General features: G+C 38.0%; 4 protein-coding genes across 11 annotated transcripts; 2 read left to right on the top strand and 2 right to left on the bottom strand.

Moving 5' to 3' along the window:
* Window positions 1-134,216: 134,216 nt before the first annotated feature.
* On the bottom strand, window positions 134,217-229,829 carry ASB3 (ankyrin repeat and SOCS box containing 3). Of its 3 annotated transcripts, XM_079940628.1 has the most exons (11): window positions 229,607-229,829; window positions 196,024-196,232; window positions 190,860-191,018; window positions 173,205-173,317; window positions 172,489-172,624; window positions 169,324-169,501; window positions 167,139-167,336; window positions 156,885-157,142; window positions 151,726-151,859; window positions 135,742-135,952; window positions 134,217-135,220 (listed from the first exon to the last, which is right to left on the bottom strand). In XM_079940628.1, exons 2-10 carry the CDS (start codon window positions 196,217-196,219, stop codon window positions 135,747-135,749), a joined length of 1,578 nt encoding a protein of 525 aa, XP_079796754.1. In that variant the 5' UTR covers window positions 196,220-196,232; window positions 229,607-229,829; the 3' UTR covers window positions 134,217-135,220; window positions 135,742-135,746. The 3 variants fall into 3 exon arrangements, with proteins under 3 accessions (XP_079796754.1, XP_079796753.1, XP_079796755.1); XM_079940627.1 differs by having other exon boundaries at window positions 134,217-135,952; XM_079940629.1 differs by lacking the exon at window positions 190,860-191,018 and having other exon boundaries at window positions 134,217-135,952.
* On the top strand, window positions 207,605-216,188 carry CHAC2 (ChaC glutathione specific gamma-glutamylcyclotransferase 2). 2 transcript variants are annotated; one of them, XM_079940131.1, is made up of 3 exons: window positions 207,605-208,028; window positions 212,813-212,848; window positions 214,427-216,188. In XM_079940131.1, the coding sequence occupies exons 1-3, from the start codon at window positions 207,894-207,896 to the stop codon at window positions 214,820-214,822; spliced, it is 567 nt and encodes a 188-aa protein (XP_079796257.1). In that variant the 5' UTR covers window positions 207,605-207,893; the 3' UTR covers window positions 214,823-216,188. The 2 variants fall into 2 exon arrangements, with proteins under 2 accessions (XP_079796257.1, XP_079796258.1); XM_079940132.1 differs by lacking the exon at window positions 212,813-212,848.
* Window positions 229,824-267,308, top strand: ERLEC1 (endoplasmic reticulum lectin 1). 5 transcript variants are annotated; one of them, XR_013831003.1, is made up of 15 exons: window positions 229,824-230,193; window positions 235,532-235,636; window positions 237,329-237,409; window positions 237,985-238,062; window positions 238,203-238,266; window positions 239,258-239,292; window positions 241,306-241,529; window positions 241,622-241,751; window positions 252,268-252,429; window positions 253,059-253,118; window positions 258,874-258,998; window positions 260,476-260,553; window positions 260,873-260,948; window positions 262,161-262,313; window positions 263,215-267,308. XR_013831003.1 is itself a non-coding variant. In XM_079940631.1 (15 exons), the coding sequence occupies exons 1-15, from the start codon at window positions 230,011-230,013 to the stop codon at window positions 263,228-263,230; spliced, it is 1,482 nt and encodes a 493-aa protein (XP_079796757.1). In that variant the 5' UTR covers window positions 229,824-230,010; the 3' UTR covers window positions 263,231-267,308. The 5 variants fall into 5 exon arrangements, 4 of the variants coding, with proteins under 4 accessions (XP_079796757.1, XP_079796756.1, XP_079796759.1 ...); XM_079940631.1 differs by lacking the exon at window positions 262,161-262,313 and adding an exon at window positions 262,338-262,423 and having other exon boundaries at window positions 229,824-230,172; XM_079940630.1 differs by lacking the exon at window positions 262,161-262,313 and adding an exon at window positions 262,338-262,423.
* An 11,383-nt stretch (window positions 267,309-278,691) lies between these two features.
* Window positions 278,692-281,861, bottom strand: GPR75 (G protein-coupled receptor 75; the record flags this gene model as incomplete). The annotated part of the gene is made up of 1 exon (XM_079940626.1): window positions 278,692-281,861. One exon carries the CDS (start codon window positions 281,859-281,861, stop codon window positions 280,239-280,241), a length of 1,623 nt encoding a protein of 540 aa, XP_079796752.1. The 3' UTR covers window positions 278,692-280,238.
* Between the last annotated feature and the right edge of the window lie 6,497 nt (window positions 281,862-288,358).

Genomic DNA, 288,358 nt, shown 5'->3' with positions numbered 1-288,358 from the left:
TTCGACTCCCTCCCTCCCACCCTCCTTGTCCCACCCCTCCAGGCGGTCACAAAGCACTGAGCTGATCTCCCTGTGCTATGCGGCTGCTTCCCACTAGCTATCTACCTTACGTTTGGTAGTGTATATATGTCCATGCCTCTCTCTCCCTTTGTCACAGCTCACCCTTCCCCCTCCCCATATCCTCAAGTCCGTTCTCTAGTAGGTCTGTGTCTTTATTCCTGTCTTACCTCTAGGTACTTCATGACATTTCTTTTCTTAAATTCCATATATATGTGTTAAAATACGGTATTTGTCTTTCTCTTTCTGACTTACTTCACTCTGTATAACAGACTCTACGTCTATCCACCTCATTACAAATAGCTCAATTTCGTTTCTTTTTATGGCTGAGTAATATTCCATTGTATATATGTGCCACATCTTCTTTATCCATTCATCCGATGATGGACACTTAAGTTGTTTCCATCTCCGGGCTATTGTAAATAGAGCTGCAGTGAACATTTTGGTACATGACTCTTTGTGAATTATGGTTTTCTCAGGGTATATGCCTAGTAGTGGGATTGCTGGGTCATATGGTAGTTCTTTTTGTAGTTTTTTAAGGAACCTCCATACTGTTCTCCATAGTGGCTGTACCAATTCACATTCCCACCAGCAGTGCAAGAGGGTTCCATTTTCTCCACACCCTCTCCAGGATTTATTGTTTCTAGATTTTTTGATGATGGTCGTTCTGACTGCTGTGAGATGATATCTCATTGTAGTTTTGATTTGCATTTCTCTAATGATTAATGATGTTGAGCATTCTTTCATGTGTTTGTTGGCAGTCTGTATATCTTCTTTGGAGAAATGTCTATTTAGGTCTTCTGCCCATTTTTGGATTGGGTTTTTGGTTTTTTTATTATTTAGCTGCTTGTAAATTTTGGAAATTAATCCTTTGTCAGTTGCTTCATTTGCAAATATTTTCTCCCATTCTGAGGGTTGTCTTTTGGTCTTGTTTATGGTTTCCTTTGCTGTGCAAAAGCTTTGAAGTTTCATTAGGCCCCATTTCTTTATTTTTGTTTTTATTTCCATTTCTCTAGGAGGTGGGTCAAAAAGGATCTTGCTGTGATTTAGGTCATAGAGTGTTCTGCCTATGTTTTCCTCTAAGAGTTTGATAGTTTCTGGCCTTACATTTAGGTCTTTAATCCATTTTGAGCTTATTTTTGTGTATGGTGTTAGGGAGTGATCTAATCTCATACTTTTACATGTACCTGTCCAGTTTTCCCAGCACCACTTATTGAAGAGGCTCTCCTTTCTCCATTGTACATTCCTGCCTCCTTTATCATAGGTAAGGTGACCGTATGTGGGTGGGTTTATCTCTGGGCTTTCTATCCTGTTCCATTGATCTGTCTTTCTGTTTGTGTGCAGTGCCATACTGTCTTGATTACTGTAGCTTTGTAGTATTGTCTGAAGTCAGGGAGCCTGATTCCTCCAGCTCCATTTTTCGTTCTCAAGATTGCTTTGGCTATTCGGGGTCTTTTGTGTTTCCATACAAATTGTGAAAGTTTTTGTTCTAGTTCTGTGGAAAATGCCAGTGGTAGTTTGATAGGGATTGCATTGAATCTGTACATTGCTTTGGGTAATAGAGTCATTTTCACAATGTTGATTCTTCCAATCCAAGAACATGGTATAGCTCTCCATCTATTTGTATCATCTTTAATTTCTCTCATCAGTGTCTTATAATTTTCTGCATACAGGTCTTTTGTCTCCTTAGGTAGGTTTATTCCTAGATATTTTATTCTTTTTGTTGAAATGGTAAATGGGAGTGTTTTGTTGATTTCACTTTCAGATTTTTCATCATTAGTGTATAGGAATGCAAGAGATTGCTGTGCATTAATTTTGTATCCTGCTACTTTAAGATATTCATTGATTAGCTCTAGTAGTTTTCTGGTAGCACCTTTAGGATTCTCTATGTATATTATCATGTCATCTGCAAATGGTGACAGCTTTACTTCTTCTTTTCCAATGTGGATCCCTTTTATTTCCTTTTCTTCTCTGATTGCTGTGGTTAAAACTTCCAAAACTCTGTTGAATAAGAGTGGTGAGAGTGGGAAACCTTGTCTTGTTCCTGATCTTAGTGGAAATGCTTTCAGTTTTTCACCATTGAGGATGATGTTGGCTGTGGGTTTGTCATATATGGCCTTTATTATGTTGAGGAAAGTTCCCTCCATGCCTACTTTCTGCAGGGTTTTTATCATAAATTGGTGTTGAATTTTGTCAAAAGCTTTCTCTGCATCTATTGAGATGATCATATGGTTTTTCTCCTTCAATTTGTTAATATGGTTTATCACATTGATTGATTTGCGTATATTGAAGAATCTTTGCATTCCTGGAATAAACCAAACTTGATCCTTTTAGTGTGCTGTTGGATTCTGTTTGCTAGTAGTCTGTTGAGGATTTTGGCATCTATGTTCATTAGTGATATTGGCCTGTAGTTTTCTTTCTTTGTGACATCCTAGTCTGGTTTTAGTATCAAGGTGATGGTGGCCTCATAGAATGGATTTGGGAGTGTTCCTCCCTCTGCTATATTTTGGAAGAGTTTGAGAAGGATAGGTGTTAGCTCTTCTCTACATGTTTGACAGAATTTACCTGTGAAGCCATCTGGTCCTGGGCTTTTGTTTGTTGGAAGATTTTTAATCACAGTTTCCATTTCAGTGCTGTGATTGGTCTGTTCATTTTTTCTATTTCTTCCTGATTTAGTCGTTGCAGGTTGTGCATTTCTAAGAATTTGTCCATTTCTTCCAGGTTGTCCACTTTATTGGCATAGAGTTGCTTGTAGTAGTCTCTCACAAACCTTTGTATTTCTGCAGTGTCAGTTGTTACTTCTCCTTTTTCATTTCTAATTCTATTGATTTGAGTCTTCCCCCTTTTTTTCTTGATGAGTCTCGCTAGTGGTTTATCTATTTTGTTTATCTTCTCAAAGAACCAGCTTTTACTTTTACTGATCTTTGGTTTCGTTTCCTTCATTTCTTTTTCATTTATTTCTGATCTGATTTTTATGATTTCTTTCCTTCTACTAACTTTGGGGTTTTTTTGTTCTTCTTTCTCTAATTGCTTTAGGTGCAACGTTGGGTTGTTTATTCGAGATGTTTCCTGTTTTTTAAGGTGGACTTGTATTGGTATAAACTTCCCCCTTAGAACTGCTTTTGCTGCATCCCATAGGTTTGGGGTCATCTTGTCTCCATTCTCATTTGTTTCTAGGTATGTTTTTATTTCCTCTTTGATCTCTTCAGTGATCACTTTGCTTTTAAATAGTGTATTGTTTAGCCTCAAGGTGTTTGTATTTTTTACAGATCTTTTCCTGTAATTGATATCTAGTCTCATAGCATTGTGGTCAGAAAAGATACTTGATACAATTTCAATTTTCTTAAACTTACCAAGGCTTGATTTGTGACCCAAGATATAATGTATCCTGGAGAATGTTCCATGAGCACTAGAGAAAAATGTGTATTCTGTTGTTTTTGGATGGAGTGTCCTATACATATCAATTAAGTCCATCTTCTTTAATGTAGCATTTAAAGCTTGTCCCTCCTTATTTATTTTCATTTTGGATGATCTGTCCATTGGTGAAAATGGGGTGTTAAAATTCCGTACTATGAATGTGTTACTGTCGGTTTCCCCTTTTATGGCTGTTAGTATTTGCCTTATGTATTGAGGTGCTCCTATGTTGGGTGCATAAATATTTACAATTGTTATATCTTCTTCTTGGATCGATCCCTTGATCATTATGTAGTGTCCTTCTTTGTCTCTTCTAATAGTCTTTATTTTAAAGTCTATTTTGTCTGATATGAGAATTGCTAATCCAGCTTTCTTTTGGTTTCCATTTGCATGAAATATCTTTTTCCATCCCCTTACTTTCAGTCTGTATGTGTCTCTAGGTCTGAAGTGGGCCTCTTGTAGACAGCATATGTATGGGTCTTGTTTTTGTATCCATTCAGCCAATCTGTGTCTTTTGCTGGGAGCATTTAGTCCATTTACATTTAATTATCGATATGTATGTTCCTATTCCCATTTTCTTAATTGTTTTCGGTTCGTTATTGTAGGTCTTTTCCTTCTCTTGTGTTTCTTGCCTAGAGAAGTTCCTTTAGTGGTTGTTGTAAAGCTGGTTTGGTGGTGCTGAACTCTCTCAGCTTTTGCTTGTCTGTAAAGGTTTTAATTTCTCCATCAAATTTGAATGAGATCCTTGCTGGGTAGAGTAACCTTGGTTGCAGGTTTTTCTCCTTCATCACTTTAAATATGTCCTGCCAGTCCCTTCTGGCTTGCAGAGTTTCTGCTGAAAGATCAGCTGTTAACCTTATGGGGATTCCCTTGTGTGTTACTTGTTGTTTTTCCCTTGCTGCTTTTAATATGCTTTCTTTGTATTTAATTTTTGACAGTTTGATTAATATGTGTCTTGGCGTATTTCTCCTTGGATTTATCCTGTATGGGACTCTCTGTGCTTCCTGGACTTGATTAACTATTTCCTTTCCCATATTAGAGATGTTTTCAACTATAATCTCTTCAAATATTTTCTCAGTCCCTTTTTTTTTCTCTTCTTCTCGAACCCCTATAATTCGAATGTTGGTGCGTTTAATGTTGTCCCAGAGGTCTCTGAGACTGTCCTCAGTTCTTTTCATTCTTTTTTCTTTATTCTGCCCTGCAGTAGTTATTTGCACTATTTTATCTTCCAGGTCACTTATCCGTTCTTCTGCCTCAGTTATTCTGCTATTGATCCCATCTAGAGTATTTTTCATTTCATTTATTGTGTTGTTCATTGCTGTTTGTTTCATCTTTAGTTCTTCTAGGTCCTTGTTAAATGTTTCTTGCATTTTCTCTATTCTATTTTAAAGATTTTGGATCATCTTTACTATCATTATTCTGAATTCTTTTTCAGGTAGACTGCCTATTTCCTCTTCATTTGTTAGGTCTGGTGGGTTTTTATCTTGCTCCTTCAACTGCTGTGTGTTTTTCTGTCTTCTCATTTTGCTTATCTTACTGTGTTTGGGGTCTCCTATTTGCAGGCTACAGGTTTGTAGTTCCTGTTGTTTTTGGTGTCTGTCCCCAGTGGCTAAGGTTGGTTCAGTGGGTTGTGTAAGCTTCCTGGTGGAGGGGACTAGTGCTTGTGTTCTGATGGATGAGGCTGGATCTTGTCTTTATGGTGGGCAGGTCCACATCTGGTGGTGTGTTTTGGGGTGCCTGTGGACTTATTATGATTTTAGGCAGCCTCTCTGCTAATGGGTGGGGTTGTGTTCCTGTTTTGCTAGTTTTTTGGGATAGGGTGTCCAGCAGTGTAGCTTGCTGGTCGTTGAGTGAAGCTGGGTGCTGGTGTTGAGATGGATATCTCTGGGAGATTTTCGACATTTGATATTATGTGGAGCTGGGAGGTCTCTTGTTGACCAGTGTCCTGAAGTTGGCTCTCCCACCTCAGAGGCATAGCAGTGACTCCTGGCTCCTCAATTTGGGATGATTCTTTGTCTATTCATGTATTCCACAGATGCAGGGTACATCAAGTTGATTGTGGACCTTTAATCCGCTGCATCTGAGGCTGCTGGGAGAGATTTCCCTTTCTGTTCTTTGTTCTCACAGCTCCCAGGGGCTCAGCTTTGGATTTGGCCCCACCTCTGCGTGTAGGTCCAGAGGGCGTCTGTTTTTCACTCAGACTGGACGGGATTAAAGGAGCCACTGATTCGGGGGCTCTGGCTCACTCAGGCCAGGGGAGGGAGGGGCACTGAGTGCGGGGCGAGCCTCTGGTGGCAGAGGCCGGCATGACATTGCACCAGCCTGAGGCGCACCATGCGTTCTCCCAGGGAAGTTGTCCCTGTATCCCGGGAACCTGGCAGTGGCGGACTGCACAGGCTCCCCGGAAGGGAGGTGTGGGGAGTGACCTGTGCTCACACACAGGCTTCTTGGTGGCGGCAGCAGCAGCCTTAGCGTCTCATGCCCATCTCTGGGGTCCGCGCTTCTAGCCGCGTCTTGTGCCCGTCTCTGGAGCTCCTTTAAGCAGCGCTCTTAATCCCCTCTCCTCGCACACCAGGAAACAAAGAGGGAAGAAAAAGTCTCTTGCCTCTTCGGCAGGTCCAGACCTTTTTTGGACTCCCTCCCGGCTAGCCGTGGTGCACTAACCCCTTCAGGCTCTGTTCACGCCACCTACCCCAGTTCTCTCCCGGAGCTCTGGCCAAAGCCCGAGCCTCAGCTTCCAGCCCCGCCCATGCCGGCAGGTGAGCAGACAAGCCTCTCGGGCTGGTGAGTGCCCGTCTGCACCGGTCCTCTGTGTGGGAATCTCCCCGCTTTGCCCTCCGCACCCCTGTTGCTGCGCTCTCTTCCGCGGCCCCAAAGCTCCCCCCGTCTGCCACCCACAGTCTCCACCCGCGAAGGGGTTTCTAGTGTGTGGAAACCTTTCCTCCTTCACAGCTCCCTCCCACTGGTGCAGGTCCTGTCCCTATTCTTTTGTCTCTTTTTTCTTTTGCCCTACCCAGGTACATGGGAAGTTTCTTGCCTTTTGGGAGGTCTGAGGACTTCTCCCAGCATTCAGTAGGTGTTCTGTAGGAGTTGTTCTACGTGTAGATGTATTTCTGGTGTATCTGTGGGGAGGAAGGTGATCTCCGTGTCTTACTCTTCCACCTTCTTCCCCTCGTCTGGACCTGTATTCTTGATGATACTGTTGAAAAATTAAACCATTTCTAGCCATTAAAAAAAAAAGCACATGAAAGACTTTATATGAAAATATAATTTATATCTTTTGTAATCATTTTCTAAAGTAACACTTTCATAAAATAGTTGTGTTCATAGCGTAGGAAAAAAAAGGATTTTGGAATCAGGGAAACTGGTTTCCTTGCTAAGCCTTGGTTTTCTCATCTGGAGAATATGGTGATAATGCAAATACACTCCCAAGGTCCTTTCCAAATCTTACTCCACTGCACAGGGCAAACGGAACAAAGGCTTTTGCTGCATGCTGCATATTTATGCACATATATATTTCCTGAATCACTGAACTAGAGATGACTTGCTAGAATTCTGCCCAGGTAGCGACTGTTAAGATGGTTTTCCCTCTTAGCATGGTGGCCATATGCTGCAGACATCAGAATTTCTCACTGGGTCCAAGACTGCCATAAATTATTATAAGTGGGTATAGACATGACCTTTATTATCAGTGAGATAGAGTTGAGGATTGGGCCTCATTTAACCTAGGATGGAAAAGACGACGCTCTAGATCCAGATGTATAACTTTTATAACTTATTGAATTGCCTGTAAAAGTTGCCTTTATAAGTTCTTTGAATTCAGGCCAAGTGAACGACTTGCTGTTTCTCTCATTTGAGGTCCCAAAGCATTCCTCCTTGAGATTCCTGGAGACATTTGTTTCACATTATCAAGAGGTTTCAGTATTTTAAAATAAAATGTATATTTCATTTCAAAATATATTAGCTAAAAGAGATATTCATATAGAGTGCAAATAAAAGAAATTAACTAAAACTAATGTGTCTTTCAAGATACACAAATGCCTGTGCATGTCTACTAGAAGACATGATGAAATATTCTCAGATGCTTAAACTTAATTAGTAAGTTTGAATTTAAGAGAAGGAAATCAAAAGCTATTCTGTATGTTGAAGAATAGAAGAAATGAAAATACGTGGATACCAGGAGGCATGAAAATAAAAATCTAGTCAAATGAGTTATAACACCAGACTTATTTGTATGTGATAAAAGGACCCAAATAATCTTAACTGAAATAGGAATAAAATGTCAAATCAAGATTACAGGCTGTCAAAGGGGAGAGAATGATCAGGTATGATATTCTTGCATAGAACCATTGGGCCCATGTGAAAGCCCAATGAAATTTTTAAAATCTGTGTGGAGTGCAGGGTTTTTATTTAATGAACAGAACTGTCCCATGCATAGCAAGATATTCCACATCCCTGGCACTCAACACCAGTAGATGTTAGAAGCCCCCGATTATAGAGACAAACTTAAACTCTATCAGATCTAATCTTCCTTTTACATAAGAAGTATTTTATAATGTCCCCATTGTACTCCCAGAACAAAAGTCATAGATTATATACACCTTCTTACACATATGAATTTCAAAAATTCAATATAGTATGAATGTCCAAAGCCTATTGTGAAGGACAAACAAAAGGAAAGTAATTTATAATAAAATATCACATATTTATATATGTGAATGCTTGATCATGGCTATATTGGTAGCCATCATGACGTAGTCTGATATTTTCTCATGCCAATGTTGAGTAAGTTTGAATCCAAAAGGTCACTTGTAGGGAGAGTACAAAATATGAAAGAGCAAAGATAATGGTAGACACTCAAATAAAAACCTGTATTTGGGACTTCCTGGTGGTGCAGGGGTTAAGAATCCGCCTGCCAATGCAGGGAACACTGGTTCGAGCTGTGGTCCAGGAAGATCCCACATGCTGCGGAGCAATGAAGCCCGTGTACCACAACTACTGAGCCTGTGCTCTAGAGCCCGTGAGACACAACTACTGAAGCCCCCGTGCCTAGAGCCCATGCTCCACAACAAGAGAAGAAACTGCAATGAGAAGACCCTGCACTGCAACAAAGAGTAGCCCCTACTCGCAGCAACTAGAGAAAGCCCATGCACAGCAATGAAGACCTAATGCAACAATAAATAAATAAATTTATTTTTAAAAATTCTGTATTAGGGTAAATAATAACAGAGTAGACTTATTTATATAGAAAAGAGAAAGAGGAAAACAATCAAAAAACAAGTCAATACAAACTATAGATTATCAAAGCAGAAAAGATGAGGTAGTATGGTATTCTCGTAGAGAAGCTGTACAACCTTTCTAATGCACTGGAGCATCAGAAAGTCATATAGTGTATATATGTCAACCCCAATATATACACTACTATGTATAAAATAGATAACTAATGAGAACCTGCTGTATAGCACAGGGAACTCTACTCAGTGGTGACCTAAATAGGAAGGAAATCTTAAAAAGAGGGGATATATGTATACATATAACTGATTCACTTGGTTGTACAGCAGAAACTAATACAACATTGTAAAGCAACTATACTCCCATAAAAAAAATTTTTTAAAAGCCATATAGACAAGGAGTTAATTCTTGGTTGTATGGAACCATCTCACACATTGCAATACATCTGTCATTCTTGGACCCAGACACTAAATGCTAGTAGCAATCCCCATTGTTGTGACAACCTAAAACACTCCCACAGATTTCCAAACGTCTGTGGTGAGAACCACTGACATAGTTAATGTCTATTATCCTCAGATTAAACGTCATTACTTGCTTCTTTAAGACTGGCTTAGATCCTGCCCCTTTCCCCACCCCACAGCGGTTAGGCTCACTTGACCTCCAGTCATTCTCACCCACAACACTTACATGAGTTGCAATTGGTTTTTCAAAGTCTTATTCTTAATTATAATGGAAGCTCTATGAGAAAAAGGACTAATTCTGTCTTGTTCACCGTGCCATATCAAACGCCTCGCATTGTATGTGTTTAATAAATTTTCTTGAATTAAATTCAGGTTATTTACTGCAACACTGCAGTTGAATTCCTTCTTGTTCTTCTTCAAGGCAAATTTAGATTATCTAATTAACTGAATATTTTAAATAATGCCAAAACAAGGGAAAACATTTTTTAAAAATGAGACTTACTGGCTGGAAAATATTTTTAAATGGAACACCAAGGATAGCTGGTGTCAGTCTGTTCGAACTTTTATAATAGAATTCCATAGACTGGATGGCTTATTAACAAAATTTATGTCTCACAGTTCTGGATGGTTGGAAGACCAAAATCAAGGTAGCAGCAGATTCAGTGTCTGGTAAGAAGCTGATTCCTTGTTCATAGACTACTGTCATCTCCCTGTGCCCTCACATGGTAGAAGCGGTAAGGGAGTTCTATGGAGTCTCTTTTATAAGGGTACTAATTCCATTCATGAGGCCTCCACCCTTATGACCTAATCTGTTCCCAAAGGCCCCACCTCCAAACACTATCACACTGGGGATTCACTTCCAACATATGAAATTGGGGGAGAACACAAAACATTCAACTTGTGTTTAACTTGCTAAAATATGGAACATAACTATAAAGAAAGCATAGGGTAAGCAAGTTACTAAAATGTTCACAAGTTTTTGAGAAGATCTGCTTTCATCCATTTTGCAAAAATTAAAATTTCATGAAAATGTTATCAAACTAGGAGATCATTATAATTTGTTTTAAATTATTTAGAACCAAAGAGAACAAACAGTCTTTTTTTTTTTTTTTTTTTTTTTTTGGTGCTGTAAGCACAGCATGTGGAAACTTAGTTCCCTGATCAGGGATTGAACCCCTGTCCCCTGTGGTAGAAGCACAGAGTCTTAACCACTGGACCACCAGGGAAGTCTTTAGGCTCATCTTGTATGTTCTTTTTCCAGCCCTAGAATTAGCCATTTCTCCAAGTAGCTCTTTTATTGGAGAACGGTATTGAAACCAAGGTCTGGGCACTAAGATTGTGCTTAAAACTAATGGGGTGTCATTGCCTCTAGGGCTTCTTAGCTGACTGAACAAGGAAGTAGATGTGGACCAAACCATGTATATACACATACCTATAAATACCTGTCCATATATATCTATAGTAAGCAAGACATGAGTTCACTCCGTGTCTCTAATTCTAATCAATTACCACCTGGATCATTCTAGCCTTTTTCCCATTGATTATCTGAGTTGTCTCCCACTCCAGCAGAGAGAAACCTCATACAGCTCAATATCAAAAAAACAAACAACCCAATCCAAAAATGGTCAGAAGACCTAAATAGACATTTCTCCAAAGAAGATATACAGATTGCTGACAAACACATGAAAGGATGCTCAACATCACTGATCATTAGAGAAATGCAAATCAAAACCACAATGATGTATCACCTCACACCAGTCAGAATGGCCATCATCAAAAAATCAACAAACAACAAATGCTGGAGAGGGCGTGGAGAAAAGGGAACACTCTTGCACTGTTGGTGGGAATGTAAATTGACACAGCCACTACGGATAACAGTATGGACAGTCCTTAAAAAACTAAAAAATAGAACTACCATATGACCCAGCAATCCCATTACTGGGCATATACTCTGAGAAAACCGTAATTCAAAAAGAGTCATGTACCACAATGTTCATTGCAGCACTACTTACAATAGCAAGGACATGGAAGCAACCTAAGTGTCCATCAACAGATGAATGGGTCAAGAAGATGTAGCACATATATACAATGGAATGTTACTCAGCCATAAAAAGAAATGAAATTCAGTTATTTGTTGTGAGTTTGATGGATCTATAGTCTGTCATACAGTGTGAAGTAAGTCAGAAAGAGAAAAACAAATACCATATGCTAACACATATACATGGAATTTTTTAAAAATGGCTCTGATGAACCTAGGGAAAGGACAGCAATAAAGACGCAAATGAAGAAAATGGACTTCAGGACATGGGAGGAGGGGGAGGGGAAGGTGGGATGAAGTGAGAGTAGCAATGATATATATACACTACCAAATGGAAACTAGATAGCTCGTGGGAAGCAGCTGCATAGCACAAGGAGATCAGCTCAGTGCTTTGTGACCACCTAGAGGGGTGGGATAGGGAGGGTGGGAGGGAGGCTCAAGCGGGAGGGTATATGGGGATATATGTACACATTTAGCTGATTCACTTTGTTATACAGCAGAAACTAACACAACATTGTAAAGCAAGTATACTCCAATAAAGATGTTAAAAAATATATTTAAAACTTTAATTTAAAAAAAAGTATTGATCAACAACAACAAAAAAGAATATATACTGTTGGCCACCAGGCACAAGAAAATATGCTCAATATCACTAATCATCAGGGAAATGCAAATCAAAACCACAATGAGATATCACCTAACACCTGTCAAAATGGCTATCATCAAAAAGACAACAAATAACAAGTGTTGGTGAGGATGTGGAGAAAAGGGAACACTTGGACACTGATGGTAGGATTATAAATTGGTACAGCCACTATGGAAAACGGTATGGAGATCTCTCAAAAAATTAAAATAGAACTACCATGATCCAGCATTTCCATTTCAAGGTATTTACCTGAAGAAAACAAAAACACTAATTTGAAAAGATATATGCACCCCTATGTTCATTGGTGCACTATTTACAATAGCCAAGGTATGAGAGCAACCTAAGTGTTCATCAATAGATGAATGGATAAAGAAGATGTGATATATATACATATATATATTTATATATATATGGTTAATTTTATGTGTCAGCTTGGCTGGGCTACCATGCCCAGATATTTGGTGAAACATTATTTTGGATGTTTCTTTGAAGATACCTTCTGCATGAGATTAACATGTAAATTGGTGGCTTTGAGAAATGATTCCCTCAATGAGGATTGACAGTCATGTGAAATGGTGTCAACATCATCACCACAAATCAGTGTGATGTGTTTGGTGAAAGTTTTTGGTACACCTCAAAGACCAACCAGCTTCTGATTTAACACAAGTAGCAGTCGACAGAATGCTGGAGTATTAGGGTAAGCTAGCTATAAATAAATAAATAGATAGATAAATAATAAGTGGCTTTGAGTAAAGCAGATTACACCTCATAATGTGGGTGGGCCTCACCCAATCAGTTGAAGGTCTTGGTAGAACAAAGATTGATTTCCCCTAAGCAAGAAGAAATTCTGATAGCATATGGCCTTGGGATTTGACCTGCAACTCTTTCTTGGTCTCCAGCCTGCTGGTATTCCCTGCAGATTTTGGACTTAGCAAGCCTCCACAATCACATGAGCCAATTCCTGAAAACAAATCTTTATCTCTCTCTCTCTCTCTCTCCCTCCCTCACTCTGTGTCTCCCTCTCTATTCACATATCCTGTTGGTTCTATTTCTTTGAAGTACCCTGCCTAGTACAACCCAAAAGCGTGTTTCAATCTTTCTTATTTGTAAACACAGTATTATAATTTTTGAAGAAAATAACTTATACTACATATAAAAATTCAAATAATACAAAGAAGTAAAAGGAAAGTGTAAAAACCACCCCAAATATCATGAACCTGTGTGAACCACTGTTACTATTTTGATGAACATCTTTTTGGAGTGTTCTCTCTCTATCCACACTCTTTATAGCCTACTTTTTTTCAGTCAACAATTTGTCATGAGCGCCTTTCTATGACAATACATACAGTTAATTTTAAATAAAGCATAGCATTTCATGGACATGTAAGTTATTTCCAATTTTTGACAGTGTATGCATGTGGGCTGCGAAGAAATCCTACACGCTAAAATTACATTTTCCTCATACTTGGTTATCTCCTTATGCTGAAGTCTCTTAAGTGGGATTTCTGGATAAGTTTATTTTTGAAATGAGAAAACTCAGAGTCAGAAAGATTTTTCAGGTGTCACAAAAAGAGTATAAGTTTGGTTAGAACTCAAAGCCAAGGTCTGTCAAGTCTTTTGTCTAGACTACTAAGTAGTTTTTTCTTAATATATGTCTCACTGGAAAAGTTCCATTCACTGTAGCAAATTTATATCGTCTACTGAGGCCACAGCTTTGACAGGGCCTAAGATTTTATTTACTGTAATCACCTACTAGAAGAGAGAGGTAAATCTGTTCGTGGAGTGATTTCATATAGAATTTTATATTTCTATTAAAAGATGATAGAAATCAGAAGAGTTACTTGGGAGTCTCTTTTAGACTGAATGCATGTGGAGCCACTGGCTGGCTGCTTTTGATCATTTTAATGCAATTCATGTGCAGAAACATAGATCTGATTACGAGTGTTTGCTGTTGGGGAGGTAAAATTTGGGGAAACAATAACATTCATGTGGAGAAAGGCTGTAGTCTGTAAAGAGGACAATTGACATTTGTGGAACTCATGAACAAGTTTTCTGTCTTAATCAGGATTTTCATGATATTGAATAGAATATCTTGCATTTCATTTAACCAGATAACATGTTTTAAAATTTTAATCTTCCTAAGTACTTTTTCTCCTCTAAATAAAATGATCTGGGTACCCAACCATCAACTTACATACTCAGTGCCCAATAATATTAACTGAAAGAAACAAGAAATGAATGAATCTGGTAAGGCTGAGTTATTTATACTCATCTATATTATTAACACAGATATATTGATCTTTCTTGTAATTGAGAATTTGGTAGTAAGCATATGTTTATCTTTACTTTAGGAGATAAAACTAGAGTTAGTTTATAGGCCAGCACTCTTCAGTATGGTAGCCACTAGCCACATGTGGCTATTTAAATTTAAGTTAATTAAATTTTAAAATTTAGCTTCTCAGTTACAACAGGTACATTTCAAGGGCTCAGTAACCCGGTAGGACTAGTGGCTACCATATTGACAGATATCAGGTATTTCCATTACTGCAGAAAGTTCTATTGCACAAGCCTGTTTTAGGTTATGCTCAACTACTAAAAATTCCCTTATGTAGCAAATGAAAAGGAATCTTAATGAAGATATGGCAGCACAGTTAATCACTGAAAATGAGCTGCTTTTTTTGTACTGAAATATAGTTATATATTAAGTTAGTTTCAGGCATACAACATAGTGACTCCACATTTAAATACATTACAAAATGATCATCACAATAAGTCTAGTAACCATCTATCCCCATACAAAGCTATTAGATACCATTGATGATACTCTTTATGCTATACAATACCTTCCATGATTTATTTCTTTCATATCTGGCAGTTTTTACCTCTTAAATCCCTTCATTTATTTCACTCATTCCCCCACACCCTCCCATCTGGCAATGACACAGTTGTTCTCTGCATCTATGAGTCTTTTTTGGTTTTGTTTTTTAGATTCCTCAAAAAGCAAATCATACAATATTTATCTTTTTAAAGCTTTTAAATTTTAAACCCTACACTGTTACAGTGGGGTATAAATGTCAGAGTGATATAAAAATATTAATTGAAAATTTCACACAATCCCATTAATCATTAGGAGAAAGGTCAGTTTGAATTAGTGAAAAGTCTTATGCAGCCATTTCATTAAAGAAATATAAAACTGAATTTCCTACATCTCCTCTCCTTTCTCTCTTTTAACCTCCAATTCCACCCCCACCACTAACCCCATCCTCTTTACTTTCAGAGGAAGCTCTTGCCAACTATTTCACAGAGAAAATGAAAATCATCAGACAGTGCACAGGCACACCTCAGAGACTGCTATTACAGACAACCGCAATAAAGAGAATATTGCAATAAAGTGACTCGTACAAATATTTTGGTTTCCCAGTGCATAAATATTTTGGTTTCCCAGTGCATAAAAGTGTGACACAGAGATGCAAAGTGAGCAAAAAATAGCAAAAAAGTCATTGAAAAAATAGCACCAACAGACTTGCTCAATTCAGGGTTGCCACAAACCTTCAATTTGTAAAAAACACAATATCCATGAAGCACAATAAAGTGAAGTACAATAAAACGAGGTATGGCTGTATTAGTTTGCTAGGGCTGCCATACCAATAGACCACAAATTGGCTGGCTTAACAACTGAAATTTATTGCCTCCCAGTTCAGGAGGACAGAGGTCTGTGATCAAGGTGTCAGAAGTCTGACATCAAGTTGGTTCCTTCTGAGGACTGTGAGAAAGTATCTGTTCCATACCTCTCTCCTCGTTTCTGGTGGTTTGCTAGCAATCTTTAGTGTTCCTTGGCTTACAGATATATCAATCCAATTTCTGCTTTTTTTTTTTTTTTTGCGGTACGCGGGCCTCTCACTGCTGTGGCCTCTCCCGTTGCGGAGCACAGGCTCCGGACGCGCAGGCTCAGCGGTCATGGCTCACGGGCCCAGCTGCTCCGCGGCATGTGGGATCTTCCCGGACCGGGGCACGAACCCGTGTCCCCTGCATCGGCAGGCCACTGCGCCACCAGGGAAGCCCCCAATTTCTGCTTTTATCATCACATGGCATTATTCCTTTATGTCTCTGTGTCCAAAGGCCCCCTTTTTATAAGGACACAGTTGTATGAGATTAGGACCCACCCTAATCATTTCATCTTAATCATCTGCAAAGATCCTATGTCCAAATAAAGTCACATTCACAGGTACTGGGGATTAGGAATTCAACGTTTTGTATGGGGGATACAATTCTACCCATAAGAGACAGGCACTCCCTTAACCTAGAGTTATCATCTCCACTAGCATCCCTCTTTCAGCATCTATCCTTCCTTCCTGTCTTCTGTTTCAATGGAGGTTATGCCCAGCCTTCTATTAAAAGCTAATCTATCCAGATGTGCTCTTGATCCCACACCTCATCACTCAATTGATTAAGCCTCCACTCTCCTATATTGTCAATACTTGCCTTTTTGTTGGATACTTTTCATCCACCTTCCCATTCATCTTGAGCTTACAAAAAAAGTTCACGCTTCCTGAATCCTACAGCCAGCCTTCCTATCTTTCTCCTACACTTCTCTGCCACCTTTCTTGACAATGTCTTCATACGATGCGCTTTTGCCTTCAAATCACATTTTCTCTTCATCTACTTCAATCTGCATTCTATTCCCATCCTTCCACCACTGAAACTACTCTTGCTAAGGTGATAGATGACAATGTTACTAAATCCAAAGAACAATTTTCTCTCAACTTACTTGATCACTGATAGTCTGTAGGCAGAAAATTTATCACTTGTAACTTTCAAGGCCACTCTCTTTACTTGCCTTCCATCTCTTGGTTCTAATCTTTGTAGATTTTAAAGAATAAACTTTATTTTTATAACAGTTTTAGATTTACAGAAAAGTTTCAAAGACAGTACAGAGATTTCCCATATATCACATAACCAATTTCCCTTACTTTTAATAGGATAGGTTTGTTACAATTAATAAACCAATATTGACACATTATTATTAACTAAAGTACATCCTTAATTCATATTTCCTTAGTTTTCAAATAAGGTCCTTCTTCTGTTCCAGAATTTCATCCAGAATACCACATATGTTTAATCATCAAGTCTCCTTAGGCTCCTCTAGCTTGGGACAGTTTATCAGACTTTCCTTTTTCTTTTTTTATTTAATGATCTTGACAGTTTTGAGGAGCACTGATGAATATTTTTCAGAATGTCCCTCTATTGGGACTTGCCTGATGTTTTCTCATGATCAGACTGAAGTATGTGTTTGGGGGGCAGAATACTACAGAATTAAAGTGACATTTTTATCACATCATATCAAATGTACATACTATCAACATGAATCATCACTGTTGATGTTGACCTTGATCACCTGGCTAAAGTAGTGTTTGTCAAGTTTCTCTATTGTAATATTGTTCTTTTTTCCCTCTTTCTAATCTTCCTTTGGAAGGAAAACACTATGCACAGCCCACACTGATGGGGTGGAGAATTGTGTTCTACATCTTTTATGGCAGAGTACCTACGTAAATTATCTGGAATTCTTCTGCACAAGAAAGTTGTCTCTTCTTCCCCATTTATTTATTCAATCATTTATTTATACTAGTATGGACTCACAGATATTTACTTTATACTTTGGGTTATAATCCAATACCACTGTATTTATTTGTTGTTCAAATTTCCAGCTTTGGCCACTGGGAGTCTTTCAATTGACTCCTGTGTACATTTGACATATTTCCATCATTTGGGTTTCTTTTCTTTTATCATATTCTTAATTTATGGCATTACAAAATACCCCAGATGTCCTTGTATATTTCCTGCATTTCATAGAAGCAGCCACTTCTTCAAGGTACTTCTCATTTTATACTCATTTACTTTTAGGTGCCACTTATCTTCAAATGTTACAGTTTGGGGGAAACTTTTCATAGGCTATCTTAACTTCTCATTCTAAATTCTCTTTCTCATTCTACATTCTCTTCCTCAGATGTCTCAACCACTCCTATGACTTCCACCTAAATGCTGATGAATTCCAATTGTATATCTTTATTTGAGACCTCTCTTCTGAACTCATCTTATGTGTCCAACTTCCTACTTAACTTCTGCATTAAGATATCCCATAGACATCTAGAACTAAACTTATGTCTTCATAACTGCTTCTCCTGCCCCATGTCTATTTTTATTTTATTGCTTCCTGTCTTACCACCATCCATCCAGTTATTTCTACCAAAACCTAAAATTAATTTCTGACATATTTCTCATATAGTCACATGTAATCAATCACCCAGTCCTGTTTATTCTCACTCCCTGATTCCATCACTATTACCCAAATCCAAGACACCATCATCTACCTCAGAATACTGAAATGGTTTTCTAACTTTTTTCCAACTTCACTCTTTTATCCCTTTAATTCATTTCCCACATGGAAAACCTGAGTGTTCATTCAAGAACATAAATCAGATCATATGGGTTAGTCAGCTCTTGCTATGTTATGCTGCAGTAATAAACAATACAAAATTTCAGTGGCAACAACAAAGGTTCATTTTCGCTCATATGATATGTCACATGCAAGTCAGCTGCTTCTCTGATTCACGTCGTTTTTTTTTTTACTCTAAACGCTCCTAAACTCACATTCTACAGCTATGGAAAGTCTCACTGAAAAGAACTCAACATCAGTGGCGTGGGAAAGTATACAGCTCCCATAGAAGGTACCGCAAATCTGAGACACTACAAATTTCATGGCAAATGGTGGATATGTAAATTTCAAGGACATCAGCAAATAGTTGGAGTCAGTAATACAACCTACAACAATCCATTATCTTACTTATAAATATTTGATGACTTCCTTTCAGCATCTAAAATATCAAGCTTTTCTCTAAGTCAAATATGCAAAAGTCCTAACCAGTCAAGATCTGAGGCATAAAGTTAAGAACTGCATGGTAATCTCAACATCAAATATAAATATAACTCCTCTTGATCCAGAAAAAGAACAAGTTATCTGTTGACCACATAACTAAAATACAATGGTGGGAAAAGGACAGTATAAAGGTAACAAATATTTCTCATCAAAAAAGAGAAGAATGCTAAAAATAGAACTACCATGTGATCTAGCAATTCCACTTCTAGCTATATATCCAAAGGAAATGAAATCACTATCTCAAAATGATATCTACACCCCCATGTTCACTGTGGCACTATTTACAATACTCAAAATACAGAAAAAAATCTAAATGTCTGCTGAAAGAATGGATAAAGAAAAAAAACATTTTATACACACACACACACACACACACACACACACAATGGAATATTATTCATCCATAAAGAAGGAGGAAATCCTGCCATTGGCCACAACATGAATGAAAGTTGAAGGCATTATACTTAGCTAAATAAGCCAGACAGAAAAAGACAAATACTGTATGTTCTCACTTATATGTGGAATCTAAAAAACAGAACTCATGGAAACAGAGTAGACTGGTGGTTGGTGGGATGCGGGTGTGAAGGAAATAGATGAAGGAGGTCAAAGGGTACAAACTTTCAGTTATATGATGCACAAGTTCTGGAGCTCTTATATACAATATTGCTATAGTTAACAATACTGTACTGTATACTTGAAAGGTGCTAAGAGAGTAGATCTTCAAAGTTCTTACCACAAAGAAAAGGTAACTAAGTGAGGTAATGGGTGTGGTAACAGGTAACATTGTTAACCTTATTGTGATAATCATTTTGCAATAGATACATATATCAAATCATCACGTTGGACACCTTAAACTCATAATTGTATGTCAATTATATCTCAATAAAGCCAGAAAGAAAAATTTTCAAATCAAGTAAGTTTAAAAAAAAAAAAAAGAATGCAAGGCACACAGCAGTCTGTGGCCCACAACATTTCTGAAATCCTAGTGGGAAGATTTTTGTCATCAGGGAGCTTTCTCTGGGAGTAAAAGCCATTCCTATGAGGCCCTGGTTTTGCCACTACAATCTATGGTTCTCCATGTCTCTTAGCTCTATACCCTGATATGTCCTTCCAGTTCCATTTCTTCCTTTGACCACATCTGTAAAGGGCATTGAAAGGCTTCCTGCCTGTATAATGTTGGAGGCTAAAATGTTATTTTAAGCCTAGAATGGTCACACTCCTTCTAATACAAGATTTTCTGGAGGGGGGCTGGGGGGATATACACATTCTATCAAAACTTAGCTTTTTTCAACTGTTGATTCCAGGTAGCTCAATTTGCCAAAAGACACATCCTCAATTCTTTTTCAAACTTGTTTCTTTCTCATCAGACTTAATTTTAAGTGCTTTGAGCTTATCAACCCTGTGTGGGAGAATTATACTCTTACCCTGTTTTCCTGAACCATTTAATACACATGAAAGCATTTACTTGAAGTTGCCTTTATTAATTAAGGGTTTTAACAAAGAGCAAGATACCTGTCTTTCAAAGCATTTCTCAGTTTTGGATTTAAGAAATAGTTACATTTTTCAATGACCCAGAAGAAAGCAGAAAAATGAAGCAAAAAAAACAGATCACATATTTTTTAGTCATTTCCTTGTAGACCATGCCTAATATGCCCAAAATAATTTTTTCATTTTTAGACTTAACAAGGACTTACTCTTTCTGCAGGTGATTTTATACCAAACTTAGGCCAGTTTCTAGCTCCTCTCTTCTCTTCCCTGAAGCATTTTAAAGCCTGTCTTTGTTTGCCATGAAGCCTTGCAGCCTTGCAGGAGGGCAGGAACATAAGAGATCACCCACTGGGATTTGAGGTTTCTTTTTTTTTTTTTTTCATTTTTTCTTTTTACTTAAAGTTATTTTGAAATTTGGGCATTCTCTGTCTTCAAGTTATTTTGAGTGATTTTCGTGTAGTTTTAGTTTTTTCTTGTTGTTCTGTGTTAGGGATGAAATTTGCAATACAGGAAATTAGGCAGCTGGAATTCTCTTCAGTTGCTCTCCTGTTACATTTAAATTTGTATGTGCATATATATTATTTCATCAAGTCTAAGAATCCAACAAATGTAAGAAGCATAACTATTCTAGGTACCATTGAGAAATAAAACACGTTGTCAATTAAACTACAACATGACATTGTTTGAGAGAAGCAAGCCCAGTTTCAGTAATGTCAAAATTAGGGGGTTGGGGGGAGCATGTCTTAGAATCAATGAACTATTGCATATACATTTTAGAAGTATATATCAATAGAAATTCATGGTAATATGTCAAGTAAATTAATTTCTTATCTATTGCCAAAAACCAAGATCTAAAGGGCATGTTGTCTCTGTTTTCTAATTATTTCTTTATATTCCTTTTGAGCTTCAATACCGCAAGATGGCGGATAACTTAGGTATTAGGTTCAACAGGTATTATGGATGTGGGATTTTTTGCAATTAGACAACAATAGCCTGTCTCATCCTGAAATACCCTGAACTACAGACAAGTTTTTTCTGCTAATCTTACTGCTCCAAGTAACATAAAATGAAGATAATACTACAGGTTCACAGAGTCATTGTGAAGATTAAATAAAACAATGTAGAGAGACAGCATGATAATGTGGAAAGAGAATGAAATTTGGGGTTTAAAGTCTAAATTCTGGCTATGTCACTTACTAGCTCTTTGTACATAAAAAATTTACTTAAGCTCTCTGAAACTCAATTTTAATATCTATAAAATGTACTTAATGATTCTTCATTTGGAGGTTCTTTTATTTTTGTTGCGAACATCTTACCTTGTTAGATCAACTAGTTCATGAAACTAAAGTACTATTACTGAAAAAATAAAGGCAGTCTGATGAGTATTTTCAAAATTTGTCCTCTTTTGTCATCAATGAGTTGGTCTTCTCGAGACTTTTAGTGTACACTATTGGGTTCTCTGACTACCCTCATTTCTCTGAAAGTTACCAGACCTTTCAAAACAGGGGATTCTCAGTAGACATATTTTTACTTTATGACCTTCCTCCACCCACAGTTGTTTAGGTCAAGGGAAGATATCTGACCCACTCTGGAATAATCTAACTTAAACTCTTTGGGATTTGGACTCTTGAACTGAGATCACTAAGAATTGCTGGCAGCAGTCACCAAAATGGCAAGAATCTGGAATAAAACCCTGAAATTGCCTTAGTTCCGGAGATGTCTTATTCAGATATTCCTTGGATTACATGAGATTCACCACTATTAATAATATAATATTTTTTGGCTTAAGATAGTGGTAATGTTGGTTTGAGTTGCATGCATTAGTCACGAACTTTATTTAATACAATAGGAAAGAAGCCAAGGAGGAGAAATCCCCTGTTTTTTATGTACCAACAGTATGAAAAACTGAACCAGTAAAGAATAAACACTTCATGGTAATGACAGGAGCAAAAAAACAATAAATAAACTATGAAAAGACTGAATCCTTAATTCCTCCAACTCACTCAGAAGATATCAAAAGCAATTTAACCTCATGAGCTTTTTATGAGAATTAAAATATGTACAAAGCATTATATTGAAGAAAAATACAATATTCTGAATATGGTAATTAGTAATTATTTCTTTCATAGTCATATACAATATGTTGAACAAACTTTCTGAAAAATATCTTTAATTTTCTACCATCATATAAAAATGACACGGAAATAGAGTAGCAGAAGAGTATAGATTAAGAATATAAAATTATTCATTAAGTATTTACTAAGTTCTTACTATATGACAGACACTCTGCTGTGCACAAGGGAACAGAGTACAGAGGATGTGGTCCTGGCCTTAGTGTGCTTACAGTCCAGATGAAAACAACATGCAATTTCAACACAGGATAATAGATGACTTGATAGGACACAAGTACAATGGGAGCAAAAAGAAGGGACAAGTAACTCCACATTTGAGGTATCATGGGCAATTTCTCAGAAAAGATGATGCTTCTGCTGTGACATGAAGGTGTTATAGCTGTAAGCCCAACTGCAGGTCAGGAAGAAATCTCTAGGAAAAAACATTCTCATCAGCCCTAAAGTCAATTAACAGTAATGGTGACTCTCCCCACTTTCTCACACAGGATACTGATCTTCCACAAAGTCCTCCCATATTTCTGAGCATATTCTCTTACTTGTGTTCATAAACACATGGAGTCCATTCCTTCACAGATTGTGAAATGAACTCTTTACTTTCAGACTCACACATTTGACTATATCTTTCCCTTTCCTCTACACGCCCCACTCCCGCTCCCACCCCTCTCTCTTTCTCCCACACACATTCACACACAAACACCACCACTCATCAACTACTGAGTCGTGAGTTCATTGTTGGCCAGTATTGAGAATAATCTAAAGTCATCCCCTCCCCTCTAATGGCTAAAGCTTTCTGACTGTATCAGATGTCTAGCTGGTAAATGGCTCCTCTGTCCTCTAGTAAGAGTTATCTATTTGCAGTCTTTATAGAGCCTAATAAAAATATAGTACCAGAAATTATTGACTGTCTCTTCTACACCCAACATTGTAAAACATGAGAAAGAGTGTAAGCTCCATGAAGGTAGGAATTTTTTTCTGTTTTGGTCACTGCTTTATTCCAAATGCCTAGGACAGTGTCTGGCACATAATAGGCACTCAGTTAATACTGACAGAATGAATGAATGAGTCAGGCAATCAATTAATCCACCAGTTTCCCAGTTATGCCAAGGTATGATTAAACTTGGCTTGAACTCAAGCTGGAACCTGTACTACACTAAGGCTCAAGTAACTCATAAGAATAAACAAGATATAGCCAATTAAGGTATTTGAAGTTAAAGAAAGACAGTCACTATAAATACAGAATTGCATTGATGTTATTACGTAAGAAATAATTAGGCAAAAATCTTATGTTCAAAAATATGGGTTGGTTGGCACATTTTAGTCTTACAAAGAAAATTATTATTTGTGACTTATCTGTAACAATTTTTAAAGGACACCATACGTGAATACATAATTTCACATTATACTCTCTGGAGAATTAATTTGGTTAAATTGTCGAAAGTGACTAATAAAGGACTGTGAATTAAATTGATCCTGTTGACTTGGTGAATTATTACGGGCGAAGAGACCACTAGCTCTGCTAATAAGGGAACAGGCCCCAAAGGTTCCTTCCAATCCAAGGAATCAAAGTACGTAGTGCATTTAATTGGTACAAAGGAACAGAGGTACTGAAGTCCAGTTTTAAACAGTAAAACTGAAACATATGAACAAATGCAAAGGAAAAATCAGGACTAGTGTTCCTGAAAGCTATGACACGTTTTATTGAATACTTTTGTTTATATCTGCTGTCCTAGCGCTGCACAGAAGTACTATCCAATAGCTACCAATGCCTGTGAGCTGATCTCCCACATTAGGCTGAGTGCTTCTAGCAACCATGAGCAAAACACCAAGTCAACATGGGTTCCCAGGAAACATGTTTGGTTTTATTTTACAACATTCTGAAGCTCCCTGAAATAACTTTACACACAACTCCCAATTAAATTCTCCCAGTAATCCAGGTGTTCAGACACAAATTTTGTGCTGGCCTCTGCTGTCCTTCTAGTGGGCTTTTTGAATCTGAATGCTACTTCTTGCCACAGCATGTAAGAACTTCCACCATAATACATCTCAACATTGTATAATAGTTAAATCTTTCTGAAATACATCACAAATGGTACTCCTATGTTTCTGTATGTTTTTAATATATTGACAAGGTTCAATAAAAATTGGAAGAGTGTTGAGAGAGCAACCCAGCCTCACATAAAAAGACACAGGCTCTCACTCGTAAAATTGAGAGCAAAAAACATGATAATTCATTTGAAGAACAAAAGCCTAATATACAAAGTCCTGCAATAAGGTATTTCTAAATAAGCCTGAAATTTGAAACTTTTGGGAGGATCTTGATGTGGATCACTTCTTAAGGCTTTCCAGGAAAATCTAAGAGAGAAGGAGATTGCAGATAAGAGATAAGAGATGAGAATGCCTGGTTTAAATGAAGTTAGACTCTCTGTGGGGTTTTGATAAAGTCCTTCACGGACGACAAGTAAATTGGTGTGTTATTTCTGAATTTCCAGAAATTTCTGAATTTCTGTAACAAATTTAGCATTGGTTTAGAAGATTAAAAAGCACATCAGAAGTAAACTAATAAGTAACAGAAAAACTAAAATTCAGAAATAAGGCAAAATGTGTTAGAAGTTGAAGAATGTTTCTCCAAAAGTAACAAATTCATTTCAGTTAATTAGAGTAGGGGATCAAGATGAATTACTTTATTATGAATAATGGTGAATATTTTGACAAGCTTTCAGATAAATGCATATTCAATAAAAAATTTGAAGGAAGTAGGCACAACCTTTAGAAATGCACATGGTCCCTATCTGTAGGACTTATAGCCTAAAAAGCCAAACTGGGTAAAGTCACAATTGAGTAGCAGGGTCATAGACTAACACCCCAGATTAGAGTCCAGACTGACTAGCAATGTTCAGGACTATAGCAACATTGAGGCTAATGCCAACAGTGGGAAAATCATTCCAACGGGACCCAGGCCTATGCTAAAGCATAAAGGCTGACAGCCAAGAAGCTTCCATCAATGAATGGAAAACTCATTCATGACGGAGGAGGAAAGTTGTCCCCCATTATCCATTCTTCCCTTCTTTCTTTCTTTATAATAATATCATTATTAACAACATTTCTAAGACTCTATTATAGCTAGGTGAGGTCATGGAATTAATTATGACCAGTGGGCTTTCTGTACAGTAAAAAATAAATACTTGCTCATTGTCCCAAATTCCTGGCACAGAGCTCCTAAAACACTTGAAATTTCCTGAATGATAGGAATGTTTTTTGTTCTTCTTTACAAGCCCCTTTTGACTATGTGAGCTTATGGTAATGGAGTGACTTAGGGTAGGGCCCCTGGAGAGCCTTAGGTTGGGGCTATTCTCCAGGAAACCAAATCTGTGATTAGAGTGTTGGAACTTGCAACATCTTTGAGACCTCCAGGGAGGGGGTGCAGATTGAGCCCTTATAAGACTGGGGAGCTTTGGGGTTTGTTAACCCAACCACTTTGGAAGATGGTGTGCTCCAACTCCATGAGGACAGAGGCTCCTGTATTCAAGACCCTTTCAGAGCTCACCCTATGTACCTCTTCAGATGGCTGATCATTTGTATCCTTTATAATAAACCACTAAATGTAAGTAAAGTGTTTTTCTGAGTCCTGTGAGTCACTCTAGCTAATTATCAAATCTGAGGAGGACTGTGAGAATCCCTGAATTTGTTGTCAGCCAAACAGAAGTGTGGGTAGCCTAGGCACACCATTTGCAGCTGGCCTGTGAAGTGCAGGCAGTCTTATGGGATATGACACTAACTCCAGGTAGATATTGTCAGAATTGAATTAAATTGTAAGACAGTGTCCAGTAATTGTGGAATCAGTATGCAAAGACACCATATATTTAGTGTCAGAAAGAAACTTAGAGGGCTGTAAAAGAAAACGTGTCATTTGAATCCTCCAGAAAGTATCCTGAAAGTGGGGAGGCATACTCTTCTCTCCCCTTTCCTCTTTCCTGATGGCAGGAAAGCAAATGTAATGGTTGGAGCTCCAGGAGTCATCAGGACCCTGTCCATAGGAATGAAAGTTACACAGGGCAGAGTCACAGGATGAAAGGAACCTGGGTCCATAAACTACAAGCTGCCATACCAGCTCTGGACTGCCTATTTCCACACTCTATGTGAGACAGAAAGAGCTTTCTATTTTGCTTAAGCCAGTATTTGTATAAGATTTATTTCACACATAGAGCCAAATCTAAACCCAAATGATACAAGAAACTCTAGAATGTAAGCTTTGAGATCTCAATATGGGATTTTTTACTACCCATACTGTGTTCAAAGTATTCATAGAAAAAAAAAATACATGACTAAATTGTGTTGAACTAAGAAAATAAGGTCATAGCCCAGCGCGGTACCACATGCCTATAATCCCAGATAACAGGATGGTTGAGGCAAGAGGTTCGCTTGAGCCCAAGCGTTCTGGGCTGTAGGGATCTATGCCGATCGGCTGTCCACACTAAGTTCGGCATCAATACCGTGACCTCCCCAGGAGTGGGGACCACCAGGTTGCCTAAGGAGTGGTGAACCGGCCCAAGTCAGAAAAGTAGGTCATACATAGAATCTGCCTGAAACACTAGAGTAGCCTCAGTTTTTATTTGTGTTTGGCTTGGTTTTTGTTTCTTAATGTACTGACCCATTATTTTCATCTCTCCACTGTATTCTATCAGTTCAAGAGTCCCCAGAGCCTAACTCTCTCTTGGTCCTCAATTTTCTGTTATAGAAATCAAGAGAACAAAATCTAGCTTCAAAAAGGAAACATTGAAAAGCACAGATTTACACATTTTTAACATCTCATCCCCTAAACATGTTGTTCTTAAGGAAATACCCAGTGAGACTCCGGAGCCTAAGTAAATTTATCAATATTAATCATTGTGATTAACATGTATTGAGTGATGTCATGTGCCAAGCACTGTAGCAAATTCTTTATCTCCATTTTCTCATTTATTTCTCAAAACAACCTGGTGAAATCGGATATATTATCTCCAGATAGAGAGGAAGAAAATGAGAAATAGAAAATAGACAAAGGGAGACAGTTGTCCATATGATGTAGCTAGTAAGTGTTAGCACCTGGCTTAGAACTCCAGGCAGTTTACCTCCAGAAACCATGATAACTATTATACAATACTACCTCCCTAATAGGGCTGATATCATATGTTTTGTTTGTTTGTTTGTTTTATAATTTTATTTATTTATTTATGGTTGTGTTGGGTCTTCATTGCTGCACCCGGTTTTTCTCTAGTTGTGGCGAGTGGGGTCGTTGCGGTGTGTGGGCTTCTCATTGCAGTGGCTTCTCCTGTTTAAGAGCACTGACTCTAGGTGTGTGGGTTTCAGTAGTTGTGGCATGCGGCCTCAGTAGCTGTGGTTCCCAGGCTCTAGAGCATAGGCTCAGTAGTTGTGGCACATGGGCTTAGTTGCTCTGCAGCATGTGGGATCTTCCCAGACCAGGGCTTGAACCCGTGTTCCCTGCATTGGCAGGTGGATTCTTAACCACTGCACCACCAGGGAAGTCCCATACTATATGTTTTTAATTAGCATTTGTAATCAGGAGTTTTAGGGGTTTTAAAGATCACCCTCATTTTCTAGACAAATGTTTTCTCAAAATGATCCATGGAGCACTGGTGGTTCCAAGGGTCAAGCAGTCCTCAGGCAATTTATTTCAGAAACGAAAGCAATTGAACAATGTTGTTCACATTCACTTAACAAATTCCACAGTGTGGATAAAAGATGGCCATAACATGTTTGACATTTCTGTCACTGAGAAGAGATAGGATAATTCCTCTGCCCTTGAAGCCAGCCTGGTCTTAGTGATTTACTTCATCAATAGAATGTACAAGTGACTTTCTGGGACCTTCAAGTCTGTGTTACTAAAGACCTTAAATCTTCTACCAGCATTTCTTGAGACAGTCATTCTTGGATCCCTAAACCACTGTGTTGGAAACTCATCAACCCTATTTTACACACCACAGGGAAAGAGCCCTTGATTACCTGGACAGAGGCGGGCCCCAGCTGATCCCAGCCTTCCAGTCATTCACACTAAAGCACCAGGCATGTAAGTGAAGCATCCTGGAGCCCCCAGCAAGCCCAGCCATCATCACTGAACGCCACTGACCCATCCCAGTCAATGCCATGCAGAGCAGAAAAATCAACCAGCCAAGCCCTGACCAAATTCCAACCCACAGAACTGAGATGTAGCATGGTGTTGTTTTAAGGCAAAGAGTTTTGGGGTAGTTTGTTGCATAGCACTAGGTAACCAGAACAATAAAATTAGTAATGATTTTCACAGAATCCCTGTGAGATTCTTACTAATGATTAAGTCTGTAAAGGTCACAAAAGTACTTCAAAGACAACATAGGTCTGTTTACTTTGGCTGATGCTGATGGCATGCAGTCAGTCCAAGCCAATATATTTACACTTCTGTGTGATTGTTTAGAGTTGTTAAATTTATATTTTTGTGAGTATTACACTCTATCGTTATGCTACCAATCCCCCAAAATGGAACGATGGCTCTATTCTTGTACATGGATGAATAAATACATTTGAAAACTATAATGGAAAAAGTATAACCCATAAGAATGTCATAAACATATTTGAACTTAACTCCAGAAAGACCACAGAAAGTGAATCTTTACATGTGTAGTCAAGTGAATCTGTGAGTATGAAAATTTAGCATAAGCAGTCAAAACAGCAGAGTGGGAATACAAAGTACATTGATAATTATCTGAAAATTGGATTTTCCCAGACTGGTGATTTATTCTCCTGTGTGTTGTCTGTAATGAAATGTCAAAGAGTAACATGCAGCCATTTTAGCCATTTTCAAACAAAGCACAACCGCCTTTCTGGCAAACCAATGAAGTTTGTCCAGAACAAGGGCTAAATGACTGTACTGATTATAGTGCTTGGTTTAAAGCAACTGAAACTAATTCTAGCTATAATAAGCAAATGGGGATTTATTTGAAGAAAAATTAAGGGCTTAATACAGAATCAGTGCAAGGCTGAAGAACCAGATTTAAAAGTGGGTAGAAACAAAAGCATCTCTGAGAGTTTTCCATTAGCACTAAGGCTGGAACAACACTCTCCTTCCCTACCTGAGTCAAAGACCTGGGGAACAAATTACCAGTTATTACTGGAAAAGCTATGTGTGGATGGTGGCTTTGGACCACGAAGTCTCCCTGAATTAGATTTATCACCCCTCTTATTCCATAGCTGGACAGTCACACGTCTCCCTGGACAGACACAGGAGCACAGCAGAGTGCAGCTCTCCTGTAGACAGGCTGACATAAAGAAGAACAGAAGATAGGGCTGAGCTGAGTATACCTACTTCCTTCTTCTGAGCTCACAAATCACAAGGTCTTCTCCTTCCCAACAGGACTTGGAGTAAGAGCAGCATAATTCAAAAGGTCAGGAAGATTTCTCCACATGGAACCATGAAATGTGGGTCAGAGTATTTCCTGTTACCAAGTTCACACTACAGAAGAGTCTGGGCTCTTGCTGATACTGCCACAGCTATGAATCTTACCATCCACCCAACATCACACCTTATGTCTCTATTTACTTGACTACCACAAGAAGCCCTGACTCCCAGGCCATCCCTCCTCACCTGGACCCTCACCTCCTTACAGCTCTGTACACTGCCTGATACAGACCAGCCACCTACCCCCACACACTAAAAACCCTTGATCTTCAGAGTAATCATCTGTCATTAGCAAAATTCCTTCCATCATAACCCTTCACTCCAAATATTTGCTTCTCCTTCTGGTTCCAAACAAAATCTTGCCGTCTCCTAAAGACCTTATTTAGTAGTTACTATTCTTTTTTTTAATAGATATTTATTGGCATATAATTGCTTCACAACACTGTGTTAGTTTCTGTTGCACAACAAAGCAAATCAGCCATATGCATACGCATGTCCCCATATCCCCTCCCTCTGGAGCCTCCCTCCCACCCTCCCTATCCCACCCTCCCTATCCCACCCCTCTAGGTCATTGCAAAGCACCAGGCAGATCTCCCTGTGCTATGCTGCTACTTCTCACCAGCCAACTCTTTCACATTCGGTTACTATTTTTGTCCAAACTCAAAGACATGGGTCCTCAAAGTTTCCTAAAATCTTCTTAAGTCCTCCTAGAACTTCATGCCATCAGATCATAACACCATTGATCCTTCATTACTTCTATTAATGACAGAGCTCAGAGTCATCCTCCTTCATTCCCAGAAGATTTTAGCTCTTGGCTCTCACTCTCTCTACCACTGCTCCTGTCATCTTTCTGGATTATTTCAATATCCACATAAGTTGTCCTAATAATATCCTACCCTCTAAATTCATTGTCCTCCTATTTCAGTAATCTTGTCCACCACTCCACCTCAGTCACCTACTCTGTGAGTGTATCTTGAACCTTGTTATATTCATAACCAAATACCTTCCACAATCTCAATTTCAAAATCCCATATTGCAACTAGCTTCTCCTATCAATCCACTCACTCCCTCAAGGAGTGACTCCTCAAATTATTCACAGTGAGAATGACAATCTATTGATCCTACTATCTTTTCACTGTCCATCACCCCTTCAGGCCCACATTTTCCTCCTAAATTGGCTTAGATTCCATGGCCTATCATTATAATCATTCTTTGTGTATAACTTCGATGCCCATACCCTTCTCTCTGTTCATCCTACAAGACTGGCAAATCCCAGCTCTGGTTAAAGCCATTTCTCTGTATTCTTCATCCCTGTCCAAGGAGTTACACGTTACTTAAGAAAAACACACCACTAGAAAAGGGAACCCTCCCACACTGTTAGTGGGAATGTAAGTTGGCACAGCCACTATGGAGAACAGTATAGCAGTTCCTCAGAAATCTAAAAATAGAATTATCATATGATCCAGCAATCCTGCTCCTGGGAATATACTCTGATAAAACTATAGTTCAAAAAGATACATGCACCCCTATGTTCATAACAGCACTGTTCACAATAGCCAAAACATGGAAACAACCTAAATGTCCATGACAGATGATAAAGAAGATGTGGTACATATATTCAATGGAATACTACTCAGCCATAAAAAAGAATGAAATAATGCCATTTGCAGCACGATGGATGCAACTAGAGATTATCATACTAAGTGAAGTAAGTCAGAAAGAGAAATACAAATAGCATATGATATCACTGTGTGGAATCTAAAATATGGCACAAATGAACCTATCTACAAAACAGAAACTGACTTATACACATAGAGAACAGACTTGTGATTGCCAAGGGGGAGAGGGGTAAAGGGATGGACTTGGAGTTAGGGGTTGGTAGATGCAAACTATTATATTTAGAATGGATAAACAACAAGGTCCTAATGTATAGCACAGGGAACTATATTCTATATCCTGTGATAAACTACAGTGGAAAAAAATATTTTAAAAGAAGGTATATATGTGTATAACAGAGTCATTTTGCTGTACAGCAGAGATTGGCAGAACACTGTAAATCAACTATACTTCAATAAAATGTTTTTAATAAATAAATTAATTAAATTTAAAAAGTAAAAAAAACACACCACTAAGTTGAATGGCCTTACCCTGAATTCGTGAACAGAAGCCAACAAGTCTCTGTGCTGCTAGTTTTCCTAGTCATTTCTCTTTCCCATCTTTCCTCCCCCTTCAAACTTTGATGCTCCTTTCCCTCTACTGACAACCTTGTCTCTTCAATAAGAAAAATAGAATTAAAAGAAAAATTCTAAGTTCTCATGACAAAATACGTCATCCTATCTGAATTCAGACCCATATTCTTGGCCTTCTTTCCAGTACAAAGGATGATCTATCCATCAGTCAAATTTGGTGCAGTGTCCCTCATATTTGTGTTCAAGCAAAATGTTACCCTGCTGGCTTTGAAATGAAGGAAAAGGCCACGAGCCAAGTGATGTAGTTCTAGAAGCTGGAAAGGATTCTCCCAGAGCCTCTGGAGGGAGCAAACTTCTTGTCAACACAATGATTTCAATCTGAAACTGATTTTGGAATTCTGTCCACTGTAAGAGAATAAATCTGTGTTGTTTTAATCCACCAAGTTTGTACTGTAGCCATAGGAACTTAATACAATATATATACAATGTGAGAACAAAATTATTATCACATGGGTACCCCACTGGACGTCTGAATTTAGAGCTGAACAAAACCACTGATGTTCAGAGTATGAATGTGCTGTTGACATAGGTGTAATACATACACAAGGGCGATGTACCAGTAACATTTTGTATTAATGATAAAAATCCATGAGCTGGAATGTAGACTCAAGAAAGATACATTGGGACCAGTACTGATCAGCATTAGTTATGTATACAGCAAGCAAGAACATTAATAAAGGAATAGTTTTTCTTGAATGTCATTTCACACATGGCCTTTTCAAAGAACAGGTTGTGGTCAACAGTTCTTAATTAAGTGTTAAATGAAATAGCACAGAAACACATATGATCTAACTGAAGGCACTGAGCATATGACATTTCAGTGGGCTCTGGGAAAAATATGAGCATCAATACACAGCTCTGCTGATTAACACTGGATTATGCTGACTGTTGAGTGGAAAGACGCTTATATGTATTTTAAAATTAAAGAAAAGATAATATTACTTCATGACATTGATAACTAGATAAAGAATAATTCTATTATTTTATGTGACTTGATTAAGTAGAATACTTCAGTAATATATTCAGAATATTTAGTAGCTTGAATCTAAGAGTTCTAAAATATTAAGATTTTTTAATATGTTGAGAATAAGACACCAGCCTGTTTTAAAAAGACAAAACTGCAATATGAATGACTCAATCTAAGATAATTTTACCCTTTCCTAACATTTGATTTTCTTCACCCATTGAGGAAAGTAGATGATAATGCATTATTGCATATGTTTTTATGTAAAACCAAATATTTCAAAAGAATGTGAAATTTTCCAAAGCTGAAAGAAACCAAAGCTAAATACCATTCACCATTTATTCTAAGAAGCATTCGATTTTTCTGCTTTCAAGGGTGGTATACTCATTTGAGTATTTAACCAAAAGCTGAAATCTTTGCTGAAATATCTTCCCATAATTTCTAGACTTATACTCCATCCAAACACAATAAGACAGTTGCCTTTTTCAATTATCTATAATAGTTTGTGCTTTCCAATGTACACACATAAAAGAAGTAAAAGAAGAAACCATCTGGGTATGAGATGTGATCTATGGCTTCAAATAGTTTTAATTTAATAATATATACAATATTCAAAGACTAATGATATCATCCCAGTAAGTGAATAAATCAAAATTATTTTTATTTTATAAATATTATGCTTGTATTTTTATTGCTATAAATCTGTTTTTAAATTTATCTAAAATTGGTAGTTTGGTTGTATATTAAAATGTACATTATGACCATTATATAGTCTGTGGATGGCAAAAATTTTAGAAATATTAGTCTATATTATAAGCCAATTTTATGATTCTGTCCAAACTGGTTAATTCCTTGTAGAATAAATCACTAGCATGACACTTTTCAGCATGGTGTAGTGATTGCTCAAAAAGTAAACTCCTAAAGAACACTGAATGTTTGAAAAAATTACTCCAGAATTTCCCATTTCCCTCACTTTTCTTTACTGTTTTTCATGATTTCCTGCCATACATTCTCACTGAGATATTAGTTCCATAACTTCTCATTCATTTGAAGTGCCAATTGGTTACTTGCACAGCCTCTTACCTTTGTCTTTGCTTTCTGAATTCCATACGGTCTTCTCTCCTGTATTTTTCTAAAATGACTATAGCAATATTTCTTGTCTCATGAGCTTTTGTAGAAGAATCTTGCTACTCCCCATCAAGAGCCATAGCCTATTTCTCCTCTCCTTAAACATGACTGGGACCTTTTTTACTACCTCATTGAATAAAATGTGTCATAAATAATGCTGCATGACTCCCAGGGCTAGGTCATAACAGATAATTTTATTTCTACCTGTCTTTTACATTGGGGATGCTTGCTTTTAGAACCCATGCACCATTCTCTGAGGAAGTCCAAACAAGCTCATGCAGAGATACCACACAAAGAGACCCACATGGGGAGGATCTGACACCCCAAGCAGTAGTTGTCATCCAACACTAGACATGTGACTGAGCAAGCCTTTAGATGATTCCAGCCCATAGCTTTTGAGCTTCCCCAGCTAACATAAAGTGAAGCACAAATGAGCTATCTCCATTGAGCCTTGCATAAATTACAGTGGTTTGTTCTGCAGCCATAGTATCTAGAACACAACCAAGAAGTAACTTGAACTAAGAAATAGAGTAAATCCAAGACTTTAACAACCTACCATAGAGCTAACTGTTATTGATGGTCCTGGAAAAGACAACACCCTGTGTAATAAGCAGAAAAATATATCTAACAACCATGCATAGTTAACATAAGAAAAAATAAGAATCAAAACTTTCAAGGTAATGAAATACTCCATGAATGACAATCAACACTGATCTTAGATTTGGTTTGAAAATAAGATTCACAGGATAAAATAGGTTTAGCCAAGCACTGAGTTTATCATGTAAACCATTGTTATTTTTATCAACAAGTCTTTGACTGGACCCCTGGATGGGCACAGCTGGTTGCAAGAGATAAGGCTGACATGAGTAGACAAGCTCCGCATGAAAAATCTGACAACATTGTTCCTGTTTTTTTAAACAACTCTATTCATGTAGCACAGCAGGGTCTATGTGTCAATTCACAGTCTTGCCATTCCAGGTACACTCCATAAATCAGGTGTTTTACATTAAGCAAAAGCAATAACCAGGTAACCATGTCCTGATACTATTAACACTTTAAATATATATTAACTTGGTACAGTTCCAGAGACAGTGTTGCAAGAAGTTAACCTAAGGTCTTCTGAGGCATTCCTGGATCTGCGGGAGGGGGGACAAGGGGGGCAGGGAGCAGAAATGATAAGACTAATCTTAACCAACTAATTAACACACACAACCCACAGGAAAACTTTCTCCAATATAAAGTAAATGTCAATAAACTAACTATTACATGTATGAAAAACACCACAATCCCAAATTTAGAAACCAAAATAGTAGACAAAAACTAGACAGATATTTAAGAAGTGCTGATGAAACACCAGAAACAGATTGAAAAAAAAAAGACAAAGTCAGTTCAAAAATAAAAACTAAATTACAAAACTCTTGAGGGAGAATAGATAAACATTGAAGGTATGGTAAGAGACACAAAGGATAAAATGAAAAGAATTCCACAATTTTTAAAATAGCACAGGGCTTCCCTGGTGGCTCAGTGGTTGAGAGTCCGCCTGCCGATGCAGGGAACACAGGTTCGTGCCCCGCTCCGGGAAGATCCCAAGTGCCGCGGAGCGGCTGGGCCCGTGAGCCATGGCTGCTGAGCCTGCATGTCCGGAGCCTGTACTCCGCAACGGGAGAGGTCACAACAGTGAGAGGCCCATGTACCGCAAAAAAAAAAAAAGGCACAAAAACAGGGGCACAAATTTGTTCATCACTGCTAATTATTAGAGAAATGCAAATCGTAACTACAGTAAGGTACCACGTCACATTGGTCAGAATGGTTATCATTAAAAAGTCTACAGTACTTCCCTGGTGGCACAGTGGTTAAGAATCTGCCTACTAATCCAGGGGACATGAGTTCAAGCCCTGGTCCGGGAAGATCCCACATGCTGCGGAGTAACTAAGCCCCATGTGCCACAACTACAGAGGCTGTGCTCTAGAGCCTGCAAGCCACAACTACTGAGCCCATGTGCAACAGCTACTGAAGCCCACGTGCCTAGAGCCCATGCTCCACAACATGAGAAGCCACCACAACGAGAAGCCCATGCACCGCAACAAAGAGTAGCCCCTGTTCGCTGCAACTAGAAAAAGCCCACACACAGCAATGAAGACTCAATGCAGCCAAAAATAAATGAACAAATAAATAGTTTTTTTTAAAAACGTCTACAAATAACAAATGCTGGAGAGGGTGTGGAGAAAAGGGAACAATCCTACACTGTTGGTGGGAATGTAAATTGGTGCAGTCACTGTGAAAAACACTATGGAGTTTCCTCAAAAAAACTAAGAATAGAGTTGTCATATGATCAAGCAATCCCACTCCCTGGCATGTATCTGAATAAAACTATAATTCAAAAAGATACATGTACCCTTATGTTCATAGTAGCACTATTTACAATAGCCAAGACATGGAAACAACTTAAATGTGCATCACCAGATGAATGGATAAAGAAGATGTGGTATATATATTCAATGGAATACTACTCACCCATAAAAAAGAATGAAATAATGCCATTTGCAGCAACAAGGATGGACCTAGAGATTGCCATACTAAGTGAAGTAAGTCAGAAAGAGAAAGACAAATAACATATGATATCACTTATATGTGGAATCTAAAATTTGACACAAATAAACTTATCTACAAAACAGAAACAGGCTCACAGACACAGAGAACAGACTTGCAGTTGCCAAGGGAGAGGGGGAGTAGGAGAGAGATGGATTGGGAGTTTGGGACTAGTAGATGCAAACAATTATATATAGAATGGATAAACAACAAGTTCCTACTGTATAGCACAGGGAAATATATTCAATATCCTGTGATAAACCATAATGGAAAAGAATATGAAAAAGAATGTATATACATATATACACACATATATAAAACTGAATCACTTTGCTGTACAGCAGAAATTAACACAACATTGTAAATCAAATATACTTCAATAAAATAATTTTTTTTACAAAACAGAGGCAGAAAAAAAGGATCTGAAAGAGATAAATATTGAAGACAGGCAAGATGATCCAACATACATATAAGCTAGGTCTCAACGAAGAAAAACAAAGCAATAGAAGAGAATTACTATCTAAACCTATAGTCTAAGAAACCATTCCAGAAATAAAAGGTGACCTGAATTAATATAGTAAGAGTTCACTATATACCTGGGAAAATGAACAAGGATGGTCAATCCTAAAACATATCATACAAAAACTATTAGACTTTAAAGATTAATAAAAAATCTTCTGGGCTTCTAAGTACAATGATCATGTCACTTATGAATTTTAAAAATCATGCCACCAGCAACATGTTAAAAAAAGACAATAATGTAACAACATTTCCAAGAAACTCAAGGGATTGTGAGCCAAGGATTTTATATCAAACCAAGCTGTTGTTCAACTGTCAAAATTACAGAAAACTCATTAAACATACAATAACTCAAAGAAAATTGAATTCACAACCCCTCCCTGAAGAAACTTCTTGGAACAAGCTTCACTCAACCACAATATTACTGGGGACCGTTCTGCAAAACAATGGATGGAGAACATTTACAACATTTAATTGTAACTATAAGACCAAAACAAAGGTATGGATACAAGTAACAAAATACCATATAAATGATATAGGTTCAAACAAAGGTGAAATATAAAATCTAAGAGTAAAAGAGAAAAGAAGAATGCGCTAACTGATTGCAAAATGAGTAACAGGAGAAAGTAGAAGGAAATGATTTAAGGAAGCAAACCAATTAGTAGAACCCTAAAGAGAAAAAAGCACTAAAAACAATGTAAAAATATAAATATATAAAGAAAAGTCATATATGAAAACCAGGTGCCATGTAAATATCAAAAACATACTAAAAAAGAATTAAAATATTTTGAAAAACAATTAAATATTATACAGAATAGTATAACAATTAAGACTCAAAATAGCAGTCATATTAATAAATGTAAATTATTTTCCTATGTAATGAGAAAGATTTTAGAATTTGTTCACAAATCAAAATTCAGCACTGTTCTATACATTAAAACATTCTAAACAATATGATATTGCAAAACTAAAAATAAAGGGATAAGCAAAAACATACCTGACAAATGGGAAAAAAACACAAAAACAGAGGTTGTAAGTTTATATTAAAGCAGAATTCTGTCCCAAAGGCAAGAAATAAGACAAAGAAGGAAACTATAATGCTAAATAACATAAAGGCCACAGTCCACAATGAAAACGTAACATGAATGAATATATAAGTATATATATAAATACACACACACACACACACACACACACACATACACCAAATAAGGAACCACCTTTATAAAGCAAAAACCAAACTAGGTATAAGAAGACATAGAAACAGACTGATAATCAGAGACTCTAATACACCACTCATACTACAAGAAGGTCAAATAGAAAAATTATATCAATAACACAGATTCCATGGATATATATACATGAAATCTTACACCCAATAACAAAAATGCGTCCTCTTTTCAAGCATACATAAACATTAACCTCAGCAAATTCCCTATCACAGAAATAAAATAAATAATTTTATCTGATGACAGGGCAATAAAATTAAAAATTAATTAAAAATTTTTAAAAAGAGACCCTTTCATCTGAAATTCTAGAACTCTCTAATTATACAATGCTTGGGTGAAAAAGAAAATTCACTTTATAATTGCAGAATTTCTTTATTCTATGGTAAACAAAGCAATGATCAGATGAATATTCACAGTTTTAGATATTTACGTCAATAAAAATCAAAGAATAAAAATACATGAATTAAATTCTCAACTGAAAAAAGAAAAAAAACAAAGTAAATCAAAAACAGATGTTAATGAGGTAGAAAGAAAAATCAAAACAGATATTAATGAGGCAGAGAACAATTTAAAAGAATCAACAAAATAAGTGATCAGAAAACATAAATCAAAAAAAAGCATATATAAAGGACATTTTTAAATTATCGTAAAGGAGGAAATAACCATCAAACACAAAAAATTATTTTTAATCATTAAATATACTTTGAACAACTCTAATGGAAATTAATCTGAAAACCTAGATGAAACTGATAATTCTTAAAAAATTATACTTTACCTCTTTGGCTCTAGTGGAGATAGAAAGTTTAAACAACAGTACTCTCAAAATATATCAAAAAAGAATATTTAGGGAGTTCCCTGGTTGTCTTAGTGGTTAGGATTCAGCACTTTCACTGCTGTGGCCCAGGTTCAATCCCTGGTGAGGGAACTAAGATTCCACACCGTGACCAAAAGAAAAGAAAAAAGAAAGAAAATACTTATAGAACTAAAACAATAAATACATAAATCATAAATAGAAGTTTTTAACACATTTCCTAGAGGATTAATAGAACAAGCTGACAAAATATCAGTGAGAATACAGTGTGTTTGAATATTATTGAAATTGAGCTAATGGGCAAATATTGAACATTCCACCCCAAAGATTTCAAACACATTCTTTTCGTGTACTTCTGAAAAACTTATAGAAACTAACTACATAATGACCAATAAAGCAATCTCAGAAAACATTAAAGAATTAAAATATAAAATTAAAATATAAAAAAATATTATAAAATATAAAATTAAAATATAAAATATAAAAAATATAAAATTATAAAATATAAAAAAATATATAAAATTAAAATATAAAATATTAAAATATAAAATATTAAAAAAAGAATTAAAAAATATATAAAATATAAAAATATAAATTTTATATAAAATATAAAATATAAAATATTTTTAAAGAATTAAAAATATAAAAAAAATTAAAAAAAAAGAAAACATTAAAGAATTAAAATATAAAATATAAAAAAAAAATATAAAAGAATATAAAATATAAAAAGAATTTACCACAGTGCACAATTTGAAGATAAAATAACAGAGAGATAAGTAGAAATCCCTGTGTTTTGAAATAAAAGAAAAATGGGTCAAAGAAGAAAATAAAGAAAATGGAAAATATTCTGAACTGATTGGAACCAGTTCATAGGGGCCCCACCCCACAAAGCACGCTCTAGGCCACATGGGTCCTGGGGGCTCAGGGAGAACAGCAGAGGCAGGAAGGAGGGGCCCTCCAGGACTAGAGGAGCAGGAGAGGAGTGGAGGGTGTTAGCCCCACCCACTCAGGCCCAGGAAGCCTGCTGGGTTCCCAGGTGGGATCCCCCACTCTCTGAGACAAGAGGCACAAGGCATGCCTGGGCCCCAACTGTTTCATTAAGGCTAAACCCAAACCCCACCACCACCCATGGCGTTTCCCAGCCCTGTGGGTTCTAAGCATAGGCTCGCCCACTGCCAAAATCCCGCCCCTGCTTAGGTCCCCCCCTACCTACCAGCTGTTGTTTCATCTATATTTTATTTTAATATTCTTTCTAACATATCTATTAGTTTCCTAGTCTAATTTTACTTTTTACTCTTTGTTATTGTTCGTTTTTTTCATTTTCTTTTTCTTTTTGCCACCCAGCACAGCTTGCAGGATCTTGATTCACAAGCCGGGGGTCAAGCCAAAGCTCCTGCAGTGGGAGCTCCAAGTCCAAACCACTGGACTAACAGAGAACCTCAGACCCCAGGGAATATTCAGCAGGGTGAAGTCTCCTGGAGGTCCTCATCTTGGCACCAAGACCCAGCTCTACCCAACAACCTACAAACTGAAGTGTTGGAAGCCTCAGGCCAAACAACCAGTAAGACAGGAACACAATCCCACTCATCAAAAAAAAAAAAAAAGAAAAAAAAATGAGATGGCAAAAAAATATGTCACAGATGAAGGAGCAAGGCAAAAACCTACAAGACCAAATAAATGAAGAGGAAATAGGCAATCTACCTGAAAAAGAATTCAGAGTAATGATAGTAAAGATAATCCAGAATCTCGGGAATAAAATGGAGGCATGGATTAAGAAAATACAAGAATTGTTTAGCAAATCCAGAAGAACTAAACAACAAAGAAACAGAAATGAGCAGCACAGTAACTGAAATGAAAAATACACCAGAAGGAATCAATAACAGAATAACTGAGGTAGAAGAACCAATAAATGAGCTGAAAGACAAAATGTTGGAAATAACTGCCAAGGAGCAGAACAAAGAAAAAAGAATGAAAAGAATTGAAGACAATCTCAGAGACCTCTGGGACAACACTAAATGTACCAACATTCAAATCATAGGAGTCCCAGAAGAAGAAGAGAAAAAGAAAGGGTCTGAGAAAATATTTGAAGAGATTATAGTGGAAAACTTCCCTAACATGGGAAAGGAAAGAATAACCCAAATCCAGGAAGTGCAGAGAGTCCCATACAGGATAAACCCTAGGAGAAACACACCAACACATATATTAATCAAACTAACAAAAATTAAATTCAAGGAAAAATATTAAAAGCAGCAAGGGAAAAACAAAAAAAATAACATACAAAGGAATCCCCATAAGTTTCAGCTGATTTGCCAGTGGGAACTCTGCAGGCCAGAGGGAGTGGCAGGATATAAATAAAGTGATGAAAGAGAAAAACTCACAACCAAGATTACTCTACCCAGCAAGGATCTCATTCAGATTCAGTGGGGACATAAACAGCTTTTCAGACAAGCAAAAGCTAAGAGAATTCAGCACCACCAAACCAGCTTTACAATAAATGCTAAAGAAACTTCTATAGGCGGGAAACACAAGAGAAGAAAAAGACCCACAAAAACAAACCCAGAACAATTAAGAAAATGGCAATAGGAACATACATGTTGATAATAAACTTGAATGTAAATGGATTAAATGTCCCAACCAAAAGATACAGACGGACTGAATGGATACAAAATCAAGACCCATATATATGCTGCCTACAAGAGACCTAGGGACAAATATAGACTGAAAGTGAAGGGATGGAAAGAAATATTCCATGAAAATAGAAATCAAAAGAAAGCTGGAGTAGTAATACTCATATCATATAAAATAGACTCTAAAATAAAGACTGTTACAACAGATAAGGAAGGACACTACAAAATGAAGAAGGGATCAATCCAAGAAGAGGATGAAACAATTGTAAATGTCTATACAGCCAACATAGGAGCACCTCAGTACATAAGGCAAATGCTAACAACCAAGAAAGGGGAAATCAACAATAACACAATAATAGTAGGGGACTTTAACACCCCACTTACACCAAAGGACAGATCATCCAAACAGAAAATAAGTAAGGAAACACAAGCTTTAAATGACACAACAGACCAGAGAGATTGAACTGATATTTATAGAATATTCCACCCAAAAGTGGCAGAATACACTTTCTTCTCAAGTGCACACAGAGCATGCTCCAGGATAGAGCACACCCTGGGTGACAAATCAAGTTTCAGAAAATTTAAGAAAAATGAAACCGTATCAAGCATCTTTTCTGACCACTATGAGACTGGAAATCAATTACAGGAAAAAGACTGTAAAAAACCACAAATACATGGAAGCTAAACAGTGTAATACTAAATAACCAAGAGATCACTGAAGAAATCAAAGAAGAAATTTAAAAATACATAGAAAAAAATGACAATGAAAACACAACAACCCAAAACCTATGGGACACAGCAAAAGCAGTTCTAAGAGAGAAGTTTACAGCAATTCAATCTCACCTCAAGAAACAAGAAAAATCTTAAATAAACAATCTAACCCTACACATAAAGCAACTACAGACAGAAGAACAAAGAAAACCCAAAGTCAGTAGAAGGCAAGAAATCATAAACATGAGAGCAGAAATAAATGAAACAGAAATGAAGAAAACAATAGCAAAGATCAATAAAACTAAAAGCTGGCTCTTTGAGAAGATAAACAAAACTGATAAACCCTTACCCGGCTTCATCAAGAAAAAAAGGGAGAGGATGCAAATCAATAGAGTTAGATATGAAAAAGGAGAAATCACAACTGACACCACAGAAATACAAAGGATTATAAGAGACTACTACAAACAACTATATGCCATTAAAATGGACAACCACAAAGAAATGGACAAATTCTTAGAAAGGTACAAGTTTCCAAGACTGAAGCAGGAAGAATTACAAAATATAAACAGACCTATCACAAGTAATGAAATTGAAACTATAATTAAAAATCTTCCAACAAACAAAGTCCAGGACCAGAGGAGTTCACAGGTGAATTCTATCAAACATTTAGAGAAGAGCTCACACTGATGCTTCTCAAACTCTTCCAAAAAATTGCAGAGGAAGGAATACTCCCAAATTCATTCTATGAAACCACTGTCACCCTGATACCAAAACCAGAAAAAGATATCACAAAAAAAGAAAATTATAGACCAATATCACTGATGAACACAGATGCAAAAATCCTGAACAAAATACTAGCAAACAGAATCCAGCAACATATTGAAAAAATCATACACCATGATCAAGTGGGATTTATCCCAGGGATGCAAGGATTCTTCAATATGAACAAATCAATCAATGTGATACACCATATTAACAAATTGAAGGAGAAAATATATAGGATCATCTCAATAGATGCAGAGAAAGCTTTTGACAAAATTCAACACTGATTTACGATAAAAGCTCTCCAGGAAATGGGCATAGAGGGAACCTACCTCAACATAATAAAGGCCATATATGACAAACCCACAGCAAACATCATACTCAATGATGAAAACTGAAAGCATTTCCACTAAGATAAGGAACAAGATAAGGATGTCCTCCTCACCACTCGTACTCAACATAGTTTTGGAAGTCCTAGCCCAGCAATCAGAGAAGAAAAAGAAATAAGAGGAATACAAATTGGAAAAGAAGAAGTAACACTGTCACTGTTTGCACATGACATGATATTATACATAGAAAATCCTAAAGATGCCACCAGAAAACTACTAGAACTAATCAATGAATTTGGTAAGGTTGCAAGATACAAAATTGATGCACAGGAATCTCTTGCATTCTTATACACTAACAATGAAAAATCAGAAAGAGAAATTAAGGAAACAGTCCCATTTATACCTAGGAATAAACCTACTTAAGGAGGTGAGAGACTTTTACTCAGAAAACTATAAAACACTGATGAAAGAAATCAAAATTGACATAAACCGATGAAGAAATACACCATGTTCTTGGATTGGAAGAATCAATATTCTGAAAATAACTATACTACCCAAAGGAATCTACAGATTCAGTGCAATCCCTATCAAACTACCAATGGCATTCTTCACAGAATTAGAATGAAAAATTTTACAGTTCGTATGGAAACACAAAAGACCCCGAATAGTCAAATCAATCTTGAGAATAAAAAATGGAGCTGGAGGAATCAGGCTCCCTGACTTCAAACTATACTACAAAGCTACAGTAATCAAGACAGTATGGTACTGGCACAAAAACAGAAATACAGATCAATGGTACAGGATAGAAAACCCAGAGATAAACCCATGCACATATGGTCACCTAATTACAACAAAGGTGGCAAAAACATGCAATGGAGAAAAGACAGCCTCTTCAATAAGTGGTGCTGGGAAAACTGGGCAGCTACATGTAAAAGAATGAAATTAGAACACTTCCTAACACCATACACAAAAATAAACTCAAAACGGATTAAAGACCTAAATGTAAGACTGGACACTATAAAACTCTTAGAGGAAAACATAGGAAAAACACCCTTTGACATAAACCACAGCAAGATCTTTTTTGACCTACCTCCTAGAGTAATTAAAATAAAAACAAAAAATAAACAAATGGGACCTAATTAAACTTAAAAGCTTTTGCACAGCAAAGGAAACTATAAACAAGACAAAAAGACAACCCTCAGAATGGGAGAAAATATTTGCAAATGAAACAATGGATGAAGGATTAATCTCCAGAATATACAAACAACTTATGCAGCTCAATATCAAAAAACCAAACAACCCAATCAAAAAATGGGACCTAAATAGACATTTCACCAAAGAAGACATTTCACCAAGAGACACATGAAAAGATGCTCAACATCACTAATTATTAGAGACATGCAAGTCAAATCTACAATGAGGTATCACATCACACCAGTCAGAGTGGCCATTATCAAAAAATCTAGAAACAATAAATGTTGGTAAGGGTGTGGTGAAAAGGGAACCCTCTTGTACTGTTGGTGGGAATGTAAATTGATACAGCCACTATGAATAACAGTATGGAGGTTCCCTAAAAAACTAAAAATAGAACTACCATATGACCCAGCAATCCCACTACTGGGCATATACCCTGAGAAAACCATAATTCAAAAACACACATGCACCCCAGTGTTCATTGCAGCACTATTTACAATAGCCAGGACATGAAAGCAACCTAAGTGTCCATCGACAGATGAATGGATAAAGAAGATGTGTCACATATACACAGTGGAATATTACTCAGCCATAAAAAGAAACGAAATTGAGTTATTTGTAGCAAGGCAGATGGACCTAGAGTCTGTCATACAGAGTGAAGTAAGTCAGAAAGAGAAAAACAAATACTGTATGTTAACACATATATATGGAATCTAAAAAAAAAAATAGAAAAATGGTATTGATGAACCTGGTGGCAGAGAAGGAATAAAGGCGCAGACACAGAGAATGGACTTGAGGACACGGTGAGGGGGAGGGGGAAGCTGGGGCAAAATGAGAGTAGCATCAACATATATACACTACCAAATATAAAATAGCTAGTGGGAAGCAGCAGCATAGCACAGAGTGCTCAGCTCGGTGCTTTGTGACAACCTAGCGGGTGGGATAGGGAGGTTGGGAGGAAGGTTCAAGAGGGAGGGGATATGGGGATATATGTATGCATATGGCTGATTCACTTTGTTGTACAACAGAAACTAACACAGTACTGTGAAGCAGTTATACACCAATAAAGGTGTATTTTTAAAAAAAGACATATATTGGTTAAAAAAAGAATTCAATGCGCTAAGCTTTCCCTCTAACAGTAGAAGAATAATAGTACACCCGAAAAACTAGAAAGAAATATTGGGCTACAAATGGAAATTAATGAAATAGAACACAAAAATATTATAGAGAAAACAAAGCTGAAAGCTCTGTAAAGAGGCTAATAAAACTGGCAAACAACTGGCCAGATTTATCAAGTTAAAAGAAAAATAATATCAGTAATGAAAAAGGAAGCCTAACTACAGATAATACAAACGGACAAAATGTTATAAAATAACAACCACAGAAATTTCAAATGAAATGAAATAATTCCCATAAAAATTAACTTGTTAAAATTAATAAGGAATAGAAAATCTAAACAGTCAAAATATAAGTATTAAAGAAATTGACAAACCTCAAAACCATTATTGCTCTGTATAGTCCCTTTTATCTCTATTACTTAGTAGTTGGCCGGGGTGGGGGCAGGAGACAGAGAACGACCTAAGACAATAAGTGTTCTAAAATTTAGTATCCTACAGAATTCCCTTGGTAGAGATTAATTTTTTTTCTCTTTAAAAGTACTTATTCCGGGCTTCCCCAGTGGCGCAGTGGTTGGGAGTCCGCCTGCCGATGCAGGGGACACGGGTTCATGCCCCCGTCCAGGAGGATCCCACATGCCACGGAGCGGCTGGGCCCATGAGCCATGGCCGCTGAGCCTGCGCGTCCGGAGCCTGTGCTCCAAAACAGGAGAGGCCACAACAGTGAGAGGCCCGCATACCGCAAAAAAAAAAAAAGTACTTATTCCCTCCTATTTTAGCAGAAAACATCATCTGTATCCCTACAATAAAAATTCAATTCCAAGATGTCTGGACAAAAATTTTAAAGTTATTACCAAGGTCTCAAACGAAATTACATTTTCTGACTTCTCTGCCAAATGGCATCCTTCTACTGTTTCCTCCCTTTCAGCTCAGTGTATTTTCCTTATAAAAATGAATCTTCCTTTCCCAATACTTCCTTTCATGATACAGAAAATTCACAAGTTACCAAATATAGAAAAGAATAACGTGTGGGAAAAGGAAGGAATTTTTTGTAATACTATAGGATATTTTATTAAGTTGTTTACCAACACTGAAAGGTACAGATTTTAACTGAATAGTTCAGGCAGTTTTGAAAAATGTAAACATCTGTGTAACCCAAATTCTTTCAAAATATAGAATTCTTCAACCATCTGAGAAAACTCCCTAGTATACCCTCTCATTCAGCCCCTGTTCCTCTTCCGATCCCTTTCACCAATAGTTAAATTTGCCTGCCCTAAATGTCATACAGAATCATTAGTATGTAATCCTGTATATGCATTCTTTCAGTATGCTTTGAAATTCATCCACATTGTTGCATATATCAGTAGTACATTTATTTTTATTAGTCAGTAGAATTCATTATATTAATACACCAGATTAATTTACCTATCCTCCTGTTGACACTTTTGTCTCCAGTTTGGGGCTGTTTTTTTTTTTTTTTTTTCAACTTTTTCGGTTGATTTTATTTTCTTTTTTTTTTTTTTTTTAACATCTTTATTGGGGTATAATTACTTTACAATGGTGTGTTAGTTTCTGCTTTATAACAAAGTGAATCAGTTATACATATACATATGTTCCCATATCTCTTCCCTCTTGCGTCTCCCTCCCTCCCACCCTCCCTATCCCACCCCTCCAGGCTGTCACAGAGCACCGAGCCAATATCCCCGTGCCATGCGGCTGCTTCCCTCTAGCTATCTACCTTACTACGTTTGTTAGTGTGTATATGTCCATGACTCTCTCTCGCCCCGTCACAGCTCACCCTTCCCCCTCCCCATAACCTCAAGTCCGTTCTCTAGGAGGTCTGCGTCTTTATTCCTGCCTTACCCCTAGGTTCTTCATGACATTTTTTTTTTCTTAAATTCCATATAAAGCTTCTAGATGTATTCTTTCTTTTTCAATGGCTTTATTGAGATATAAGTTACATACTAACCAATTCACCTATTTAATAGGAAACTTACACCCAGTATGCAATTCAATGGTTTTCAGTATATTCAGAGCTATGCAATCATCACAAAATCAATTTGGGAACATTTCATCATTCCAAAAAGAAAACCCATAGCCATTAACAGTCACTTCCCATTTCCCCCTCAACTATTCCACTCCCCACCCGACCCCACGCACCTACCTCACTACCTCAGCCCTAGGAAGGCACTAAATTTACTTTCTGTCTTTATAGCTTTACCTATTTTGGACATTTTATTTAAATGTAATCTTTGTGATTGCCTTCTTCCACTTAGATAAAATGTTCTCAAGTTTCATCCATTTTATAGCATACATCAGTACTTCATTCCTTTTTAATGGTCAAGTAATATTCCATTGAATGTATATACCACATTTTTATGTATTCATTCATCAGCTGATAGATATTTCTGGTTCTAATTTTTGGCTATTATGAACAATGCTGCTATGAAATTTATTTACAAGTTTTTGTGTGAACCTGTCTTTTCATTTCTCTTGAGAATATACCTAGTTGTAGAATTACTGGGTTATAGGGTAGCTCTAAGTTTAACATTTTGAGGAACTACTAAACTATTTTCCAAACTGGCTGCACCATTTTACATTCTCATCAGCAATGTATAATGGTTCCTGTTTCTCCACAGACTTGTTTTTTCTTTTTGATTATAGCCATTTTAGTGGGTATGAAGTTTTATTTCATTAAGGTTGTGATATGTACTTCCCTAATGACTAATAATATTGAGCATTTTTTCATGTGCTTGTTAGTCATCATATATGGTCTTTGAAGAAACGTCTATTCAGATCCTTTGCCCATTTTTATTTGGGTTGCGTGTTTTTTTATTATTATGTTGTAAGAATTCTTTGTATATATTTTGTATGAAAGTCCCTTATCAGATACATAATTTGAAAATATTTTCTCCTATTCTCTGGGTTGTCTTTTCAGTTTCCTGTTAGCATCTGAATGCAAAAGTTTTTATTTTGATCAAGTCCAATTTATCTATTTTTCTTTTGCTGCTTGTGCCTTTGGTGTCATACCTAAGAAATTATTTCCTAATTGAAAGCCACAAATATTTACTCCTAGCTTTTCTTCTAAAAGTTTTATAGTTTAAACTGTTAAATTTAGGTTAGTGTCCATTTTGAGTTAATTTATATATATAGGATAGGAGGAAGGCAACTACATTATTTTGCATGTAGATATCCAGTTATTCTAGCATCATTTGTTGCAAAGACTATTCTTTCCCCATCAAATAGTCTTGACACCTTTGTTGAAATAACTGACTATAAGTGTAGGATTTATTTCTGGACTCTCCATTCTACTGCATTGCTCTATATGTCTATCTTAGATCATGGCACCACACTGTCTGATAGTACCATACTCATAATATCATACTGTGTTTATCACTTTTCATACCAAACCAACCCAGCTATCAAATGTGAGCACAGAATAAAAAACATTTTCAATTATGAGAGGTTTTTGAAACTTTTTCTATGAATTATTTCTTGGGAAACTACTGAAGAATACATTCCTTTCAAAAAAGTTTAATAAATCAATACAGATAAAAACATAGGGTCCAGGAAACAGGGATTCTAACTCAAGTTCAAGGCGAAGACGATTTCTAGGATAACAAATGACGATGGTGTATAGAAAGCCTAGAGAAAGCTCCAGGAAGAATGTGTACAAGAAAGAAGTTGTAACAGATTTTCCCATGTTTCTACCATAATAAAGGTGTTTTAGAGTCCTTTCCAGGAATTTATGTTGAAAGTATTGATGACTTTGTAGAAATCTAATCAAATAATTAAAAACTCAAGAAATAGAAATATATTGACTAACATAGGCATGATAAGTAGAGCTATAAAGATGAAACAACTACAATTGTGTAAGTAGTTACTTTTATGAAATTTGCCTTGAGACAATTAGAATTCTACAGTTATTTGAGTTGCAAACTATATACTGTAGTAACTTTTTTTTTCTTAATCCAAAAAAGAATTTATTGACTCTTGTAACTAGAAATCCAGCATTATTTAGCTGCAGGTTAGTCTGCATCTAGGATTTTTTTTTTAAGTCGCTTTTAGTCTCTTGGCTATGCTTTCTTCTTTTCTTTTTTTTTTTTTTTTTTTTTGGCTTTAAAGTGCTTTTTTTTCACACACATACACACACTGTATTTTATTTTTACAAGAGATAAATAAACTGACACCAAGTATTGTAAATGGATGACCACAACAAAAGCAACAATGATTGCAATTACCAAACATGAAACACACTCATACTATGCCATAATATTGACATTCAGTCCAGTAATCCTCCACTATAACAACTCCTTTACTTTGCAGTGAAAATTGATTTGTATATTTTCTGCCTCTTTTAAAAAGGACTATTAATGCATGTAATCTTCAAGGCTCATGTCCACTTCCTGAAATTTATCTTAGGGAAAAAAATCAAAGGCAAACACAAAAGTACACCTACAGCTATGTTCATTATAGCATTGTTTATTATAGTAGGAAACAGAAAATAAACAAAATGCCCAGAAATAGATTAGTTAGATATATGTCCTGATATATGTTATTGAATACCAGTACTAAATATGAAGCTGCAGATACTTTCCAATATTGAACATTTTCACAATATATTAATAAGTAAAAATGGTATGCACATGATCCTATCTTTTATAAATAAGAAAAAGACACGTGGAAAAAGTTTGGTAGAAACTTAATGAATGAACAATGACATTAATCATCATGAATTCTGGGTGAAAGTACAGAGACTTCTTTTTTCAAGCCACTTTGTTTCTCTTTAACCTCACACTAAAAATATGGTAGTGGATTAGAAAAATGGTAACAACGTTTTGCAGTTCCTCTTATCAAAAGATGAAGTCTATTTCCTCATCCCCTGAATCTAAGCTGGCCTTGTGACCTGCTTTCACCAATAGAATGTGGCAAAGGTACACTGTGTCAGTTCTGAATCTAGACCTTGCTGGGAAGAAAATTCTTCCTCTACCAATTCAGGTGCTTGGGGGCCTGCAAATTAATTGACAACAAACAGATTAACAAGAGAATAATTTAATTCACAGGCATGCGGGATCATCCCATAAGGAACGGATCACCAAACAGCTAGGAGTAAAGGTTTATATACCAGCTTAATAGGGTAAGGAGGGAGAGAGAGCTTCTTTGAAAAAAATATAGGCTTCTAGGAGGAAAAAATGGAAGATATGGAAGCTTCTGATAAAATTTATTTAGGAATTTCTCATCCCGGTGCTAATGGTTAGTCTCCTTCCTGGCTGGAAACTCCCTCAGAGAGGGGATTTATAGCAGTTTCATTCTCAGAAAGCTTTGCCTTTAATCAGATAAGCAAGGCTCAGCAAAGGCTTCCTCCTGTATCTGCTGTATCTCAAACATCTTCAGTTTAAAGTAAAATCTCTATACCATTCTGGTGGATTTGAGTCCTTTCAGCCTCAAGACAATGTGCAGCTTCTGCTCTCCCATTCCTACTCTCTCATGCTTGCAAGCTGGTCCCCATGCAACAAGCCTGGTCGAGAATGACAGCACATGGAGAGAGCCCCTGCCATCCTAGCCATCCAAGCTGAGGTTCCCAAACCAGCTAGTCCCAGCTCCCCAATAGCTGAACTCAGACTCACCAGCCAGGCCAGCTGACCACAAACAAGGCCCAGACAAGAACCACCAGCTGAGTCCAGCCTAAATTGCCAACCAACAGGAACATCATTGCTTTAAGCTACTAAGTTTTGGGGTGGCTTGCTGTGTAGCAATAGACACCTAATAGAGAAATATATTGTTTTCAAGAAAATATGGCAATAAATGATTTACTAAAAACAACAAATGGTTGTTTAACCACAAAAGCTAAATAATTGGTGACATGAAAAAATTCATCTCAAAATGATGGACAAGAAATTTATTAAGATCTTTCCTGGTTGTCTGTCTCTAAGAGAAGAATAATAGATGACATTAAAGCCAATAAAAGGAGACCTTTCCCTATATGCAAGGCATAATAATTAATGTGAGGGCTTTACTTTACCCACTGGGAATTACAGAGTCAAACAGCTTAGCAGGGATCCCAGAAATACTGAACAGGATTTCAGTACAAATTTGAACAATGTATTTTATAGGTCAAAAGAAGCTAAATCATAAAAGTCCTTAGATACTGAAACAGGAAGCGATAGAGAAGAGATTGCCAACAGCATGCACTGAGTTTGCTCGCAGCTGCTATGACTCAAAGGGGTCATTACCGGGAAGAGCACTGTTTCGCAGCCTCGGGTTTCACACAGAGATTACTATCTTACTCTTTTATTTTTATTATTACCACTACATACCCCAGCCATTATTGTTATGTAGGCTTGGACAACTTGGTGTACTGATGGGGTTTTAAGCCTTTCCTAGATACATCTGGCATTAAAAACCTCCAGTTGGGATAGGAAACTAGATGGGAAAGGAAAGCCATTTCTCCTCCCCTGTTGCACTTTGAATCACATTACTACTCAATCAAGATCCTAGGAACCACCTGACTGTTTTAAAAAAAAAAAAGAGAGAGATAAAGTGAGTTTTCTTTTTCCTGATGTCTGCAACAGAGATTCCTAGAAGCATATTACATATGCAAAACACACTGTGTTACAAAGTTGGTACTTCTGTTCCTTGGGAGAGCCATTTAGCATTATTTTGTTTTGTCATTTGTGTGTGTGTGAGAGAGATCCAGTTTTATTTTACAGGGATATATGGGATTAGTCCCAATCGTTTCTGTTTCAATGCAGGGCAGTTGTTGAAAATCTAGATGGTCCTTGAAATGGCACAACCATCTTCTGGTGGTGAGGATGAGATACTTTTATTGATAAGGTTTCTTTCTAAGAAACTGTCACATAGTAACCAAAAATTATACTGAGTAACAGTATGAAATACAAAACTGTGTCTACCCTATAATTATATCATCTAAAGATTACATATGGGAGTGTACAAAAGCTGCAAATATTCTTAAAAATATAAATGTTAATCTATTAATGAATAACTTTATTTTAAATTCATTTTTGATAGTGTTGGTACAATACATATTTCCTTCAAAAAAATTTTAAGTAGCCAAATAACAGCGGTATGAAACCTCTCAAATATTTAAACACTTTATTGCAGATTCTGACTTAATGTATCAAATTACTGCTTTGAGGCATATTGAAAGTCTTAGGGCTAGTCTCGTTCTGAAATTCAAATGCTTTTATTCTATCCTGAAGCAAACAGATAAAGAACTCTTGAAAATCCAAGGGGCCTGAATATGTGCTACAATAAGTTTCTTTAAGTACTGCTTCATCTAAGTCTAGGAAAAGTAACGAATATTCAAGATTCAGGGAACAGGTATGTAAATTTTACAAATTAGATTAACAGCTTGCTGAGGGCACCATTTTTTAAACTGCAAATTTCTGCTGCCTCAAGTCTATAATATTCCTTCTGGGGGCTGGCAGTAGCCTATAAAGCAATGATCAAGAGAAAGGAATGACTTCTTATAAATGCACAGTTTTTATTATAGGAATCAAGAAGTTTTATAATTACTTCTATACATGTACTTTAACTAATAGTATTAATGATAAGCCTCACCTTAAACAGTTTTCATCTTCTTTCTTAATTATGTCATATTAAAGTTCCTGAGTCTTTCGCTCTGCATTACTTGCAAGGTCTGAAAGTATAATGTTGAGTACTGAGTCCCCAAGCTATCTCTTGTAAAAAATTCATGCTTACAGTAATAATAGCTACTATTATTGAGAGTGTGTAAAGTACTCTATCACACATGTTACATAAGTCTCACTACAACATTGTGAGATAGCTATTACTCCCATATAATAAACATGATGTACATGGAAATTCAACCTTAGAAAAGTTAAATAATTCACCCAAGAGCAAACAAGTTCTAAATGGTAAAATCTGAATTTAAGCCAAGTATAACTCTATATTAATTTTATTTTTTCACCTCCATTGGAAAACCTCTCATCGCTTCAAGCAATTCAAATCCACAGATACTGTATTAAACAGTTGAGAAAATCAGTTCACCCATGATCCCATGATTTGACCTCTACCCACAAGTAGAATGATACTTTGTCTTGGTTGCCTAGGACAGTCCCATATTATGCCTGTGGTCTCTCTGTAATTATTAGTTGTGGCTTATTTCACTCTCAGAGGTATCCCAGTTAGGGTAACAAACTTAACAGTCACCCTACTCATGACAGCTACTTTTTTATATGTCAATAACTGAGTGCATCTCAATAAAAATTAATTTCACAGTGATGTCGGTAAGGCTATATATGGAGGATTCTGTTTCATGTAGCAAGGCAGACCAGATGTCCTGACTCACTTGATGGGGGAAAAAAAGCCAGATTAAAATAGTTTTAAAGTCTTTCTTCATAAAAGTTGGTCTTTGCCTTGAGGATATTAGTCAAACAAGGTGAACTTGGGTTTCCATGTTTCACAGAAAACAAAGGACACTAGACAAAGTCCAAGGTCTGCCAAAATAGAACATTTAATGGAGTGAAACCTACCCTAAAGCTGGGGAAAAAAAGGGCTACCATTCAGTATTGAATAGAAATAAACTGCTCTACCAGAGTGTGAGGAAAACTTAAAAGAAACTTGATGCTGAGGATTTTATACCTCAAGGTGGTGTCCGCATGGGTTTCCAGCCTGAATTCATGCTACCTTAATTTAAAGTGGTCACAGAGTAGAGAAATGAGAGAAATGGTATAAATCTTCTTTAGAGAAACCCACCTCCAAAACAAACCTGAAAAGATTTCCACAAAGTTCTAAGAAACGTGAGATCAAAGTAAAAAATCCTAAAACATGCAAGAAAACAAGGCACCATGAGAGAACGTCAACAGAAACGACCACAGAATCAGACACAAAAGTCATCTAATATTATAATTATCAAATATAGAACATGAAATAAATATAATTAGTTTGTTCTTAAAATGAAGAAAAATATAAATATCAAAAGACTAAAATAATGACTAGCAAACTTGAGAAAAATTTTTTAAAGAACTTCTAGAAATGATGTAACAGTTGAAATCTAAAAACTCAGACATATTACAAAGCTATAGTGATCAGCATAGTGTAACTGTAGCACAGAGTTTAAAAAATCAATAGGAACAGATTAGAGCACCCAAAATATATGGAATAGAGAGATCACACATATATGGGCACTTGATAAATGAAAAAGATGGCACTGAAAAGCAGTGGGGGAAAAAACAGATTTTTCTCCCAAAAATGATGGTAGGACAATTAAGTATACACATAGAAAAAAGTAAACCTGACTCCTACTTTATACTATAATAAAAAAAAAATCTATTCCAACTGTTTTAAATACCTAAATGTAAAACGCAAACTGTAAAGATTGTGTAGGATAACATAGAAGACTATCTTTATGACCTCAAGATAAAGAAGGTGTATATACCAGGGATAGGGGAGGGGGTGAGGAGCCTGTGACTTCAAGGGTCCAGCTTACATTTCAACCAGAGGTCATGTCCTCTCAATGACATCCTCCAACACTCCCATTATGAATGGCTCTTACAATCTTACATGCCTCCCTCTTTCACAATGTGCTGAGTGGTCAGCAAGGGGTTTCACTGTGGCTCTTTTGGCAGTTATCTGGTTGCACTGGAGGCAGATATCACAGCAACAGTATAGGCACATGCAAGAGAAAACACAGATTAAGATATTGATTCCCAAAATAAGTAACAATTTTTTCCACTAAGAGAGAGTCAGATAATTCAAGCCATCCACTCGTGTCCTCAAGTGATTTAATGAAAATGATACATTAGGAGACTCATCAGGTATGAAAATATAGTATCTATTCAGGAGTTCATTTGGTAAGAAATTAATAAACAGAAACCTCAATTAAAGATAGTCAGGGCTTCCCTGGTGGTGCAGTGGTTGAGAGTCCGCCTGCCGATGCAGGGGACACGGGTTTGTGCGCCGGTCTGGGAAGATCCCACATGCCATGGAGCGGCTGGGCCTGTGAGCCATGCCGCTGAGCCTGTGCTCCACAATGAGAGAGGCCACAGCAGTGAGAGGCCCACGTACCACAAAAAAAATACAAAAAAACAAAAAATACAGTCAGTCAGGAGACCAAAAGGGGGAGCTCCCATGCCCTACAGTGATAACAGAGCCCAATAGGAAGAAGAAAGACTTCTCTTCTTTCCTGGCAAGGACTTGGCTAATGAAAGGCCATGGACTCATTGTTTCCTATCGCCCTCCCAATTTCCTTTTCCTCTCTATAAAAACATTCTCCTTCCCTTGCTATGTAGAGCCTTCTGCATGGCTCACCATGGTTGTAGACCTTGAATTGCAATTCTCTGTTGATCCAAATAAACCCATCTTTAACTGGAGAAATACCTGGCAGTCTACATGTTTTAGGTCAACATTTTGATGGCCTTTATGGCATCAGAGATGACTCCTGAAACCTCCAGGGCTGGTGAGCAAGCAGTTGCAGTACCCACAATTGAACTCGAGCTAATGCTCTGACCCTGGATTTTGGCGGCATGTCTTTCTCCTGGATACAAGCTCACGTTCTCTTTGCATTTGAAGCTCTCCAGGCTTTATTTGGGATCTATTTTAAGATTTCATCCTTTGTGGTTAAGGCCTTGTTCTGTATGCAAGTACTCATTTGGCACTTTGGTCTGATTCTGGGATCAGACTGTTTCAACGAAAGCTGGCTGAGACACCTTTAGCCCATTCCTTCGGGAAAGGGGGCTGCTTCACTGAAATGACTGGTTTTTCAGCCTTTGGCTCATTCCTTTGGATAGATGCTGTTCTATAGAAACTGGCTGAAAAGTCTCTGGCCTGGCTCCTCAGGGACCAAGCTGTTTACTTAGAACTGGCTGGTATTAGCTTGCAGGCTATTTGAGTTGCAAGCTGTCTGAATTGATCTATTTGAGCTATAAGCTGTTCAAGCTGATTGAAAATTGTTCTTTTACTCAAGAGAAAAACCTCTGAGACATATTTAGATAAGTGAGAACAAGTTATCTAAATATTTTGAGGGATCTCACCTACAGGGACTGGCTGTTTGTGTTTAAAAATCAAGGTCCTTCCTCATGTGCATTTCTAACTAATTGGACCTACCTGACCAAAGGAAATTTAGAATATCAATGGCCATTATGGGGAACTTTTGAAATCCCTAAACTTAATTTTCTTAAAACCAAATGGTTACAATAGCTCAAAATTTTCCATAACTGAATGGTATGTCTATTTCAAATGGTGTTTTGAAGCTTAAAAACATTACTGGGAGTTTAAAATTGCCTTTCTGCAAAGTAAGACCTTAAGGTTAACTGAGGCAAACAAATAGGTAAGGAAAAATAAAACGGCTCCTGAAGCCTCATGCTCTTCTTCCTTGGCTTCTTTGTCTCAGGCTCCACCTTCAGTGCCAATTTCTTTCTTTCTCTTGGCCCCTTGTAGTCAGGCTCTGCCTCTAGTGCCATCTTCCTCCTCCCCTTCTATACCACCTACACCTCTTCTATACCTTGAGTTCCCAATACTAATTCTCTCATTGAACTTTCCCTTTGCTCTGAAACTCTCCCTACTCCCTTTTCCCCTGAATTTGTCAGAACCTGTCCCTTTAAAATTAAGCCTTCTGAGGATCCAGAGGCTAAATCCTAATTTCTTACATTCCCTGAAGTAAAGGTAAACTGTGAGCCATCGTCAAAGATTTCTCCAAATTAGCCAGAGACAGATAGTCATTCAGACTTGTCAACCTGATTTTTCTGACTTATATTAGCTAGTCTATATGCTTGTCAGTGAAGGGCAGGCTCAGCACTGTATAAAAACATCTAGTTGGGAAAATTCTGAAAGTTCTCTAGAATTACAGCTGGGAGATCAGCCAACTAGCTTATTAAATGCTCAGGCTCAAGCAATAACTAGGCAACTTTATCAAGTAATTCCTAGGGCTTCTCCAAAGCCTGCTAATTAAAATTCAGGCTTGTACACAAAAATCTGATGAACCTATTCATAACTACTATCATCAGCTTCTGTCATTGGTGAAGTCCTACACAACTGTTTAATGCTGACAGATCACCTCCTGACTCCTCCTAATGATCCACAGGAAATTCCTCTGGGTAAGGCTGACTTCTCATGGCTCACTGACAGTTCTTATTTTAAAAGTGACAGTGGCAGGGCTTCCCTGGTTGCTCAGTGGTTAAGAATCTGCCTGCCAATGCAGGGGACACAGGTTCGAGCCCTGGTCTGGGAAGATCCCACATGCAGTGGAGCAACTGAGCCCGTGCGCCACAACTACTGAGCCTGCCCTCTAGAGCCCGCAAGCCACAACTACTGAAGCCCACGTGCCTAGAGCCCATACTCTGCAGCAAGAGAAGCCACCGCAGTAAGAAGCTCGCACACTGCAATAAAAAGTAGCCCCCTCTCACCACAGCTAGAGAAAGCCCGCACACAGCAACGAAGACCCAACACAGCCAAAAATAAATAAATTAAATTAAGAAAAAAAAAGTATCATAAAAAAAAGTGACAATGGCAAATATTGTGCTGGGTATGCTATTGCAACTCCTTCTGATGTTGTTGAAGCAGCATCTTTACCTATGGCTACTTTGGCCCAACAGGCTGGATTGAATTATACACTCTTACACTGGTTTGTACTTTAGCCAGGGACAAAACTGCCAATATTTATACTGATATTAAATATGTTTTCAGAGTAGCTCATGATCTTGGAATGCTGTGGAAGCAACGTGGCTTCCTTACTTCCAGTGGAAATAAAATTTTAAATGGTCCCTATGTTTAGAAATATTGGATGCAATACTTTTACCTGCTACTTTAGATGTTATTAACATTCCAGGGCATTCTAAACTTGACTCTCTGGAAGGTAAGGGAAACCACTTTGCTAACATCTCTGCAAGGAATACTGTACTTAAAAGGCCTAACAGCAGCCAAACCTCTGTCACAGTACATAGGGATATTTCCCCAAATGATAATTTGGAAAAACCAGCTAGAGAAGCCCAACAATTGGCCTCAGAAAAGGAAAAAAAGAAAGATTGGAAATTTAACAGTTGTTGGTTTGATAAAAAGAGAAAGCCCTGGTTGGACCAAATGACAACCCAGTCCTGCTAGAGACTCTGATGTTACCACTCCTCACCACTACACATTCATTAAACCATTGGTCTACTGAAAAAATAATAGCATTCATGAAACAATATTGGTGGAAACATTAACAATGTTGCAAAAAGTGCCTAACTCACTTGTCTCATTTGCCCGAAGTACAACCGAGGGAAGCCTGTTCCTATGGCTCCCAGACATTATAAACTGCCTAATGGAGCATTCAAGTTCTGACAAATGGATTTCATACAACTTCTATCTCACTGATATAAATATGCTTTAGTCATGGTCTATATGTTTTCACACTGGACTGAAGCCTTCCCTTGCAGACAGGCTACTGCCTCTTTCTGTGGCTAACATCCTTTTGAAATAGATTATCCCAACCTAGGGAACTCTTCTTGAACTTCACAGTGATCAAGGAACCCATTTTACTGGCCAGGTACTTTTACAAGTCTGCACTGTTTCGCCGGTTTTACAACACTTCCACTGTACTTACCACCCTCAATCCTCTGGATTAGTAGAACATGCTAACGGCATTATTATTAAGCAAAAATAATATTAATTGGCAAAATTTGTGGAGGCCCTCCAAATGCCTTGGCCTAAAGCATTGTCATTTGTCCTTCTAAATCTTAGATATACCCCCTTTATAACTCATAAATTTTCACCATTTGAGATAGTCAGAAAATGCCAATACCTTGGCTCCTGCTTCTTTTGAGCTACACCTTATAAAAGGAGAAATACTCCAGTATCACAAAGGCCTAATAGCTTCTATTTAAAATAATCATGTTTTGAATGATCAATCTTTCCCCAGTGCACTATAGGGAGATAAAGAAATTAGACATCACACCTTGCAACCTGGAGATTTTGTCTATTGGAAAAGACACCTCTAGAAGAGCTCTCTTCAACCTCACTGGAAAGGCCCCTATCAGGTACCACAAACCAACCACTGTGTCAACAAACTCCATGGAATAGACTCTTGTATTCACATGACACACCTAAAGAAAGCACCAAACCTGACTGGACCTGTATATCATCTGGTGACTAGAAAGTAAACCTCTTCCAGAATTGAAGCAGACAACATCTGATGAGACATCTTTCTCAAGATACCCAAACCAAGCCTGTTGCAAGTTTTTCACCAAAGCTTTGATGATGACATAATGCTTCAGATGCTCTCCAATAGTCTATGATCTTGACTGCACACAGACTTTAGATTAAAAGTACCTGAGAGTTCTCCCTCCTTCTTTGTTATTGGAACATGACCTGAATAGGTTTCCAATTTGTGCACTTTCCCTCCAACATGAGACACTACACCCGGGAAAGGTCCTTCCTGGCATTGAAAGACAAAAAACTGCTGAAACCAGAAAACCCAACCCTTGATCAGTGATGCTTTCAGAGAAAGATCCTGATTAAAATGGGGACATGTAAAAAATCAGTAAACAGAAACCTCAGTTAAACAGAGTCAGAAGACCAGAAAAGGGAGCTTTCATGCCCTGTAACAATAACAGGTACCAACAGGAAGAAGAAAGACTCCTCTTTTTTCCTGGCAAGGACTTGGTCAATGAAAAGTCATGGACTCTTTGAGTACTGTAGCCTCGCAACTTCGTTTTCTCCTCTATAAAAGCATTCTCCTTCCCTTGCTGTGGAGGGACTTTTGCGTGGCCTGCCATGGCTGCAGACCCGGAACTGCAATTCTCTGCTGATCCCAAATAAACCCATCTTTGCTGGAGAAATATCTGGCAGTCTATCTGTTTTGGGTCAACAATTTAAAAAACTGTCTGATGATTTTTGAGATTGAAAAATTGTGAAGGAACATAGCTCACATATGGTGCTTATTACAATCTGCCAGTATAACACCTTTCCAAGGAAAGTGATCAAGAAGCACAAGTCAAGAACACTTACTGACTTTATAATACTATATAATGAAGGCAGAATATCTGACTTGTGCTAACTACCTTGTCTCTAGTGCCAAAGACCTGGACTAGTTATTTTCAACTCACAGTTCAACAGATAATATCATACTTGAGGGTTTGTTCTACTTTATTTTTTTAATTGGAATATAGTTGCTTTACACTGTTGTGGTAGTTTCTGCTGTATAACGAAGTGAATCAGCTATATGTATACATATATCCCCTACTCTCTTGGACCTCCCTCCTACCCACCCCCCCATCCCACCCATCTAGGTCATCACAGAGCACTGAGCTGAGCTCCCTGTGCTATACAGCAGGTTCCCACTAGCTATCTATTTTACACGTGGTAGTGTATTTATGTCAATCCTAATCTCCCAATCCGTCCCACCCTCCCCTTCCCACCCTATGTCCACATGTCCGTTCTCTATGTCTGCATCTCTATTCCTGCCCTGCAGATAGGGTCATCTGTACCATTTTTCCCTCTTGTAATGTAGGTTGTTCTACTTTTGCATCCTGAGGAGTTTAGAGAATATTTTTAGAGTCCTTAACAAAGATGATTTCACTATGGGTCATCAATACACAACTGCAAAAGATAGTATAAACTGCTAAGAACCCTGGGAAACATGTGGTTTAAAGAGAATGAGCAACAAGGTTCACCAAGTCTCTCACTGTTTAACCTAGCAGTGAGTGTTCATCAAGAGAAGTCTGGGACTTCCCTGGTGGCGCAGTGGTTAAGAATCCACCTTCCAATTCAGGGGACACGGGTTCGAGCTCTGGTCCAGGAAGATCCCACATGCCGTGGAGCAACTAAGCCCACGTGCCACATCTACTGAGCCTGTGTTCTAGAGCCTGCAAGCCGCAACTACTGAAGCCCGCACGCTCTGCAACAAGAGAAGCCACCGCAATGAGAAGACCCTGTACCGCAACTAGAGAAAGCCCACGCACAGCAACAAAGACCCAACACAGCCAAAACTAAGTAAACAAATTTATTTTTTTTTAAAAATTGAAGTCTAGGGCTTCCCTGGTGGCGCAGCGGTTGAGAGTCCACCCGCCGATTCAGGAGACACGGGTTCGTGCCCCCGTCCGGGAAGATCCCACATGCCGTGGAGCGGCTGGGTCCGTGAGCCATGGCCGCTGAGCCTGCGCGTCCGGAGCCTGTGCTCCGCAGCGGGAGAGGCCACAACAGTGAGAGGCCCGCGTACCACAAAAAAAAAAAAAAAAAGGGAAGTCTGTCTTGCTGAATTAGAAATAGAATGCTAACACTAGATCAAGAAACCTGAAGTCTCAGTTCACATAGCATTCTTGGTTTTCTCAAAGTCTAGCACAGTGCCTGGGAGGTATTCAATAAATACTTCTTGAATAAATATATAAATAATGAGTGAATGGAAGACTTTCTTTCTTCCTTTATCATCTCCACTTAGACAAAGAAATAAAAAACCTGGAATACTTTGTAAAACACACACACACACATACACACACACTTAAAATCTTGAAAGTTCATATAGAAAAAAAAGAAGGGAGGGTCTATCTTTACCAGTTCCTTGATATTATACTACTTTTCCTGCATAATTTAGCACTTTCTAAAGTCCAATATGCTGTCTGATAAAACATTTCCAATCAAGGTCTAGAGTGAAGATAGGTTTGCAGGTTGAAAAGACTGACATTCCTTCTCCTTTGAACTAATTTTCAAACCTTAAGGGATAAATCCTCTATAATTATACAGAAATGATTTTCAACTACATGGCTTTGGGACTCACCAGAGTCTCAAAGAGAAGACAGACATTACTATCCCCTGATTGTCACTGCTGAAATAGAACAACTCCCTAGGTAAAAAACAGAGATAGCCATATATTATTTTTTAATAATTTTGATATATAATTTACATACTAAAAAATTCACCTATTTGAAGTATATGGATAAGTGGTTATTTAGTACACACACAGAGTTGTGCAACCATGACAACAATCTAAATTTAGATCATTTCATCACCTGAAAAAATATCCCATGCCCATTTGCAATCATTTCCCATATTCCATCCCATCCCACTTCTGACAGACCCAGGCAACCATTAATCTACTTCATATCTCTGTAGGTTTGCCTACTCTGGGCATTTCATACGTGGAATCATACAATATATGGTCATCTGTGACAGACTTCTTTTAATTAACACAATGTTTGCAAGTTTCATCCATTTTGTGGCATGTTCCAAAAAAGGAACTTTCTTCCTTGTTATGGTTGAATAATATTCCACTGTATGAATATATTATGTTTTGTTTATCCATTCATCAGTTGATGGACAATTGGGTTGATTCCACTTTTTAATGACTATGAATAATACTGCTACAGACATTTTTGTACAAGTTTTTGTGTAGACATAAGTTTTCATTTCTCTTGAGAATGTACTTAGGAGTGGAACTGCTGGGACATAGGGTAACTATGTTTAAAATTTTCAAGGGCTGACAGCATGTCTTCCTGAGTGGCTGTACCATTTTATATTTCCAACAGCAATTTCTCCACATGCTTGCCAACACTTGTCATTTTTTTTCCTTTTGATTATAGCCATGCTAATAGATGTGAAGTGACATCTCATTATAGTTTTGATTTGCATTTCCCTAATGGCTAATGATGCTGATCACCTTTCATGTGCTTATTAGTCATTCATATATCTTTTTAAAGAACTGTCTATTCATATCCCTTACCCACTTTTAAGCTGAATTGTCTTTTTATTATTGAGCTATGTGTTCTTTATATATTCTGCATATAATTCTCTTATCAGATACATAATTTACAAGTATTTTCTCCCATTCTATGAATTGTCTTTTCACCTTCTTCATGATATTTTGTAGCACAGAAGTTTAATTTAAGGTAGGCAATTTAACTATTTTTCCTTTGTTCCTTGTGCTTTTGGTGTCATATCTGAGAAACCATTGCTTCAACCAAGGTCACAAAGATATATTACTATGTGTTCATCGATAACTGTATTTTTTAGCTCTTATATTTAAGACTTTGATCCATCAGAGTTAATTTCTATATATGATGTAAGGTAGGGATCCAACTTTATCTTTTGCGTATGGATATCCAGTTTCCAGCACATTTTCTTGAGAGGTCTATTCTTTCTCCCACTGAATTATTTTGGCATCTTGTTGAAAATTAATTCACCAAAAATGTAAAGGTTTATTTCTGGACTCTCAATTCTATTTCATTGATCTATATGTCTACCCTTATTCTAGCACCACACTGTCTTAATTAACATAGCTTTGTGGCAAGTTTTGAAATCAGGAACTGTGAGTCCCCCAGCATAGATTTTCTTTTTCAAGATTTTCTTGGCTAGTCTGGGCCTCTTTTATGCCATATGAATTTTATGATCAGCTTGGAAATATCTACAAAAAAATACAGCTGATATTTTCATAGAAATTTCATTGGATGTGTAGATCAATTTTATAAGCATTGCCATTTTAACAATACTAACTCTATCAATCCATGAACAAGAGATGTCTTCCATTTAGATATTTTGAAACTTCTTTCAGCAATGTTTTGTAGCTTTCAGTGTACAAGTATTACCATTATTTTGTTAAATTTCTTCCTATTTTATTATTTTTTATACTATTGTAAATGTAATTACTTAATTTTTTCAGATTTTTCCTTGATAGTGTGTAGAAATAAAATTGATTTTGGTATATTTATTTTGTATTTTGCAAACTCACTGGATTTGTTGATCAGTTCAAACAGTTTTTAGTGGGTCCCTTGTGATTTTTCTATACACAAGATCATGTCACTTGCAAATAGAAGTAGTTTTACTTCTTTCTTTCCAATTTGGATGCTTTTTATTTCCTTTGTTGTAAATTTTCCTGGCTAGAATCCACGGTACAATACTGAATAGAAGCGGTGCAAGCAAATATCTTTGTTTTATTCCTAATCCTCGTGGGAAAGTACTCAGGCTTTCAACATGAAGCATGGTGTTAAATGTGGGTTTATTGTAGATAAGCTTTATAAGGATATACGTTACCTTCTATATCTAGTATAAGTTTTTTATCATGAAAAAATGTGTCAGCAAATGCTTTTTCTCTGTCTAGTGAGATGACCATGTACTTTCTCTTTTTTTCTATTTATATGTTGATATTTTTAATGTTAAACCAACCTTGCATTATTGGGATAAATCCCACTTGGTCATGGTGTATAATCCTTTTAAGTTTCCATAAGGATCTTGTTCATTTCAACTGAAACCACAGCCTTAGGCAGCTGTGATACTGCTAGGATATTGTTACTATTTTCAATAATATCCTGGGTGGAGGGCATTTCCACTGAACTGAGCTCTAAGTTAAATAAAACAGCCATATTATCCTGGAAATAGAGATTTTCCAGGAAGCTGCAAATTTGGGGAAAAAATATTACTGTGCTCTGGAGATAGAATATTTAATAGAGCTCCAAAAGATGTCAGTCCTCACTGGTCACAAGGCTACCAGCAACTACTATGCCACTGAGCTGGGAAAGGAGAGAGGACGGGAATAGCCCCAAGTTAAAACATTAAAGCCCATCCCATCTTACTTAACTTCAATAGTTTCTCTCAGATAGATGCCTTACAGTTTTTTGTGTTTTTGGTTAATTTCCAGAGTTTTGAAATCGTTGCTTTTGTTGTTTTTGCCATATTTTCTTTGTTTCTGTGGGAGACTGAGTTCACTAAGGTCCCAATTGGTTCACTCTCCACCAGTCCAGAAGATGTACTATTGCCTGGCTTAAGAGGATGGTGTGTGTACAACTAGACACATGATAGTTGTTTTGAGTCACTGCAATGACTTTGCATAATATGTTGCAGAAATTCAGAGTGGATCTGGACAGGGCCATTTTTCTTAACTCATTCAACAAATATTCATAATGTATCTACTAAAATTCAATGAATAAAGACTATCCCACCCTCAGCAAGGGTAAAGTCTAGTTGGAGCAGAGAAACTAGCGGTTATTGAGCATGTACTATTTGCCACTACTATTAGTCATATCACTATCTTAGAAAGTGGAAAAAGAAAAAAAATGGTAGAATCTTACCTAAAAGCCAATACCTTAAGTTGAGTCATGAAGGATGAAAAGAATATTTCCAACTGAACCCTGTGCTGGAGAACATCCCTTGGTAGAAAGAACATGGACTTCAGAGAATAAAAGATCACACTCAATAGGAGATTTGTGTTGAAGACCTGATGGTTCTTGCCTATTTAGTGTAACCCAACTCAACACAGGGAAAAACAACATTATTTTTTAAACTGAATAACTGAATCTTCACTTGACGAAGTTTTTAATCACTGATAACAAATACTTTAAAGGAAACAAAGATAAGTTTATCATTATTACATAAACCTAAGAATTTCACAGCAATTAGGAGATGATGACTGGCTATATAAGCTATGCTGTATTGCCATAGTCAACTTCAGAGTCTGTAATTAAGTATATGAGTACCTGTTTATTTCTGAGAAGTCAAAAACTAAAACATATTAAACTCCTAAAAAATGATTAGATACAATTTTGCTTGAAAAATAATGTGGGAGTAAGAAAATCAGTTTGGTTTTGACCTTCCATCATACACAGTCTGAGCTGCTCTTGTTAATGAAGACATTACCCAATTGGAAAAATAGGTGACAGAAGCTCTTGACTTATTAGAGCTGGAGTGACTTCATGTGGGAGTTTCAAGGAAGATTTTGAAATGCCAAATGCATCCTTGCCATCAGCTCTCATGGCATGGTGTGCAGCTCAGGAAAGATAAGTGGATCCTGCAAACTGGCATTCGGACCAAAGCTGCCTTTGGTAAACATAAATCAGAACACAAGTTTCATAAGACTTGAAATTCATGTGGCAATATTTTCAATTGCTGCCAGTCCTACTACCTTCCCACCTCAAATGCATGAAACCAATTCCAAATGAAAACAACTTTCAAGGCATGCCAATAGCTGGTAGCAAAAAATGCTGTGCTATAATTTTGAATATGATAAATATCCACCTAGTTAAGGGTAAAAGTCCAGAGTCAAACAAAATGCTCACTATGCCAGCTAGAATGTCTATGGTGATAAATGACAAAATATATAACCATATAGGTCTTAAAGGATAAGGGCATTTATTATGTCACATAAAAAGAATCTGGAGAGAGATTGGTCCAGAGTTGGTTAGTTTAGTGGCACAATGACATAATCAAAGACCTGAGTGCTCTCTCTCCATTTTGTCAGCCTCAAAGTGTTGCTTTCATCTGCAAGTTTGACACATCAACATAACAAGATGGCTACCATCACTCCAGGCATCAACCCAGCAAACAATCACATCCAAAGTCCAGAAGGTGGAGTTACTTTACACAAGCATCTATCAGGGAGGGAAGACTAGAACAGCTGTATATGACTACACAGATGGTACCTCAGAACCCCAGAGGGATGGTCACATAAACAGTAATGAGTATGGAGCCTGTAGAGATGACCATTTTTTTAACAGCCACAAAAATACTGTAAACAGCTACAATAATATTTAATTATTTGAGGCTAAATTAATTCTGATACAATGTTAAGCCTGTATATATCTTTAAATATTTTAAAGGGACAAAAACTATGTGTGGAAGTTGTAGGTAGAAATATGTAGTAATTGGGACTTCCCTGGCTGTCCAGTGGTTAAGACTTCACCTTCCAGTGCAGGGAGTGCAGGTTCAATCCCTGGTCGGGGAGCTAAGATCCCACATGCCTCCTGGCCAAAAAACCAAAACATAAAACAGAAGCAATATTTTTGAGATCACTCTGCCTTAGTCTGTTTGGGCTGTTTTAACAGAATACCAGACTAGGTGGCTTTTAAACAATAGAAATCTATTTCTCACAGTTTTGGAAGCTGGGAAGTCTGAAGATCATGGTGCTGGCAGATTTGCCATCTGGTGAGAGCCCACTTCCTGGTTTATAGATGGCTGTCTTCTCACTGTGTCCTCAGACAGCTAGATCTCTCTCATATCTCTTTTATAAGGGCACTAAGCTCATTCATGAGGGTTATACCCTTATGACCTCATCACCTCCCTAATACCCCACCTCCTAATACCATCACATTAGGGATTAGATTTCAACATACGAAGTTTAGGGGACACAAACAGTCTGTGTAACACTCTGTCTTGAACTTTGCAGTCAATCAGTTAAACTGGGATGAGACAATCATGAAAATACCTGGGAAAGGAGCACAAGTGAAAGATAAGGAGATTCTGTTAGAGGAAGTTAGAGATCTATTGCCTACCCTGGTTCCAGAGCTGCTCTAGCAGCCATCTTTGAAACTCTAATGCTAGTGTTCAGACCTGCTCATTGGGAATGCCACCCAGCTGGACAGCCTGGGAGACCAGGCCTGCACCCTGATGGCCACACCAAAAGTCTCTGAATGTCAGAAAATCCACTGGAGCAACCAGCTCTTCCCCAGCAATGAGGTTGCTTCTCTGGAAGCAACTATAACTTCAGAGAAGGAAAGTAATCCAACTCTAAAGAAAAAATTTATCATGAAACCTAAACATATGAGTCACAACAAGTATCTGACACAGTTCTGCAGACACAGATTCTTGCCACCACCAAAACCAGTAAACCGACAACGGTCATTTGACACATAGAAGAAAAATCATTACGCAGCAAAATGCTCCCATTCCCAAAGAGGAATATCCATGCCAAAATAAAGTGCATGAAGAAAAAGTCAAGTTACAAAGGACAGAAAGAGGAGATATGAGAGACAGACTTACAACCCTGAAAATGAGAGCAACAGTGTGGCCTTGGGGGGAGTTACGTCACATTTCAGGACGTGTTTCCCCTCTGTGCAGCAAGAAAGTCAGACTAGAAGGCCCCTCCTCCCTTCCCAGCTCCAGTACTCAGCAAGGCACAAGGAGAGGAAAGAAATAGGACAATAGGACCAATAAGATTCAGACTGACCAGATATATATTTGTGGCTTAAAAACAAAACAAAATACACACACACACACACACACACACACACACACACCAAAAAAAAAAAAAAAAAAACACACCTCAAGACCTACTCTAGCTCAAAGGCAGAGGACAGCCAGATTGAAAGCACAAATGGGACACTGATCCAAAAAAGTCACAGACAAGCCATTCTGGATCTGGGCCCCAGATTCTGAGCCATGCACCAAGAAATTGAAGAAGATGGCTCCAAGAGCCAAATAGCTTTTAAACTAGCACCTCCACTTCAAACGGCAAAATAACTCCACCTGACCATTCCCTTTGTAGTGAGGGGTTATAGCTATAAACCCGCTAACAACCTGGCCTTGCTGGCATTTACACTGCAAGGTCACTGGCCTGTGAAATACATCCTGTAGTATAGGTGAAAACAAGGCAAACTAAAGGGGTCGTTGTGTGGGTCCAAGACACAAGGTCAGATCCCAGGGTCACACTCTCTCCCCGACACTCTGCCACTTCCTGCTCGCAGTTGAAGACAGTAATGTTTCATGGTTTGGAGTATTTTTTCTGCTCTTATTCTGAACGTTTTAAAGAATTAAATGGATTCTCCTTAGAAGGTTCTCAAATGAGAAAATAAGCATTGCTAAAACCTGTAAAGAAATGGTTCTCAAACTCCAGCATGTATCAAAACCACCTAGAGGGCTTTTTGAAGCACAGATTACTGGGCCCCACTTCCAGAGTTTCTAATTCAGTAGGACTGGGGTATAGCCCAAGAATTTTAGTATTGATGCTGCTGGTCTGGGGAACACACTTTGCGAATAACTGCTCTAAATAATTTTCTTTTCTTGGCTTGGATCAATTAAAATTCTTGAACAACCAATAATAATAATAGTTGACATTTAATGAAGGCTTACTCTGTGCTGGACACAAAGTGCTAAGTGATCTACTCACAGGAATCATGTTATTTACTCCTCATACCAACCGTTTGAGGTATTGTTTATTATTCCTATCTCACAAGTAAGGAAACTGAAGTTTAAGGCAATTATGAAGAAAATAGCAGAGGAGTATGCCAAGTGCCATGGTGATCTCTGGGGAAACTGAGGTAGCGAGTAGGATATCAAACGTGTTTGTATTTGCGATCTGAAAACTGCAACCGAGCAAGTGGAAATGAAAGAGACAAGGGAAAAATAGCAGTCCCTGTGAAAAATGCCTGGGTTTTAACAGGAAATGAGACAACAGACTCAACACCAAAAGCCATCACAATCTCTAGCTGCATTCCCAGTACCTAGGACAGAGGTCCCAAAGGCTCAGATAGGTGGTGGTGGGATTGTCATTGCTGCTGTTATTGCTAGAGTCAATAATATTATCATAATTAGATATCTGGTCGTCTCCAGATGATACTACTTCCCTTGAAGATCTCTTAAGTTTGTGGGTTTTTTTTATTTCTTTTTTTCTCACACTCCATGTACTTTGGAACCTAGAGTACGTGTATTAGATTAAGTAATGCTAGGGACTTAACACAATAGAAGTTTCTTTCTTGCTCAGGTAAAGTCCAGCCTAGTGACTAAAAGCAGCAAATACTCAGGACCCCAGGATCCTTCCATTTAGTTTCTCATCATCCCCCAGGGTCTGAGAGGCCTCCAGGATCCTCTGCATCCATCAAGCAGACAAGGGAGAGAATGGAGCACTGCACATAGAAGGTTCCTATGGGACAGGCTTGGAAGCGCTGAGCATACTTCCATCCTCATTCTATGGACCAGAACTGTATCACTTGACCACACTTAATTACAGGGAAGGCTAAAAAAATATAGTTTGTATGCTCAGGAATAAGCACTAATGGGATTGGTGCGTATCTAGGCAGTGTTTGCCACAGTATTTGCTGCCAGACCATTTGTCATCTTTCTTCCCTTACTCCAAAATACTTCAAGTCCTTAGCTTCAGACTTTCTCACAACCCTACAGATCTCTCAGGAACTCCCCTTCATTTACCAATGGATTTAAGACCTAGTTTACTGTCTTTCTCTCTACTTCTGTATCATTCTCGATGCTTTCAATAACTCCATGGATGAGCCATTCAACATCCTGGCCTCTCTGTTTCTTGACCTCCTCACCTCTAGTAAGTTATTTTTTCCTATTTCACCTCTACCTGCCTCCCCCGCCAATTCCATAATATATAATAGTGGGAATTCGCTTCCAAGAATTTCCAGTTCACGCCCGCTTACCACCATCTCCTATCCTTCCAGTGCACTATTATTATTCCCATTTCAAGACTGCTTGACTTCATCAAAAACACCAAGCTACTAACCCCAACAATGTTCACCACTCTCACCCCCTTACCTCCTCACTCTTTGGGTTACCCAGCTTAGCATCTAAATAATCACTCCTTTAAAAACACCATTAATTCCCTTACCCTCATCCATTATACCCCATTAATGCTCATCACCTTCCAAACTGGCTAACCTGTACCAGCTGCTTCTCCCATGCTTGCTCCCAATCAGCTAAACATGTTCTTCACAAATATCCCAGTTCTTCGCCCAGGAAGATGGTTTAATTACATTTCCCCAACCCCTTAAAGTTAGGCTAGGCCAGGGGGTAGCAAACTACAGCCCATATAAGCCAAATTCAGCTCAATGCCTGTTTATGGAAATAAAGTTTTTTTGAAGCACAGCTGCACTCACTGGTCAACAAAGTTTCTGTGGCTACTTTAGTGTTACAACAGCAGAGTTGAGTAGTTGTGATAGAGACCGTATGTCCCACAAAACATAAAATATTTACTGTCTGGCCCTTTACAGAAAAGCACTTACCAACTCCTTGTTTAGACTCTCATGTTCAGTGTCACCTGAGTTTTAATGGCCATAAAAAGTGCCATGCATTTTGAAAGATCTTTTTTTATTAAAGGGTGATAATTTTTTATACTCTTTTTTGTTTTTTATTTAATTTTTATTGGAATATAGTTGATTTACAATGCTGTGTTAATTTCTGCTGTACAACAAAGTGAATCAGTTATACATATACATATATCCACTCTTTTTTTAGATTCTATTCCCATACAGGTCATTACAGAGTACTGAGTAGTGTTCCCTGTGCTATACAGTAGGTTAAAGGGTGGTGATTTTTAAATGCTTGAATTCAAGCTATAATATTCAATTGTCTATAAAAATAATTGATAGAGCCCTGATGCCACAATATAATATGACTGTACATGTTTACTTATGCAAATTTAACTTACATTTTTTTGAGTACTTTAAATCATCATCCCATTGGAGCTTAGAATAGTCCTATAACGAGGGTGGAGCAGGTATTACTGGCTCAATTTTAATGATAAGAGGAGAAGCAAACTGAGGCATGGAGATTAAATGACAACCCACCAGATAACTGCACCTGGGCTGAGATGCCAACTCCAGAGTCTGGCTCCTTGCCAACAAGTGCTATCTCATTCAGTGCTGCTGCCTCTTGCAGAGAGAAGGCGCCTGCCCTTGTGGAAACACTGGGTCCTCTGTCCCCATTGTCATTCCTATTACAGGGCTCTATATCCAGAAAACCCTGGCCTCCCCCAGCCAGAGGTCAGCATGCTAACTCCTGGCACACTGCTCAGGGCCTGGGGTAAATGCCTACTCAAAACATCAGCGTGCAGACAGCACCACACCCAGGCTCAGCATCATTTTCTTCATGGGAAGGTAAAATGTAATTGTCAAGGAATAAAAAGCACCACCTTCTCTGAATAAAAACCCTGCCAACTACAAAAGTGAAGGGTAAACTGTTCTGTCACTTCCCCTAGATTTCTGAGTCCTCATCACACTTTCACATATACATCTTCCTCCAAAGTGGAATAAAAGCTGAACTTCTGGTGTATATATGGCTCACCTAGAACAACATCAACTTAAGACTTCTAGTTGCTTTGAAAGTGAGCAATGGAACTGGGATTATGTGATTATGTTTAACACATAAATCTTAAATTGAGAGACAAAACAAAAAAAATGACCCTGCATGACTTCCATGGAAGGTCATTTAGCCACAGCTAAATCTGGCTTCAGAGCCAGCCAGCCAGCCTCACCAAACACCCACTATGGCTCCTACCTTCTAAAACGAACAGTGCTCATGGTTCTTCCCATCCACAATCCACAGGGATTCATCCAGCCATGTGTGCTGCTCTGCATCTTTCAGCTCACTGATCCCAATCCAGTGTTCATGCACACTGCATGCATTTGAGACACTCCAGGGAGAGTCTCTGCCTGTGTAAATCAATGAACAGATGATTCTTAACCCCATGTCACTTTCCCATTATGACAAATGCACAATCTGAGCACAGCTCCCCACAAAACAGATCTCCCAGCCTGCCTCCCAGCCTTTGTCCCTGTACCTCTTCTTCCTCAAACCCCAATCCCTTCATCACTAACACCAACCTGCCCCTCAGGATGTCACAGAGGAAAGTGCTGGGCTAGATCAACCCTCCAACGTGTTCCTAAAACAACAGGGAGAGGAACTAAATACTCATTTCCTAGGACAACTTCCTATTGCAAATTGGAATAGATGTGCAGTAAACCCTGACTCCAAACCAAAGTCAAATAAGCTAACTATATGAACATTTACCTCAATTACTTCTCTTATCTGCATCCTTCCATCCATCTTATCTAGGAGTCTAAGCTCTTGAAAGCAGGAACTATGTCTTACGTTTTGTAGTATCTCCAGCCCTAGCACAAGCCCCAACATTTAAGAAACTATACTAGTTTAATTAATATTGTTAAATTGCAGAGGGTTTGGAGTCTGTACTGTCTTTGGAGTTGCAGCTGAAGGTCACGTGCTGTATGACCTAAATGCAGCACTAGACAACGTCGATTCAACCTTGATGGATCATCCTGGCCAAAAGTCCAACTTGAAATAATACTTTTATCCTATCTTAAAGGCTACTAGCAGCAGCAAACATACTTAAAATGTTCCATGAAAAAATGTGTTGACAGCTTTTTAGTACTTTTTTCAGTGTGTGATTTTTTTTTTTTTTTTGAATACAGGACATAGCTGAAAATAGAGCACTTTTTATACTACAGAGCTGGATTCTCAGTCACCTAGACTGGCTGTCCTGTCATCCTATCAGGCAATTCTAATTGTTGTTCTCATGTCAAATCTAAGAGGACACAGTCATCACAAGCTTGACAGTGGCCAACTCAGGTCACAAGGCAGCTCACAGGCCAGTCTGCACATGGAAATGAGAATTCCAGTAGGTTTCCGTACTGAAAGGCAGTCTATTTCTATGATGTTCTTTATAGACTGCATTGCAGGGACACTACCTTTGTCCTTAAAGAAGTGGCTTTTCCCAAAAGCACCACTAGCAGTGCTGAGCTACATGAAAAACCCAAGGTGTCAGCTTCAGTAATACAGATCTTATAAATGTGCACATCTTATAAATGAACATTAAGATTCAAGCCACAGATTAAGCATTAATAACAATGCATAAATAAGTCCCAGAGGAGGACACACTAGCTAGACTGCCTCTTATAAAAGACAGACACACATTTATATTTTCCATGTATTCATTTTTTCTTTTTTAATAAGATTCCAAATCCCCCTAAGCACACTTAATAGTAAATCAAAAAAAAAAAAAAAAAGAATTACTGCACAATTTCACATCCTTCATAAGATACAAGAGAGTGTTTCTGTCTGATTTGTCTTTATTATGTTATTCCTGGTCTACTTTAATAATAAAGTTTAAGTCTGATCTAATTCAAAAGCCACTTTGCACCCTCTCTCTCCCTACCTTCACTCATCCCTTTAATGACTAGGAGCTAGAAAACATGATGGAAAAGGGCTCTTTGAATAATCAGGGTTACCTGTTACTTCAAGTAATTAACGGCTTCTTTAAATGAACCTGGGCATATTTAATTCTCTCGACACTCCCAGAAAACTATTGTCTAAGGCAAAAAGTCACCTGTTTTATCATTAACACTAAACATTTCTGTGATGCTGTAGGAAAGAAAAAGCTAGAACTGAAAATGTTTCTGGAAATATCTTGAATCCTTGCAAGCATATGTTACATCCATTATAGATAAAACTCCTCCTGGGTCATGTCTCTGGCGATAAATGAGTGGCTTCTTGTGCATAAGCACATGCATAGAAGGCCAGCTGGTACAATGTCCTCCGTGGAACTTTTTAATAAAATCTTGCACAGAACCAGGGCTCCAGAGGTGATCTTATTTCTTCTCAAAGAAGAGAGGCAGCTCTATTTCAGTTAGTACCTCGAGCTCAGAAAACACTGGCAGAAAAATCATATAGGCAAAAGGAAAAAAAATTTTAAGGTCTTTACCAATTCAATAAAAAAAATGGAAGTAGGTAATTAAAAATTAAAAATACTCTGAAATCTTAATGTGGCAGTATAAACATGCCTCATGACACCATAGCAACATGCTCTCTTTCTTAATTAAATTGATTAATTAGCCTGTGAGCTTGCAAAATGTCAGAGCGAAAGGATTGAGAATGCCTCTCTCCACAGCTAACAGCTTACCTCACCTCTTCCTTCCTGAGCTTGTCAATTAGAAACACTAGAGGTCGATCTGTGGAAGAAATTTCCAACTACAGCTCTGTTTTAAATGCATGAAGAATGTGAAGGCTTAGATAGCATGCATTCCAAATCAGCTTTGAAAACCCAGAGACGAGAGTGTCTCAGATACATAAAGCTCAAATGAAGTACCGCACCATTGGACTGGGGCACTGGTGCACAGAGAGAATTAGGGAAGTAGTTTTGCAAATTGAACCAGCTAGAAACAAATTTATGTGCGTGTCTGCATGTATGATATAGTTATGAAGTAAAGAGATCATTTCCACAATTCATACGTCAAAATTTCATGTTATAGTCATATTTCATATGTATATATAAATAGATGTAAATATATTAGCATATTTTTACATACACTATAAATTTCTAGGAGTTACTAAGCAGAGAAACAAAATGAAATGCTAGACTTTCCTGCTCCTTCAGGGTAAGGGAGGTCACATTCTTTTTTGGAAGCAGAAATACGGACTATCTTTGCTACAAGACCAAGCCTAGTCAGAGTAAATACACAGATTGCTGGCCACCTATTATTTTAGTATTACTGTCCCACCCAGATAAAATAAAAAACACCTCCACACAACACCTCTCTACTGCACGGGGGCTAGAAATTTCTGCCATTAGATCAGCACTATTTGCATTTTGGTCCAGATTATTCTTTGTTGCTGGAGATATTCCTGTGCATTGTAGACGTTTAGCCCATTCCTACAATGGCTTCTACCCACTCGATGCCAGTATTATTCCCCAGTTGTGAAAACCCAAATTGTGTGCAGAGAATGCCAGATGCCCCTCATTCAGGGAGGTGGGTGAGGGGCAAAATCCCCCTCCACTGGAAACTGCTTCATTAGGATAATCAGTGAGTAAAACAAAAAAGAATAGAGTACCATCTCTTGTGGAAATCAACGCAGATCATCCAAATGAGAAAAAACAGAGGTTATTTATTCAGAGCTCGCTATAGCAAGGGAGTCGGGCACCATCCCTTGTGATTGGCAGATACTCAAAGGCAGGCAGGGCAGTGGAAAGCTTTATAGAGAAAAAAGGGGGAAGGCTTCAGGAGTGCTCTGGCAGGCAGCTATTGGCTTGGGGAAGATGGAGGCAGGGCACCTTATGTGATCGTTTTGGAAGCGCATTTGGCTTTCTCTGTTGGTCCTGAGTTGGACGTGAGGGAAAAAACTAGGGAAGCTGGCAGTCATTGACCAGGTCGGTTTTTACCATAGGGCTCCCAGTACCCATCACTTCCTGGAGACATTTTTATTAGTTTCCTTTTGCTGCTGTAACAAATTACCACAAATTTAGTGGCTTAAAACAATGCATCTGTATTATCTAACAGTCCTGTAAATTAGAAATCTGACTCAGATTTTAGTAGGCTGCAATCAAGGTGTTAGCAGACCGTGTCCCTTCTGGAGACTCTAGGTGAGAATCTATCTTCTTACCTTTTCCAGCTTCTAGAAGCTGCTCACATTTCTTGACTCACAGCCCCCTTCCTCCATCTTCAAAGCCAGCAACATTGCATCTCTTTGCCCGTTCTACAATAGTCACAACTCCCTCTGATTCTCCTCTTCTGTGTCTCTTACCATTTTAAGCACCCTTGTGATTATATTGGGCCCACCTGGATAATCCAGGCTACTCTCCCTATGTTCAGGTCAGTTCTTTAGCAATCTCACTCTACTGATCTATTAATTAATAAGTTAATTATAAATTAATTCTATTCAAAACCCTAATTCCCATTTTCTATCCAGCATAATATATTCATGGTTCCAAGGATTAGGACATGGACATCTCCGGGGGCCACTCTTCTTCCTACCGCATCATTCAGTGAGCAAAGTGCGGTCCCTGCCAGCAGCATTAGCATCACCTGGGAACTTATTAGAAATGCAAATTATGAGGACCTGCCCCTGTTCTACTGATGCAAAAGCTCTGTGGGTGGGTCTCAGCAACCTGTTTTTCTATAGAATACTTTATTTTTAATAAATTTATTTATTTTATTTATTTATTTTTGGCTGCTTTGGGTCTTCGTTGCTGCACTTGGGCTTTCTCTAGTTGCAGTGACCGGGGGCTACTCTTTGGTGCGGTGCTCGGGCTTCTCATTGCGGTGGCTTCTCTTCTTGCGGAGCACGGGCTCTAGGCACGTGGGCTTCAGTAGTTGTGGCTCACCGGCTCTAGAGCGCAGGCTCAGTAGTTGTGGCACACAGTCTTAGTTGCTCCACGGCATGTGGGATCTTCCCGGACCAGGGCTTGAAGCTGTGTCCTCTGCGTTGGCAGGTGGATTCTTAACCACTGTGCCACCAGGGAAGCCCTCAGCAACCTGTTTTAACAAGCCCTCCAGGTGATGCACATTCAAGTCTGAGAAACACCGATCTATACTCCACATCCTCTTCCCCACTCTAAAATCCTGTGGTCATTATGTGAGACCTTTGGGAACAATTAAATTCCTTAGAAATATGCTATTTACCAGAGTACTCTTTACAAAATGTAAATTCTACTTACATCACTCCTCTACTAATAATCCTTAAATGCATCTCTCCCCAGTTCTCAATGACTAAAATCCACACTCCTCAGCATGGCATGAGAGCTCCTTCTTCATCTCACCTCTGCACATTTCTCCACCTCCTCTCTCTCCTCTGCACTCCACCACCCTCACTAAGCTTCTTGAAGGTTTGGGATCTTTCCTATTTTTGATGCCTCACACATCCCGTTCCCTTCCCCTGGAAAGTTCAACCTCTTCCCTAGCAAACTCCACCTCCCCCCTACATAATGTCACCTCCTCCAAAAAACTTCCCTGATCTTCACAGGAAGTTAGGGGTTGCATCTTCTGTGGCCCATGGTCTCTTGCATAAACCTCTACATAGCACTTTCATGGGAATGATTTTACATGTTTGTCTCTCACCCCAGACTCTGAAGCTTTCATGTGTCAGGACATGATAACCCAGAAAAAAACAGAGGGCTGGGAATATAAAAGACGCTTTGTGGATGTTTAAGTGTATAAACAAATCATAACATTTAATGAAACATTCTTCCAGCCGAATACCTGGTGCTATGCTAAAAGCAACTATCATTATATAAATTTGTCCAGAAAAGGGTTTCCTGAAGATAGATTAATATTCAAGTGACTCTAGAAATAATCATCTTAATCTTCAATGAGAACAAATCCCACAAGGGCAAGAAAATATTATTAAAACCCTCCTCCCACAACCCAAACTTATTTCTTCACACCTCCTACTACCTCCCTCTGAATAATCATCTGGAACCTGATCAAAAAGGCATGAAACAAATAACTGGAGCTGGGTTAGCTTGGCAAAGGGGTTCCACGGTTTCCCTTCCTTGTATACTCCATGCAAGCGGCCCCAACCTGGCCTGGTGGGGTGGGGAAGGAAGGGGGAGAAGTTAAGTCCTCAAATTGCAATAGAAGGAACACCTATCCTATGCAGATACCAAGAATTACCCCTAAATAGTCCACTGCAGAGACAGTGATGATTTCATAAGTTTTGTATTATAGGATAGTATAGAGAGGACAGAAAGGCAGATTACACATGGGAAGTAGTTGGGCTGCACCCCGCAGACCTACAAGGCCTGCACTTGCCCAGCTTTAAGACCAAGGAAAGGGGCCAGAGTCAGCAACAGAGACATCAATGGCTTAATGGATGGGGGAGCTTACACGTCTGAAGCAAGGTCCCGGAGCAACACCCCACGGTGTGTGCAGACGGCAGGCACGACATAGTAGCACTCTTTATTTCCGGGGGCAGGAGGAGGTTGGAAGTTATAAGGGAATTGTTACCAGGTGGGCTCATTAGTTACCAGGGAAACCAGCAGAGGGGCACGCCCCTCACCACACCTTTGATAAGAACAATCACCAGCTGGGGCCTGGGGCAACTTCCCAGGAATGTCAGTCATGTGACTAGGCTTTAGGTGAAGCAGGCACTTGTCAGGCAGGGGATGTACAGAGAACGAGGGAGTACAGAGAACAAGAGAGCAGCCATCTTGAGTGGCCTGACCACACAGAAGCAGCAGGATTTTCAGTTGGGCCTCTAAAGCAATGTTTTTCAGGTTGTGGTTGGTAACTAATTAGTGGGGCATTTAACAATTTACTGAGATGGCAACCTGCAATGTTTTTCATAAAGTAGAATATTTTTATAGAATAGAGTATTAAAAAATAGAATTGAAAGGCCAAAGTGCACAACACATAGAAAGGGTTAAGTATTATTTAGTGAACCTTCAGTTTCAGTGATTCACACCCATAAATGTGTATGGTTGTGATATCAAGTACTTTACTTACTGTGACTCAAACTCAGTTTGAAAAACACTGCTCAAAGGGATGTCAGAGTGATACTGGACATTTCTCATGGACAACACTTATCTCCTCAGCTGGAAGGGATTCCATCCTAAAATGATTGCCTACTTTTCACAGTATAATTGGCACTCAGCACACATGGCTTGTGAGTCAATGCAAGTTTGCATATGTGTCCTAACTTCTCAGTGGCACTCTCGACTCTCTGTGGATTGGGACAGCCTTCATTCCACTTCACAGTTTCCACCCAGCCTGGCCCAGGGTCTCGCACACAAAGTAGATTTTTTAATGAATATTGTTGGGTTGGCTGAATCTTACAAACCATCAACTTTATTAAGAGACTCAGGTGAAATGTTTAGAGGGGGAAAAAAAAAGAATTTCAAAGAAAGAGAAAAAAAATCAAAATATGAACCTATTAAATATTCAGCATCCATCCTAATTGTCCAATTATGCTGCTATTTTGGGGTATACCTGACATGAAGCATTACAATAAAACCAGAAACAGGGCATGTGGCCAGGAAGACAGAGTAGGAAGACCCTTATCTCACCTCCCCCCACTGGCACACCCAAATTAAAACTATTTAGAGAACAACTTTCTGTGAGAACAACCTGAGGACCAGCAGAAAGGATTTTCCACAGCTAAAGATATAAAGAAGGAACCACAACAAGATGGGTAGGAAGGGCAGAGATGTGGTATAGTCAAGACTCACATCCCTGGGTAGATGACCCACAGATGGGAGAAAAATCACAGTTGCAGAGGTTTTCCCAAGGAGCTAGGGGTCAAAGCTCCAATCAGGCTCCCAGCCCAGGGATCCTGCTCTGAGAAAACAAGCCACTAGAAGGGCTTGTATGGGAGAGCCGGAGGGCTGTAGAAAACAGGGAGTCGTATCTTAAAGAGCACTTGCAAAATCTCACAGGCTCCAAGTCCCAGCACAGAAGTCGTAATTTGAAAAAAGCATGGGTCAGGACCACTTGCTCAACTGGGATCCCCCTAGGGATCTGGCAGCAGCCATTTTTTGGAGCTCATTCTACCACAAGGACACTGGTGCTGGCAAGTGCCATGTTGGAGTGCTCTCTCTAGCCTACTAGCCCTGAGGGCTTACCCACCCACCAGCAGGCTGGCGCCAGCCCTGAGCACCCCTGAGCCCGGCAGCCAGTCACCCCAGAACCTGGACTTGCCTGCCATTGGACCAGCAACCACCGCATCAGGCAGGGCCTGGCAGTCAGCTGCGCTGGGGCCAACTCCACCTACCAGCACACCCACAGTAGGTGGTTCTGCCACAACAAAAGAGCTCACGCAGCTCACATAGGGAGCACCCCTAGAGCATATAAGCTGCTGGGCCCCTTAGGACTTCTCCTACATAAGGCCACTTCTCCGAGATTGGGAAACGTAACCAACCTACCTAACACACAGAAACAAACACAAAGAATTAGGCAAAGTGAGGAATACGCTCCAAATGAAGGAACAAGGCAAAGTCTCAGGAAAAAAAACTAAATGAAGTGGAGATAAGCAATCTGTCTAATAAAGAGTTCAAGGTAATGATCATAAAGATACTCAATGAACTCAGGAGAAGAATGGATGAACAGAGTGAGAATTTTAACAAAAAGTTAGAAAATACAAAGAAGAAGAACCAGACAGAGCTAAATATGATAACTGAGATAAAAATATACTAGAAGTTAAAAATAATAGATTAAATGATACAGAGGAATGGATCCATGAATTAGAAGATAGAGTAGTGAAAAACACCCAAGCTGAACAAAAACAAGAAAAGATGAGAGGCAGGATGAAGTTGGCAGAGTAGGAAGACCCCGAGCTCACCTCGTTCTGAGAACACACAAACACTACAACTATATATAGAGCAACTCTCTCTGAGAATGAGCTGAAGACTAGCAGAACAGTTCTGCAGCCAAGGATATAAAGAAAACACCACACTGAGTCTGCTCAGCCCCCGATCCAGCTCCTGCCCCATCCTCCACCAAAGCAGCAACCATCATCACACCCCAGAAGCAGGCATGGCTTGCACCAGGCTGTGGGTCCAGCTCATGTGGCTCCACCCCACCCTCTGGCCAAGGCAGCAACTGCCAGTATGCCCTGGGAAAAGCAGTGGCTCACACTGAGCTCTGGTTCTAGACTTCCTGGCTCCATTCTACCCCTGCCAGGGTGGCAGCCGCCTGTGCATCCCAGGAGAAGCCCAGCCAATGCCAAACTCCAGCTCTAGCCCCTTCCCTCTGTCTCAAGTCCACCCCTATAAGGCAATGCCCCAGCGCATCATGGAAAAAGCCAGCCCACATTCGCTTCAGATCCATCTCTCCCATCAAAGCCACTGGGCACACACAGACTACACAGGGACATGCCCATACAAGGACACACCTGCAAGACCAGGATAGGTAACTGTTTCATCTAATTTCATAGAGATAAACAGAGAAAGTCAAAAAAAAAAATGAGAAGACAGAGGAATATGTCCCAAATGAAAGAACAAGATGAAACCCCAAGGAAAAACTCCTAATGAAATGGAAATAAGTAATTTACCTGACAAAGAGTTCAAAGCAATGGTCATAAAAATGCTCACTGAACTCAGCAAAAGAATGAAGGAACGCAATGAGAACCACAACAAAGAACTGGAAAATATAGAAAAGAACTACTCAGAACTGAAAAATACAAAAACTGCAATGAAAAATACACTAAAAGGAATTAACAGCAGATTAGAAACATACAATCTCCCAAGTCTGAATCAGGAAGAAATAGAAAATGTCACCAGACCAGTTACCAGTAATAAAATGGAATCAGTAATTTTAAAACTCCTACCCAAAGCAATCTACAGATTCAATGCAATCCCTATCAAATTACCAATGGCATTTTTTACAGAACTAGAACAAAAAATCTTAAAATTGTTATGTAGACACAAAAGACCCTGAATAGCCGAAGCAGTCTTGAGGGGAAAAAAACAGAGCTGGAGGAATCAGACACCCTGACTTCAGACTATACTACAAAGCTACAGTAATCAAGACAATATGGTACTGGCACAAAATCAGAAACATAGATCAATGGAACAAGATAGAGAGCCCAGAGATAAACCCATACACCTATGGTCAACTAATCTATGGCAAATGAGGCAAGGATATACAATGGAGAAAAGACAGTCTCTTCAATAAGTGGTGCTGGGAAAACTGGACAGCTACATGTAAAAGAATGAAATTAGAACACTCCCTAACACCATACACAAAAATAAACTCAAAATGGATTAGAGACCTAAATGTAAGACTGGACACTATAAAACTCAGAGGAAAACATAGGAAGAACACTCTTTGACATAAATCACAGAAAGATCTTTTTTGATCCACCTCCTAGAGTAATGGAAATAAAAACAATAATAAACAAATGGGACCTAATGAAACTTCAAAGCTTTTGCACAGCAAAGGAAACCATAAACAAGACCAAAATACAACCCTCAGAATGGGAGAAAATATTTGCAAACGAATCAATGGACAAAGGATTAATCTCCAAAATATATAAACAGCTCATGCAGCTCAATACTAATAAAACAAACAACCCAATCCAAAAATGGGGAGAAGACCTAAACAGACATTTCTCCAAAGAAAACATACAGATGGCCAAGAAGCACATGAAGAGTTGCTCAACATCACTAATTATTAGAGAAATGCAAATCAAAACTACAATAAGGTATCACCTCACACCAGTTAGAATGGGCTTCATCAGAAAATCTACAAACAACAAATGCCGGAGAGGGTGTGGAGAAAAGGGAACCCTCTTGCACTGTTGGTGGGAATGTAAATTGATACAGCCACTATGGAGAACAGTATGGAGGTTCTTTAAAAAACTAAAAATAGAATTACCATATGATCCAGCAATCCCACTACTGGGCATATACCCAGAGAAAACCACAATTCAGAAAGACACATGCATCCCAATGTTCACTGCAGCACTATTTCCAATAGCCAGGGCATGGAAGCAACCTAAATGCCCATCGACAGACGAATGGATAAAGATGTGGTACATATATACAATGGAATATTGCTCAGTCATAAAAAGGAATGAAATTGGGTCATTTGTTGAGACGTGGATGGATCTAGAGACTGTCAAACAGAGTGAAGTAAGTCAGAAAGAGAAAAACAAGTATCGTATATTAACGCATATATGTGGAACCTAGAAAAATGGTACAGATGAACCGGTTTGCAGGGCAGAAATTGAGACACAGATGTAGAGAACAAACGTGTGGACACCAGGGGGGAAAGCCACGGGGGCAGTGGGGAAGGTGGTGTGATGAATTGGGCAATTGGGATTGACATGTATACACTGATGTGTATAAAATTGTTAACTAATAAGAACTTGCTGTATAAAAAAAATGGAGAAAACCTATTTATTAGGTTTATAGACATGTGTGCAATTTAAAAAAACAACACCACTACTGTTACCTTGAAAAGAAAAAAAAGACTATACATTTTCCTGTAAGCACAGCTTTAGTCACATCCAAGTTTTGGTATGTAATATTTTTATTATCATTCAGTTCAAATTATTTTCTAACTCCAATTGTGATTTGTTTTTCAGGGAGTTACTTAGAAGTAGTGTTTTTCATAACTTCTAGTTACTTTTTTGTTACTGATTTGCAGCTTAATTACAAGTCAAAAACACACTTTGTATAATTTTAATACTTTGAAATTTGTTGAAATTTGCCTTATAGCACAATACGGTCAGTTTTAAAAATATTCCAAGTGTGCTTGAAAATAATTTGTAATTTAAAGTTTTGGAGTATAGTGACTATATATCTGCTTGTTGAATCAAATTTGCTGCTCACGTTATTTAAGCTTTTTATATCCTTACTAATTTTTTTTTGGTGGGGGTCTACTGGTTCTGAAAGAGGTATCCTCTATCAGTGAATGACAGCAGTATGTTAAATCTCCTATTTTGATAGTGAATTTGTCTATTTTTTCCTTGTAGCTCTGTTGCTCTATAGAATTTGAAGTTCAGTGCATAAAAATTTAAAACTTCCTGGTAAATTGGACTTGTTGATATGAAGTGCCCTTGTGTATTTCTAGTAACGCTTTTGCTTTCAAGTCTACTGTATCTGTTATTATATAATTTCCTTTTGGTTTATATTTGCACAGTATATCTTTTCCAATTCTTTTACTTTCAACCTTTTTGTACCATTATATTTATTTTTTAAAAATAATAATAAATAATAAAAAATTAAATTAAATTAAATTAAAAACTCCTAACAAACAGAAGTCTAGGACCAGATGGCTTCACAGGGAAATCCTACCAAACATTTAAATGAGTTAATACTTATCTTTCTCAAACTATTCCAAAAAGTTGAAGAGGAAAGAACACTTCCAAATTCATACTATAAGGCCACCATTACCCTGATACCAAAACCAAAGACACTACAAAAAAAAGAAAAATACAGGCCAATATCCCTGATGAACATAGACACAAAAATCCTCAAAATATTAGGAAACTGAATTCGACAATACATTAAAAGGATAATATACTATGATCAAATGGGATTTATTCCAGGGATGCAAAGATGGTTCAATATCTGCAAACCAATCAACATGATATACCACATTAACAAAAAGAAAGATAATCACATGATCATCTCAATAGATGCAGAAAAAACTTTTGACAAAATTCAAAATCTATTATGACTAAAACTTTCAACAAAGTGGGTATAGAGAGAATATAACTCAACATAAAAGGACTAATGCCAACATCATAATAGTGCAAAGGTAAAAGCATTTTCTCTAAGATAGGGAACAAGACAAGGATGCCCACTCTCACCATTTTTATTCAACACAGCATTGCAAGCCCTAGCCACTGCAATCAAACAAGAAAAAGAAATCCAAATTGAAAAGGAAGTAAAACTGTCACTGCGTAGATGAATGATACTACATACAGAAAATCCTAAAAGCAACACCAAAAATACTATTAGAACTAATAAATGAATTCAGTAAAGTCAAAAGATACAAAATTAATATACAGAAATCTGTTGCATTTCTGTACTTTAACAACAAACTATCAGAAAGAGAAATTAAGAAAAAAAACCCATTTAAAATTGCATCAAAAAAAATACCTACGAATAAATCTAACCAAGGAGGTAAAAGACCTATACTCAGAAAACTATAAGACATTGATGAAAGAAACTGAAGATGGCACAAATAAATGCAAAGATATATCGTGCTCATGGATTGGAAGAATTGATATTGTTAAAATGACCATGCTACCCAAGACAATCTACAGATTCAATGTAATTCCTATCAAAATACCAATGGCATTTTCCACAAAACTAGAATAAATAATTCTAAAATTTGTATGGCAACCCAAAAGACCCCAAATATCCAAAACTATCTTAAGAAAGAAGAATAGAGCTGTGGGTATCATGCTCCCTGATTTCAAATTATACTACAAAGCTACAGTCATCAAAACAGTATGGTAGGGCCACAAAAACAGACACATGGATCAATGGAACAGAATAAAAAGCCCAAAAATAAAGCCACTCTGATATGGTCAATCTACAACAAAGGAGGCAAGAATATACAATGGTGAAAAGATAGTCTATTTAATAAATGGTGTTAGGAAAACAGGACAGCTACATGCAAAAGAATCAAACTGGACTACTTTCTCAGACTATATACAAAAATAAACTCAAAGTTGATTAAAGACTTAAAATAAGACCAGAAATCATAAAACTTCTAGAAGAAAACATTGCTCTTAGCAATATTTTCTTGGATCTGTCGGTTCAGGCAAGGGAAACAAAAGCAAAAATAGTCAGGTGGAACTACATCAAACTAATAAGTTTTGCACAGTGAAGGAAACTATCAACAAAATGAAAAGGCCACCTACTGAATGGAAGAAGCTATTTGCAAACAATAATCCAATATGGGGTTAATATCCAACTAATAATAGCAGAGGACCTGAATAGATGTTTTTCCAAAGCAGACATACAGTTGCCCAACAGACACATGAAAAGATGCTTAACATCACTAATCATCACAGAAATGCAAATCAAAACCACAATGAGATATTACCTCGTACCTGTCAGAACGGCTACTATCAAATAGACAAGAAATAACAAGTGTTGCCAAACATGTGGAGAAAAGGGAACTCTTGTGCACTGTTAGTGGGATTGTAAATTGGTGCAGCCACTATGGAAAACAGTACGGAGGTTCACAAAAAGTTAAAAATATAACTGTCATATGATCCAGCAATTTCACTTCTGAGTATTTACCCAAAGAAAGAATAACACTCATTCAAAAAGATATATGCATCCCAATGTCCACTGCATCATTCTTTATAACAGCCAAGATATGAAAGAAAGTGTCCATCTATACTTGAATGGATAAAGAAGATGTGATACACACACACACACACACACACACACACACACACACACACACAAAATGGAATATTACTCAGCCATAAAAAATGAAATCTTGCCAGTTGCAACAGCATGGATGGATCTAGGGATCTAGAGTGTATTTTGCTAAGTGAAGTAAGTCAGGCAGAGAAATACCAGTACCACATGATCTTACTTATATGTGGAATCTAAAATGCATAACAAGCAAGACAAAACAAAAACAGACTCATAGGTACAGAGAACAAATGGTGGTTGCCAGAAGGGAGGAGGGAGAGGGAGGTAGTTGAAACAGGTGAAGGAGATTAAGAGATACAAACCTCCAGTTATATAATAAACAAGCCACAATGATGCAATATACCACATAAAGAATGTTGTCAATAATATCATAATAACTTTGTATAGGGACAGATGGTTACTAGACTTATTATGATGATCATTTCATAATGTATTCAAATGTCAAATCATGTAGTACACCTGAAACTAACATAATATTGTAAATCAACTATATTTTAATTAAAAGAAAAAACAAACAGATGCCACACAGAAAACCACAAAACAAAAAGAACCACCAAAATAAGGCCCTGGTATGGACAGAGCTTCTTGCCTCAATGCATAATTTATATAGTCTGCAAAGCCAACACCTGGGAACTGCTAATTTAACTAGTTTGTATTGAACACGTAACTGTAGTAAGCCAAGACTTTAGACTAGTTTGATAGCTGTTTTCATTACTTCTAATTAATCTATGGCATTTGGTTCTCTTTGCCACCTTGCTTGGACTTCAGAGCCCGCTTAGCTTTATTTGGTCTGGTGAATCTGTTCCATCAGATGATATCAAGTCGATGTTATACCCCCTTTATTTTCCCTAATTCTAACAATTTATGTGATAATAGCAGACAGTGTTGCCTGCTTGAGGACACTCCATCTGCCTGCAATGGTCTCACTGGTCCTGCTCAAAGGACAAACCCCATGTGGGGCCAGTACCTCCCCAACAAGGTTTCCCTGACAGCACCGATTTTCACAAAGGCATTCATTTACTTATTCATTTACTTATTATTTGGCACACATTTGCTAAGCCACTTATGCCAGGCACTGCAGGAGGCAATGGAGTTAGGGGCGAATAAAACCCAGTCTTTACTCCCAAGGAGTTCCAGCCTAGTGGAAAACACAGAAGGGAAACTAATAGTAAAACTTCACAGCAGGCTCCACCTTAATATTTGCAGGCCTGGGCAGAGGTCACAAATAGAGACCCTCATATCATATATCTGAACGTTGAAATGGTATATACCAAACTAGCAAACAGTTAAACAAAATATGTTCTCTACTGCTATCTTAATAAATTTAGCTTCAAAATGACCCAGAAGGTAAGTTCAAATTTAGAACTAGAAGAACGGAAAATCCAGCCCCCAACCTGTGGCTCACTGTCCTTCTCTTCCTTCCCTCAGCTCCATGCTGTCTGGCAAGGGACCTGGTATACATGTATGTGGACACCTTCAAATGTCCATACTCATCCACAGCCCCCAAAAACAACTACTCCTTGATGGACCTGGGGGAGAGACCCACACAAGTTCTGGAAACAGACTCAGGGCAGAGAGTTTTAAAGCCTGGGGATGGAGGCACCCCATCAAGAGGACAGAGCAGAACATTTCAAAGCAGAATTTATCAAACATGAAGACCACCTGGAAAGCACATTAGAACATAGTTTCCCAGGCCCCACTCCAAGAGATGAGGCTTTAGTAAGTCTGGGATGGGGCCCAAGAATTTTTATTTCTAACAATCTCCATAAGATGCTGACGAAACAGAAGAGAACCCTGAGCCATCCCTGCCAAGTACAAAGGCCCCCTCCATGTCCCCTGCCTCTTGTTTGTAGAAAAGCTTAAGTCTCTCAACCCTCCCTGAGTCACAAAGTATCGGGTTCAAATGGCTAATGATTAGGACAATAGTGTCAGAGACTCAGTGTCTGATGCACTTCCCTTCGTTGTTTTACAGATACTATAACTGCCACCAGAGAGAGAAAAGCTAACTGCATGATGACCAGATTGTAGCCATGACATAAGCTGCTCCATCTATGGCTAACACAGTCCCAAGTACTGGGCTCAAGAGAACGGGATTAACTTTACTACTCATAATAATCTGTATCTTTGGGGGCATCAAAATAATTGTAGCTTGCTCTGCCTGTATATAAGCAGGCAACTAAAATGGTCAGCAAAGAGATGCTACAGACACATGCCAACATCTTCCACTCTAAGAATACGACTACCTATGTCAGCATGAAGTTACAGAAGACAGACTTTCATCCCTAATCCCATAGAAATGGAATGATGTTTGACAAGTAGGGATTTGTCAGCAGCTCTTTTGCCCCTTTCCTGTTTGCCCATTTCTGTTCTGATCAAACCTTATAGAAATGAGATCACCGTGTAACAGTTAACCTAACTCCTGACTTATGCTCAAATAAATGCACATAATAGGGCTTCCGGGAAGATGGCGGAAGAGTAAGACGCGGAGATCACCTTCCTCCCCACAGATACACCAGAAATACATCTACACGTGGAACAACTCCTACAGAACATCTACTGAACGCTGGCAGAAGTCCTCAGACCTCCCAAAAGGCAAGAAACTCCCCACGTACCTGGGTAGGGCAAAAGAAAAAAGAATAAACAGAGACAAAAGGATAGGGACGGGACCTGCACCAGTGGGAGGGAGCTGTGAAGGAGGAAAAGTTTCCACACACTAGGAAGCCCCTTCGCGGGCGGAGACTGCGGGTGGCAGAGGGGGAAAGCTTCGGCGCCGCGGAGGAGAGCCCAGCAACAGGGGTGCGGAGGGCAAAGCGGAGAGATTCCCGCACAGAGGGTCAGGGCCGACCGGCACTCACCAGCTCGAGAGGCTTTTCTGCTCACCCGCCATGGCGGGCGGGGGCTGGGAGCTGAGGCTCGGGCTTCGGTCGCAGCTCCGGGAGAGGACTGGGGTTGGCGGCGTGAACACAGCCTGCAGGGAGCTAGTGCGCCACGGCTGGCCGGAAGGGAGTCCGAGGAAAAGTCTGGACCTGCCGAAGAGGCAAGAGACTTTTTCTTCCCTCTTTGTTTCCTGGTGCGCGAGGAGAGGGGATTAAGAGCGCTGCTTAAAGGAGCTCCAGAGACGGGCGCGAGCCGCGGCTAAAAGCGCGGACCCCAGAGACGGGCATGAGACGCTAAGGCTGCTGCTGCCGCCACCAAGAAGTCTGTGTGTGAGCACAGGTCACTCCCCACACCTCCCTTCCGGGGAGCCTGTGCAGCCCGCCACTGCCAGGGTCCCGGGATCCAGGGACAACTCCCACGGGAGAATACACAGCGCGCCTCAGGCTGGTGCAACGTCACGCAGGCCTCTGTCGCCGCAGGCTCGCCCCGCATTCCATGCCCCTCCCTCCCCCGGCCTGAGTGAGCCAGAGCCCCCGAATCAGCGGCTCCTTTAACCCCGTCCTGTCTGAGCGAAGAACACACGCCCTCAAGCGACCTACACTCAGAGGTGGGGCCAAATCCAAAGCTGAGCCCCTGGGAGCTGTGAGAACAAAGAAGAGAAAGGGAAATCTCTCCCAGCAGCCTCAGAAGCAGTGGATTAAAGCTCCACAATCAACTTGATGTACCCTGCATCCGTGGAATACATGAATAGACAACGAATCATCCCAAAATGAGGAGGTGGACTTTGAGAGCAAGATTTATGATTTTTTCCCCTTTTCCTCTTTTTGTGAGTGTGTATGTGTATGCTTCTGTGTGAGATTTTGTCTGTATAGCTTTGCTTCCACCATTTGTCCTAGGGTTCAATCTGTCCGTTTTTTTTTTCTCTTAATAATTATTTTTTTATTTTAATAACGTTATTATATTTTATCTTATTTTACTTTGTCTTCTTTCTTTCTTCTTTTCCTTCCTTCCCTCCTTCCTTCCTTCCTCCCTCCCTCCTTTCCTTTCTCTCTTTCTTTCTTTCTTTCTACTTCTACTAATTCTTTCTTTCTACTTTTTCTCCCTTTTATTCTGAGCCGTGTGGATGAATGGCTCTTGGTGCTGCAGCCAGGAGTCAGTGCTGTGCATCAGAGAGCCAACTTCAGGACACTGGTCCACAAGAGACCTCACAGCTCCACATAATATCAAACGGTGAAAATCTCCCAGAGATCTCCATTATCAACACCAGCACCCAGCTTCACTCAATGACGAGCAAACTACAGTGCTGGACATCCTATGGCAAACAACCAGCAAGACAGGAACAGAACCCCACCCATTAGCAGAGAGGTTACCTAAAATCATAATAAGTCCACAGACACCCCAAAACACACCACCAGACGTGGACCTGCCCACCATAAAGACAAGATCCAGCCTCATCCATCAGAACACAGGCACTAGTCCCCTCCAAAAGCAAGCCTACACAACCCACTGAGCTAACCTTAGCCACTGGGGACAGAGACCAAAAACAACAGGAACTACAAACCTGCAGCCTGCAAAAAGGAGACCCCAAACACAGTAAGATAAGCAAAATGAGAAGACAGAAAAACACACAGCAGTTGAAGGAGCAAGATAAAAACCCACCAGACCTAACAAATGAAGAGGAAATAGGCAGTCTACCTGAAAAAGAATTCAGAATAATGATAGTAAAGATGATCCAAAATCTTGGAAATAGAATAGAGAAAATGCAAGAAACATTTAGCAAGGACCTAGAAGAACTAAAGATGAAACAAACAATGATGAACAACACAATAATTGAAATGAAAAATACTCTAGATGGGATCAATAGCAGAATAACTGAGGCAGAAGAACGGATAAGTGACCTGGAAGATAAAATAGTGCAAATAACTACTGCAGGGCAGAATGAAGAAAAAAGAATGAAAAGAACTGAGGACAGTATCAGAGACCTCTGGGACAACATTAAACGCACCAACATTCGAATTTTAGGGGTTCCAGAAGAAGAAGAGAAAAAGAAAAGGACTGAGAAAATACTTGAAAAGATTATAGTTGAAAACATCTCTAATATGGGAAAGGAAATAGTTAATCAAGTCCAGGAAGCACAGGGAGTCCCATACAGGATAAATCCAAGGAGAAATACGCCAAGACACATATTAATCAAACTGTCAAAAATTAAATACAAAGAAAGCATATTAAAAGCAGCAAGGGAAAAACAACAAGTAACACAAAAGGGAATCCCCATAAGGTTAACAGCTGATCTTTCAGCAGAAACTCTGCAAGCCAGAAGGGACTGGCAGGACATATTTAAAGTGATGAAGGAGAAAAACCTGCAACCAAGATTACTCTACCCAGCAAGGATCTCATTCAGATTTGATGGAGAAATTAAAACCTTTACAGACAAGCAAAAGCTGAGGGAGTTCAGCACCACCAAACCAGCTCTACAACAACCGCTATAGGAACTTCTCTAGGCAAGAAACACAAGAGAAGGAAAAGACCTACAATAACGAACCCAAAATAATTTAGAAAATGGGAATAGGAACATACATACTGATAATTACCTTAAATGTAAATGGACTAAATGCTCCCAGCAAAAGACACAGATTGGCTGAATGGATACAAAAACAAGACCCATATATTTGCTGTCTACAAGAGACCCACTTCAGACTTAGAGACACATACAGACTGAAAGTAAGGGGATGGAAAAAGATATTTCATGCAAATGGAAACCAAAAGAAAGCTAGAGTAGCAATTCTCATATCAGACAAAATAGACTTTAAAATAAAGACTATTAGAAGAGACAAAGAAGGACACTACATAATGATCAAGGGATCGATCCAAGAAGAAGATATAACAATTGTAAATATTTATGCACCCAACATAGGAGCACCTCAATACATAAGGCAAATACTAACAGCCATAAAAGGGGAAATCGACAGTAACACATTCATACTGGGGACTTTAAAACCCCACTTTCACCAATGGACAGATCATCTAAAATGAAAATAAATAAGGAGGCACAAGCTTTAAATGCTACATTAAAGAAGATGGACTTAATTGATATGTATAGGACATTCCATCCAAAAACAACAGAATACACATTTTTCTCTAGTGCTCATGGAATATTCTCCAGGATAGATCATATCTTGGGTAACAAATCAAGCCTTGGTAAATTTAAGAAAATTGAAATTGTATCAAGTATCTTTTCTGACCACAATGCTATGAGACTAGATATCATTTACAGGAAAAGATCTGTAAAAAATACAAACACATGGAGGCTAAACAATACTTAATAACGAAGTGATCACTGAAGAAATCAAAGAGGAAATAAAAAAATACCTAGAAACAAATGACAATGGAGACACAACAACCCAAAATCTATGGGATGCAGCAAAAGCAGTTCTAAGAGGGAAGTTTATAGCAATACAATCGTACCTTATGAAACAGGAAACATCTCGAATAAACAACCTAACCTTGCACCTAAAGCAATTAGAGAAAGAAGAACAAAAAAACCCCGAAAGTTAGCAGAAGAAAAGAAATCATAAAAATCAGATCAGAAATAAATGAAAAACAAATGAAGGAAACGATAGCAAAGATCAATAAAAATAAAAGCTGGTTCTTTGAGAAGATAAACAAAATAGATAAACCATTAGCCAGACTCATCAAGAAAAAAGGGAGAAGACTCAAATCAAGAGAATTAGAAATGAAAAAGAAGTAACAACTGACACTGCAGAAATACAAAGGTTCATGAGAGATTACTACAAGCAACTCTATGCCAATAAAGTGGACAACCTGGAAGAAATGGACAAATTCTTAGCAATGCACAACCTGCCTAGAGTGAATCAGGAAGAAATAGAAAATATGAACAGACCAATCAGAAGCACTGAAATTGAAACTGTGATTTAAAATCTTCCAACAAACAAAAGCCCAGGACCGGATGGCTTCACAGGCGAATTCTATCAAACATTTAGAGAAGAGCTAACACCTATCCTTCTCAAACTCTTCCAAAATATAGCAGAGGGAGGAGCACTCCCAAACTCATTCTACGAGGCCACCATCACCCTGATACCAAAACCAGACAAGGATGTCACAAAGAAAACTACAGGCCAATATCACTGATGAACTTAGATGCAAAATTCCTCAACAAAATATTAGCAAACAGAATCCAACAGCACATTAAAAGGATCATACACCATGATCAAGTGGGGTTTATTCCAGGAATGCAAGGATTCTTCAATATATGCAAATCAATCAACGTGATACACCATATTAACAAATTGAAGGAGAAAAACCATATGATCATCTCAATAGATGCAGAGAAAGCTTTCGACAAAATTCAACACCCATTTATGATAAAAACCCTGAAGAAAGTAGGCATGGAGGGAACTTTCCTCAACATAATAAAGGCCATATATGACAAACCCACAGCCAACATCATCCTCTGGTGAAAAACTGAAAGCATTTCCACTAAGATCAGTAACAAGACAAGGTTTCCCACTCTCACCACTCTTATTCAACATAGCTTTGGAAGTTTTAGCCACAGCAATCAGAGAAGAAAAGGAAATAAAAGGAATCCAAATCAGAAAAGAAGAAGTAAAGCTCTCACTGTTTGCAGATGACATGATAGTATACAAAGAGAATCCTAAAGATGCTACCAGAAAACTACTAGAGCTAATCAATGAATTTCTTAAAGTAGCAGGATACAAAATTAATGCACAGAAATCTCTGGCATTCCTATACACTAATGATGAAAAATCTGAAAGTGAAATCAACAAAACACTCCCATTTACCATTGCAACAAAAAGAATAAAATATCTAGGAATAACCCTACCTAAGGAGACAAAAAGACCTGTATGCAGAAAATTATAAGACACTGATGAAAGAAATTAAAGATGATACAAATAGATGGAGAGCTATACCATGTTCTTGGATCGGAAGAATCAACATTGTGAAAATGACTCTACTACCCAAAGCAATCTACAGATTCAATGCAATCCCTATCAAACTTCCACTGGCATTTTTCACAGAACTAGAACAAAAACTTTCACAATATGTATGGAAACAAAAAAGACCCCGAATAGCCAAAGCAATCTTGAGAATGAAAAATGGAGCTGGAGGAATCAGGCTCCCTGACTTCAGACTATACTACAAAGCTACAGTAATCAAGACAGTATGGTACTGGCACAAAAACAGAAAGACAGATCAATGGAACAGGATAGAAATCCCAGAGATAAACCCATGCACATATGGTCACCTTATCTTTGATAAAAGAGCAAGGAATGTATATTGGAGAAAGGACAGCCTCTTCAATAAGTGGGGCTGGGAAAACTGGACAGGTACATGTAAAAGTATGAGATTAGATCACTCCCTAACACCATACACAAAAATAAGCTCAAAATGGATTAAAGACCTAAATGTAAGGCCAGAAACTATCAAACTCTTAGAGGAAAACATAGGCAGAACACTCTATGACATAAATCACAGCAAGATCCTTTTTGACCCACCTCCTAGAGAAATGGAAATAAAAACAAAAATAAACAAATGGGACCTAATGAAACTTAAAAGCTTTTGCACAGCAAAGGAAACCATAAACAAGACCAAAAGACAACCCTCAGAATGGGAGAAAATATTTGCAAATGAAGCAACTGACAAAGGATTAATCTCCAAAATTTATAAGCAGCTCATGCAGCTCAATAACAAAAAACCAAACAACCCAATCCAAAAATGGGCAGAAGATCTAAATAGACATTTCTCCAAAGAAGATATACAGACTGCCAACAAACACATGAAAGAATGCTCAACATCATTAATCATTAGAGAAATGCAAATCAAAACTACAATGAGATATCATCTCACACCAGTCAGAATGGCCATCATCAAAAAATCTAGAAACAATAAATGCTGGAGAGGGTATGGAGAAAAGGGAACCTTCTTGCACTGCTGGTGGGAATGTAAATTGATACAGCCACTGTGAAGAACAGTATGGAGGTTTCTTTAAAAACTACAAATAGAACTACCATATGACCCAGCAATCCCACTACTGGGCATATACCCTGAGAAAACCATAATTCAAAAAGAGTCATGTACCAAAATGTTCATTGCAGCTCTATTTACAATAGCCCGGAGATGGAAACAACTTAAGTGTCCATCATCGGATGAATGGATAAAGAAGATGTGGCACATATATACAATGGAATAAAAAGAAACGAAATTGAGCTATTTGTAATGAGGTGGATAGACCTAGAGTCTGTCATACAGAGTGAAGTACGTCAGAAAGAGAGAGACAAATACCGTATGCTAACACATATATATGGAATTTAAGAAAAATAATGTCATGAAGAACCTAGGGGTAAGACAGGAATAAAGACACAGACCTACTAGAGAATGGACTTGAGGATATGGGGTGGGGGAAGGGTGAGCTGTGACAAAGCGAGAGAGAGGCATGGACATATATACACTACCAAACGTAAGGTAGATAGCTAGTGGGAAGCAGCTGCATAGCACAGGGAGATCAGCTCAGTGCTTTGTGACCGCCTGGAGGGGTGGGATAGGGAGGGTGGGAGGGAGGGAGACGCAAGAGGGAAGAGATATGGGAACATATGTATATGTATAACTGATTTACTTTGTTATGAAGCAGAAACTAACACACCATTGTAAAGCAATTACACTCCAATAAAGATGTAAAAAAAAAAAAAATGGAACGGAAGATGACACAGGTTACATAATAATACAGAAACCTAAAAGAATATATGTGATCTATTAGAATTAATAAGTGAATTTAGCAAAATCATTGAGATACCAAAACAAATTGTATTTTTACATATCATTCAAAAAGAATTTGAAAATGAAACTTTTTAACATGACACTATTTTTAAATGATACTTATACCTAGAAAAGTAATACAAAGAAATAAATCGAATGAAAGATGTTCAAAACTCAATATAGAAAGCACAAAAGCATTACTGAGAGAAACTAAAGATGTAGAGAGAAATTTCCTAATTAAGTAATGGAAGACTCAGTGTTGCAAAGATGTCAGTTTTCCTCCATATTGACCTATAGATCTCATACAATCCCATTCAAAGTTCTCCTGAAATTTTTTAATGAAAAATGACAAGGTGATTCTAAAATTGATATGAAAATTCAAGGGCTCTACAATAGTCACAGCAATCTTGAAGAACAATGACATTGGTAGAGTGATGGGAAAGTATGATCTTTACATTAAATATTTCTTGGGTGAATGAGACATCCATATTTTAAAAACTGAATCTTAATCTCTATCACATAGGATACACACACACACACACACACACACACACACACACACACGTTAATTCCAGATAGAATAGATCCAAATTAGATCCTCATTCCTTCCCTTTCCACTCAGAAGGTAAAAATATAAGGTAACTAGATGATAGCATAAGACGTATCTTTATAACCTTTCTTAAACAGAGCCTAAAGAGCAATAAGCCTAGAGGGAAAGATCATAAAGACTACATTATTCTGTTTATCAGAAGCCAACTTTAGGAGTGAAAAGTAGAAGATGTTTGCAAGCCATATATTAGACAAAGGACTTATATTTCAAATATATAAAGCACCACTGTAAATCAATAGGAAAAAACAGCAACCAGTTGTATTTTTTTGTATCTTTATTGGAGTATAATTGCTTTACAATGTTGTGTTAGTTTCTGCTGTACAACAAAGTGAATCAGCTATACGTATACATATATCTCCATATCCCCTCCCTCTTGCGTCTCCCTCCCACCCTCCCTATCCCACCCCTCTATGTCATCACAAAGCATCAAGCTGATCTCCCTGTGCTATAGCTTCCCACTAGCCATCCATTTTACATTCAGCAACCAGTTTTAAATAATTGACAAAAGGCATAAAAGAGGACATCCAAATAACTGATAAACTTATGAAATACTGTTGAGCCCTACATCAAGGACACACTGTATCAAGGACACAGGACAAAAATTCCAGAATTAACCAAGCCCCCACTGCAACTGTTGCCATGGGCTCTCCTAATCTAAACCGGACAGCCCCCCGACTCCGTATTAAGCAAAATAATCACCATGTAGTAACCTCATAGCATCCTGACAAGAATGACCTAATGCCATCTTGCCAGCAGGAATTCTCTTTGTCCTAAGGCTATAAAAGTTGGCTACTAGCTCACAAAAAGGATCGGGAAGTCGGCCCGCTGTATTTGCAGCACCCCTCACTAACTCTGTTCTTTGTTCTCAAGAAACTCACTCTTTTCTAAAATACTTCATGTCTGGAAATTATTCTTCCAACCCGCACTCAGACCACGATAAATACATTCAACATCATTAGTGATTAAGAAAATTCACTTTAAAATCACAATGGTATATCATTACACACCATTATATTGGCTATTAGTTGCTGCTGTTCCAAAACAGAGAATAGCATGTATTTGTGGGGATATAGAATAATGAAAACTCTCCAGCATTGCTGGTATGGATGCAAACTGTGCAACCACTTTGGGAAATTTTGTCATTATCCACTCAGTCTGAAGTTATGCACATCCTTTGACCCAGCATTTTCACTTCAAGTTATACAGCTCACAGAAATACGTGCTTGTGAGCACCAGACACTTGCACAGATGCTCATGGCACATTATGTGAAATAGCCAGAAACTGAAAACAGTACATATGTCCCTCAACAGCAAACAGGATAAATAAATTGTGTTATATTCAGACTAAAAATGAATTAACTACAGCTATTCAAAACAACACATAAAAATCTTACAAGCATAATGTTGAAAGACAGAATCCAGGCACAAAAGATTAAAAGCTCTATGAATCCACTAACATAAATCTTATATAAAGACAGAATAGGTTACCTTTTGGGAAAGGGTAACGACTGGGAGAGAGCAAGGGGGAAGTTTATAGGGTTGTAATAATGTAGTTTTTAACCTGAGTGATAGTAATATTGGTATGTTTATTTGGTAAAAATTCATCAAGCTTATATTATATATATATCTATGTGTGTATACATGTGTATATATGTGTGTATATATGTTATAGTTCATAAATGATGTTTACAAATGCTGTAGGAAAGAAGATTAAATGTTTACTGAAGAATTTGTAGAGCTAACATTTTGTTGATTGGTTGGTCTGTGTCACAGTGGCCCTTTTACAGGACAGGGTAGAGTCAGTGAGATCGCCCACTGATCTAATTTCTATCAAAGGACGTACTGATAAGAACACTCAGATATGTTCCATTTGAGCACAATGTGCCTCCTTTGCAAAGAGCAGGGCAGGCATTGGCTGTTGTCTTTCCAGTGTTGGAAATGGATTCACACTGATTTATCTCTATTTTCTCATATTCCACCCCCACCCACTACCACCACCAATAATCATGGCCATTTATTTTGTAGTGCTCAGGCAAAGTTGGGGCTGCAGTCTTTGGCCCTGAAAATAACAAAGGTGACTTGTCCTGTGATGACTTGGGAACAGCTTTCCTGATCCCCAGTCCTATTCCGCCATGCTTTAAAAGAGCATTCTGGACAAGAGGGAGATACAACCATGAAAGCCATGGACACATGGGTGAAGGATGGTTCTAAAGGAGTTCACACTGAGAGTGTGAGTGGGAAGGGGGGAGGAGATGGCTGAGGCTAGAACCCTGGATAGATAAATGCCAGCATTTAGAATGCGTACACATAGAGGTGCCAGGAAAAAACTACTGCAAAGGGGCAGTCAGAGAGGTGAAAGGACAGCGTGAAACCAGGAGAAGGCTGTTCTAACAGGTCTGCATAGTCTCTCCAGAAAGATCCTGATTCTCTGACTACAAGCCCGAAGGAACACGAAGGAGTGGGAGAGAGGAGCAGACTCCACATCCCAGCCAGCCAGCAACAGATACTGAGAGGAGAGTTAAGCTCACTATGTTCCTGGGACCCATTTCAAAAACAAAATGACATTGTCCCCTCCTCCACAGCACAAGTTCAAACTGTCACTGAGCAGATCCTTCCCATGGGTCTCCCTTCAGAAGCCCTGAGGCAGAGAATGCCCCATCCATTATGAGCAGTTCTCAGTGCAACCCTGGGAGTGATAAAGAAGAGCTAGAAGTCAAGGGCTGGTGGCCCATTAGAACTAAATTAGGGTACACTAAATTACTGTACAAACATTTGTTTGTCATATAAAAGCAAGGCTTGATGTACCCACTGGGCACACAGACCCAATGAAATCCTCCCAAAGGGAGGTAGGGAAAGTGGCTCTTCCTACTTTGGCATTCAGGATACCTCTGTTTCTATTTCAGACCTTCTTCTCCCACACTGGTTTAACCTCAGAAAATTCATAACCATGTGACAAAGAGAAAATAAAATGAAATAAAGACAGTTCCAGCATTTCAACGTGCATTCCTATTCTCATGTTTCTAAACTTACATCTTACATTGAACATCTCTTCAAGCAAATGACTTGCTCTCCCAAAACACACCTCCAGACCTTCCCACCAGAGCATCTCCCTTGAATGCCCCTTTCATCTTGACATTAGCACCTTGTGATCTCCAACATCACTTGTGAACTCTCAGCTCTCTCCATGATCCAGCCTCTCCTTACCTGCTCACCTGTTCTCCCTGCTCTTAAGAGAGGTGACCCTTCTCTCACATCCATCTCCCCCATCCCCATTCACCTTTGCTTCATCCTCTCCTCATGCCTCATTCCTTCCCTTTCCACTCAGACACCTCCAGCCAAGTGAAGCTGTCTCTACCTCTCCTGCTGCTGACTTCCTTCTGGGGCCCTACAGCACCACATCTGCAGTACATAATTTTCATTCATTATCTCCCATAGAGCATGTGTGTAGTGTTTTAAAAGATGGCCAACTGTGGGTTCAGGGTTATCTCCAGGGAAACCAGCAGGCTGTCTCCTTAGAAGCCTCACAGGGTGACATTCTTTAGTTTAATGAATATTTCCAGGCCCAGGGTTTGAATACTGGACTTGCAGGCTCAGACACCAAATGTGCCATCACACCATGAGTAGACTGTTCTCTAAAAAGGACTTGCATAACCCAGGTTCATAACACCCACTCGCTTATAGCCAGTATAGGAGAGTCGTTGTGAGCTGAGACACTGAGGCCAGTCTACCTAGATTCAAACTCCAGCTCCCCTACCTGCTGGCTGTGCTACCTTGGGCCAAGTACTGAACCTCTCTGGGCTATATTTCCTTGTGTGTAAAATGGAGATAGTAATAGTAACATCCTCAAAGATGGTCATGATGACTAAATGAGTCAATACATGCAAAGGGCTCAAAACAAAGCTTGGCACGTACTAAGCACTCAGTAAAGTTCAGCTATCATTTTTTAAAATTAAATCAGAAAAGGAATTTATTAATTTGTAATGACAAATACGTCTCAGCTAGCCTAGTCTGTGCTTGGTAAACAAAGAGCAAGACCAAGTAGAGTTTGTTACAGGACTCAAATAATATAAGCAGTAGAGCATGATGGTTAAGAACTTGGGCTTTCAATCCTGGCTCCAGCATTTATTAACTGTGTAACCTTGAGCGACTTCTCTAACTTCTCTAAGCCTAAATTCCTCCTCTATACAACAGAGATGATAGGATTTTCAACACAGGATTGTTGTTAAGATGAATGGAAAAAGTCTACGTGGGGCTTCACACTGTGCCCAGCACACAGAAACCACTCAATCTGTAATAGCTCTTGTGGTTAATATTCAGCCCTAGCCCACTCTTCACTTTGCTCTACTTAACTACCTCTGGAAACAATCAGCCTCTCTTTCTCTCCTTTCCTTGTTTTATTTTATTTAACAGCCAGATAGCATCTTCTAACATTATGATCCTTGTGCAAACTCATTTCTTCCATCTGGAGGGATCAACAGACAATCAATATAGAAATGATTTGGAAAGTTTAAAGTACTATACAACGTTAACCACTAATGGTAATAATTTTTAAAAATGTACATGTACCCTAATTTGAAAAGAAACACATAGTTAAGGGAAACATACTAGACCCCAAAATAGAATATCTCAGATTCCCCATCCACAAATTAGGAATACTAATGACTTTTCTGTAGCATGGCCTGAAATGTGAAATGAGGGGTGTAAATCTTCTTAAAAGCATGGGTTCTATAGAAATGGCAAACAGAATGTAATCCTCATGTGGGAGGGATATTGAGGCACCTCACTTCTGGCAGCACAGAATCAAGATGAGCAATGAAGCACAAAATGAAACCAGAATTGGCTCCTTGAATATTACCTTGTCTCTTACCATCCATTACAACTGTCAACTCCTCAACTAAGGAGCGAGGACTGAAGCCCAAGTCTGGCAAGAGCCTCATTCTTATTTCCAATGTATCTGTACTGGGATCCATTAGAGATTTAGGACTGTGTTTTCTTCCATGCCTGTAAAAATATTGCATATGGCAGTTATCTGCAAGAGACGAACAATGAACATCAAGGAAAACAAACGCAACTCTCGAAATAGATTCTGTCTACAAAGGGTGATCATAGAATATATGCCTCAGTCTTCAAAATCCAAAACACCTGGAATGTCTTACGGAATCCTAACTAAGCAGGTAGACCTCAGAAAGCCTCATAGTTCCAACAGTTATGCATTTTAGGGACTAGAGCTCCTGTTGCCCTAGGAACACTCATGCTGGCTGATAACCAACATTCTACTACTGATCTTCTGGTATGATGGATGTTAAAATGTAAATTGCCCCATGAAGACTGTTATGTTAAGATGCACAGACATTTGCATCTTAATAAGTGTCAGATCATTTTGTGGGCATGAGTTAGCTTTTCAAGGAGGAAAAATACACATTGAATCAAAAAGTAGTGGACACCAGCCACTTTACAATTTTACCTAGGTCGGATCTCAAGCTGTGGCTACTGATTCAATTGATTGAAAAGGACCACTTCATAAAAGTGGAACCACTTCCCTTATGAAAACCTTCTGTTTTATCTCCAAGAGGAATGGCATTGCAGTTTTGAATGTGACCATCTGGACAGGAGAAAATTGAATACATCAATTTATCTGAAAATCATACTTGGAAGGATAAAGAATTTCAGAGAAACTTTAGTGTTTCTTCAAAATGAAAGAACTTGTTATCTCTCAGAACACTGAGTAGATAAAAGAAAATTAGAAAAACCTAGAAATCTCTATTTATTTCCTTAATTGAAGCAGAATTGTTTTCCACAACCCAAGAAAATGCAGGTGACAATGATATATAGTCTGAGGTACACAAAGTAGTTCTTTGATCAGGGAAAACAAAAGAGAAGCTATTTAAGGAGCTGAGGTTTTACCAAAGGTGAGAGCAACTGGAAAGTATCTCTAGGTGTAGGGCTGGCTGTGTTCCTCTTTGGAACGGGGCTTGATCTGGGGGCAGCAGAATCGGGCTGCCCAGAACTTTTTTTGAGCACTGGCTGGCCCAGGCCTGGAAGGAGCCTTGGTGATGATAGAGCCACAGCATTAGAAAAAAAAGACAAAACCTAGTTTTACCCACAAGACAGGGGAAACAGGGGCCTTGAGGATTCACATCTTGGGAGGCCACTTCTTAAGAAAACAAATATGACACAGTGTTCTTAGCAGCCTCAAGAGGCATAGAAACTGCTTGAGTCTGTAGCTCCCTCAGTCAGGAGTGTCAGTGACTATTTACCAAAGATAGAAGGGTCATCTGAGTTTTGCATGGGAAAGAAGACAAACACTCAAGGCATTCCCATTCCTAGCAGGAAGCAAAACAAGTCCCCCTTCCTCCTTATAGCAGACTGGGCCCGCAGAACCCAGATTAGTGCTCTATAATACAGGGCAAAGGGCAAATTGAATTCCACCTCAGAACAACTGGCCAAAGAGCTATCCAAGGCTTGTCATTAAAATAAAATAAAGCCTCTCAGCTTGCACAATCAAATTTTAAGTGGACTTTTGATTTTCAAGATCGTAATTTGATTCCCTGAATTATATTCATGTTTGGCACCTGCCATCTTGGGTGAAACTTCCCAAACCTGACCAATAACCAGAATCGCAAGGGAGAGGGGGCATGGGGAGTGGGGGAGGCTTGAAAGAGAGGCTAAAGAACTACTGAATCACCATCCCTAGGGTGGGACTTGGAAACGAGTGCATATGTCCCCAAAAGATTCACAACCACTGTGTTTATAACGACTCCATTCCCCATAGTTCCAAAGCAAAAACCACCCAAATTTTCAACTAGAGAATGGATAAACAAATTTCAGCAGAACAAAATAACACATAGCAGTAAAAAAGAAAAAAATCACTGATGCAACAATATGGATGAATTCTGAAAGCATTATATTGAGCAAAAGAAATCAGACTCAGAGCAGCACAAACTGAGTGATTCCATCCTTAAGAAGTTCAAGTAAAGGCGAAATTAATCTATGGTGATAGAAATCAGAATGGGAGTAACTTTTGACTGTAAAGAGGTTTGGACTATAAAAAAAAAAGAAGGAATTTTTTGGGGTGATGAATATATATAATTATTTATTTATGCAAAACATCCATCAAACTATATACTTCACATTAGTGCATTTTCCTATATATAAATTAATTTATTTATTTGTTTTTATTTTTGGCTGTGTTGGGTCTTCGTTGCTGCACGCGGGCTTTCTCTAGTGGCGAGCGTGGGCTACCCTTCGTTGCAGTGTGCAGGCTTCTCATTGCGGTGGCTTCTCTTGTTGTGGAGCATGGGCTCTAGGTGCACGGGCTTCAGTAGATGTGGCACTTGGGCTCAGTAGTTGTGGCTTGCGGGCTCTAGAGCGCAGGCTCAGTAGTTGTGGTGCACGGGCTTAGTTGCTCCATGGCACGTGGGATCGTCCCAGACCAGGGCTTGAACCCGTGTCCCCTGCATTGGCAGGCAGATTCTTAACCACTGTGCCACCAGGGAAGCCCTTTTTATTTATTTTTAAAGAAACTTTTTTAATAAGGTAGGAACTATCTGTTTTTCAAATGTTTGGTAAATCATTTCTGCTATACTAAATATTTTGCTTAAAAAAATGTTCAGCACATACACACACATACCAACTCATTCCCCACTCACTTACTTGTTGTAGTGTTGAATGCTGTTACTCTTGGATAACCTGCATCTTAACAAAATAAACTATGCATTTTTAAATCTGTCAAATTCACTAAATTGTTTTATTGCCTTGTTTTCATAATGTTAAAATTCCTAACAGGTATTTTATTATTTCTAACCTGGCCTTGTAATAAAAACAAGTGTCAGTATGTAACCAAATGCAGGCCAGTTCCAATCAGGAAAGTCATAAACTCCCTTTTAATTCTATTGTGAATTATTATATAAGACGCCATGTCTTAAGCTTTAGGAGTTACTTATTCAAATGTTTTAAAATATAGCTTTTTTTTCTTAATTGTGGTGTAGTTTTTTTACAATGTTGTGTTAGTTTCTACTGTATAGAGAAGTGGAGTTCCCGGTGCTATACATCAGGTCTCATTAGTTATCTATTTTATACGTATTAGTTAGTGTATATACATCAATCCAATTCTTTTAGTCTCCTAGAATTACTGCTAAAAATATTGAATGACCTGAAATTGTAAGTTGGTTGTACAACCAATCATCACAATGTTTCCATTTTATAATTATTAGGGCACTGCTGGTGTTTCTGAGGCTGCAGACTGGCCTCTGCTTATCCCATCAACTGCTCTTGTGTGTGTTCCAATTAGCGTAGACTCCTGTGTCTTCACTTCTCTCCTCCCTGCCCTACCCACCTACCCCAGCAAGGAGAGCTCATCTGAGTTCCCACAAGCTTCCTACATGTTTCTCAATGAACTGGTTTCTGGATCAAATTTTCCTTCCCCTTCCTCTTTCTCTGCTACTCACTCCCATCAATGCTGTTTGATTACAATTTTGAAGCGTTAAAAAAATAATAATAAAATGGCAATTACATAGTCTACAATAAATATTTTACTCCCCCCCAATTGTTACCTGAGGAGTAGGTCAGCGGAAATATGCACTTTCCATCTGTAAGGGGTCCCTTATGCATGTTGTAATTTAGTTTACATCTGGCTTTCAACTCATGCCTGCAATTCCAAATGAAACTCCTGAACAGATTAATGAGTGCTTTTATGAAATAAACAAGAAAGAAAATAACCTAGAAAATCTTCCAGCATCCAATAGAGTCCCGAAATATATAACTTTATTTCAGTGACAACTGTGGCCAAATATTAAATAGGGAATTTGAACACTGTTAAGTACTAAAGAGAAGGTGCTTGCATTTGTTAGAGCTGATGCTTATAGAACATATATGAATCTTCAAGTGTTCTCTTAGTTTCCTGAGACTCCTAGATTCACAAATCTGGAATTTAATGCAACTGGAACTTGCTTGCATCTCTGGTTAAGTAAATTCCTAATTTACTTAATTCCCATGACTCTAAGAGGACACCTGTTCAAGGTGGGACCAAATGCCTGTGTAATTCCTACCAGCCAAAGCACCTGCAATTGAATTTTCAGGCATGACTTTCAGAAGCAAAATGCCCAGGATAGTAGGGACACATCTAACCCTTCCATAATTTTAGATACAGGAGTAGTGGCAAGTAAAGAGTGAAAGAAAACATGTGTGTAAAACTGTCAGCCTATCAACTCTCAACAAATAAAAAGATTCTACTCATCTAAACTCTTGGTCTAATGACTGATAACTTGAACTGATGGTTCCTGTGCTTATCAAAATAGCATCTGTCAATACTGGCAAGAAGATGTATTGTGTCTGTGTGTCCTCTCACAGTGCTAAAACTAATTATTAGGGTCTTTAAAATCCTTTTGATGGATTAAGAGTTCCTGGTGAGCGCAGTTAAACAAACCATTAGGTTGAGAAAAATGTTTTTCCACGCTGCAATGATCCACTAATGAGCTGACTGCTGCCATATTAATCAATTAGGAACTTGAACAAGAGAAAATCTGAACTATTTTTTTCTTTGTTTTCTTTTCCTCTTTTCAAACTGAGATGATTTCTTTTTTAACATCTTTATTGGGGTAAAATTGCTTTACAATGGTGTGTTAGTTTCTGCTTTATAACAAAGTGAATCAGTTATACATGTACATATGTTCCCATATCTCTTCCCTCTTGCGTCTCCCTCCCTCCCACCCTCCCTATCCCACCCCTCCAGGCGGTCACAAAGCACCGAGCCGATATCCCTGTGCCAGGCGGCTGCTTCCCACTAGCTATCTACCTTACGTTTGTTAGTGTGTGTATGTCCATGACACTCGCCCTGTCACAGCTCTGAGGTGATTTTTATATATAACAAAACACAGATTTTTAAGAGTATACTTGATGAGTTTTGATACATGTATATATCCATGTAACCATAATGCTGGTTAAGATATAAAATATTTCCATCACCAGAAAAAGGTCCCTCATGCCCTCTCCAGTGAATCCCACCACAAACACCCGGAGGCAACCCTGGTTCTAATTTCTATTACCATAGATTAGTCTTGCTTGTTCTAGAGCTTCATGTAAGTGGAATCAGACAGTATGTACTATTTTGTATCTGGCTTCTTTCACTCAATGTTTTCAAGGTTCATCCATGTCTGTATTTTATTGGTTATTATGTGAGTATATCACAGTTTGTTTTTTCACCCTCTTGGTAACGGACATTTGGGTCGTTTACAGTTTGAGGCCGTGATAAATAAGCTGCTCTGGACATATTTGTACAAGTGTTTTGGTAAACATATGCTTTATTTCTCCTAAGTAAATATCTAGAAGCAGACTTGCTGAGTCGCAGGATAGCTATAGGGTTTAACATTAAAAGAAATTGCTGAGCCTTTTTTTTTCATATGAAAATTTCCACCTCCTCTAATTTCTTCCGCTGATGCCCAGAGGCCAGACCCCAACCTCAGGCCCATTCTAAAGATAATGCATAATTTAAGATTTTTTGTTTCTTTTTTGCTTTCTGCTCTGGCAAGTAACTTTGGTTGTCATTGGCAAGACCAGTTTTAAGAACTCAATCCCAACCACTGAAAGTAAAAAGAATGTGCAAAAGAATTGTACCCAGACCAGGCCTTCAGAGGCTCTGCCAACAAGGGATGTTATGCTTTTTGTTACAAGGGCATCATTCCTGTGTTAGCCTCTGAGCTCAGGCAACTGGAAACTTTTTTTTTTTCATAATACCACTTGGTTTTAGCAGTGAAGTCGCTGCTAAAAGGGAGGGCATTATGCAAATTAATATTACAAGTAAATGCATGTTACTAAAGTAATCTTGGACAAGACTTTCCCTTTATTTCTGCTTTGGAGACTTAGGGTTTCCCAAATCCTCTTGGGCAGTGTTCAATGCCTGACATCAGCGTTAGGGGGAGAAAGCAGTTGTTCACATTAAGGCAGATCCAGTTTTGGCATGATCCGCAGCCATGCTCTTCACAGGATTAAGATTCATCCCTTTGATAATATGAAAAACAAGAAAACAAAAGGCACTGCTTGAAAATAATGATTTAGCACAGAACACATTTTGTTTTAGTCAAAACTTTTTTTTTTCCCCCCTAAGGAAAAAGTGTGTGGGCTTATCTGCTGAAAATGCCAGCATGACTGTGAACACTGGGGAAATTAAAAGACTGAATAGAACAGATTTCTTAGGAAAATCAGTGTGGTATGCAGAGGGTTGCATGGTTTATTTATTAAGTTGTGTGCTAAGGGAGGATTATCTGCCTGAGACTTATCTATTACTTTGTGGCAGTGGTTTTTAAATAGAGAGGTTTTCTTGCATTGCACAAAGCCAAGTTCAAGTGGAATCTAAAACTCAGTCACTTTGGCAGCTTTGGTTATGACGTGGAAATCATAAAATCAAAGCTATAAATATTGTCTCTACCACCATCCCTTGCCCAGAAAAAGGAACGGCTTTGAAAAACATTCTGTAGCCTTTTTACATAGCACCAGGTATTCTTTCTTAGAAGCAGAGGTCAGCAGAATGTTAATGAAGGTGTCAGGCTGACAGTCAGTACCTCCCCATTTACCACTGTGGCCAAAAAGGACCAAGATAAAGATGCCTCTGTTATGTGAGGAAGAGATTCATAATCTGGAATACACGTTACAGAAAAGAGAACAACTGGCAGGATTGTAAATATCAGTGCAGCTTCTAGCACGGTGGCTGGGAGCCTTAAGGTTACATGCTGCCAGCTAATAATACTATTCTTTATTAATAATGTTTTTTGTTTTTAAATTGAAAAGTGCTTTATAGTTATTAGTCAATTTTCAGAATATCCTGAAAATAAACGGGCTGAGTCAATCCTTTTATTCTGATTTTATCTGAGAAGGAGAAGATGACTAGGAATAGAAAAGTCACACAAAGAATAAAGACAAATATTGGTCCCCAAGAATGCCTCCGCCCACTCCTAACCAAATTTAGTACTTTTAACCAAAAATATTAGTCTCTACAAAGAGCCTATGAAATGCTCTGTGATAGCTCTTCAAAATGTCATTCTCCAGTGAGTGTCCATGTTGAACAACAAAAATATGGAATATGGAACGTTAAAAACAGGATGGATTTTGTCCTATTTGGGGCCCCCACAGTTACTCCTGCATATGCAGCGTGATATCACTATTTCCCCCAAGGCAGCACTTGAAATTTCAGTGTCCTTGAAAGCAAACCTTTTGCCTCTTGGCAACAATCCAATTGGACCAGATATTTAATTAGAATTTCTTCCTAAATGCGTGGGGTACTTGCTTTTAGAAAATACTTGCTAATTAAAGAAAAGTTTGCACTTTCCATCAGAGAGAATGAATGACCTATTATTTCAAAGATGAAGCCTTTCTTCCACAGACACCACAGTCATTTGTTTTCTTTCAAGAATCATAGTTCCAACCTAGCACATTCTTACGAGTATTGTCATGACTGACAGACACGAGGAAGCACAAGTGTAACACGACTCATCCCATAACCAAATTCAATATGAGGAGAGTGGATCTTAGAACTCAACCAGGTGGTTTGGCTCCTGTGACATAACAGTTTTGTCATCAGGCAGTAAAATGCATCAGAATGGCTCTCTGATGAGACTTGACAAGAAGTGGCTCATCTCCAGGATTCCCTGAGTGGTAGGTACTCTCAGTCACCTTGGGTCCTGGCTTCCATCACTTCTCAGTCATGGAATAGAAATCCTGCTTCCTCTGAGATGACCTTGTGTTTCTTGAAAGGAGTTCATCTGGCCAGACTCAGATCATCAGGCTTCCCCTGAAACCATATCTGATTCCTGATTTCCATGATAGACAGGAAACAACAGGTTCATTGGGTAAAAGAGATTTGATTATTTGCTAATCTTCCTGTTTCAGAAGTCTAAAAACAACACACAAATTTTGGCTTTCAACACACAAATCCAATAAAAAGCCAAAGCCAAGAGTAGTTCAGAACCATTCGTTTTAACACACTTTTACTTAAGTTCTTTCCAAATTTAGAGAACCACATTGATTTAGCTACTGTCATTCAGGACTCTCTGACAATCTGCTTTGACAAGCCTCCATCCTGGGGTGAAAAATTTGTCCTGGATTTCCTGGGACTTTCCTAAATTTCACACTCACTGAAAGTTCCACGTACCCAAAACTCCCTTAGTCCTGGGAAAACTGATATGGTTGGTCACATTATTTTAATAGCCAACAGCCCAAAATCTCTTTCTGGAATCTCTTTGAGGATCTAACAAATCTTATTAAAATGAATCTCCTTTCAGTATCTTTCCTACAAGTTCATGCCATACTTCTAAATGATGGAGAGCAACAGATATACCGGTTTCCTAGGGCTACCATAACAAATTACCACAAACTAGGTGTCTTAAAACGACAGGAATGTATTGTCTCACAGTTGTGGAGGAGGCCAGAAGTTTGAAATCTTCCCTCCAAAGGCTACAAGGAATAATCCTTTCTTGTGTCTTCTAGCTTCTGGTGTTGGCCGGAAATCCTTGGTATTCCTTGGTTTATGGCAGCATAACTCCAGTTTGTGCCTCTGTCTTCACATGATCATCTTTCCTGTATGTCTATGTCTCCTTGTGGCTCTCCTCTTCTAATAAGGAAATCAGTCATATTGGATTTAGGGCCAACCCTAATCCAGTCTGACCTCATTTTAACTTAATAATTACATCTGAAGAATGGATAAAGATGTGGTCATGGGAATGTAAATTGATATAGCCACTATGCAGAACAGTATGGAGGTTCCTTAAAAAACTAAAAATAGAACTACCATACAACTCAGCAATCCCACTACTGAGCATATACCCTGAGAAAACCATAATTCAAAAAGAGTCATGTACCACAATGTTCATTGCAGCACTGTTTACAATAGCCAGGACATGGAAGCAACATAAGTGTCCATCAACAGATGAAATGATAAAGAAGATGTGGCACATATATACAATGGAATATTACTCAGCCATAAAAAGAAACGAAATTGAGTTATTTGTAGTGAGGTGGATGGACCAAGAGTCTGTCATACAGAGTGAAGTCAGAAAGAGAAAAACAAATACCGTATGCTAACACATATATATGTGGAATCTAAAAAAAAAAAAAAAATGGTTCTAAGGAACCTAGGGGCAGGACAGGAATAAAGACGCAGACATAGAGAATGGACTTGAGGATACGGGGAGGGGGAAGGGTAAGCTGGGACAAAGTGAGAGAGTGGCATGGACATATATACACTACCACATGTAAAATAGATAGCTAGGGGGAAGCAGCCACTTAGTACAGGGAGATCAGCTTGGTGCTTTGTGTCCACCTAGAGGGGTGGGAGGGAGAGGCAAGAGGGAGGGGGTATGGGAACATATGTATATGTATAGCTGATTCACTTTGTTATACAACAGAAACTAACACAACAGTGTAAAGCAATTTTATTCCAATAAAGATGTTAAAAAGAAAAAGAAAAGATGTGGTACATATATACAATAGAATAGTACTCAGCCATAAAAAACAATGAAATAAGGCCATTTGCAGCAATATGGATGGACCTAGAGATTATTATAATAAGTGAAGCAAGTCAGAAAAAGACAAATACTATATGATATCACTTATGTGTCGAATCTAAAATATGACACAAATGAATTTATCTATGAAACAGAAACAGACTTGTGGTTTCCAAGAGGGAGGGGGAATGGGGGAAGGATGGATTGGAAGTTTGGGAGTAGCAGATGCAACTATCATATATTGAATGGATAAACAACAAGGTCCTACTGTATAGCACAGGAAACTATATTTAATATTTAATAAACCATAATGGAAAATAATATATATATGTATACATAAAACTGAATCACTTTGCTGTATAGCAGAAATTAATACATTGTAAATCTACTTCAATGAAATATATATATAAAATATATACGTATATATATAAACTACATCTGTAAAGACCCTATTTCCAAACAAGATCATATTCACAAATACCAGGAATTAGGACTTCCACAAATCTTTTGAGGGAACATAGTTTAATCCATAACAGCAGATCATCCCATCTTCATGATTCCAGTGGTTCTCAACTCTGAACACATTAGAATCACTTGGGGGAATGTTAAACATGCAGATACACACACACACACACACACACACACACACACACACACACACACACACACACACACACACACACACACACACACGCTCGAATGCCCCTTCCATTTTCTCCATCACGATCAATTAAATTTGAATATCTGGGGGAAGGCTGGGCATTAGTACAGTTTAAAGTTCCCCAGGGAATTCTCATATGCATCCACTGTCCATAACCCTTCACAGCCTTGAAGAATAATATGTGTAGCTAAAGATAAGAACTACTAAAATGGCTTTAAGTATGACCTCCTTTCTCCAAAATGTGTCCCTTCCAAACCAGCCTAAACTAATTTTAAGAGGTAACTCAAATTCTTATGTTTCCCTCAGTAAATTCTGAACCGACAGTAAAAATGTACATTTTAATAATACCAAGAAAGCTCCCAACAACTTATCTCACACAAGAGAAAATGTATCTGGCAATTTAATCTCCCAAAGTCAACATTTTTGATGTAAAGTTAATCTAGATATACATTTGACTCTTTTTACTGACCAGAAACTTTTCTTAGAGCAAAAGACTTCCATACTGTTCATTCCAGAGATACTAATAAATATTTCTAACCCAAGAAAATTGTGACCTTTCCAAGATGAGGGTCAACCAAGAACACAAAATTTTTCACAATAAATGATTTGGGGGAAAAATTCTTGGTTTCAGATATATGGGATTTTTTTTCTTCTGTACCTTCTCATTGCTTTGTGTTTTTTCCCTCTGTTTAAACAAACTGGAGTTAGGAAGCCATCTCTTGCTATTTGTTTTCCCACTCTTACCACCAGTTTTTTTTTTTTTTAATTTACATTTTCAAGAAATAGCATTTTCTGAAGAATACTCATGCAGAGATGACCAGCAGGGAGCCTACTGAGATCCTATTGGATGCTGAACAAGTCAAGAGGACCATGGAGAAATGAAACGAGTGTTCTTAATGTAAGCAAGTCAAAGCTACTCCATTGTGCACTCATCTTACTTCCTTCCTCTGGGCTCTGAACACTCATATGCCCGCAGTACATTCATCAAGGCACTTTTCTTTCCTGCCAGATCTGTAAGGGGAAAGATTCACTTCTCCTTCCCAAGGTGTCAAGCTTCATTGTTATTGATGACTACAAGACGGCAATTACCTGATGAAGCTAATGGGTAAAAGCACTCAAAAGGCTATGTTTTGTGGTTCCACTGTCATAATCCATGTAAAACAAAGCAGACCCAACACAGCCTGACAAGATTTCAGCCTATTATTATTGGGGTCTTATTTAAGTTACAAGTTTGATGAAATTTACAATTTAGCCATTGCACTTAGCATGCTTTCCTTTTCTTTGAAAACTAACCCCAAGAGAGACATTTACAAAATTCCTACCTCCAAGCTGTCAGATGAGAAAAATGTCAAGTGGCATGGGTGGCCAGAGGGAGGGGTTGGAAGTGTACTTAGAATAGTAAACAAATACGAATGGAATTTCACAGCTAACTACTTTTTACTGCTTTGTCAGTGGATACAGCATACATATTCATCCTTGTTTTAACTCTCCTGTTAATCCTGCCATAGCACTGGAGAAAGAATGGTGTAAAAAAAAAAAGTCCCCATATCATCCCTCCTCCCTTTCTTATCCCTTCTTGATCAGATACGCTCTTAACAAAGCATGAAGCTATTCCATTAAATTTTAATGTTTTAGCTCCGGAGTAAGGATACCACTTCAGATGTCTTCCTTTGGAAAAGAGCAGTACCACCTTGAGAGGTCAGCAACATATAAATACTCCTAAGACAAGTTAGTTATGTTTTACCCATTCAAAGTGGGCACCGTAAAGTGATAACTAATGTCACACATGCACAAATATTTTATTGCAACAAATGTGAAGGCATCTTGCAAGAAAATTAACTCTAACATAAGTGTAGTACATAGTGAATTTGTTTATTCATCTATTCACACAGTAGTCACTGAGCACTGACCCTGGGCCAAACACTGTGCTGAGTGCTGGGGACGCATAGGCACAGCCTCAGTGATGAGCAGGGAAGACGAGCATGCACCTGATCATTACAAGAGATTCTGTTAAGTTCTGTAAGAAGACTGTGTACTTTGCTCAGAAAACCCAGAGAAAAGAGACACTGTATCTCTGCCTGGTTGGGAGGTGGCAGGGAGGTTACAAATGACTTGAAACAGGAGATGGTTTTGATGTGGATATGTAAGAATGAACTATTTACAAAATTAATCAGCCAGGGAAGGACAGTCCAACGAACAGCACATGCAAAAGCATGGGGCCAGAAAAGGTGAAAGTACGAAATGTAGCACTGAGCGGCTACAGAATGTCTAGAGAGAGGTAGGAAATGAAGCAAGAGGTGGCACAGGTAGATTCATGAAGAAGTTTATGTGTCAAGCAAAGTGGTCCGAGCTTCATCTTCTGAGCCAAAGGGCAAAATATGGTGGCTCCCAGACATTTTTAATTGACCCACACACTGTTTGTTTTTTAAAACATTGAGATAATATTTAAAATTGAGGAATTTCTCCCTTCCCCCCAAAAATCTGAAATCTGGAGTTTTTTTTTAATGTAGAACTGCTGGTGACAGTAGGCCTGTATACCCACATGGACTTAAATCAGTTGGATATGAGTAGCAGTCAGCTTCCCCACACAGAGCACTCACTTTTCAGTTGCCACAGTCCCTGAAATTCCCTACGGTCTTTCCAAGACCAAGATGAGTCTCAGCTGCCATTTGTCATTGAACCTGACCTTGTTTTTCATGTAGTTGAGAGAAATGTTTCTCTGAACCCATGTGTCTGTCACAGACAGAAGAACAAGAGATAGGAGGGAGACACATGATGGTTTGCTTTGTTCATTCATGTTACCTGCCTGGCTTCCAAAGGCTACAAATTTAGATTTGTAACTCCTTCTCTAGACAGAGAGCATCAAGGTAATAATAAGATGGCATAATAATAATTTGTAATATTAGTTATAATAATAAGCTGTAAGGCTTAGAAGGGCTTTGGAGTATTAGTAACTGTTACTTGACTAGAGGACTCAGGGTACCTGAATCCTGTTTTGGATTCTCTTCCATGGGATGTTCTTGATGGAGATAAACTCCCACGAGACAAGAGAAAATGGGAAACATGACCCATTTGATTAGTATGGGCTGGACTTGTGCTCCTCATTCCACTGCAGAGATTTTTATTAAACTGGGCTAAAGCACACAGTTTAGGCTTAACACAGGGCTGGCCTTTCCAGGTCTCTTCCAGCAAGGTAGGGACCAAGTGACACTGACAGCCCTGCAGAGACTTCAGAGGAAGAGAAACAGTAAGGTGGCTACGCCCAAACAGGGAAGGCAGCCTCCTGCTCAGCTCACCAGCTGGGACAGGACACAGGACCAAGGAGCATATTGGCAGGCATAGTCCTACCTATTACTAATGTGAGCCAATCCACGTCCAGGAATTTGAGTGCTCCTCTGCCAGATCCTTCAGAAAGGCTACCCTGGTTATAGTAAACAGGATGGCTTGGAAAGGGGGAAATTGGTGACAAGGACATCAGTGAGTAGGCGAACATGACTGTCTATGCAAGAAATGACACCCACCATCAAGGTGGGATGGAAATAATTTGTGTTTAACAAATGATATAAATACAACAGTGGGACACCTAAACCCAGTGTCATCTCCCCAGTACACCTCCTCTGCAGTGTTTGGGTTACCTCGGCTCAACCAGTGCCCCAGGCTACGTAAAACAGAAAAGCTAACCAGGCAGGGTGAAAATGGTTCCCTGAAGGGTTTTAAGTCCTTAGTGAAACCAGACTTGGCAGATGTCTCGGGAAGCCCCCCAGGAAGTGAGACCCTGGACAGGACACAGTTTAAGAAACACATACTGCTGTTGGTGAAAGTTCTGTGCTGCCTCTTGGTCATGACAGGGAGGAGAAGTAGGCCCACCTCTGGGAGCTGACTGCATACCACACAAAGAATCAGTTAACAGAGGCCAGACTGCACGTGCCCCCTGGAGATTCCAGTCAAACACTACAAGCAAATCGAGTTAGAATCTGGCACAATTTCCCTGAAACATGTGGCCAGAGGAGAACAAATACAACTGTCCCAGGGCCATTTGCGAATAACTGTGACAAGACTCTAAGTACCCAAACCTCCATCCCAGTAAGGCGAGTGCTCAGCCATAGGTAGCAGAAAATCCTGCTTTTTGGTGGCTTAAACAGAGGGTTTATTTCCCTCCCATCACAGGAAGTCCAGCGCGGGCAGTACAGGGCCAGTTCGGCAGCTGGACCAGGCTGCCAGGGATGCCTGCTCTCTGTTTTCCCTCCTCTGCCCTCCGCTCCTTGGCTTTATCTTCATGCTTGTCACTTCCTGGCTGCCAGCAAGAGCGTCTGGCTCCCACAGCATCCTGAGCCTCAGGTTCACATTCAAAGCAGGAAGCAGTCTACAGAGAGGAGGGAGAATGAAGCAGCTTCTCAAAAGCAAGTCGAGACGAAAGGAGGCACCTCCAGCACAGGCTCTCATCCTCCCAGATCTACCAAGTATTCAGCAACTAAATTCCTATCCATGCATTCCAGACAACAGCCAGTATCCTTATAATAAATGTGGCTCATTTTCTTTTGTCTTGTTTATACTAGTTCATTTCTGTTACTTGCCAAAGGAAAAAAAAAAAGTCCAATCAAATGCATTCACGAGGTCAGATTCACCAGTTAATCATACAGAGACCTCAGAGTTTATGTGGCCTTTCATAAACTTTCATAAAGTTACGTTGGAGGTCCATTTCTAAACATTACGGTTAGTGGCTTACACAATCATAACTGGAATGGCAGCCACTATTTATCAAGCACATGCTACATTCCAGGCACTGTCTGGGGCATTCTATATGCATTCTTGTCATCCTCACATCCTGACAAGCAAATGTCCTTGTACATAAGAGTACTGATTCTCAGAAAAGTAACTTTCCTGAGACTGTTCAGCTAATAATGATTCAAAGACAGATCCATCTGACTCCAGGGCTCAGTCCACTCTATGGTTTTTTTTTTGCTATTTTTTTGTTTGTTTTGCTATGGTTTTTTGAAGTGTGATCTGAGATTGCCAAATATTCAAATTCCTGAGTCCTTTTTAAACAGACTGATTTAGACTCTCTGGGGTTGGGACTGGAGTTTAGAGTTCAGGAATCTGCAGTTTAAACAAGTTTCTTGGCTAATTCGTCTCCAGGCTATTGATTCAAAACCATGGGAGCTTCCTGGTGAAATCTGGAACTGGTCCCTATACACAGAGGGCAAGGAAAGACCGTGGAAAGAGGCAGGCCTCTCCAGATTGGTAGGTAGCATGTTTAATAAGCAAGGGAACTTACAAGCAAGGTGCCACAAGACAAGTAGATCTCTGTACCTGCCTGCCAAAATCTTTTTCTCTCCTATTTTTTTAATTGAAATGTAGTTGATATACAATATTATATGAGTTACGGGTATACAGTATAGTGATTCACAATTTTTAAAGGTTCTACTCCAGTTATAGTTATTATAAAATACTGGCTATATTCTCCATGTTGTACAATATATACTTATGGCTTATTTTATACCTAGTAGTTTGTACCTCTTAATCCCCTACCTCTTGCCTGTCCCCCCTTCCCTTTCCCCACTGGTAACCACTAGTTTGTTCTCTGTATCTGTGAGTCTGCTTCTTTTTTGTTATATTCACTAGTTTGTTGTATTTTTTAGATTCCACATGTAAGTGATATCATATAGTATTTGTCTTTTGCTAACTTATTTCACTTAGCATAATGCCCTCCAAGTCCATCCATGTTGCTGCAAATAGCAAGATTTTATTATTTTTTACGGCTTAGTATTCCATTGTATATATATATATATCCACATCTTCTTTATCCATTCATCTGTTGATGGACACTTAGGTTGCTTCCGTACCTTGGCTATTGTAAAGAATGCTACTATAAATATTGGGGTGCATTTATCTTTTTGAATTGGTGCTTTTGCTTCTTTCGGATATATACCCAGGAGTGGAATTGCTGGGTCATATTGTAGTTCTATGTTCAGTGTTTTGAGAAACCTCCATACTGTTTTCCACAGTGCTGCACCAATTTACTTTCCCACCAACAGTGTACTAGAGTTCCCTTTTCTCCATATACTCACTAACATTTGTTATTTATGTTCTTTTTGATGATAGCCATTCTGACAGGTGTGAGGTGATATCTCATTGTGGTTTTGATTGGCATTTCCCTGATGATTAGTGATGTTGAGCATCTTTTCATGTGCCCATTGGCCACCTGCATTTCCTTTTTGGAAAAATGTCTATTCAGTTCTTCTGCCCGTTTTTTAATTGGGTGTTTGTTTTTTTGATGTTGAGTTGCATAAGCTGTTTATCTATGTTGGATATTAAGCCCTTATCAGTCATATTATTTGCAAATATTTTCTCCCATTCAGTAGGTTGTCTTTTCATTTTGTCAATGGTTTGCTTTGTGAAAGCTTTTCAGTTTAATTAGGTCCCATTTATTTATTTTTGCTTTTATTTCCTTTGCTTTCGGAGATGCAATCTTAAAGGTATATATAAAGGCCTTAGGTGGGTTCAGTCACGTGTATAATCCAGGTGGTCTCAACATCACATTGCTCTCTGAAGGCTGCATGCTTGAAATAACTTCAGCTATGGAAATGGTGGGCAGAACATACAGTCCAACGAGGAAGGGGTGAGGAGCCTCCAACTGGCTGGGTCCAGCTCACAGGTCCACAGGCAGTCATGCCCTCCTGATGGAGGACCAAGATATGCTAGAGCCTAGAAGGCACAGCTTCTCCTCTTGGAGGCTGTCCTGTGGTTAGTGTGGTCTGTTCTCCTGTGGCTAATGCCTGCTGGCATTTTTCACTGGAGTCAGTAGTAGTGTAAGAAGAAAAAAAATTTTTTAATAAGAGGCTGAATTCTTCCTGTAGAAAATAATAGAAGAGACTTCTCCTACCTCATTTTTCTCAGAGCATTCACTTTAGAAAACTTATAATTGTTAAGTACTTTCTCCTTCTGTGATGCATATAAATCCTTTTGAAAACTAGATAGGACATTTGTCAGCTCTAGGACCCAGGAATGTCTTTCTCAGAGGACCTGGGAGTCATCTCTTTGAAAGGTAAGTATCTAGGAAGGTAGCACCCCTCCCTCCCAGTTTCTGTGGGAAGGTCAGATGGGAAGGTCGGAGCCAAACCCCACTGGGGGACCTTCTCCAACTTGCAAAGCTACTTCCTGTCATAAAGACAGGAAGTTTGTTTTCCTCTGGATCAAGCCAAGAAGCTAACACTGATGGTCGGCCCCAATTACCAGATAAAGTTAAGATGAACGACTTGTGACAACTGGCTCCGTCGAGTCCTCTTCCTTGAGGACTAGCTATTGTTTATCTTGGAACATGTATGGAGTGGGTAGTATCTACTTGGCTATGTAAGGGAGTGATATTCCTTCCTGTCTTTGCAGTCTCTTAGTGGACTACCTGTAATACACATCACATCCTGGTCTAATGTTTATTCAATAATAAAACTGGGGGCTTCCCTGGTGGTGCAGTGGTTGAGAGCCCACCTACCGATGCAGGGGACACAGGTTCGTGCCCCAGTCTGGGAAGATCCCACATGCCGCGGAGTGGCTAGGCCCGTGAGCCATGGCTGCTGAGCCTGCGCGTCCGGAGTCTGTGCTCCGCAACGAGAGAGGCCACAACAGTGAGAGGCCTGTATACCGCAAAAAAAAAAAAAAAAAAGAAAATTAAACACAAAGAAAAAACATTAAAAGCAGCAAGGGAAAAGCAATAAATAACATATAAGGGAATTCCCATAAGGTTAACAGCTGATCTTTCAACAGAAACTCTGAAAGCCAGAAGGAAGTGGCAGGACATATTTAAAGTGATGAAAGGGGAAAACCTACAACCAAGATTACCAAGCTAGGATCTCATTCAGATTCGAAGGAGAAATTAAAACCTATACAGACAAGCAAAAGCTAAGAGAATTCAGCACTACCAAACCAGCTTTACAACAAATGCTAAAGGAACTTCTCTAGGAAGGAAACACAAGAGAAGGAAAAGACCTACAATAACAGACCCAAAACAATTAAGAAATGGTAATTACCTTAAATGTAAATGGATTAAATGCTTCAACCAAAAGCCATAGACTGGCTGAATGGATACAAAAACGGGACCTGTATATATGCTGTCTACAAGAGACCCACTTCAGACCTAGGGACACATACAGACTGAAACTGAGGAGGTGGAAAAAGATATTCCATGCAAATGGAAATCAGAACAAAGCTGGACTAGCAATTCTCATATCAGAGAAAACAGACTTTAAAATAAAGACTGTTACAAGAGACAATGAAGAACACTACATAATGATCAAGGGATCAATCCAAGATGAAGATATAACAATTGTAAATATTTATACACCCAACATAGAAGCACCTCAACACATAAGGCAAATGCTAACAGCCATAAAAGGGGAAATCGAAAGTAACACAATCATAGTAGGGGACTTTAACATCCCACTTTCACCAATGGACAGATCATCCAAAATGAATATAAATAAGGAAACACAAGCTTTAAATGATACATTAAACAAGATGGACATAATTGATATTTATAGAACAATCCATCCCAAAACAACGGAATACACTTTCTTCTCAAGTGCTCATGGAACATTCTCCAAAATAGATCATATCTTGGGTCACAAATCAAGCCTTGGTAAATTAAAAAAAATTGAAATCATATCAAGTATCTTTTCTGACCACACTGCTATGAAACTAGATATCAATTACAGGAAAAAAACTGTAAAAAATACAAACACATGGAGGCTAAACAATACACTACTTAATAACCAAGAGATTACCATAGAAATCAAAGAGGAAATCAAAAAATACCTAGAAACAAATGACAATGAAACCATGACAACCCAAAACATATGGGATGCAGCAAAAGCACTTTAAGAGGGACGTTTATAGCAATACAATCCTACCTCAAGAAACAAGAAACATCTCAAATAAAAAACCTAGCCTTACATCTAAAGCAATTAGAGGAAGAAGAACAAAAAAAATCCCGAAGTTAGCAGAAGGAAAGAAATCATGAAGATCAGATCAGAAATAAATGAAACAGAAATAAACAATAGCAAACATCAATAAAACTAAAAGGTGGTTCTTTGAGAAGATAAACAAAATTGATAAACCATTAGCCAGACTCATCAAGAAAAAAAGGGAGAAGACTCAAATCAATAGAATTAGAAATGAAAACGGAGAAGTAACAACTGACACTGCAGAAATACAAAGGATCATGAGAGATTCCTACAAGCAACTAAATGCCAATAGAATGGACAACCTGGAAGAAATGGACAAATTCTTAGAAAAGCACAACCTTCCGAGACTGAACCAGGAACAAATCGAAAATATAAACAGACCAATCACAAGCACTGAAATTGAGGCTGTGATTAAAAATCTTCCAACAAAAAAAAGCCCAGGACCAGATGGCTTCACAGGCGAATTCTATCAATCACTTAGAGAAGAGCTGACACCTATCCTTCTCAAACTCTTCCAAAATATAGCAGAGTGAGGAAACTCTCAAACTTATTCTACGAGGCCACCATCACCCTGATACCAAAACCATGCACAGATGTCACAAAGAAAGAAAACTACAGGCCAGTATCACTGATGCACATACATGTAAGAATCCTCAACGAAATACTAGCAAACAGAATCCAACAGCACATTAAAAGGACCATACACCATGATCAAGTGGGGTTTATCCCAGGAATGCAAGGATTTTTCAGTATATGCAAATCAATCAATGTGATAAAGCATATTAACAAATGGAAGAAAAACCATATGATCATCTCAATAGATGCAGAGAAAGCTTTCGACAAAATTCAACACCCATTTAAGATAAAAACTCTCCAGAAAGTAGGCACAGAGGGAACTTACCTCAACATAATAAAGGTCATATATGACAAACTCACAGCCAACTTCATTCTCAATGGTGAAAAACTGAAACCATTTCCACTAAGATCAGGAACAACACAAGGCTGTCCACTCTCACCATTATAATTCAACATAGCTCTGGAAGTTTTAGCCACAGCAATCAGAGACGAAAAAGAAATAAAAGTAATTCCAATCAGAAAAGGAGAAGTAAAGCTGTCACTGTTTGCAGATGACATGATACTATACATAGAGAATCCTAAAGATGCTATCAGAAAACTACTACAGCTAATCAATGAATTTGGTAAAGTAGCAGGATACAAAATTAATGCATAGAAATCTCATGCATTCTTATACTCTAATGATGACAAATCTGAACGAGAATTTAAGGAAACACTCCCATTTACCACTGCAACAAAAAGAATAAAATACCTAGGAATAAACCTACCTAAGGAGACAAAAGACCTGTATGCAGAAAACTATAAGACACTGATGAAAGAAATTAAAGATGATACAAATGGAGAGAGATACCATGTTTTTGGATTGGAAGAATCAACATTGTGAAAATGACTATACTACCCAAAGCAATCTACAGATTCAATGTAATCCCTATCAAACTACCAATGGCATTTTTCACAGAACTCGAACAAAAACTTTCACAATTTGTATGGAAACACAAAAGACCCCGAATAGCCAAAGCAATCTTGAGAAAGAAAAACGGAACTGGAGGAATCAGGCTCCCTGACTTCAGACTATACTACAAAGCTAGAGTAATCAAAACAGTATGGTACTGGCAAAAAACCAGAAATATAGATCAACGGAACAAGATAGAAAGCCCAGAGATAACACACGCACATATGGTCACCTTATCTTTGATAAAGCAGGCAAGAATATACAATGGAGAAAAGACAGCCTCTTCAATGAGTGATGCTGGAAAAACTGGACAGCTACATGTAAAAGAATAAAATTAGGGCTTCCCTGGTGGCGCAGTGGTTGGGAGTCTGCCTGCCGATGCAGGTGACACGAGGTCGTGCCCCGGTCCGGGAGGATCCCACGTGCCGCGGAGTGGCTGGGCCCGTGGGCCGTGGCCGCTGGGCCTGCGCGTCCGGAGCCTGTGCTCCGCGACGGGAGAGGCCACAACGGTGAGAGGCCCGCATACCGCAAAAAAAAAAAAAAAAAAAGAATAAAATTAGAACACTCCCTAACACCATACACAAAAATAAACTCAAAACTGATTGCAGACCTAAATGTAAGGCCAGACACTATAAAACTCTTAGAGGAAAACATAGGCAGAACACTCTACGACATAAATCACAGCAAGATCCTTTTTTACCCACTTCCTAGAGAAAGGGAAATAAAAACAAAAATAAATAAATGGGACCTAAGGAAACTTAAAAGCTTTTGTACAGCAAAGGAAACCATAAAAAAGATGAAAAGACAACCCTCTGAATGGGAGAAAATATTTGCAAACAAAGCAACTGAGTAAGGAATAATCTCTAAAATACACAAGCAGCTCATGCAGCTCAATATCCAAAAATCAAACAACCCAATCTAGAAATGGGCAGAAGACCTAAATAGACATTTCTCCAAAGAAGATATACAGATTACTAACAAACACATGAAAGGATGCTCAACATCACTAATCATTAGAGAAATGCAAATCAAAACTACAATGAGGTATCACCTCACACCAGTCCGAATGGCCATCATTTAAAAATCTACAAACAATAAATGCTGGGGAGGGTGTAGGGAAAAGGGTACCCTCTTGCACTGTTAATGGTAATGTAAATTGATACCCCACTATGGAAAACTGTATGTAGGTTCCTTAAAAAACTCAAAATAGAACTACCATATGACCCTCTAATTCCACTACTGGGCATATGCCCTGAGACAACCATAATTCAAAAAGAGTCATGTACCACAATGTTCACTGCAGCTCTGTTTACAATAGCCAGGACATGGAAGCAACCTAAGTGTACATCAACAGATGAATGGATAAAGATGTGGCACGTATATATACAATGGAATATTACTCAGCCATAAAAAGAAACTAAATTGAGTTATTTGTAGTGAGGTGGATGGACCTAGCGTCTGTCATACAGAGTGAAGTAAGTCAGAAAGAGTAAAACAAATACCGTATGCTAACACATATATATGGAATCTAAAGGTTCTCAAGACCTTAGAGGCAGGACAGGGATAAAGACGTAGGCATAGAGAATGGACTTGAGGACATGGGGAGAGGGAAGGGTAAGCTGATACCAAGTGAGAGAGTGGCATGGACATATATACACCACCAAATGTAAAACAGATAGCTAGTGGGAAGCAGCCTCATAGCACAGGGAGATCAGCTCATGCTTTGTGCCCACCTAGAGGGGTGGGGTAGGGATGGTTGAAGGCAGACACAAGAGGGAGGGGATATATGTATACATATAGAGGATTCACTTTGTTATAGAGCAGCAACTAGCACAACAGTGTAAAGCAATTATACTCCGATAAAGATGTTTTAAAAAATAGTAGTATCTCAATAAATAGGGAAAAGATGAATTTTCTAATAAATGTTGTTAGAATAACCTGACAGTTTTACAGAAATCATTAAAACTGGATCCAGGGACTTCCCTCGTGGCGCAGTGGTTAAGAATCCGCCTGCCAATGCAGGGGACACAGGTTCAAGCCCTGGTCCGGGAAGATCCCACATGCTGCCAAGCAACTAAGCCCGTGCGCCACAACTACTGAGCCTGCGCTCTAGAGCCCGCAAGCCACAACTACTGAGCCCGCATGCTGCAACTAGTTAAGCCCACGTGCCTAGAGCCCGTGCTCCACAACAAGAGAAGCCACCGAAGTGAGAAGCCCGAGCACCGCAATGAAGAATAGCCCCTGCTCACTGCAACTAGAGAAAGCCGTGCGTAGCAATGAAGACCCAATGCAGCCAAAATAAAAATTTTAAAAACTGGATCCATTCCTCCAATCAATATGAAAAGATGTTCCATTAGAGAAATGCAAACTGAAACTATACTGATACATATTTCTAACCTATGAGGTTGGCAAATACCCAAATGTTTGACAACTTTCTCTAATGGCAGTCTCATACATTACTGGTATATACTACTTACCTATGAAGGGGAATTTGGCAGTATCTAGCAAACTTGCATGTGCATTTACCTTTTGACACAGCAATTCCACTTCTAGGAATCTTCCAAAGTGAAACAGGCAAATATACAAAGAGCACAAAGCTGTTCACTGCAGCACCCGTTGTAATAGCAAAAGACTGGAAATAATCCAAATGTCCGTCAATAGGGGAAAGGCTGAATAAACCATGGTACATCAACATGGTTGCTGTGAAAAGAAATGAGGACTAGCTCTATATACTCTATCTCCAGGATACATTAAGTGAAAAAGATACAGGAAAACCGTATACACTATTCTTTTATTTATCTAAGGGCGGGCTTTGAAAATATATATGCTTATGTTTAAAACAAACTTTAAAAAACTATTAAAAAAACTTCCCTTCGGAGAGCGAGAAAATAGGATGAACAGGGGACAGAAGCCAGATTTCTCTGAATGTTTTTTTTAACATCTAACTTTGAATCATGTAAACACTCTGATAATTATAAAGCAAAATTAAAATTTAAAAATCCTTAGAAGACTGAAAATGAAACATGATCCTGTACATTCAAGTGACTTTAAAACATAGCAACTTGACTGTATAACCCTAGTGAAATATATACCTAAATATACAAAAAGAACTGAGGGAGGAAAATTTTTAAACGTTTTTACTAATATTATTAATGGTAATGTAGAAATTGTTATTGTGAGACTACTGTGTGTGACTCTTGTATAAAACAAATGCGTTATAGTTAGCATCACTGAGAAGTAGGATTTTCAGCATATAATAAAGGAAATACACAAATGTAAGATCACTGAAGTTGAATTTTAAAAATGTAGTCCTAGATCTGAAGTATCAATTTCCAGAATATGATGAATGCAATTAACATATACTTACTTCTTAGCTCTGTTCACTGAACAAACAATGATCAAACCAGTAGAAATGAACAGCGCTAATGCTAAGATTACTCTCTATGTGTATTATAGTCTATATAATACCACTTCTGAAAAAGTAAACAAAGCTCTTTAGAAAAACGGCTAATTTCGGGTCTGAGGAAGGAAATATACACAATAAACCTGGAATATCTTACCATCAGAAAACCAAAGACTACTTAAATGCTAGTTTAAAATGAGACAATGGGGCTTCCCTGGTGGCGCAGTGGTTGAGAGTCCGCCTGCCGATGCAGGGAACACGGGTTCCTGCCCCGGTCTGGGAAGATCCCATGTGCCGCAGAGCGGCTAGGTCCTTGAGCCATGGCCGCTGAGCCTGCGCGTCCGGAGCCTGTGCTCCGTAACGGGAGAGGCCCGCGTACCACAAAAAAAAAAAAAAAAAAAAAAAAGAGACAATGAGTATCAATAAGGGTAATAACTACAATGGATTACAATACATAAAAAAATCCATGTTTATGTTAATATTAAAAAAAAAACTTATCAATCATTTTTAAAAGACATTAGAGTGACTTCCCTGGTGGTCAAGTGGTAAAGAATCTGCCTTCCAATGCAGGGGACACGGGTTTGATCCCTGGTCAGGGAACTAAGATCCCACATGCCACGGGGCAACTAAGCCCGTGCTCCACAACTACGGAGCTCACTCGCCTCAACTAGAGAGCCTGCATGCTGCAAAATACAGAGCCCACGTGCCCTGAATCCTGTGCACCAGAACTAGAGAGAGAAAACCTGCATGCCACAACTAGAGAGAAGTCTGCACACCCCAGCAAAGAGCCCATGAGCCACAACAAAAAATCCTGCATGCCGCAACTAAGACCCGACACAGCCACAAATAAATAATAATAAATCAATCTTTAAAATAATAATAAATAAAAGACATTAGAGAATCAATTCATTATCCAAATGAACCAAGCATTTTACTGTTTTTCCTGTATGTATTAGATGTCAGGGTAACCAAATACTTAAGGTAAGTTCTCTTTTTGAAAGTATTATGGCTAATAGATAAATAAATCTATAATTGATTAATAGATCTAGCTAATGATCACCAATGGCTGCCAACATCACCAGGAGAGATAAAGTACTCAGCATCTATCAAGTAGTACTGTAAGGAGAAAAAAAAGTGTATGAGAATCAAATGTGAATCTGATCAAGCCTCTACATCCAGGGTTGATTTCATCATCTGTGCAATCATCCAGGGCTCTGTACTCAGAAAGACCCCATCTTTGGTTTAATGTTCTGCTGTCCCCATCCTGAAATTTGAACAACGGCCCCATATTCTCATTTTGCACTGGGCTCTGCAAACTATGTAGCCAATCCTTGTCTACATTTGACTACCAATTTATATGAAATAAGTGTAGTGAAGAAAAACATGGCTACACCAAATGTAAGACCGAAAACCATAAAACTCCTAGAAGAAAAAGTCGGCAGAACACTCTTTGGCATACATCATAGCAATATTTTTGGGGATCTGTCTCCTAAGGCATAGGAAACAAAAGCAAAAAATAAACAATTGCGACCTAATTAAAGGAAACCACTGACAAAACAAAAAGACAACCTACTGAATGAGAGAAATTATTCGCAAATGATATGACTGACAAGACATGAGAATCCAAAATATAAAACAGCTCATACAACTCAATATCAAAAAAACAAACAACTCAAATAAAACATGGGCAGAAGACCTGAACAGACATTTTTCCAAAGAAGACTTAGAGATGGCCAACAGGCACATGAAAAGATACTCAACATCACTAATCATGAGAGAAATGTAAATCAAAACTACAATAAAGATATCCTCACACCTGTCAGAATGGCTATCATCAAAATGACCACAAATAACAAATGCTCGAGAGGATGTGGAGAAAGGGGAACCCTAGTACCCTGCTGGAGGAAATGTAAACTGGTTCAGCCAGGACGGAAAATGGTATGGAAATTGCTCAAAAGAACGAAAACAGAACTACCATATGATCAAGCAATTCCACTCCTGGGTACATATCCAAAGAAAATGAAAAGACTAATTCAAAAAGATACATGCACCCCGATGTTCTGCTCAGCATTATTTACAATAGCCAAGATATGGAAGCAGCCTAGGTGTCCATCAACAGATGAATGGATAAAGAAGATCACACACACACACACACACACACACACACACACACACACACACACACACACACAGACTGGAATACTACTCAGCCATAAAAAAGAATGAAATTTTGCCATTTGCAACAACACTGATGGACCTGGAGGGTATTATTCCTAGAGGAATAAGTCAGACAAATACTATATGCTATCACTTATATGTGGAATCTAAAAAATAAATAAATGAATGAATGTAACAGAAACAAACTTACACATACAGAGAACAAACTAATGGTTACCAGTGGGAAGAGGGAAGCAGGGGACGGCACAATAGGGGTAGGGGATAAAGAGGTACAAACTACTATGTATAAAATAAGTAAGTTACAATGATATACTGTACAGCACAGGGAATACAGCCAATATTTTATATTAACTTTAAATGTTGTATAAGCTATAAAAATACTATGTAGTACACCTTAAGCGAATATATTATTATAAATAACTTTACTTCAATAAAATAATTAATTAGAAGTTTAACTATTAAAAAAAAAGATGTCTACAAATTCTTTGATACTCCTCCCTTCAACAGGTGGAGACTAATTCCTCCACTGCAGTCCCAGCTTACAGTTTGAATGCAATCTCATGATAGACCCCTAGCCATAACCACTCAACAAGCCACTCTTGAATTCATTACCCACAGAAACTGTGTGAGGTAAAGTTAATTATTATTTTAAGCTGCTAAATTTGAGGCAACTTATTATACAGGAATATATAACTAAGACAAGAAAAAACAGAAGATATGTTAAATGACAGCATGGGTATGCAATCAGCAAAATTTCAACTGTGGGAAACTCTATAAGAAAATAACCTCATACCTTCAACCAAAAAATTTTAAAGAAATAAAAGTTCACATCACAGTGATATTTTTGGATCCGGATTTAAGCAAACCATTAAAAAAGCTATAGAACAATTAAAATATGTAGATACTGATTGGATATTTGATATTAAGAAATTATTCATTTTTAAGGTGGTATAATGATGGTATTATCATTATGTTTTTTAAAAGGGAATCTGTGGGCTTCCCTGCTGGCGCAGTGGTTGGGGGTCCGCCTGCCGATGCAGGGGGCGCGGGTTCGTGCCCTGGTCCGGGAGGGTCCCGCGTGCCGCGGGGCGGCTGGGCCCGTGGGCCATGGCCGCTGGGCCTGCGCGTCCCGAGCCTGTGCTCCGCGACGGGGGTGGGGTGGGGGTGGCGCGTACCGCAATTAAAACAACAAAAAAAAGGGAATCTGTGACTTCTAAAGATATATACTAAAATATTTACCAATGTTATGTCTGGAATTCACTTCAAAATGCTATGGAAGAAAGGCAATTGGTGAGGAAAAGGAAATGAGTGGCCATGAGTTGATAATTATCAAAGCTGGGTGGTGGGAACATGGAAGTTCATTATAACATTCTCTATTTTTTATAGGCTTAAAATTTTCCATAATAAAGTGATAAAAAAGTATGCACTTGCATCAACATGCATAAACAAATACCACACTATGACATTTAAGAGTGGGCTAATAAAACCAAATAATTACAAGCAAGATGAAGACCATAAGGATTTGAATGTTTTATTGTCTAAAATAAAGTAAATAATTTTTACGTGTCAAAACTAAAATCCAGACTACACATTACTAACTAATGCATCTATTTATGGAACTACTCTGGCTTGCAATTGATATCTTTGGCACATATTACTTGATCCAATATTCCAAAATAACCTCAAAAGTATTAGGCCTTCTTTTTAATTGTTTGATTCAAATCATAGTCATATTTAAACACCAGATGGACTTTCTTCTTCACCTATTCCATGTTAGAAAAAGAGTGTAAATTAACACCTTATAATGACTCACGATAGACTTTTATCATCCACATAGAAAAGCAGTGAAGAGAAGGTTATGCTAACCATTTGATGGTAAAAGAGACATAAACAGATGCTATTCACAAGTCTCAGTGTGCCAATGGCAATTACCACCTGTTCTGCTTCATCTATTAGTGCTATGCATGAAAAAGAAGCCAAGAGACAGAAAAATCATGCAGACACTAATTTTTTACTGCAACAATGGTATTTTAAATTCTTTCATTAAAAACATACACAATACATAGTTATAACAGGGTAACTACATAACTAACCTGGACTGAGACCAGATGACTAGCACAGTTCACAAAGGTCTCACCTCCATTCTCTTTTTTCCTGTACAAAAAGGAGGAAGGGGTTGTTTGCTTTATGCAGATGCCTTAGGAAAAGAATCAATCCAGAAATGCCTCATTATTTTTCATTCCTACCAACTCAAAATTTCTCATAACTCATGGCTTGAGCCTGGCTGGAGGTATCATTAACATGATAAAGAAAAGGCTTGATCAGGTACAAAATTGTAAAGGTGGGTTTGATTTTAGCTATGATAAAACAAAAACACTCCTCAAAGCTGTATACAGATTTTTAAAAACCTTAAGAGAAAGAAAATATTCCAACATATAACAGAAATACTGGGTCTGGATGATAGGACTATGGCTCCATCTCTCTTCTTCCCTTTTCTTGCTGAGTTTTAAGATCTTTAAAAAGAATTTTTAAAATCTTTAAAAGACATATATTAGCAAAGGGACAAGTTAACAGATGCCCCTTACTTAAAATGTTTTATTCATTAAATCAACTGCAGAAACTATGTACTTAAAATCTGTGCCTAAAGTATATGTTTCCATAAAAAATATAATTCAGACTGGCCTCCTCTCAGTGTAAACTACTGACATGTTATTACAAATAAGACTATACATTTTTCTACCAATATGTCACAAAAATACTAAGCATAATCAGTTCCCTGTCTCAGGAAAACCACAGGTTTCTATTAACTCTAACAAAAAAAGAAAACAAGTTTACTTACTGCCAGGTATTATGTTTCAATGACCACTTGTCATTTAATAACAATAACAACAACAATAATAATAAATACAGATGAAGATAAACTAAGAGAAAAACAAACAATGGAAGAGAAAGCAAAACAAAAAATCTCAACAGTTGCACACAGGAATATTAAATTTTCCTTAAATGTTTTGTTAAAAAATGAAAAAGGATAAAAATCACCAGGTGTGTTTATAAAACTACTATGATAGTCTCTCAGCCTTCAAACATGGGCCATATTTATTTTACCTGAAGTCATAAACACCACCTTCTCCTAGAGAGACTGTGTAGGTATAAACTCAGAGATCCAGCATTAGCTCTAGATAATGCTCTAGATAGAATATAGCACTCCTTTCCTGATGAGGGGACACCCATCTTTCAGATAAACTACCCAGGTCATGTAGAGTCATGAGTAATGAAATCTCTTGGTTTGGGCTCTTACCTACACATAGTCTTGACACCTCAGTTATGTGTGACTAGCTGCTTGGGAAAAGAGAGAAGGGAGGAGGCAAGTGCTCTAGCACAGGAAATTCAGGGGAATTAATAGTACCAAAGGTGTTTCTATTATGTTCCCAGCTCAAAGGTAAAGTTTTAGAGATCCCTTTGGCTTACAGATCCTCTTTATTTTTATTTATTTTATTTTATTTTTTGCGGTAGGTGGGCCTCTCACTGTTGTGGCCTCTCCCGTTGCGGAGCACAGGCCCCAGACACGCAGGCTCAGCGGCCATGGTTCACAGGCCCAGCCGCTCCGCGGCATGTGGGATCTTCCCGGACCAGGGCACGAACCCGTGTCCCCTGCATCGGCAGGCGGACTCTCAACCACTGCGCCACCAGGGAAGCCCCAGATCCTCTTTAAATTGAGTATTTGGATAGGCTAGCAGGCTGAGCTTCCATTTACTTTATACAGAGGATGAACCCATGAAATTGGAAGGCAGTGTGCAGTTTTACTGGTTATTCTCACAAATTGTTAGATCTAAAACACTTGATCATAAAACTGGAAATGGCTACATTACTAGCAACTTCACTAGCCCTTCAACCAACCATTCCCACTATTTAAAACCTTTCCACAATAGTACTAGGGACCTGCTAGCAATAATCGTACTGAGAGTGCTTCTTCAAACATATATTTCTATGACCAAACAAGAAATATAATTAGGGGAATATACCTCCAAGAATATAGAGGAGTATAAAAATGAAGGGCAAAGTTTTAGACAGATTTTCTCAACTTCTTTCTATACCCCTTGCTGATGGAACCAAGTCCACTGTTCCAGAGAAGATACATAATTATTTACATTCTTATCACAGTTTTTATGATAAGTTTTTGAGGACCAACAAAATACAGTAGAATTTTAGAGAGTAACCAATCAAAAATACTCAGAGGTCTTGAAACTGTACCTGGCACGATACTTGAAGATCTATAAAACATGATCTTCATACAGGTTTACAGATAGACAGATGGGAAGAACAGATCTAAAGTTAGAGATATCAACTGATCACGTGACATAAATGTGACACTTGGGCTGCCTCTCAAAGATTATGAATGTCATAGGTGGTCATGGGACAACAGAAGTGTATAACTGATCTGGGAAGTAGGGCCACCAGAAAGCTCTATATCAAGACACTTGCTACTTGGGCAAAAGGGAGAGGGAAATGAAAAAATGAAGTTCAATGACTATAACTATATACAATAACACAAATGAATCTGAAAATGTGCACAAAAGTAACAGGAAACAAAAGACAGCATAGTGGATGATTCCAGGAAAAACTGATTTTTGGTGCTAGAACCCAGAAGAGTAGTTACCCTTCTGGCAAGAGCACAGTGACTAGAAGGGCCACAAAGGGAACTCCTAGGATGTTAATAATTCTGTTTCTTGAACTGCATGCTGATTATGCAACGTTTTCACTTTGTAAAACTACAGTTGACCCTTCAACATGTTTGAACTGGTGCAGGTTTACTTATACACAGATTTTTTTCAAAAGTAATACTAAAATACTACACAATCTGCAGTTGATTGGCTCCATCGTTGGATGAATCCATGGATATAGACAGTTGACTGTAAGTCATATGGAGATTTTCAACTGTGCAGAGGGTAGGCGCCTATAACTCCCACGTTGTTCAAGGGTCAACTGTAATCTGTCTGTATACTTATGATTTGTGTACTTTTTTATATATGTGTTAAATGTCAATAAAAAGTTTACTTAAAAAAAAAAAGAAATGATGTCCAGATTACCACTATTACATCAAATGATCACAGAAAGATGTCCTATGACAGGAAGGATCAGCAGGAAATATACTTAAAGGACAACATCAGATCAAGGAAGGGTAAACTCTTGACAATTGTTATTAAAACCAATTCACGTCCTGCTCTGGATATGTACCACCATTAGAAGACTACTGTATGGAGTTCTTCCTCAGGTTCACTGTGACCTTAAGAGTATTAAAGCACCATGGTGCATGTAGGTCAGAGCTTAAAGTTCACACTAACTGGATGTATCATTTTGATCAGAGGCTGTGACTATAATTCACCCACCTTCAGGTACTTTTAGATTAGACTTCTCACTGAGTCCTTGTTATTAGTCATAAAAATCATAAATATTATATTATAAAATAGTCTAAAAGAAAGATGCATTTATACAGTAAGTAAAATCATTTATGTTTTAAATACTAAGGGTTTTAATGTATCTGAAATATTTTGAGATTTTTAAGAATAAAAGCTCAGTAAGTTATGAGTAGTTGAATTTATTACATATTTGAACATGAACAAAAACACATGAAAAGATTCACCCTCAAATGTAAACATTCTATGTACAATGGACCCTAACAAAAAACTGGTTATATAAAAATCAGAGACTTAGGGTTTGGAAAAATACAGACATTTAAAAAATATTACATAGTACATACTTTTTTAGAATTTAGTAACTATCAGAATTTCCACCTGTTTTTCCATATCCACCCTTATCTCTGCCTGTATAACTACAGTCAAACTCCCCACCCCACAGGCAGCAACTACAGCCCTAATCTGTGCTGAATTTAGTCATCCCCCTGGACCCTAATGTCTCCATCATTTGGTACGCCATCATCACTGCTTTTACCAAATAGCAAGCGCCTATCAGAGATGAATCTGGCTAACCCACTCCCATCTATTTTAAGTCACAGCATCCCAATAGGACAGAATATTTGCCCTCCTTTGGATCCCATCTCTAGTTGTCTATCACAACATTAATGCATTCATAACCTTTTTCTCAAGACTATTGCCCACAGTCTCTTAACATAGCTCACCTGTTACGGTGTTCAGTCCTCTCTGACTCTAGATTCATATCGAGCAATTGCAAAACCAATGAGGCAGTGTCTCATTAACCTAGGATGTTAAGGTTTAAATTTCATGGACTATTTGATAATGTATCCAGATAGTAAAAAAGAAACCCACTATAACATTAATAGAACTAGCAATCATTGCTTCACAGGATCAAAGGTGCCCTCTGATTTGGAGGCTGAATGGAGCTTCAGTTTTATTTGATACTGAGCAACTCAGGAATACATACCTTTCTTTAAAGATGGTACCACAGAAATGTCTCTCCCAGTCTCCTAATTAATACTGTGTAAAATGCACATTTATCTCAATACCAACCTAATTCTTTTTTTTCAACTGAGCATATCTTTGAGTTTAGGTCTGTTCTTGCCTTTGCAGAAACAGGAATCTTTTTTAGCCAAAGAGAGTATCAAGGAACTGGAAAAAAAAAACAACAGCAAAATGATTCATTTTCTATAGTCTTTAAAGAAAGAATTCTCCCCTGAGTTTACCTGTGAAAAGCCAATGAATTTCAACTGAATTAAGAGATGAGAATAGAATATAAGATAGTTCTTTTATAAATATAAGAGAGATTTAACTCCACTGTGTATACACATCCAGTGAAGTTTTATGCATTCCCTTCTAAATACTAGCCCTAGGTAAACATAGAATCATAGGTGGAAATACACCATGTTTAGCCACAGTTCATTAACAGAATAAAGCAGAAAATTGTTAGGTAATTTACAACATAAAGTGTACTGATGATAAAACTGCAATAAAGTAACACTAGTGAGGTTTATACTTTTTTACCAGGGAGCTTAGTTGTAAACATTTGCATTAAACTACTGCCCTCTAAAATCTAACCAACCACACAAAAATCATCTTTTGTGACAATAAAATCGTGAAGAATTTGTACTCCATGGCTCCTTATCTTGGTGGTTTTCAGAGTAAGACATGACCTGTGTTAAGTAGCTTCACTGATTTCTCCATCTTGAATAACTGCCAGTTCTGGAACTTCATTCATCCTCAAAACCTCTGCATAGAGCAAATAATCATGTAGGCTTCTGGGAAGTGGCAACTGACAGATAAAACTGTTAGATCGTAGGTGCTCTGGTTTTAGACTGGACCGAATTTCCAAACGACAAAGGTGGGTCAGGGATGGAATAGAGGCTGGAGAAACAAACAGAAAAAGGAAGATTAAAATGTTTGAACCAGAAAGATATAACAGTACATTAAGGTAAATGCCCTTTTTTCCCCACGTCTGCGTAGTAGAAGAGAAGTGATATGTTACTTAGACTTACTTTTGAAAATAGATTACTTGGGCCAGGATGACCAAAATAAACTTTATTTATTTATTCTTTTTTACAGCCTTCACTGGGTTCTTCTTCCTCCGATTTCTGGCCACAAATTCCAAAGTCAGTACCCAGGGCCATATAAAACTAAATGTTCAAATTCTAAATTTCTGCCAATACCAGTTCGGACTTAAGAAATGGGTGATCTAACTTTAGAAATGATAGAAGCACACAGTAGCAAACGTTACTTCCCTCTTACTCTCATTGCAAATAGTCTCCAGGCCTACCACATTCAAGTGAATAAAAATGTAGCTTACATAAGTTTTGCTCTTTTTATCCATGATACAGAATGAAATTTAAAAATTGACACAGAGAGAAAAGGACCATCTATCAAATGCCTACTATGCTGTATGCCGATACACATCCTCTTTTTATCTTCATTAACCCCCGTGAGGTAGATATTATCATGCTCTCACAGAGATAAGAAAACAGAGGTTTAAAAAGAGGTTTAGGGCTTCCCTGGTGGCGCAGTGGTTGAGAGTCTGCCTGCCGATGCAGGGTACACGGGTTTGTGCCCCGGTCCGGGAGGATTCCACATGCCGCGGAGAGGCTGGGCCCGTGAGCCATGGCCGCTGGGCCTGTGCGTCCGGAGCCTGTGCTCCACAACGGGAGAGGCCACAGCAGTGAGAGGCCCGCGTACCGCAAACAAAACAAACAAACAAACAAAAAAACACACAAAAAAAGAGGTTTAAGTAACTTTCCAAAGGTCATACATCTAGTACGTGGTAGAACAGGATTCAAACTCAAGTGCATATGACCCCAAAATGTGCATGTGTACATACACATGCTAAAACCACTGCTGCCAAAAGCTAATAACCAATTAAAGGATAACCCACATATGCTTGATTAAGAATCGTAAGATACTGGTTTTGTTTTCCAAGATGAAAAGTGTTAACTAAAGAAGTTAATGTCCGTGAAAACCAAGAGCACTAAAAACAGCTAGTGGTTTTATGTGAATCAAATCTAATGCTTTTTATTAGTCCAAGAAATCTTTTGTAAATCCCTGTGAAATGTACCAATGATTAACAGGCCAGGATCAGAGCAGCAGAGCAGCAGATAGCAAGCGTTATCAAGAGCCCAGCTGATATAAGACCAGCTGGTCTGACTCCAAGTCTAGGGTTCTTTAAACTGTAATAACCCACAGGGCCTGAGACATGCTAATTCTCTAACATCTTCCAGACCACTGAAGTTAGTCCATCATCTTACATTTTAGTTTCAGCTTATTGGTTTAAGTTTAGGTTAGTTCACTCAGGGTTTGGGAAACTCCTCAATCCATAGTGTTTCAAAATGCCAAATAAGAAAAGCAGCAGAGTTACCTGATTTTGTACATAAAACCTGAGTCAAAGAAGAGTATTTCCTTAAACCATGAGTCACATAGACTCCCCATTATAAATAAGATTACAGCATCTACAATATATAGCACATTTACTTTCACTGTTTCCATATTTATATATTGTTTAAATTTTAACCTTTTCTGTAAACTTAAAGGAAGAATCATCATTCTCCCTTCTAAGATGAGAAAACACAGATAAAGGGAGCACTAGAGAGATTAGCAGGAAACCACATGCAAAGCGTGCTCAAACTGCAAACCTCCACAGTTTTCCAAAGGAGTAGTAAGCAGGTTCAATTTCAACAAGTAGGTTGCCCATGTTCAACTATTACACTTAAGGAAACCTTCTCACCCACTGAGATCAGGAACAATAATTGGTCCTAATGTCACTGGGTATGCACAAATGTAATACAAGTTTTGGAAATGAGCATAACTGATTCTTGGTAAGCACACAACTCAGCTGGTAGGGCCAAAGTATGCTGGCATACTGGAAAGTGGCCTATCAGCTGCAAACCCTGAGCATGCCATAAGCATAGTCAAATGGGACTGACAGAGAAAATGACAAGACTAGATTGTGTGGATCACAGTGAGATTGGTGAAGAGAATTTTTACTCCTATTTGGTTAGAGTTTAATATGCATCCTGTTAAATTGAAATTTCTTCATTCTGCACATTTTTGTTAATGTAGATACTTACCACACACCCAGAAGGAAGACAAAGGATGGCTGTGTAACCTGGAGCAGAGCTGCTCACTCGGAGGTAAGGAATCCTTAACACTTCTCCAGCTTCACCAACTTGACAGACTACACTGACTTACAAATCCTCAGGCTGACTGCGGAGTGTTCCTCTGGCTGTCCCACAGCCTCCTGCAGTGCAGACAAGCCTTTCTAAGAGGCAGTCTGACTACATCACTGCAGCCCTATCTTTTACAACTAAATAAACCATTTGTTTGTTTATGCTGACATGGGTGTGGAAGCTTAATCATCTGTGATCAAGCCAAACTGGACCAATACACATTTGTTATGGAAAGCTTAAGTGACTTGCCTGTGTTGACATCATACAGCAACAGAGCTGACACTAGATCCAAATGATTTGACCCCAAGTCTAGGGTTCTCTAAACTGTGATAAGCCTAAAATATTTCTCTAACAACTTCTAAACCACTGAAACTATCGTAAGTTTTGGAAGATCTTTCCATTTAATAATAAAAAAGGAAAGGGTATAGCTACTTCAGTTACGGGTTCCAATTTCAACTGCACCATTTTGGTTTTCATCCTGTGAGCAAAATAAATCGCTGGCCTGATGAACAATTAGAGGTAAGAACTGTATTCATTTGAACTTGAGGGAGTCTTTTACCTATGGATTATTAACACAGACAGTAATATACCCATCAGTGCCATCTTAGTTTAATATGCCAGTAAATACTAAGGGAACTGTATAATCGTATATGCAATATTTCAAAGCATGCAAAATTCCTATGAAAGTTTTAGTGATGCATAGTATTTCCAGATGTGTTGTCACCAGGTTGAGAGAAGATCAAGTCATGCCTTGAATTTATAATATGGAAAAGCCCATGGGACCTCCCCTGGTGGCACAGTGGTTAAGAATACGCTTGCCAATGCAGGGGACACAGGCTCGAGCCCTAGTCCAGGAAGACCCCACATGTCGTGGAGCAACTAAGCCCATGTGCCACAACTATTTAGCCTGAGCTCTAGAGCCCATGAGCCACAACTACTGAGCCCGCGTGTCACAACTACTGAAGCCCACGTGCCACAACTACTGAAGCCCGTGCGCCTAGAGCCTGTGCTCTGCAACAAGAGAAGCCACCATAATGAGAAGCTCACGCACTGCAGAAGAGTAGCCCCCACTCGCCACAAGTAGAGAAAGCCCGCATGTGGCAACGAAGACCCAATGCAGCCAAAAATAAATAAATAAAATAAATTAAAAAAAATAGATTTAAAGAATCATACATTTTATATATATATATATATATATATATATATATAAAATATGGAATAGCCCAGAAGCTGTATGTAAAACATAACTTTCATGAAAACTTGTTAAAATCAGATTTTAATTTCTTAAATAAATCTCCCTTTTCCTACATTATGGCACTGATCATAGTCTAGAAAATAATGTCTGAAACCATGCTATACTTTTTTTTTTTCGGTACACGGGCCTCTCACCGTTGCGGCCTCTCCTGTTGCGGAGCACAGGCTCCAGACGCGCAGGCCCAGCGGCCATGGCTCATGGGCCCAGCCGCTCTGCGGCACGCGGGATCCTCGCGGACCGGGGCACAAACCCGTGTCCCCTGCATCGGCAGGCGGACTCTCAACCACTGCGCCACCAGGGAAGCCCATGCTATACTTTTAAGTCACTTTTCTGACCAATCAGTTTCAAATTAGTATGTTAAACCCAGTTATCTCTAGATCTGTTAGATAAGCAACTTTTAACTATTCATTTCTACATATATAAAGTCTTCAATTTTGTTAATTTTGTTGTACATACACAGAACAATCAAAATAGAAGGCCACATGTTTTATGGAATTGTACTAAAATCAAAACAATGATCAGACTAAACCCCACAATTCTTAATTCATTATTCTTGTTAATGCCAAGTTTACTATAGCACAGAACTACATGTACATCATACACACCCATTATCTATATTTCCTACAACCATTCAGCTCTAGCCTGCCCTCATGCCAATATTCAAATGATGTATCTGCCTAGACTTTATTTCTATGGTTCCTCTGCATGGTTTTCTACATCAAAGGTATTTATCTGACTTTTGGGCCATCTACTACAATGTGTATTATCATCATTAATATAATGTCTTTATGGTTCCATTCTTTTCTTCCCAGTCCTTCTTAATTTACTTGTACAGTCTCTCTCTTTCCCACTGACTACAACTAAAAACTTGGACAAAATTTAAAAAGCAACAACCTGAGGACTCTGAAGAACAAATAAGAGACAGATTAGGGCAGGAAATCAAAACTTAAAGAATGACCAGTAGAACAGCAATGAATGGAATGAATGGGAAAAGCACCACCCAGTAATAAGCCTGGAGTTGGAGTTGATGAGCCATTATTAACTAGTTGTGTGACCTGCAGCAAGTCATTTAAATGCTCTGACTTTCAGTTCCTTTTCTATGAAATGGGAATAATACCTCATCTATAAAATGAACATAACTGACACCCCTGTGCATCAAAAGGTTGTTGATAAGTTTCAAGTTAGAACACACTTGCAAAAGCATTAAGCATTTTATAAACTGTAAAATACCATACATATCCTAGGCACCATCTAATCTAGTGAACTCCAAATGTTGTTTGACTGCACACCCAATTAGTGAAAAGTCTTTGAGTACATAACACCAATGTATGGATATTTACGTACATATAAATTATATATGTATACTACTAAATTAACATTATCTACACTAAGTACAAATAAAATACATAAAATTAGAAGAATAAGCTAAAATGAAATAAGGTACATATTTAAAATAACTTCATTTATCTATTAACGGTATAAAACCCTTTTTACTTTTGCTAAATATGTTAATAATAATATTTTAACAAAAGCAAGGTGACTAAGGTTCACTAATTTAATTTGTAGTGACGTGGCAAGTCCAAGATTTGGTTCTAGGTCCAATCTACTGATGTAGTTAAAAAAATATCTTACAAAAACCATGTAGATTCAAACAGGAGGAGTACCTTGTGGCTTAGCTGAACTAATCAGGATACTAACTTATCTCATCTAGCAATTATGCAAAACTTTTATCAAAATTCAACTGGTAAATTTCTATTTTTCCTGGTATCAATCAGTTTACAAGCTAATTACAAAGTTTCGTTTTTTCACATTTTTATTAAATGCATTCAAAATCTAAGGAAACTGTTTCCAAGTATTTTAAGTGTGTCAATACAAGAGTCTTTCTAGGTGATGCACATGGTTTTTGGCAAGAAAATCACATAACAATAGAAATATTTCCCAGCATCTGTTTTTGAAATCATCTCCCCATAGCAAAGTTTCTTTCAGAAAGTAGTTTGCTTTCTCACTCAGTTAAAATATCATTTTTACCTTAAATCAACAGAATTTTAGAAAATATGTACTAGGTTTCATACTATTCATAGCTATTTATTACCAAGAAAAAAAAAGGTTAAGAAAATTGGAACAGTATTATTTTTGCAAAAGAAAAGTACATAATTCATTGTTAAGTTCAAGGATTCTTTTTTATATTGTCACAAGATAAAGACCAAACCTCTGCATGTATAAACAATAATCATGGTCACTCCCATCTCATCATAAAGTACTACAAAGACTATATATATTTTATTTTCTTCTTTTTTTTTGTCCTTCTGTAATGGTTTATTTCACTAAGCATATATATATTTTAAAGGTCATGTTTTTATAAAATTATTCACAACAGTATTACTTCAGGCAATTCTGGTTTCAACTCCTTTCCTGTATTAGCCTGACTATTAATGATGCAATAAACTCCTTTCATGTGTGATGTTATCTCCATTTCCTCACATTTACAGAAAAGTAAGCCACTCCATCAGCAGTCTTACACAGCTTTTCCAAAAAACATTTTTCTATTAAATAAGTCATTACTGTTGCAAATATATTCTTTCTGGTACATATTTCCTTTAGTGGCTCTCAGAAAAGTAACATTATTTATATTTTCTTACTGAAACATAATCTTAAAACAACCCTAAGCTGAAACATGTTATAAATATTATATACCTTCTTCCAATTTAGTATACCATCCTTCCTACTTGCAAGGTTATATTTTTATTCTTTTAACTCTTTAGCGATGTTTTCTATGCTCCTTTCGACAATATTTGCTAATAAGAAATGCATTTTACTTTGTCCCCATATTATTTCAGTCTGTTTTACTGTGGCAGCAAGAACATGCATCTCCCCAACGGTATGTAACTTTTTGTCTTTTCACTATTGAATAAGCAAATTTAAAAGCAGCTCTAAGCATCTGTCATTATGTTTAGTATACTTTATAAAAATAATGGACTGAGCAACATAAGACTTAAATATTGATGAAAAAATCACAGGGTTTGTCTTTATGTTCTGGATGCTTAGAGTGTCTTGCTGATTATGATATTTTCATTACCTAATACCTCAATGCACACTACATACTAACATCAAGGCTCACTGTTAACATTAGTGGAGGTGAACCATATTTTATTTTATTTTTTTAAGGTGAACCATATTTTAAATATTTTTCTTGATACTTTTGAACTTCTCGTCAGCTCAGATTGGGTGGTCAGCTTTTTTATCATATGACATGACTATCTGATAAAAATAGGAGTGTAGGGCTTCCCTGGTGGTGCAGTGGTTAAGAATCCGCCTGCCAATGCAGGGGACACGGATTTGAGCCCTAGTCTGGGAAGATCCCACTTGCCGCGGAGTAACTAAGCCCATGCGCCACAACTACTGAGCCTGTGCTCTAGAGCACATGAGCCACAACTATTGAGCCCATGTGCCACAACTACTGAAGCCCGTGCACCCTAGAGCCCGTGCTCTGCAACAAGAGAAGCCACTGCAATGAGAAGCCAGTGCACTGTAACGAAGAGTAGCCCCCACTCACCACAGCTAGAGAAAGCATGCATGCAGCAATAAAGACCCAATGCAGCCAAAAATAAATAAATTAAATTAAAAAAAAAAAAAAGGGCTTCCCTGGTGGCGCAGTGGTTGAGAGTCTGCCTGCTGAAGCAGGGGACATGGGTTCGTGCCCTGGTCCTGGAAGATCCCACATGCCGCAGAGTGGCTAGGCCCGTGAGCCATGGACGCTGAGCCTGCGCGTCCAGAGCCTGTGCTCCGCAACGGGAGAGGCCACAACAGTGAGAGGCCCATGTACCGCAAAAAAAAAAAAAAAAAAATAGGAGTGTAGCTCTATGATTATTTTGTTGGTTCACTTGTATTGGTACCTTTAGTATCATCCACATAACATGTTATTTTTGCAGGAATCTTTTTAAGCCGCTTGACCAATTTTTGAGAATTGGTTAGGTTAAAACTAGATGATGTAATCACAGGTCCACTGAACAGTCAAACATGAACTACAATTCATTAAGGTACACCAGAAGTATGGGTGCCAGGTCACCCACTTTGGGAAGTGCAAACCTAACCCATATAGCTATGTAGGTACAAGGCACTCGGCCATGTGTGCTAAGTGGAAAAAAAAAAGATGAAAGCTCAATTTGTACAACTACCTCACTATTAGAGAAAAGATAAAGTGAAAGGGAACTTAATCAATGATAAGCAATTTCATCTTCCTCTCTCCCACCTTTAGGATGCCTCTCTCTGGAGCCTGGAATACTTGAAAATTAAGTAAAATCATCTAGCCTAAGCATTTTCCTGTGGTAATCAAATGAAAGAATGAATCATGGTCTCAGGATCTCTCAGAAAATAAAAATCCATTCTTCATTTCCCTAACTTGTTTAGGGAACTATAATATAACACAGCAGTCTGAGACAATAAGAAAAAATTAAGTTCAATATTATAAAGTAAATTTTAAGTCCCTCGAATACCTTTCCGTAAAGTTCTCAGGAACCCCTATATTCTATCATAAACAAATCTGCCTTCATCTAGAACACTGTCCAGAACACTCTCTTCACCTCTTGTCCTCACAGAAGCCTGATCCTCCCCCCAAAATTACTTCCTTGACCAATTTCTAAGATATAATTTTCTCATTCTTCCACACCTTGTCACACTTATCATAAAGTCTAAGTGGCAATTTTAGCATTCTCACAGTTCTTCTGCACCACCTTCAGACCCACATTTTTCTGTCTTTAAATTCCAACATACACCACTTACCATCCTTCCAGAGTGTGCTCTCTCTTACTACCACTACACCTGATCGTTAATATCATTGAGACCTCGGGTCCCAACTCCTCCTGCCGTCTGGTTTATCAGGTCCCTTTCCTTTCTCATTTCTTATTTGGTGTTCATGGGCCCATCACTGATGCTATTTTATTTTATCATCCTCAATTCTTCTGTACCTGCTCTGACAACCCCCAGATCAATCTAACCACTTTCCTTCTTTCCAATACAGAGAAAGTAAAGCAATGCTGGGAAAAAATTACCATATAACCATATGAATGAACTATACCACTTCCAACCTCCACTTGGGCTCTCAGTGTTGTTCAGCAAATCTCTTTCACTGGTTCCCAGTTTGCCACAACAAGCATTCTAAATCAAGTCTCTGCTACCAAACTCTCACTTCAGTTTCCTTTTTAGCAAGATTTTACCTCTTACTCCTAAGTAAAAATAGGAGATCTTCTAGGCTCTCTTTCTCTGAGTTCCTAATACTCAAACTATAAACTTATCTACATCCACCCTACCCTCATCTCTCTTATTCTCAAAAGAAGGGGCCTATTTGAGGCTAATCCTCCCTCCGGCTTATCTGAAATCTTATTATATAAACTATTGCTTTTATCTCCATATCTTTAATGTTTTCCTTAAACAAACTGAGACCCTTTAATTTATAAAACATGTTCAGGCCTCTCTCACCTTAAAAAGAAAAAGAAAATTCTGCCATAACCCTGCATCATTCCTTTTTAGCCATTGCACTAGAGAACTGTTTATTTTTCACTCACAGATTCTAAATCAGTATCTGATACATAGTTGACACACAATTAAAGAACCCACTTACTAAGGAATTAATGAATATAAACAGCTAGATTTGTAAATGCCCACCTACAGAAATATTTACATGATAGATTCTCTTCACTAACGACTTCTGCTTATGGTCCACATTTGGAACTAACTAAAATTACAGATGAGTGCTTAAAAGTTCTCAAATGAACAAGCTATCAAAAATTAAAGCTTCTGTCCTAACTGCCATATCTGTCCTAACTTTCCATATCCCTAAAATATATATCCCTAAAATAAATATTCCAAAGCTTCTGTCCTAACTTTCCATATCCCTAAAATAAATATTTGGGATATGGAAAATAATTTTCTTTTAATTAGGATATAGCTGTCCCAGGGGTCTGCCAGCACACATATCTAATGTACATATATGGGAAGAGTAAAATGGGCTTTCAAATAATATTGGTGACCCAATATCTAAGACACTTAAAAAAATTGTTTTAATTGCTCTAGAGCAACACTTTCTCCTCTCTTAGCTTATCAATAGATTGCTGACAAAATAAAAGTAGTTTTACCAGCAAAATGTCCCAGCAAATGTGGATACAACTCATTGGTACCTAGTTTAGTAAGGATTTCCCCACCACATACACACAGACACAAACAAAAAATAAAATCCACCACTTGGATTTATAAGAGGCTGTGTGAAGCTAAAATTTTATAAATGGGAAGATGAAACCTTACTAAAATTTTAAGTTAACTATAAATTTCTCTTAAAAAAAAAAAAAGCTTGGCTCTTAAATCCAGTAATAAGGGCAGCCTGCAGAACACTGTTAATCAAGGCATGATTCGCCTAAGCCATAACATGGCTAGTATCTGGGAGGTCAAAGTTTCCTACTCTACAAATAGAAGGTCACATGCTCAATTTTTAAAGATGAAAGGTAATTACTAACGAGGTTCTTTTTTTTTTTTTTTGGCTGCGCTGGGTCTTTGTTGCTGTACGTAGGCATTCTCTAGTTGTGGCGAGCAGGGGCTACTCTTTGTTGCGGTGCACAGGCTTCTCATTGCGGTGGCTTCTCTTGTTGCAGAACACAGGATTTAGGCACGTGGGCTTCAGTAGTTGTGGCACACGGGCTCAGTAGTTGTGGCTCACAGGCTCTAGAGCGCAGGCTCAGTAGTTGTGTGGCACATGGACTTAGTTGCTCCGCGGCATGAGGGATCTTCCCAGACCAGGGCTCAAACCCGTGTCCCCCGCATTGGCAGGCGGATTCTTAACCACTGCACCACCAGGGAGCCCTTTACCTCTGCTTTTAAGATCAACTGTCTCGGGCTTCCCTGGTGGCGCAGTGGTTGGGAGTCTGCCTGCCGATGCAGGGGACACGGGTTCGTGGTCCGGGAGGATCCCACATGCCGCAGAGTGGCTGGGCCCATGAGCCATGGCCGCTGGGCCTGCGTGTCCAGAGCCTGTGCTCGGCAACGGGAGAGGTCACAACAGTGAGAGGCCCGCGTACCACAAAAAAAAAAAAGAGAGAGAGATCAACTGTCTCTTAAAAATGTGTTCTCAACTCAATCTGCAAGACAAAATAGCTACACTCTGATACTTCTTAGGCAGTCTAATTTTGAACTCACTGCTCACCACTGCTTATTAAAAATTGAGTGGAGTGTTACAATATTTAGAGAGAACTGCTCAAAAGTGCACACAGGTCATCCATCCCTCCAGATATTATAAATCTAGCCCTGGTCAAGTCAGAGCAACAGAGACCTGAGAACCAGGGCCCACTTAAGAACTACTTTTACTGAATTATACCTTGGTATGACAGCAACAGTCCACACTGAAGACTGGTAACATAAAATTCCAAGAAGCCATGGCTACCAAGATGTTGCCTAGGAAACTGTCCATCACAACATCCAAGAATATCTGTACTTCTGAGCAATGAGTTTTTTATCTTATGAACTCTGTAACCTAGTGTCAAGAACTAGAGAGTTCAGTCAGAGCCAAATTTGCAGAGTATCCATAGACAAGTTTCAGATTACCATGATAAGCTTTCCCTGACTCCATATTTTTCTTCTGCTTCCACTTTTTAAAAAAAATATTTAATTAATTAATTATTTTTTTATTTTTGGCTGTGTCAGGTCTTTGTTGTGGCACATATGATCTTTTGTTGCAGCGCTCAGGCTCTTCAATGCAGCGTGCAGGCTTCTCTCTAGTTGTGGCATGCAGGTTTTTTCTCTCTCTAGTTGTTATGCACGGGCTCCAGAGCACGTGGGCTCTGTTGTTTGTGACACAAGGGCTCTCTAGTTGAGGCGTACGGGCTCAGCAGTTGTGGCACGTGGGCTTAGTTGCCCCGCGGCATGTGGGATCTTAGCTCCCCAACCAGGGTTCGAACCAGCGTCCCCTGCATTGGAAGGAGGATTCTTTACCACTGGACCACCAGGGAAGTCCCTGCTTTCACTTTTAACTTCTGTTTTACTGTTTTGTGATAATCTATATGTATAAACTGTTTTAAATCCTGTTTAGAACAAAGCAGAGGAACACTGAAATGAATAGATCAAGAGAGTTTCAAGGAGCCATTACAGGATCCTTTGTACGATCCAGATACATGTAATTCTCTGGATAGAATTGTTCATATTTGATCATTAAAGGTTCAGGATAAACTAAAGCCAAGTGCTTTTATCCATAAGAACATAATTAATTACCTAGACTTGATCTTGGTCAGTTGGGCAGGGGCTGGCAAATTTTTTGATTAAGAAGTCTATTGCTATGTGCAGTTAAACTGATGTTTCTAAGAAGTATATATAGGCACGTGATCAAAAAATTGTTAACTGCAACCAGTCAGTAAACTTTACCTGGTATACATTTCCTTCCTAAAGCAAAAGAACTTTTGAAGACAAATCTGACTTAATGATTAAAAGATGAGCAGCAAGACTGGTTGTCTTTTTTATTTATAAGGGCAAGCTGCTATTCCCTTAAGGAGGAAAAGGGAGAGGAAAGCAGAATTTTGAGCGAGTATAAGGCATCCCCAAGACTTGAAAAGGGCTTAGGAAAAGAATGGAGAAAATCTTTCCCTTGGGATAGATAATGGTATACCTAAAGAAGCTAGGGAGCTGAAATTATCTAGGGGCTTACAAATAGTGGCAGAGCCACAAGAAGCATCTTTTCCAAAATATTTAAAGAAATATATTGAGGGCTTCCTTGGTGGCACAGTGGTTGAGAGTCCGCCTGCCGATGCAGGGGGCGCGGGTTCGTGCCCTGGTCCGGGAGGATCCCACGTGCCGCGGAGCGGCTGGGCCCGTGAGCCATGGCCGCTGGGCCTGCGCGTCCGGAGCCTGTGCTCCGCGGCGGGAGGGGCCACAGCAGTGAGAGGCTCGCGTACCGCAAAAAAAAAAAAAAAAAAAAAAAAAAAAAAGAAATATATTGATAAGGCAGTTTTTAATACCATGATAAGTTACTGGAGAAAGTAAGGTGAAAGCAAGACTGCCATACATGTAGAGAGGTAATCAAAGAATTGTTTTGCTGTGCTCACTTCCATTGGTATTAAAACCCTGGTCATGCTTCTGCTTACTAGAAATCCTCACCTCAAAATCCAAATAAAGGAGGGGAGAGTACAGATGACCAACACACGGAAACTGAATATCCTAAAAATTGAAGAAAAAAGGGGAGCTGGGTACCATCAAGACAGCCTTGAACTACAGAAAGGAAGAGAATCACAATCCCATTTGAAACTTGGGCAACTGAGTAGATGGGCATATCTTTTCTTTCCAGCCTTACTAAAATCTAGCATTGTAATGGCTCCCATTACCTGCAGAAGAGGAACCACTGAAGAATATTCTGAGAAACCTATATAACTAAGAGGAAGAACACAAGTGTTTCCTAAGTAGTTTGCAATAAGAACAGGGTTAAAAAGTCTTCCTGGTATAGGAATAAAAGGCCTTTGTAACACTGGACAACGCAAGAGTCAAGGTGGATCAGGGTTTCTCAACCTGGGCACTAGTGACATTCGGGCCAGATAACTCTTTGCTTTGGGGGGCTGTCGTGTGCACTGTAGCATATTTAGCAGAACTTCCCTGGCCTCTATCCCCTAGATGGCAATAGCACCCCTACCAATTGTGACAACCAAAATATCCCCTGTGGGGGGGCAAAATCACCCCTGTTGAAACCTCCACTATGGATGAAACAAATAACAAAGAGCTGCCAGGGATAACTCACTTTCTTGGTAAACAGCACTCCCAAACCACCTCACATCCTGAACCAGGAAACAGAAGGAACACCAGGATTTGTAGGAAAAATGATAAATTCAAATTTGGATATGTCAGAATGTGGGACACCAAGTGGAGATGTCCAAAAGTTAGTTGGATATATGGGACTGGAACCAAGAAAAGAGGCCTTGGCAAGAGAAATAGACCAGAAAAGCATTAGCTACATTAACACCTTTGAAAAAGGCTTTTGTCAGCCAAAATAAAATCCTCTTAAGAGATGATGATTATTATCCTACACAAGCTCTACCTAGTGCCTAATTAAACAAGAAGCCCTTGATGGATTTAGTCTACTGAAGAATAATGTACTCATGCACAATTCTTACCTTCATCTGGACAAACTTGCCATATGTTAGAGTCTTTAAGGTAAACTCTCACATATCTTTACTAATTGATAGGTTGCAATAATCTTCCCATTTGGTATACTCTCCTTCTTTCTGACTTTTTGTTCCCAAATCCATTGCCCCATATTCTATCAATTAAGAAATAGATACTTCCTGCCACTGCACATACATAATTAGCAAAAGCAGATGCAATTCTCACATGCATGTGAGTTTTCTAACGTTATCATTAAAGAAATTCTGTTCTGGAAGGCTCAGAGACTTCCAGATTATACTTCTTCTTCAACAAGAAACCTCACTGACAGTTTGAATACACCTCAGTTCAAGAGCATATTTTCCTGAATGTCTTTTTTTGATTGAGAATATTTACTTAAATGTAATCTTCCAAGAAATTAGAAGACATTTCTACATATGTGTAAGTTCACTTGTTAAAAACCTATTCAATATGTTTTACGAAGAGTCACATTTCATGTAAAAATAGCAGTGAAGAAATAATTTTCCCAATTTAAGACATAATCTGGTTAACAAAATAGATTAAAATAAATCTGAATAAGTAAATAGAAACTGTGCATATATTAAGTAAATAGAAACTGTGCATATATTAAGTTTAGTTTAATCTGGTTTCCTTGTGTAAAATCTTCTACTGTACCCTCTTTATTTTTTCTAACTAGCTTAAAAACTTTTCTTTAAAGCGAGGGTAAACTGATAATTTAAAATAGTAATTTAAAATATCAATCAATTCACAGAATTTCCACCCAGCTCACCTCCATAGTTATATCTTACCAACACACTGGCATACATTCAGTAAGAAAAGATAATGATAAAGAATGGTGATACTTCCTTTTAGAGATGATAAATACTATAGAGAACACAAATCAACACACACTCCAAAGAGGAAAATTCATTTAGCATTTTTCTAACCACAAATTAAATATTCACTAACAAGATTTTTAGGACTCAATTTTGTTTGTGTAACCCTTACTAAAAAATAAAAGGATATCATTAATATATCAGTAAACACCTGCTATTCTTTACACGCTCCTTAGGCTAAACTTATAAATCAAGATATGATTTGTGTTGAAGGAAATTACTATGACCTCCCTTACAGTCCCATCCTTTCCCCACATAAAGAAAATGCAGGGGACTTCCCTGGTGGCGCAGTGGTTAAGAATCCGCCTTCCAATGCAGGGGACACGCGTTCGAGCCCTGGTCTGGGAAGGTCCCACATGCCGCAGAGCAACTAAGCCCGTGTGCCACAACTATTGAGCCCGCGTGCCACAACTATTGAGCCCGCGTGCCACAACTACTGAAGCCTGAGCGCCTAGAGCCCATGCTCTGCAACAAGAGAAGCCACCACGATGAGAAGCCCACACACTACAGTGAAGAGTAGCCCCTGGGCTTCCCTGATGGCGCAGTGGTTGAGAGTCCGCCTGCCGATGCAGGGGACACGGGTTTGTGCCCTGGTCCGGGATGATCCCACATGCCGCGGAGCGGCTGGGCCCGTGAACCATGGCCGCTGCGCCTGCGCGTTCGGAGCCTGCGCGTTCGGAGCCTGTGCTCCGCAACGCGAGAGGCCACAGCAGTGAGAGGCCCGCGTACTGCCAAAAAAAAAAAAAAAAAAAAAAAAAAGAGTAGCCCCTGCTCACCGCAACTAGAGAAAGCCTGTGTGTAGCAACGAAGACCCAACGCAGCCAAAAATAAATAGATTTTTAAAAAAAGAAAATGCAAATGATGCCCAATTTAATATATGTTCTCCAATGACTCTTATCACTTAAAATTACAACATAGCTAAGGAAGGAAGAAAAGAAAAGGTAGTGAAGTGTATTTGAAAATTGTGCTTTCTTTTTTTTTTGCGGTACGCAGGCCTCTCACTGCTGTGGCCTCTCCCGTTGCGGAGCAACAGGCTCCGGACACGCAGGCCCTGCGGCCATGGCTCACGGGCACAGCCGCTCCGCGGCATGTGGGATCTTCCCAGACCGGGGCACGAACCCGTGTCCCCTGCATCGGCAGGCGGACTCTCAACCACTGAGCCACCAGGGAAGCCCGAAAATTGTGCTTTCTTACCAATATGTTGCTGTAGAGTCCAAGAGGAGTTTGAGGCACGAGCAGAGAGCATCTTTTCAACAGCTGGAGGAAGCCTCCTCCAATTAGTAAACTCCAAAGTGAAGATAAGGATGTCATCGCTGATTGAGTCAATCCTATATTGGAAAGAGATTAACACAAAATTAGACACAAAATACACCAAGGTTCACCCTGAAAACAAACACCACATAACCTATTCTTACAACATCTTGATATGGAAGGCAGACAAAGAACTGCAGCATAGAAAATATTCATGAAACTAGAGGCAAGTTCAGTGGACATGAAAAATCAGCTATAGTTGCTACAGGAAACTCAAGTGACTGTGCATGTTGTTGTCCAATGGATGACAAAAGGAGTTTCTACTCTTACAGAGGGTAGGAATTTTCCTTCCCATTCCCCAGCAGCAGTGGTAAGAAAAGACAGATTCAGTGTCACTGTCATTAGTGGATTTGCCATTATTTCCTCCCAAATGGACCATCTTGCCAAATCTAGATTGGTCATCCTCACAGACACATAATTTAACAGTTCTGAAAGGATAAAGCCCAAACACCCAAAGCTGTCCCTAAACTGAGTGCATGAGAGAGATGGCTTGTTTCTGACCAGCTCTCAGAGATGTACTACAACTGTTCTCCTATAAGAACCTTTCCCATTATATTGTAGATACGGCTCTAAAGGACATATCAGAATAAGTTGTCTTTAAGAACTGAAAGAAGTTGTTGAAGACAAGCAGTTCTCGTTCTATTTTTTAAAAATAATGTCATATTTCCTACCAACCCACCCAAAAGAGACTTCCCAAATTTTATAAGCACTTGAATCCTAATAGAAAGAGCACTGACCCAAGAAAAGCTCTGATTTCTAACATCACCTAAGCCCTAGATCCTGGTCTCTAAAATGAGAATAACACTTAACCTACCTATTTTAGGGGACTATTCATGAAAATAATGGAGACAATATAGTAAACAGACTTTTAAAACTATAAAATGTTATATAAATATTTGATATTACTAGAACTGGTTTGAAATTTTCAGTATTACATTTTCAGTGGGCCTTATAACATTGTACACATGAAATTTAGTCAAAGCTTAAAGAGAACTCTAAATTCTAATAAGATACTTATTTTGTACTCAACTAGATACTCCCCTACCATCACATTGTTTGAAGAAAAATAAAATCATTAGGGTCTCTGGTGATTACTTCAAAAACAGAAATTCTTTTCAAGGCCACTTTTTTGGAGACATTACTGAGCAAGGACAAAATAAGGGAAAAATAGAAGTAAAGAAACTGAATAATACTCTAAACCTGTCATCTCAAAGACAACTTATTTCTCGTAATTCAGGGTCAAAGTATCCTTGAAATGACTGATTAGAGAGTATGAAAATTATTTCCTAAAATCTTAATTCTCTAATATGCAAACTTATATAAGGAAGAACTTAAACTGTAGCACAAATGCTTTGGGAAACATTTTACTTCTCAAAAAGCTCTCAGTGAAGTCACGATTTATCAGAAAATACTGAGAATAAGTGAAATGATAAAATATATTCAAATGCAAACAACCTCCTTCACTTTCTAGGAACCCCACACCAAAGGTTACTTGGTTCTGGTTGCTAGTTTCTTTTTTAATGGTTTCATTTTTCTACCTTAATGTGCTGTCTCACTGTGGCCAAAAACAAAGTCATTTTTGTGCAGTTATCTAAACACACACATAAGAAATAAATCTATTTACACAGCTTTAGTTAATATAATGTTGAGTTTATTTTACCAATGCTGATAATGGCACTGAAAATGTATTGTTACTGTACTACATTGACTGTTACGTTGTACAAAGCAGTTGTAAAATCATAAACCTGTGACAGTTAATCAACTAAATGCACAGATGACATTTACTTTCTATCATTCATCTACTGCATTGGGGGTGTGAGGGAAACCTAGTCTTGCATTTAAAGCTGAAAAAATATTTCAACTCTGCAGATTATATTGTGACAGGCAATTATTCAGCCTGATACATCTTTAAAGACTGTTTAAGACAACCAATACCTAGGAAAGACATTTATAATTTACATGACAAAGATTAAGCAACAGCATTATATGTTATATAAATAAGATATAACCAAAATCCACTTTAACAACATATTGACGTTTTTATGGGATAATTATTTTATAACAGCTCTTTGAATGTAAATTTGATCAAAGAAAGCAAAACATTCATCACATTCAGCGTAAACACTTGCGTTATTCATTCAATAAAAGATCAGTAAGCAAAAATTTGACCATGTTAAGCATTTTTATTGCTAAAGTGAAATTTTCCATCGTATTTTTTCTAATGAATATAAAGTGACTAAAGTTACTCCTTCAGAGTAAAATGTATGCAACTGGCGTTCTCAATTCAAATAGCTGAAGTTTTACAATTTACTACAAAATAATTTGTAGTTTACGGTTTATTAACTCTTTTCTATCCTAATACATCCAATAAATATAACACAAACCCAGTGGCTTATTACCACAAAAATTCTCAAATGGGCTAGTCACATGGGGGGCAGGGAACCCTGTATAAGAACTAGGGATGGGAGAGTATATTTTACAAAGCCTTTTGGGAGGATAAAGCAAATTCCCTTTCCTTCCAGCAGTCTATGTAGTTGTCTGAGGAGGAAAGGAAAAGAAGATACATTTAATTTTTTCCCTGAATAGGTTCTTCCTAATTTAGGAGTAGGAAAGAGCAAGAAAAGTTGGCCCAGATCCCCCTAGGTTAGGCAAGGGATTAAGTGAATCCCTAAAATTAAGTGATAAAAACTACCATATCCCTGGGGATACACAGGGCTAAGGCAGCATAGCACAGGGGTTACAAAGACAGACATGAGTTACACTACTAGACAGCCTGAGTCCAAACCTAAGCTCTCGCACTAACTAGCTGTGTGAGCTTGGGCAAGTATGTTAAATACTTTGTGCCTCAATTCCCTCCTCTATAAAATATGGATAATGGTATCTACTATGTTTTATATTAAATGAGCTAATAGTAAAAAATTTAAAATAGGACTTCCCTGGTGGCACAGTGGTTGAGAGTCCGCCTGCTGATGCAGGGGACATGGGTTCGTGCTCCGGTCTGGAAAGATCCCACATGACGCGGAGCAGCTGGGCCTGTGAGCCATGGCCGCTGAGCCTGCGCGTCCAGAGCCTGTGCTCCACAACGGGAGAGGCCACAACAGTGAGAGGCCCGCGTACCGCAAAAAAAAAAAAAGAACTTAAAATAGTACCTACTGTGTATCAGGCAATATTTTAAGTGTTGGTTAAAGAAATAAACTAGAAACCAGAATGGAGCATGAAGGCTGAAAGTAATGGGCAAGTAATATGGAGTCGAGTTAGTATCTTCAGTAGAAAAACACAAGAAGCATGGCTGAGAAGAAAGTGGGTGCCTTGGGAATAAGCACTAAGTGAAGTGACAGAGGAAAGGAAACACACTGTCAGAACTGCCCACAGCTATCTAACGTGTTGGTTGGATTTACAGTAGCATTTTGGGGAGTGAATCCTAGAACGGTGAGGGGTAACTGCTGTTAGCTGTCAGGAGCCCAGACACGACAATAAAATTCACTAAGTAAAAAGTTAAGGGTATTTAAATAGCTTTGTTAATAGCTAGATATAGCATTCATTAGTGAGCGTTTCTATCTCAGTACTGAGTGTATGTGTGTGTGTGCACATGTAAAAGGGGATTTGTTAGGACAAGTAAACATGCACAAATAACTTTTAAAAATTAGATTTCTCAATGAATTGTCAATAATTTTTAAATCTCATTCAATTATCTAAAAAATACAATGGATTTTTATAAAATTTTATAGAAATGGTATAGAGGGAATTGCAACAGTGAGTGATTTGACAGATAACTATGTATTAATCAGCTGCTGGAGACAGAAGTAAATACAATCGGGTACTCAAACCACTGGAAACTATAAACAAAAAGTAAAGTGGAGATCAGAACATGTATCTAAACTTTGCTTTACTTCTATATTCCTCAAACCACCTACCAGAAAGCAGTTTTTCCTCACAAGCCACATATCTGAAACATTTAGTATCAGAAAGGGATGATAGTCCTAAGCATAAAACCTCTGCTTAATGAAAATTCTTGAATTCTATATTATGGCAGACATAATAAAAAGGTGAGATACTGGGATCCTGCCAAACAAAGATATGTTCTTCACTTACAGATGGAGAAGCCACTAGGCAGAAGATGGAGTCCCAGAAATGCAAACAAAATGTACAAGTAGGAACCACTAGTGTTGCCTGCATGAATACCAAAGAGGACCTCTTTTGAAAAGCAAAATTTAAATAACAAAATATCAGAGCACTCTTCTGCTGAAATCCAAAATCTCAGTATTTGTCTAAACATTATTTTGGTAAATGGTAATTTTTGAAGCACAAAAAAGAAATCTTCTAGATGTTTCATTGAAATTTCATAAAATACATTTAATTTTTATGCTCTTTATATTCCTAGAGACTTTTATTCTATTTCCTCATTTGACTCGAATTATCAGGCCAAAAGAGTTCTCTCACCGCTACAATTACCTTCTTGGTCCATCTACACACATAACTCTTGAAAAGGTTGGTAAAACAGTTTTTATCCTTTTGCCCTAGAAAATTTCTGATTCAACTTTCATATAATCACTCATAGGGGATGCTCTTCTGAGAAACCACTTGAGGTAAAGAGTTATTTACTCAGCTACTTCAGAAATCAGTATTTATTGAGGGAGACTAAGTTCAAGTAGACAAGTTGCTATAGGATAGGAGTATTCAATCTACTTGACTAAGGGATGCTAGAAATCTCCAAAGCAGCTACAACCATTCTGTCACAGACATTTTAAGAGCAGCGTGAAGGATGGCCTAAGTAGAAGAAATAACCCTCTCAGGAGGGTTCACTGGCACCCATTCCTTTCTACTCCCTTCCAGCCACCTCTGACCTTTTTCCAGGACTCTATCCTTACACTCAATCTCACCATTAGCAGCCCCCCCAATTCCTTCACCCCAACCCAACCATCACAGTCAAAACACACACAATAACAACCTCCTCCCAACATACGGATCTCAAGAAATTGGGGGAAATTAAAGGTAGTACACTCACACAAAAAGAGTAAAGTCCACATGGTAGGATTTCTTACCAAGTACTGCAGAGGAGATTCAGTGGGTCAAATCCAGCAAGCAGCAGAGATGGCAACCATTCTTTATATTTTGTCTGTGCTTTAACTGCATGACTTATAAATTCAGATATGCGGCTCCATGATGTCAATGGGCAACATTTCTTCAAAAAGTAGCGAAATACTGAAAACCTCTCATACTTCAGGCAGTATGCCAAATGAAGTTCATTTAGCTGGGCTCCATATTTCAAAAGAATATTCACAATTCCAAAGAAGTCACAGCTCCACCACAAAAAAGAAAGAAAGGAAGGAAGGAAGGAAGGAAGGGAGGGAGGGAGGGAGGGAGGAAGGGAGGGAGGAAGGAAGGAAAGAGGAAGGGAGGGAGGAAGGTAAAAGAAGGGAAGGGAAGAGAAGAGAAGTTAGATTTTCACATTAAAAAAATAATTCTTACAAAGTTAACAGTAGTTACAACTGGAAAATAAGAATAGCAAATGGGATAGTGGATGATTTTTACATGTCTAGTGGATTGAGACTAGTGGACCAGAGGAAAGGGAGGGTTTTACTTTTTAATTTACACCATTCTGCATGGTTTTTAGTTTCCAACTATGAACAAGTCGTGTCCTTAGAATTTAAAACATTTATCTTAAATAAGTTAAGTTTTAAAATTATCATTGACAAGTAGAAAACTTTTCAAATTGTGATTTTTTTTGCACAATTAAGTATCCATAGTACAAAATATTTGCTAAACAAAGTTAATAAAACAATGTGACTGGTCCCTAAAGACAGATGATTCAGTCTAGGAATCTTCAAGATACCACTTCTTCAACAATAGCTTAGTCAATCTTCCTCTTACTTTTAAATTTCTAATGGTAAAAAGCAATCATACAGAAAAGCTTTTTTTTTTTTTTTTTTAAATTTTTATTTATTTATTTATTTATTTGCGGTACGCGGGCCTCTCACTGTTGTGGCCTCTCCTGTTGCGGAGCACAGGCTCTGGACGCGCAGGGTTAGCGGCCGTGGCTCACGGGCCTAGCCACTCCGCAGCATGTGGGATCTTCCCGGACCGAGGCACGAACCCGTGTCCCCTGCATCAGCAGGCGAACTCTCAACCACTGTGCCACCAGGGAAGCCCAGAAAAGCTTTTTTTTAATGAACAAAAATTTAACTTACAGCTTTAGATTTTTTAATTAATCTTCTTTATAAAGTGTTTTACAGAATAAATGTGTTATCATTTTATACCTATTGAATTGGTTACTTTAAAAAAGAAAACATTATCATTCAATACTGCTAAGTTGTGGTTAAAATGATTGAAAATAAGTGTAACCCTTTTATGAGAGAGCTAATTGGCAAAATGCATCAAAAGAGGGCTTCCCTGGTGGCGCAGTGGTTGAGAGTCCACCTGCCGATACAGGGGACACGCGTTCGTGCCCCGGTCCGGGAAGATCCCACATGCCGCGGAGCGGCTGGGCCAGTGAGCTATGGCCCAGCGTCCGGAGCCTGTGCTCCGCAATGGGAGAGGCCACAACAGTGAGAGGCCCGCGTACCGCCAAAAAAAAAAAAAAAAAAAAAAAAAAAAAAAGCATCAAAAGAGGTTTCATAGCAAAGTTATAAGGAGCACACAGACTGGAGCCAGAGTGCTCAGCCACTTACTAGCTGTGTGACTCTGAGCAAGTTATTTAAACTTTCTGGCACACAGAACTAGCATTATGTAAGTATTTGTAAAATAAAATGATATGTAAATTAAAATACCACACAAATTAAAATACAATATAATGAACATAAATCCTGGGAATTTATCCAAGAGACAAAATAAAAAAGAAATTATATCCTATTTGCACAAATATATTAACCATAGTATTGTCTATAATTTTTTAAAAACAAATTTTTAAAAAACAGAAATTACCTAAATGTTTAACAGAGGGGCAGTAAGTGCAAAATATGACAGTCATCAAAAACTACAATTCTGATGGTTGTGTGACCACATTTTAAAAACTGTTTATGATATAATTTTAACTGTAACAAAGCTCAATAAACATGTATGTTCATTACACACACAACTATGAAAGAAAATATGCAAGAATAAAATTAGTCTCCCTCTGAAACTGGCATTAATGTTATTTTAAATAACTAGAAATAAAAAAGAAATATTTCATTAATCATAGTATTATAGAACTCTACATAATGAAGTCATAAAAATAAGAGAAAATGAACATAAAACATTTAAACCATTGTCATGGGAGACCTCCTACTTCTGAGGACTTATGTATAGAACCTGAAATCAAGGTTTTAAGGCAGTTAAAACACTATATACATAAGTAAAATGTCACCTACCCCATGTAAATTTTTGTAAAATCTATTTCATTTGTTCTCCAATTTGTGCTCTTTTCTTCAGTTAAAAGATTAAACGGTAATTCTCTTTATTATTAATAATATGCATAGCAATTAGAAAAGAAAAATCTATAATTCTTAAATTTCTTTATAAAAAGTAGTAAATTCATTGTCTGTCTACCATATATTGCTATTTGTTCCAGGAAACTCCCATCATTCATATCAGTGTTCTTGAAAAGAACCCTGTGTGCATGTATTTTTTCTTCTGGCTCCTTTCAGATACAGGAAAGCTGAAAGAATTTGTTGCCAACAGTCCTGCACTACAAGAAATGCTAAAGGATATATTGATACTTCTGACCGATGGTTCTAAACAGTTATAACCAATATAATTGGTTTATTTCAACTACTTCGACCTCATTTAACTAGCTTCTCGTTATTACTACAGTTATTACTTGCTGATTCCACTACAGAACAATCAACACATGATATGGACTGTTGAACACATTCCAGTAAACATGTAGGTAAACAGTGGGAAAAGCTCAAGACATTGCCTCATTACAAATGTGATACATAATTCTCAAGAAGACTTAATTTTCAAGGCATCTGTGTTTACATGTACAATTCAGGGACTGGCTAAACTCTTCCCTCAAGCAATTTGAAACCATCAATGGCCTAACCATAGATACTTTAGCTCTTAAAGAGCAGTTTTTCTGCTATAGAATACAAAGGTAAACGGGAGCCCTAAATGCACCCTGTTAGATTAAGTGCTACAGATAGCTAGAGAGCCTTTTTTCTGTTTAGAATAAAACTACAAAACCAAGAGGCTTTCTTATTCAAGTTTCGAATATAGCAACGAGACGTGGCTCATGTTAAGAAAATTTTAAACACAAGGCCACAGATAAACCAACCATCCATCTCTAAATGTGAGAGGAACATGTGCACATAATTCCCTATAATAACAAACTTTATTGAGTATGTATTCTGTACCAGAATAAATGGTATGTTAACTGTGTTACACCGAAGATTTGCCTTAATCTTCACAATCACCCTAAAAAGTAAGTTTTATTATCATCTCCACTCTAGATGTAAAAACTGGAGCTTAGTCAAGCTAGTAATTGGTAGAATTGGGATAATAATATCAAACCAAAATCTAACAGTGAATATGATAGATACAGCAAATATCTGAAATATCTCTCCTACATTATAAAAACCAAACACTTCATGAAACAGTCAAATTGAGAATTATTTTAAGGCCAGACCTATGTTTCCCAAAGTATGTTCCATGGAACACTAGTCCCTGAAAAATGATATATGACAAAAAGCCTCCATAATGAAAATATTTGAGAAACACTTTATAATATACACTAGTCCATGAAAGGACAAATACAGGATGAACTTAAATTTTCAACTTATATGGTCAAGTGTTTTTCTTCAACCTCCAGACACCTTTCAGAAGAAGTACCCTTAGAATTAAAGCAATGGATCCAATAGTTAATCTGAAAACAGCCTAATAAAGAGAGTATAAAATGCCCCAAAAGTCTGTAAACACAGGAACAATAGTGTATTTATTGTAAAGTTCATCCCATTTTTCCAAATTTTTCAAACTTTTGTAGATTCATTCCCCCTTAGGAATTCATAAAACACAACACCATAAGAAAAATTGTTAGAAGCCCTCCAGGAAAGAAATCTAATTACCATTGCTTAACCCTGTGTTTCCCAAACTTAATTAACTAAGGAACCCTTTTAATCCTGTGTATTATCTATTAACAATGTATAGAATGAGTACTCTATAAAACACACTTTGGAAAACCCCACTCTAAATTTCTTCCAATTATCACATTGCCTTGTGTTAGAAAGGACAAGAGCATACTCCTAAAAGGCTTATGAAACTGCCTACTGCTACACTATAAACCCTTTTCCAACAAAACTACCATTTATATGGTGAATAATAAAAAAATAAACTGGAGGATCATAAAACTTTCTCAGCATACCCTGAGCTTCTGCAAAGGATATTAAGAAGGTCTCAGATACATGTACAAGCTCCAGAAACTCAAGCAACTTCGGTGCTCTATGATGACCTTGATTATTATATGTCATTGAGCAAGAAGAGTAGACCCTAAGGCTTAGATAAAACTTTGGTTACAATGTAAACTACATGGACATATGCATGTGTTTCTCTTAACACTTAATACAAATTCTCTTTCAAGCCCTGATGGAGGATTGGAAAAACTCATCAAGTCCTAGAGTAGTCCCTCCCATTTAACATAAATATCAAGAACAAATTGTCACACATTAAGAGATTCCACATTATATAACAGTGAAAATCATAAGACACGGAGAAAGAGAAGAAGTTTAAAAACTAAAAATGCGATGTCTAGACCTTATCTGGAGGCATGTACACTTTCCATCATACTGCTCTTTGAAGTTCAAAAATGTGCACAGAAACAGGCCCAGATAAAAAAACACCTTAAAAGGAAATTCAACATGCTAACAAGGTTTCTTTTAAACATATAGAAATGGGCAAATATCTTGAGACTTTTAGTTTCAATTACCCAACAAAATATCCAACTAACTTAACAGCTGAATCATCAAAAGGCCATATAATAAGTTTTAATGAATGACTTTCAGCCGTCAGCTGAAAATAAAATAAAAACATTAGGTTGTGTCAGATGTATCCATGTGTGATATGATGACAAGAATGGACACAATTATTTTTACAAAACTAATGGGATAACAATGATTAGTATCAATTAGAAAGACAGACAAAATCAGGTCAGTTAAGCCAGGACCTCTTTCTACATTCATATAGAAAAGGCATTAATATTTATTCAAATTGTCCTGAAATTCTCAACTTCCCTCCTCTTCCACACATTCCAGTTAAAGGAGTCTTTTTCTTCTATTTTCTCATTTGAGTTGAATTACTCAGCTATGCCCTTGAAAGACTGGCTTCATGTCACTAAAGCTGTTAACTTGTTAGCCCCAAAGGACAAAGAATGCTTTTGTATGATGGTGGAGGAGACAAGACATCTTTCTATCATGCTTTGGAGTGTGAGAAGAGCTAAGGGTCACTGCTTCAAATGGAAGCTTATCCTCTCCAAGGGATACCCAGTAAAAATGTTTCAGAATGCTAATCCTGAGCTAAAAAGTTAAATCAGCTGAATAAAGTAATAAAGAAGGGACAACTTAAAACCCAGAGCCATTATTTATATTTATTATTTTCATCACCTTTTGATATTAATTATACTATTTGTAAAAGCAGATATGTTTACTAGAACATAACAGGCCAACAGTGCAAGGAGGGTCACAAGTATTAAATTTCTAGATCTCTGAGAAATACCAGAAAACATACAAATTAAGAAAACAAAAGTTTTTGACTCATTAATACCTGGAGTCAGTTAAGTGCTGATTAAATCTTTCTACAACAATCTTACGCCAAACTAACATTATTGTAACAACACACCATTGCTATAAAAATGAAATTTCAAAACTTATACCACTAAACTTATCTCATTGTCTATTGCCAACTCTGAAAATCTGAATATCTAATAATTAATTTTGGAAAATGGAGTCTTCCAAGTTCCCTGGTATCATTACTGTGACTAAAACGCAAATTCTTATTCATAATTGGTAAATGTAATATAGGAAATTCAAACATCATTTGTTAAGGAGAAACAGCACAAAAAAGTTACTTTTAAATGAAAATTTTAGTCCACGGTCCTTTTTTTTTAAAATAGTAATTGTAATTAATTTAATTAATTTTAGGTATGCAACCATAGAGAATCCAAATTTTCAGATGCATACTTAATGAAAGAAATTAAAAATTAATGAATTTTTCAACGTCGATATTTTTCCGCAGACACTGGCTATATTACCCTCTGATATACTAAAACAAAACCTACTGGGAGAATGACAGTTTTCTTGCTTGATCAGCTTTACACCGAGTCCCAAAATAATCAAATGATTTTCACATTACATGTACAGTGATGACATGCAAACTAAGAGCCAGACGTTAGCTTAATAATATAGAGACTAAAAATTTAATTGATGCTCTTTTTTAGATAAATGGAGGATGGCAAGATGACTTTCTTCTCCAGAAATGAAGAGAATTAACCTTGATATTTTTCTGTGTGCCAAAAATTGTGCAATGTACTATATTTTTATACACATTAAATGTGAGCATATGTGATTATGATGCTACCATTGCTTAGATTTATTCCTTTGGGAAATGTTTCCCTGTCAATTAAATTCCCCGCAGAGTAGGTAATAACAGCAAAGATATATCAAAATTAAGTCTACTGCCATGGGCCCAGGCAAACAAAAAGTCAACTGGAAAGACTAGGAGAATGTACCGTCATAAAACAGATATTCTGACATTTTGACTTTTTTCCTTTAGACTAACAAATAGTATTTTCCAGTGACTTTTGTTACTGAAAACCTACCTTACTAATTAAAAATACATTTGGTCCAATTACAAGTTCCCACATGAAAGAAAATATCTGACAAGCCCTTTTAAAGCCACCAAAACAGATTTTAGTTATGCTCTACAGGGCCATTTTACAGAGCAAAATTGCCAAGAGTAGCAAAAACCAAAGTTTGTTACCTCATGTCTGTGACCAAAGACCACCATACGCCACACTGTTGCTTCTTTACTTTTAGTTTTCAGCAGTTTGATTATTGGTGAGCATGCTTTTCTTTGGGTTTATCCTATTTTGGTTTGCTGAGCTTCTTAAATCTATAAAACTTACATCTTTATCCAATGTTGGGAAGTTTTCGCCCATTATCAGTTCACAACTTCTTTCTCTTCCCTTCTGGACCCTAATGACATGAATGTCAACCCCAGTCATACTGTCTCTCAGGTCCCTGAGGCTCTGTTCCTTTTTGTCCCCCAAGTCGTCATCTTCTCTGTTCTTCTGTCTGGATAATTTATATTGGTCTATCTTCAAGTTGACTCTTTCCTATCAATTCCATTCTGCTATGGAGCTCATATAGTTAATTTTTCATTTCAGATTTTATATTTCTCAGTTTTAAAAAGTCCATTTGGCTCCAGTTTTTATTTCTCAGCTGAAAATATCTACCTTTCCATTTATTTCAAGTGTTTTTACTTCATTAAGCACCATTATAATAGCTGTTTTCAATTATTTAATATTTCCAACATCTAGATCATCTCAGGGTTGACACCTGTTAATTGTCTTTTCCCTCTAAAACTGGTCATATTTTCTGGTTCTTCATATGTCAAGTCATTTTAGACTGTATCCTGGACATTACAAACAGTAACGCTGTGTGTAAACTCTAGGCCTGGCTCCTGTTATAATCTTTTGAATATAATACTGATTGTGTTTGTTTATTTTAGCAGGCATATAACCTAGTTAGGTTTAGACTACAATTTCTTTTTCACCTCTACAGACTGCTGGTTCAGTTCTCAAGCCTTTGCTATGCTGCTTTGCGTCTGGCCCCATGAAATGTACCATTCAGGGGCCTGAGACTTGGGTGATAGTTCAAATCTTCTTTTCAATGTCTGTCCTGTGCATTCAAAGCTTGGATGGGCTCTGGACATATGCAGGTTTGTACACAGAATTAAGAGAACCCCTTCTCCAGCTCTCTCTTCTCCAGGACTCCCCTCATACGCTCTGTTCCACAGGGTTCTATTTACCTGATTTCTCAGGCCAGAAAAACATTAATTTTAAGGTGTTTCGGGGTTAACAGGGGTACTGCTATGGTTTAATATGTTTAATTTAAATTACACTTATAAGATGATGAGGCATGAGCTTAGGTGCTGGGATCAGGACCAAAAATATTCCTCCAAAAGTAAGATGAACACTAAAACAGATCATTGTTATATTGGACACATAGACATACAACTATACAAAACCATTACATTCTGATCAAATAAAAAAATGTTCAGGGGCTTCCCTGGTGGCGCAGTGGTTAAGAATCCGCCTGGCAATGCAGGGGACACGGGTTCGATCCCTGGCTGGGGACGATCCCACATGCTGTGGAGCAACTAAGCCCGTGCGCCACAACTACTGAGCCTGCGCTCTAGAGCCTGCGAGCCACAACTACTGAGCCCACGCGCCAAAACCATTGAAGCCTGCGCCACAACCACTGAAGCTCGCGCGCCTAAAGCCTGTGCTCCACAACAAGAGAAGCCATTGCAATGAGAAGCCTGCACACCTCAACGAAGAGTAGCCCCCGCTCGCCACAGCTAGAGAAAGCCCGCACACTTCAACGGAGACCCAAGGCAACCAAAAATAAATAAAATAAATAAATTTATTAAAAAAATATTCAATTCTGATCTAATAATAAAATACAATGGAGATAGATATGTACAGAGAAAGGTAAATGAATCAACTAAAGTCATCAGTACAGCCCTAGTGAGGTAAACTAAAATAATTAGGGCTCCTCTGTTTATAAAGACAAAACCTAAGGAGGTATACCATGAAATCATGAAAGATATGCATAGAGTGGATCCCAGATATTCAGATTAACCAAAACCCCAGATACTCAGATTAACCAAAACCCCAAATACTCAGAGTACAGTGTATACATAGAAGCTTAAATTCAGAACAAATGAAATGAACTACTATTTTACATAGCAAATATTACAAGATGGTAGAGACTGAAAAGCTTAGCAAATAAGTTTTTGATAACTGTTTAAATTAAGTCATAGCTAGCAATCCATAATGGTGAATTCAGTAAAGCCAATGAAATTTGAGGTAAGCTTGCAAACTCTTTTGCGTCATTAAAAAACAACAGCAACTACCTGCACAACTTAGTCCATTATTGCATGGACAGATTTTACTCAATATGGCTTTTCTTACACATAGCCTTATTCTTACCGTCTATTTAAAAACCTTAGGAGTCTTATAGACAAGTCTTGGCCAGAATCTAATCAATAATCTATCAGTAATTCTTCATTTATTCTACTCACAGCATCATGGCAGATAAGCAAAAGAAATATTTAAAAAAATTTTAGGGCTTCCCTGGTGGCACAGTGGTTGAGAGTCCGCCTGCTGATGCAGGGGACACGGATTCGTGCCCCGGTCCGGGAGGATCCCACATGCCACAGAGTGGCTAGGCCCGTGAGTCATGGCCGCTGAGCCTGCGCGTCCGGAGCCTGTGCTCCGCAACGGGAGAGGCCACAACAATGAGAGGCCCGCGTACCGCAAAAAAAAAAAAAAAAATTTTAAACTGAGTGTGACCTACAGAAATAAACGCTACATACCAAATACATTAAAAATGCAGGAATATCTAGAAAACTAAAGTTTTATTTTAGGTTCATAACAAGTCTTGTAAATATAAATTTCAAATGATAAATAGCCTGACACAGGGTCAATATCATACTTGACAAAGATATTTTTAACTTTTTTATCTTTTTGCCTCCCAGCTTTACTGAGGTATAACTGGCAAATAACATTGTAAGATAGTTAAAGTATATAATGTGGTGATTTGACATACACATACATTGTGAAAACATTCATCACCTCAAATATTTACCTCTTTTTTTTAAGAGCATTTAAGTTGTACTCTTAGCAAATTTCAATTATATAATACAGTCACATTATAACTACAGTCACCACATTATACATTAAATCTTCAGCCCTTATTCATTGTGCAACTTAAAGTTTGTTTTAATTCTTAAATTGTTTTGAAGACCAAGGATATCAGAGAATTCCTGCATTTACTTTAATATATTGAAAGTATGCTCTAAAATTGCTACACCAAAAATATAATCCAGAGCCAAAGAAAGAAGGAAAAAAATCTGACATTATCACCTAATTTTTATTATAGTTTGACTTAACAAGGTGCATCACAGAAGGCTTTTGTTTTTGTCTGGTTTTTGTTTTTAAGTTAAAAATTTAGCTCTAAGACATACTGCTTCACAAAAGAAAGTCATTTGGAAATACATCTCCATATAGCAAAAAAGAATAAAAATACAGCAAATATACATACTCCTTTTGGAAAGCCATACACATGGGAGAACTGAATCCGAAGACGAGGCACATCTGGGCATCTGGGCGGTAGCCAGACTGGAGCAACATTTCTAGGCACTCTTCATGCCCTCCAAACACTGCTGAGTACACAGGACTCACTTTGTTTGGCCCAGTGTCACAGACCCGGTTAGTAAGTGGTATTAACAAGTCCAAGATTCTGCAAATACACAAATTCAGGGGTATATAATGCTTTTATATGTACATAAGTGCAGACATTTCTACAGCACATATTTTGAGTCACCCACTGATTGATTTTAAAAAGTCTTTCTGTCTTCAGTGTACTTTCTATCTACAGTAAATTATTACAAGCTACATACTCTGAAATGTTACACTCATTATTGTTGCTTAATAGAAAGATCCTTAAAGGTATCTGAAGCAGAGCTAAATAACATTCCCATAAAAGTAAACAGATAACACACAGTCCTTTATTTTTCACGAATTATTTACCTTCCCACCAACAACCACCTTCCTCCCCAAAATTCAAATTTTATATTAGATATTTTAGGATCTAATAAATTTTTTAAAACTTCATTATACTAAATATAAACTTGTTATCAAGAAAACAAGTTATTTTCCTTCATAGAGTAGCAACCAAAGTTTTATTTTTCTAATCAGTAAGAATTTTTTGGGAGGGAGGGAGACGCAAGAGGGAAGAGATATCGGAACATATGTATATGTATAACTGATTCACTTTGTTATAAAGCAGAAACTAACACACCATTGTAAAGCAATTATACCCCAATAAAGATGTTAAAAAAAAAAAAGAATTTTTTAAGATGGTGAGTGACATGAAATGAATAGTATTGTCATGAGGAAGAAGTCAGAAATTCTGCTAAAATATTGTATTCTCAGAAAAGAAGATGAGCTCTTTAAATATTAAGGCAGATTTATTTAAAAATTAAGAATAAATTAAGAATTGATAACATTCTTTCTCTTTGCTACTTTTCCTTAGGTAAGGTAGGACTAAGATAATATTTAAGGAGAACTTATATTTCACCATGAAGGAAATCATCAGTGACAAACAGAATTCTCAAAATTGAGAACAAATGAGGACAAATTCTCAAGAGGGTTTTGGTATCAATTTAAAGCTCAGAGTATAATTGTACCTAAGATTTATGATTAAATAAACAATCAACAGTTAAGAAAAACATCAAATTTTTAAGCCTAAGTACTTTGTTAAAATAAAGAATCTGTTTAGTGTCTCTCATATGTAATAAATGTGCTAAATTTTTTTAAATGAGTTGGAAAAATTATACTCTTCAACAGGGCACAAACATGATTACAAATATCTTTAAGGAAATAGTAAAATACCATGCCACCTAGTGGCATAATAACCCAATTACAGCATCTGTTTTCCTACTATGTATACATACTAAAGACAAGACCATTTCACTATTACTTTTTAAATTAAATAATACTAACAAGAGCTATAAAATTATTATTATAGTAGTATAACTCTAAAAACTTTAAATATATATTTAAAAAAACTGTACCAATCTATGTTAAGACAGGCTGCCATATTCTCACAGGTATAACCAGGTTTAATAATTTCTGAGATTCCTGGAACCCCCAATTTCAGGGAGTTCCAACTTTCGTTAAGTCTCTCTCTCTTCAGACAATACCAAAAATTTCATTGGAATTTCTGGCTAAGGAAGAAGAGTAATAGAAGCAGGGGAAAGTACCAAGTTGAATTTGAAATAAGACAAAGAGAAGTCCAGTCAAAGGGTTCAAGATGTGGAGGACTACCCAGTCCACACAAAAGAGATCACAAACTCAAAACATTCCTGGGGCCAAGGAGGTAACAAAAATAAGTTGAATAAAGCCATCAGATCAATACCTAAAGATGCCTGGGACAAAACTGGAAAGGAGTGGGAGAGTACAGCCACAGCTTAAGAAGTCAGAGAGAAGACTTACCCTGAGAAAGCCCCTGGGGCCACTCTGCCTCACACTAGGAAAGGGCAAGACTACGAGTTGCTGGGATTGCAAGGGGGACAAATGTGGGGGGTGGATCTAGTCACCCAGCAGATCAGTAGGGAAGGGAATACCAAGGGTTATGCCTGGAGGTAAAGGGTCTGGCCCAGAAGATCTATTTCTATTACCTTTGAATTATGAGACCATTTTTATTTTCCATTTTTAACACTTACTTTGTATGGCCCATTTGTGCGGCTGCATGAATAGGTAACTGCCAATTGTCCTCATTACAGTAAAGATCAGGATCTGCCCCACTGGAAAGCAAAAGCTCCACACATTCTGTGTGGCCCTCTTGAGCAGCAATGAACAAGGGAGTAGCTTTGTCCAAGGCTTGACAATTGACATTTGCACCTAAAATAAACATTTAACATATAACCCTCCTTAATGCAAAAAATAATAATAATAATTAACAAAAATTTCAAAGCAGTTGCCTTAAAAGGGTTTCACAGTACAATAGCTTTTCTTCCTTAGTGGATACTGTTGTTAAAACATATTAATTTTTATAACTTATTGGTAATCATTTACATTGTTTTTACTTTTATGTCAGCATGAAAACAAGTGATTAATATTTTAGAATTCATTTTTAAGCTAAAATAAGAAACTTATTCAATGAAGGATTCATTTCATTCCAACAAGCACTCTGAAGGTCCAGTAAGCAATCATTTAAAAAAGGAAAAATGCAAACCATCAAATATGGATAACATTTCTGATCATTACTGGAAGGATAAGAAAAAAATCTAAATTATGAGACTTTACAGATGCCACTAATTGATTCAGGCTAAGATTTGTGAAAAAAAAATTCCAGTAGATATGATATACATGGGGGCTATGCCTTTAAACTAATGTTGACTATACTCTTCATTATATCACTTTTCTTCATGACCAGTGCATGATAAACAGAGCCCACATTAAAAGGAAAAAGGTCTATTTAAATGGGTTTCTAAGCTGATCTTTTTAAGCATAAATCTAATCAATTATTTAGACCCAAGTGTACCAAGATGTGAAAAAGTTTAGTGACCTCAATTTTTGTGAAGGTTTCAAAAATAGCAGACGTCCTCAAACTTTTCTCATTGACAAATAATGTGTTAAGTATGCTAAGTATGGTGTTAATACATGACCATGAGAATTTTTAAATTTCTGGAATACAGCTCAGTGAAAAATCATCATCATCAAGGGGGAAAAGACTCCTTTTTTATTTAAACGGATGTTCCATAAATATACCTTGAATAAACCGAAGCCCTGAAATTGGTAAAAACAATGCAAAACACAAATGGTAACTTAGAGTTTATGGAACTGTCAGAAATTCCAACTGGATATTCAACATGTCTAGATACACAGAATATTCCTGATTTGTACAAGGTGGCTTCACCTACTGTCAGCCTCAGAAAGAAATGAACACTATAACTGAGAAAATACTAAGTCAAAAAAGAAACCTACTTACTTTCTCTTTTAAGCAATGTTTTGTTTTGATTGACAATTTCAATGTATAAGGAAGAATAAGGAACTAGACCTTGTAAGATTACAGGTAGAAAAGTTGGGAAAATGAGAGATAATTCACTGAAAGGAAAGTCACTTTAAAGAGTTAGAAACATGTATAGTTACATTATAAACATACCTACATACCTTTTCAACTTGCCATTCATAACTATTCAGAGAGGAGAAGAAAAAAAGAACAAAGGAAAACAAAACAGGTGCTTAGTGTTCCAGGAGACAGGCTCAGCATGAGGAGTCATTAGCTGCAGTTTAACCTATTTCATTCTAAATATTACCTACACACTAATAACTGGAACTTACAGACTGGAAGTCGCAGAATACATCATGACAGTCCTTGGGAAGGTACAACATAGAAGAAGGAAGATGAGAAATCACAAGTCTTGGATCCAAGTCCTGATTCTGCCAGGGAATACTTTCTAGATCTTTGGCAAGGCACTTAAATGCTCAGAGCCTGGGATTCTTTTTTTTTTAATTAATTAATTAATTTATTTATTTGGCTGTGTCAGGTCTTAGTTGCAGCATGCAGGTTCTTCTTTAGTTGTGGCATGTGGGCTCCAGAGCACACTGGCTCAGTAGTTGCAGCATGCAGCCTCTCTAGTTGTGGTGCACGGGCTCTGCAGTTGTGGCACACGGGCCCAGATGCCCTGTGGCATGTGGGATCCTAGCTCCTCGACCAGGGATCGAACCCATGTCCCCTGCATTAGAAGGCGGATTCCTAACCACTGGACCACCAGGGGAGTCCCCAAGCCTGGGATTCTTTTTTTTTTTTTTTTTTTTTGCGGTACGCGGGCCTCTCACTGTTGTGGCCTCTCCTGTTGCGGAGCACAGGCTCTGGACGTGCAGGCTCAGCGGCCATGGCTCACAGGCCCAGCCGCTCCGCGGCACGTGGGATCTTCCCGGACCAGGGCATGAACCTGCGTCCCCTGCATCGGCAGGCGGACGCTCAACCACTGTGCCACCAGGGAAGCCCCTGGGATTCTTAATACAAAAAAAAAAAAAAAAAAAAGCTTGAACAAATGATTTGGGGGATTCTCTCAACTTTAAACTTTGTTTTGGTAATTTATTAAAAGTTTAGGTATTACAGAAGATATGTGAAAAGTCTAAGTATTAAAAAAAAATTGCGTGGTGGCAAATCTGGTGTATTTCCCATCGCTCCTGACTATCCATGCTTCGTCAGGTTAGCAGTGTGAGTGCACACGCAGTGTCTGGAAGAACTGAAAAGCTCTTACATAACAAAAGTTTCTGGTCACAGAAATGTCACACAGAGTAAGAATGCCACCTCAACACCATCCTCTCTGACAATGCTGAATGTGTAATCATTGTCACTGAGAATCCTTTAACAGGCTTCTGTTGCTATTTATTAACATAATAAAGTATAAACATGCTTTGAAATAAATCCATTTAAATATCACACAATTGATCAAAACATACAACTCAAAGGGTTAATATACAAAATAACTATCTAAAAAATTAATTAAGCCTATACTAGTCTTTGTTTTTCTTGTACCCTAGAAAGTTGGAATTGCTCAGGTCCCTATAATAAAGGACAGCACCATCATTTAACTTGCCGATAAACCTGCTTTAATGATAGATCATTATGGTCCTACTCAGATAAATTAATAGTTGCGCAATGTATTATGTTAGTAATAGAGACTTAGTAACCAGGCTTATAAATGAACTATGTATGTACTCTTATTTACCACTAACATAAAAGACCATAAATTCCAGAACCTGATTTATATCTGGTCAAGAATTACTCTTCCTAAGAAGATACAAAGTTAAAACTCATGATCTTAACAGTGTAAAGGCTAATGGATTAGTCTTACCCAATGAATTAGTCTTACCCGATGATATAAGTATGCTCAAGCTTTCTAGCTTGCCATACTGAGCAGCCACAAATAGAGGTGTGATTCCAAAGTCATCCTGGCATTCCTTGTTTGCTCCTTTTTTAAGAAGCAATTTTATGATCTCAGCATTTTCCTAAGGCACAGATTCATATTTTAAATAAGAGAAAACAAAGAAAATAGAAGATATCTTTTTTATTGTTGTGTGTGTGTATATTTTTTATCCTCACTAAAGGAAAAAAGTGTATTGGTGGATGGGAAGAAAGTGTTAAACAATCAGATTATTCTGTACCTTTAGCTAGAACATTAAACATAAACAGATAAAACACTGGGAATCTCTAGGAATTATAATCCTTATAAAATTCTGCAAAATTAGTTTGCAAGTACAAGCACTAAGATGTCATCACAGTTTCTAAACACAGTGCTATAAATAAAATAAGCCATTGCTATCAATTTATATCCCAAATATTCTGATGGTCTCTTAACTATGCTATCAACATTTGAAAAACTTAGATAATCCCTGCAGCCCAAAGCTACTAGAACTACTAGAGCAGTTGGCTTATTCAGAATGACGTTAGCATTTAGACTGCCTTTTCTGTACTGCACTAACCATCATAAATCACAGGCAAGTAGGAAGCAAAAACTGTATTGAACTGTCATTTTAAAAGGGTAAAACACAATTTACAAGGAAATGAAATAATAAATTCAGAGTTTACCTGAAAAGTAGCCTGGTGCAAGGTGTTCCATCCACACATAGAATGGGATCCATTAACATTTGCTCCATATCGAAGTAGCAGCCTTAACACATCTATCTGTCCATTTTCAACAGCTGCAATACAACAGTCAAAAAAATTATTGTCAGTAAAAAGCCATGTTTGTAGGACTGGGCACTTCGGTGATGTTACCATCACTTATTCAGCTTCAAACTCACAATACTGTGATCATTCCTATCAACAAATCAAAACATATATGTACTCCTTATGCAATTCCAAAACATTTATCACAATTGTCTTAGCCCAAACCCATTAATATATACATTCTTTTGGTACACATATAAAATTATTTTCAATTGTATCTTAAAAGATACAAAGGAAATGGAAGCAGGAGGCAAACATATTCTCTTTGATAATGGAGATAATATGTGTTTCTATTTTGTTAAAAATGCAATTGGGAGGGGGATGGGATGAATGGGTCAGAAGAAACAGCAGCAGTGTGGAGAAACAGTCTCAAAAGAATTGAAAGGTTGGCTATTACCATCTGATCACAAATGACAATAGTAAATGACAAGCAAACTGAAAGCACAATACTGCAAGTCTGCATCTTAGATATTTTTACCATAATAAACAACAATCATTGTTAAAATGATGTTCTTATATCAACCAATGAAAATTTAGTAGAATCTGTTTCACATCCAATTCATACATCATTATCAGTGACTGCTGGCAAAAATCACTCCATAGCCAAAAGCCTGAGTTGAAGATTATCAGGTTGTCAGTGGTGATATATGAAACAGAGTTTAGATAAGTTTGTTTCCATTAATTAGGGAGACCTTCTAAAAATGAAAGTCGAAAAAATTTGTTTTGATTATTAAATACGCTATAGAAGTCAGACAGAGAGAAAATTTTTAATATCATAAATACATTAAGATATCTGATGTCTGCATCTCTAGTGAAAAAAATTTCTCAATGGCAAAATGGCATTTTTACAGCTCTTGCTAATTATTTCAAAATAAGGCAAATGGTTAAGTAATGGTTAATCGTTAAGAAACAGTGGTTTAGGGACTTCCCTGGTGGCACAGTGGTTAAGAATCCACCTGCAAATGCAGGGGACACAGGTCCAAGCCCTGGTCCAGGAAGATCCCACATGCTGCGGAGCAACTAAGCCCATGCGGCACAACTACTGAGCCTGCGCTCTACAGCCACAACTACTGAGCCTGTGTGCCACAACTACTGAAGCCCGCGCACCTATAACCCGTGCTCCGCTATAGGAGAAGCCACTGTAATGAGAAGCCCACACACCACAACGAAGAGTTGCCCCCGCTCACCACAACTAGAGAAAGCCTGCGCACAGCAACAAAGACCCAACACAGCCAAAAATAAAATATTAAATAAATAAATAAACCTTTAAAAAAAAAGAAATAGTGGTTTAGAAAAGTGTATTTACAGCTTACATCCTACTACCAAAGCCTCTCCTTTGGAAGAGTTGGGTTAACTTCTTTGTCCTTATATAATAAGTTACCAAATTGGAGACAGAGTGGGAACCATACTGTGACCAAGTATATTATACTTCAATGAAAGTTATTTTAAAAAAAAACCCAGACTCGAACTTACTATTTGTTTGCCTCCTTATCATTAGTAAAGTACGCTTGAGGAGAGAAACTGTGTTCCGTTCCCCTTACGTGCCCAGTGCCAATCGCAAACAGAAGACAGGCAATAAAAAAGCACTGACTCAGGAAATGAAAAATAAATGTCTAAAATAAAATATGATTTTCTTTTTAAGAATTCATTCCTCTCCAAACAGAACAGCCTTCAGAACTCTACTTCTGGATATGACAAAATAACTGGTACTAAACTAGCCATCATAAGAGTGGGAAATATACATAAAGCAACTTTTTCTAGCATTAAACCATGGGTAAAAGACTGGTTCCTAAGGAAAGGGAAACACATGAGGTGAGCCCCATGATCACCCCAGCTTTCTGCCTGGGGACATTTCTGGATTATGGTGCAATGAGCTGAAGTCCAAGCACAGTAAGGATAGGTTGAAGAAAGAATACTCCAAGCAGAGGAAATGGTCCAAGCAGAGTGAAGCAGTCCGCTGAGCTAAGGAGGAAAATATCAGAGTTTAAGCAGTTGAAATCGGTGGGGCAAACCCCAAGAGAAAAGAGAACTGTGTGGAGGGGAGGCCCCACTGTGGAAGTTCTCCAAGAATCCTTGCCTGAGGTCTGGGCTACACATGTACAAGGCAAGATGAAGCTTACCAGAGAACTGCTAAAGGGTTAAGAATGGAACAGAGGTAAGCAGAAGACAGTGCTGAGGGGCAATGGAACTCCTAGGAGTTCTGGCCCAGTCAGAGTGGTGAAACCACACTGATACTTCGATAGCTTGTTAACACTCTGGGCATCCAACTGAGACACCCAAAAGGCAGAGCCCTAGGAATAAAGACTACATCTGAGACTAAGGCCTACTCTAGACCTGCTCTAAGGAAGCCTAAAATAAGCCCTGATCAGGAAGGAGGCAGAGGCTGGGAACTGAGTCCTCCTGGGAGTTAGATCTGGGAAATACCTTATGCTCTCAACAAAGCATAAAACCAAACCTAAACAAGTTCAAGGTCATAAGCCAGCAAATAATCTACCTATTATTTAAAAAACAGAAAAAACTCACTATTCTCAGAGGATAAGAGAATTCAAGTCTGTGACATCCTATTCACAATGCCCAGTATACAAGTCAGAAAGCAGTGAGCAGAAACTGATCCCAAGATGGCCCAGACACTGGATTTAACAGATTAACTAATGTAGCTACTATAAATATGCTTTAAAACTTTAAGGAAAATATGTTCAACGATTTTACTTTTTTTGTTTGTTTGTTTGTTTTTTTGCAGTTCGCAGGCCTCTCACTGTTGTGGCCTCTCCTGCTGCGGAGCACAGGCTCCGGACGCGCAGACTCAGCGGCCATGGCCCACGGGACCAGCCGCGCCGCGGCATGTGGGATCTTCCCGGACCGGGGCACAAACTCGTGTCTGCTGCATCAGCAGGCTGACTCTCAACCACTGCGCCACCAGGGAAGCCCCAAAGATTTTACTTTTAATATCTATGGTATACACACAGCATACACAGAGAATCTGAGTAATGAAACTTTTTTTAAAAAAAGAACCAACTGGAAATTCCAGAACTGAAAAAAGAAATGGATGGGCTTAAAAGAAGATCAGAGATGGTAGAAGAGTGGATGAACTTGAAGACATCAATATAAATCAACCAGGGACTTCCCTGGTGGTCCAGTGGTTAAGACTCCACGCTACCACTTCAGGGGGCATGGGTTCGATCCCTGGTTGGGGAACTAAGATCCTGCATGCCACACAGCATGGCCAAAAAAAGAAAGAAGGAAAATAAAACAAAAAACAAAAACATATATATATGTATATCATCCTATCTGAAGAACCGAGAGAGGAAAAAAAAAGACTACAGGAAAATCAACTGTACACATCAAACAGTCCAGCATACATTAATTGGAGACCCAGAAGGAGAAGAGAGTAAAAATTGGGCAGCAAAAAATACATTTGAAGAGAAAAAAATGCCTGAAATTTTCCAAAATTTGATTTAAAAAACAAAAACAAAAGCCACATTGACTTACAAATCCCAGAAATTCAGTAAACCACAGTGCTTTGGAAGAAGTCAGTATACTTATGACTTCACATTCTATGTAAATTAAGGATGATTATATAAACATACCTGACAGCTCTGCGGAAGAATTTAAATCATTATAAAAGCAGCTGCAAACAACAAGCCATTGAAATCAACTTAGCTATAATAATAGTTTAATTTTTTTTCCAGGGCTCTTATTTGCATTTGAAATAAAATCTACCATTTTACCAAGTCCTTTAAGACTCTGCAGTAGTTAAATAATTAATCCAATCATTCAACAGTGCCAGGGACTGTACTAAGCACAAGGGGCATAGCAAGCAACCAGACTTACAAAGTAGTTGCCTTCGTGGAACTTCCATTCTAGTGGGAGAGACAGATAATAAACAAGTACACAGATAAAGGAAATAAGTTCTGATAAAAGAAACTGTGAAATTGTTTTTTGTGGGAAAAAAAGTGAAAGAAATTAACAAGGTAAAGTAAAGAGCAGTGACCGAGTATGAGAGTGCTATGTTAGAAAAGAGGATAGAGGTCATCTCTTTGAAACAGAGACCTCTGAACAGAGAAATGAGAGATAAGCAGTAAGCCATGCAAAGAGGTGGAAGAAGAGTACTCCAAACAGGAAATAAGAAGTGTAAAGGCAGTGAAGTACAAAAGAGCTGAGTATGTTTGGAATAGCCAAGATGGCCAGTGTGACTGAAGTGAAGTCAAGGAAAGGAAATAAAGCAAGAGAGGTAGAAAGAAGCCAAATTTTGTAAGCCTTGGCAAAAAGTTAGCTTTTTTTTTTTTTAAAGGAAAAAATGAATTTGTAGTTGGAGCTACTCCTAGAAGCACAGCTCATCACCTGCTCGTTCAGGACATAAATCCTGAGGAGCTGAGTGATCTGCCCAAAGTCACAGGGCCAGAGCCCAGGCTTCCTAGTTAGTCAGGACTCCCTCAACTATACCTGGTAATATTAACAAGAATAGGAGTCAGCAAACTGTTTCTGTAAAGGGCCAGAAAATACAGACAGTCCCCAACTTAAGATGGTCTGACAACAATTTTTCGACTTTACAGCAGTGCAAAAGGGATACACATTCGGGAGAAACTGTACTTCAAATTTTGATATTTTCCTGGGCTAGCAATATGTGGTATGATCATCTCTCACAACGCTGGGCAGTGGCAGCAAGCTGCAGCTCCCAGTCAGCCACAAAATCATGAGGATAAACAGCTGATATACTCACAACCATTCTCTACCCATACAACCATTCTGTTTTTCACTTTCAATATAGTTTCAATAAATTACACGAGATATTCAACACTTTATTATAAAATAAGCTTTGTGTTAGATGACTGTGCCTAACGTAAGGCACAATGTAGGCTAATGTAAGTGTTCTGAGCACATATAAGGTAGGCTAGACTAAACGATGATGTTTGGTAGGCTAGGTGTATTAAGTGCATTCTTGACTTACAACATTTTCAGCTTACAATGGGCTTATTGGGATGTAACCCCATCCTAAGTTAAGGAAAATCTGTACTCTATTACATCTAGTTTCTCTGGTTCAACATTATGCTTGTAAAATTTATCAATATTGTTGCCTCTAGCTGCAGATCATTCCTCTTCATTGCTGTGTAGTAATCCATTGTGTAAATAGAACACAATTTATTTACCTGTTCTATTGCTGGCAGATGCTCTTTGGATAGCTTCCTGTTTGGGGCTGTAATAGAGCGCTACAACAAGACTATTATAGTACTTCTTTTTTTTTTTTTTTTTTTTTTGTCGTACGCGGGCCTCTCACTGCTGTGGCCTCTCCCGTTGCGGAGCACAGGCTCCAGACGCACAGGCTCAGCGGCCATGGCTCACGGACCCAGCCACGCCAAGGCATGTGGGATCTTCCCAGACCGGGGCACGAACCCGTGTCCCTGCATCAGCAGGCGGACTCTCGATCACTGTGCCACCAGGGAAGCCCTCTAGTACGTCTTTTACTGAACACTGATACACATTACTGTTGACTATATGCCTAGGAATGGAATTGCTGGGACAGAGAGTATGTATATACTCAGCTTTAGTAAGTTCTTCCAAACCGTTTTTCAAAGTGGCTATACCAAATTCACACTCCCATCAGTAATCTATCTTCTGGTTGCTTCACATCCTCATAAACACTTGGTACTTTCAATCTTTTTCTTTTCAGCCGTTCTGGTAGGTGTGTAGTGTTTACTCTTACCTTAATCATCAGTCACTTCAAATTCTCTTTGGAAGTAGCTGAGATACGAATAAATAAACAAAATATAACATTGTCTTTATCCTGAGCTCCTTTGGGACTCACTAGCCTGGGAGTACAAGTGAAGTTATGTTAAACTGTAAACTAAAATTTCAAATCCTGACATTGGGGTTACAGAAGAAACAAGCTGATAACAGCTATAGCTGGCTGACGGTACAAAGGAGTTCACTATATTATGTTCTCTACTTTCGTATATATTTTAAATGTTTCACAATAAAAGTTTTTAGTATTTTTCACCAGTTCATGGCCCCACTTGCATAATATGGAAGCTATATCTCCTGACAAATTCTACCCCACTAAGGACTTCTGATCTCCTAAATAATCCTGTCATCTTCTCTGAGACACCTTCCTGATGTTCACAGTTGTAAAGGCCACTTGAAGGTTATAACTGGCACAGTGTCAATGAGAATGATGTCACCCAAGCCATAGGTGCCATTTATTTCCCAATTCTGAATATGCAAGATGCCAAAGTGATGCTGGTTTCCCTGCAGTGCCCACTGTATAGGCAACATGCTACATCTGAGCAGCAGCGGAGAAGATGCCCTGTTCCCAACCTAACCCACAACATGCTCTGTCACCGAGCTTCCTACAGAGCAGGGCTGCTCATATCCCTGCGCCTCTCAGAGGTGCTCATGGAAACGGATCCTTCACCTTCCGCCTTCAGCTCCTCTCACTACAGGGCTCAAATATGAATCCCGGAAGCTGGAAAACCAGGCTGTTCTTCCACCCTTGTCTCCCAGAAGCCCCTCTACCACCCAGTTACTCAAATAAAAATCTCCTCCTGAAAACCATTCATTTTGCTCCTGAATTTGCCACCTACTTATTCATGACACAAGTGCTCAGGCATCTCAGACATATCTGAATTATAATTTAGGATCACAAGATGATGCCCTAACTCTAGTGGAAAGAACACAGATAGTGTAGTCAGGCACTCTGTCCAGCTGTGAGCAAGTTAGTCTCTCAACCTCATTACACATATAAAATAAGGATAATCTACTTACCTATGGGCTTTTAGTTGATTGAATAATTAATATAAGTGAATATAGTAGGTGCTCAATAAATGTTCCTTCTTTCTCTCCCTCAGTCTCCCTTACCCCTTTCCTGATATATAACTGGTCAACTTCTTTTCCTAATAAACTCCACAAATAGGATACTCAGAAGGTTAGCTTTTCAATCATGAGGAGTTAGGCCATAATTACAGTTCCCTCAATACTAATACAACTCTCTGACTAAACTCATATTGGTCACCTTCACTCCATGCACCCAAAGGACAGCCTCTTCCCTTTGCAGGATCAATCCTTTTGTCCAACAACCCGATTAACTGCAACCATCATTCAGCACTACAAGAAGTGCATATCCAGGTTCCCTCCTAAGTGAGAGTGCAGACCCTCAGGTTTACCCAATTTATTGTCCAATTAACTTCCTCCATGATAATTACCCACAAACCAGTCTTATTAGTTTAAATAAATGTTTATGTTTATCTTTCCTCCTCCACAGCCATACTGATCTTGTCTTACAAACATATACACTATTTCCCATCCTCAAAAAAGGAATCCAAAGCCCATAATCCTCTATCTTTCCACGGCCACCACCTGTATTCACTTGCCAGATTTTTCTCTCTTCCAAAAATCAGAACTAGGTCTATAGGCAGATGCTGCTTATACAGAACTTTTATGCTCTTTCTTTTCCTTCCACTTCTTGTCCAAGTTTGCAGAGACCTAAAGACATTTCCTTAGACTGGAGCGTGAGTCTGATAATCACCTAATCAACCATGGATAATGAGGGAAATTCAGCTGCAATTTCTACCATCCCACTGATAAGCAAGCTGATTGGCTAAGCTGGTGTTTCTTTGCTCCCTCACCTCTCTACATGGGACCCATCTAGTACCGCACGCTACGGCAAAGGAGGCCAACATTTCAAGGATAGAAGAGGACTACAGCTCAGTTAAGGGTATACAAAGAGCTGCGCTCTCTGATACAGAAGCCAGTAGCCATATGTGGCTATTTAAATCTAATTAATTAAAATTAAATTAAATGAAAATTTGAGTACCTCAATCAAACTAGCTTCATTTGAAGTGCTCAAGAGCCACACTTGGCTAGTGACTGGACGGTACAGATTTAGGACACTTCCAAATTCTATTGGACGGCTCTGGTCTAGAGTTTAGAATTTAACTAAATTGGAATTTAACCTAGAATACTAGGCATATCTATCTCCAAGATACACGCCTGGCAATGAGGACAGGGAACCAGGCCATTAGTTGTGGCTCCTATGGTTTGGGGCAGGTGTTCAAGGACAGAAAGGAAATGAGTAATTCTGGAACCTGGAAAAGTACTGTGGATTCCCAGAGAGAAAAAGAAAGCAGAATCATAGGATCTGGTATTACACTGGCATTGAACAGAGACCAGAGCCCAAGGATAAAGAATAAATATGAAATAAAACACCCCATTTGGAAGACAGAGCTCAAAGTGTCTGGGGTACACACAAAGATGGGAGAAAGGCTTTCCTCCCTTCAATCCAAACAGGTATTGTCTGTAAGACTCTAGCTGAGACAGCAGAAAAGAAAAAACAGAAGCTCTGATGGCAGGGACACTGCCCCTCCCACAACAGGTCAGGTTATTGTGCTGAAGAAACCTGTAACATCAAAAGTCTAACAAAGTAAAAATGATATGAGAACATCATTACCCGCAATAATTTCTAGGGAGACATTTATATTTTTGAAGAAACACATCTTTCCATTTCCTATATTTAAGAGGGAAAAAGAAGTAATCTGGGATAACATAACCTGAATAACAAAATATTGTTGAAAAGGAGAAATCAAGGAAGTAGAAGCAGCTGCTGACCCACATATAACTTCTAACCAAAATCAAAACTCAGTTGAGGCATGTAGCACACTGAGTGCAGTCACAAGCCCCACATGAAGATTTCATGAAGACATGGACTTAACATAGGATTCTCATCTGGGAGAAATATGGCAGAGCTATACATACATGTAAGTAATAAATCTAACTAGGATTACTAAACTCCAACTAAAAATAGTAAACAATGATCATTATTTAATGCAGCACTCATTAAACAATAAATTTCTAAAGGAGGGATTTTTTAAAACGTAATTATCCTATTGAATACTCTTTTGGAAAAATGCCTAATGTGACTATTTGTTTTAGGGAATTACCGTAAACAAGTTCTGTACCAAATGCAAATTGCAGTGAGCTGAGTTTTACATCTATAAGCTAGAATATACTCTTTCATCTTGAGGCTCAGATTGTGACAGTAGTTCTACTGAGAAACATCACAGTCAGCAAGGCTGTAATGAACAGTTTAACCACAGGCTGTCCATCTCCTCTAGTTATAGCAACAGGTTGGTGATTTCTGAGGGCCTCAGAGATCACCTACGTATTCTATTAGTACATTTGATTTATATATGAATTTTTAACTGTATCTATGCTTCTTAAATTCTACATGTACTCTATTCTCCATTATGCACTTCATTTTCCTCTACAATTCACTGAAAATAATCTTTCCATTGTATATCTAATTTGAATAAAACTTTTTTCCCTACCTCTTTCACAAAGCAAAAAAGAATGTTCGTAGCCATTTTATCTACTGTGTATTTCTTTGGTCCTGTGGTTACACTGACACCTGGTGGCACTAGAAAAGAAACTAGACTGCAATGACAAGTGATTTTTTTTTCTAGTGTTTTGAATTTATTCTATGTCACCTCAGATTTTATGTTTTTCTAAGACTACCTATACCCAGGACAGGAGAACTATTAAAGTACTATACTAACTCCACTGACAGCATATGTTAGTTTCAACTTTTCACTCCGACAAAGTGACTGGCAAGGATGGAGAATTATTTCAAGAATGTCACTGGGTAAGTAGGACTACCCACAGTTATTTATTTCATAATTAAATTTTATAATCAGAATGGTTATAAAGTAAGGCTTTCCCATCAAAGACATATATCATAATTTCAAACCACTCTCCCTATATATACAGATATATTTCTATAATGTGTCTTGGCCATGAATCCTTAGTCTGAAATGTAGTATTTGATTGCTACTTAGAAAAATTTTTTCTAAAACTGTAATGAAAAGTTACACTTCTTTCTTACAAAGGACCTCGTGTCTGCTCAACGACTAACAATCTTAAAGATGTATACTGATGGTAAAAACCATGACCAAATGGACAAAATTCATTATGTTAGGAATATAACAGAAAGATTGTGGTCAGTACCCCAATCTAATTCTACATGTTGCCAATGACATGTCTCTGTTTCTGACAGAAAGAAGTCAAATGGGCAATAAGCCATCAGAGATCATATCCAGAAAAACACATCTTTCAATCACATGAAAGTCTTAGAAGACAAAAACCTTACCATTTTTCCATATGTCTCCCCACCAACAGAGTCAAGAGAAACGTTTGATTTAGATAGCTGAGCTAGAAAAGTGAATTCTACCACTTTCTGTAATTATCCAATTCACGTTTTTGAAGTACTCATATAGCAGTAGTTTCCTTATAGGAGCCACCTCTGTATGATCTCCACAGTATTGCTTAGAGAAACAGATCATTACACTGCGGAGTCCCTATCAAAGAAAAAGTATGTGGCAAAACATCCCTCATCCCAAGGACCACTCCAGTGTTTAGGACCCTGCACTCTCACTGCCAAGGGCCTGGGTTCAATCCATAGTTGAGGAACTAAGATACCACAAGCTGCAGCGTGGCACGGCCAAAAAGTAAATTAATTCATTAATTTAATTTAATTAATTATTCAATTATGAACATGCAAGAACTCAAGGAACATTATTCCCATGGGTCCTTTCAGAGGACTCTGTTAAAGGAAGAATTTAGTTAACCAAACAAGACTGGAAAAACCATGGCAAAATAACTGATGATAAACTTCTAAGCTACTGAACCACATAACTATAAGAATAAAATAAAATGAAGGTATTAAGATGCCAGAATAGGATACAAAATGTTATTTCCACTGACAACGTTAATACAATATAACTAACAAAATTTGGCAAAGGACAGAAAAAAGAAAAAGAGTTACACAGGAGAATACAGGGATATTGATTTCTTCATTTTTAAAAGCCAGAAGTTTAATTCTATCAATCAAACATGACTAATAAAATGACAGATAGCGTAAATACATTTAATTATACGAAGGTAACACAAGAAAGATAATAAATATACTAGCTTCAAACTGCTTATCTTAAGGAATGAAAAGATACAGTCTTAAAGCACTGAAGAGTATGATATAAAATAATAAAAAGTTACATCAAGAAAGTAAATAGAACATGAAATTAACATTTTTAAAATGTAACTTTTTAGTGAACAGCCATACTTCAGACCTGAGAAAACTCAAACTCCTATTTTCAAGAACATGTCCTCAAATAAAAATGCTTAAGTTATAATCCTTAAGGAAGATGATTAATCTTTCCATTGAAAGATCTAAAAATAACTCCAAAGATTAAGTTTAATTAATATAATACATATTAAATATATGAATGCTACACCTCAAAGTTCATAGCACCTCAAAAAATAACTCTATGAATGATCACTAATCCATGAAAATACTAGTGAAAAGTGAAATACAAGTTGGTTTGTTCAACTCTGGAATATATCAACAGAGTCAGAGTTAAAGGATAGGCCACACGAGCTAAAGTATGACATATTTTACAATTCAATATTGAAATAGGCGGCCTCACATAACACTGCTTATAAAAAACTTTGTTCCTAATAAACATTACAGCTATGTTTAACGTTGAAGTTTACACAGACTAAGCAGAGACTCAGAAGAACAAAAAATGAAAAATAATCCATCAAAAGCCAAAACAGCATGCTGTGCAGTTCTCATAGAAATTGTTCTGTGAGGTCGCACTGGGTTGGATTTGAGCCTCCAATTTATCAGTGCTGTTTTAAATACAGCAAAATAAAAAGAAAATCTATTTCCTATATAATCAGCTATATTTTCACTTAAATCTACTATATTTATAAATAATGGTATTCATATTTCCAAAGCAGTTTTTACAAATCTATCCTTAGAATATTTACTGTGTATGCATTTATAAGGCAAGGGAAGGGGAGTGGAGAGAGAAGACAACAGTAAAGAAAGGAAATAAGAGGTAGACTCCTTGTTAAACATAAACTTTAAATTGCATGTTAGCAAATGATGTTCTATAAGAACAATTTTCACGTGGAAAGATACGGAGGAGAAGTTTCCTGAATTTGTGGGATTTTCTCATTTTAATTCTTACTGTCATTGAACTGAAAAGCTTCCTTCTAAACTCCATTTTATGAAAATCTTGGTGAGTTCTGTGTAGGAAAGATATTCCCATTATAAACAGTGGAGTAGTAAAATTTCTTACTGTCTGCATTTAGCCTTTAGTTCAATCATAATGACACACCACTAATGTTGATGACTTTTGCAGTCACCTGAACGTTTCCATAGTTCTGTATTCATTTTCTATCCCTTCATCCCCCAGTTTAGGTGTTAACTGGGCCACAGGATAGGTACTACAACATGCAAGGGAATATAGCTTCCCTAGCGGGGAGGGGTAACATACTCCAAAGTTTCAGCAATGAACAGTTTGGAAAGATAAAGCTACAGATGGGGAAGGAAGCTATACTAGACAGGCAGTCCCCCTTTCTCACTTTAAGTCCAGGTGGTCCAACCACTCTTCCTTACCTAGAGATTATCATCTATAGCTTGGTGCAAACCTTGAAGTGTTCTGGATTTTGTTTTAATAAAAAAACCTCTTCCATTATAGATGGAAACACAGATCACTATGGTTATTTAAAAGAGGGAGAAATATACAGGTAAGTAAAGCACATTGCTAAAGTTTGTCATATTATTTATGGGTCAGAGCAGACACTAGAGCCCACAACACCTAACTAAACAAAACACCTAACTGAAGAGTCACATATCCATTCTTTGTCACTATGTTTTTGAAAAAGCTCAGCCTGCACTTTTCCTTTTCTCTTCCTTTTTAAAAAGTACTCTACTTCCGGGCTTCACTGGTGGTACAGTGGTTGAGAATCTGCCTGCCAATGCAGGGGACACGGGTTCGAGCCCTGGTCTGGGAAGATCCCACATGCCGCAGAGCAACTAGGCCCGTGAGCCACAACTACTGAGCCTGCGCGTCTGGAGCTTGTGCTCCGCAACAAGAGAGGCCACGACAGTGAGAGGCCCGCCCACCGCAACTAGAGAAAGCCCTCGCACAGAAACTAAGACCAAACACAGCCAAAAATAAATAAATAAATAAATAAATAAATAAATAAACAAAAAAACCCTCTACTTCCAAACAAGGACCTAATACAATTGATGCAGTACCTGAGCATGCTGAGTACTCTATGTACTATATATCCTTGGGCTTAAACTCTCTGCTTGAGTTAAAATATTTTTTGTATTAGCCAATACAAAACATAATTAGGATGGTAGTTTGCTGCCAAAGAAACTAAATAAATCCTATTACTAAAAATAAGTGATTTAAAGTTTTTCACTGGTGTGAATTATCCTGGCAACTCTTCCTTCATTAACATAAAAAACAGCAAGTATATCCTGAAATATAAATCACTAAAAACTCTGCATCTCTAATTTTCTCCAAATAGTTATATAATAAGTAAGCACGATGCTGAATTTAGTAAATGGGACTATTATATTTTGAAACTGTAAACTAAGTGATCAAGCTAGCATTTCTCAAATAGTCCCATGGAATATTAATGTTTTTTGAGATAGTCCCCCTAAGTGTTCCACAAATAAAAATAATATTAAGGTCAAATACATTTCAAAATGCTGGATTAAAGTTAACATAAGTGATATTTAAAAAAAAATAAGTGATATTTTATAAGAAGCTATTTCAGAGACCTTCATTCTTTCATTCAACAAATAATTTACTGCATGCCTACCATATACCAGACACTGATCTGAGTTTGGGAGTTACAACAGTGAACAAGATAAATAAAATCCCTGCTCTCATGGAACATTCTTTCTAGTGAGAGGAGTCAATAAACAAAGTAGCAAATAAATAAAATAATTGCAGCCAGTGATAAGAACTATGAAAATGCTAAAACAGGATAACATAGAGTACAGAGGATACTGCAGACTAGGTGGACACATAAAGCTACATGGCTACTAATTTTTGTTTTTCTACACTGGGGAATACAGAACATAGCATTTCCCAAACATATGTTGATCAGGAATACTTCTGTCAATGAACATCTATTAATAGCTCACTGAATCAATTCAGGAAATGCTATTCTAACCAATACACAGACAGTAGAAAGATCAAAACTTAAATACAGAACTTCTGATCCTAAATACAGTGTTTTCACACTTCCTCATCTGTGATAGTAGAAATAATAATAGTACATATGTCATAGAATCATGGTGAAAATTAAACAAGGTAATTCATGTAAAACATCTGACACAGGGTTTGGTACACATTCTCTGCTTAATAAATTTTGCTGTTACTATTAATACAGTACTCTGCACATGATATCTTCCTCTGTCATCCCAGGGTGACTTATTTTTCCCTCTTTTAATACATTGAACACGTTATTTCTAACTCTTACAGGACTTAATTCCTTTTGTTCACGCCTCTATGTTAGATTCCTTGAAGATAACAACTAGAATAGAGATTGCACTTAGCACGGCTTCAGTGAAAGCTTAAGCTTACTATGTAGTTGTACAGAATATCTGAAGTGGGTTAAATGTGGATGTGGTTAAAAAAAAAAGAAACTTTACATAAAAAGTAATCTCCCCTCTAGGAAACTCAAACCATATTACAGCAAGGCTTCCATGAAACATCTTCATAATAGTATATATCACATATTTAAAACACTTTTATAAATTAACATCACCAGTAATGGATCATTTTCTTCCTGATAAGATGCACTAAGATACCATTTCACTTCTGTGGTATTCCTGGAGAAATGTATAACCTGTACTTTATCAAGAAAAAACATCGAACAAACCCAAATTGAAAGACATTCTACAAAATAAATGGCCTGAACTCTTCAAAAATGCTAAAATCATAACAGATAAAGACTGAAAAACTGTTCCAAATTACGGGAGGCTAAAGAGACATAACATCTAAATATAATAAATAATCCTGGACTGATCCTGAACCAATTAAAAAAATTTTTTTTTATTTGCTAAAAAGGACATTAGTGGAGCAACTGGCAAACCTGAATAAAATCTGTAGATTAAACAACAGTACTGTATCAGTGTTAACTTCCTGATTTTGATTATTTTATGGCAGTTACATAAAAGAATTTCATTGCTTCTAGGAAGTTCACACAGAAGTATTTATGGGTAAAGAAGCTTTATGTCTACAATTTAATCTCAAAGGGTTCCAAAAAAATAATACATGGATAAATATATAGGGAGAAAAAATGATATAGTGAACAGGGCAAAAGAACAGACTTTGGGTGAAAGGTACACAAGAATCCTTTGTACTGTTATTTCCATAAGTCTGAAATTATTTCAAAACAAAACACTTGTCTAAGAACAGAAAAAAAAGGAAAGATGGCAAATAATCATATGAAAAGATGGTCAACATCATTAGCAATCAGGAAAAATACAAATTAAAATCACAATGAGATACCACTAAATCCCTATTAAAATGACTAAAATGTAAAAAAAGAAAAAAAGAAAAATTTGTCAATACCAAGTGATACGGTGAGGATGTACGACAACTGAAACTCTCAAACATTACTGGAGGGGATGCAAAATGGGAGAGTCACTATATAAGAAACTTACAAATTGTTTTCCAAAATTAAACATACACTTACCACACTAACCAACAATCCTAAATATTAATTCAAGAGAAATGAAAACTTATATTCAAACAAAACCTGTGTGCAAAAGTTTGTGGCAATTTATTCATAATCACCAAACACTGAAAACTCAGATGTCTATCAACTGGTAAATAGATAAATTGTGGTGCATTCATACAATGGAATACTACTTAGAAAGAAAGGAATGAATTACTGATACATGCAACAACATGTATGAATCTCAATGGCATTATGCTAAGTGAAAGAAGTCAGTCTCAAAGGTTACATGTTGTATTGTTTCATATATATTTATGACATTCTGTAAAAAAAACAAACTACAGGGGAGTTCCCTGGTGGCCCAGGATTCTGGGCTTCCACTGCTGCGGCCCAGGTTCAATCCCTGGTCAAGGAACTGAGATCCCACAAGCTGCAAGGCACAGCCAAAAAAGAAAAAAGCAAACTACAGGCATGAAAACAGAAAACAGATCAGTGGTTATCAGGGGTGAGGTAGGGGGAAAAGGTTGATTAAAAATAGGCAGCATGATGGAATTTTGCAAGGTGATGGAACTGTTCTGTGTCTTGACTGTCATTGTCATTACACATTTTTATGCATACATCAAAACTCGTAAAACTGTACACTAAAAAGAATGAATTCTACTGCACATAACTTTAAGAATATATATTCTTAAGTTTACAAGGAAAAGATTATTTTCATAGATATTTTATTCTCAGCCCAATAAAGACTAGGTAGGTACTATTACTCTCATTTTATAAGTGAGGAAACTGAAGCATACAGTAAATAAATGAACATATGAATTACATGTGGCAGGACCAAAACTATAATCCAAATACACTGATTCTGTACAAATGTTTTATTCTCTTAACTTTCTTATGTTCCACTAAACTTTATGGGCCACAATGTCCCCAAAGACAAACAGGATGAAAGGGAGGGAGGAAGCTAAAAAGACAGGTATTAGAAGTATGCCCTTCAGAATTTGGCCTTTTTTTTTTTAATATTTACTTATTTGTTTGTTTGTTTATTATTTATTTTGGCTGCGCCGGGTCTTACTTGCAGAACACGGACTCTTAGTTGCGGCATGTGGACTTCTTAGTTGCAGCACGTGAACTCTTAGTTACTGCATGCGGATTTCTTACCTGCAGTATGCAGGATCTAGTTCCCCAACCAGGAATCGAACCCAGGCCCCCTGCATTGGGAACACAGAGTCTTACCCACTGGACCACCAGGGAAGTCCCTGGCCTTTGTTCTTAATGAATTAAAAAACGACCATAGGGCTTCCCTGGTGGCGCAGTGGTTGAGAGTCCACCTGCTGATGCAGGGGACACGGGTTCGTGCCCCGGTCCGGGAAGATCCAACATGCCACGGAGCGGCTAGGCCCGTGAGCCATGGCCACAGAGCCTGCGCGTCCGGAGCCTGTGCTCCGCGACGGGAGAGGCCACAACAGTGAGAGGCCCAAGTACCGCAAAAAAAAAACCAAAAAAAGAAAACCAGACCATAACTGAAGAAGTCTGAATAGTGATCCATATAGGCAACAAATTAACTAGCGTTAAAGGTTTAGCTCATGATTTCTTCCATAAAACATTCTTAATTTCTTAATGCTAAGAAAAAGCAAAAGCAAACATAAAACATTCACAGGTAACCCTGTAACTAATGCTACAATTTAAACTCTACCTGGTCTTCAGAACAACATTGAGAACAATGATAATGACTACAATTCAGAACAGGTTTTACAACTTTAAGTAAATATTTAAAAGATATTCTCAAATGCTATCACCCAAGGGTAGAAAACAAAAAAGAACCTTTAAAAATACCTTTTGGTTTCAAAATCAAAGAAGTGACAGTATAATATTTGCCAGAGAATATACTATAAATACAACAGCTTTAGGGAAAATTAAGCTTAGTTTCTTTAGCAAAAAATAAAAAATTGTATCTGTACCACAAATAATATACTTCACCTAAAAACAGTGGTGTGGTTTCCTCTAAGGTAGTGGCATTAGGATCTGCCCCAGCTTCTAAAAGAATCTGTATGATCTTCCAATGTCCTTGACTTGCAGCAAGATGTAATGCACAGAAACCCTCAAAAGTCTTTGTCTTAATGTAGTGTTTAGATGAATCTATGAAAGAATAAAAAACTATCAATTAGAAGGTATCACTTCTATTTCTTGGATTAAAAAGCAAAGATTCCAAGAAGAATTTAACAAACTATTAAAAGATAATTATAAATGGGAGGTCTCATAGTTTAAAACTCTCTAGAAAATCAAGAAAAAGTTCTACAAGGGTCACAGTATAAACAGCTTCCCAGTAGTCTTAATACAAATTCTGCCCACACACTCATTTTCTCTTCTCTAATTTTTGGTAAGTGGGGGAAGGAGAGCAGCAGGAATTGAAAAGTAATAACACAAAAGCAAGATCCAAAATTTACTGAAATATTAATAAATTTGATTCTTTTATTTCTAAATTTCCATGAGGAAAATGGTCTCACCTGTAGCATTACTTCCTTGTACTCAACTAATAAGATGAAGGTATTTCAAATACTCCTTTTCTAACCTAAAACTACATTCTAATCATTAATGAAGCCTACATTTCTAAAATAATAAAATGCACTCCAAAGAAACTGAACAATGGCATACGATTTATAAGGAACTTATGAGTTGACTTAAGTTTTCTGGGTTTGTTATGAAAATCTCAAAGTTTTGGTAACATTCAAATTATGTAAACAATGTCCACATTAAATTTTTTGTAAGTCCACAGCAAAAGATAACATTAAGTGACTTTCTTACCTTTGCTTCCAAAACAATAAAATTCTAAACCCACAATAGAACGGTGGGTTGAATGGGCGAGGCATTTCTGAGACCATTGATAAACAAAAACAAAAAATAAACAAGTAAAAAAAGCTTTAAATAATATTTTCTTGAAATACCAGAATTAAAACTAACGCTCCTGACTACAATAATCATCTGTTTTAAGTAATTCCTGCAATCATAACTGCTGAAACTGTCAGTCTAAGCCATAATAATATTCAACTAACAGCTTGTAAGCATAAATAAACAGCCTCCAACTTTACCAGATACACAACTAAATGGCAAGATAGGGTAGTTATGTTTTAAAAGTTCCTATCATGAAAACAGTGTTCCCAGATTAGTCAGAAGCTGACATATATTCAGATATCCACAAAACTATAAGGTTAAGACATGAAAAACTAGGAACACACAGATATATATAGATACAGATATGTAAATAGCTCCCAAATAGAAAATTTCAACATTATAAAGAAGCTGATTCTTCCCAAAATAATAATAAATTTATTATAATTCTAATCAAAATGTCAACAGAGCTGGGTATTAGTTCATTGATTGGTTTTATACTTGTAAAGTGACTCAAGTTGATGGGGTTACGGAGGGCAGGTATGTATAACAAAGAATTTAGAAAAATAAAAGAAGGAATATATTGGGGGGAAGCTAGACTTACTATTAAACCATGTGTTAAAGTTAGAATAAGTAAAATAACATGGTCCATCTGAACACAACACTTGATCACTACGCTACACTGCCTTATTTATCTAAGGATTTCCAATATCTGTTATCATGCCCAGTATAACAGTGTAATATTTTCTTAACATGAACTAATAAAAAGTACTATGAATTATTAGATCATATATTGGCCACATAAAAGTACTTGTTCACAGTACGTTATAATTAATTGCAAGAGTTTAAGTGACCTTTCGTCAGCAAATGGTTTAATATAGAATGGCATGATTAACTGTCACTGAAGATCATTATTGTTCTTCAAGATTTAATAAACTTCATGAAATCTCAGTACCTATTACACCAAACTGCCAATACAGAAGAACAGCAAATTTGTTATTTGTGCTAATACTTTATACAGAAAGCTAAAGTGAAATATATATACATATATATATACGCATATTAAATTTCTAAGTAATCCATACTTCAGTGTTCTTCTCCAACTTGAATGAAAAGGCCATGTATGATTTCTAGGCTAGATTCTGGATCTAAAATGAAGACAGTAAAGCAAAGCCTTTCTAACCTTTTAAGACTCTTCCATCCTTTTTGTCTAGGCCTGAGCACCTTCATACTTTAGTACACTAATAAAAAGTATGTTTCAGGAATCTCTGGCAGTTAACTAATATTAGATGAATTTAAGGAGGCGGAAATTATATAATAAAAGACAATTTTATGTATACCAGCTGAGCTACAAGGGACAAGAAAATTATGAATCATATAAAACACAGGTATAGCAAGTATAAAGAATGACAGAAATGTCAAACTTGCTTTTGAAACTTTTAAGATTAACCCATAATAACAAGTTAACTGGTTACAGATATGAAGATGCTACTGTCATCATTAAGCGGAAGAGACCTCACTTCACTCTTCAAGACTAGAAATGTTTGTACGTCACCAGCACTTTAAAATACCTCCCTACATGAAGCTGTATGTTAGCTAGACATTTTACAAAGTAGTCAGCTACCATTCCCCACTGGTAAATATTTATGAACTTGAACTAACCAGAAAAGTTTAAATTATAATCTTTTTTAGAAGGCAGTGGATCTGAATTAAGTATGGACTTTAATTTACAAAAGAAGGGATGAGCCAGGGGAATATAGAAAACATTTTTGAAAGTGACCAATAGGCTATATAGCCCTTTTGCTTCATTTTAGTTTGATTTTTCTAGTGAATCAAGTAACCAAATCTGACAGAATTTTGGACGTTAGTTCCAACTACACAGAACAACCAAACTCATGGAAAACTGAGACCAAAAATGTCACCACCTCCTAGAATAAGTCATATAGCTGCTTCCTACACTCTGCAAACCCTATTTCCTATCTCCCTACCCCTACCCTAATCTTTGTGTATGTACTGCACATAAATTAGATTTATCCAAAATTTATTTCATAATAGTGAACTCTAATACAAATTGTGAGAAATTTTTATTTGACCATTTATATCAACTATTCACACAGTTAACTATGAGTGACTTACCCTCCAAAAACATCAAGCCTAAAAAAGAATAGTCATTAACAATGAAGGTGATACTTTTAACTTCTAAAAGAAAACATAGATGACTTAAATAGCCAGTTCAAACACATTAAGTCAAAAGCCTGCCTAATTTTATTCAGCAGCTAAAAGGAAAAAAAAATTATAACATAAAACTGATGTGGGAAGAGATAACAGTATATCTGGAATGAACTTTTTGACTAGAAACAAATATTCAAATTCATGCCTTTGGGGACTTCCCTGGTGGCGCAGTGGTTAAGAATCTGCCTGCCAATGCAGGGGACACAGGTTCGAGCCCTGGTCCGGGAAGATCCCACATGCCGGGGAGCAACTAAGCCCATGTGCCACAGCTACTGAAGCCCGTGCGCCTAGAGACCGTGCTCCGCAACAACAAAAGCCACTGCAATGAGAAGCCCACGTGCTGCAACGAAGACCCAACACAGCCAAAAATAAATAAATAAAATAAATATATAACAACAACAAAAAATCCATGCCTTTGTCACTAGAGATAGTTTGGGAATTCAAGCTATAGAATTAACTTCAAACAAATTCTGAAAACATGTATTTTTACATTTGAGACATAAACTCTATCTTTCCAATGTCTTTAAACATTCAACTATAATAGACTCTAGAACACGTGATTTAAAAAGCATTCATGATAAACTTCCTGTATTATGATTTGGAGAATTTAGCCTTGTCATCTCTCATCCCTTAAAACAAAACAAACAAAAAGCCACACCAAAAATATTTTGAGGATTACTTTCTTTCCCATCCATGAAGTAACGAGTTAGTAATTTTGATGAGCTATGGTCCCAAAAGTCTACCTTCTAAGTGACTGGTGATGGTAAGTACACAGGGGAGAAAAATATGAATGTCCATGATTAATGAAATGTAAATGGTACACTGAGTGTCATAACATGGAGTGTTATATTCAAACTCAGTTTAAATTAACTGAATGTTAAAAATGTTTACTTTGATTAAACGCTGGAAACATACTACAGTGGAAAAACATGGGCTTTAGAGTCAGAGAGAAATGGGTTCAAATCAAATATCCTGGTTTATTACATAACTTTTGACAAGTCAATTTCTCTGAGCCTTGGTCTTTTCAATAAAATGGGGGTAACGTGTTCTCAATAGCAGTTTTGCATATTTAGATAAATAATGTAAATCAAGCATCTAGTACAATGACTGCTACAAAGCAGTGCTCAATCACCATTAATTCTCTTCCCACACCCCGCTTCCTGAGGGTCACATTGTCTCATTTAGTCTCATTTACTGAGCCCCTCACTCAGTTGTGTGCTGGCTGTGTAACTGGCTCTGAGGGAGTGAAAAAAGAAAAAAGAAAAGTTTATAGAATTGGTTTGTAACACTGGCTGATTTCTATGGTGTAACTACTCCCACATGGCTGATCTCAACCTACCAGCTTTGAAGTCTACCCAATACAGAGCTGGAAAGAGATGTACATGATTACTCTCTGTCCCATTACTCTGTTTTATTTTTTCCACAACACTTTTACCTTTTGAAATTACCTTGTTTAACTGTTTAGGTATTTATTCTGTTCCCACCCCTACCCCCAAAGGGAATAAAAACACTATGGCAGGGACCTTGTCTGTCCTGTTCTCTTCTGTGTCCTCAGCAAGTACAAAATCAAACTAATTGGTAAAAGTCCCCAAATTCAGGAAACTGAAAAGTATTAAAAAAAAAAAAAAAGACTAATTCAAGGAAAACACTCATACCCTCAATTTCGGCAGCACTGTTCTTTTTCTTTGGAGAAGGAATAAAAAATAAACATAACCAGTAAGTACCAAATGCTTAAATTAAAACAGCAGATTACTTCTGCCACATCACCTAGCTTAGCAATAAAAATCGGCCAGGCATAAGCACTTCCATATAAAGGGCAACATTTCTAAATGTCCAGCTGGAACACCATACTTATATAATTCAAGGTAGGCAATCTTACCATTCTTAATAACACAGAAGCAGTTACTGTATGGTTATACAAAGGTAAACAAATACTACTGTTAATAAGTCATGTATTACCATTTTTTTTCTTTTATTAATCCAGCTTGCAAGCCCAGCCTCCCACACCCCGAATTTACTTTACCTGCACGAATTAACATCCGCAAACATTCTATAGAGTTGTGATAAGCTGCTTCATGAATTGGCATCCATCCCCTGTTATCAGCAACATCAACACTACGTCCGTTTTTGAGTAGTTTTCTTAAGACTTTAACATTGCCTTCCCTGGCAGCAAGTCCAACCGTGGAGCATGTGTCAGAGTAAGCCTCTGTAAAATCCATTCTTTTGACCAGTCTACAAAACAAGGCAGAAAGAAAACACTATCGTCAATAAAACAACACTGCACTCCTAGATATTAGCAGATCACTGTGGATCTGTCTAGCATCTCTCACATAACTGCTGGGGAACAGCCTGAGGTGGAGATAGCAACCTGTCAGGCCATAGCCTCTGCCAGTCTAAACCAGGAAGTCTCTCTGTTTGGGGGACTGGGCTTCCTTAGAATCCTCTTATTAAAGATATCAAGGGAGTTTTAAGTGTTCTATCACTCCTTGTCTGAGCAGCTCCTTCCTGCAGGCTTCTGCTCCCATTCATACTCCAACAAAATGCACTCACTGGAACACTGTTGATGAGAGAGTGAAATTCCTTCAGTTAATCCCAAATGTATATAGTCTACTGTGCAGAGATGGCCATTTAACGACCAGCAACACTCAGCCTCAAGAACTAATTTTATAGCCCTCTACAGGGAAAAGCTAAACCCAAAAAAGCCAGAAAGGAGTGAAGGACATTTTTTTAAAAGAACAAAAATAAGTAGTAATTCTAGTTTTTATGTCCCTGGTGGTTCTTTCCAGAAGGAGCAAAACACTTGGGTTTTCTTTCCTTGATGAAACAGTCCCACTGACTGAATATACTAAAATGAACAAAGACCATCATAGATGGGTCCAGCTTTCCTACACTAGCCCAGAAAGTTTTTCACAGCATTATTAGCCTCTTCCTCACAATCTCCCTTCAAAGTTCAAGTTCCCCTGGAGTCAGTGTCCAGTATAGCTCAGCATATGACTCTTACAAAGACAATTTCTTGTTAGTCACACTATGAGGCAGGTTGGGATAAGACCCAGGATTCTCAGGGCAACAGTTATCTCTCAAAAGGCAGTCCCTCTCAGTAACATTTCAGTTCCATTCTTCCTTTTAGTTTTTCTAAATATCTTACGAGGTAGGTCAGGAAATACCAACAACATGTCTAGTCCAATACAGGTAAAAAACTTTCTAGAGTGATATTCTAAATAATTTAATCAGAACGGGAGGTTTGAGGGAAGAGGTTAAAAGTCAGCACACAACAGTTCCTGTAGTAAGTTTAAACTTATCTATGGTCATGTTTAAATATAAAGCTGTATCTGCAGAACCTGATTCTACAGAGAGCTAATATTAGCTATGAATTAATCTGATTAAATCAACCAGTCCATTACTAAGGAAGCGAAGATATTTACTACAGAACATTTAATTATTCAGTTAATAATTATTTACTGAGTACCAATTAAATGATCAGCAATGTGGAGGATATAAAGATGACACAGAAGTTGCAAGGAGGGGGAATGAAAAAGACACTGAAGGAGACCTTCAACACGGTGGAGGAGTAAGACGCAGAGATCACCTTCCTCCATACAGATACATCAGAAATACATCTACACGTGGAACAACTCCTACAGAACACCTACTGAACGCTGGCAGAAGACCTCAGACTTCCCAAAAGGCAAGAAACTCCCCATGTACCTGGGCAGGGCAAAAGAAAAAAGAAACAACAGAGACAAAAGAAAAAACAGAGGCAAAAGAATAGGGACAGGACCTGCACCTCTGGGAGGGACCTGTGAAGGAGGAGAAGTTTCCACACACTAGGAAGCCCCTTCACTGGCGGAGATGGGGGGTGGCAGAGGGGAAGCTTCAGAGCCACGGAGGAGAGCACAGCAACAGGGCTGCAGAGAGCAAAGCGAAGAGATTCCCACACAGGGGATCCGTGCCGAACAGCACTCACCAGCCTGAGAGGCTTGTCTGCTCACCCGCCGGGGTGGGTGGTGGCTGAGAGCTGAGGCTCGGGCTTTGGAGGTCAGATCCCAGGGACAGAACTGGAGTTGGCTGCGGGAACACAGCCTTAAGGGGGCTAGTGAGCCACAGCTAGCCGGGAGGGAGTCTGGGAAAAAGTCTGGAACTGCCGAAGAGGCAAGAGACCATTGTTGCGTGGTGCGCGAGGAGACGGGATTCAGAGCACCGCCTAAACAAGCTCCAGAGTTGGGCGCGAGGCGCGGCTACCAGCGCAGACACCAGAGACGGGCATGAGATGCTAAGGCTGCCACTGCAGCCACCAAGAAGCCTGTGTGCAAGCACAGGTCACTATCCACACCGCCCCTCCCGGGGGCCTGTGCAGCCCGCCACTTCCAGGGTCCCATGATCCAGGGACAACTTTCCTGGGAGAAGACACAGCGCACCTGAGGCTGTTACGTCACTATGGCCTCTGCCGCCGCAGGCTCGCCCCACATTCCGTACTCCTCCCTCCCCCGGGCCTGAGTGAGCCAGAGCCCCCGAATCAGCTGCTCCTTTAACCCCGTCCTGTCTGAGCAGGGAACAGACGCCCTCAGGCGACCTACACGCAGAGGCGCGGCCAAATCCAAAGCTGAACCCCAGGAGCTGTGCGAACAAAGAAGAGAAAGGGAAATTTCTCCCAGCAGCCTCAGGAGCAGCGGATTAAATCTCCACAATCAACTTGATGTACCCTGCATATGTGGAATACTTGAACAGACAACGAATCATCCCAAAATTGAGGAAGAGGACTTTGGGAGCAACTGTAGACTTGGAGTTTCCTTTTAATTTGTTTCAGGTTTTATGTTTACCTTAGTTTAGTATTTAGAGTTTATTATCATTGGTAGATTTGTTTATTGATTTGGTTGCTCTTTTTTAATATATATATATGTTTTTCCTTTTTCTCTTTTCGTGAGTGTGTATGTGTATGCTTCTTTGTCTGATTTTGTCTGTAGAGCTTTGCTTTTACCATTTGTTCTAAAGTTCTGTCTATCCGTTTTTCGTTTTTTTTTAAGTATAGTTTTTAGTGCTTGTTATCATGGGTAGATTTGTTTTTTGATTTGGTTGCTCTCTTCTTTCTTTCTTTTTTATTAGTTTTTAATTTTTTATTTTTAATAATTTTTTATTTTAATAACTTTATTTTATTTTTTTCTTACTTTCTTTCTTTTTTTCTCCCTCTTCTTCTGAGCCATGTGGCTGACAGGGTCCTGGTGCTTCTGCGGGGTGTCAGGCCTGTGCCTCTGAGGTGGGAGAGCCAAGTTCAGGACACTGGTCCACCAGAGACCTCCTGGCTCCAAGTAATATCAAACAGTGAAAGCTCTCCCAGAGATCTCCATCTCAACACTAACACCCAGCTCCACTCAACGACCAGCAAGCTACAGTGCTGGACACCCTATGCAAAACAACTAGAAAGACAGGAACACAACCCCACCCATTAGCAGAGAGGCTACGTAAAATCATAATAAGGTCACAGACAACCCAAAACAAACCACCGGACTTGGTCCTGCCCACCAGAAAGACAAGATCCAACCTCATCCACCAGAACACAGGCACTAGTCCCCTGCACCAGGAAGCCTACACAACCCACTGAATCAACGTTAGCCACTGGGGGCAGATACAAAAACAACAGGAACTACGAATCTGCAGCCAGCGAAAAAGAGAACCCAAACACAGTAAGCAAAATGAGAAGACAGAGAAAGACACAGCAGATGAAGGAGCAAGGTAAAAACCCACCAGACCAAAAAAATGAAGAGGAAATAGGCAGTCTACCTGAAAACGAATTCAGAGTAATGATAGTAGAGATGATCCAAAATCTTGGAAATAGAATGGAGAAAATACAAGAAACGTTTAACAAGGACCTAGAAGAACTAAAGAGCAAAGAAACAATGATGAACAACACAATAAATGAAATTAAAAATTCTCTAGAAGGAATCAATAGCAGAATGACTGAGGGAGAAAAACAGATAAGTGACCTGAAAGATAAAATAGTGGAAATAACTACCACAGAGCAGAATAAAGAATGAAAAGAATTGAGGACAGCCTCAGAGACCTCTGGGACAATATTAAATGCACCAACATTCGAATTATAGGGGTTCCAGAAAACAACAGAAAAAGAAAGTGACTGAGAAAATATTTGAAGTATTATAGTTGAAAATTCCCTAATATGGGAAAGGAAATAGTCAATCAAGTCCAGGAAGCACAGAGAGTCCCATACAGGATAAATCCAAGGAGAAATACGCCAAGACACATATTAATCAAACGATCAAAAATTAAATACAAAGAAAAAATATTAAAAGCAGCAAGGGAAAAACAACAAATAACATACAACAGAATCCCCATAAGGTTAACAGCTTATCTTTCAACAGAAACTCTGCAAGCCAGAAGGGAGTGGCAGGACATATTTAAAGTGATGAAAGGGGAACACCTACAACCAAGATTACTCTACCCAGCTAGGATCTCATTCAGTTTCGACAGAGAAATTAAAATCTTTACCAACAAGCAAAAGCTAAGAGAATTCAGCACCACCAAACCAGCTTCACAACAAATGCTAAAGGAACATCTCTAGGCAGGAAACACAAGAGAAGGAAAAGACCTACAATAACAAACCCAAAACAATTAAGAAAATGGTCATAGGAACATACATATTGACAATTACCTTAAATGTAAATGGATTAAATGCTCCAACCAAAAGACACAGACTGGCTGAATGGATAGAAAAACAAGACCCATTTATATGCTGTCTACAGAGACCCACTTCAGACCCAGGGACACATACAGACTGAAAGTGAGGGGATGGAAAAAGATATTCCATGCGAATGGAAATCAAAAGAAAGCAGGAGTAACAATTCTCATATCAGACAAAATAGACTTTAAAATAAAGACTGTTAAAGAGACAAAGGAGGCCACTACATAATGATTAAGGGATCAATCCAATAAGAAGGTATAACAGCTGTAAATATTTATGCACCCAACATAGGAGCACCTCAATACATAAGGCAAATGCTAACACCCATTAAAAGGGGAAATCGACAGTAACACCATCACAATAGGGGACTTTAACACCCCACTTTCACCAATGGAGAGATCAACCAAAATGAAAATAAATAAGGAAACACAAGCTTTAAATGACACATTAAACAAGATGGACCTAACTGATATTTATAGGATATTCCATCCAAAAACAACAGAATACACTTTCTTCTCAAGTGCTCATAGAACATTCTCCAAAACAGATCATATCTTGGGTCACAAATCAAGCCTTGGCAAATTTAAGAAAACTAAAATCGTATCAAGTATCTTTTCCGACCACAATGCTATTAGACTAGATATCAATTACAGGAAAAAAACCGTAAAAAAGACAGACACATGGAGGGTACACAATACACTACTTAATAACCAAGAGATCACTGAAGAAATCAAAAAGGAAATCAATAAATACCTAGAAACAAATGACAATGAAAACATAACGACCCAAAACCTATGGGATGCAGCATAAGCACTTCTAAGAGGGAAGTTTATAGCAATACAATTCTACCTCAAGGAACAAGAAACATCTCAAATAAACAACCTAACCTTACATCGAAAGCAATTAGAGAAAGAATTAAAAAACCCCAAAGTTAGCAGAAGAAAAGAAATCAAAAAGATCAGATCAGAAATAAATGAAAAATATATGAAGGAAATAGCAAAGATCAATAAAACTAAAAGCTGGTTCTTTGAGAAGATAAACAAAATTGATAAACCATTAGCCAGACTCATCAAGAAAAAAAGGGATAAGACTCAAATCAAAAGAATTAGAAATAAAAACGGAGAAGTAACAACTGACACTGCAGAAATACAAAGGATCATGAGAGATTACTACAAGCAACTCTATGCCAATAAAATGGACAACCTGGAAGAAATGGACAAATTCTTAGAAAAGCACAACCTTCCAAGACTGAACCAGGAAGAAATAGAAAATATAAACAGACCAATCACAAGCACTGAAATTGAGACTGTGATTAAAAATCTTCCAACAAACAACAGTCCTGGACTAGATGGCTTCACAGGCGAATTCTATCAAACATTTAGAGAAGAGCTAACACCTATCCTTTTCAAACTCTTCCAAAATATAGTAGAGGGAAGAACGCTCTCAAACTCATTCTACAAGGCAACATCATCACCCTGATAACAAAACCAGACAAAGATGTCACCAAGAAAGACAACTACAGGCCAATATCACTGATGAACATAGATGCAAAAATCCTCAATAAAATACTAGCAAACAGAATCCAACAGAACATTAAAAGGATCATACACCATAATCAAATGGGGTTTATCCCAAGAATACAAAGATTCTTCAATATATGCAAATCAATCAATGTGATACTCCATATTAACAAACTGAAGGAGTAAACCATATGATCATCTCAAATGATGCAGACAAAGCTTTTGACAAAATTCAACACCCATTTATGATAAAAACCCTCCAGAAAGTAGGCATAGAGGGAACTTACCTCAACATAATAAAGGCCATATATGACAAACTCACAGCCAACATCGTTCTCAATGGTGAAAAACTGAAAGCATTTCTTCTAAGATCAGGAACAAGACAAGGCTGTCCACTCCCACCACTAGTATTCAACATAGATTTGGAAGTTTTAGTCACAGCAATCAGAGATGAAAAGAAATAAAGGGAATCCAAATCAGTAAAGAAAAAGTAAAGCTGTCACTGTTTGCAGATGACATGATACTATACAAAGAGAATGCTAAAGATGCTGCCAGTAAACTACTACAGCTGATCAATGAATTTGTTAAAGTAGAAGGATACAAAATTAATGCTCAGAAATCTCTTGCATTCCTATACTCTAATGATGAAAAATCTGAAAGAGAAATTAAGGGAACACTCCCATTTACCACTGCAACGAAAAGAATAAAATACCTAGGAATAACCCTACCTAAGGAGACAAAAGACCTGTATGCAGAAAACTATAAGACACTCATGAAAGAAATTAAAGATGATACAAACAGATGGAGAGATATACCACGTTCTTGGACTGGAAGAATCAACATTGTGAAAATGACTATACAACCCGAAGCAAACTACAGATTCAATGCAATCCCTATCAAACTACCACTAGCATTTTTCACAGAACTAGAACAAAAAATTTCACAATTTGTATGGAAACACAAGACCCCAAGTAGCCAAAGCAATTGAGAGAGAAAAACGGAGCTGGAGGAATCAGGCTCCCAGACTTCAGACTATACTATAAAGCGATAGTAATCAAGCAGTATGGTACTGGCAAAATAACAGAAATATAGATCAATGTAACAGGACAGAAAGCCCAGAGATAAACCCACGCACATATGGTCACCTTATTTTTGATAAAGGAGTCAAGAATATACAATGGAGAAAAGACAGCCTCTTCAATAAGTGGGGCTGGGCAAACTGGACAGCTACATGTAAAAGAATAAAATTAGAATACTCCCTAACATCATATACAAAAATAAACTCAAAATGGATTAAAGACCTAAATGTAAGGCCAGACACTATAAAACTCTTAGAGGAAAACATAGGCAGAACACTCTATGACATAAATCACAGCAAGATCCTTTTTGACCCACCTCCTACAGAAATGGAAATAAAAACAAAAATAAACAAATGGGACCTAATGAAACGTAAATGCTTTTGCACAGCAAAGGAAGCCATAAACAAGACGAAAAAACAACCCTCAGAATGGGAAAAAATATTTGCAAATGAAGCAACTGACAAAGGATTAATTTCCAAAATTTACAAGCAGCTCATGCAGCTCAATATCCAAAAAACAAACAACCCAATCCAAAAATGGGCAGAAGACCTACATAGACATTTCTCCAAAGAAGACATACAGATTGCCAATAAACACATGAAAGGATGCTCAACATCACTAAGCATTAGAGAAATGCAAATCAAAACTACAATGAGGTATCACCTCACACCAGTCAGAATGGCCATCATCAAAAAAATGTACAAACAATAAATGCTGGAAAGAGTGTGGAGAAAAGGGAACCCTCTTGCACTGTTGGTGGGAATGTATATTGATACAGCCACTATGGAGAACAGTATGGAGGTTCCCTAAACAACTACAAATAGAACTACCATATGACCCAGCTATCCCACTACTGGGCATATATATACCCTGAGAAAACCTTAATTCAAAAAAAGGCATGTTCCACAATGTTCATCGCAGCATTATGTACAATAGCCAGGACATGGAAGCAACCTAAGTGTCCATCAACAGATGAATGGATAAAGAAGATGTGGTACATATATACAATGGAATATTACTCAGTCATAAAAAGAAACGAAATTGAGTTATTTGTAGTGAAGTGGATGGACCTAAAGTCTGTCATACAGAGTGAAGTAAGTCAGAAAGAGAAAAACAAATACCATATGCTAACACATATATATGGAACCTTAAAAATAAGTGGTTCTGAGGAACCTAGGGGCAGGACAGGAATAAAGATACAGACGTAGAGAACGGACTTGAGGACGTGGGGAGGGGGAAGAGTAAGCTGGGACGAAGTGAGAGAGTGGCATGGACTTATATATACTACCAAATGTAAAACAGCTAGCTAGTGGGAAGCAGCTGCAAAGCACAGGGAGATCAGCGCCTGCTTTGTGACCACCTAGGGTGGGATAGGGAGGGTGGGAGGGAGACACAAGCGGGAGGAGATATGGGGATGTATGTATATGTATAGCTGATTCACTTTGTTATAAAGCAGAAAGTAACACACCATTGTGAAGCAACTGTACTCTAATAAAGATGGTAAAATAAATAAATAAAATTTTTTGGATGTCTTAAAAAAAAAAGAGATGACATAGACACAGATTCTATCTCAAGTTATGTACTGTCTCACAGAAATGATAAATATACGTGATTCAAAATAGCATAAAGTGCCATAAGAGAAGTACAGATAAAGAGCCATGAGTAATCAAAGAAGGGGAAAACTACTTCAACTTGGTGGGGGATATGAGCTGTGCCTAAAAGATAAGGGAGGCTGTGACAATGAGATAACATGTAAAATAGCATTTCTTGGGCAGAAGAAAAAATATAACCAAAATTATGGAAATGAACAAGCAAGGGTGAGTAAGGTTCAGTGAATAATGGAAACAATTTACTTTGGAAAGAGGATTAGGTTAAAAAAAAGAATAGTAGAAAAATGAGGTTACAGACATAGCCAAACTATGGAGAATCTTGAATGGTAAACTGTATGTTTTCAAATATATTACTTCTAGCCAAGGCCATTACATCCACATTTCACAAAAAAGAACAAATCACACATTTTAGGTCTATTTATAAGCATATTCATCTAATAGAAGAAAACTTTTTTCATACATAGGAAAACCACACACAAACACACATATAAGAATACTATTCCAAAGACATGAAAAACAACTTCAAGTAAAAACAGGTAAGAATCCCCTTCTAAATTTACTGGGTTTTCTCACAGTTACAAATAACGTTAACAGATCCAGATTAATACACAATAATCTGAAAAAATTAACAGAACTGGATAATATCTTTCCGCTTAAGGGAAAGAGAAGCCAAAAGACATGTACTATAATAGCAGGATCGTTCTCTTCAACCTTTAATACCAACTAGTCAACAAGAATAAACTGTTAAGATCTCCCTTAATAAAACCTCCCTATGTTCTAGACTAAAATAGAGAGTACAGACTCAAACAACAAAATACATACAATGTAATAACAAATATGTATGATACATAAACATCACCTAGACCTGAACTGGTAAACAAAATATCAGCTACAAAAATAAATTTTCAGGCAATTAAGGTAATTTGAAGATGGAATAGGTATTTGATGATGTAATTATCGTTAGTATTCTTAGATGTGATAATGGCATTATGGTTATCAGGAAAATGTCCTTATTCTTATAAGTATTTAGCAGTGAAGTCACAACACATGCAGCTTATTTCAAAGGTTTTATTTATTTTTTCTTTTTTTGGTGGTATGCGGGCCTCTCACTGTTGTGGCCTCTCCCGTTGCAGAGCACAGGCTCCGGACGCGCAGGCTCAGCGGCCATGGCTCACGGGCCCAGCCGCTCCGGGGCATCCGGGATCCTCCCGGACCGGGTCACGAACGCGTGTCCCCTGCATCAACAGGCGGACTCTCAACCACTGCGCCACCAGGGAAGCCCAAAAGGTTTTAGATTTAAAAGTATATAAAGAGAAAAAGAGTAAAGCAACTATGGCATAATGTTAATTATCGGACCCATGTGGAGAGTATATAAATGGTCACCATATTCTTTTTTTCTAACTTTTCTGTATGTTTGAAATTTTTCGAAAAATTTGGGGGGGAACTAACCATTCCAGGCAATGTGAAACCACAGCTTGGAGAAAATTAAAAGACCTGGTTATTCTTTTTTTTATATATAAATTTATTGATTTTATTTTTGGCTGCGTGGGTCTTCGTTGCTGTGCACAGGCTTTTCTTCAGCTGTGGGGAGCGGGGGCTATTCTTCATTGCAGGTTCGCGGGGCTTCACATAGCACTGGCTTCTCTTGTTGCGAAGCATGGGCTCTAGGCGCACGGGCTTCAGTAGTTGTGGCACGTGGGCTCAGTAGTTGTGGTTCGCAGGCTTTAGAGCGTAGGCTCAGTAGTTGTGACTCACGAGCTTAGTTGCTCCGCAGTACGTGGGATCTTCCCGGACCAGGGCTCGAACCCGTGTTCCCTGCATTAGCAGGCGGATTCTTAACCACTGCGTTACCAGGGAAGCCCAGACCTGATTATTCCTAAATTAAGTTTTTCTTTGTGACATTTTCCTGCTGATTTCTTAAGAGCATAAATAATACTCCTTGAGCCTGGATGTTCTAGCATTCTTTTATAAAGCTAAAGACTACCAAACAGAAATCCTCAAGAAAGAGTAATCATTTGTTAAGGTTTCTGCTTTCACATACAGAAACACTGCACTGATGGTCCAAGTGAGCTTCCTAAACAGTATTTTGGAGCAGTAGCTCTAGCCTTCAGATCAAAACATTTTTTAGGATACTTGACCTGTTGGATAAACTCATGAAAGCTATTCAATTTCTCCCCAGAAAAATGTACACAGATCCCAAATCTTGTATACAACTTCAGGAGGTCTCACATATGGCTTCCAAAGCCTATACACGAGCTAAAAACCTTTGCCTACTCTTTTCTGAGTGACTCCTGAGAATACTAAAGATGAATAAGGTCGTTTCACGCAGAAAATTTAAATATGCAAGCAATTTTTGTTGAAATAATATTCAACAGCTCTTCTACAGGCACAAAACTCCTGTAGTAAACTTTCTGCTTTTATTCGACAGGTAGAAAGATTTTTTTTAATGTAAAAATAGATTACACTCCCTGCAAATCCAGTTTTCAAACCATAACAAAATGTCTTTCTACGTACCAACTGCGGTACCAATAAACAGCTCGCCTCCGTATCTAGACCACACCAGCCACGATTCCCACCCTCTCTCTTCTTCCTCTTTGCATTTGAAAAACAGAAGACAGTACCAATCTTAGAACCACAAAACCCATAAAAGGATTGTGGGTAATGTAGTCCTCTGACCACGCGCACCTCAGGAAAAGTAGGGTGATTTACAGAGGCTGCTGAAAAAATCCATTGCTTAGTTCAGAGGAAGTCAATGCTTCCGGATACCCTAAGCAAGCAAAAAAATAATAATAATAACTGACTGAGCTGGAGTAGGAAAACATTCTTCGAACTGCAAGTCCCAGTGTGCTTTGCGTCCCCAAGCAGGGAGTGCAGACTTTGCGCCTGCGCAGCCGGTTTCTTGCGTCAGGAAAGCTGTAGTCCCTGCCTGCAGTTCAGAGACCACGCCGAGGGGACAGCCGCCGCCACCACCAAGGAGGAAGAGCAAGGGAAGGATGTGGGTTTTTGGTTACGGGTCCCTCATCTGGAAGGTGGACTTCCCCTATCAGGACAAGGTGGTTGGATATATCTCAGGCTACAGCAGGCGCTTCTGGCAGGGCAGCATCGACCACCGCGGGGTTCCCGGCAAGGTGAGGCGCTAACCAGTCCCCCACACTTACTGACCCCGGCTCACTGCTCCCCATCTCCTGGCCCAGCTCTGTGGGACTTAACACCCCAACGGCCGAGTAAACTCATGAAATAGTTTATAATGCTTCTACCTCTCTCTGTGTACCTTCCTCAGCCACCTGCCCCCGACTCCCTCTCAAACCAAAGGCAGTCCTTCCGAAGCCACTTGACATGCTTGGTGGTAGGTAGTTCTTGAAGAGGAAGAAGCGTGGGCGTAAACTCGCACAAGGCTAACGTGCTGGGAGGGGACCCCATCTCTTGGCAACTACTGCCCCCCCCCCAAAAGGTGGGAAGATAAACCTTCCTGTCACCACGGAGTTGAAATACTAAAATCAACTAGCAAATTCAGCTTTTTTGCAATTAAGTTTATTGGCATTTCTGCATTCTGCCAGGCTTTGACTGGTCTAAGTTTAAACGTGCATGTTATTTCTGGGGTTTTTTAGTATCTTTCCAAAGGTTTTATTTTATGACACCTAAGGTCACAGAAGAACTAGTTTCCAAAATTACCTTACTTTGATCACGTTGGTTGTCTGGCACTTCCCAAGTTAAGTGAGTCCCGCTTTGTTACCTAAATAGCAAAGTACCAATACTATGTCCAGCATTATTTTAATGTTTTTTTCTCAGTGGTTCTCCTCTAAATTATAAATGCAAAATGCAAGTTCTTTGATCCATTTTTCAGTCAGCCATGCAGAGACATTTATCTTAATATATGTGAAAAGAGAGTAAGAGCTCACTGCTTATGCAAATCAGCCTCATTTTGGCTGCAAAACAACTAATCCATAAGGAAAACTAAATTTTGAGTAACTGATAATTTGGATAAGTTGAACACTTCTTATAGTTAACCTCCTAACTTTTAGAAGAGTACAAAGTGTTTAATTGCTTACATATTCTCTAAAATACTCTGAGAGTTATATGAGCTTGATTACCACTTTTTTAAAAAAGAAATTAATATTGGCTCAAAAGCACAATATCTAAAATGCTAGAAATCAGATGTAGCAAGAGATTGAGGTTAATTCCAAAGAAATACCTGTAGCCTTGCATCATGGAAAAGGGAAGAGAGGAAGGCTGTAGTTTGCACCTGCTCATCAATGAGACATAGGATGGAAATCACAAAAAGTTAAAAGCTGTTCTACCTCAACTAGAGTTGGTGAATTAAGAATTTGGCTTTAAGGTAGACAGATGACTTGAAAACAGAGGGCTGATTTACCACAAATGCACATTTACAGGCCAACAGAAACTTCATGGCCAAGGTATCTCCAAGAGTGTTATAAAATAATATTTAAGACTTCAAAGAACTAAGTTAAATAAAATGCCTTGTGAGTTGTCAGATATGGGCACTTAAAACTGCCATTCTGAAGAAGAATGCCTTAACCCAGGCTTCAATTTCAATGACCAAGTATTAATTACTTACGAGCACGGTTATATAGCATATTTTACTACTCTAGTCTCAACCAAAATGTTTGTTTGGTACACAGCATAATGAGTTATGTACACCGTCAAAACAAACCGATGATAAGAAACTGTCATGCCAATACAACAGTTCATGAGTCTTTAAAAAAGAAGAAGGTAGCTATAAAAGCCAATATCTCTCTTTTTACTTAAATATACTAAAATATAGGGCAGGAAATTTGGGGAAAAAAACTGCAGTGGCTAATAGTTTGATACCTACTTTTATTTAAAGAATCCATCCTAGCATATTAAAGGAAAGCCTAAGGCACTAAACATTTTCTAAATATAATGTTCTATTAAGAAAACTGGAAAGAACATTATCTTCACATTTTTTATTATAATGGATCACCAGCCTTTTATAAATATTAACTGTCTGACAAACAAGAATATAAAAGGCTACAGAAATATCTAGCAAATTAGAATAACGTAAATGCTATATAGGACTATGTTTTTACAGCAACATATGCTTCTAGTGAGCATATGATCATTACATATGAAACGTGATATTATTAAACAAATGTTGGACTCATTTCCACATAGTGCAATGTGACATTTGTAGGAAAAATACCAAACTTACTTTCTTTACTAAATTATGCTTTCTTTTTAGCTTCATTTAACTTTAGTATCTTCCTAAGTTTAATTAAGCATCTCATTTATTTCTAACAAAACTGGCCAGTTCTCATCAAATTAAGGATTTATTTAAATGTGAAAAAATTTTCATATCAGAAAGAATATATTTCAATTTCAAAAAGAGAAAACATTTTAACACAAGAGATAATCATGAATATTTACTAAATCCCTCACTTTTCTAGATGTAGATCAGAAACATTACTCATTACCCAATGAAAGCACCCATCATGACTCATATTTCACAGCATACTCCAATCCCATTCAGCTTCCAAGACCCCTTCTTCAGTTTCAATACCCCCAAAACACATTTAAGTGCATTTACAAATTTACATTGTTTCCCAATAATATATTTTATTTTAGGGACAAACAGCTTAAATTTTAGAAAATATTTCTGAGTCAATATATCAGTAGTGCCAAGAGTCAATGTCTGTTTCATCCATAAGCAGTCACAGGGACAAATCTATTTTCCCTTAATGACTCCCTATATATGCTCTTTGTTTTCTGTTTCAATTGCCACCACCTACATCGAGGACTTTACTACCTCTCCTCCTTTCAACAATTACTACTGAGTACTCACATGTAAGTGGGAGACACCTATGCAAACAACAATACCTGATAAGTGCTATAAGGGAAATGAATAAAAGGAGCAATGAGAGTTTAGAAGGAGCTGCTGCAAAGTCATCTGGGCAGACAGCCAAGCCTTTATGGAGAGAGTGGTGGGAGGATATCCAAGGGATTCTAAAGAAGGAAAGGCATTCCACACTGGGAACTAGTAAATCCAAAGATGTGAGTGTCTGTAAAAGTTATAAATAATTCATTACAGCTTGAGAGGGAAAGTGGTTAAGAAATGAGGTTTGTAGTTAACTCATGCAAAATAATTATTTTATCCTGTAGAATATTACAACCCTGAAAAATTCAAAGCACAGAAGTGAGTGGCCCAATTTTTGCACCAGAAAGTCAATCTAGGGCCAAGTAGAGAACAGTCTGGAGGCAGGCAGCGAAATCCCTAAGGAGACAACTGAAGGATGAAGAGAAACCAGATTCAGAAGATAATCAGAAGATAGAGCTACCAAAAATTGGTGACTAGTCTGGTGAAAGGGGAAGGAAAGAAAAGGTGGAATGCAGAACTTGTCCCCTCCACCACTAACATTTCTTACGCACAGTCCACCTCCTTCGCACTTGAACGTGCATACTATATACTTTACCACACCATCTTCCCAAAGCACTTCTTTTATCATGCCAGTCACCTACTACTCAAGTGCTACAGTAGCTCTTCATTTCCTTTTTCTCCCAAATTTCAGTGGCTTCTTCTTTTCCATTGACCCCCAGTTTCAACTCCAATCTCAAATCTGACTCTATCCTATTTCTCCAGTTATGTTTCTGAGTCATCTTCCATACATGGAGGACCCTCTGCTAAAGTCAGACACTTGGCCTGGTATAATCTTGCTTCTAGACCCTCACTCATCAATCATGAGTCACAGTGCCCTTTTGCCAGAATTTTGTCCTTCTTTCTGACCACCCAAGACTCAGAATTCTTACTGCACTTAATAAATAGTATACATCATAGCCCTTAAGTATTCTCTACCTATTTCACATGTTAAGTTCATATTCCAGAATTACAATATAAGCTCTTGAAAGCAGGAATCAAGGTTTTATCTTCTCTACAGCACAGAATGGGTATTCAATAAATAGCTCCATATTCACTTTGACATTGAAGGTAACATGGCAATAACTACATGACCCACACCAATATATGTATCTTCACTTTAGCATTATCTTAAATAGAAAATAAGTCAAATATAAATGTCCAACAATACAAGAATGTTTAAATTATAGTTGACAGTAGAATATTATGCAACTATTAAAATGGATGAGAAGACAAACAGTAAAATATAATTAAATAAAAAACATAATCCAAAATTCTATGTGTTCCGTGATTATGAATTGTCTATACAAATGGACAAAGACCAGAAGGAAATAGCAACAAGGATGACACAAATATCTGAATGATGTAAGTTCGCTATGTGCCACACAATAGGCATACAAGTAGGTAAAATTGTGGCTTACAACTCAACTTTCTCACTAATGATAACATGTCAGTAGACACAGACTTTGGCACCAGGTAGGAATTGTATTTGAAAAAAAAAAAATGCAAATTCTTAGACTGCTCCATACCTACAGAATCAGGAACTACCTCCAGGTAATTCTGATCTACACTTAAGTTTGAGAACCACTTCCCAATAGGAAAGCACCCTGGAATGTCATGTTTTGTTCCTCAGTGAAACTATAGCAATCTTTTTTTCCTGAAGAGAAAAAAGTGATCACAACATTTATTTATAATTGCTTCTTCCTTTTGCTTTTCATTTTAGATGAGCCTTAGTTAGTCACATGTGTGTGTTTTTTAATATATCCATTCTAAGTGAACATAATATACCTGTTATATACAAATTAAAGAGAATCTTTTAGAAAGGCCAAGATAATTTGGATAAGGTAGACTCTCTTAATTCATTTTAAAATTTATCATAAAAAATAAGTACTTTTGAAAAAGTGTTTAGTATGAGCAAACAAAGTTAAAATATTCCATGTCAACAGTAAGTTGCTAATGCTCAGTTATTGAACTTTAATTCGGGAAAAAAAATATTTTTTTTTTTTTACTTTTTTAAAACAGCCCGGAAGAGTTGTGACTCTTGTTGAAGATCCTGCGGTATGGTATAATTATTCTTTTTTGTATAGTCTTTAATCATAAAATGTTAAGATGTTTCTCAGTTTTAATAATCAATGACATTTTATTAGCAGTCATCACAGACAATTTGAACTACACTGGGTCTAGAATTCCTCTCTGTATTTGTTGTATTTCTTTTCATCTGTTGGGAAAAGCTGAAATACAGAATTCAAGGTAGACAACAAAAAAAACAATGGCATATAGTCTCATTTTTCCTTTCTTGATGAGTTTATTGACTGAGAATTTTGTGGTCTCCTTTGAAATTAATGGAGCCTGCCCTCAGACAGACTACCACTAAGAATCAAATGAAACCCTAAAGCTTTCCTCACATTTGCTAGGATTCTAATATTTCAGCAAAAATCCCAGTCATGAACTATCACTTTCTTTACTGCCTAATTTTATCAAGAGCACAAGAGGTTTTTTAAAGTTTAGAGCACTAGAAAACTTTTATTTACCTGGTAGTTCTCTGTTTCTTAAATATTTTCAATCATTTTACTGAGATCCAAATTTTATATTATGAAGTTAAATATTTAACTTTAGAAAGGACTCTGATATATAAAATCAAGCAGCTAGCAACAGCAGATGAATGGTGAAATTATGAAACGCTTTCATAACTTACATTAGGAAAAGCATCTATAAAAATGGCTTCAAACTGGTAAAACTCCTAATTAGAGTTAATAAAACCACTTTGTTTCTATAGAATGTTAATTTATTCAAGATGCTTAGCAACCTAAAGTTTAATAATCAAGTTAATAATTAAAGGTTGTCAAGAAACTAGAAAATCTGTGTTACAAACTATAAATCTTGCTTATATCACAGATATTTTATTAATACTACAAAGAATCTTTGCAGCTGAAGTACACTGCTTTTACTGACACTGTTCATGGGCTCTCTTGACAAAGAGGTTGCCATTTAGTATTCTGGATGGAGTAATTTACAAAGGATATTTGAAAGTTTAGGCAGTGAAGAAATGAACAGATAAATGAACCTATCGCCTTAATAGTTGATTACTTTATTACAGAGCTTTTAAAATACAGAACACTTTCTGCAAATAAGGGAACACCAAATATATAAGTGATACTCACCTCCAGCTGAAGGGGGTTGGGGGTCAAACCCCTCCCAGCCAGCACGCCAACACTTATATCCAGAAGCCCTGAAGTAGGCTTCAGGGTGGCTACAACACTCCCTGAAGCAGTTTGGAAACTGCTGCCCCTATACCAGCAGTGAAATGTTTATGGATTTAAAGCTTTAGAACTATATTTAATGACTAAATGAAGACCTGGTATTTTAATTTCAGTCCCATTAGTTAAAAGACAAAATTTGAAAAACTTAAACAAAGATAAATATCCTGGTATACACGGAAATCATTTATTCAGATTGAAGAATGTAAAATGCTGATTTCCTTTACTGTTTAGTATATACCTGTTTGGTGCACATTAAGTGAGGCAAAACTGCACTGATTTCTAAGAATATACAAGATATTTTCTTACATCATAATATATCTTCACCTATTTTAGCCTTGTAAAAACTAAATAATATATTCTTTTCATTTTTCAACAGGGTTGTGTATGGGGTGTTGCTTACAAACTGCCAGTAGGAAAGGAAGAAGAAGTAAAAGCATACCTTGACTTCAGAGAGAAAGGAGGCTACAGGACCACAACAGTCAATTTTTATCCAAAAGATTCCACAACAGAACCATTCACTGTGTTGCTATATATTGGAACATGTGATAATCCTAATTATCTTGGTCCTGCACCTCTGGAAGACATTGCTGAACAAATTTTTAATGCAGCTGGTCCAAGTGGAAAAAATACAGAATATCTTTTTGAACTTGCAAATTCCATTAGAAGCCTTGTGCCAGAAGATGCAGATGAGCATCTTTTCTCTTTGGAAAAATTAGTAAAGGAACGTTTAGAAGGAAAACAGAACTTCAATTGCTTAAAAAGACCTAACTGACTTTTCCCAACAAGCAGAGCTTTTAGTCCTCAGAGAACAGCACAATGGCATTATGATTTGTAAACGTGTTTACTTGAAAATCTTAGTTGTGTTTAATGTTGTAGTCAAGATATCATCTAAATTTATAGTTTAATTGCAAGTGGCCTGAAACACATACATATTCAAGCTATTGGGGTATAGTTAAAGAAAAAATTTGTTTCAATAATATAATGATTTTCCAGCTATGTGATATTAAATACTTGCTCATGAGAAGTGAGTTCTTTAGAAAAATATGATGAAGGACTCAGTTCAGAACTTGTTTTTACCTGAGTAAATATAATTCTGTTATTTCATACCACAGTACTATTTTGAAGTTGTAGAGAATTAAACCAAAAGACCAGTAAACATAATAAGGTTATACCTTCAATATATTCCCATACATCAACTCTGTAATCATGGTTTAAAATAAATAAGCTTAAAATAACATGTAATTAGAAACGTATGGTAATATAGGTAAGATTTGGGCCTTGAATGTGAATCTCCTTATGTAGGTATTAAATGAAATCCTTTCCAATTTAAGCCAAAATATGCATTTTAATATAAAAATTTCCTTGGAATTATAATGTACTATACCTCTCCATTTTTGAATAAATGTATTTTACTACATGGAAAAAACCCTTTCAGCAAGAAAAGCACAAATTATACAAATCATGTCTACTAACAATGTAGTCTAGTCTGTCACTCACTTTGTATTAATCTTATACTGAAACTTAAAAAAAAAAAGATGGGCTATCTGATATTACAAATTAACAGAAACATATAATGAAAGTTTGCTGTTTGAAATGGTGTTTAGAATTGTAATATTTTAAAGAAGTGGTATTACCTGATCATTTGCTACACAGCTTTTTTTTTCCTTCTTACATCTTGTCACCTAAAGGTATCCACTAAGTAGTGTTGATGATGCCACTCAAGTAGGAAACATATATGTGCATTATTAACTCATGTAAAAGTAACTTTGATTCAAACTAATCAGATTATTTCTTATTATAGGTGATATCCTTCTCAACAGGACATATAGTCTCTGTTATACAGTCAACATGAAAAGAATTTCAGTATCACATTAAGTCTAATGTGAAACTAATAATTAGTACAGAAGTTTTTCATGTAAAATAAAATAAAGCTATCCTACATAGTAGGAACAGTAGTCCTTTTCAGGTTTTTTTAAATCTGTTAACACATTACTTGATAATTTACTCAGCTACATAACTATTTGAAATATTTTCCAACATGTTCAATATTAGTTTTCTAGAAGGCATTTCACTTGTCCTGTACAACAGGAAGAATACTAACATTCATTAATGAATACCTCATAAGGATGTACTAGGCACTATACATACAGAATCATCCTCTGAGCATGTTTCCATAGTAACTTGCACACAATTAACACATCTAGTAAGCAGCAGAAGTCCATGTCTCTGCTAAAGCACAAGATCTTTCTACAATATATTTAAAAATCCACTTGAATTTAACTGTCTTTACTAACCTGCATCTCTTTTTCAAGAGGTAAACAAGATTTAACTTTTTGTGTAACGACATAGTACGTGACTTGTTACATAGAGATGTTAATTTTGATAGATGCATACAGATTTCCACAAATATAATGAGCCTATCCAAGATTCACATGCCATAGCTCAGAATCACATAGGTGTATTCAGAGATCCAGCCTTAGTGACTCTTCTACCATTTAATGTATAACTATGTTATGAAATATCAAGGGAGAGGGATTACTTTGGGTTCCCCATTTATGTGTCTTTCTAGACTCTCAGTTAGAAGTTAATTAGAAAATACACATGTGGTATACCATCAATATTTATAGGGAAGCCATGATCCAAATAGCCCAGGGACAGGGACCTTTCATTTTCAGTGGGATGGAGAGAAACATGACTCAAATGGAGAAGATAAACAATACTGAATTAGAGAGAAGCTAGGGTTTGGAGCCCACAAGCTAGTAAGAATCATAAAGGTACTAAGTTATCTAGAGCATAACATTTTTGTTAGCAAAACTGCAAGTCTCTTTATAGCCCTTGGAGGTCACTTTCAAAACAGTCTCTCTAATTCTGCCCTCATCACACACACATAACTCAGACTCTCATTCCTCAGAGAATAAATCTTATTAGCTAGGTGTTCAATTTTAGGAATTCAAGAAAAGTATGAATGTAAACCCTACATAGAGAAAATAAACCTTTAATGTAAATCTCTAATGGAGTAGATTTTTTAAAGTAGGTCTTTCTACTCCTACTCCAGGCCACTATTATATTTCCTTTCCCCACTCCCAAACAAATAACACATTCACTCTTCAGTCTACCAAGAACTGTAAGCACAGTCTAGATACCACCTGCATACATAAAAAGTTATCACTTAGGGAAACGAAGGTTGCTGTGATGTCAACTCTGAATATTTGAAAGCATGAAGGTGATCTATTCCTTCAAGACTGATTTTAAAACATTTTATAGTCAACATTTTATTCTATTATATTAGATTCCTCTTTTCCATAAAAACATATCTTTTTAAAATTATAACTTTGGAAGAGTTGTGAATATAAATGTAAGCATCATCCTCCTATAATTTACATCCCTGATTCTAAGTCAGTTATATGATAAATGTGCTTAAAATTCCCTCTCATCATATCACATCGAAATCTATGTATCAAATAGGGTATTCCAATTATGCCTATCTTTTTCAACAAAAATACTGTGACTATATTTTCTATGAATTTATTCAGCTTTTAACAATCTATTTTTATGAATTTCTAAAACTTTAAAATAAACTCACCCTAGGCACACATTAAAAATTCAACGAGGGGGCTTCCCTGGTGGCACAGTGGTTGAGAGTCCACCTGCCGGTGCAGGGGACACGGGTTCGTGCCCCGGTCTGGGAAGATCCCACATGCCGTAGCCTGCGCATCCGGAGCCTGTGTTCCGCAACGGGAGAGGCCACAACAGTGAGAGCCCCGCATACCGCAAAAAAAAAAAAAAAAAAAAAAAAAAAATTCAATGATTAGCAAATGATTTTTTAATCCTGTGGCTACTCTTCAAAGAATTTGAACTCCTGAAAAAGTACTAAAATTATTCTTCTAAATGTCAAATTTATATGATGAAAATTAGCTTTACTGAATTTCAGGGTTGTTTAATTCTTCTTAATGTTCATTTTACCTTTTTAAAATATTATATAGTTCAGTACCAACTTCTGGGGAGTTTTATTTAACTGTACTGAACCTCCCTGTCTTTATAAGTGGTTAGCCAATGCACATACATCTGGAAAAACCACCACTTAACCCTACAATTTCTTTCACTCTTCTAGCTTTCCTATCCTTTGCAGGAATTTTTAAACTACAGTGTTCTATTTCCTTATCAACTCATTTCAGTGTCCCTCCAATCTAATTTTACTCTGCTGTACTCTACCCAATCAGTGTAGTCTCAGGTCTCCAATGACCCCTTTCTGATTCAACCCAAAGATCTCAGTCCTTCATTCTTCTTTACAACTCTGACACATCAGACACTAGTGACTGTATCACTAAGGCCAAAAAAGCAGAACATTTCATTGCATTTCTATTTACATCTTTGACTACTGTTTATCAGATGCACAAACTCATCGAACCCTAGGCTTCAATTACCATCTTTATTTAGAAAACTTCCAATCTCTAGCCTACTCCCTCAAACTCTTTACAAATCTATACGTCTTATATGTAAGGTACCTCCAGTTGAGCTATATAAACACCTGAAACTTAGTGTATTAAAAACATAATTCATCTCCTTTCCCAAAGAAAACTGTTGTCCCACATTACTTCCCTGTACATGACACACATTAAATGTTGAACAATGGACAGAACAGAAAATACAACAAACAAGTTTAAAATATCACCAATTCACAGGCTTTTGCAGAAAATAGTTTCACAATTTTTACAAAATGTAGTTGTGTTCCTTGTTTATAATAAATTTTAGCATTTTATTTAAAATTTTATATAACTCAAAGCAAAGTGAGCAGGGAAGCCCTGAAGCCTATCTGTGATACGACTTAAAAGTTATGTGTTGGTAAGACCTATCCTTCAAGTATGAGCTGCAACGTTTCTCAACTAAAATAAGAACCTTATAATACGGCAAGAGCCAAGAGTTTCTTACACCTTCTGCTTGCCTCCAATCTTATTTCTTCTTTCCAGCACATATTCTTCTCTGTACTCAGAATTATCTTTCTAAAATATGAAACTAATCTAGTCAGTAATCAAAATGCCTCCCAGGGCATACAAAATAAAGTTCAAATTCTTTAATCTGGTATTCAGCTACATACAACCTGGTGTCAGCATATTTGTCACATTTCACTTCCCACTAGTGCACATCCCCCATGTTCCAGTCACACCATCATCCTCAACCATTAAGACCTAGCAAAAAAGAGGGACTAATGATAGGTGGCAAGCAATCACTATGCAGCAAGACTACTAAGATAAAAAAGATAGCTCCCAGCTATCAAGAACCACATTTGGTGGAGAGACACACAAGCAAGCAAATCAATGTTACTTACCAGAAAGGCTGGGACATAAGATCAGAGAAAGCTTCACAGAAAAAAATAAATTGTTGCTCATGTATCAAAGAATAGTAGTTAACACTTATGGAGCACTTACTATAAATGCCAAAATCTATTCCTAGTACTTTACACATATTATTCCCCAATGAGAGACAAAAAGAGTTTAACTTAAACAAACATTAATAATAACTATCATTGAATACTTACAACATGCCAGGCACTGTGCTAAGCACTAAAAAGGAACAAAATGGAATTAAGGTCTTTAATTTTGGGGAAAGAAAAAAAAAAACAGTGAGAGATGGCAGGTTTTTCATTTTGTACCTCCACTGGTAAGTTTTAACCCCAATGAGATTCTTTCCTGAAACAGGACAAAGTTAAAAGAATTTTTTAAAAAGATTCATTTAATTACCCGTATTCTAAAGTCATAATTTTTTAAAATTTAAACAGATGTGTTTTGCCCAATATTCTCAACAACATTGATTGATTTATTCAACATATACTATCAATTACCTACTTTGTGTAAGACAAACTAAGCATATGCATTTTCTTCCACTTCCTAGCAGAATCCCACTGAAGTGCATTCATGCATTCTAGAAGGAGAGCAGATGGGATTATATTGAGGATTAAGCCAGTGCAGAGAAAACCACAGTCTAGAACAAACATGCAGGTGCACCTATATGCATGTGTACACACAAGAAAGCTGCAGCCATGCAGAAGCCTTTCCTGCCAGCAGAGTCTGAAGAAATACCAAACCTAGATACAGCAGAAAGGGGCTGTAGGACAAAAATCAGGATTCTTATAATATGTATATTAGATAGCCAAGCCAAACCTTTTATCTTACTCCTTTACACACAGAATGTCTAGGAGCAACAATGCTGGTTTTCAGCTAAAACCACAACTTTTTTTTTTTTTTTTAATTTAACAATCTACCCTGAAAGCATTAGAACATCTTCATGCTCCACAACAAAGCCTTCCTTACTTGGGCACAGGGTGGAGGGAGAAGAGGAAGAGGCAGCTGTTTTCCTGCGTTTCACCCATGGACTCTAAAGTGAGGCACAACAGTTGATACCCTGCTCACTTACAAAGAGTTCAAGAATCCTTTGTTTGTTTTTTTAATTTTTGAGGAAGAGGAAAAGCAAAAGCACAAAAGGGTGAAAATAATCAACTCACCTTAAGGAAGCAGAGCTTTTAAACTTATAGATGTTTAAAGTTTGTAAGTGCTATCCTCAAAGAAATTCATGAAGACATTGCATCTATTAAAAATGAGCAACTGGAAACTATGGAAACAGGAAAAAAAAGAAACACTGACGAAAGATATTCAAAAAGGAGAACTGATAGTCAAAGGAAATAGATCTCTTGAATTGATCTTCCACATTACCTAATTTTTTTTGTCCTTTTTCTCTGTTTGGAAGAATCTATCTAAATGGTATTCTGAATAGAAAAGAGAAAATGAAGGAGAACAAAATTTAATAAGTGAACAAATGGGACTCATGGAGTGCAATGAAGGATCAATGAAAAAAGATCCACATCTAGAAAGAAATACTCTCATCGAGTATGATAAAACCAATGATAAAGAAAAAGAGTCTAATAAAACATTCCAGAGGAAAAAGTATATTACTTGCAAAAAAGAAGCAGAATCAACTGGCTTTAGTATTCTCGTCAGATATACTAGATGGTAAAAGGCAAAGGAATGATGTCTTCAAAGTTTCAAGCAAAACGAAATGATTGAACTATGAATTCTATTCACAAACTATTAACTGAGAAGGCAAGATAAATACATTTGCATATTATAGGCCTGTGAAAATTAAATTACCTGCTTTATATCTTTTCCCAAAAAGTTACTTCTAATTAGGTATACCCCAACAAGCTGGGAGGGAAATGTGAGACAAGGAGGACACGGAATAACATAAAACAGTAGATTTAACCCAGGAGAGTTACCCCAAAAAAACAAACATGGATAGATGGATAGACCCAATATAGATAGGTAGATATGCAACAGACTTGGAAAGCAACTAGTGTAAATTAGAACAAAGTGTTTGAGAGCTCAAAATATATCTTCAAGGGCTTCCCTGGTGGCGCAGTGGTTGAGAATCTGCCTGCCAATGCAGGGGACACGGGTTCGAGCCCTGGTCTGGGAAGATCCCACATGCCGTGGAGCAACTGAGCCCGTGAGCCACAATTACTGAGCCTGCGCGTCTGGAGCCTGTGCTCCGCAACAAGAGAGGCCGCGACAGTGAGAGGCCCGCGCATCGGGATGAAGAGTGGCCCCGCTTGCCACAACTAGAGAAAGCCCTCGCACAGAAACGAAGACCCAACACTGCCATAAATAAATTAATTAATTAAAAAAAATTTAAAAATATATATATCTTCAAGAACAAAATGGATTCATTTTAGCAAATATAGTACTAATTTTAGGGAGCTAAAAGGACACTTTAAGTGGCAGAGGATTAATACAATTACATTTCTTTCTCTGCAGTTCCAATTACACCTCTTGATTTTATACTGACTTGTACTTGCATAAGTACAATATTGTAAAGTTTATAGGTTTTCAATGCTTGAGAATCAACCTATAAACAAAGCACAGAAAAACTGAATAAAGTCACAGAACGTAGATGTTATAAACATATAGTAGTAGCCAATTGCAGAAGCAGTGAAAATGATAATAAAAGCTAACACATATTACATATTTAATATGTAATTAAGGCACTATGCTGAAAAAGCCTTACATGCAATAACTCATTGATTACAAAATGGCAACACTGAGAAGTGGCCAAAAGAATGGATTCAGGAGCAAGACTGTTTGGGTTTGATATCCAGTTCCACTGCTTACCAGTGTTATGACCTTGGGCAAGTTGCCATATTTTGTCAATATATTTATTTCATTTTAAGACTTCTGAAATTGAGATGAGTCTTACACTAGATGGCATGTCATAAATGTAACTGGTAGTGGTTATTTTCTTTGTTAGTAGTACAAAAAAAAAATAGTGAGCCCTAGAATCAATGGCAAAGGGGAACTGCTATAGTTTTAAACAGACTTTAAATTGGGATTGACATATATATACTATATATAAAATAGAAAACTAATAAGGACCTACTGTACAGCACAGGGAACTCTACTCAATACTCTGTAATGGCCTATATGGGAAAAGAATCTGAAAAAGAGTGGATATATGCATAACTGATTCACTTTGCTGTACACCTGAAACTAAAACAACATTGTAAATCAACTATACTCCAATAAACTTCTTTTAAAAATAAAAATAAAACAGCCTTTATGACAACAATTAAATGCAAGGCATGACCCCTGATTGGATCCTGAATGGGGGGAAAAAGGCCAATAAATGGTGAAAGTTGAAATCATTGTTATTTTTCTAAGATGTGATAGTAGTATACACCTTTGGTTATAGAGGAATCTTTTTATTCCTAGTCATTGATTTTTTTCAAGGTTCAGGACAGCTGTCTTGTAGAATGAGCCACATTTTTTGTTTGATAATTTTCTTATACCCAGGCTTGACAAGAATACTACACAGGTATGGTTATATATAGGTGTTGTACACATGAAGTTTTAAAAACTCATTCTTATACAAAATTCTTAACAGAAAATCCTTAGGAAAAACCATAAACAAAAATATAAAGCATAGGATTAAAAAAAGAAACATTCTAGCTTGATTTGAAATCAAATTTCCAATCTCCTTTCTTTTTCCTTGTACCTAAGAAATGAGTATGTACAATATTCACATTTGCACCTGGATATTTGCTAGCATTCTGTCACCTGTGAACATGATGTATTTTAACCAAAAATCTCTGAAGGCCAAAACTTTTCTCCTCATTTATTTTTCCCAAAATGTGTATCCCAGTCCTCTTAAGTCTTCTTGTTACCACAGAGTAAATTATATTTAAAGGAGTGATTGGAGGGGAAAAAAGATTAATATTGGAAATTAACAGAAATGGTCAATTACTATCTTAGGCAGCCTCTGGAGTAATTAGTGTTAAACAACCTCATTGCATACCAGCTGTTAATTTGAACAAATGTCTTTATTTTTATCGGTTTTTGCCCTTTATATCTCTAAATGAGAAAGTATTATAGAGATATGGGATAACTTTTAACTCAAAGCCCAAATGGTTGGTTCTCATTTCTGTCTCAGAAAAATTTCAACTAGAAAAAAAATTTAAAGTTTTATTCAACCATATTTTATAACATGGCACAGATATACAATTTTATACCTGTGTGTGAATTATATTAGAACATATTAACCTCTCTTGCGTTTCAGTTTCCTAATCAGTAAAATGAGGAAACAATAAAATTTAACTTCTGAGGTTATTACAAGGAATAAATCAATTATATAAATTTGTATCTATAAAGCGCTTAAAATAGTGCCTGGACACATCTATTAAATGAATGAAATACATAATAAATCTCAATCTTCATAATAGTTCTTACATCTCATATTTGTTATTTTCTCCATTTTAAAGGTAAGAAAACTGAGCTCTAAAGAGGTTAAGTAACGTGCCCAAGGTCACACATGTAGTAGGTAGGATCAGAATCTCACTAGCCTAACTCTTGAGCCCCTGCTCCTAACCACCTCACTATTCAGTTGTACAGAGTTTGCATATAGTTATTCAGCCATTGCCTTATTATTAGAAAATCAGATATCCAGTGTTTTTTTTTGCCATTACAGCTAATGCCACAATGAATTATCTTTATACATACATCCTTATGTGTCAGGGCTTTTGTATTTAAAGGAGAAAGTCCAAAAAGTAAAATCACTAGGCCAAAAGGTTTGCGTATTTTTAACTTTAAAAATTACTAATTTTGGGCTTCCCTGGTGGCGCAGTGGTTGAGAGTCCGCCTGCCAATGCAGGGGACACGGGTTCGTGCCCCGGTCCGGGAAGATCCCACATGCCGCAGAGCGGCTGGGCCCGTGAGCCATGGCCGCTAAGCCTGTGCGTCCGGAGCCTGTGCTCCGCAACAGGACAGGCCACAACAGTGAGAGGCCCGCGTACCGCAAAAAAAAAAAAAAAAAAAATTGCGAACTTAAAAAAGTTTATTATAGCAGGTCTGTCTTTCCTTTTACAGTACCTGGATTTCCTGTCTTACTAAAAAATACCATCCCTACTCCAATTATATGAATATTCTCCTAATTGCTTCATATGGAAATATCTTTAACTCATTTACAATTTATTTACTTTTTTTTGGCAGCGCTGCCTGGCTTACAGTCCCCGACCAGGGATCGAACACGGGCCCTCAGCAGTGAAAGCGTGGAGTCCTGACCACTGGACCACCAGGGAATTCTCACAATTTACTTTTTATATAATTTATGATAAGGTGATCTAGTTGGTTTTCCTATAGATGAATAGCAAATTCCACTATCAGCATTTATTGATTAAAACATCCTTTTCCCACAAAAGTGAAATGACACCCTTGTCACATATTAAATTCCTTATGTCATTCTCATACTCAAACCAAATTATTTTTGATCTCTATGTCTTGGGTTCATGCTCCTTCATCCCTTAGAATAGGCCTCTCCCAGCTCTGTAAATCCGATTTCTACCATCCATTAAGGTCCTATACAAATGCCAAGACTATTTTATTGGTTTCCACGCTTCCTCCTTCTCATCCCTTGCTAGAGGTAATCACCCCCTCCTTTGAATGTCTGCAATACTTTATCTGCACAGTACTTCTCTAACAACGCTTCTCACTTTTAATATAATTAGTTATTTACAAGTCCTGTCTCCCTTCTTAGGTGGTAATATTTTGGTGGACTTGATCTATATCTAAGTCATTTTTTTAATATCTAAGTCATTTTTATAGCACCCTTAGTACTTTGGACAGTGCTTCCAAACCACATTTATTAGATGAATAACTGCACAACTTTCTTGATCTCTCCCCAGATCTGTAGTTCTGCAGCTAATTGAAAACTGCCACATTAAGACTAACTCCCTTGTGTGCAGAAAAGCGTAGTTTTGCCAAATAAAGGGGAATTTTTCTGGAATCCATGAAGCAGAAATTTAAAATAAACAAAATTTAAGATTGTGTATTCTGTACCATATTTACATGAGAAAAAAATCAAGAGACTATTAAATGAAGTAATTGACTATTTTTTCAAAATAATTTCTAGGCAATGATGGTGTTAATACAGATTCAGGACAATCTTCTACACAGTTACATTCAAAATTCTCTATGATGATAACTGCATAATGATGACATCAGTGCGAGGTAAGATTAAGTGCCTTATGGAATCATCAAAAGATACAACACAAACAGGCATCATAGGCAAAGTAGGTGTTCACTACACTGCAAAATTTTTAGAGTGCTAGAAAGGTCCCCTGCTTGCCTCTAAATATCTTCCCACTCAGTGAGCTAATGCCTAAAACTTTACCATCAATATTCAAGACTCTCATTTAAAAGTCTAAACCAGTGATTCTCAACCATGGGCCATTTTGCCTGCCAAGGGACATTTGGCAATGTGTGCAGACATTTCTGGTTGTCACAGCTTGGCTGGGGGTAGGGGGGAGGGCGGGGTTGCTATTAGCATCTAGTGGACACAAGCCAGGTATGCTCCTAAACGTTATACGACACACAAGATAGCCCCTCACAACAAGGATTTTCCTGGCCCAACATGTCAACATTGCCAAGGTTTTGAGAAACTGGTGTATATTCTGCTGAAATGCAAAAACATAATGTCTTTAATTTAACATACACATAAAAAAGCCTCCACTTCAATCCAATCAAGCCTTTCTTCCCCTCTGCTCCTCCTCCATGCTGTCAAATCCAGTGGTTACCTGCTTATCCTCATCTTCCACAACTCCTCAGCAGCATTTACTTGACTCAGCTAGCTGGTCATTCCCATGGTACACTTCTTTCTCTTGACTTCCTTGATATCTCAGTTTTCTGATTTTCTTTCTGCTTTACTGGGCACACCTCCCCAGTCCATTTCGTTAATTCTTCAATGCTGTTCAGTATCTAATGTTGCAATGACTCATCTTCCCTTTGTTATCCTCATTTTTTCCCTAAATGATGTCAGCCAGAACCATGGCTCTCAGTAAATCTATATGCTAATAACGCCAAAATTTATAACTCCAGCTCTGACCTCCTTACCTGAGCTTCAGGTTTATTTAACCAACATGTTAGCTGGATGTCTAACTGATATCTACAACTTAACATGTCCAGTAAATAAACTATACTCCAATAAAAATTTAAAAAAATAATAAAACTTAACATGTCCAAAACAGAACCCTTGATTCAGAAATTACTCTTATTGTAATCAAACCACATATGTAAGATGTTAACAACTGGGGAAATCTAGGTTTGATTCTTGCAACTATTATATAAGTTTGAAATCACTTCAAAATAAAAAGTAAAACAGACAAAAACACAGGGCTCCCATCAGTCCACATTCTTCTCTTCCCTTTTTCAGTAAACTGCACCACCAGTTCCTCATAAAACATATCTAGACAACATCATTAATTCATCTCTGTAAGAACATGTCACATCTAATCCACCAGCAAATTCAAGATGCTGTAGCTGAAAAATATATCCAAATTAGGCCACTTCTCCCCACCTCTGCTGCTACCAGCTTCCTAACTGGTCTCCCTGTTGCCATACTTGCCCCTCCATTAGTTTCCTAGGGCTGCCATACAACTAAGCCCACATGCTGAGGGCTTAATTGCTCCACGGCATGTGGCATCTTCCAAGACCCAGGCTCGAACCCATGTCCCCTGCATTGGCAGACAGATTCTTAACCACTGTGCCACCAGGAAAGTCCCAGGTCTGGGGGTTAGAAGTCTGAAATCAAGGTGTCAGCAGAGCCACGATCTCTATGAAACCTCTATGGGAGGATTTGTCCTTACCTCTTGCTAACTTCTGGTGGTTGCTGGCAAACTTTAGCGTTCCTTGGTTTGTAGACACATCACTTCAATCTCTGCCTCCATCCTCACAGAGCATTCTCTCTGTATATCTGTGTCCAAATATCCCTCTTCTTATAAAGACACTAGTCATTGTATTAGGGCCCACCTGAGTTCAATGATCTTAACTTTCCATCTGCAAAGACCCTATTTCCAAATAAGTTCACACTCACAGGTTCCAGGAGTTAGGACTTCAGCATATCCTTTTGGGGAACACAGTTCAGCCAATAACATTCTCTATAATCGGTTTTCCACACAGCAACCATAATGATCTTCACGAATGTACATCAGGCCACATTACTCTCCTACTTACAGATCTGTGTCCAGCTGGCCATCTCCTACCACTTTGCTCTTACACTCCAGCAACATTAGCCTTCTTTCTGTCCCTCCAACACACCAAGCTTTTCCTGCTGGAAATTGCTGTGTGGCTTCCTCTTCACCATTTCAAGTCACAACTCAAATGTCACTTCCTCACACAAGTCTGACCATCTACCTGAGCAGCATGTCCCAGAAGCATTCTCTTTCACACAACCCTAGTTTCTAAGCAGCAGTGACCATTACCAGAAATTATCTTACTTGTTTTTTATCTGTTACTTGAACATAAGCTCTATTGAGGCAGCTTCCATCACTATAGACCCAGAGACTAAACCAGGGCAGACAAACATTTTTCATTTTTATTTAGTCAAATACATCTCTTTTCCTTCATGACTTCAGGATTTCCTATCTTACACACCAAGATCATTGAATTATTCTCCTAAGTTTTCTTCTATTGTTTTCTTTTTGTTGTTCATTTAAATACCTAATCCATTTGGAATTAATCTTGAACTGAATGAACTGAATTAATCTGAACTGACTGCCTCTGTTCCTCTAAGAGAGCACTAATCTCCTGCTGTTGATTCCATCCCACACTATCTGCTGACTACACCGAAAAGCCCTAACGGACCATCTAGAAGGATGGTGCTGGAAATGCACTTCCCCACCTGCCTGATGAACTCCTATCAATCCTTAAAACCTCAATTCTAATGTCACCTCTCCTGGGAAGCCTTTCCTGTCCAATCTCTGCCCTTCTTTATATCTTCACTCTAACATCTCTCTACTGTATAATCTATAGTACCTGCCTCATAACATATATAAAGTACTTACACTAGTGCACGGAAGAAAGGCTATATAAATGTTAACTACTTTATTATATCACAATAGGTTACCATTATTTGTCTGTGTAATCTCCCTTGTTAGACCATGAGAGAAAGAGGACAGAGACCCATTTATTTGCCATTTAACAATCCCAGTGTTTGCACACGTATTAAGCATTAATAAGTAAATAAATTAATGAACAACACCTCAATTCTGGAAAAAAGTAATTTTCTTTGATGCTGCGGATTCCTTTTGTTTTAAAAAAGGAAATTTTTAAAACAAAAAACAGAAAAACAGACTGTTCTTCCTGCTTTTTGATTTGGCTCAAATTGCGCGGGGGGTGGGAGGGACGACGACACACAAGGGGCGACACAGTCTTTAGCAGATCTAGCACGGAGGTCTAGCTTTTCCCACCTCCAGAAAGACAATGACAGGTGCTATAGAACTAACACTGTATAACCCATTATATTAGAGATGAAAACAACGGCTTTTTTTTTAAGATGGGGAGGGGAATACAAAACTTTTTGTGTTTTGAATAAAGTCAGAGATATCTGAACCTCATGTGAGTTCATAACCTCACATTCACCTGGCCCTGAACCCCACATAAAGCAACTTATCGGCTTCCTTAAAAAAACGGCAACCCCCCCCCCCAAAAAAAAAAACAGCAACCCAACACTTCAACTCTGGGATGAAAGAGACTCCCGTAAAGCAAAATATGTAGGGGCTGAGCTATCTAGCTGCCCTTCCCACAAGGAGATTCTCCGTCTAGGCCATCCTCGGAGAATTGCAGTATTCTTATACGAGGGGACGACAGGTTTCCTCGGCTCGGGTATCCCCGAAACCATGGCTGCGGAGACTGAGCCAACCCCCGCCCTGCGTCAGTCAGGAGCTGGAAGTAGTGAGGTGACCGCGGCCCACAGCAAAAGAGGCGGAGAGAAACTTCCAGCGGGAAAGATGAAGTGTACAGAAGCTACGTGCGAAGAAAAGGAAAAGCAGCGAGAGGGTAGAGCAGTCAGGAACACCGCCACTTCTCACTTCTCCTCGCCACTTCGAATTTTCTCATCTGAAGACCAGCACCCGCCCCGCTCACACTCTCCTGTAGCTGCTCCACGAGCGCCAAGCCGCTGCCCAGCCGGTGGAGAGCCGCGCGGGTGGCGGAAGGGAACAGCCGCCGCCTCCCGGACTCACCAGCTCTCCGTGCCGCCACTTCGCCGCCGCCGAAAGGGCTGGTCCGAGGCCCGTTCTTTGCGCGTCCGCTCCCGGGAAGCCGCTGCCTTCGCTCCCAGCCACGAGACTGCGGTTGCGCGCGACAAGGTAAGCCCGGCCGGCGTCCCGGCTTCCGTAGGCGGACGGCTCGGCGGCCCCGGATGTTGATATACCGCCTGCCCCGGAAACGGTGGCGAGAAGTCCAAGGGGGCGGGGGCGGTGTTGCTGGGCTCTCCGGAAGGAGACGTGGCGGCTGTTGGGGCCCGGGTTACCTGGGCGCTTGGTAGTCCCGCCGCCTCCTCCTCCTCCTCCTCCTCCTTCCCCCTCTCCTCTCCACTGTGGGCCGAGGGGGTTGTGGCGGCGGCTGGAGAGCTCGGCGGCGGAGGATGGAGGAAGGAGGCGGCGGCGCGCGGAGTCTGGTCCCAGGCGGGCCGCTGTTACTGGTACTCTGCGGTCTCCTAGAGGCGTCCGGCGGCGGCCGAGCGCTCCCCCAGCTCAGCGATGACATCCCTTTCCGCGTCAACTGGCCCGGCACCGAGTTCTCTCTGGTCAGTGCCCTCGCGAACTCGGTAGCCATCTCTCTTCCTCCTGGCACTTAAGGGTTCGGCCCCTTCCCTCAGTATTCTGCGTTTTTCCCCCCTAGAACCTCCTCTGCGGGCGCATGCCTCCTTCCCCAATCCAAAGCTTCATCGACCCCGCGTTCATTCATTCAAACGGCAAGTGTTATCAGACACGTTCTGTGGATGTGCCCTCCATGCTACGCATTCCGGGATCCAGCGGTCACTTGCTCTCCCCTTTAAAAATCTGTCGCACTATACCTTAGCAACACTCCCACCCTGTGGAAGAAGCTTTTCTAGAACCACGTCAGGCGCACACATTTGTCTTCTTTGGAAAGTCCTCTGCAGCTCTTAACTCCACCAGCAGCCTTCTGTCCTTCAAGGAGTATTACACACCCTACCTACACAACCAGTTGTACTGCGGATATGAGTTCCCTCTCTAATATTCGTTCTTTCTCCCTTGTATACACACACAGTACATAACATATACGCACAGCTCTTTTTCCTTCAGAGTTGTTTCTGAGAGGGCTGTTTGGCCTGTGAGATGTTAACGACGCTCTATGCAGAATATCCTTTACAGTTTTGATGTATTACGGCTGTTATTTAAGACCCCAAAACATGAGATTTTATGATCGGTTTTCCTACATTGAAAAACATATTTATAATCTCAAAGTAATGAATATTTGCAGTCCTTCTTCCTTTGGGGAGTGCACTGCTGAGAAGTCTTGCTATCCACGGGAGGCCAGTAGAAATTGGGCTCTTGTGATACTTACCGTATGGTAATTAATTCATTTATTTCAAATGGAAGTCGGGGAAAATGCAACAGTTCCCCCCACCCCGCTCCGCCCTGCAGAATTTTTTTAAAATTCTTATTCCAGTTACCTGCAGTCGTTCTACTTGGAAGACTGTTTTAGTATATTGTTCTATTACTATTTCACTGAAACGTGAATATGTGATACTAGGATGTCTGCACAGAATGTCCCAGGATAACGGATGTCATCAGTACCACAACAGACTTCTATTTGCAGATGTTAGTTTTTGCTAATATTTCACACCTGGTTTGTTTCTCCACCTGTCTTCAGTTCTTCCATTCTGGTAGTTCAGTGGTTCTTAAGTATTTCTCTGGGAAGCCAGATTAATCTTTGCATTAATGCCAAGAAATATTTTTAAAATTAATTTTTATTGGAGCATAGTTGGTTTACAATGTTGTGTTAGTTTCTGCTTTACAGCAAAGTGAATCAGTTATACATATATACACTTTTTTTAAGATTCTATTCCCATATAGGTCATTACGGAGTATTGAGTAGTGTTCCCTGTGCTATACAATTGGTTCTTATTCAGGAAATATTGATATATTAAAATACTTATATGAAAGTTTGTTACAAGTCAGATATAACTAAGAGGCTTGGGATAAGAATATTTTAGTCCAGCCTCTGTTATTATTTCCAAAGAGCACACTGGCATGAACTTGGCAAATGTTTAAAGAATGTGGTCATTAAAATTTTTTACTCTTGCACCCGTGTTTTGCTTTTTTTTTTTAATTTAAAAAGGCATGCTGATATGTGGCCCTAAAAATTTACTGACCTATACGTAGATGACTAAAACTAGCCTTTTCAGAAGTTACTACTAAATTGTTCAGTTTTCTTTCTGGCACTGGTGTTTGCTGGCTAAAAAGAGGTTATGGTAGAAGATCTCGGTCTTAACGTATGCTGTACCAACCTTTTCTATATCTAACAATTTTATTTTGACATTTTGTTTTTAATTACTTTTCTTTGACAATGAAGCATAATCTAAGATGGACACATTTGAAAATTTGGAGAGAAATTCTTTTTCTTTTCTTTTTTTAAGTTTGAGTTATTTTGAGAAAAATCTAGAAACATTTTCCTATAAGTTGGCAAAAGATCTGTGGCCCTCACACAAAAATAAGCCCCAAGAGTGATTATCATTGATCTTTGTTTTTTTTTTTTTTTTTTTTTTTTTAGTATTTTTCTAATCTCAGGGCTTCCCTTCCCTACTTTGTGTAATTGAAACTACAGCCCTCCACACCTGGCACTGTCATTTTGTTTTATAGGCCAGTTGGATGGACATTTGTGTGTAACTAAGCAGCTGTATGAACTAGGATAAAGGTCTTTATCTCTCTCCCACCTGAAATTGGAAGGGACTTGATTAGAAGATTTGAATTTTCTTTATCGTTAAAATTCTTCTGTGCTTTAAATCATCTTCCCCTTCATGTATATCAAAATAATACATAGGGCTTCCCTGGTGGCGCAGTGGTTGAGAGTCCGCCTGCCGATGCAAGGGACATGGGTTCGTGCCCCGGTCCGGGAAGATCCCACGTGCCGCGGAGCGGCTGGGCCCGTGAGCCATGGCCGCTGAGCCTGCGCGTCCGGAGCCTGTGCTCCGCAACAGGAGAGGCCACAACAGTGAGAGGCCCGCGTACAACTAAAAAAAAAAAAAAAAAAATACATAATCTTTCAAATTTGCTTAGAAAAGTATTAAGCACCAAAATTGTGTACATTTTTAAATGTTTACAATAATTAATGATTATGATATTCTTTCTTTACTGGTTTTTAGAAGTCAGTTTTGTTTTTGTGTATATTTTCCTTCTGAAATAACATCTCTGTGTCATTAAAGTGTTCGATTATTCATTACTTCACAGAGTTTATGAATTTCACCGAAGGAAAACCACAAAATAAGTCTAATTTTCTTTCTACTTCTTTTGTAAGTATAGAAATGTATTCCCACTCAAAAACTTTCCCCAGACACTACTCTTGGGAAAAATGGTGACCAAGTCCATGGTTTGAAGCATGTTATATATATTAACAAGTAGTGCCATTGAGTTTATTTTACAGCCTCTCCAAGGATAGTTTTCTCTCTCATCCTGTATCTTAATTCTTACAGACTCATGTCAAACATTAGGAATTTCTCCCCTGCCAAGATACTTTTTAAATTCCTTAATCTTAAAGACCACACCCCCCTTGATTAGTTTCATTATATTAAAATCTGATTTTTATCAAATCACTAATCTTACACTAGAAATACTTTAAGGTATTAAGTTATATAGAACAAGTCTTTTTACACTATCTGTGATTCTGTGCATTCAGAATTATATTTTTTTAAGTAAAAACATGTTTTACAAAATCAGAAGGAAGCATTTTAGTAGTAGATCAAAAAAAATTTTTTAACTTAGAAAATCACAAAAGGTTAACTTTTCCCCTGTAATTTCTATTATTAAAAATTAGGGTAAAATTTGTTAAAATTTTTACTTCATGATCCCAATAAGTGATGCACTATTTCAGCAAAGAGTTTTCAGATAGAAGAGTTGCCACTTGGTCTGTTTTATCAAAGAAGAAAGTAGCCCTTCCTAAACTAATGAAAAATGAATCTTTGCAGCAACAACAAATCTTCAAATAAGAATAGTGATGGTTTCTACTTCTGTTACCTTTTACCTAAACCTTAAAAGCGATAGGCAGAGGAATGAATTTCTTCACATAGACGTAAAACCCAAGATTAGTTTTAATTACAAAGAAAGAATTGCCTTCCTTTCTTTGCTGTTGCTCTAGACAAGCAGTTTCTTTTTCCATTGTTAGCATTGTGGTAAATATTTTAGTAAATGAGTCAATATTGCTGTAGAATCCAGTTCTGAATATTAAGTTGCAGGTACTTCACAAATAGAGAGAGGATTAGATTTAAGTCATATGCTACTGTCCACCTTCCCTACAGTACAGGAATGATTTGACAAGACTAAGACTTCAAGGCCATCCATTGCTAGCTAAATGAATGTAAGTCATGCTTTGTACAACTCACTATCATATGTTCTGAATATATCCAGAAAACACCGAGAGACATTATAAGTGCTTTGTCTTACAGCAGTTTGTTGGCTCAACTGAATAAATGTTTCTAAGGATCCCTTTATCACAAATTTGGCTTTACAACTCTGACTTTCAAATCTCTTTGATTTCTCTCTTCACTTGTGATGATCTTTTAAATAAGGATCTTTGGCCATAGTCCAGGAGTCTATATAGTAATCTAAGAAAATGTTAACAAAAGTTAGTTCAAACATGTTAAAACAGTTAAGAGCACATAGAATATGGAATCAGTCTGCTAGGGTTCATGTCTGGGCTGTGCTACTTACTGGCTATATTACCTTGGACAAATTATTTAAGCCCTGGGCTTCAGTTTCCTTTTCGGTGAGATGGGTACAATGCTTGCTTCGAGCATCAATCAGACAATAAATGTAAAGAACTTAATTTGGTAGTGTCATATAGCTAATACAGCTAGTATTTACTGCTCTGTTTTGTTTTGTTTTATTGTCTTGGGAAAACATCTCCTAATTTGTATTTGTGTTTAAGATAACATCAGTTTCAAGTAGTACTGGTTTTATTATAGTTAGGAATTGTTTTTATTAAACTGAGAAAAGAGCAGAGATATGTAATAAGGGTGGTTCTTTCCTTGCCAGGGATAGCCAAATAGTATAGTGGGTTTACAATGCTGTAAGAAGAGAAAAGTTAAGAGAGAATTGAATTGTCAGAGAACACCTCTCATAGACTTTGAAAACTTCTGCCTTAGTAGTTAGTGACATATTTGCTATCACAAAGCAGAGATTTCTTTTTAGTTAAATAATATCAGTTATATTAATTGAAATGTTCATTTGAATTACATTGGTTCATTTTGATTTGTGAATTTGTTTGGTTTTATACTGTAGACCGCTTTAAGGATAGTTTTGTTGATATATACCATGAATCCGCAAACTATACCTTTGGGCTGGCCCACTCCAAACTTTATTTTTGTAAAGCTGTTTGTTTTCTCAGAATACAACCATGCTTTTTCATTTACATATTGCCTGTGCACTTACTTCCTACAGTGCAGAATTGAGTAGTTGCAGTAAAGACCATATGTTATCCAAATATGAAAACTACTACATTATATTATGTTCAGGTGTCCCATCCAACAGAATTGAGAGTATGTTTATAAAGTGCTGTAAATTCTCATATATAGGTGGTAACTGTTAGTAGGAGTAATAAGTATTCAGTGATGATGTATCCATGAACATTGACACCTCTTACTGCTTTTTAATCTGTATTATAACTTCAGTCTGTTGCATTACTACTTTTTTCTTTTTACTCCAAACTTTATTTTTGTTCCTTATTTTTCTGTTACATTGTAACACCAGGATAAAGTTTGTCATCTTCATTTTGTCATTAAAAAATATGTAGAATCTTTTCCCTGCCTTTGCAAGTATGTTTAAAAATCCTGTTGAAGTGATGAATTAGTTTAACCTGGGACTGTAAGTTAGTATAGTTCAGTTTAATCAGCTAAAGTAATGTACATTTTTTTGTTCTATTTCTAGCCTACAACTGGAGTTCTGTATAAAGAAGATAATTATGTCATCATGACAACTACACATAAAGAAAAATATAAATGCATTCTTCCCCTTGTGACAAGTGGTGATGAGGTAAGTTTTTATAAATACATTGATAATCCCTGTCACCAAAGATATTTATTTAAAACATTGCAACTCCATACCTTAAAATAAAATTGAGTGACAGGTTTCTCAATTATCCTGTCTTACTAAAAATATAGTAATCACTTTTTTATTGAAGTATAGTGATTTACAATGTTAGTAATCCTTATTATTCCTGAATTCTTTGAGTTTTACAGTTCAACTTGGAAAAACTAGCAACCAGTTATTAATGTTTTAGATGAAAATCTAACTCCATGGATGTTTTCTTTTATAGAAATGAAGGTTTTGAAACAAGATAAAATTTTAAATGTGTATGTGACATTTTTTATAAAGAATTGCTAATAAGTAAATCTATAGGTACCTTGTGCTTTCTTACTACCTTAGCTCATGCCCGTTTCTTCCACCTAAAATGCCCTAACTGCCTCTTATCCATCCTTCAAGGCAATTACTTCTTTCAAGATGAAACACGAGAGGCAGCATGGTAAAATGGAAAGGACACCAGCCTAGGAGCCAGGAGGCTGAGGTATAGGCTATAGTTAGCTGTGGAGCCTTGAACAAATTTGAAACTCAGTTCCTCCACTCAATACGTTTATTGAGCTAATTACATAATATTTTCACAATCTGTAAAATGGAAGTATTAAACTCAGTGAGTTTAGGTTTCTTAGGTTTTGTTCAGACTTAAAATCTGTGAAAGACAGCTATCTTGTTTTAAACCACCTTAAGACACAAATACACACATATGCAATTACACACGTATTTATGGCATTCAAGTCTGAAATGTAAAAATATATGGAAAACTGAGAAGTATATTAAAACTTTCCAGTGTATTCTATAAGATTCAACTATTCTGAGGCTTTCATAGATAGAATTTGTTTGGATACAAGCATTTAATAATTCTGAAGTAGGTTTATAAGAATTGTTCAGGAAACTGATACTTAACCTTTTTCTAAGAGAAGAAAGAATGGAAGATTATTCTATGGCTCCATATTTTATACTTCAATTCTTTTTCTTTTGGATTATAGTTGATTTACAATGTTGTGTTAGTTTCAGGTGTACAGCAAAGTGAATCAGTTATACATATACATACAGATATATGTATATATGTATGTATATATATATGTATATATATATGTATATATACATACAGATATATGTATACAGATATACATATCTACTCTTTTTCAGATTCCTTTCCCATATAGGTCATTACAGAGTATTGAGTAGAGTTCCCTATGCTATATAGTAGGTCCTTATTAGTTATCTATTTTATATATAGTAATGTGTATATGTCAATTCCAATCCCCCAATTTATCCCTCACCCCACCGCTTTCCTCCTGGTAGCCATAAATTTATTTTCTACATATGTGACTATTTTGTTTTGTAAATAAGTTCATGTGTACCATTTTTTTTTTAGATTCCGCATATAAGTGATATTATATGATAGTTGTCTTTCTCTGTCTGACTTACTTCACTCAGTACGAAAATCTCTAGGTCCATCCATGTTGCTGCATATACTTCAATTCTTTTGAAAGAAGTGGCATGCCATAGGATCTTATTAAAGGTTTTGACTTTTTTCCCCCTTTTATTTCCAAGCATTTGTGGTTTGACCAATGAGTTAATACCTAAACAGCAGAGTTGGGTGAAGTTCCAGAATAATTGTATTAAACTCTAATTCTTTCATAGGAAGAAGAAAAGGATTATAAAGGCCCAAATCCAAGAGAGCTATTGGAGCCACTATTTAAACAGAGCAGTTGTTCCTACAGAGTATGTATTTTATGTTCACTTGATAACTAGAAAATAAATTTCCAGCAGCCAATAGGCCCTTGAAAATAATTCTCTGTTTCTTTTTACTTTATTATGTTGTATCACATTTTAAGTTAGTTGTAAAACTAAACTGTTGCTTAATAGTATTTTGTTCATTTAAATTCCTGTATAGTATATGCAGCAAACACCCAATAATATCAATTATCAAATAATATCACCAAACTGCTTTGAATGTTTTTCAGATCAAAAGAAAGTTTCTTTATATACAATTTTAATAAAAACTGCTCATGGTTATTTTTTTAGGCTGTGTAAAAAATGATCCCTTGGCCAGGTGTTTATTGTAGACCCCAGGTATATTTAGACCTATTTCCTTCATAGAATTTTCACATTTAGCTAATTAGTGAAAACAATGAATAAGCTTCAGTAATTTCATGTTTTCTGAGGCATAATAATAACTTTCATTTAATGAAAGCTTGCTGTAAATCTTCAGAGAAATCTTCAGTTGCTTAAAATATCAAAAAGGAATTCAGTTGAGTTGTGTGGCTTTTGTACATAAATACATCCATCTGTCTTAGATTGAGTCTTATTGGACTTACGAAGTATGTCACGGAAAACACATTCGGCAGTACCATGAAGAGAAAGAAAGTGGTCAGGTATTTTTTTCTTCAAAATATGAAATGTAGAACATTATAAAATGAAAACTTTAATAATGAGGTGGATGGTTTTAAACTGTATTCTTTAAAAATGTATTTGCCAAATACTTACTATATTTTTATTTTATTTTTAAATATAGAAAGTAAATATTCACGAGTACTACCTTGGGAATATGTTGGCTAAGAATCTTCTATCCGAAAAAGGTTTGTTTCTACAGAGTGATTTAGTAGTAATGCTGGTATTTGGTTTAAAGTATATGTTCAAATTGGAATTTAAAAGATTTTCTTGGAGACTGTATGAATTTTAAAACACTAAAATAAACTTCTGAACAATCCCATAGAAAACTTTTTCAAAGAGATCTTTTCATTACTTTCTGTTTTAGCAAACATTATGCTTTTTTTCTACCTATTAATAAATTTTTAAAATCTGGTGAGCCATACATATCAGTGTTATATAGTGTTAGTCTTTTGCTTGGTTTAAACAACTTTTTATATATGGAAATAGACATGTAGATGTATCCCTCAAATTATGAAATATTTTTATTCATCTATATTATTCAAATTGGTCAACTCATTTAAGATTAAACCTTTCACTGAGATAAAAACACTTCAGAAGAAAACTGTCGTGGCCAGTTCTTATGCCTCAAATAGAGTATTTCCTAAATAAAGATGTAATGATTAAATATGACTGTTCTTTCAAAAGAAACCATTTCAAGGAATCTAGCTAAAAGTATGTGTATGTTTTGGGTCTTATTTTAATTTAATTTAATTTATTTATTTATTGGCTGTGTTGGGTCTTTGTTGCTGTGCGCAGACTTTTCTCTAGTTGCGGTGAGCGGGAGCTACTCTTCATTGCGGGGCTCAAGCTTCTCATTGCGGTGGCTTCTCTTGTTGCGGAGCACGGGCTCTAGGCACGCAGGCTCAGTAGTTGTGGCTCACGGGCTCTAGAGCACAGGCTCAGTAGTTGTGGCACACGAGCTTAGTTGCTCCACGGCATGTGGGATCTTCCCAGACCAGGGACCAGACCCGTGTCCCCTGCACTGGCAGGTGGATTCTTAACCACTGCACCACCAGGGAAGTCCAGGTTTTCTTTAGAAAGAAGTTTAAGATTACAAAGTTGATGAAAACTTAGTCATTTATATCTTGTATATAAGTCACTGGTCATTATTTAACTTACTTTTGTATTAATCCACAGAACAAGAAGCGGAAGAAAAGGAAAAATCAAAAGAGGCAAGTGATAATTGGTGATTTTCAGTCTTAACATCTATTGTTAGACATGAATTTATAAAACTTAATTGACAGAATATAGCCATGTGTTCTTTATCTCTCAACTACCTCAAAGGATTTAGTCAAAGAAAATTTGCAATATGTTAGATTTTTATGAGAAAAGTTATGCTATAATACTTTTATTTACTTTAAGATCATACAAAAATAAATGAATTTATCAAAGATGTGTCTGGGAAAGTTTCTATAACAGCATTATATCACTTCTGTGCTTCGCAGTGGTTCTTTCCCTCTGTTCAACATTGGAGCTTTTGCATTTTTTCTGTTGTTTGGACCCTATTTCCTATGGGTAAAACAGATAAATCATAAATGTAAATAACAAGCTACCAGACTGCAAGCATCTTAAAAGCAGGGACTGTCTTTTTTCTCTTTACCCCACAGTGCAAAGCAGAGTGCCAGACATAATGTAGGCCCTTCATGAATGCTTATTGAATGTGAATGCATAATTGATGACTGAAAAATAGGATTGTTTAAAAAGAACTATTCCTTAGGGTGACCAGTTACAGTTTTTAAATGCCCCTGTGGTTCAAGGAATGCTTTATGAATCCTAAGAATTTCCATAAAGTTAAATAACTTATTGGTAGAGGATATTTCTATAAATGGTTTCATACCATAATGATTCTTTTATTAGAAGTAAAGTTAAACGGCAAAAGGCCTTAAAGATTACTTAAAAGGGATGCCCATAACTTAAAAGAGTGGCTTTGGGGGAGTTGGTAAGCTATGCATAGACACACACAGCATTGCTATTTTAAAAGGTTTTAATTTTACAGACTACCTTTGAGATAAAATATTTATCTCAAAATATTTTTGGCTCTGGAGGATAGCAAGATGGAATTCAAAGTGTGAAATGATCAAGGAAGAGGAAGAAAAGGGTAAGGGAAGAAAACTAACATTTATTGAGCCCCAATTCATAAGCCAGATGCTGTGCCAGGCATGTAACAAAGGGTAATGCTTAATTCTCCCTACAGCCTTTGAGTATATATTATTATTCTACTTTTATGAATGACAAAAACTGAAATTTGGTCAAAGTCATAAGGCTAGTGAATGCAAAGCTTGGATTTTAACCCAGGATTTTCTAATTCTAGACACTAGGATGAAACTAGCATACAAGAAATCTCAAAATACTTTCCCCTGGAAACATTTATTTATTGCCTGTTTTGGGACCGAAGTGATACAAGATGAGCTCCCTGCCTCCAAAGAGCTTGCTTGGAGATGATATTAACAATATCTTTTAAAGCCCTTCCATTTAATTCTTCTTGTGTTTATGTCGATAAAAGTACGGGAGCTAACTCCTTAATAATCCTTGTCTTCTGGGGTGATCTCCTTTATTCCCCCATTCCGTGAAAATTCCTTCATCTGTCTTTTGCTGGCCATGAATGGATTTGTACAGGAGTTTATATGCTGAGAAGTATGTCTGTTAATAACAGGGAAGAAGAGTAAGCAGATCAGTGAACCAGCACAATATTTAGATTCCTGTTTTAGAACATAGTGTTAACTCTGTAGCCCTACTTTTTGACAAATCAAACTTCAAATCTCTAGAATCTAAATTCTAACATAGGCATTCACTTGAGAGTTTAGTGAAGAAAGCTCTGACCAGCCCAAGTATAGTAAGTTTCTATATTTTATCTTAGTCACTTTATTTAGAACTTTTGAAAATAATTCATATTAATTATGTTATTATAGCCTTTTTTATGTAAGTGTACATCTTAATTTTAGCACCAAATAAAAATTTTCTTTTAATCTGTATTAAATTAGCTCTGAAAATATGTATTTGCTCAAATAAGAATATGAATGAAAAGAATAGTAGAGGGAGAGCTTATAGAAAGTACAGAAATGTTACCTTTATAAATGTTAGTTTATGAATAAAATGTAGTTTTCTTCCTTTCAGAATAAGTGCTTCTCCATCCTCACCCCACCTCTATTTCTAATGAAAAGTCTGTCTTATACTCTTTTTTTAAGATTCCCACTAAAAATATCGAAGGTCAGATGACACCCTACTATCCAGTGGGAATGGGAAATGGTACACCTTGTAGTTTGAAACAGAACCGGCCCAGATCAAGTACTGTGATGTACATATGTCATCCTGAATCTAAGCATGAAATTCTTTCAGTAGCTGAAGTTACAACTTGTGAATATGAAGTTGTCATTTTGACACCACTCTTGTGCAGTCATCCTAAATATAGGTAGGATGTGGATTTAATATTTTAAACATGAAATGCACACATGCTTTAAAGTGTCGTTTGCTTAGGTTTAATGCTTTGTTCTCACTGAATAGATTCAGAGCATCTCCTGTGAATGACATATTTTGCCAGTCACTACCAGGATCACCATTTAAACCCCTCACCCTGAGACAGTTGGAACAGCAGGAAGAAATACTGAGGGTGCCTTTTAGGAGAAATAAAGAGGTATGAGAATTATCTAACAGTATTTCTTTCAGTGCTTCCTTTTCCAAATTTCAGAGCATATATCAGTATTTTAATGATTTCTGTAGTATAGTAATAGTCATTTATTTTCCTGACTCAAAATTGTCAATTCCAATTCTTTTGATTTTAATTCTTTTCCTTATTCTAATACTTCTCAGAAACTATTTTAGCATTCTCTTACACTCATGATTCCATAATTTTCTTTTTTATTAATTTGGCTGCATTGGGTCTTAGTTGCAGCACGCGGGATCTTCACTGCGGCTTGCGGGATCTTTCATTGCAGAGCATGGGCTTCTCTCTAGTTGTGGCACATGGGCTCCAGAGCGCACGGGCTCAATAGTTGCGGTACATGGGCTCAGTATTTTGGCATGCAGTCTTTGTTATCCCATGGCATGTGGGATCTTAGTTCCCCAACCAGGGACTGAACCCATGTCCCCTGCATTGGAAGGCAGATTCTTAACCACTGGACCACCAAGAAAGTCCGCCATGATTCCATAGTATTTTAAAGTTTGCCATCCTGTTCATTTCAGTTAAGTTTAATTTTTAGCTAGTTAACTGGATTTACCAGCTAAGCCTCTTGAAAAAATAGACTGCAGCCCATCTCCTAATGCTTTATTTATTCTTCAGCTCATTGCTATTTATTATCAAACCATATTTCTATCATTCTTCTTAAACTGTTCTTATTAAGGTCAACAGCAATCTTTTGCTTCTAAATTTGCTGAACATATGCATAACTTGATCTTAGCTGAGCGTTAGAAGCTTGAACTTTTTCTCCTTTCTTTACTACAGGTCATTATCTCTGGTTCTCTCTGGTTCTGATCTCTTGTGTACTAGTTCTTTCTCTGATTCCTGCTCCTTAAAATGTTGAACTTCCCCTGATTCTGTCCATAGCTGCTTTCTCTCCTTATTGTACATAGTCTCCTTAAGTAAGCTCATCCATGAGTTATAAATACACATCTGCAACACTGATCTTTCTCCTGAACTCAAATCACAATCAAATAATTAACATGTATTGAGTCTTTACAACTATTATCTAATCCTTACAATAGCGTATAAGATTTACTATTATCCACCTTAACAGGTTAAGGAACTGAGGTTCAGAGAGGGGAAGTGACAAGTGATGGGTTAGAGATTAGAATCAAAGTAGTCTGATTCTAGAACCTGTCCTCTTAACCACCTCTCTCTGCTGCTTCTCCCTTTTGATATGCTATCTTCCCTTTTCATCTGCATATTGGATGTATATACATTTTCAGTAATCTCAAACTTAACCATTTTTTTCTCTTTCACACTGACCCTTTTGTAGTCTTCCCCATTGCTTTCAAAGCAGTGTTCTCTACCCAGTTGTCCAAGTCAGAAACGTGAGTCATTTTTCTTACCCATCTCTTAATTCATCTCTAACTCTAATCATTTACTCAGTGCTATCAGTGTTATCCACTGACTGCTTTTCAACTCTGTCCTGTCATTAGTTCAGGACCCCATCATTTTCTAAGACCAGAAACTAATGTCCTCATGCATCTTCTTTCTAATTCCTCCCACACAGCTGATAAAATGTTCTTTCTGAAGTGAACATTTGATTATTTATTTAATCTTTTGGTAGTTAACATGATCTATACCTCAGGATAAAATCATTGCTCATACAATGATATTATCAAAGGAGAGTCAAGGCCATTTGTGGGGACTTCCCTGGCAGTCCAGTGGTCAAGACTCCACGCTGCCAATGCAGGGGGCACAGGTCAATCCCTGGTCAGGGAAGTAAGGTCTCACATGCCATGTGGCATGGCCAAAAGATTAAAAAAAAAAAAAAAAAGACCACTTGTGATCTACCTTCAGCTTCATCTCTCATCACCATTCCCTTGATCCCAGCTATTTTGAACAACTTAAGAGTTTCAGAAAAGTACCACATTCTTTCCAACCTCCTTGCCTTAGAATATACTGTTTTGCCTCTTCCTCTGTTGTCTTCTCCCCTCCCTCCCTATATCTGATGAACTAATAGAAGGTCAACACGTGTATGCTTGAAGATATGCTTCCAGTGTCACTTCCTTTGCAAATGAGCCATGACTTCTAATGGATTACCCACGGAAGAGATCAGTGTTTCCTCTTCTGTGGTCTTGTGTTTTATTCAGTCCTCCATTATAGCACTTTTATGGCTAAAATTTGTTCTTTTTCCTATGGTTCTTCATTTAAACGGAGGGAAAATAAACTATGCTTTTGTTACTTGGGGTTTCCAGCTCCTTGCATGATACCTGGTATGCTGTTAGTACTTTATAGTGGGTTAATTAACATTTAACTGCAAAGCCTTCTTCTCCCCTTCCTCTTGGATACTTACTGCGAAAGTATTGCCAGACTCTTTGTGGATGTTGTGAACCCTGCCATTCTGAGAGGAGGAAAAATTTATCTTAAACTTAATCTGCATTTTATTTGAAGTGATGTATTGAAAGATTAGAGATGGAATTCAGTTCTCATCTTCTTCTTGATAGTAGTTTAAGTACTGACAGGTACTTAAAGTCAGCTTGATCAAAATGATTCACAAGTCCAACTTTAACTATTCTTCAAGGTAGAAGTACCAGTTTATTTTTCTTTAATTAATGTGTTTAATCTGCAAGTTGAGAAAAATTATTTTTAAAAAGCTACATATGGAGCGCTACCCACCACCAGTCCCTCCCATCAGGAAACTTGCACAAGCCTCATAGATAGCCACATCAACCAGAGGGCAGACAGCAGAAGCAAGAAGAACTATAGTCCTGTAGCTGGTGGAACAAAAACCACATTCACAGAAAGAGAGACAAGATGAAAAGGCAGAGGGCTATGTACCAGATGAAGGAACAAGATAAAGCCCCAGAAAAACAACTAAATGAAGTGGAGATAGGAGACCTTCCAGAAAAAGAATTCAGAATAATGATAGTGAAGATGATCCAGGACCTCGGAAAAAGAATGGAGGCAAAGATCGAGAAGATGCAAGAAATGTTTAACAAAGACCTAGAAGAATTAAAGAACAAACAGAGATGAACAATACAATAACTGAAATGAAAACTACACTAGAAGCAATCAATAGCAGAATAACTGAGGCAGAAGAACGGATAAGTGACCTAGAAGACAGAATGGTGAAATTCACTGCTGCAGAACAGAGAAAACAAAAAAGAATGAAAATAAATGAAGACAGCCTAACAGACCTCTGGGACAACATTAAACGCAACAACATTTGCATTATAGGGATCCCAGAAGGAGAAGAGAGAGAGAAAGGACCAGAGGAAATATTTAAAGAGCTTATAGTTAAAAACTTCCCTAACATGGGAAAGGAAATAGCCACCCAAGGCCAGGAAGCGCAGGGAGTCCCATACAGGATAAACCCAAGGAGAAACATGCCGAGACACATAGTAATCAAATTGGCAAAAATTAAAGACAAAGAAAAATTACTGAAAGCAGCAAGGGAAAAATGACAAATAATATACAAGGGAACTCCCATAAGGTTAACAGCTGATTTCTCAGCAGAAACTCTACAAGCCAGAAGGGAGTGGCATGATATACTTAAAGTGGTGAAAGGGAAGAACCTACAACCAAGATTACTCTACCCGGCAAGGATCTCATTCAGGTTCAGTGGAGGAATCAAAAGCTTTACAGACAAGCAAAAGCTAAGAGAAATCAGCACCACCAAACCAGCTTTACAACAACCGCTATAGGAACTTCTCTAAGTGGGAAACACAAGAGAAGAAAAGCACCTACAAAAACAAACCCAAAACAATTAAGAAAATGGTCATAGGAACATACATATCGATAATTACCTTAAACGTGAATGGATGAAATGCTCCAACCAAAAGACACAGGCTCATTGAATGGATACAAAAAGAAGACCCATATATATGCTGTCTACAAGGGACCCACTTCAGACCTAGGGACACATACAGACTGAAAGTGAGGGGATGGAAAAAGATATTCTGTGCAAATGGAAATCAAAAGAAAGCTGGAGCAGCAATACTCATATCACATAAAATAGATTTTAAAATAAAGAATGTTACAAGAGACAAGGAAGGACACTACATAATGATCAAGGGATCAATCCAAGAAGAAGATATAACAATTATAAATATATATGCACCCAACATAGCACCACAATACATAGGGCATCTGCTAACAGCTATAAAAGAGGAAATCGACAGTAACACAATAATAGTGGGGGACTTTAAAACCTAACACCAATGGAAAGATCATCCAAAATGAAAATAAATAAGGAAGCAGAAGCTTTAAATGACACAATAGACCAGATAGATTTAATTGATATTTATAGGACATTCCATCCAAAAACAGCAGATTACACTTTCTTCTCAAATGTGCACGGAACATTCTCCAGGACAGATCACATCTTGGGTCACAAATCAAGCCTCAGTAAATTTAAGAAAACTGAAATCATATCAAGCATGTTTTCTGACCACAACGCTATGAGATTACAAATGAATTACAGGGAAAAAAACGTAAAAAACACAAACACATGGAGGCTAAGCAATACCTTACTAAATAACCAAGAGATCACTGAAGAAACCAAAGAGGAAGTCAGAAAATTCCTAGAGAAAAATGACACTGAAAACACGACGATCCAAAACCTATGGGATGCAGCAAAAGCAGTTCTAAGAGGGAAGTTTATAGCTATACAAGCCTACCTCAAGAAACAAGAAAAACCTCAAAAAATCTAACGTTACACCTAAAGGAACTAGAGAAAGAAGAACAAACAAAACCTAAAGTAAGCAGAAGGAAAGAAATCATAAAGATCAGAGCAGAAATAAATGAAATAGAAACAAAGAAAACAATAGCAAAGATCAATAAAACCAAAAGCTGGTTCTTTGAGAAGATGAACTTGATAAACCATTAGCCAGATTCAAGAAAAAGAGGGAGAGGATGCAAATCAATAAAATTAGAAATGAAAAAGGAGAAGTGTTAACAGACACAGCTGAAATACAAAGCATCCTAAGAGACTACTACAAACAACTCTATGCCAATAAAATGGACAACCTGGAAGAAATGGACAAATTCTTAGAAAGCTATAAGCTTCTAAGACTGAACCAGGAAGAAACAGAAATATGAACAGACCAATCACAAGTAATGAAATTGAAACTGTGATTAAAAATCTTCCAACACACAACAGTCCAAGACCAGATTGCTTCACAGGTGAATTCTATCAAACATGTAGAGAAGAGCTAACACCCATCCTTCTCAAACTCTTCCAAAACATTGCAGAGGAAGGAACATTCCCAAACTCATTCTATGAGGCCACCATCACTCTGATACCAAAACCAGACAAAGATACTACAAAAAAAGAAAATTAGAGGCCAATATCACTGATGAATATAGATGCAAAAATCCTCAACAAATACTAGCAAACAGAATCCAACAACACATGAAAAGGATCATACACCATGATCAAGTGGGATTTATCCCAGGGATGCAAGGATTCTTCAATATACGCAAATCAATCAGTGTGATCCAAATGCCAATTTGTGATATTAACAAATTGAAGAAGAAAAACCATATGATCATCTCAATACATACAGAAAAAGCTTTCGACAAAATTCAACACCCATTTATGATAAAAACTCTCCAGAAAGTGTGCAGAGAGGGAACCTACCTTAACATAATAAAGGCAATATACAACAAACCCACAGCAAACATCATTCTCAATGGTGAAAAACTGAAAGCATTTCCTCTAAGATCACGAACAAGACAAGGATGTCCACTCTCACCACTATTATTCAACATAGTTTTGGAAGTCCTAGCCACAGCAATCAGAGAAGAAAAAGAAATAAAAGGAATACAAATTGGAAAAGAAGAAGTATAACTGTCACTGTTTGCAGATGACATGATACTATATATAGAGAATCCTAAAGATGTTAGCAGAAAACTACTAGAGCTAATCAATGAATTTGGTAAAGTTGCAGGACACAAAATTAATGCGCAGAAATCTCTTGGATTCCTATACACTAATGATGAAACATCTGGAAGAGAAATTAAGGAAACACTTGCATTTACCATTGCAACAAAAAGAGTAAAATACCTAGGGAGACAAAAGACCTGTGTGCAGAAAATTATAAGACACTGATGAAAGAAATTAAAAACGATATAAACAGATGGAGAGATATACCATGTTCTTGGATTGGAAGAATCAATATTGTGAAAATGACTTTAGTACCCAAAGCAATCTACAGATTCAATGCAATCCCCATCAAATTACCAATGGCATATTTTACAGAACTAGAACAAAAAATCTTCAAATCTGTATGGAGACACAAAAGACCCCAATAGCCAAAGCAGTCTTACGGGAAAAAAACTGAGCTGGAGGAATCAGACTCCCTGACTTCAGACTATACTACAAAGCTACAGTAATCAAGACAATATGGTACTGGCACAGAAACAGGAACATAGATCAATGGAACAAGATGGAAAGCCCAGAGGTAAACCTACGCACCTACAGTCAACTAATCTATGACTATGACAAAGGAGGCAAAGATATACAATAGAGAATAGACAGTCTCTTCAATACGTGGTGCTGGGAAAACTGGACGGCTACATGTAAAAGAATGAAATTAGAAAACTCCCTAACACCATGCACAAAAATAAACTCAAAATGGATTAGAGACCTAAATGTAAGACCGGACACTGTAAAACTCTTAGAGGAAAACACAGGAAGAACACTTTTTGACATAAATCACAGCAAGATCTTTTTTGATCCACCTCCTAGAGTAATGGAAATAAAAACAAAAACAAATGAGACCTAATGAAACTTCAGAGCTTTTGCACAGCAAAGGAAACCATAAACAAGACAAAAAGACAACCCTCAGAATGGGAGAAAATATTTGCAAACGAATCAACGGACAAAGGATTAATCTCTAAAATATATAAACAGCTCCTGCAGCTCAATATTAAAAAAACAAACAACCCAACCTAAAAATGGGCAGAAGACCTAAATAGACATTTCTCCAAAAAAGACATACAGATGGCCAAGAAGCACATGAAAAGCTGCTCAACATCACTAATTATTAGGGAAATGCAAATCTAAACTACAGTCACCTCATACCAGTTAGAATGGGCATCATCAGAAAATCTACAAACAACAAATGCTGGAGAGGGTGTGGACAAAAGGGAACCCTCTTGCACTGTTGGTGGGAATGTTAGTTGATACAGCCACTATGGAGAACAGTATGGAAGTTCCTTAAAAACTAAAAATAAAATTACCATATGATCCAGCAATCCCACTACTGGGCATATACCCAGAGAAAACCATAATTCAAAAAGACACATGCACCCCAATGTTCATTGCAGCACTATTTTCAATAGCCAGGTCATGGAAGCAACCTAAATGCCCATCGATAGACGAATGGATAAAGAAGATGTGGTACATATATACAATGGAATATTACTCAGCCATAAAAAGGAACGAAATTGCGTCATTTGTTGAGACGCGGATGGATCTAGAGACTGTCATACAGAATGAAGTAAGTCAGAAAGAGAAAAATAAATATCGTATATTAACGCATATGTGTGGAACCTAGAAAAATGGTACAGATGAACTGGTTTGCAGGGCAGAAATAGAGACACAGATGTAGAGAACAAACATATGGACACCAAGAGGGGAAAGCGGCGGGGGGGAGTTGGGGGTGGTGGTGTGATGAATTGGGCGATTGGGATTGACATGTATACACTGATGAGTATAAAATTGATGACTAATAAGCACCTGCTGTATAAAACAAATTTTAAAAAAAAGAAAAAACAAAAAGAGCTACAGATGATGTGCTTCCCTGGTGTTGCAGTGGTTAAGAATCCGCCTGCCAGTGTGGGGGACACGGGTGTGAGCCCTGGTCTGGGAAGATCCCACATGCCACAGAGCAACTAAGCCCGTGTGCCACAACTACTGAGCCCTCTTGCCACAACTACTGAAGCTTGCACGCCTAGAGCCCATGCTCCGCAATAAGAGAAGCCACCGCAATGAGAAGCCCGCACACTGCAATGAATAGTAGCCCCTACTCAACACAACTAGAGAAAGCCCACGCACAGCAATGAAGACCCAATGCAGCCAAATAAATAAATTTATTAAGAATAAAGCCACTGATGATAATGCTTTCTAAACACTTAGCATCTTTAGAGTACATGAAAATCTTAGCTAATACTGTAGGATGAGTGATTACTTAAAACTGATCATCCTTCAGAATAATTTTTTAGAAACTTAGTTTATTACACATAACTTTAAAAATGTTGATATTTGGCATATGGTTTGCCTTTTAAGTGTGAATCAAGCTTTACCATAAAGGATTTTTTTTCTTTTTTAAACACAATACATATATGGGTATTAGAATTTTGGTTTGATGTTCCACCTGTGTTATTACATTAAATTAATTTGGAAATTACTGGATTTATTAAAAATCTATTTTATGAATTTCCAAACCCTGCTACAAAAACTACTATCATCTTGCTTTTATTGGAGTAGTTTTCCTTAAAAATGAAAGTAGATGTTCTGTCCACAAGAAGGAATAATAAATTGTCATTCTTCTTTTCTTCCTACCTCTCCCCTTTTCTCATCTGCAGGTTTCACTATGCGTTATTATTCTTTTGTTCACTAACCTTACTATAGGTCTCATATATTGTAAGTAATTACTTTAGTCTAGTGAACCTTAGCTCCTTATGAGTAGTAACTATGTCTGCTGCTTTTTTTTTTTTTTTTTTTTTTGCTTTAGATGATCATTTTTATGGGTATCAGTGTCCCAGTGTCTTACGTGGTCAAGTACTACATTACAAAATACATCTTCTACTAGAAGATTTATAGCTGATTCACAAAGTTACTTAAAATTGATCTCAGGACTGTTGCTGTTGTAATTGTTGAAGACCCCGTAAGTTTGATGTAAGATTCTTGGGTAGAGCAAAAGAAAAAAACAGAAGAATAGGGTTGGTACTTCATTTTTAATACTCCATACTTAAAATACTGTCAGGAGCATAGTAGTAGGCTCTGAATATAGAAAGAGTTATATGTAAAATTCAAGGTTCTTTCAAAAAACAAGAGGCCATCTTGCCAATCTTTGTTCTTAGTATTGGAGGAGAGAGAGGATAAGGTCATTGGTTTCCAGAGTAACCACCCAGTAAATCCTACAAGCTGAAAAAGAAGAAAAGGACCACAATTGGTCAATGGCAACTACAGCGGGTGAAAAAGGAGTCTATACATTTTACTGTTTAATTTTTTTAAATTATTTTATTCAGTTAGTTGGTATACCCACTTCTTCAGTTCTGGTCTGGATTCATTTCCTCTCTGCTTACTGTGTCACTCCCTTATGTTAGATTCACTTTGTCTGTGGCCTGGGTAATTGCAGCTCCTAACTTGACTCTCCACCTCCAGATTTGTTCTTACCATTCCTTCTTCCCTGCCCATGCTAAAGTAATTACTTAAAAATCTGATCATACCATATCTTTGCCTAAAACCTAAAAGATAATGTCCAAACTACTTAGCATTACATAGTTTTCAATCTGTAGTGCCTGCTTCTCTCTGGTTTTAAATATCATACCATACCACACATCTTTGCTCTTACCTCTTCTTCAGGTTCACATGCATATGCACGCACACAAAACACATACACAGACATTCACGTAAGTCACAAATTATTAATGTTTCATGAATTAATCAAGGGCTTTCTCTTTGTGAAGTCTTCGTGTTTCAGTTCTTTGTCAAAGTCTACTTGAATCACCCCTACCTCTGTGAAACTGCTTTTCCCTCTACCCTTTCTTTATTAAACTGCGGTTTCCTCCAGGGCAACAACCAGGTCCTGCTACATTTGAGTAATTATAACTAATATTCATATTTGTCCCACTCAGCTCTTTATTAGCCTGCTTGTTATCCTTTCTTTACCCATAGTAATCACATTTCCAACACTAAATGTAGAAACAAAATCTAACATGTAGCAAAGTACTTAATAAAAATATGAGACAAAATATGTGAAATGGAAATTATCCCTCTATGGGTCACCGTGCCCCTAACTGGTAAATGGAACTAACATTTGCCTAGAGCTTTCTCTATGCTATTAAGCGTTGCAAAATTCATTTTCTTAAAACACATTAAAAATGAGTGGACAGGGACTTACCTGGTGGTGCAGTGGTTAAGAATCCACCTGCCAATGCAGGGGACAGGGTTCAAGCCCTGGTCCAGGAAGATCCCACATGCCGTAGAGCAACTAAGACCACGTGCCACAACTACTAAGGCCGTGCGCCTAGAGCCCGTGCTCCACAACAAGAGAAGCCACCATAGTGAGAAGCCCGCATGCCACAACGAAGAGTAGCCCCCGCTCGCCACAACTAGCGAAAGCCCACGTGCAGCAACAAAGACCTGATGCAGCCAAACCTAAATTAATTAATTAAAAAAAAATGAGTGGACATTTTTTCCAAATTTTCTGAAGTTTAAAAATAATAATTTAAGTCATACTGAAAAAAATTGTGTGGCAAAGAAGCCCTTAAACATATGTTTATTTAATTTTAGGAAGATATGCAATCAACTAAGGAAGAGAGATTTCCAGCAATCCACAAACCCATTGCTGTTGGTTCTCAGCCAATGCTCACAGTTGGAACAACCCACATATCCAAACTGACAGATGACCAACTCATAAAAGAGTTCCTTAGTGGTTCCTACTGCTTTCACGGGGTGAGAAGTGAACCATCAGTTTAAGTATTTATTCTTACAGCTTTCACTTGTGTGTTATTTATCAAGGGGCATTAGTAGCACTGAAAAAGATTTTTTGTCTATAGAGAAATGGCAGGATTCTGGAAGCTTCCCAATGGACATTTTCTCTCTGCATCTAATTATAATCCAATGCATAGCCATTATATTCTCTTTACTCACAGGCTAAAACTTGATGTTTACTTGACAAAAATATATATACTTAAGTACTTCATATGTGATTCTGGCTAATTGCTGGAATGGGCATCAATGATTGTGTAGCCAACATTTTGGTTATGTAGCAATCACATTTAAAATTTGAGCTAATATCTACAAAGGTTAAATTTTGCCCCTAAGAACTCCAGTGGGAAATACACTTATAAGTGGAATTTTCATTTTACTTTATTTTACCAGGGTGGTACAGCAATTATTCTCTAGTAATGTCTATTTTTTAAAGTTTATCAGTAATTTTTAATTTTGATTTTCAACCATATTATTGCTAGTACAGTTTTTTTTAATTATATGTATGTCAATCACTATCATGCGGCAGTATTGAGACAGACCCCAATATGCCTTTCTCTGTACTATAACTTGATCTGTTTCCTTTCCTGTAGGGTGTTGGTTGGTGGAAATATGAATTCTGCTATGGCAAACATGTACATCAATACCATGAGGTATAGAACAGCGTTTATATCACTCTACCACTAGGCGGATTAAAGTTTCAAAAATCTTTTGTGGAAAAAAAAGGGGTGGGGGTTGGTGTTACTTTTAATTATAAGATGATTTTAATATGGAAATATTCATCAAAGTGTCTCTAAATTCTGGAAAATGGAAAACTTGGTGTCAGTTAAGACTAAGTCAATCATCTTAAAGTAACGTTATTTATTAACTACTCAGATTCTTGTATTACTGTGAGCCTGGAGGAATAATAAACTACAGTGACTAACCTTTTTAGCTTTGACCAAGAAATTAGTCATTGTTACAACTCATCGTTAAATTAAGTGAATGGTAAGATAGTATATCACTAGAGTTAGTAAAATAGGATAAATACAGCAGGTTTCTCAACTAAAAGAAGGTACCATATCATCTAAGCTTAAAATAAGTTTTAAGATTAAATGCACTGGCTCTTTATTCATAATTTCATAAATCAGTATTCTCCTACACTTGAGCCAAAGCTGCTTAAATTCTGAAATTCAAGCCCCAGTAGTTTTGTCATTGTTGTAGTTTGTTTATTAGTAAGGTAAACTACTAGACATGGAAAACAAACATTAATAAATATTGATCTGTTTTAAAAGGCTCTTTTTATTCCCCCAAATAAATAACAATGGGTAATTAAAAAATACTGTATTTGCCTTCTTGAGATGTTTTGAGCTGATCTTAAATTTCAAGATGGATCATAATGGGAAAGATCAACTCACTTTCCACAAGTAAATCACTCCGAATTTATGAGGTGTCTGTAAACTAGAACATTTTATTCTTCACTTAAGCCTGAGATATTCCATTTTACTATGCTTTCCATTTATTCTTGCTGCTTGGATGTTTTACTTAATTTTTTTATTAATACAAAAAAAAGTGTCATCTAAGTACAGCCCAGATAATACCCAGTGGCTTTTTTTCATATAATTAAAGGAATATATGCCAGAAATATAGAATGAAAATAAAATTTTCCTCCACTGTTGTCCCATTTTTCAAAAGTAACAGCTGGGGCTTCCCTGGTGGCACAGTGCTTAATAATCTGCCTGCCAGTGCAGGGGACTCTGGTTCGAGCCCTGCTCCGGGAAGATCCTACGTGCCACAGAGCAACTAAGCCTGTGCACCACAGCTAATGAGCCTGAGCTCTAGAGCCTACAAGCCACAACTACTGAGCTGGCATGCCACAACTTCTGAAGCCCACGTGCCTAGAGCCTGTGCTCCACAACAAAAGAAGCCACCGCAGTGAGAAACCCGGGCACCACAACAAAGAGTAGCCACCACTTGCCGCAACTAGAGAAACCCCGTGTGCAGCAACAAAGACACAACACAGCCAAAAATAAAAACAAACTGAAGGAGAAAAACCATATGATCATCTCAATAGATGCAGAAAAAGCTTTCGACAAAATCCAACACCCATTTATGATAAAAACGCTTCAGAAAGTAGGCACAGAGGGAACTTACCTCAACATAATAAAGGCTATATATGACAAACCCACAGCCAACATCATTCTCAATGGTGAAAAATTGAAACCATTTCCACTAAGATCAGGAACAAGACAAGGTTGCCCACTCTCACCACTATTATTCAACATAGTTTTGGAAGGTTCAGCCACAGCAATCAGAGATGAAAAAGAAGTAAAAGGAATCCACTTCAGAAAAGAAGTAAAACTGTCACTGTATGCAGATGACATGATACGATACATAGAGAATCCTAAAGATGCTACCAGAAAACTACTAGAGCTCATCAATGAATTTGGTAAAGTAGCAGGATACAACATTAATGTACAGAAATCTCTTGCATTCCTATACACTAATGATGAAAAATCTGAAAGAGAAATTAAGGAAACACTCCCATTTACCACTGCAATGAAAAGAGTAAAATACCTAGGGATAAATCTACCTAAGGAGACAAAAGACCTGTATGCAGAAAACTATAAGACACTGATGAAAGAAATTAAAGATGATACCAACAGATGGAGAGATATACCATGTTCTTGGATTGGAAGATCAACATTGTGGAAATGACTATACTACCCAAAGCAATCTACAGATTCAGTGCAATCCCTATCAAACTACCAATGGCATTTTTCACAGAACTAGAACAAAAAATTTGACAATTCGTATGGAAACACAAAAGACTCTGAATAGCCAAAGCAATCTTGAGAAAGAAAAACAGAGCTGGAGGAATCAGGCTCCCTGACTTCAGACTATACTACAAAGCTACAGTAATCAAGACAATATGGTACTGGCACAAAAACAGAAATGTATCAGTGGAACAGGATAGAAAGCCTAGAGGTAAACCCACGTACCTATGGTCAACTAATCTATGACAAAGGAGGCAAGGATATACAATGCAGAAAAGACAGTTTCTTCATAAGTAGTGCTGGGAAAACTGGACAGCTACATGTAAAAGAATGAAATTAGAAAACTCCCTAACACCATACACAAAAATAAACTCAAAATGGATTAGAGACCTAAATGTAAGACCGGACACTGTAAAACTCTTAGAGGAAAACAGGAAGAACACTCTTTGACATAAATCACAGCAAGATCTTTTTTGATCCACCTCCTAGAGTAATGGAAATAAAAACAAAAATAAACAAATGGGACCTAATGAAACTTCAAAGCTTTTGCACAGCAAAGGAAACCATAAACAAGACAAAAAGACAACCCTCAGAGTGGGAGAAAATATTTGCAAACGAATCAATGGGCAAAGGATTAATCTCCAAAATATATAAACAGCTCCTGCAGCTCAATATTAAAAAAACAAACAACCCAACCTAAAAATGGGCAGAAGACCTAAATAGACATTTCTCCAAAAAAGACATACAGATGGCCAAGAAGCACATGAAAAGCTGCTCAACATCACTAATTATTAGAGAAATGCAAATCAAAACTACAATGAGGTATCACCTCACACCAGTTAGAATGGGCACCATCACAAAATCTAAAAACAATAAATGCTGGAGAGGGTGTGGAGAAAAGGGAACCCTCTTGCACTGTTGGTGGGAATATAAATTGATACAGCCACTATGGAGAACAGTATGGAGGTTCCTTAAAAAGCTAAGAATTACCATATGATCCAGCAATCTCACTACTGGGCATATACCCAGAGAAAACCATAATTCAAAAAGACACATGCACCCCAATGTTCATTGCAGCACTATGTAGAATAACCAGGTCATGGAAGCAACCTAAGTGCCCACCGACAGACGAATGGATAAAGAAGATGTGGTACATATATACAATGGAATATTACTCAGCCATAAAAAGGAACGAAATTGCGTCATTTGTAGAGACGTGGATGGATCTAGAGACTGTCATACAGAGTGAAGTAAGTCAGAAAGAGAAAAGTATCGTATATTAACGCATATATGTGGGACCTAGAAAAATGTTACAGATGAACTGGTTTGCAGGGCAGAAATTGAGACACAGATGTATAGAACAAATTTATGGACACCAAGGGGGTAAAGTGGCAGGGGTGGTGGTGATGAATTGGGCTATTGGGATTGACATGTATACACTCTTGTGTATAAAATGGATAACTAATAAGGACCTGCTGCATAAAAAAATAAAATTCAAAAAAGAAAAAAAAAGGAGCAGCTGATTTGGGGACTCTGGCTCACTCAGGCCGGGGGGAGGGAGGGGGGTTCAGAAAATAAATAATAAGTAATAATAAATTTTAAAAAATAAATTTTTTAAAAAAGTAACAGCTGTTAACTTTTTCTTAGCTAACCCACCAGAAGGGAACAAAATGCCTATATGTAAATGTTGATATAACCCTTTTATTTATACAGAAGGGATATACTAAATGCACTGCTCAGCACTTTTTCTTTTCACCTAGTATCTTGGAGATCTTTCCATGCCAGCAACAACTGATCTTATTTTTTTCAGCAGGTTCAGAGGATTATGTCTCTACCCACAGTATATTTAGCCAGACGTGTATTGATGAGCCTTTGAGTTGTTTCCAGTTTTTGCTGTGACAGCATCTTAGTGAGCATTTTTAAATAGTTGTGTTTGTGAACTTTTGCAAGTATATTCATAGGGCACATTTCTAGAAATGTACTTGCTAGGTCAAAATGTATGCATACTGAACAATTGCTTTCCAAAGGGTTGGACCAGTTTACATTTCCATTAACAATGGCTGTTTTCGTATACACTTGCGAACACTAGGTTTTATCAAACTTATTTTAGTCAAGGTCATGTAACCTAGAACTTTTTTTTTCTTTTTCTTTTTGTTTAAATTTATTTGGTTGCGCCGGGTTTTAGTTGCAGCATGCGGGATCTTCATTGCTGCATGTGGGATCTTTAGTTGCAGGATGCGGGCTCTTAGTTGTAGCATGTGGGATCTAGTTCCCTGACCAGGGGTCGAACAGGGGCCCCCTGCATTGGGAGCACTTGACCACTGGACCACCAGGGAAGTCCCTAGAACTTCTTGAAGAACTCTGGTAGGAGCTTTGGGAGACAGAAAAATAATAGTAGCTAACAAATATAGTGCTTACTGTATACCAGGCATTGTTCTAAGTACTTTACAAATATCAACTCATTTAATGCTCGTTAACAGTTGTAAGAGATGAGTATTGTTACTCCAAGATGAGGAAACTGAAGCAAAGATTTAGTAGCTTGCCTAAAATCACATAGGTAGTAAATGGTGAAACTAAAATTCAAACCCAGGCACTCTTGTTCCATATCCAACCTCTTGATTCACTGTGCAGCTCTAATCCCTGTCTCTCTAGAAATTTACAGTGTAGTTGCTAAAAGAATGTTTAATGGCTCTCCCACTAGGCAATAAGCTCCACTGTAGCAGTGGCTGTGGCTGTTTCCTTTGCCTCTAAGTGTTTTTAGTTCTACTAATCATATGTATACTCGTGCCCAGCATGGTCCCTGGCATAAAATATAAAGAAGAAAAGGAAGGAAAAGGAACGGAAGGAAAATGAGAGAGAAGGAATTCCACATACAGGACAATATATAGTGCATCGTGTCAAATGAGTAGTGTGAAAACTAGTATAACTTGAAGGTTTGCATTTTAAAGAGTAGCATGAAGATAGGTTCAGTGTGGCTACAGGGTAAGAGATAGAGGCCAAATATTTAAGTAAGAATCACAGTAGTATGTGGTTGTATTATCTAGGTATGAGAGATTAAACTCTTAGTTGGGGGTGAGATGTTGGCAATGGACATGTAGAGAAAGAGTGAAGCCAAGAACATTTCCAGGAAAATAATTGACAGGACTGATAAATGTAGGAGAGAAAGGAAATAGAAGAGTCAAAAATAACTACATCAGGGGCTTCCCTGGTGGCACAGTGGTTGAGAGTCCGCCTGCCGATGCAGGGGATACGGGTTCGTGCCCCGGTCTGGGAAGATCCCACATGCCGTGGAGCGGCTGGGCCCGTGAGCCATGGACGCTGAGCCTGCGCGACCGGAGCCTGTGCTCCGCGACGGGAGAGGCCACAACAGTGACAGGCCCGCGTACCGCAAAAAAAAAAAAAAAAAAAAAAAAAAAACGACATCAGGACCTAACCTGACTAGAAAGTACTAGTTTCATAATTCAGAGAAACAAGGAGTAAAGAATAATGAGCTCAAATTTCTACTAATTGAGAAGTTTGACTAACATTATCACGTCTAAACATAGATATCCAGTGTGCAGATGAGGATAAGATCTGTAGCTTGTAAGCCATCAGCATAAATGTCACCTTGATGTCAAGCATGCATTGTCACAAATATTTTTTTATATATTAGGACAAGGATAGTGGGAAAACCTCTGTGGTTGTGGGGACATGGAACCAAGAAGAACATATTGAATGGGCTAAGAAGAATACTGCTAGAGCCTATCACCTTCAAGACGATGGTACCCAGACAGTCAGGTAAATATTAACTTTATTTGCCTTTAGATCTTAGAATATTTAAAACTGAGGATATTGAAAAACATAAATTTAAAGTAAAATATCTGGTCAGCTTTTCTCAGGGACATTTTTTAAGTTAGTTTTCTTTTCTAGAGGGAACAACATAGTGTAATAGTTAAGAGCACAGTTTCTGAAGTCAGATACCCTGTATTCAGATACTGGCGATTCACTTACTACCTTGGGCAAATTATGTAATCTTCGTAAGCCTCACTTTTCTTGTCTAGTAGTATTTGCCTCAGAGAATTGTCTAGTAGTATTTGCCTCAGAGAATTGTTATGACATTTAAATGAGGTAATTCATGTAAAGTGTAGTGCCTGGCAATTGCATGAAATAAACTTTGGCTGCTGCCTTTGACAGTGGTGGTGGTGTATAGTAATGAGAGTGGTAGTGGTGCTAGTAACACTGGTACAATTCCAGGTATTAGGTCTAAGGCTGTTATAAACATTTTCCCCCTTCACGTGTAATCGCTACCACTTTAAGTTACTTAACTCTATTTAAATATACTCCAGCATTTCCCTTTGTTACTTAAAGTGGGGTAATGGTTGAAAATTGTTAAACAATGGTTTTTTGAAGAACTACCTCACATCTCTTTTGGGCTATTAGGTTTATCTTGTTATAGCAGAAGTAAATTAATCTCTTCTTTCCCAAGAATAACTAAACTTTAGCTTTTCTTATAGTCCATTACCCAGTGAATTTTAAATTATTCATTCTTTTTCCTTCTCAGATGTTAACTTTGTCCTTCCTAGCATAGATGGTATTGAGAGAGTCTGTTTTCAGAATGTGCCGACTTATTGGACTGACCAAAATCAAAATTAGCAAAATTAAGAGATAGGTATTTAAGTATTAATATACTAAACGGATCAGTTTTTTAAATGTTTATATGTTTCAAGTGAAAATAGCTCATGGTATCATGTGTAACAAATATTGAAGCACAGGAGTGTGAGGCTAGCAAAATTAAAACTTGTCTTTGGCTCCTGCTCTTTGGAATTTATAGCTTAGCTTAGGCTTTACCTTTGTATACCTGCATTACAGTATTTTAATGAGTGGAGCTGAATGGAGGATGGGAAGACAGGGAAACTGTTCCACAAAGGAAACAATATACAGGGCTGGGGAAATGGTTAGCTTTAAAAGAAAACTTTTAAAAGCAATTTAACCTTAACTATTTGTATACAAATAAATTATGTGCAAGTTAAAGATCATTCTTATTAATTAAACCACTAAGAGGTATCTCAACTTTGTATTATTTATAGAAGCTGAAAGACTTTCTCTGTGACATAACCTTAAAAATATGTATTTTTAAGGAGTATTTTATAGTCAGATATTTTTTTTAACTAATGCAAAACTGATCCCTGTAACCATCTTCTCACCCTACCCATTACAATTACTCTGAATGAGTGAAGTTTTAGTTTAATAAAGCTTGTGTGTTTTTCTGATTCAGGATGGTGTCACATTTTTATGGGAATGGAGATATTTGTGATATAACTGACAAACCAAGACAGGTGACTGTAAAACTAAAGTAAGTTAGACCATCAAATCATGCTTTATGCCTTTCTCTTTAGTCTGCTTCCTATGGACAAAAGATTATATAAATATATAATTATGGATAATTATATTTATTCATAATAATTTATGGATTTGTCATAAAATACTGTTTTATTATAAAATAGTAAAATCATAATTGTTATTTATTTATAAGTTATTATCAAATTAAATTATTTCAATTATTTATTAAATTATACAGAACCACTTACAAGGCATTTTTATCCTTGAGAGGAAAACAATTTAAAATAATTTTGTATCGTTTGGACAGTGCCTTAAAGTACTCTCTGTTTTAGGTGTAAAGAATCAGATTCTCCTCATGCTGTTACTGTATATATGCTAGAGCCTCACTCCTGTCAGTATATCCTTGGGGTAAGTGAAAAACTGATACTCAGGAATTCAGTTTGGGGCCACATTTTAATTTTTAGCATTAAGTCTAGAAAGGACCTTCAGTAGTATCCAAAGTTTAATATAACCCTCATACTACTTGTAAAAATTGACATTTTTTAATTGAGGTGTAATTTACATAAAGTAAAATGCAAAGTTCTTAAGTGTTGAGTCTGATGGGTTTTGACAGTTTTATATACCCATTTAACTATTACCCAAAACAAGGTATCTATCACTGCAGAAAATTTTCTTATACCCCTTTCCTGTCAATACCCCTCAATTCCCAAAGATACTCCTTTCTATTTTCTGATACCATAGATCAGTTTTACCTCTTTTTTGATTCCATATGAATGGGATCATATAGTCTATAATGTTTTATGCCTGGCCTCTTTGACAAAGCATGTCTTTTAGACTCAGCCTTTGTTTTCATCATTTTACTCCTGCCAGCAATATATGAGAGTCCAATTGCTCCACATCCTTACCAATATTTGGTGTTGTCAGTCTTTTTTATTTTAGCCATTTTAGTGATTTTAATTTGCATTTCCCATATGAAAAGTGTTGTTGAAACCTTTTCATGTGATTATTCATCTATATACCTTCTTTGGTGAAGTGTCTGGCCAAGTCTTTTTAAAGAAAAAATTATTCTGATACAAAAACAGTAAGGAAGACTTTATTCAGGACTGTTGCCACAAGTGTCAAGACTATCATAATAGGGGAGAGAGAGTCAGCTCATCTCCAAATACAGCAAAGACAGCCAGGGATACATAGTCAACAAGCAGAAATGGGGTGTTGGGGAGTAGTCATTGTATGGCAAATTACTAAAAGGAGACATGGGGGTAGGGGATTCTTGCTAAACTGACTTAACAGAATTATTGCTGAAGGCTGGCCAGGAAGATCAGATATCAAAAGTGAGAGAGGAGGAATTTGATCAGATATGGAGGGTGATTAGATATTCAGAGTGAGGGATTCTCTCTAAACTGACTTATCAGAATTACTGCTGCAACTGGACTTGGCAGGCCCAGGAACAAAAAGAGGCCTAGTCAAAAAGAGGGCTCAGGGGAGCCTTACTATTTGGTCAAGGAGAGAGTCTTTCTCAGTCTTTTACCCATTTTTGTTGGTGTTGTCTGTCTTATTATTATTTATTTCTAGGAGTTCAAATATATAATGGACATGAGTTTTTTTCTATTTTAATTGCAGATTTTTCCCCTGATGTCTTGACTATTCTTTTTTCTTACTGTCTTTTGATGAGCAAAAGTTTATTTGATGAAGTTCATTTTATCAATTTTTTTCCCATTTTATTGCTAATGATTTTTTTGTTTTAAGAAATTGTGCCACCCCAAAGTCATGAAGGTATTATCTTCTACTTCCTTCTAGAAATATGGTTCTACCTTTGGTTATGCGATGCGTAAGGGTGGTTTTCCTTGTTATTTATCCTGGTTGGAGTTCACTGAGCTTCTCAGGTTTGTGGGTTGATATAATTCATTAGGTTTGGAAAAATTTTGGCCATCATCTTTTCAAAGATTTCTTCTGCCCCACCTTTTTTCTATTTCTGGGACTCTGATTAAACATGTTAGTTTGAAGTTGTCCCCAAATCTCAGGCCCTTTATTTTATTCTTACCTTCTTTGTTTCAATTTAGGTCATGTCATTTCTATTGAATTGTCTTCAAGTTCATTGATTCTTTCCTCTGCTGTGTCCTGTCCACCTCTTTGAATGAATTTGTATCTGATGTATTTTTCGTTTCTAATATTTCCATTTGGTTCTTTTTTATGGCTTCATTTCTGCTAAAATCCCCCATCTATTCACACATGTTGTCTACCTTTTCCACTATTTCCTTCATTATATTTATTATAGTTATCTTAAATCTGATCATTTTAACACCTGGCCCATTTTTGGATTGTATTTTTTTTTTACCTTTTCCTGAATTGTACAACTTATTATGTTGCCATATTCTGCTACTTTTTTGTTATATAAGACCTAGCTATGTATTTCTCTCTCATTCTTGTCCTTTACTTCTTTTCTCATCTCTTTTACTTAAAGATAAAAATACCTTCTCTACCTATCTGGTATTTTATTTGGATGACTAAATGTTTTCTAAAAAGCTCAATTTGTAGAAATAACATTGTATGGTTTATCCAAAACAAGGACTCGTATACATTTATCAAATTTATAGGTATTCATTCAGCAGAAAAATACTGAATAAAGTATTCAGCTTAGCAGCTTTTTAATGGTTTTATTGTTGTTGTTCTTTAGGTTGAATCTCCAGTGATCTGTAAAATCTTAGATACAGCAGACGAAAATGGACTTCTTTCTCTCCCCAACTAAAGGGTAACAAAGTTCAGGGGAAAAAAAAGATCATTGGAAGTCATGATGATTTGTCTGACCATATGTCCCATTATAGAGCTCTCAGTCATTGGACTGCATCTAAAGGATTGTATAAAAGGACTCTCAACCACTTTGTGAATATGTATGTGTACATAAGAGGTTATTGATAAACTTCTAAGGCAGACGTTTTGTTTCACCTTTTTCATTTTTGTTGTGTCTTATGAACTGATTGTGTGTTTTTCTTTGCTTGGATAATGTGATTCCAAAATAAATCCTGTCCAAGCAATTTAGAGTCCATCCTAATGAAATGTCATAATCATTGTACCTATTGAAAGTTTTTAAATAATAGATTTATTATGTAAATTATAGTATATACACTAGCTAATAAAGTAAGGCTAATGAAGAAAGAAATTGACAGGAGGTTGTTTAAATGAGAGACTGTGTTAAATATGTAATTTCTAGTGCCTGAAATCCTTTCAACAAATTTCTATTTAGCAACCGCTCTCTACCAGGTATTAAACTAGAAACTGGACACACAGTAAAGCCTCACATATAAGTTTTCTTCTCCTCTGTTAATCTCAAGAAACTCTTATTTACAATAGATTGCTTCTCTCTCAGAACTTTTATCTGTTTCTTTCTCCTTGATATGAGTGTGTTTCCCCAAAAAATATGTACCTGGTATAGACAGTCGGTGATTCTTCTCTTTCGATTTAGAATGATTTATCTTAACAAAACACACTGTGCTGGCTATCCTTTGTACTTGCCTACTATATACTACAGATTTTAGTTCCGGACAGTTTTATAGCACAATATTTATTTTAAAGTGAATAAAATGTCCACAAGCAGTGTTGTCATGTAGTCAATGGCACATTATACAGTTTCTTTATTTTCTCCATTACTCTGTTTCACACAACATCATCCTGTTGTATTTTGGACATACATGTGTAAATAAGGGCAGAAGAGTACCCATAAGATACTTTCCTTTTCCTCCTTCTCAGCAGTTCTGGTCAAAGATATTTTAGTTTGAGAAAAGGTTAATATAATTGACTATTGGAAGGCTATCTATAGATTTTAGTAGGAGGCAGCACATGTAGAAATAGCATGCACTTCGAATTCGAACCTAAATCCAGATACTCTCTTTAACGTACTAGCTGTGTGATCCTAGACAGCAGTTAACCACTTCGAGCCTCACTTCCTCTATTGTAGAGAGACTACTTATTACTTCATAAGGTGGTTGTATCAGTGCATTAATTTTCTCTGTATATAAAAAGCCTAGCAAGTTCCCAATAAGTGTTAGTTTATTTCCTAATATCTCCCTTGTCTCCTATTAACATAATAAGATCAGAGACCAAAGCCATTAAAATTTAATTCTTTAATAAAGTATAGAATTATATTTACTATATCAATTAATTAAGACAAACAGGTTTACTTTCACATTTAGATTATAGGTATAGGAGAGGAGAGAGAACTGTGAAAGCTTAGTGCCAAAAAAATACTTGGGGAATATTTAGGCCAAACTCTTTCTTTTGTAAGAGAAGGGGGAAAAATCTGAAAAACTGTATTAGAATAGTTTACTACAGAAGATTCTTAAAAATAGAAGTCATAATAAAAACTAAGTCAGCCTTCTGTCTTGGCTAACAGCTTAAACTTCTTTGAGAGGAAGGCTAGGCCAGGTATCTCTCTATAGCCCTTCTAAATCTTGGGTCCCCTATCACTAATCTATGAAGTTTTTTGATCTCTAAATTGTTTGTTGCTACCTCGATTGTGCAGCCATTCTTCTATATTAGTAGGCAGGAAAAAGGGCTCAGCTACAATATGCCTAATGTACTTTGAGAAGTCTTTCTCAAAGTGGAATCTCTATTAAGGTGGGTGCTAAATCAGATTCTTTAGCCCAGAGCCTAAGACTCTACATTTGAATATGTTTCCTGAGTGATTCTCTTTATTTTAAATAAATTCTCCAGTGATCGAGGATCACTGTGACTCAGGCACTTCACTTTTAACAATTTCACACATACTAACCCTCCTGACTAGGGTTTCAGGGAAATAACTAGTAGCTCATTTTACAGGAAGATTGTGACATGGAGACTTTTCCCCCCCCCCCCCTTTTTTCAGCTTTACCTGCTTTTTTTCAAGATACCACTAGATGGGGCCTTGTTTATATCCTTGTATCCTTGATTAAAGGGACTTCGGCAACAAAGGGCAACAAATTATCTCAGCTAAACTGAATAGTAAGCTTTGTGTACAGTCTTGGTGAACTATCCTTTTCAGTCAGTCTGATATACAAAAAGGCCTGACCTGATTTGTGACAAAGCTTAAACTTCATAGTACATAATCAGGCCAAATTATTGACCCAGTAGCACCAAATAGCTAACATAAAAGGTCAATCTAAAAAGGAAAGTAAGAATCAAGATTTGAATTTTGAATAAATAGTATTTGCAATCAGAGTTTCAAATGAAAATAAATATCAGCTATACTAGAAAGTGATTTTAAACTTTCTTACTAGTGTTGGGTAATTTTACTTACCAGGGCTTACATTTCCATTTGAACATACAAATAGAACTATTTTCATATGTGTGTATGTTATATGTTATGATGAGCTGTTGAGGCAAAAGTTTTCAAAATATATTGCCATGGTGACATGGCTTAAAAGAAAATCCATTTCTCCATTTCTTTTTTTCAGTTGTTTGACAGGGGTGGTAGAGAAACCATGGACCACTACGTACCAAAAGCATGCTTTATTTCAGTTGCCAGTAGTCTCAAAAGTAGGTTGTACAAGCAGGCGAGATGATCCAGTGGATTATGGGAAGAAAATACTAGAAATTCTACTAATTTTTCATCTGCAAAAGAGGAATTAAGCTTCACTAATATTTAATATGTGGACTGACACTGGTGCACACAGTCATTCATGAATCAGGTTTCATGTAATAAAACACAAAAGATCCTGAGGGGAAGGGTGGGTGTTACATGTGTAGAGGAGTTGGTGGGGATACAATTACTCTTCACTTTTACCATATTACAGCATTGTAGAGTAACTAAATTAATACCTCCATCACCTTTCAGAAAATTGAATTGTCACTTAAAATATTAGCATCGAGACCACACAGGTATATAACCAATCAGAATTAAGGTGAGAGGTTAACAGGTTACTTTCATCAGTCATGGCTTCAATCACTGTGATCCTGGTATCTTACAAGTCTTCTCTATTAGTAATAACACAGTATACTAATGCTTTTTTGCAGTGTTTAGGAAGAATGAGCATGTTTTCCTCACTTGCTTTCGAAAGAACTACAGTCTGAAGAATAGAATTCCACTCTTGAACACCTAAAGAAAATAAAGGCAGGCCTGACAGTCTCAAAACTTATAAAATGCAAAGAAGAAAGTCAGAATTACTAACAAATGGAATATAGGGCTTGTAGTGTTTTGCATCCACACATATTTGTAAACTTTTAAGAATTTTATAATTTTTTATATTTGAAACAAAAAGTGTGCATCAAAAGCAAGTGAATCAAGCAGAAGTTCTGGAAATGGTAATCATCTCAACTATGGAAGATGCTTGTGAGACTATGAAATAATGCTAAACATCTCACATCTAATCATATACTACATTATATATTTCAAATATGTTAAATTGCTTTCCAGCACCTTTCAATAGAATAAATTATGCTCTGCCTGAATTTAAGAAAAAATATCGCTTTCTGTATATTTGCCCGAAGCACAAACATAATTTTCATTTTGTAAATATATAATACTAAAAATCAAACGTCCTTGAAAGTCCAGCAAAGTAGATTGTAAAACCCAGTAAGTCAAATCTGCTTTACTATCTAAATTCACTCAGTAATACAGCCAAAAATAGTGAACTTTGTTGGGTTCTAAAAGCTTCTGTGTCCTCAATAAAATACTAGTTTGCCAATTTATCACCAGTGGTCTTTAATAGCAGTAAAAACCAATTTACTCATTTAAGAATTCTATCAGAGGTCCAAATATTATCCCATAGATTAGAAAAATATTAATAATTGGTCAAGGAGATTGGAAGTTGTTTTTCCCCTAGATTAGTTTTCCATACTTATAGTTATTAATATTTTTAAGCCATCTTGTACTTCCCTGGTGGTCCAGTGGCTAAGACTCCATGCTCCCAGTGCAGGGGGCCCAGGTTCGATCCCTGGTCAGGGAACTAGATCCCACATGCCGCAACTAAGAGTTCACATGCCACAACTAAAGATCCCACGTGCCATGACTAAGACCTGGTGCTGCCAAATAAATAAGTATTAAAAATATATATATATCTTCCTAAGCCATCTTGAGAAATCATTTGTTGGAAAAACTTTCATTAACCACCTCCAAGAAAGGGTTTCACCCCCAAAAAGCCAGTTGTGAACAATCTCGTGTCATTATTCTTTGAATTTCAGATAACAGGCTATCCCAGACTCTTCTTTTATAAAAATAAAAATGACAGCTGTCACTTCTTGAACATTTATTAAATAGTAGGCACTATGCTAAACCCTTCACATACCCTATGTTCACAATCCTGTGAGGTAGGTTTACTATCGTTAACTCACAGATAAGGAAAATGAGGCTACAAGAACTGAACTAAACTACAGTTGGCTGAGCCAACAGTTCAATCAGTTTAAATTCCAGAGTCCATGTTTGTAAATAATATGCCATAGTGCTTTCTATTCACAGAGCATCTGCCCCATTAACCACTCTCGGTTATCATCTTCCACCAGAGAGAACACACCGAGGGACTCAGCAAAATGTCCTGTAAGATGAGGGAAATGACTGATTTTGTCCTGGTAACGTATGACACCCATTTTTTTCCATATATTATTTTTATCATGGAACTCCACTAACTTTTCTTAAGCTAATGCCACCCACAAATCGGGCAAATGAAAGTTCACTAACAAGATTAAAGTGTTACCTTGGAGATTCTGGCTTGGTTAAATGCCATCAAACCCTACCTTCTTTGATAATCCTCCTGTGATGGTAAATGATGCAAGTGCAGTGACGATTTATCTAGATCCAGATTGCATTTATGATTAAATGATAAAAAGAATTCCTTTATCTTTTATTTGTTGGAGTAAAGAATATGTCTTAATTTTGTTTCTTCTCAGACCTTGCATAAAATTGACACTCAACAAATATTTGCTGAATAAATGATTGAACCTTCATCCTCTCTTCCCCAACTACTCCAATTCCCACGGGTTTCCTAACAGTCCTTATTATTCAGTGTTTGGTGCTTGGAGGAAAAAAATGTTTTCCTCAGTTTTACAATGGTTGGGAAAGAAAAAGGAGTAGAATTATTGATTTGTTCCATCTGTATTCCTTTTCACTCAGGTTCCCCCCAACATTGTTTAATTTTTTGCTGCTTTACACTGCTTTCCCACGGTCCCATATGTTGCTTCTTCTTCCTAACAGGAGTACAGTGTCTTTGCCTCCTTATTGTGTTTCATTTCTCCCACTAGTGGGCAGTGATTGAGTAAAGTTCCTGATCTCAAAGGTTAAGAAAATTAATTTTTTTTTTTTTTTTTTGGCCATGCAGCTTGCAGGATCTTAGTTCCCCAACCAGGGATCAAACCTGGGACCCTACAGTGAAAGCGCCAAGTCCTAACTACTGGACCACCTGGGAATTCCCAAGAAAATTCAATTTTCAGTCTCCAACTCCATGTACTGAAAACATGCCAGTTCTGAGGTACTCTGAACTCCTCAAAGAAAGTGTCTAACATTATGGTTCTCTGTGAAGAATACAATTCCCAGTCATATCTTTCCTCAGAGTAATATAAATAAAATCAGTTCTTACAATTTCTTTGACATACGTTGTTGCTAAACCCAAGCAAATGAGCAAGAAACTTTCATAAGCCCTTCCTAACGTCAGATATGAAATGTATTGAACCTGAAGCATTTATACAGGTTACAAAACCTATCCTAGTACCACGGCCCCAGAAGACAGGCATAAAGCACCCTCTGTGACTCGCTCTACTTTTTAAGGCCTATCTGGCATCTGAACAAAGTACATTTTGCAAAAATCAGGCTTTGCATGAAAATCAAGGTTCCCACAGTTGAAAGATCTCCCACTCATCAGCATGCTACAAGCAGCTGAAGGTTTGGAAAAGTGTCAAAAAAACAAACCTTCACAGAAATGGAACTCAGAGAAACAAACTGAACCAGCTAAGTGTATTTATTTATTTTTTATCAGAATTATCTCTTTATTGGGGTAAAGGAGTGAAAATTCAGTAATTTGTCCATAAACAATAAAGTGATATTTTTACTTTGGTAAAATTAATCTCAAAGGCACTGTACCTAAACAGATTGCCTGTTAACTATCTCTTATGGAAAGCAGAATTTCACTAAATCTGCACCTTTATTGAAATTGTCATCTGCTTTAAAGTAACTGGTATCATCCCTTCTGTCCCTCCAAGAACCAGTTACCCCTTTTCTCCTTAACTCCTTTGTGGTTGCTGAAGAGTTTGCTTTTATCCTCAGAGTCCTCAGGCTGCATTATGAGCCAAGAAATTCGAATGAGAATGAATGCAGGTTGTCTGGCAGCTCCTGGGCAGCCAGGGTGGTCACTTGGGAAAAGATGCCCTTAGAGATGGTCTCCTGAGTAAACAGAAATGCTTTGTAGTCCTCCTAAATCAAGACCCATATCCCCTTTCATTAGAGTCCTGCTGATAGTCATCCTGGGAATATAGAGAAGGATACAGAAAGTAACAAACATGGGGAAATTGTAAGCCAGCCAGATAGATATCTGGGTGGACATCACTTTCAGGCTTTATCCGTTCAGTCATTTATTATATGATTCATTTATTCAACAGTCATCACTGGAAGCCCACCAGGGCCAAGGACTAATAGTTACTAGGGATATGGTGCTGATCAAAATAGACAGTCTTTGCCTTATTACAGCGTTTTTCTAATGGAGACAGCCAGTAAACAATTATATGTAACTATTATGAACTGAAGTGTGCCCCCCAGCCCCCAAAATTCATGTTTGAAGCTATAACCCACAATGTGACTGTATCTGGAGATAAGGCATTTAAGGAGGGAATTAAGGTTAAATTAGGTCACAAGGGTGGGGCCCTAATCTGATAGGACTGGTGTCCTTAGAAGGGGAAGAGACACCAGAGACCCCTAAACTTCTCCCTCCATGCACATACAGAGAAGAGGCCACATGAGGACACAATGAGAAGGCAGCCTTCCACAAGCCAGGAAAAGAGACCTCACAAGAAACCAATCCTGATGGCATTTTGACCTTGAACTTCTAGCCTCCAGAATTGTGAGAAAATTAATTTCTGTTATTTAAGCCAGTTAGTCTGTGGTATTTTGTTATGGAAGCCCGAGCAGGCTAATACAGTAGCATAATGTTGGGTAATGATAAGAATCATGAAGAAAATAAAGTATGGCAGAAGGATATATAGTGATGGGGTGGAAAGCTATGTTGAACATGGAAACTAGGAAAGGCCCTGGGGGAAGATCATTCCAGGCTGAAGTATTCCTGGGGGAATTAATTCCCTGACATGAGAACAAAATGGAGGCGTGCGAGAAATAGCCAAAAAGGCTGTGTAGCCCAAGCACATTAGGCAGAGTACACATGAAAGGAAATGAGGACAAAGAGGAAACCAGGGGCCAGATTATTAGGGCCATGTAGGCCATAGCAAGGACTTCAGATTTTGTTCTAAGTGGGATGGAAAGCTGCTGGAAGGTTTTAAGCAAGAGAGTGACAAATATGATTTACTTTAAAAGGGTCACAGACACAGAGGAAGGAGACTGTGGGAGAGAAAGACTGGAAGGTGGGAGAATGGTTATGAGGCTAGTTTAACAGTCCAGGTGAGAGATGGTGGGGGTATGGGCTAGAAGGGATGGGGTTGAAGGAGGTGAGAAAGAGTTGGATTCAGAGTATATTTTCAAGATAATTGAGGATTGCTCTATCAATTAGATGTGGCATGCAAGAGAAAGAAAAGAATCAAGGGCCCTGACTGAGCTGTGCACTGGTCATTGCGGTGCTGTTTACTGAGATGATAAAACAGCAGGAGGCACAAGTTTGTGGGGAGCGGGTTTGAATCAAGAGTTCAGTTTTGTACATGTCTATTAGACATCCAAGTGGAGACATTGAATAGACAATTGGATAGACCAGCATGGAGTTCAGGGAGGGTTAGGATTAGAGAGATAAAATGAGTGTCATCAGCATTTAAGTGGTATTGAAAGACTGAATATCGTTAATCACTGCCAGCACCTGCTTCTCAATTTACAGATCCATATTTAGGGGTGGGAGAGGAAGTAGGGAGCTATTTTCCTATCTTTCTGCTCCTCCTTTCCCTTCTTCATCCCCTCAAAAATTACAACATCTGGCTTCAAGCCCTCACTTCAAGAAGACTTCACACTTGGGCCGGTGTTGCTGACTGATATACACTGAAGCACATTCCCCAGTCACCTGCTGAGGCAGAGTCCTCTCACTGGTGGAGCTTGGCTGCTTTGGCTGTGGTTCTAAGCTCAGTCTAGGCCTGCCCTCTCTAAAGCCTGGATCCCTGGAGGAGGTGAGCCTTTTTCCCTGACCGCCAACCTGCCTCTCCTCACCATTCCACAGACCTGGTGTCTTCACTGACTCTCGGCCTTCCTTCAACTCCAGTAGGGAGGCAGTGAGAGCGAATCTCTTTTACGGGACCATAGACTTCTTTCAGTAATGAAGAAGAAAAACAACTGCTTTAAGTGAATAAGGGAGAGAACGCCTACTTCTGGGAGTCAAAAGTCCCACTGTAGTTTCCATGTATCATTGCCACTAAACTGAGTGAAGAGGACGACCTTGAAAGGGGAGCCTCCATAATCTGGCCTGGCTAGGTTATGGAGAATTACTCAAGAATGAGCCCAAAGTCAGATCTGGTGGGAACCTGAACCTGCCAGCACCCAGGAGTGCTACTGGTGGCCAAGTGTAGAGATCTTCAGACTGGGGTGCAAGTATCTTGAGCATGAAAAAGGGATCCAGTTTATAGATGCTCATTTTCAGGTCCCTACAACTGAGCTGTCTGAGAAGGCTACTGTGCCTTACTCTTTTAAGACCTCATGCTGCCCTTTCATTACTGCCCCTTCCCACTTTAGAAAAGAATTCCCACCTGGAATCTTATGAGGCCACTGCTTCTGGAAGTAAAGAGTTCCTAACCAAGGAACTATTTAAAATCTTAGTTTTAAAGAAAGATCCTTAAAGTATTTATCAAGGGACCATAATTTTGTGTTTTCCCCTAGCTTATACTAAACACCATATATCACCAATTCTAAGATAAGCATTTTTTCACATTGTAACCTCTCTGAAATTGGTGTATCTTACCGTCATGTAAGCCCAATGGTTGCTGTTATTACCTGCACTTGTGCATTTCCACAATCAAAACTTGTAGAATGCATATTGGACATATAATGGAGCACTTTTTTATCACCTAAGAAGCAGAGCTGTGGGGCGAAAGTGGACAGTGGGTGGTGAATCAAATGAGGTTAACAATATTCCTAAAGCAGAAGACAAATTCTTTTGTCTAGAAAAACTCTCTAGGTCAAGTAGATGAGTTTCTAAATTTAAACCTATCACCCAGAGATACATTCCTTGTTGCCAATTTTGACAACTTAAAAACTTCTGTAAGGGAAGTCTGTAAGGAAACGCTCTATTCCCAGCTCTCTTATTTGCTAGGTTGACTGAAGGCAATTTTCCTCTACATTACTTTCCTTGAACAGATACAGGTTTATGAGTAATTTCAACAGTATTCATAAAATGAATCTGCTCTTCAGAAGTTTGATGATATGATCATTTCAACAGAAAAAAATAGAAGGTAAAACATGTACATTCCGGTTACAACTATGTACAAATGCATGCGTATATAGTAATAAAGTTCTGAAGTGAATTTTGAGTAATATCTAAAATCTAATTTATTGAATTTTAAAAATAACACTCCCATAGAAACTCCTAACTGACCTCCACTTTAACAACCCAGCAAGTAACAAGTTCTCTCTTCCCTCTATAAACTATTCTGCAGGGTACCCATGCACACCACATGCTAGTAGTCTACTCTCTGTGTATAAGCACTTTTGCTGCCATCTCTCTCCAGATCAAACAAACAAACACAATCAGTAAGAATATAGATTTGAACTATACAATCAATAGGCTTGAACTAATGGACCTGTAGAAAACATTTTACCCAACAAAAAATATACATTCTTGGGACTTCCCTGGTGGCGCAATGGTTAAGAATCCGCCTGCCAATGCAGGGGACACAGGTTCGATCCCTGGTCCGGGAAGATCCCACATGCCACGGAGCAACTAAGCCCGTGCGCCACAACTACTGAGCCTGTGCTCTAGAGCCCGCGAGCCACAACTACTGAAGCCCGTGCTCCACAACTACTAAAGCCCGCGCGCCTAGATCCCATGCTCCGCAACGAGAAGCCACCGCAATGAGAAGCCCACACACCACAATGAAGAGTAGACCCCACGCGCCACAACTAGGGAAAGCCCATTCACAGCAATGAAGACCCAACGCAGCCAAAAATAAATAAATAAACTTATTTAAAAAAAATACACATTCTTTTCGAGTATACTCAGATCGTTTACATAAACTGTCCATCTACGGGAGCATAAAGCAAATTTCAATTTTCAAGGGTTGGAATCGTATATATCTCATTTGCCACAAGGTCATTAAGTTAAAAAATCAATAATTGAAATATCATTATTGGAAAATTAAGAGAATCACTTCTAAATAATTTGTGGACCCAAAGAAAAATAATAATGGAAATTAGAGCATATTTAGAACTAAACGATAATGAAAATAATACTGTAGTAAATTGTATTATTGTCCCAAATAGTTTCTAACTTCCCTGTATAAAATTAACATCCCTGACACTTTCTCTGCCTTTACTGTTTTATTTTTCTTCATAGAACATATCACCACATAAAAATTACATATTTGTTTACCTGTTTATCTTCCTTAGCCTAATATAATTGTCATGGGAATAGAAACTTCTCTCTTGTGTTCACCAGTGTATCTCAAGTTCCTGGCACATAGTATTCAATAAATATCCATTGAATGAATGAATACTGTTATTACTTTATATTTGGGGGTTCTCTTTATCAATGTTAGTTCTCTTCTTTAGTTCTCCGATATTAATGTTGCCATTCCCTTTTTCTTTTTCTTCATGTAAGCTTAATCTACTTTTGCCTCTTAATTTTTACATCAGTTTATCTTATGTTTATCTATTCCAAGCAGCAAATTTTGCATATCTTTTTTTTTTGGCGGCGCTGTGCAGCTTGTAGGATCCTAGTTCCCCAACAAGGGACTGAACCTGGGTCTTTGGCAATGAAAGTGCAGTCCCAACCACTGGACTGACAGGGAATTCCCTGCATATCATTTTTAAAAAATAGTTAGTTGCACCAGTTCTTAATTGCAGCAGGTGGGCTCCTTTATTGAAACTTGTGGGCTCCTTAGTTGTGGCATGCAAACTCTTAGTTGAAGCATGTGAACTCTTAGTTTCGGCATGCATGTGGGATCTAGTTCCCTGACCAGGGATCAAACCCGGGCCCCCTGCATTGGGAGCACGGAGTGTTAACCACGGGGCCACCAGGTAAGTCCCCTATTTTTTTTTTTTTTGGCGGTACACGGGCCTCTCACTGTTGTGGCCTCTCCCGTTGCGGAGCACAGGCTCTGGACGCACAGGCTCAGCGGCCATGGCTCACAGGCCCAGCCGCTCTGCGGTATGTAGGATCTTCCCAGACCGGGGCACGAACCCGCGTCCCCTGCATCGGCAGGCGGACTCTCAACCACTGCGCCACCAGGGAAGCCCCTTACATATTTTTAATTCAAGGATTTTTGTCTTTTATAAACGACAGTAAGCATTTACATTTATTTTCTTGCTGTTTTAATTTCTGTAATCCTGCTTTATACTCCCTAAATTTTGTTTTCTTAGTATTTCCTTCCCTCCACTATTTTATAAAAGTTATATATTTTCTCAGACTGTGCAATATGCTAGCGGAGGGCAAAGGGATAGGAAGCAGGGAGTAGTGGAAGTTACAAAATACCAACCACAACTTCCTGATCAGAAGCAAGTAAGGCCTATATTGGCACCCATATTTTCTCCCTTATGAAACATTTCAACCTATTTCTTGTTCTTACCCTGTTTTCTCTGCTACTTTCTATAAGATGTGTTTGTTGGTGGTTATTGGGCTGCACCCCACAGGCCTACAAGGCCTGTGCTTGCCCAGCTTCAAGACTGAAGAAAGAGCCTGGAGTCAGCAACAGAGACATCAGTGTGAGACAGGCTGGGACCTGGGACCCTTTGCTCCAGTGCTGCAACGCTTGCGCCTGGACTAACATCTCCTGGAGCAAGAAAATACTGATACAAAGAAAACTATAAGGGACTAAAAGTAGCTGCTGTCCATGCACAGTTCCGGCAAATTCTAGACAAAAGATACAAAAAGACCAAAACTCCCCAAATGCCACTTCTGACGAGCTGGAAGTAAAAACAGGGTGTCGGGAGCAAAAGCAGGGTACTGCACATGCCCCCAGCACTCAATACCAACAAAGGGGTGGGCAAAACACCTAAGCCACCCCTCTGGCCCGACCCCTGGTCACACCCCTACCCTCAACCCCATATAAGGAACCAGCTCCCTCCACCTTGGGGAGTGAGCAAGGGAACTTGTTACTTGTTTTCGCTACCCTCCTGCTGCAACAGAGGCGCCAATAAAGCCTTGCCTGAATTTCTTGACTGGCCTCTTATCAATTTCTATTGACTGGGGAAGGCCTAGAACCCTGGTATCAAATGGTTTAATGGATGGGGGAGCTTACATGTCTGAAGCAAGGTCCTGGAGCGACAGCCCACTGTGTGTGGTGGACGACGGGCAGGACACGGCAGCAGTCTTCGCTCCCTGTGGGGGGAATTACCAGTTATAGGGGAATTGACATCAGGTGGGCTCATTAGTTACCAGGGAAACCAACAGGGGCATGCCTCTTATCAAGCCTCTCACTGCCCCTTTGATAAGAACAATCACCAGCTGGGGCAAGTTCACAGGAAGGTCAGTCATGTGAACAGGGTGCAGGTGAAGCAGGCACTGGTTGGGCAGGGGATGGACAGAGAACAAGAGAACAGTCATCTTAAGTGGCCTGACCATACAGTGGTAAACTTTACAATTTCATCCTTAGGTTACAGAATATAAAGTTGAGATTTTTGACTGAACCAGAAGAGTAACATTACCGAGGAATAGAATAGTTGATCGGACTTTGCATCTTTCCTCTGGAAGAGAGGAGGCATGTTTTTGTTTAAATGAGAGAAGTTGCATTATTTCAAATGGGAGAGTTGGTGTTCTTTGGAAATATGGCTAAAGGAGCAGCTATAAATGTTGAGCATCAAAAAGATGGACCATTGTGGACAGAGTGGATTGGAACTCAGTATCTGTTCTGAACCTCCTTTTAGTTTACCTTTTTAGTGTAACTACACTTTCCAGATTCACAGAAACTAGGGTTAAATGTAAATTGGGTTCTGCCAACTAAATGCCTGGTGCCAAATTTCTTTCTGCGGCACTGCTTTGATGTTTAGCATTTGCTTTGGAGGTGTCAAGAGGGTTAGTTGTAGAGGTTGCGGCAGTGCAGCAGCTTCCTGATCTCTCTGGATGTCTACTTCAACAGGTATCCTTGAAGTCCAAGGTCCAAGGAGGCCTCCTCACTCCTTCCCTTCCTGGCTGTAGCGGAAAAAGCATCTCTGCTGGCTAGTCAGACTGGTACTGTTTATTCTGGAATGTTTCCTGCAGACATGTCATCATAGAGCCTTGACCTTTTAATGATTGAGAAGACATCTGATTTCCGATATTCAGTTCTTTTCTGCTTAAATTAATGTTTTCTGATTCTTAAAACCATGATTGATAAACTGAAATACCCAGAATTCCGTATCTTTTTCCAGATTCATTTCATTTTAAAGAAGTTTTTGAAATGGTTAGGAGTTTTCCCGCTGGGTGATAAACTTAGTTTAGTAAATAATTAACCTTTGGAACTAATTATTCTTGATTGTTCTGAGCACAAATGCATGCTACACAATGTGGTCAAACAAGTTATTTGTCTTTTAAGGAAAAGAACACTCTCTGAGTTTCAACACTGCTATTCTCCGATGGTTTTTAAATGATTGACAGGAAAGTAAAAGTATTGCAGTCTGATGTTCAGAAATGTTAGGTTTTTCATTATTTTTATTTTCCAAACATTAGTTTAAAAGAACATTAAAAGCATCAGAAATACAAATCTGACCTAATGGTTAACATCAGAACAATTTGCATCACAGTAAAGCATCAAGAGAAATAATTAATATACCCTGCTAATTAGTCATATTCAACTGAATTCTCATTACTTTTATAAAAGTTCTCATTTTAGCCCTTATGGAAAAGTTATATATGTCTATTTATATCTTTATCTCCATATAGACATAGATATAGATAGACATATATAACTTATGAAGAGACAAGTTACATATATCTATCTCTGTATCTGTATCTACATATATCTACACATAGACATAGATACAGAGATATAAATATACAGGAAGGCTAAGAATCTAGCCTGCTATGTATTTCATGCAAGTTAAATCAATAATTTCTTGATGAGCATAAAGAGACCGAACACCTCATATGCACATGCTTATTGTCTTTATGCTATGATTTTTACCTCCCAAAGATGGGTCAGATCATCTCAGACTCAGAGGTCACAAAGGAAACCTGTCATTTTTAGTTTTACAAGTAGAAATTACTTTTTAAAAAATCTTTTATTGAGTCACATTTGAAATGCCTGGCCAAAAAAGAGAGTCATACCTTAAAAAGTATGAAATAGCTTCTTGATTGCAATGTTATTACTTATAAAGCTGTTTGGCTTATTGACTTAAATACGAGGTTCTGAATTTAAACAAAAGTTTCATTCCTAATTTGCCACAATTCTTCAAATGATCTTGGGAGAGGATATTCTATTTCTTAATTCTTTGTTAAAAAGAGGTAATATACGAACCTACCTCATGGAAGTATTAATAAATGAAAATAGTGTTGTATTAAAAATATAAAAGCACAGTTGAAATAGGTCGTAGTGACTTCCAAAAATAGCATTCAATTACCAAAGGAAAAAAAGAAGAGTGTATATTTTATCTTCTGTTATAAAATTTAACAGCAAAAATAAAAGGACGAGAGAGAGAAGGACAGAAGGGAGAGAGTCCTAAAAGGTGAATTTAACAGCAAAATAAAATCCATATCTCATACTTAAGCCTCGGAAATAGAAATGACTGGTTGATCCTGGAAGGTAAGAGTTATTAGATGAGACTGAGCAGAGTTCTAGCTGAGTACCAGCTGTCTTCTCCATGCGTCTCATGACCTCTGTATTTGGGAACAGCATGGGAGAGGATGCTATAAACTGAACACCTTTCATCCAAGGGACAAAGTACCTTCCAATCTGCAATAACTGTTCTTGAATATAACAATTTATAAAGATAGGTTTTGTATCTTGATGCTCATCTTGTCTAGAAGTTATAGTTCCAAAATTGTATTGAGTTCAAATGCCAACTGTATAATGAAAACATTTTTACATAAAAATATAAGTTTACAGTAGTTACGCTAGGAATCACAGAGTATATAATAAAATTAGTTTAAGTGTAGAAATACTTAATCTATTTTGCCTTATTGCCCATTTCCAGTTTAAGATTCATGGGAGAGAAATAACACAATTAGTTTGAAAACAGATCATCTTAAGAATTTTTCTACCATGGTAATATATAAACAAAGACCAAAAAATTTTTCTAAATAGTTACTTAAGATAGTCTTCGTCAGGTTGTTAACAAATCATTCTCACACAGAAGGAAAGCATAGATCGAAACACCCCCATCTCATCCTTATGCCTTCTTGTACATACAAGAGTCTACACACAACAGTCTAGCCTGCTTCCCACATAACAGCACCCTGATGAGATGACCACCGTTAGTGCCTACTACCCCAGGGAGAGCACCCCTCTACTACAGATGCAGTCCTCCTCACTAGGTTTCTTGGGTAAGATCATTCTGAAATAGAATAATTCATTTTTAGCAAGAAAAAACAGACTTCTGCGGTACGCGAGCCTCTCACTGCTGTGGCCTCTCCCATCGCGGAGCACAGGCTCCGGACGCGCAGGCTCAGCGGCCATGGCCCACGGGCCCAACTGCCCCACGGCATGTGGGATCCTCCCGGACCGGGGCACGAACCCGCGTCCCCTGCATCGGCAGGCGGACTCTCAACCACTGCGCCACCAGGGAAGTCCCAGACTTCTTTTTAAAAGAACTATACAGCTACTCAGCTGACACAAAATAATAATGTCTACAATTACAAATGGTAATAATCTTAATACCCTATTCTTAGTCGGCTGTCTTATGAAAAGAAAGTAACTAATGCTCGTGTATTTTTGGTAAAAATAGTTATAGATAATACATTTCTGATTTTCTGCTTTAACAATGTGTTATTTATTCCAGTAAGCCTGCAACCAAAAAAAGTATATTGATCCCAATTCAACACTTCAAAGAGTCAAAATTTATAATTCAGTTAATAAAAATAATGCCTCAGTAAAGATGATACCTTCACGTTCTTTAAAAATTCCAGCTCATACTTACTTCAAAGAACCATAACATTGACTCAAATGACCATAATCAGTTCATTCCCTACTTTAATACAGTAGCATGATCATTCCCTGGCATCTATTTAAAAGTTTAGTACAAAAGATTGGAGCACAGGTCAGGTGTAAAATAATAAACTTTTACATCAACTCTTAAAACATCAAGAAACTGCAAAGCAAACGAATAGATGCTAATACTTCAGACAAAAGGGAGTCATTAGTGTCAACTGTCTAGGTCTTTAAGTTTTGATGTACCTCTGGTCTCACAGAATTTAAAAAAATCAATTAGTATCAGAAACAAAAACATTTACATAAGATTCTCTAGCCTCCATGACTCTAAACAGAGGGGACTGGAATCTGCCTGGCTGAAGTGCTATCATACTCTTGCATTAAATCATTAGTGGTGTGATAATGCATGGCAATATATGAACTGGCAAATCCAAAAGAATTTACTGGCTGTAAGTTATGTGGGATGCTCTCTTCCTGGGACGGGCTGCTGTTATAGATACTGTAGTACGGCTCAATCCGAGTGTTGATGGGGGTTGAGCTGCTCTGACCATAGTGTTGATGTCCAGCAGACATCTTGGGACTGACCACACTTTCCTTCGAATGACTTGGGCCACAGGCCTGGTCCACAAATTTCTTCTGGGGCTTTGGAGACAACATGTAGGCAGAGTTTGTTTCATGATGGGAGGATTTGTTTCTGTTGACTTCGAGGTTTCCCTTTCCCATGGCTCGAAGTCGAGTCTTCTGTTTGCAGCAGAAAAAACCCAGGCCTATGTACTGCAGACACCACAGTACTTTCCTTCTCAGCCCTGCACTGTTCCGAGAATATATAAAAGGGTTTAATCCTGACTTGAAAAATACAAGCGTAAAACCAAACAGTTCAAACTGGTAAAGGATGAAGCTCCCATTGCTGGACAGAACCACCTGCACCAAGGAGATTCCCAGTGGAAGGCAGCACACCAGGACCGACAGCACAATGATCACACAGGTGACCACCGCCTTGGAATCCTTAGCCGTGGAGAGATTGACAGCCGACACCAGCTGGAGCCGGCTGGCCGCAGGGGTTGCCAGCTGGTTGGGACTCTTGGTGTATCCGTGGGTCTGAACGTGCTGCAGTTTATTGTAATTCTGGTTCCTGTAAAGAGCTGGCATGGTACACTGGATAGGATCTCCACCTCCCTTCACAGGGGCCCCCATGAAAGGCTGTGGTCTGGAAGCATCAACTGTGATCACAGGGGGGCACTTTCTGACTTGAGCATTTTTCCGCAAGGTCTGAGCAATCATGATGTAAGACACAGAGACCACAGCAACACAAAAGGTGAAATCGACCACATAGAGAGACAGGATGGCTTTCCCTTCTCGGGCAATCAGACTGGACATGGGAAGGCAGAGGTGGGACTTGCTGGTTTTCAGGGTGGCCAAGGTGGCGAGTGTGAAACTGGTGGCCCAGAGGAGCAGAGTGAGGAGCAAAGTGCAGAGAAAGGAGGCCGTGCGGTTTGGCTGCTTCCCCAACACCATGCGGAGCCGGTGCAGGGCAATCACCGCCACTGTCTTGAGGGACATGATGATGAAGCCGGAGCTGGTGAGGTGGAAGGTGAAGCAGAAAGCATCTGGTATGCCGCTGGCTGAACTGAAGAACAACACGAAGGTGAACATGGGGGCCGTCACGCCACAAATGAAAAGGTCACAGAAGGACAGGTTCAGGACCATGAAATCAAAGTTGGTTCTGAATTTCCTGAAGGCCGGATCAAAGAAGGACAAGAAGACAATGAAGTTGCCGTAAGAGCCCAGGCAGAAGATGATTGCGAGCAGAAAGGTACAGCTCACCAAGGTGGCCGTGTGGATGAGGTCCTGGAGGTCTTCCTGGACAGCAGTGCTGTTTTCTCCCTGGGAGTGAGGCACATGTAGCAGGGTAGTGTTGGGAGCATCCTGAGGGAGGTCTGTTGAGTTCATCTTCAGAGAGAGATGACTTCCTTCTGTGTGAAGGGAGTCAGGGCCTCAACTCACAGATGAGCGATATTTGACAAAAGAGGCCCAAGGCAGAAAAGCCTGTGCACAAAAATGCATACCCAGAAACAGAAAGGAATTAATGGAGAAAGAAGAGTGACCTCATGATCTTTTACAAAAGCACTAGACTTTTTCAGCTCTGACCCAGTGCCTAGAAAGCATTTCTCCTTGCAAAGCCCCACACAGGAAAGACACAAAGACCTCAAAATACATTCATCCAGCTGATTTCAGGTTTTATGACACAGTGGTTTTCAAACTAGGTTAAGCATCATCTGGAGAGTGGGTTAAACAAAAAACAGATTCCTGGGCCTCACCCCTTGAGATTGTGATTGAAGGATGGGTGTGCAGATGTTACCTTCGGAAACTCTGCAGTGCCAGACACTGTGAAGACACGAGAACATGCTCTCTCCACGAAAGAGATCACAATCTAGTTGGAGGAGATCAACCTATGAAATTGCAGCCAAATGTGGCAAATCAGCTGATGGCAGCACACTGTGGGAGGAAAAGAAGGGGGACATAATCCAGCCCGGGGTGAAGGCTGACAGAGGGTAAAGCAGCTCTCGATAAGGAGGAGCTAGTTGGGTGGAAGGCGAGGGGCAGGGAGTGGGGTCAGACAGGCTGGGAGAAGGCGAGTAGGTCTTTGCAGCAGAAGGACTGAGGCAAGAAACAGCACGTGCTGTGCTTGATGCATAAGCAAGAGGCTACTTTTGAAGTGTATACTGTGGCCTTTTACGTAACTCCCACACATCACTAACAAATCCGACTCCTCTTCCTAGGAAGAATCCTTTATTTTCCGTTATTTATATTTTCTTCTCCCTATTTGTGATTTTTTGGCCAACTCCGCACTCTCCTTTGGAAAAGAACTTTGTGTAGGACTATATTTGAGAGGGAAAAAATGGAAGTAATGAAGGGTGTCAGAATTATATCTGAGATTTACAAGGGGCGAAGCACCACTTTGCAAACTCTATATAAATGTGAGTTGTCATTATCCCAGCAGGAATATCTTCGTGGAGAAGCAGGAGGCATGCACCCATTCATGCATGCATTCACACAGTTTATATCTACCGTGTGCATACTCTCCTCCAGCTTTACGCTAGGTACCGTGGGTACAAAGATGAATAAGACACAGCCTCTACTTTTAAAGAACAACTTCTTTTTCTTCTTGGTCCTTTACTTTCTTAACATTTTTTTCCATTTTGCAATGAGATTTAAAATACACTCACATAATGTTCTGTTGTCCCAAATCCCAAAGCCTTGTGTGGCCTGGTGCCCATCCCGCTCCCAAAGATGCTTCCAGTGGTACAGCTTAAGTTGTTCCTTGGAGACTGGTGCAATGCTCTTGGCAACCAAAAATAACTTGCTTTAATCCAGTACTTTAGGAATAACCAGTGGTATTGGGGAGGTCCATGGGTGATGTTCAGAATATTTAACCACCAGCTCAAGCTGAGTCCCAGAGGCCTCCAGCTGTCCTAGGATTAACCCTTTAGTTGCTGAATCATGGGGTATAGAGGAAGGGGCCTGGTTAGTGAGGTATTACTGGGGCCTCCAAGCAGGAGCTATGGACCACCCAATACAGAAGTCACCCAGCATTCAATAATATGTACAGCTGTGCCAGTGAGTATCAGACAAATTTCAGTCCTGGGGAGATCCATAAAACTAACTGGTGTCCTTCATGAAGGAAGAAGATAACCTCTTCTACATTCTCAATGGTCAAAAGTACAGATCATAACAATATAATGAATTTCTCCACTGAGAAGTAGGACCAACTTTTCTGTACTTTCCTGATATAAAAGAGATAGAAAAAATAATCCTGACCTTTTGTTTCTTGATGATTAGAATTAAAAAATAATAATAATGGATAGCTTATTATTTTCACTTAAAAGAGTATGTGCCTGTTTCTGAACCCTTTTTGATACCTGTGTAGTGAAAAAAAAAACCTTTTACTGTTAATTTTTTAATTGTTAACTGGAGGATTGGGGTTAACTGATGAAAAAAGAAGTAGAAGAGAAAATCCAATTTGTGGAAGCAAGAAGAGCAGAAAGGTGATACTACTGTTTATAGCAAATTCCCCTGACCCCGAAGAGAGAAGGAGAAATTTGGCTTGGGGAAATTAGAATGATGAAGAGTCTGGAATTAGGATGCTAAGAAAAATATCGAGTAAGTGGGTAATAAAAAAGAAGCGGATGATGGAAGTTATGAAGACCCCAGGCTGGAAGAAATTTGGAAAGGGGAAAATGGAATGATGAGGCACCAACATTAGTCAAAGATAAGAGGCAGAAGGAAAAAAAAAGGATTTGGAGGAGTTGAGGGGCAACTTTCACTTTCTATCCAATTATAATTGCTTCAATAAACTTAAATTTTTTCAATACATTAAAAAATAAAGTAGACTTCTGGGTCAGGAATATAATGATCAGTCCTATCATTAGTATGTTCACTTTACTAAGTGCTTGTGATGTGCCAGGCACTGCTCTCAGTGCTCCACACTATTAATATATTGAATCGTCAAAACAACCCTGAGATAGTATAACTTACCTCTATTTTACAGATGAGGAAACTGAGTCAGAGAAAGAGAGCACCTATCTTAAAGGGGTACAGTATGGATTTGAACCTAAGCAGTTGCTCTCTAAAGGCAGCACTCCACCACCAAGCTAAACAGAATAGCAAAGCAATCAAGGCAGGGAGTCCCAGTCAGAAGACAGTTACAGCAGCTATAATTTACTAGGTGGTTATTATATGCCAGGCACTTCTACTGGAAGCTTTACATAGGTTATCAAACTTTATTTCATTCTCATTATAATCCTGCGAAGTAGGTATTGCAATCCCTTCCCAACTCAAAGTTCCTGGAGCCCAAAATTTGAATACAGACACACACACACATACTTCCATGTACCTTTTTGGCAAGGTTGAAAAATTATGGTTCTGGTATAAAGTAACTATAAATCATTCTGATTTGGGATAATTAGAAAAAAAAGGAAGGAATCAGAGGCTGGAAAGAGAAAAGGGAGAAAAAGCAGAAGACAGAACAGAAGTAAAGGTTTGGGCAGAGAAACTTTAGAAGCAGTAAGGAAATGGAGGGAAAGTAAACCCAGGTCTTAGGACTAACTTCTGAGACTTTAAGAAAGAGGAGGCTGAGATGACAATTTGGGGAAAAGCTATGATAGAAGAACTATAAAACTCACTTATTTGGGGGAGGGAGGCGGTAAATGAATACCTATCTGCTACTTACTCCTAAATATTAAATAAAGGTTACCAACATTCTTTTCAATGCAAGCATACAAGTTACTCTTTATCTCTGGGACCATAAACAAGTTCTGGAAGAAGATGTAATTAAAGTAATAAAATCAGAGAAATTTTAAGTTGGAACACCAGTCTTAAGAAGAAAACATATTAAGCACAGTAAGAAGGAATGAATTCATATCATATGCATCTTATTACAACTAAGAAAGAGAGAGCCTAAAGTAAGCAAGAAATAATAAGTGAAAATTGTCCAGCAATTTCTCATTAGGATGTGTGTGAAGAGCCTCTTGATAATCTAGTGTGCTGTCTTAATATTTTAGTACATATTAAAACATTTTATATGAGCTTTTACAAGTCAACTCATGACCTGGATTCTTCCAACTCTTGTTTTCTCATTATATCCTCAGTTCCTCGAGGGCAGGCATTCTCAGTCTAACCAACCCTCACAAGAAAACAAGGTTCTGTACTATTATTATTATTATTCCCACTGTATTTGTATTGATCAGGAAAACATCAGGGAAGTTAGATGACTTGTCCAAGGTCACTAAGATTCAAGCCAGATTTATCTGATTTCAGAGGCCATGCTCTTTCTCCCCAGTGGAACTACCTTTCGAAGCCCAGAGCAGCTGATAGGGTCGGGTCTGTCAGTGGATGAGGGAGAGGGGAGGCTGCGGAGCACCTCCAGTGTGAGGATGTTGTGGGAGACTTCTGGGAGGGCACAGCGACCCAGACCAGGGACTTGAGATGGGTAGGGGCTCCCCTGGCTGGGGAAGGTTATGGTAAGGAGGGCCTAGGTCGGTCCAGGGAAGCTTGTAAAAGATGCAGCAGAGGGTTGGTGAGGTGGGGAGGGCTCAGGCAGGGCATGGGCGGCGGGGGAGGGGTTCCACGGGTCCCGCGGAGCCGGGGAACCGACAGGGCAGGCGCGAGATGGTTTCCCCGCAGGCCGCGCCAGGAGCGCCGGTGCACGGCGGCCGGGCCTGGACCTGTGCGGCCGCCTCCTCGCTCACCCGGCGGCTTCTCAGGGCCCGGCCCTCCCGGTCCCCGCGGGGTCGTCCTCCTCCAGGGGCCCGTGGTCTCTCACCTGCCCGGTGGCCGCAGCGCCGCCCCTCCTCCTCCATATCGCAGCTCGGACCCCAGCTCCGCCCGCCGCCCGGGAGGATGCAGGGCTAGAGACATCATCGCCATCGCCGCCGCCTCCGCGCATCCCGGGAGCCGCGGCAAGCCGGGGCGCGGAGGCGCAGTCACGGAGACGCCGAGGGCGCCGCCCCCCACCCCCACGCCGGACACTCGGCTCGGCGCCCCGCCTGCCCCCGCGCCCTCGACGACTCGCGGGCCTCCCGTTGCCCCGGGGCCCGACCGCTCCCGCCGCCCCGACCTCCGTCCTCCGCGCCGCGCGAGGTCTCAGGCGCGTCGTTTTGCCGCTCGGGCAGTGGCGGCTCCCCGAGGCTGTTACGAGCTGACATACCGAGGAAGAGGGGGAGCGGACTAGGTGGAGAGGAGGGCAAAGGTGGGGGCACCGACGGACACAGCGCGACCCATGGGGACCTTGACCCTTAGAGGGTGGAGACCGTGGACAGCGAGGCGTGGCCAGGCTTCACGTCGGTCTTGGCGGGATCTGGGGGCTTCCCAGGCTTCTGGTCGGCCCGCCACCCACCTCTCCCCATTCCTGGCGCTTCCTAGTCCGCCTTCCTAGCTCCACTCTACGCTGTAGCTAATACTTCTCCTAGATTAAACTGGCGTTGTCGTCCAGTTTGGTACTTTGAGACACAGAATCTGTAAATCAAGTCATTGCAACAGACTTTAAATCAAACCAACTATAACGTAATTTTTTCTCCTCTCAGCTCTCTGAAAGTATTAATGAATTTATTGAGGGAACTCAGCAAAGGGCATAACTACTAGGAAACAAATGAAAAGAGCAAAAAAACTACCCATGCAAATGAAATAACCAAGCCAAGAAATCAGCGACGTTACTCAATGCTGTGTTCAATGTAAATCAACTCGAAAAGCAATGGTGCAATGTATGCAGCTAATTTTAGCAAGGACACAAAACAAAAAATTTACCAGCCTCTCATTCTAAAGTGCACAGTATGTCCAAAATAATGAACTCATAAAAGTGGGTTTTAGTCTCAAGAGTTAACAAGTAGCATTCCCAAGTATGTTTGTTACTCTGGGGACAAAAGAAAGCCAGTTAAACTCTTTACTACTTCAGTGTCCCAACCTGGGTAACTAGGATCTTACTACTTTTCTGACCTTCTCAGAGGGTACCACTTGGAAACACAGAGTGCTATTTGAGTGTTCTTTCCTTCACCGAGTGCCAGAAAACCAGAAAGTTCCATTTAAGTGAAGTACTTAGGACACTGCTATTGAAACACCTATTTTGGCCGATAGTTCATCTTCTAAAACAGAACAGTTCAGCACCAACAAGTACCAAATAATTGGATTTACGCATATATTTTTCCCAGCCACCCCCACCACTCTGCTTTCATCAAGAGAAAATCAAGAGGGCTGGATAATTTATGAGGTAGATACCCAGTCCAGGTGTTGACTATGCTATCAGAATTCAGAAATAACTTCAAAAAAAAAATTTCACAAGTTGTAAAGGATTCTAGAGAGCTAGAAGAGGAAATCTGGAACCATCCAAGTTCCAGAACTAGTAAGCATGATCAACAAGATGAAAGCTACTATGATCATGTCTACAAAACGTACCAGCAGTGTGTCAAATTGGAAAGAACACTGGTTTAGTAGTCACAAAATAGAAATCTACAAATAAACAAGCAGGGCTGACTCGAAGTATGTTAAGATATGATTAGGCTGTCAATTGGCAGGGAAACCAACATTCTAATACACACTATCATTGACAATGCAAATTGACACATGCACTTTGAGGAAAGAACATGAGAGCCATTAAAATGCTTAGATTCACGACCTAAAAACCTCACTCCTCGGAATTTATCCTAAGGAAATACCTGAATAAAAGAAACAAGTTTTAAGTATGAAGGGATGAAAATGTTCACTGCAGTGTGAGCTATAGTAGAGAAAACTGAAAACCTTGATGTTCAACAATGAGGGAATACCCAAAACAGTGACAGTAACAAGGCAAATGGCCCTTGGCCGCAAAAATAACTACAAAGTCTGCAGAAAGTTTTTTTCCAGTAAGACAAAATTCCTCACTGGTTTTCTCTGGCCCCATTACTAATCATTAACAT

The sequence above is a fragment of the Stenella coeruleoalba genome (assembly GCF_951394435.1).
Source record: "Stenella coeruleoalba genome assembly, chromosome: 13".
Classification (NCBI taxonomy): Eukaryota; Metazoa; Chordata; class Mammalia; order Artiodactyla; family Delphinidae; genus Stenella; species Stenella coeruleoalba.
The sequence above is the reverse complement of the archived record's forward strand: the minus strand, read 5'-3'. Positions and strand labels throughout refer to the sequence as shown.

Coding starts and splice junctions, on each gene's coding strand:
- ASB3 (XM_079940627.1), bottom strand. CDS start 196,219: ATGGATTTTACAGAGGCTTACTCTGACACATGCTCCACGGTTGGACTT. Junction 173,318..190,859: donor AACCACACCACTGTTTTTAG/GTGAAGTATATT, acceptor GTTGTATTGCAG/CTGTTGAAAATGGACAGATA. Junction 157,143..167,138: donor TGTATGGCTTTCCAAAAGGA/GTATGTATATTT, acceptor TTTGTGGTGGAG/CTGTGACTTCTTTGGAATTG.
- CHAC2 (XM_079940131.1), top strand. CDS start 207,894: ATGTGGGTTTTTGGTTACGGGTCCCTCATCTGGAAGGTGGACTTCCCC. Junction 208,029..212,812: donor ACCGCGGGGTTCCCGGCAAG/GTGAGGCGCTAA, acceptor TTTTTAAAACAG/CCCGGAAGAGTTGTGACTCT. Junction 212,849..214,426: donor CTCTTGTTGAAGATCCTGCG/GTATGGTATAAT, acceptor ATTTTTCAACAG/GGTTGTGTATGGGGTGTTGC.
- ERLEC1 (XM_079940630.1), top strand. CDS start 230,011: ATGGAGGAAGGAGGCGGCGGCGCGCGGAGTCTGGTCCCAGGCGGGCCG. Junction 238,063..238,202: donor AAGAGAAAGAAAGTGGTCAG/GTATTTTTTTCT, acceptor TTTTAAATATAG/AAAGTAAATATTCACGAGTA. Junction 260,949..262,337: donor CCTGTCAGTATATCCTTGGG/GTAAGTGAAAAA, acceptor ACTTCCTTCTAG/AAATATGGTTCTACCTTTGG.